General features: G+C 43.1%; 5 protein-coding genes and 1 long non-coding RNA gene across 7 annotated transcripts; 3 read left to right on the top strand and 3 right to left on the bottom strand.

Moving 5' to 3' along the window:
* The first annotated feature begins 26,470 nt into the window (after positions 1–26,470).
* LOC110537836 (scavenger receptor cysteine-rich domain-containing group B protein) lies at positions 26,471–41,849 on the top strand. Its single transcript, XM_036937862.1, has 11 exons — positions 26,471–29,851; positions 30,487–30,519; positions 32,850–32,897; positions 34,010–34,312; positions 36,131–36,199; positions 37,287–37,601; positions 37,745–37,828; positions 38,187–38,255; positions 38,467–38,781; positions 39,920–39,994; positions 40,212–41,849. Exons 1-11 carry the CDS (start codon positions 29,653–29,655, stop codon positions 40,526–40,528), a joined length of 1,827 nt encoding a protein of 608 aa, XP_036793757.1. The 5' UTR covers positions 26,471–29,652; the 3' UTR covers positions 40,529–41,849.
* A 10,500-nt stretch (positions 41,850–52,349) lies between these two features.
* Positions 52,350–65,079, top strand: LOC100136198 (14-3-3G1 protein). The gene is given in 2 exon segments (NM_001124474.1): positions 52,350–52,526; positions 63,911–65,079. Coding segments are annotated over 2 exon segments (744 nt in total). The 5' UTR covers positions 52,350–52,439; the 3' UTR covers positions 64,568–65,079.
* A 9,108-nt stretch (positions 65,080–74,187) lies between these two features.
* hspb1 (heat shock protein, alpha-crystallin-related, 1) lies at positions 74,188–80,520 on the bottom strand. The gene is given in 3 exon segments (NM_001124592.1): positions 74,188–75,298; positions 76,314–76,377; positions 79,953–80,520. Coding segments are annotated over 3 exon segments (756 nt in total). The 5' UTR covers positions 80,416–80,520; the 3' UTR covers positions 74,188–75,069.
* Positions 80,521–85,443: 4,923 nt separating this feature from the next.
* Positions 85,444–240,487, bottom strand: LOC110537834 (serine/arginine repetitive matrix protein 3-like). The gene is made up of 14 exons (XM_036937861.1): positions 240,302–240,487; positions 139,515–139,816; positions 119,741–119,842; positions 112,563–112,679; positions 109,435–109,515; positions 108,683–108,751; positions 103,876–103,911; positions 103,671–103,721; positions 102,359–102,469; positions 101,869–102,055; positions 92,071–92,387; positions 91,138–91,407; positions 90,762–90,884; positions 85,444–89,102 (listed from the first exon to the last, which is right to left on the bottom strand). Exons 2-14 carry the CDS (start codon positions 139,802–139,804, stop codon positions 88,895–88,897), a joined length of 1,962 nt encoding a protein of 653 aa, XP_036793756.1. The 5' UTR covers positions 139,805–139,816; positions 240,302–240,487; the 3' UTR covers positions 85,444–88,894.
* LOC118937684 lies at positions 156,472–172,683 on the top strand. Its single transcript, XR_005035033.1, has 3 exons — positions 156,472–156,733; positions 167,515–167,726; positions 172,404–172,683. It is a non-coding gene; the product is annotated as an uncharacterized LOC118937684 (long non-coding RNA).
* Positions 240,488–246,095: 5,608 nt separating the features above from the next.
* Positions 246,096–284,947, bottom strand: LOC110537833 (carbohydrate-responsive element-binding protein). 2 transcript variants are annotated; one of them, XM_021624252.2, is made up of 17 exons: positions 284,501–284,947; positions 276,900–277,006; positions 276,233–276,315; positions 275,970–276,059; positions 275,812–275,853; positions 264,705–264,879; positions 264,234–264,314; positions 254,908–255,059; positions 253,956–254,646; positions 253,684–253,757; positions 253,297–253,390; positions 253,084–253,196; positions 251,038–251,157; positions 247,844–247,971; positions 247,534–247,657; positions 247,052–247,181; positions 246,096–246,852 (listed from the first exon to the last, which is right to left on the bottom strand). In XM_021624252.2, the coding sequence occupies exons 1-17, from the start codon at positions 284,875–284,877 to the stop codon at positions 246,707–246,709; spliced, it is 2,727 nt and encodes a 908-aa protein (XP_021479927.2). In that variant the 5' UTR covers positions 284,878–284,947; the 3' UTR covers positions 246,096–246,706. The 2 variants fall into 2 exon arrangements, with proteins under 2 accessions (XP_021479927.2, XP_021479926.2); XM_021624251.2 differs by having other exon boundaries at positions 253,297–253,570; positions 284,501–284,946.
* Between the last annotated feature and the right edge of the window lie 3,411 nt (positions 284,948–288,358).

Below are 288,358 nucleotides of genomic sequence, written 5' to 3'. Positions count from 1 at the left end.
TTTCCCTTTGTGGTCTGTAATATTTTTCAAGCCCTTGCTATATCCGACTGGCGTCAGAGCCGGTGTAGTAGGATTCAATATTAGTCCTGTATTGATGCTTTGCCTGGTGATGGTTTGTCTGAGGGCATAGCGGGATTTTTAGTGTCCAGATTAGTGTCCCTCTTTCACGACTCCTACCGAAGGTGGCTCCCCTTCCTGTTCGGATGGCGCTCGGCGGTCGTCGTCACCGGCCTACTAGCTGCCCCTGATCCCTTTTCCCCCTTTTCTGTTTATTAGTTGCACCTGTGTTTAGTTTAGGCTAATTGGTTGGGTTTTATTTACCAGCCGTCCCGCCTGGCTGCTGGTTGTGCTGGATTATTTCAATGTATGTGTGTACATGGCTTTAGGTCACGGTTGTCCATGTGTTTGTATTTTGCTGGACTGTTTAAGTTCCCCGTGTTTGGGGCATTTGTTTGGGTTGGCGTCGTTTCACCGTTGTGTGCATTAAAAGTAGCGCTACCCTGAACTCTCTGCTTCCTGCGCCTGACTTCTTTCTCCACTACACCCCGGGCGTTACAGAATCACGCACCATTAAAAATGGAGTCGGCAGGAGCAGATGCCAACCCTCTCCCATCGATGGAGGAACGTGTCCTCCACCATACCACCGTCCTCCATCGGATAGGATCCTCGATGGACCAGATGATGGAGAAAATAGACCAATGGGAGAGGAGTGGTCTCCTCTCTCCACCTTCGGTTCCTCCAGCTCTGGATCCCCCTTCTCCTCCCTCCCCCTCCGGATCCAGCGCTCTCCGTCTTGCGCTCCCGAGGGACTATGATGGAGCGGCGGCGGGGTGTCAGGGGTTCTTGCTCCAACTGGAACTGTACCTGGCGACTGTGAGGCCCACTCCCTCGGGAGCGGAGAGGGTGAGTGTCCTCATCCCCTGCCTGACGGGTCATGCTCTGGAGTGGTTAAACACGGTCTGGAATGGCCCAGACTCGGCGAAGGAGCACTACCCGAAATTCACCCGCCGCTTTCGTGCCGTGTTTGATCACCCTCCAGATGGGCGGGTGAGCGACTGTTCCACCTTAGGCAGGAGAAGAGGAGCGCACAGGATTACGCGTTGGAGTTCCGGACCTTGGCCGCTGGGGCTGGGTGGAACGACAGGGCCCTGATAGACCACTACCGGTGTAGTGTCCGGGAGGACGTCCGCAGGGAGCTAGCGTGTCGGGACACCGCTCTGTCCCTTGATGAACTCATCAGCATGTCTATCCGGCTGGACAATCTGCTGGCTACCCGCGAGCGTTCAGAGGGTCCTGTTCGTTCCACCCCCCAGCTCCCCCGCTCCCATGCCTATGGAGTTAGGGGGAGCCGTGCCGAGGGGTACCGGAGGAGGAGGCTCCCCCTGCACCAGCTGTGGTCGGAGAGGATACACGGCCGATCGGTGCTGGGGGGGCCCGTCTGGGAGTCGAGAGGGCAGGCGGAACGCTTCTCGGTCACCCCAGGTGAGTCAGCACCAAACTCACACAGAACCCCCTGTTGGTCACATGTTTGTCTTGATTTTTTTGCTGATTTTTTCCCCCTCTTCCCAGCATAAGGCACTAGTCGATACAGGTGCAGCTGGGAACTTTATGGATCGCGGACTCGCCATCAAACTGGGTGTTCCGCTCGTGCCGATAGATTCTCCCTTCCCTGTGTACTCCCTAAATAGCCGGTCATTAGGGTCAGGGTTAGTCAGGGAGCCCACGGTTCCACTGGACATGGTGACGCAGGGGAATCATAGGGAGCGGATTAGTCTCTTCATTATCGATTTGCCTGCGTTTCCAGTGGTGCTGGGGATTCCTGGCTGGCTAGTCACAATCCTAAGATTTCGTGGAGACAGGGGGTTCTCCAGGGGTGGTCAGAGGAGTGTTCTGGAAGGTGTCTGGGAGTTTCCATCGGTGCCACGTCAGTGGAGAGTCCAGACCAGGGTTCCACGGTGTGCAACCCCCCTGAATATGCCGATTTGGCAATCGCTTTCAGTAAGAAGAGAGCGACTAAATTACCACCTCATCGACAGGGGGATTGTGGGATAAATCACCAGGTAAACGCTGTGCTTCCCAAGAGTCACGTGTACCCATTGTCCCAGGAGGAGACGTTGGCTATGGAGACATATGTCGCGGAATCTCTGGGTCAGAGGTACGGCCCTCCATCTCATCCGTCTCCTCGAGTTTATTTTTTGTGAAGAAAAAAAAGGAGGGAGGTCTGCGTCCGTGCATTGATTATAGAGGTCTAAATGCCATCACAGTGGGGTTTAGTTACCCACTAAATCAAATCAAATCAAATCAAATGTATTTGTCACATACACATGGTTAGCAGATGTTAATGCGAGTGTAGCGAAATGCTTGTGCTTCTAGTTCCGACAATGCAGTAATAACCAACAAGTAATCTAGCTAACAATTCCAAAACTACTACCTTATAGACACAAGTGTAAGGGGATAAAGAATATGTACATAAAGAAATATGAATGAGTGATGGTACAGAGCGGCATAGGCAAGATACAGTAGATGGCATTGAGTGCAGTATATACATATGAGATGAGTATGTAAACAAAGTGGCATAGTTAAAGTGGCTAGTGATACATGTATTACATAAAGATGCAGTAGATGATATAGAGTACAGTATATACGTATACATATGAGATGAATAATGTAGGGTATGTAAACATTATATTAGGTAGAATTGTTTAAAGTGGCTGGTGATATATTTTACATAATTTCCCATCAATTCCCATTATTAAAGTGGCTGGAGTTGAGTCAGTGTGTTGGCAGCAAGATAGAAGCTGTTTTTCAGTCTCTCGGCCCCAGCTTTGATGCACCTGTACTGACCTCGCCTTCTGGATGATAGCGGGGTGAACAGGTAGTGGCTCGGGTGGTTGTTGTCCTTGATGATCTTTATGGCCTTCCTGTGACATCGGGTGGTGTAGGTGTCCTGGAGGGCAGGTAGTTTGCCCCCGGTGATGCGTTGTGCAGACCTCACTACCCTCTGGAGAGCCTTATGGTTGTGGGTGGAGCAGTTGCCGTACCAGGCGGTGATACAGCCCGACAGGACGCTCTCGATTGTGCACCTGTAGAAGTTTGTGAGTGCTTTAGGTGACAAGCCGAATTTCTTCAGCCTCCTGAGGTTGAAGAGGCGCTGCTGCACCTTCTTCACGATGCTGTCTGTGTGCTGTCTGTGTGGGTGGACCAATTCAGTTTGTCTGTGATGTGTACGCCGAGGAACTTAAAACTTACTACCCTCTCCACTACTGTTCCATCGATGTGGATAGGGGGGTGTTCCCTCTGCTGTTTCCTGAAGTCCACAATCATCTCCTTAGTTTTGTTGACGTTGAGTGTGAGGTTATTTTCCTGACACCACACTCCGAGGGCCCTCACCTCCTCCCTGTAGGCCGTCTCGTCGTTGTTGGTAATCAAGCCTACCACTGTTGTGTCGTCCGCAAACTTGATGATTGAGTTGGAGGCGTGCGTGGCCACGCAGTCGTGGGTGAACAGGGAGTACAGGAGAGGGCTCAGAACGCACCCTTGTGGGGCCCCAGTGTTGAGGATCAGCGGGGTGGAGATGTTGTTGCCTACCCTCACCACCTGGGGGCGGCCCGTCAGGAAGTCCAGTACCCAGTTGCACAGGGCGGGGTCGAGACCCAGGGTAGGGTCGATGAACAGCATTCTCACATAGGTATTCCTCTTGTCCAGATGGGTTAGGGCAGTGCCGAGGGCCGTGCCGAGGGGTACCGGAGGAGGAGGCTCCCCCTGCACCAGCTGTGGTCGGAGAGGATACACGGCCGATCGGTGCTGGGGGGGCCCGTCTGGGAGTCGAGAGGGCAGGCGGAACGCTTCTCGGTCACCCCAGGTGAGTCAGCACCAAACTCACACAGAACCCCCTGTTGGTCACATGTTTGTCTTGATTTTTTTGCTGATTTTTTCCCCCTCTTCCCAGCATAAGGCACTAGTCGATACAGGTGCAGCTGGGAACTTTATGGATCGCGGACTCGCCATCAAACTGGGTGTTCCGCTCGTGCCGATAGATTCTCCCTTCCCTGTGTACTCCCTAAATAGCCGGTCATTAGGGTCAGGGTTAGTCAGGGAGCCCACGGTTCCACTGGACATGGTGACGCAGGGGAATCATAGGGAGCGGATTAGTCTCTTCATTATCGATTTGCCTGCGTTTCCAGTGGTGCTGGGGATTCCTGGCTGGCTAGTCACAATCCTAAGATTTCGTGGAGACAGGGGGTTCTCCAGGGGTGGTCAGAGGAGTGTTCTGGAAGGTGTCTGGGAGTTTCCATCGGTGCCACGTCAGTGGAGAGTCCAGACCAGGGTTCCACGGTGTGCAACCCCCCTGAATATGCCGATTTGGCAATCGCTTTCAGTAAGAAGAGAGCGACTAAATTACCACCTCATCGACAGGGGGATTGTGGGATAAATCACCAGGTAAACGCTGTGCTTCCCAAGAGTCACGTGTACCCATTGTCCCAGGAGGAGACGTTGGCTATGGAGACATATGTCGCGGAATCTCTGGGTCAGAGGTACGGCCCTCCATCTCATCCGTCTCCTCGAGTTTATTTTTTGTGAAGAAAAAAAAGGAGGGAGGTCTGCGTCCGTGCATTGATTATAGAGGTCTAAATGCCATCACAGTGGGGTTTAGTTACCCACTAAATCAAATCAAATCAAATCAAATGTATTTGTCACATACACATGGTTAGCAGATGTTAATGCGAGTGTAGCGAAATGCTTGTGCTTCTAGTTCCGACAATGCAGTAATAACCAACAAGTAATCTAGCTAACAATTCCAAAACTACTACCTTATAGACACAAGTGTAAGGGGATAAAGAATATGTACATAAAGAAATATGAATGAGTGATGGTACAGAGCGGCATAGGCAAGATACAGTAGATGGCATTGAGTGCAGTATATACATATGAGATGAGTATGTAAACAAAGTGGCATAGTTAAAGTGGCTAGTGATACATGTATTACATAAAGATGCAGTAGATGATATAGAGTACAGTATATACGTATACATATGAGATGAATAATGTAGGGTATGTAAACATTATATTAGGTAGAATTGTTTAAAGTGGCTGGTGATATATTTTACATAATTTCCCATCAATTCCCATTATTAAAGTGGCTGGAGTTGAGTCAGTGTGTTGGCAGCAAGATAGAAGCTGTTTTTCAGTCTCTCGGCCCCAGCTTTGATGCACCTGTACTGACCTCGCCTTCTGGATGATAGCGGGGTGAACAGGTAGTGGCTCGGGTGGTTGTTGTCCTTGATGATCTTTATGGCCTTCCTGTGACATCGGGTGGTGTAGGTGTCCTGGAGGGCAGGTAGTTTGCCCCCGGTGATGCGTTGTGCAGACCTCACTACCCTCTGGAGAGCCTTATGGTTGTGGGTGGAGCAGTTGCCGTACCAGGCGGTGATACAGCCCGACAGGACGCTCTCGATTGTGCACCTGTAGAAGTTTGTGAGTGCTTTAGGTGACAAGCCGAATTTCTTCAGCCTCCTGAGGTTGAAGAGGCGCTGCTGCACCTTCTTCACGATGCTGTCTGTGTGCTGTCTGTGTGGGTGGACCAATTCAGTTTGTCTGTGATGTGTACGCCGAGGAACTTAAAACTTACTACCCTCTCCACTACTGTTCCATCGATGTGGATAGGGGGGTGTTCCCTCTGCTGTTTCCTGAAGTCCACAATCATCTCCTTAGTTTTGTTGACGTTGAGTGTGAGGTTATTTTCCTGACACCACACTCCGAGGGCCCTCACCTCCTCCCTGTAGGCCGTCTCGTCGTTGTTGGTAATCAAGCCTACCACTGTTGTGTCGTCCGCAAACTTGATGATTGAGTTGGAGGCGTGCGTGGCCACGCAGTCGTGGGTGAACAGGGAGTACAGGAGAGGGCTCAGAACGCACCCTTGTGGGGCCCCAGTGTTGAGGATCAGCGGGGTGGAGATGTTGTTGCCTACCCTCACCACCTGGGGGCGGCCCGTCAGGAAGTCCAGTACCCAGTTGCACAGGGCGGGGTCGAGACCCAGGGTAGGGTCGATGAACAGCATTCTCACATAGGTATTCCTCTTGTCCAGATGGGTTAGGGCAGTGTGCAGTGTGGTTGAGATTGCATCGTCTGTGGACCTATTTGGGCGGTAAGCAAATTGGAGTGGGTCTAGTGTGCCAGGTAGGGTGGAGGTGATATGGTCCTTGACTAGTCTCTCAAAGCACTTCATGATGACGGAAGTGAGTGCTACGGGCCGGTAGTCGTTTAGCTCAGTTACCTTAGCTTTCTTGGGAACAGAAACAATGGTGGCCCTCTTGAAGCATGTGGGAACAACAGACTGGGATAGGGATTGATTGAATATGTCCGTAAACACACCAGCCAGCTGGTCTGCGCATGCTCTGAGGGCGCGGCTGGGGATGCCGTCTGGGCCTGCAGCCTTGCGAGGGTTGACACGTTTAAATGTTTTCCTCACGTCGGCTGCAGTGAAGGAGAGTGCGCATGTTTTAGTTGCGGGCCGTGTCAGTGGCACAGTATTGTCCTCAAAGCGGGCAAAAAAGTTATTTAGTCTGTCTGGGAGCAAGACATCCTGGTCCGTGACGGGGCTGGTTTTCTTTTTGTAATCCGCGATTACGCGAATGCTGCCATCAATCCACAGTTTCTGGTTTGGGAATGTTTTAATCGTTGCTATGGGAACGACATCTTCAACGCACGTTCTAATGAACTCGCTCACCGAATCAGCGTATTCGTCAATGTTGTTGTCTGACGCAATACGAAACATATCCCAGTCCACGTGATGGAAGCAGTCTTGGAGTGTGGAATCAGATTGGTCGGACCAGCGTTGAACAGACCTCAGCGCGGGAGCTTCTTGTATTAGTTTCTGTCTGTAGGCAGGGATCAACAAAATGGAGTCGTGGTCAGCTTTTCCGAAAGGAGAGCGGGGCAGGGCCTTATATGCGTCGTGGAAGTTAGAATAGCAATGATCCAAAGTTTTTCCAGCCCTGGTTGCGCAATCGATATGCTGAAACAATTTAGGGAGTCTTGTTTTCAGATTAGCCTTGTTAAAATCCCCAGCTACAATGAATGCAGCCTCCGGATATATGGATTCCAGTTTGCAAAGAGTCAAATAAAGTTTGTTCAGAGCCATCGATATGTCTGCTTGGGGGGGAATATATACGGCTGTGATTATAATCGAAGAGAATTCCCTTGGTAGATAATGCGGTCGACATTTGATTTTGAGGAATTCTAAATCAGGTGAACAGAAGGACTTGAGTTCCTGTATGTTGTTGTGGCCACACCACGTCACGTTAACCATGAAGCATACGCCCCCGCCCCCGCCCCTCTTCTTACCAGAAAGATGTTTGTTTCTGTCTGCGCGATGCGTGGAGAAACCAGCTGGCTGCACCGACTCCGATAGCGTCTCTCCAGTGAGCCATGTTTCCATGAAGCAAAGAACGTTACAGTCTCTGATGTCCCTCTGGAATGCTACCCTTGCTCGGATTTCATCAACCTTGTTGTCAAGAGACTGGACATTGGCAAGAAGAATGCTAGGGAGTGGTGCACGATGTGCCCGTCTCCGGAGTCTGACCAGAAGACCGCTTCGTTTCCCCCTTTTACAAAGTCGTTTTTTTGGGTTGCTGGCTGGGATCCATTCCGTTGTCCTGGGTGAAAGGCAGAACACAGGATCCGCTTCGCGAAAGTCATATTCTTGGTCGTACTGATGGTGAGTTGACGCTGCTCTTATGTTCAGTAGTTCTTCTCGACTGTATGTAATGAAACCTAAGATGACCTGGGGTACCAATGTAAGAAATAACACGTAAAAAAACTGCGAGGCGGCCATCTCTGTCGGCGATGACTACCTGTCATCGCTACGGCGGTGGAATCATTTCACCGTGCACAGTTTTTCACAAAACTGGACCTCACGAGCGCGTATAGTCTGGTGTGTATTCGGGATGGAGATGAGTGGAAAACCGAGTTTAGTACCACATTGGGCAACTTTGAGTACCTCGTCATGCCGTATGGGTTAAAGAATGATCCAGCCGTCTTTCAATCCTTTGTAGACGAGATTCTCAGGGACCTGCACGGGCAGGGCATGGTTGTCTATATCGATGATATTCTGATCTATTCCGCCACCCGCACCACGCATGTGTCTCTGGTACGCAAGGTGCTTGGTAGACTGCTGGAGCATGACCTATACGTCAAGGCTGAGAAGTGTGTGTTCTCCAAACGAGCCGTCTCCTTCCTGGGTTATAGCATTTTCACCTCGGGGGTGGTGATGGAGTGTGACCGCATTAAGGCCGTGCGTAATTGGCCGACTCCTACCACGGTGAAGGAGGTGCAGAGGTGTTTGGGGTTTGCCAATTACTACCGGAGGTTAATCTGGGGTTTTGGCCAGGTAGCGGCCCCCATTACCTCACTGCTGAAGGGGCGGCCGGTGCGTTTGCAGTGGTCGGCAGAGGCGGACAGAGCCTTCAATAGGTTGAAGGCGCTGTTCACTGATGCACCCGTGTTGGCGCACCCGGACCCTTCTCTAGCATTCATAGTGGAGGTGGATGCGTCCAAGGCTGGGGTGGGTGCGCAGCTATCACAGCGCTCGGGTACGCCACCAAAACTCCTCTTTCTCTTCGAGGAAGCTCAGTCCGGCGGAGCGTAACTATGATGTGGGGGACCGGGAGTTGTTAGCGGTGGTCAAGGCCCTGAGGGTGTGGAGACACTGGCTTGAGGGGGCTAAGCACCCTTTTCTCATCTGGACCGACCACCAGAATCTGGAGTATATTCGGGCAGCTAGGAGACTGTTCTTCACCCGATTCAGGTTCACTGTGTCTTATAGACCAGGCCCTCTGAACATATAGGCCGAAGCGCTGTCCCGTGTCTATGACACGGAGGATCGGTCCACTGTGCCTACTCCCATCCTTCCAGCCTCGATGCTGGTGGCACCAGTGGTATGGGAGGTGGACTCGGACATCGAGCGGGCGTTACGGGCGGAGCCTGCGCCTCCTCAGTGTCCGGCTGGGCGTAAGTACGTGCCGCTTGGTGTTCGGGACCAACTGATTCGGTGGGCTCACACCCTACCCTCCTCGGGTCATCCTGGGGTGGCGAGGACAGTGTGGGGCCCCCGGGGAAGTATTGGTGGCCCACCTTGGCTAGGGACGTGAGGGTTTATGTCTCTTCCTGTCCTGTGTGCGCTCAGAGTAAGGCTCCTAGGCACCTTCCTAGAGGGAAGTTACAACCCCTCCCTGTTCCACAACGGCCATGATCTCACTTATCAGTGGATTTCCTGACCGATCTTCCCCCGTCTCAGGGGAACACTACGGTTTTGGTGGTTGTGGATCGTTTTTCTAAGTCCTGCCGTCTCCTCCCGTTGCCCGGTCTCCCTACAGCCCTACAGACTGCGGAGGCGTTATTTACCCACGTCTTCCGGGCACTACGGGGTGCCGGAGGACATCGTCTCTGATCGGGGTCCCCAGGTCACGTCCTGGGTATGGAGGGCGGTCATGGAGCGTCTGAGGGTCTCGGTCAGCCTGACCTCCGGTTATCACCCCGAGAGTAATGGGCAGGTGGAGAGAGTGAACCAGGAGGTGGGTAGGTCTCTGTGGTCCTATTGCCAGGACCGGCCCAGGGAGTAGTCTAGGTACGTCCCATGGGCGGAGTTGGCCCAAAACTCACTCCGTCACTCCTCGACGAACCTATCACCGTTTCAGTGTGTGCTGGGCTACCAGCCGGTCCTGGCACCTTGGCATCCGAGTCAGACCGAGGCTTCTGCGGTGGAAGAGTGGGTGCAGCGCTCCAAGGAGACCTACAGAGCCGTCCAAGAATCCCTCAAACAAGCCAGTGGACGGCAGAAGAGGAATGCTGACCGCCACCGCAGTGAGGCCCCCGTGATTGTACCGGGGGACAGGGTCTGGCTCTCGACCCGAAACCCACCCCTCCGCTTGCCCTGCCGGAAGCTGGGGACGCAGTGTGTGGGGCCCTTCAAAGTCCTGAGGAGGATAAACGAGGTGTGTTATAGATTACAACTCCCTTCCTATTATCGCATTAACCCCTCGTTTCATGTGTCTCTCCTCAGGCTGGTGGTAGCTGGTCCCCTGCAGGGCGGTGAGGTTCCAAAGGTCCCTCCGCCCCCTCTGGACATCGAGGGGTCCCTGGCGTACACGATACGGGCCATTCTGGACTCGAGACGCCGGGTGAGGGGCCTGCAGTACCTTGTGGACTGGGAGGGGTACGGTCCGGAGGAGAGGTGCTGGGTACCAGTGGGGGACATCTTGGAGCCGTCACTGTTGAGGGATTTCCATCGCCCCCATCCGGATCGCCCAGCGCCTCGCCCGCCGGGTCGAGGGGGGGGGGTGGCTCCCCTTCCTGTTCGGGTGGCGCTCGGCGGTCGTCGTCAACGGCCTACTAGCTGCCACTGATCCCTTTTCCCTGTTTATTAGTTGCACATGTGTTTAGTTTAGGTAGGTCACGATTGTCCATGTGTTTGTATTTTGCTGGACTGTTTAAGTTCCCTGTGTTTGGGGCATTTGTTTGGGTTGGCATCGTTTCACCGTTGTGGTGCATTAAAAGTAGCGCTACCCTGAACTCTCTGCCTCCTGCGCCTGACTTCTTCCTGCACTACACCCCGGGCGTTACACCCGCTCCTTGAAAGCAGCAGCTCTAGCCTTTAGCTCGGTGCGGATGTTTCCTGTAATCCATGGAATCTGGTCACTGTGGGGACGACGTCGTTGATGCACTTATTGATGGAGCCGATGACTGAGGTGGTATACACCTAAATGCCATTGGATGAATCCCCGGAACATATTCCAGTGTAATATAGATGATATATATAGAATATATAGAATATAGATTCCGAATAATATAGATGAGAACTCTCTTGGTAGATAGTGTGGTATACAGCTTATCATGTGGTATTCTACCTCAAGCGAGGTAGACGTACCAGACGTAGCTGCTCTGTCCTGGCGATGTACGGAGCAGCCAGCCAGCTCTATATTATCCGTGTCATCGTTCAGCTACGTCTAGGTGAAACATAAGATATTACAGTTTTAAATGTCCCATTGGTAGGATAGATCGTCCAGTTTGTTTTCCAATGTTTGCACGTTGGTGATTAATTGCGGAGGGTAGCGGTGGTTCACCTTCTCGTCTGCAAATTTTTACAATACACCCCGCCCTCCTACTCCTTTTCTTCAGTCTTTTCTTTGTGCTGATGACAGGGATTTGGGCTGTGTCTTGACAAAGCAGTAAATCCTTTGCGTTTGACGTATTAAAGAAACAATCTTAGTCCAGTTCGAGGTAAGTAATCACTGTTCTGATGTCCAGAAGCTCTTTTCGGTCATAAGAGATAACAGCAACATTATGTACAAAATGAGATATAAACAACGCAAAAGAAAATATAGCACAGTTGGTTAGGAGCCCATAAAACTTATCCCAATCCCTCCGGCGCATATACTATTCTTCAGATATACTACATATCCTATCCATATACTGTCCATATGTTTATTCAACGTGTGGGTCTAATCCTGAATGCTGATTGGTTAAAACCGCATTCCAGCCGGCGTCTATTCCACAAGTTGCCACCGGATAAATCTATGATGTCAAAATGCCTATTTACTCAGTTCCATCTGACTTCGCAATCCTCTGTGTCAGGCATTTTATAAACTTGATCTCAACTATAAAAAGCATCTTGACATTATCTCACATTTCTTTTAGACTAACATTTAGTTTTCGAAAGCGGAGATTTGTATATACCTTGTCTGTCTCTACATTTTCAACATTGTAATGAACGTAATGAACGAGTTGGGACGAGACAGACAGGCAGGCAGCGTTTCTGCCAGTATGGCAATGGAACATTTACAACAAACAACTGGGTCGCGTCCATAGTGTAATAGTGTAACGCTCGTCGGAAGAAGTGGACCAAGGTGCAGCGTGGTACGTGTTCATGATTCTTTATTAAACCCGAACACCAAACAAAACAACAAAAGAACAACGACCGTCATGTTCTGTAGGCTATGCAGAGCTAACAAAAAACAACATTCCACAACCTAAGGTGGCAAAACAGGCTGCCTAAGTATGATTCCCAATCAGAGACAACGATACACAGCTGTCCCTGATTGAGAACCATACCCGGCCAAAACATAGAAACACAAAACCTAGAAATAAAGAACATAGAATGCCCACCCAAATCACACCCTGACCAAACCAAATAGAGACATAAAAAGTCTCTCTAAGGTCAGGGCGTGACACATAGATACAGAACAAAAAGACTGAACGAATGGTTCACGTCTCTAGCAACCCTAGATTTGCATCGTGACAATATCTTGTGGAAGGATGAAATAGCACTTCTCCACTTCTCCACTTCTCCCGTTGATGTGGAAGGGTGTGTTCTCTCTGCTGTCTCCTGATGTCCACGATCAGCTCCTTCGTTTTGTTGATGTTGAGGGAGAGGTTATTTTCCTGACAAAACTCTGCCAGGGCCCTCACCTCTTCCCTGTAGGCTGTCTCGTCGTTGTTGGTAATCAGGACTAAAACTGTTGTGTCGTCTGTAAACTTGATGACTGAGTTGGAGACGTGCGTGGCCACGCAGTCATTGGTGAACAGGGAGTTCAGGAGGGGGCTGAGTATGCACCCTTGTTGGGCCCCTTTGTTGAGGATCAGTATGGTGGAGGTACTGGGGGTGGCCTGTCAGGACGTTTAGGACCCAGTTGCACAGGGCGGGATTCAGACCCAGGGCCCAAAGCTTAGTGATGGGCTTGAAGGGTACAATCGTGTTGAAAGCTAAGCTGTAGTCAATTAACATCATTCTTACATAGGTATTCCTCTTGTCCAGATGGGATAGGGCAGTGTGCAGTGTGCTCGCGTCATCTGTGGATCTATTGGGCAGTATGCAAATTGCAGTGGGTCTAGGTTGTCGGGAACGGTGGAGGTGATAGGATCCTTAACTAGCCTCTCAAAGCACTTCATGATGATGACAGAAGTGAATGTTCCGTGGGCGATAGACATTTAGTTCAGTTACCTTCGCTTTCTTGGGTACAGGAACAGTGATGGACATCTTGAAGCAAGTGGGGACAGTAGACTGGGCTAGGGAGAGATTGAATATGTCTGTAAACACTCAAGCCAACTGGTCTGCTCATGCTCTGAGGACACGGCTAGAGATCCCGTCTGGGATGGCAGCCTTGCTAGGGTTAACACGCTTAAATGTTTTAGTCACGTCGGCCACGTTGAACGAGAGCTCACAGTCCACGGGGAGTGATGGTGGACTGTGTCAACATCACTGTTTCTCGAAGTGGGCAAAGAAGGTGTAGCTTGTCCGGGTGCAATACGTCGGTGTCCGCGACGTGGCTGGTGTCCCTGTAAAATACGTGGTTGCCTGTAGACCATGCCACATACATCTCGTGTCTGAGCAGTTGAATTAAGAGTCCACTTTGTCTCTGTATTGATTGTCTCATGGAGGGCATAACTGGACTGTTTGTACTCAACCATATTCCCAGTCTCCTTGCTGTGGTTAAATGTGGTTCCACTTTCAGTTTTCCGTGAATGCTGCCATCATCCACGGTTTTTGGTTTGGGTAGGTTTTAATCATCACAGTGGGAAAAACATCCCCTATACACTTCCTGATGAACTCAGTCGCGGTGTCAGTGTATTCTTCAATGTTATTCTCAGAGGCATCCCGGAACATATCTCAGTCCGCGTGATCTGTATTACCTACTGTATTGAACTACCTGCAAAGCAAAAACCACTTAACAGATTTTAGCAGTGATATTTTAACCACCACAACTCAAAAGATTCATGTGGCAGTGGCTTTGAACGTGGATGCCAATGCCACCGTGCACAAAGTGAGGTCCATACAGAAATGGTTTGTCGAGATCGGTGTGGAAGAACTTGACTGGCCAGCACAGAGCCCTGACCTCAACCCCATCGAACACTTTTGGGATGAATTGGAACGCCTACCGTGAGCTAGGCCTAATCCGGCAACATCCGTGCCCAACCTCACTAATGCTCTTGTGGTTGAATGGAAGCAAGTCCACGCAGCAATGTTCCAACATCTAGTGGAAAGCCTTCCCAGAAGAGTTAATGCTGTTATAGCAGCAAAGGGGGGACCAACTCCATATTAATGCTCTTGATTTTGGAAAGAGGTGTTCGACGAGCAAGTGTCCACATACTTTTGTTAATGTAGTGTGTATACATTTGTATGTTACCACATTTTTTTTTTTTACAGACCTACTGCACATGTAAGATCAGCTGGTTGGGAACTTTGTAATGATGTGATGGCCCACTAGGACGGTTCTGCATTAAGCTTTTTTAACAAACTCTCCCTTCCTCAGACAATTGGTTTCATTTTTGGTGTAATTCTAATTTCTGGAACAGAAATTGCGGTTAAAATCTAGGTCATGTGACATGATAGCCCAAAACACAGGGCCCTAGTCATAATGTCTCTAGAGCAATATGATATAAAGAGATCAGTCCTCTAGGGATTGCCCCCTATTTCCGATGGGTCATAATGTAAAACGTTACCACACTTGGTGTGAGTCACCTTGATGAAGCAGATAAGACAGTAAGATTCAATACTACAATACATCTTTATTGACCCATCCATTATACAGAGACAGACATCGGACGTTGTTCTTTCTGAAGGTTCAGATGAGGTTAGCTACAGTAACACAGTAACACACATAGCTTTTTGCTTTCAAGTTGACACAAGTTCGACAAGAACTTGTGTCAAAATGTCAAATGTTAGATGAAGAGATAACACTGTAGGATTCTGGTCATTCAATCCCATAGATTGCAATTGAAATGAGGCTAAGTTAATACCTTCTTAATCATTAGTGACCATCTCAGCCATCATTGTTGTGGGACTCCTGCACCAGCGCCAGCCGGGAATCTGAGAGATACCTCCATGAATGGCATCCACCGTCTGGCGACATGCGAACCCTGAGACACATGCTGGGCTGTCACAGCTAGTAGTTTGAAGAGAGGGAAAGAGGGATGAGGGAGATAGCGATGAATTGTCTTTACAACAGTCATTCTTACTGCTGGCTGCTGCCAAGGTGTGATTCTATATCTAACAAGGAGACTAACTGGGTTAACAATGTCTTTGAATGTAATGCAATAAGGCTTAAAAGCACACCAGACACAATAGGCCTGAGAGGGAAATATTTCAGATAAGAAAATGGGTGTTGACTTCAGCTAAAACATATTTTAGAGAGAGAAAAGTATGTTTATTTATTTCATTTTGTATTTTATTTCACCTTTATTTAACCAGGTAGGCTACTTGAGAACAAGTTCTCATTTACAACTGTGACCTGGCATAGATAGAGCAAAGCACTGCGAAACAAACAACACAGAGTTACACATGGGATAAACAAACGTACAGTCAATAATACAATAGAAAAGTCAATATACAGTGGGGCAAAAAAGTATTTAGTCAGCCAAAAATTCTCCCACTTAAAAAGATGAGAGAGACCTGTAAATTTTCATCATAGGTACACTATGACAGACAAAACGAGAAAAAAAAATCCAGAAAATCACATTGTAGGATTTTTAATTAATTAATTTGCACTGGCTAGGCCACTCCAAGACCTTGAAATGCTTCTTACGAAGCCACTCCTTCGTTGCCCGGGCGGTGTGTTTGGGATCATTGTCATGCTGAAAGACCCAGCCACGTTTCATATTCAATGCCCTTGCTGATGGAAGGAGGTTTTCACTAAAAATCTCACGATACATGGCCCCATTAATTCTTTCCTTTACACGGATCAGTCGTCCTGGTCCCTTTGCAGAAAAACAGCCCCAAAGCATGATGTTTCCACCCCCATGCTTCACAGTAGGTATGGTGTTCTTTGGATGCAACTCAGCATTCTTTGTCCTCCAAACACGACAAGTTGAGTTTTTAGCAAAAGTTATATTTTGGTTTCATCTGACCATATGACATTCTCCCAATCTTCTTCTGGATCATCCAAATGCTCTCTAGCAAACTTCAGACGGGCCTGGAGCAGGGGGACACGTCTGGCACTGCAGGATTTGAGTCCCTGGCAGTGTAGTGTGTTACTGATGGTAGGCTTCGTTACTTTGGTCCCAGCTCTCTGCAGGTCATTCACTAGGTCCCCCCGTGTGGTTCTGGGATTTTTTCTCACCGTTCTTGTGATCATTTTGACCCCACGGGGTGAGATCTTGCGTGGAGCCCCAGATCGAGGGAGATTATCAGTGGTCTTGTATTTCTTCCATTTCCTAATAATTGCTCCCACAGTTGATTTCTTCAAACCAAGCTGCTTACCTATTGCAGATTCAGTCTTCCCAGCCTGGTGCAGGTCTACAATGTTGTTTCTGGTGTCCTTTGACAACTCTTTGGTCTTGGCCATAGTGGAGTTTGGAGTGTGACTGTTTGAGGTTGTGGACAGGTGTCTTTTATACTGATAACAAGTTCAAACAGGTGCCATTAATACAGGTAATGAGTGGAGGACAGAGGAGCCTCTTAAAGAAGAAGTTACAGGTCTGTGAGAGCCAGAAATCTTGCTTGTTTGTAGGTGACCAAATACTTATTTTCCACTATAATTTGCAAATAAATTCATAAAAAATCCTACAATGGGATTTTTTGGATTTTTCTTCTCATTTTGTCTGTCATAGTTGAAGTGTACCTTTGATGAAAATTACAGGCCTCTCTCATATTTTTAAGTGGGAGAACTTGCACAATTGGTGGCTGACTAAATACTTTTTTGCCCCACTTTTCAGTGTGTGCAAATGTAGTTAGATTAGGGAGGTAAAGGCAATAAAAAGGCCATAGTGGTGAAATAATTACAATTTAGCAATTAAACACTGGAGCGATAGATGTGCAGATGATGAATGTGCAAGTAGAGATACTGGGGTGCAAAGGAGCAACAACAAAAAATGGATATAAAGTAAGCAACCTTTTGATCAGACACAATAGGACTGAGTTTTGATTGCAGTCAAATTCCATGCAATTTACTTTTTTCAAATAACACACTATGTCTTCCAGAAAACTGTTGAAATGTAAAAATATTTTGGTATCCACATATGTATGTCTTTGGTTTGCAGTTGAACAAAACAAAAAAAATCTGAATAATTTATAAAATCTTAGCTTATTCCACAAAGAAATCCTAAATGGCACGGCCAATATTATTGGCACCTTTTAGAAGTATTAGAAATAATTAGAACTCAAGCCGATGCTTCTCCTTTACTTTGGAATTGAACTCACCTGTGGTGAGTTGCAGGTGCCTGCAATATAGAAATCACTCATTCAACCAGTTTGAATAGAGAAAAGGACTCATTCTCCTGTTTTGTGTCGCTGTGTATACTGCAAAGATCATAGAGAAAATAAAGAAAACCAGAGAATTATCCAAGGAGGTCAGACACAAGATTGTAGCCAAGCATGGACAATCTCAAGGCTACAAGTCCATCTCCATAGTCCTTGATGTTCCTGTTTCCACCGTACGTAATGTTATCAGGAAGTTTAAGGCTCAAGTCACTGTAGCCAACCTCCCTGGACGTGGCCGCAAGAGAAAACCTGATGGAAGATTGCAACAAAGGATTTTTTTCAAATGGTGGAAAAAGCAAGTGCCACACAGATTCAAGCTGACCTTCAGTCACAAGGTACGACAATTTCAACTCGCGCCATCCGTCGTCAACTCAATGAAAGGGAGTTATATGGTAGGAGACCCAGGAGGACCCCACTGCTGAGAGAGACACATAAGAAAGCCCGACTGCAATTTGCCAAAACACACCTGAACAAAATCCTTCTGGAAGAATGTCCTGTGGACAGATGAGACCAAATTATAACTTTTTGGTGAAGCACACCATCACCATCATTTACAGAAAACAAAATTATGCCTTCAAAGAAAAGAACACCTTCCCTACAGTCAAACGTGGAGGATGTTCAGTGATGTTTTGTGGTTGCTTTCCTGCCTCTGGCACTGGGTGCCTTTAACGTGTGCATGGCATCATGAAATCAGGAGAATACCAATGCATTTTGGAGCGCAATATCAGATCAAGTGTCAGAAAGCTGGATCTCCGTCGAAAGGTAATTGATCTTCCAGGAGAGTAATGACTCCAAACACACTTCAAAAAGCACCCAGATCTAAATCCAATTAAAAACGTATGGAGAGATCTAAAAACAGCAGTTGGGAGAAGGCACCCTTAAAATCTGGGAGAACTGGAGCAATTTGCATAAGAGGAGTGGGCCAAACTGCCAGTACAGAGGTGCAGGAAGCTCATCGATGGCAATAATGTTGTCGATGCCATTTCTTGTTTATTTTCTGATTTAAATTGATATATTAAGTTCTGAATCAAAAACAAAGCCTCTGTAACTTTAACAGTGAAATAAAGAATTGTGGAGAACAAATACTTTGGTAAATTTCAACTTATTTTTAGGGAAAATTGTGAGTTACTAAAAAGTGCAAAGGTGCCAATATTTTTGGTCACGACTGTAAATACATCTTTCGATGAAACACAAAAGGCTTGAAATGGGGTAAGGTTTGGCATGAATGGTGATGGTTGTGAGGTTTCAGAAATAAGATGATTGATTTTGATCTCAGCCAAATTCCACAGCATTCATACCAACTGAAGCTTGTTTTAGGAATAATCTGTTCTGGTGTGATGTAAGCATCCCTTTTGATCTGACACAAGAGGCTTTGAGGAAGGAGATTGAGGAAGGACTGGCATGATTGGTTGAATGGTTTATTGCTGTACTGTATATGATACGTGTGATAGCTACATTTGATAGTACATAGATGTACATTGATGTGCATTTGTTAGCTGTGAGAGGGTTAGATCAGTGTCTTTTTTTAATAGAAAACAACACATAGCACCTTTTGGTAACAAAGAACAAACAATGTTTTCATTCCATCTAGAACATTGAGATATCTAGAAAGTATACATTATGCTTCTCCACCACTTTTCATATAACAATTCTATCAATCAAGAGATTTGTTGGATTGAACATCTGAATGGAGGTTGATTCTACATTATCTGTGCACATACAATAATATTCAAGATCAGGCTTTCCAGATTTTGTCCTGTGGCAGTATGACTAGTGAATGGGGAACAGTGCTAGTTTGATTGGAGATTATTTCCCCCACAACTGAAATATTTTTTTCTCCATTAGTTAAATGTTGAGTGGTTCTCTTTAATTAAACTGTATATTTTCCTATCAGACCATCACAGGCTTTCTCACTGTGTGTGCCTTCCTATTCTGGACGTTGTATCATCTTGCACATTTCTGCGGCGGCACACAATCAAGAGCGTTTCTGATTCGTTGTGGCTTTTGTTTGTTCAATCTTTTTTTCTCTCATTTTTTACATAACCTTCCTGGCAGGCAGTCCTGGGCTGTTGAGAGAGAGCAAGAGCGAGAGAGAGAGAGCAAGAGAGAGAGAGAGGACCTGGCCACTTGGGCTGTGTTCTTACATTATGTTGTCAACACTACAGAATGCCCTTGCACTACTTACTACAGGGGAATTTGGGGTAAGCTAGTGACATCCCTGTGTTTTCGTGTTTTTTACATTGGATAAAAGTAGAGACTCAAAGCTAGAAATTGGTATATTACAGACTACAAGTAACGGAACAATGGGAAAGAAATTCTGCTTTGAAAATTGATAAACTTGTAACCTCACTTTTGAGAAAATGGATGAATGGCCTGAATGTTTTGGTACACCTACTGGAGAGCTCTTCTTTGTCTACACCCATTCAGCATCGTTCACACCCTCTTAAGCTTTAGCCCCACCTCTCTCTTTAAGGATTCGCATGTGAGGCCGAGGAATAGGGTTGATCCGAGCGTTCTCTCCTAACAACAGCAGTCAAGCACCCAAGCTAACTGGCTAACATTGGCTAACTTGCCAGCTACTTCCAGACACAAATGAGTGAACAGCTCACTCTAACCATTTCACTCGCCCTAGCAGAGCTGGCTAGGCTGTTTTTATATTATCCAGAGTGACTGCAACTGTGCTGCTGGCAACAATTTGATTGCGCTTTTTTGCCAACGTTTTCTGACACCGGCCATATTCAACAGGTGTTGAGCGTTTGTAAATTTGTCAGTTATTCTGCGCTCTGTCACACTCAGACGAGAGTGCTCTGAAATCGGAGTAGATAGCCAGAGAAAGTTTACCAGCTACGTCTATCAACAGTTGTCTCAGTGACATCATGCACATTCTATTGAAATGGTTACTTGCATAGTGGAGTCTCTTGTTAAGACATCTAGTTTAGCTAGCTAGCTAAACAATGAACCATAATTCCAATTTATGACGTTATACTTCCCTGCATGAATCTGCAGGTATCTAACCAACCAGGTCCAGGTTCGACAGATCCTACACGAGCCAGCCAGCTAACGTTAGCTAGCTAGCTAATAGTACACTTAAACTTGAAATAAAAACGACTTTCTGACAAAATTAGAAACGTGTAATATCTGAAAATGCAGCTACCTAGACTATCTTACATGTTACATTACATCTTACATACATGGATGGATGCTTCTCCTGCTCTGTCATGGATCCCATGGTTGCCCTTAGTTTGAAGATGTAATCCGGAGACAGGTGTTTTCTCCATCCCCTTAGCTATCATACTTTAATTCCACTAATTTCAACACTCTGTCCTCCAGAAAGTGGAGAGCAACACTTTTGCAGTTCTACTACATGATATCTTTCAAAAAAAGCTGTGTTAGAAAGGATTACCTACACATACTGACCTGCTCAAATAGACAAAAAAAGCGTGCTACATGGCAGACCAATCCAAACTCATCTCTCGGCATGTCCAGCCCATTCATTATTTCAGCCAATCACAGCTAGCTGGAATGTTGCTGTCTTTTTTTGTGGCTAAACCAACTAGGCTCGTAATTTAACAATTTTATTCATATTTACAGATGGCATACAAGTTTGTTATTAAGGCACATGAAACTTCACATCTTCCAGAAGACTTTCTGCTGCAAAAATGCATTTAGATTTTTTTTTCAATGTACGTTCAAAGTAGTGAGGCACAACATACGCCTAGTTTCCTGAAATGAGTCACATATGAGGTAAATAGTTTTCCTTCCAAACAGTGGTAATTAAGTATGTTAAAAATCAGTTTTTCTATGTTGGAATGGTGTGGGTGTACTTCAACAACAGAATGGTGTTTACATATACTGTACCAGTCATAAAAAAATATGTTGCTTATTAACCAGCTCATCCTCCTCTAGACCACACTGATTGGCCAGCTCATCCTCATCTAGACCACACTGATTGGCCAGCTGATCCACCTCAGGGAGATGGCATCATGTTCTATGAGTAAATTGCAAGCATAAAACGGTCTGTTTGAGATACTTGTGAAGTTGAGGTGAAGTTTTTGAAGTGTTTTCTTCTCCAATTTATGCTTTGGCCACAAATCGATCAAATAGAATCAAATAACATTTTATTTGTGTGTTGGGGTGTCAGTTTAAGTATGTGTGAGTGAGTGGGAAGAGTCCAATGTGCAAGAGAGCTAGTGCATCTTAGGGTCACAATGTCAAATCAAATCAAATCAAATACAATTTTATTTGTCACATACACATGGTTAGCAGATGTTAATGCGAGTGTAGCAAAATGCTTGTGCTTCTAGTTCCGACAATGCAGTAATAACCAACAAGTAATCTAGCTAACAATTCCAAAACTACTACCTTATAGACACAAGTGTAAGGGGATAAAGAATATGTACATAAAGAAATATGAATGAGTGATGGTACAGAGCGGCATAGGCAAGATACAGTAGATGGTATTGGGTGCAGTATATACATATGAGATGAGTATGTAAACAAAGTGGCATAGTTAAAGTGCCTAGTGATACATGTATTACATAAAGATGCAGTAGATGATATAGAGTACAGTATATACATATACATATGAGATGAATAATGTAGGGTATGTAAACATTATATTAGGTAGCATTGTTTAAAGTGGCTAGTGATATATTTTACATAATTTCCCATCAATTCCCATTATTAAAGTGGCTGGAGTTGAGTCAGTGTGTTGGCAGCAGCCACTTAATGTTAGTGGTGGCTGTTTAACAGTCTGATGGCCTTGAGATAGAAGCTGTTTTTCAGTCTCTCGGTCCCAGCTTTGATGCACCTGTACTGACCTCGCCTTCTGGATGATAGCGGGGTGAACAGGCAGTGGCTCGGGTGGTTGTTGTCCTTGATGATCTTTATGGCCTTCCTGTGACATCGGGTGGTGTAGGTGTCCTGGAGGGCAGGTAGTTTGCCCCCGGTGATGCGTTGTGCAGACCTCACTACCCTCAGGAGAGCCTTACTGTTGTGGGCGGAGCAGTTGCCGTACCAGGCGGTGATACAGCCCGACAGGATGCTCTCGATTGTGCATCTGTAGAAGTTTGTGAGTGCTTTTGGTGACAAGCCAAATTTCTTCAGCCTCCTGAGGTTGAAGAGGCGCTGCTGCGCCTTCTTCACGATGCTGTCTGTGTGCTGTCTGTGTGGGTGGACCAATTCAGTTTGTCTGTGATGTGTACGCCGAGGAACTTAAAACTTACTACCCTCTCCACTACTGTTCCATCGATGTGGATAGGGGGGTGTTCCCTCTGCTGTTTCCTGAAGTCCACAATCATCTCCTTAGTTTTGTTGACGTTGAGTGTGAGGTTATTTTCCTGACACCACACTCCGAGGGCCCTCACCTCCTCCCTGTAGGCCGTCTCGTCGTTGTTGGTAATCAAGCCAACCACTGTTGTGTCGTCCGCAAACTTGATGATTGAGTTGGAGGCGTGCGTGGCCACGCAGTCGTGGGTGAACAGGGAGTACAGGAGAGGGCTCAGAACGCACCCTTGTGGGGCCCCAGTGTTGAGGATCAGCGGGATGGAGATGTTGTTGCCTACCCTCACCACCTGGGGGCGGCCCGTCAGGAAGTCCAGTACCCAGTTGCACAGGGCGGGGTCGAGACCCAGGGTCTCGAGCTTGATGACGAGCTTGGAGGGCACTATGGTGTTAAATGCAGAGCTGTAGTCGATGAACAGCATTCTCACATAGTTATTCCTCTTGTCCAGATGGGTTAGGGCAGTGTGCAGTGTGGTTGAGATTGCATCGTCTGTGGACCTATTTGGGCGGTAAGCAAATTGGAGTGGGTCTAGGGTGTCAGGTAGGGTGGAGGTGATATGGTCCTTGACTAGTCTCTCAAAGCACTTCATGATGACGGAAGTGAGTGCTACGGGGCGGGGCGGTAGTCGTATAGTTCAATTACCTTAGCTTTCTTGGGAACAGGAACAATGGTCGCCCTCTTGAAGCATGTGGGAACAACAGACTGGGATAGGGATTGATTGAATATGTCCGTAAACACACCAGCCAGCTGGTCTGCGCATGCTCTGAGGGCGCGGCTGGGGATGCCGTCTGGGCCTGCAGCCTTGCGAGGGTTGACACGTTTAAATGTTTTCCTCACGTCGGCTGCAGTGAAGGAGAGTCCGCATGTTTTAGTTGCGGGCCGTGTCAGTGGCACTGTATTGTCCTCAAAGCGGGCAAAAAAGTTATTTAGTCTGTCTGGGAGCAAGACATCCTGGTCCGTGACGGGGCTGGTTTTCTTTTTGTAATCCGCGATTGACTGTAGACCCTGCCACATACCTCTTGTGTCTGAGCCGTTGTATTGAGATTCGACTTTGTCTCTATACTGACGCTTAGCTTGTTTGAATGCCACTGCTTTCAGTTTCACGCGAATGCTGCCATCAATCCACAGTTTCTGGTTTGGGAATGTTTTAATCGTTGCTATGGGAACGACATCTTCAACGCACGTTCTAATGAACTCGCTCACCGAATCAGCGTATTCGTCAATGTTGTTGTCTGACGCAATACAAAACATATCCCAGTCCACGTGATGGAAGCAGTCTTGGAGTGTGGAATCAGATTGGTCGGACCAGCGTTGAACAGACCTCAGCGCGGGAGCTTCTTGTTTTAGTTTCTGTCTGTAGGCAGGGATCAACAAAATGGAGTCGTGGTCAGCTTTCCGAAAGGAGGGCGGTGCAGGGCCTTATATGCACCGCGGAAGTTAGAATAGCAGTGATCCAAAGTTTTTCCAGCCCTGGTTGCGCAATCGATATGCTGATAAAATTTAGGGAGTCTTGTTTTCAGATTAGCCTTGTTAAAATCCCCAGCTACAATGAATGCAGCCTCCGGATAAATGGATTCCAGTTTGCAAAGAGTAAAATAAAGTTTGTTCAGAGCCATCGATGTGTCTGCTTGGAGGGGAATATATACGGCTGTGATTATAATCGAAGAGAATTCCCTTGGTAGATAATGCGGTCGACATTTGATTGTGAGGAATTCTAAATCAGGTGAACAGAAGGACTTGAGTTCCTGTATGTTGTTATGATCACACCACGTCACGTTAACCATGAAGCATACGCCCCCGGCCCTCTTCTTACCAGAAAGATGTTTGTTTCTGTCTGCGCGATGCGTGGAGAAACCAGTTGGCTGCACCGACTCCGATAGCGTCTCTCCAGTGAGCCATGTTTCCGTGAAGCAAAGAACGTTACAGTCTCTGATGTCCCTCTGGAATGCTACCCTTGCTCGGATTTCATCAACCTTGTTGTCAAGAGACTGGATATTGGCGAGAAGAATGCTAGGGAGTGGTGCACGATGTGCCCGTCTCCGGAGTCTGACCAGAAGACCGCTCAGTTTCCCCCTTTTACAAAGTCGTTTTTTTGGGTCGCCGGCTGGGATCCATTCCGTTGTCCTGGGTGAAAGGCAGAACACAGGATCCGCTTCGCGAAAGTCATATTCTTGGTCGTACTGATAGTGAGTTGACGCTGCTCTTATGTTCAGTAGTTCTTCTCGACTGTATGTAATGAAACCTAAGATGACCTGGGGTACCAATGTAAGAAATAACACGTAAAAAAACTAAAAACTGCATCGTTTCCTAGGAACTCGAAGCGAGGCGGCCATCTCTGTCGGCGCCGGAAGTCTCCAAATCTACAATTAGATACCACCTCCATGCCAATAGGCTCTTTGGAAGGGTTGCCAGAAAAAAAGGCTTTATTGAGAGCAATCAACAAGTGTAAACTCCTGGAGTTAAACGGCATTGGCACTTGGTTTTGTCCTGGGTGCTATTTACCAGATGAGTCAAAAATAGAGGCCTTTGGCCATGCAAACCAGTGAAGGGTTCGTGTCGAAAGAAGGATGCATATGCAGAAAATGACCTCATACCTACTGCAAAATATAGTGGTGTATCTTTGATGTTATGGGGCTATTTTGCTTCCACTGATCCTGGGGCCCTTGAGAAGGTCAACAACATCATGAACTCTACCAAGTACCAAGACATTTGAGACAAAAACCTGGTTGCCTCTGCCAGGAGGCTGAAACTTAGCTGCGAGTGGATCTTCCAGAAAGACAATGACCCTGTGCACACATCAGAATCCACAAAGAAATAGTTATTTGGCCACAAAATAATTTTTTCACAATGGCAGTGTCAGTCTCCGGACTGACCACAAATCAGTGGTTTGAATTGAAGAGGGCAGTCCGTAAGCGCAGACCAAAAGATATCAATGATCTGGAAAGATTATGCATGGAAGAATGGTCTAAGATCCCTTCCAATAGGTTCTCCGATCTCAAAAACATTATATATATATAAAAAAAAACTTGGTGCTGTCACCCTAGCAAGGGGAGGGTAGCAATCATTTGGACACCTCATTCTGAGAAAATAAATATGAATCCTTTTCTGAGCAATTGTATTAGTATAAAACAGTTTTTTGATTATACGATATAGCTCAGTATTTTTTATAATTTATTTTCTTTATCAAGGGCTCCAATAATGGGGTGAATGTATGTTATATGAATAGATTATCAGTGGTAGTTGTCGTATGTAGCATTTGTTAATATTGTAGTCAGTGGTGGCATTAAGAGAAGTAGTGATCAAGGAGGGTAGTGGTGTTTATAATGGCACCATGTTGCTTTAGCTTTTGCTAGCTTTTCCTTTTCTCTCACAAGCAGGTTACGAAATGATCCGACTAACAGCTAATATCTCAGTTAGAGAATTTGTGATCCAGGCTTGGGCTCCAATCCTGTAGGTTCAGACTATAGAGGATTAGCCTTGTGAAACAAAATTCCTGTATTTTGGCTCATCCAATGACTCCAATGATGCTTGTGCTCTTATACAAAAACATATACCTCTCTCAGTGTCCTGTAGATGTGTCTCATGTTTGAATGCTGTTGCAATCATATTTGAGTCCATTTTTGTTTCTTTGTTTTCACATTAAAAAAAAACACTAAAGGTGCAATTCTATTTCAAATCTCTGAACCTGAAACATTGAATCAGTTTCACACTGTGTTACTTTACTATTGTGACTGTGGGTGGGAGACACACGCACGCACACGCACGCACACACACACATGCACACGCACACGGCCACAGCCACTGCCCTCTCCTCCATATTTTCCCCTTGTGACTGTACAGTCCCTTAGATGAGGAAGACCGCACCTTGAATGAGCGCTAGCTGAAACTGGAGATGTACATGTGAAGGGTTGGCTTTCAACATTTCCTTTTTTTCTCTTCTGCTTCTTCTAACCATAGGCAGTCGCGGGGCATTAGGATATTAACATACAATGCTGTTGTCTTTATTGTTTTAAGTAAAACTTGTCACTGAAGCCAGGTACTTATAATCACGGAAAGGTGAAGGAGATGAAAGACAGCTTGGTACATGTAGAGCCGGACGACAGTTTTTTTCTCCCTCTATTTCCACACAAAGTTCCTATGTTTTTCTGCTGCGAGAGTTGGGGAACTGTTCTGTGAGCTACCTGCCATCAGAAAATCGAAGGACAATTTGTTTGTAGATATTTTTGGAAATTTATTTTATTTTATTTATCCTGTGGGAAAAGAGAGCAACTTTTATTCCAGGTATCTTTGAAAATTCTTATAATTTCTTTATGTTTGGTACAATTTTCAAATTGCACATTATCCTAACTCTTAGTTTAAATATATAGTATATTTCAAGCCAGTGATTGGAAAGTAGCATGAAATGTGCCTTTTGAATGTCTCACCACAGTGATTTTGTATAACTATATTCAATCTGTAGTTAATCAAATAATATTTCAGTGGATGAAACAAGAACATAAATAATTGAGGAATTTCTAAAGGGCATTGTAATTGGAAAATTACTAAATAATACCACAATTATAGCCAATTATAACTCTACAACATTATGTTAGCATGAAAATGATTTTATTTTTGTCAATAACTGATTGAAGATATGACTCTTCTGTCTTATTTGTCACGTCTTAATGGGCAAAGAACAAGAAATATGCCATGCGGGGATGATGTTACCCATGGAAATGGACAAGGGGCAGATAGACCTGTCGACCGATGCAAAGAATCTGAATTTAAAGCGTTCAAAATTCCTCCCTTTTAGTGTGAGTGACCGTGAGAGAGAGTCAGAGTGTTATATTCCTGGTTATCTCGGACGTTCAGGGGTATTTTCATGGGGCAGAGGATCTTTCAGCTATTTCTCAGGGGCGCAGGGCAAAGAGGAGGGAGGGGAAGCACAGCCGACACAAAAGGCAACATTATTCCCCGGCGGATCTGCGCTACATCCCGTTATGAATGGAGTATTGAAAAATACAACATTGGGGACTAGATTATTTTTCATCCCTCATAACTGAACCATTTGTCCCAGGGTTTTGAGCGGTTTGTTAGCACGCTGTGCCCAATGGAACAGCCATGGTGCTGGGCTGCTCCGCATTAAAATCCCTGCTTCCTAATTGGACAGCACAATGACCTCTGGTTGCCTCTGCTCTCCACAACCTCCTCCCTCCTGCCTTTCACCTTTCAACTTAATGTCATGGCCTTCCATACATGCAATATGGCCGTCAATACAATTAAATTAAATAACACAGGGCCAGGGTTGGTGTAGTTGAACAGGGTCAAGGTTAGCGGATTTGTTAAGCTGTTGATTGGTGCTGAAGGGTGTTAGAGGAGGATACTTGGCCTCGCTGACCTGTCAGTGTATTTACAGTGCATTACAGTATCTGCTATGGTAATATACAGTGTAGCTACACTATACTACAACATATGGGCAGAATCCAACTGAACTGGACACATATCTACAGGTAGATGAGCAGGTGAATTTGGTCTTGCCACCCTCCCCTTCTCGCTGCTGCTTACCCCCCTCTCCTCCTATTCTCCCAGGAGCCGAGAGGCGCCCCTGTGGTGTCATCGGCTGCCTAAGCGTTTCGGAGAGTTCCAGTGACAGATTGCAGGAAGCAGCGTTTAGGCCTGACGATCGGGACCACAGACAGCAGAAATGTCTTTTTGTTGGCCCCTGGGCTCGGAATGTCCACTATCTCCAGGGGCCAATATCATATTCTCCTTCTCCCCTCATCATCCGTCCCCAGTCCCCAAACTAACTAGTACACATTCCTTTGTAAGGTTTTGGTACAATACAAAGACACACAACCAACCCAAAAGTCTGATCAGACATAGGCAAAACAAACATTTTCCTCAAAAAAAGACGTTTGAAAATATTTCACATTTAGATTGCTTACCGCTTTTTCAAACAATTATACAAACCAAACATTTCTTCAGAATTCAGTGGATAAATATGAGCATGAGGATGTGATGTCAGGACAATAGTTCTATGCAATTAAAGAGTTTATTACTGGAGTCAGACCTATTTTGAAAAACAAACATCCCTCCAGGCAAGAGCTTTGTTTCAAGAGAAATCAAGCAGCAGCAGCAGTTTGCAATGTTTCTTGCTGCTCCCTATGAAACCAGATTCTTTGGTCACGTTTTTTTGTGCTTCCTAGTATAACAGGTGGTTCAGGGCAGGGTACCGGAGAAAGAAACTGTTTATCAGTCTCTTAGTCCCAGCTTTGATGCACCCGTACTGTCTACGCCTTCTAGACATACTGTATAACTACTGGCATCCCTTACTTACTGCCCTCCGTAGTACAGAATAGACAAATTTGAAAATAAAATATAATGTTTGCCACTCTGTTGGGGTAGCGGTGGCACATGTCCACTCACTGCCACCTGGGTGATGCATGGCACTGGTATCCATTTTGTGCCATTTTGTGCATTGCATGCTCACCACAGGTCACAACAGTTTCTCGGTGCCCAGTGTTTTAGCAGCCAGCCAGTGTGCAGTGGGGTGGGGTTGGGTGGCAGTGTAGTAGGCAGCTAGGCAGCCATTTTGGCCTGGGGAAATGGGCCAGTCGGCTTCATGCTCCAGCAGGTCCTGGGGCACACTGGGAGTTGTTTTAGTGCCAATCAATCTGGAGTGGACACAGAGACACAGCATGGCGTGCCCACTCACACCTCTCCTCTCCATCACTGGAACACACACACACACACACACACACACACACACACACCGGTTTCAGTTCAGTGCATGGTTTTTGGAAACTATTTATGTTCCAACTTCCAACCAATAAGCTTCACTTGCCTGATACTATCACCGATACTAACTCCCCACTACTGTATAGTCATTTGGCTGCAGGGGGTTGCACTAGAAACAGCTATCCAATACTATGTTGGGAATACAATGGTTATTGATTATGATTAGTAGCAGTAGACTAGTGGTGGGCAGTGAGTACCAGTATTAGGGGTCCAGACTGTTTCAGCAGTGAAGAGAAACAGAAAAAGGCAGGAAGGTAGGTAATGTGTGTGAGAGCGATAGAGAGACAGAGACAGAGACATAGACAGAGACAGAGACGGAGATAGAGAGTCCAGTGCACTGATGGGTTGTGTGTGTAAGTGTGTGTTCCACCAGGCACCCAGACTGATTGGAGTGTCAGTCAGACAGCGAGCCATGCGAGGGCAGCGCGTAGCAGATTGTGTGCGTAGACCATGTGGAGAATGGACAGTGGTTGTCTGGCTGCTGTTGTCCCTGCTAGGTTCCCTGCTACTGGTGGGCATCAGTGGGATTCTGCAGATTGGTGAGTGTACGTGCTATTTCACCACTGCTCATTTTGAATTGGGAGACTATCGTTTTTAAACCCCATAGTTGTCTGGGCTGTGTGTGTGGAGGGGGTTGGGGGGTGAGGGTGGAAAGGGTGGTTGGGGGAGGAGTGGGGGGGGGGGGCAAAAGAGGGGGTGGGTGAATTAACCAACATAACACCAGCTCAAGGAATGCTCCCTCCTTGCAGATAAATTGGTGGGGGAAATTAGTTTTGATATGTACTGCAAAGAGACAGATCTGTCATGATTTTCCTAGTCATGAGCTGAATAAGTCAGAACATTTACATGTGTATGTAACAGAGCTAAAGAATCTGGTGTACCTGGGTGTACTTGGGACAGAGGAACAAGTCCCCGTAGGACTGCCTGCCTTTAGTAGCTGTTACCCAGTTAGGCTTTGAAGTACAAACATTCTGCTAGTTGTTCGGAACATGGATACGGTCGGGAATGACTGAGTCGGTTATTGATTATACTACTTTGGACTTTATGGATCGAACGGATCCCTTGCTAAAAATAGAACATGTTTACAAACTTCAAATATGCATTGGATTGCTGTGGTATCTAAGACATCTCTTTGTGCCCTGACATACTGCTCTTTATTTTCTGATTTCAAAAGATATGACCAAAATCAGCAGACGAGCCATATCCAGTGAGTATATTTCCAAGTCAATCTCTTCTCGTTTTACTGACCCATCTTTTCTGAAATGCACGTAACGTTACTGTTTCCACCCCAGATTTCAGTCTTACGTCACTTATGAATACATATGACAAAAACCAAGAAACAACATATTCTAATACCAGGACGCTTTCAATAACTAACCCACATAGCGAACATAACATAACTGTTAACGTGTTTAGGGCCTTTAGTTTCAATGAGCCAGGTAGTCTTCAAGGGGTGAATTTACCTATTTTTGGCATAATGTTTAGAAAGGTTCCTCTATTCTCTTTGTGAGGCAGGTAACCAGAAACCACAGTTTCAGTGGCTTTATACTTCCCCTATAAGACACAGTTTATGGTCCCAGACATACAGGCCAACAAGTCCCACACAGTTTATGGTCCCAGACATACAGGCCAACAAGTCCCAGTAAAGGAACCTGAGGAATAACACAGAGTATTTCCAGATTTCTCACAGTCATACCAATATAGCCAAGTGAATGAGGCTTAGAGGTTTGTCAACACAGTACTAAACACAGCCCAACCCTATAGAATCTGTGTGGTTGCTAAATGTTGGGAGAAAAGGTGTTCAATCATTATATCTGTATTGACTTTTATCAGATGTTTGGTTAATGCGTAGTCAAAGACATATAGTGCATTTAGAAAGTATTTAGACCCCTTGACTTTTTCCAGTTTTTGTTACATTACAGCCTTATTCTATAATGGATAAAATGTATGTTTTTCCTCATCTATCTACACACAATAACCCATATTGACAAAGCGAGAAGAAAAAAAGGTTTATAGAGATTTTAGCAAATGTATAAAAAATAAAACACAGAAATACCTTATTTAAATAAGTATTCGGAACCTTTGCTATGAGACTCGAAGTTGAGCTCAGGTGCATCCTGTTTCCATTGGTCATCCTTGAGATGTTTCTACAACTTGATTGGAGTCCACCTGTGATAAATTCAACTGATTGGACAGGATTTGGAAAGGCACACATATATAAGCTCCCACAGTTGACAGTGCATGTCAGAGAAAGAACCAAGGCATGAGGTCGAAGGAATTGTCCGTAGAGCTCAGAGACAGGATTGTGTTGAGGGACAGATCTGGGGGAAGGGTACCAAATAATTTGGTAGCATTGAAGGTCATCAAGAACACAGTGGCCTCCATCATTCTTAAATTAAAGAAGTTGAGCAATCGGGGGAGAAGGGCCTTGGTCAGGGTGGTGACCAAGAACCCGATCGTCACTCTGACAGAGCTCTAGAGTTCCTCTGTGGAGATGGGAGAACCTTCCAGAAGGACAACCATCTCTGCAGCACTCCACCAATCAGGCCTTTATGGTAGAGTGGCCAGAAGGAAGCCACTCCCCTGTAAAAGGCACATGACACCCGCTTGGAGTTTGACAAAAGACACCTAAAGTAATATGACCATGAGAAACATGATTCTCTGGTCTGATGAAACCAAGATTTAACTCTTTGGCCTGAATGTCAAGCATCACATCTGGAGGAAACATCCCAACCCCACCATGGTGACACATGATGGTGGCAGCCTCATGCTGTGGAGATGTTTTTCAGCGGCAGGGAATGGGAGACTAGTCAGGATCGAGGGAAAGATGAACAGAGGAAAGTACAGAGAGATCCTCAATGAAAACTTGCTCCAGAGAGCTCAGGACCTCAGACTGGGGCGAAGGTTCACCTTCCAAAAGGACAACGACCCTAAGCACACAGCCAAGATAGGAGTGGTGTCGGGACAAGTTTTGAATGTCCCTGAGTGTCCCAGCCAGAGTCCAGACCTGAACATTTCTGGGGAGACATGAAAATAGCTGTGCAGGGATGCTGCCCATCCAACCTGACCGAGCTTGAGAGGATCTGCAGAGAAGAATGAGAGAAACTCCCCAAATACAGGTGTGCCAAGCTTCTAGCGTCAAACCCAAGAAGACTTGAGGCTGACTGGAGTGCCCAGTTTCACATCAAACTCTACAGTGATTGTAACAAAATAAAACCTTATTAAAAATAAAAGAGACAGTGGGTTTCAGTTTGGTAACTTTTATGTTTCCATTCTCAAAACGAAAACCCCCAAAGTTCACAAACTGGAACGTGTCAACCTTCAATACATATTTCTATGTTAGACTTCTTAGCTGGTTTAGCTACATGGTTTAAATAGGCTTCCTGCTGCGTTTTCAAGCTGCGTCTCGAATTACAGGAAAATAGATATAGTAGATACAGAATACAGTAACTATGAAGGGCCAAGAACCTCCTTTCAACAAATCATTTGACCAAAGTCTCTCCCTCTTTCTCTCTCTCCTTCCTCCCTCTTTTCCAGCCAATAGCACGACAACGATGACTGCCATGAAGACAACGCATTCTCAAGGTTGGCAATGCGCTGCTGGGCTCCCGCCAACTCTCACCACATCCACCACACCTTCTGTCTGTCTGAAGTACCCATGTTCAACAAATACATGTCCACATCCAACTCATGAATAAAAGAGTATCAAACTTAACTTGTGAAGCGAGAGAGAGGGAAAAGGAAGGAAAAGGAGAAAGCGAGAGATAGATCAGTGCCCCAGGGACACTACAACAAGGTCACTTCCCTTTGCTCTCAATTTACCTAATCCCCCGGAATGACTTATTCTGCTACAGTGTGTGCTTCATCTCCCTCTCCCTCTCTCTCTCTCTCTCTCTCTCTCTCCCTCTCTCTCTCTCTCTCTCTCTCTCTCTCTCTCTCTCTCTCTCTCTCTGTCTCTCTCTCTCTGTCTCTGTCTCTGTCTCTCTCTCTATGTCTCTCTCTCTCACTCTCTCTCTCTCTCTCTCTCTCTATCTCTCTCTCCCTCTCTCTCTCTCTCTCTCTCTCCCTTTCTCTCTCACTCTCCTTCTCTCTCTCTCTCACTCTCTCTCTCTCTCCCTCTCTCTCTCCCTCTCTCTCTCTCTCTCTCTCGCCATCTCCTTCGATCCCTCACTCTATCTCTCTCTCCATCTCTCCCTCTCTCTCTCGTGGCTTGTTTAGTCTTATTTTGTTCCTTAAATTGGAAGGTGGAAGGGATTACACAAGCTATTCTAAACGGATTCTTGTCACTATTAACTATCATTATATGATAGTGATATTTCCAGACAGTAACACACAGTATACTGTCCCACAGACAGTAGGCTTTTTATGTGCTTGCACAGACTTTTGTTCTATGTTGTGTGGCACATGTAGAATACAAAAAGAGTGGCTAGCGTGTAGTCAAAGTGAGTAAAAGGACAAGGTTTGAATGAACTTAAATGAGATCTAGAAACCAGCCTCCTGACAGGATAATATGACAACATCACACACTTACAGTAACATTCATGACATCAGCATCGGAGTGGGAGAGAGCAGGGAGGTCAGCTGTCCTGATTGCTGATTCCTCAGTGAATCCTCCCCCCTCTTCAGTGCGTCTGGTAATATTATTTTGTATCTCGCTGACAGTGTATCTTTGGATCTCTCTTCCCTCTCCTCTCCAGTGCGTCTGGTGAACGGGCGTAACAGGTGTGAGGGGCGTGTGGAGGTTTGGCACAACGGGACATGGGGTACAGTGTGTGATGACGACTGGGACATGGTAGATGCCAACGTGGTGTGTCGGCAGTTGGACTGTGGTCTGGCCATGGCGGTGGGCAGCATCTCAGAGTATGGCCAGGGCTCAGGGCCCGTCCTGCTGGACAATGTAGACTGCAAAGGAGGGGAGACAGACCTGGGACAGTGTGGAAGTCTGGGCTGGGGCATCCACAACTGTTACCACTATGAGGACGTGTCTGTCACATGCAAAGGTAGGGCCCATAGAGATATACAGTGCCTTGCGAAAGAATTCGGCCCCCTTGAACTTTGCGACCTTTTGCCACATTTCAGGCTTCAAACATAAAGATATAAAACTGTACTTTTTTGTGAAGAATCAACAACAAGTGGGACACAATCATGAAGTGGAACGACATTTATTGGATATTTCCAACTTTTTTAACAAATCAAAAACTGATAAATTGGGCGTGCAAAATTATTCAGCCCCTTTACTTTCAGTGCAGCAAACTCTCTCCAGAAGTTCAGTGAGGATCTCTGAATGATCCAATGTTGACATAAATGACTAATGATAATAAATACAATCCACCTGTGTGTAATCAAGTCTCCGTATAAATGCACCTGCACTGTGATAGTCTCAGAGGTCCGTTAAAAGTGCAGAGAGCATCATGAAGAACAAGGAACACACCAGGCAGGTCCGAGATATTGTTGTGAAGAAGTTTAAAGCCGGATTTGGATACAAAAAGATTTCCCAAGCTTTAAACATCCCAAGGAGCACTGTGCAAGCGATAATATTGAAATGGAAGGAGTATCAGACCACTGCAAATCTACCAAGACCTGGCCGTCCCTCTAAACTTTCAGCTCATACAAGGAGAAGACTGATCAGAGATGCAGCCAAGAGGCCCATGATCACTCTGGATGAACTGCAGAGATCTACAGCTGAGGTGGGAGACTCTGTCCATAGGACAACAATCAGTCGTATATTGCACAAATCTGGCCTTTATGGAAGAGTGGCAAGAAGAAAGCCATTTCTTAAAGATATCCATAAAAGGTGTCATTTAAAGTTTGCCACAAGCCACCTGGGAGACACACCAAACATGTGGAAGAAGGTGCTCTGGTCAGATGAAACCAAAATTGAACTTTTTGGCAACAATGCAAAACGTTATGTTTGGCGTAAAAGCAACACAGCTGAACACACCATCCCCACTGTCAAACATGGTGGTGGCAGCATCATGGTTTGGGCCTGCTTTTCTTCAGCAGGGACAGGGAAGATGGTTAAAATTGATGGGAAGATGGATGGAGCCAAATACAGGACCATTCTGGAAGAAAACCTGATGGAGTCTGCAAAAGACCTGAGACTGGGACGGAGATTTGTCTTCCAACAAGACAATGATCCGAAACATAAAGCAAAATCTACAATGGAATGGTTCAAAAATAAACATATCCAGGTGTTAGAATGGCCAAGTCAAAGTCCAGACCTGAATCTAATCGAGAATCTGTGGAAAGAACTGAAAACTGCTGTTCACAAATGCTCTCCATCCAACCTCACTGAGCTCAAGCTGTTTTGCAAGGAGGAATGGGAAAAAATGTCAGTCTCTCGATGTGCAAAACTGATAGAGACATACCCCAAGCGACTTACAGCTGTAATCGCAGCAAAAGGTGGCGCTACAAAGTATTAACTTAAGGGGGCTGAATAATTTTGCACGCCCAATTTTTCTGTTTTTGATTTGTTAAAAAAGTTTGAAATATCCAATAAATGTCGTTCCACTTCATGATTGTGTCCCACTTGTTGTTGATTCTTCACAAAAAAATACAGTTTTATATCTTTATGTTTGAAGCCTGAAATGTGGCAAAAGGTTGCAAAGTTCAAGGGGGCCGAATACTTTCGCAAGGCACTGCATATAAAAATCTAGTCTATAACTGTTCTAATTCCTTTTCTATAGGTAGGGTCTTTACAATATATAAGGATCTCTAATATCTCTAAGAGGGACATATCCCTGGGGACTTATACAATAATCTATTTTCACTAATAAAAACATAATTTCTCACTCCTTTTTTTCCTCGTCTCTCCTCAGATACATCAGTGCTGGAGTCACGGGGCATGGGCGAGCCCACCACTCCGTCTAGGAGAAACTCAGGGTTAAGTAAGTGATCATTCAATTTATTTCTCTATAATTTCAGTCAAACACACACACAAAAGAAGTAAACAAAATTGATTCAAGAAGGGTTTATTTAATTCACTTAATAGGTTTAATAAAGGGCCAATCTGCAGTTGCTACATCCATTTTTAAATCAACGATATATACTCATTAATTCTTGAAGAATATAACTTCAAAATGGAAACAAACACCGTATAGCCTCAAAACATGTTCAAAGGTCCAATGCAGCTGTTTTTATCTCAATATCAAATCCTTTCTGGGTCACATTTAAGTACCTTACTCTTAATGTTTTCAATTAAAATTTGCTTCTTAGCGAAGAGCAATTTCTCAATCAAGAATTTAGCTAGGACTGTCTGAGAGTGGTCTGAGCGGGGAGGGTAAAACTGAAAACTAGCTGTTATTGGCACAGAGGTTTGAAACTCTATTGTCTTTCTCATTGGTCTATTAACTAATTTACCGCCTGGTGATGTTACCAGTCAGGCCAAAACTCCATCGCAGCAAAACAGGCGTGAAATTTCAGGCAGTCTTTTCAAACAGCGCTTGCGTATGAAGGGCATTATCATCATTTTCACAATTTCAGTGTTATTCCAACCTCGTAGTGTTTAAATATATAAAACATAGGAAAATCCTGTTTTTGCCTGCACAGGGCCTTAACACTATCATTTTGCTATCTATGGATTTGAGAGTGGTTATACTTCTCCAGCCCTATCCCTTAGCCTTTTACCAAAACAGTGGCAGGGAGGACACTTTGGTATTGTTTCAACTTTTCAATTTTCGTGATGTTGTCAGCCAACCCGTCTACAAACACTGTCACAGAGGGACAGAAAATGAACTGAAAAAGAATGAACACATGCTCAACACAGAGTGTTTATTCAATGTGTTGTATAAAGACAACATCTGCACACAAGATCTCAATAAATCTAGCCTGGAATCCAAGCTAAATAGTGAAACAGAGAGATATTCAGCTTGAAGGATCTTATGCCATTGTGTACTGTATGTCAGAATGAAGCCCAGCTTAGACTGAGAAGATGTATGGAATGGTGATGAATCCCTCCCCTCCCCTATATTTTAGGAGATGGTACAATCCGGTTAGTTGGTGGACTGGACTACTGCCAGGGACGGGTGGAGGTCTACTACCGTGGCAGCTGGGGGACGGTGTGTGATGACGACTGGGGTATGAGAGACGCAGGGGTGGTGTGCCAGCAGATATACTGTGGCCATGCTGTTTCCTCCACCACCAACGCCTATTTTGGCTACGGGACAGGCCTGATTCTACTGGACAACGTCAACTGTAATGGCTACGAGAACCAGCTGAGTAAGTGCTACAGCCTGGGCTGGGGGATACACAACTGTGGACATCATGAGGACGCTGGGGTTATCTGTTCAGGTGAGAAGCTTTTTCTTATTCTCTCTGTCTCTTTTTCTCTCTCTCTCACTGTCACTCTCGCTCTCTCTTTCTTAAATTCATGTTGCTAATTGCTTTAACACTATTTTTAATATCTGCTATTCATGTCTGTTTTATCTGTGCAGGCTCAGGATCCACTACCGTTCCTCCTATGAACACTGAAACCATGGGCATCGGAAGGGGATTCTTTCAGACTGCCAGCACTGCAGGTAATTGTTGAGGTCATTTCCGTTTTCATGTACTGCAGTACTACAATAGCAATAACAGCTGCAGTGTAGGCCCTCATCAGACCCATATCATCAGGCCACACTGCTGCACCTCTATCCTATGAGCAACAGACGGTGCTGTTTCCTCTTTAGGTTTCTCTGTCTAAAATCTGTGACTCAGCAGCGCCACTCAATCAATGGTGGTAGTGGAGCATGTAAATCATGTCGCCCCACCCACTCTCCTCCCAGTCTCTCATCTCAGTCGATGGAAAACCCTCTGCTGTGTACTGTAGGCATCAGCTTGCATATGTGTAAACTGACTCATCATTCAGATTCTAATGCATTTCTCCTATTGTTCTAGTAACCGACCAAACAGAATTAGTCACCGAAGCAACTACGGCTGTGACAACGGTTGCTATGACAACAAGAGGTAATGATGTTGCACCCCCATGTGATAATTATAAACTCCCGCTAATGCACTCTAAACTCATATATCAGTTATTATAATATTTGCTGATTATTCACAAATATTAAATTGTGCAACATGGAGGCACAGTGCCACCATTTTCGATAAACCTCTCCATGAAGAATGTTCTCCTCATCTCCTCATACCCCTCTGTCTCTCCTTTCTCCTCCTCCAGAGCGGCCCACCATCCGCGTGGTGAATGGTAACAGCAGCTGCCAGGGCCGTGTGGAGGTGTTCCACAACAACCAGTGGGGCACGGTGTGTGACGATGACTGGGATCTGCCCAATGCCCAGGTGGTGTGTAGGCATCTGGGCTGTGGCCCTGCCATCTCTGCCAAGGTCCTGGCCTACTTCGGCTACGGCTCGGGCCCCATCCTGCTGGACAATGTGGACTGTAGGGGCAGTGAAGGGGAGCTGTCGGCTTGTTTCCACCTGGGCTGGGGACAGCACAACTGTGGACATCATGAAGACGCTGGAGTCATCTGTACACGTAAGACCGACTGGAACTGTGGCACTATAACTGTTGCCCGATGCGAATCAGAAATGTATATGTTGATCTGCTGCAGGCAGTACTGCTGCAGTAGTGACTTGTTAAGACTGAGACAGCTAGGCACATAGTCATGTAAATACACACACACACACAAATACACACATGCACTCAAATGAACACACACAAAACTCCTCTGTAGCTTTCACTCACAGTTACTCACACAGTCACCCCATAGACACCATCCCCACAGTCATCCATCTCTCCTCTTCCCTGCTGAGCTGGTGCATTTAACTGTGTGAGTGTTGGTCTCTGAGGAGCAGGCGCCCGCCCAGATGGTCCAAAGGGCATCAAATCAAATCAAATGTATTGATCACACACATATTTAGCAGATGTTATTGCGGGTGAGGCGAAATGCTCGCGTTCCTAGCTCCAACAGTGCAGTAGTATCTAACAATTCACAACAATACACAAATCTAAAAGTAAAAGAATGGAATTAAGAAATATGTAAATATTTGGACGAGCAACGTCGGAGTGGCATTGGCTAAATACAGTAAAATAGAAAACAGTATATACACATGAGATGAGTAAAGCATTATGCAAACAGAATTCAAGTGACTAGTGTTCCATTATTAAAGTGGCCAGGGATTGCATGTCTATGTATACTGTATAGGGCAGCAGCCTCTAACGTGCAGGGTGGAGTAGCTGGGTGGCATGAAATATAGAGTGGAGAAGTCAGGGGTCATTAGCTTCACTGGCAGCCTGCAGGCTAAACCTCCATTCTTTAAGGACAAATAAGACAAACAGTAGAGAAAGAAAGAATGAAAGAGACAAAGACTTCATTCCTGTTACTCAGGTCTACATCAAATCATGATTAGTAGAGCAGACTAGGTGAACAAGTGAACCTTTGATTTCTGAGTGAGATGATAAGGGAATCACTAAGTTCACTTCTGGAGCAGTTTTCTTCTGATATATCTGATTAACTGATCACTTGATTAACTAATTACAATGTTTTGAGTGCTCCATACTGTTCTGATAGGACTGTATCAACAGTTGTTCTCAAGTAGATGACCACTCCCTTGGGAAACATACACAGCAGATTAAAGTCTCATACTGTCTTCCCCTCCTTCTCCTTCTCCAGCCTTTCAGCTTGTGGGACCTGGAAATGACTTCGGGATGACAGAGAGAACGCCCACCACTAGACCACCAAGTGAAGGTGAGTCTTGTACCTGTTGAGGTTTAGCTACATGTTCTGGGTTTCACGGTATCCAAAGATCAACACACCTTCCCAGCATCACTTGTCAGAGGCAGTCTTATGTAATGCATCATTCTTCAATCATGTCTTAGGATCAGGTATGTGATATGTATCTCTAGTGTTTAATGTTTATTTTCTCCAGTATATGTGACTGTTTCTACCCTGTCTCTCCCTCTAGGCCTGGCGAGGTTGGTGGGCGGGCAGCACCGCTGCGAGGGCCGGGTGGAGATGTTCTCAGGGGCGGAATGGGGTACGGTGTGCGACGATGCCTGGGACATGCCTGATGCCCAGGTGGTGTGTCGCCAGCTTGGCTGTGGGGAGGCTGCTACGGCCCGTGTGGAGGCCTTCTTTGGGCCCGGCAGCGGCACCATCCTCCTGGACAATCTGAAGTGCAGCGGCTCTGAGGCCTCGCTCCAGCAGTGCTCCCACATATCCTGGGAAGTGCACAACTGTGACCACTCTGAAGACGCCGGCGTCACCTGCTCACTGTCGTGATTCCAGCAGTGATTCGCCGCCATGGAGCCGCCAAACTCCTCCCAACTCCACTGCCAACTAATAGGACGGGCGCCATGGGTAGCACAACCCGGGACTTGTAAACATTATGTAAATAACAGCTCATCCCAATGCCAAACATAAGGAAGACTACAACAACAACAAACAAACAAGCAAAGAAACTAACATATGATGATATATGATTAAATATTATAATAATCTATTCCTATTAAGCACTTTATAAATATATATAAATATATATGATATAAAATACGCTGTACACATTTTTTTTATATTTGATAAACAGTGGAAACCAACGTTTTAAACCGACTCTCTGTCTCTCTGGCTCTTTTCTTTTTTTGTTGTCAAGATGCTAAAATAGAGGTCCTCTCACTAACCCTCTTCTCACTAGCCGCACACACAGCCATAGTGTACTGTACCAGGGCATGGTGCTCAACAACAACAACAACAACAGCAGCAATCCAGGCCCACAATACCAAAGCCAAACTTATAGACTCTATAGAGACTATAGACTATCTATAGAAAGGGCTATGTATTTCTATGGCCAAATATATTTGTTTGAACATAGGCAGAAAGATGGACAGTACATGTACATGACACTGTAGTGCTCTTGGCACATGCTTCCTAATTTGATAAACTTTTTAATGTATTATTCCTGAGCAGAGGTGGATGTATATCTGAAATCTGATCATGATGACTTCCAAAGCCCCAGTATTTTGGTTATTTTGCTGAAATATCTGTTATATTTGACACCTTTATTGTGTAAATAATCACCCTAGCTAGTTTGTGTTCTATTTTTTCCTCTCTTATGAAACTCTCTTATGACCCATTGTCTGACTTGTGTATTTTAATGTCTGGTTTTGGAAAAGGCTAGCTTGTCTTCACTGTCTCTCTCTCTGTCTCTCTCTCTGTCTCTCTCTCTCTCTGTCTCTCTCTCTCTCTCTCTCTCTCTCTCTCTCTGTCAGACAGTGCTATTTCAGGTGGAGTATGGCATATGATCTAAGCCTTAGCTACATCCTTAATTATCTGCTCGTGCCTTTTCATTCGTATTTTGTATCAGACATTTCGCACTACAAGGTGTACATTTCATTTCAGTGTGTAAGGATGTGCATCTGTGTCTGTGAGTTAATATTTGCGTGTCTGGCAGGTGAGTCAGATCTACTGTACTGTTTGTGAATGTGTGCGTACAGTATATACAGTCAGTGACATGTACACTGATTGTGGAATTATTACAATATGGTAGTAGTCAGATTGCTCAAATCTGTCACTGCAATGATTAAATCTGAATCTGAAAAAGTCAAAATGGGGAATGAATGATTGGGAAATGTTACTTTAATAACACCATAAATGGGGTTGAGAGGGAGGGCACAAGAATAGGTTAGCCTTCATCAGAAACAATAGTTAGCTTCTTGCCATGAGTAGCACAACGATTCTCAGGTTTAACGAAATGCCTCAACTATATGGGGTCAGGAAATGAATCTGAATGAATTGAGGTGTTAGGCTCACCAAGTTATTCCAGAGTCTGTATGGCATGGTGCGAAATTGGTGCGAAATGTTATGTACAGTCGCTAGTGAAAGTCTACATACACGTTGTACAGTCTTCCCATTTGCTGCCTTAAAGTTTCATCTCAAAAGGGAATTCATTGGATTTTTTCCTAGACAACCTATTTCACATTTTCAAAGTTAAAGAAAAAATACAGAACATTTAAAAAAATAGTTTTTTAAAGATTAAACGAGGTTGTCTTGATTACATACAGTATGTATACACACCCCAGAGTTAACACTTGGTGGAACCACCTTTAGCAGCCATTACAGCTGTGAACAATTTTGGATAAGATTCTACCAACTTTGCAAAACTCTTAGGGCAACATTAACCCATTGAAAAAGTCAAAATTGCTCAAGCTCAGTAAATTTGCTTTGGAGTCATTGATGGACAGCTACAGTAATAGTCAAACCTTGTCTTTGAATTTAAAGCACATTTAAGTCAGGACTGAGGCTGGACCACTCAGGAACACTCAACACCTGTTAGAAAGCCATTCTGGTTTGCCTTTGACTTTAAATATTCCAGGGTTAGGAATTCAGAAGACTGAGACAGGTTTTCCTCCAACTTTTTACCTGGGCTTTGGTCCTTTCAGATTTCTCATTTTGTTTGATCCTAACAAACTCCTCAGTCCCTGCCAGTGACTAGCATACCCATAACATGATGCTGCCACCACATTACTTGAAAATACAGAGGGGTTCATTCTGTGTTGTGTTCTATTGGATTTGACCCAAGCATGTCGTTTTTATTTACTGGTAGGCAAAAAAGTTAATTTCTTTACCATGTTGAGTGTTCCTGAATGGTCCAGTGTCAGTACTGCTTGAAAATTAGAGACAAGGTTAGAATATTGCTGTCCATCAATGACTCAAAACCAAACGATTTTGACAAAAAACAATGGATATTGTCAGACACCTTGACCTTTTCCACATGTTGTTACGTTACAGCCTTATTCTAAAATGGATTTCAAAAAAATATAATCCTCAGCAATCTACACACCCCATAAGCGAAAACAGTTTTTTGAAATCTTAGCAAATGTATTAAATAACTAAGACAGAAATACCTTATTTACGTAAGTATATAGACCCTTTGCTATGAGACTCTATAGACAGGCACATATCTGTATATATAAGGTCTCACAGTTGACAGTGCATGTCAGAGAAAAAAACAAGACATGAGGTCGAAGGAATAGTCCGTAGAGCTCCGAGACAGGATAGTGTAGAGCCACAGATCTGGGGAAGGGTACCAAAACATTTCTGCAGCGTTGAATGTCCCCAAAGAACACAGTGGCCTCCATCATTCTTAAATGTAAGAAGTTTGGAACCACCAAGACTTTTCCTAGAGCTGGCCAACCGGCCAAACTGAGCAATCGGGGGACAAGGGTCTTGGTCAAGGAGGTAACCAAGAACCCGATGGTCACTCTGACAGAGCTCTAGAGTTCCTCTGTGGAGATGGGAGAAACTTCTGGAAGGACAACCATCTCTGCAGCACTCCACCAAACAGGCCTTTATGGTCGATTGGCCACTCCTCAGAAAAAGGCACATGACAGCCCACTTGGAGTTTGCCAAAAGACACCTTAAAACTCCCAGACCATGAAAAACAAGATTTTCTGGTCTGATGAAACCAAGATCGAACTCTTTGGTCTGAATGCCAAGCGTCACATCTGGATGAAGGGAGTAAAGTACAGAGAGATCCTTGATGAAAACTTTCTCCAGAGTATTCAGGACCTCAGACTGGGGCAATGGTTCACTTTCCAACATAATAACGACCATAAACACACAGACAAAACAACGGAGGAGTGGCTTCGGGAAAAGTCTCTGAATATCCTTGAGTGACCCAGCAAGAGCCCGGACTTGAACCTGATCAAACTTCTCTGGAGAGACCTGAAAATTGCTGTGCAGCAACACTCCCCATCCAACCTGACAGAGAGGACCTGCAGAGAAGAATGGGAAAAACTCCCCAAATACGGGTGTGCCAAGAAGATTTGATGCTGTAATCGCTGCCGAAGCTGCTCCAACAAAGTACTGAATAAAGGGTCTGCAAACTTTGTTGACGTTTTTTATTTGTAATAAATTTGCAAAAAAATCTAAAAACTTGTTTTTGCTTCGTCATTATGGGGTATTGTGTTTAGATTGATGAGAAAAAACAAACTATTTAGTCAATTTTAGAATAAGGCTATAATTTAACAAAATGTGGAAAAAGTCAAGGGGTCGGAACACTTTCCGAAGGCAGTGGATGTTGCCGAAGAGTTGAAGACATGCGCATATTTTTTTTGTATTTTTATTTTTATACAGATTGTTTTTTAACAGTTTCATTCATTTTGGAAACGTGGAGTTGGTTGTGACAGAAAAAATATATAATTTAATACATTTTTTGATTCAATTTTAAGACAGCAAATTGTGAAGACTGTGCAAGGGGTATCTAGACTTTCATTAAAACAATTTTAAAAAATAGATCAGTAAAGATAAGAGGATCCTGTAGATCTTCCTCCCCCCCTCATTTGTGAACCTGTGAGCAGAATAGTGGTGTTTATACAGCTAACCATTGACTACTATGTTAAAGTGAAGAGATGTTACTGTGAGGTGGTGTTTATGATATATTTAACTGAGAATAAAGCATGCTATGTGTCACTCTGATGCTACTTCAGCAATGTCAGTGCACAAAAATGTGTACAAATAAAATGTTATAATAATCATCCTCATTATAACGACATTTTGCCATATCTCCTAAAATGGCGCCGAACTGTATGCCTGCTGTCTTGCGAGTGCGACCCAACTTTGCTATTTTGTGATTCCTTTGACGTTTTTTGTTGTTTCGCAAAATGTATTCGCTATCACTCTATCAGATTGGCAGTTTCCTCAATTCTGGCTTCAACTTCGAATTTGAATCATCTGCCCTGGCCTCTTTGTGTAATTCCGAAGCAATGTTTGGGCTATCCAAGAGGAAACACCAGCGAAAAAGAGGCAGGAGAGGGGAGCCCTGGCGATATTAAGGCGAAAGGAAAAACGGCCACCTTTTCCCTCCATTCTATTGGATAATGTACTGTCTCTTGATAATAATAAGAATGACCTCCGATCGTGGATTTGCGATCAACAGGACACTCTTAACTGCAGTATTCTCAGCTTTTCTGAAACATTACTTTTGGGCAACTCGATGGATTCTTCATTCACCGAGTAGACAGGACATTGGATTTATGGGAAATAGAGAGGGGGAAGGGTTTGCCTCTTAATCAACAGAAAATTGTATGCTGACTCAAGCGCAGTGGAAGTCTCGACCCATTGTTCACCCGTGTTGGAGTACCTGAGGGTCAAATGTCGACCCTTCTATCTCCCAAGAGAGTTTTCAGCTGTTATCTTGATTGCTGCATATTTTCCACCTATTTTTCAGAAAAATAATAAGCTGGCACTTAACGAACAGTTTGAGGCTATAAACAAGAAGGAAGACATGCACCAAGAGGCAGGTTTCCTTGTTGCCGGTGAGTTTAATTTTGTGTCATTTAGACATGTAATGCCCAACTTCTATCAACACGTCTCCTCCGTCACTAGGGCCGATAAAGTCCTGATACTCTACCCACAAGCAAGCATACAAGGATGCATTAAAATTTGTACAAATAAAATGTTCTGATTTGCAGAAGGTTGAGGATGTGGGAGGGGCATCCTCAACCTTCTGCAAATCAGAACATTTTATTTTTACAAATTTTAATGCACTGACAATGCTGAAGCACCTTCAGAGTGACACATAGCATTCTTTATTCCCACACTGCCCTTACCAACCTAGATAAGAGGAATACCTATGTGAGAATGCTGTTAATTGACTACAGCTCAGCGTTCAACACCATTGTCCCCTCTAAACTTGTCACCAAGCTTGGGACCCTGGGACTGAACACCTCCCTCTGAAACTGGATCCTGGACTTCCTGACGGGTCAACCCCAGGTGGTGAGGGTAGGCAACGTCACCTCTGCCATGCTGACCCTTAACAAGGGGGCCCCACAGAAGTGTGTGCTTAGTCCCCTCCTGTACTCCCTGTTCACCCACCACTGCGTGGCCACATACAACTCCAACACCATCATCAAGTTTGCTGACAACATGACGGCGGTATACAGGGAGGAGGACAGTGATGTGGCAGTGTGGTGCCAGGACAATAATCTCTCCCTCAACGTCAGTAAGACCAAAGAGCTGATCATGAATTCCACATCGAAAGTGGGGCTGCAGTGAAGCAGCTCGCAAACTTCATGTTCCAAATAACTAAGGACTTAAAATGGTCCTCACAAATGCAAACAGTCGTGAAGAAGGCGTGATAGCGACTCTTTACCCTCAGGATGTTGAAAAGATTTGGCATGGGCCCTCAAATCCTCAAAAGTTATACATCTGCACCATTGACAGCATCTTGACTGGCTGGATCATTGCTTGGCATGGCAACTGCACCGCCCTCGATTGTATGGCGCTACAGAGGGTGATGCGGACAGCCCAGTACATCACTAGGTCCAAGTGCTCCCTGCTATCCAGAACCTCTATATCTGGAGGTGTGAAAGTAAGGCCTGGAAATTGTTAAAGACTCCAGTCATCTGTGTCCGCACGGCAAGCAGTACCGGAGCAAGTCTGACACCAACAGGCTCCTTAACAGCTTCTATCCCCAAGCCAAAATATTGGCTACATGGATTGTCTTCATTGACCCTTCTATTTTATAAAAATATGCACACACACACTCACTCTATGCACACTCTACACACACACACACACACACACACACACAGACACACACACAGTTAATTTGCTCACACACACATAACATGCACACACATTCATACTGACTCTACACAAATGCACATACACTCACATACAATCATCATATACGCTGCTGCTTCTCTGTTTATCGTATATCAACTTACGCATACAGTACATACAGTATCTAATCGTACCACTCCAGTCGAATCCCTGCACATTGTTAATATGGTATTGGCATTGACCCTGCAACTGACCCTCTATATAGCTGACTTACTTTCTCATGTTCTTATTTCTATTTCTCGATTTTGTTCTACATACGTTTTTTATTTGTTTTGTATAGTACTACTGAGATTGATTACTGCATTGCTGGGAAAGAGCAAGCAAGAAAGGCATTTCACTGTACTTGTGTACGTGACAATACAAACTTGAATTCAAATCAAAATCAAATCAAATTTATTTTATATAGCCCTTCGTACATCAGCTGATATCTCAAAGTGCTGTACAGAAACCCAGCCTAAAACCCCAAACAGCAAGCAATGCAGGTGAAGAAGCACGGTGGCTAGGAAAAACTCCCTAGAAAGGCCAAAACCTAGGAAGAAACCTAGAGAGGAACCAGGCTATGTGGGGTGGCCAGTCCTCTTCTGGCTGTGCCGGGTGGAGATTATAACAAAACATGGTCAAGATGTTCAAATGTTCATAAATGACCAGCATGGTCAAATAATAATAAGGCAGAATAGTTGAAACTGGAGCAGCAGCACAGTCAGGTGGACTGGGGACAGCAAGGAGTCATCATGTCAGGTATTCCTGGGGCATGGTCCTAGGGCTCAGGTCCTCCGAGAGAGAGAAAGAAAGAGAGAATTAGAGAGAGCATATGTTGGATGGCCAGTCCTCTTCTGGCTGTGCCGGGTGGAGATTATAACAGAACATGGCCAAGATGTTCAAATGTTCATAAATGATCAGCACGGTCGAATAATAATAAGGCAGAACAGTTGAAACTGGAGCAGCAGCACAGCCAGGTGGACTGGGGACAGCAAGGAGTCATCATGTCAGGTAGTCCTGGGGCATGGTCCTAGGGCTCAGGTCCTCCGAGAGAGAGAAAGAGAGAAGGAGAGAATTAGAGAACGCACACTTAGATTCACACAGGACACCGAATAGGACAGGAGAAGTACTCCAGATATAACAAACTGACCCTAGCCCCCCGACACATAAACTACTGCAGCATAAATACTGGAGGCTGAGACAGGAGGGGTCAGGAGACACTGTGGCCCACTCCGAGGACACCCCCGGACAGGGCCAAACAGGAAGGATATAACCCCACCCACTTTGCCAAAGCACAGCCCCCACACCACTAGAGGGATATCTTCAACCACCAACTTACCATCCTGAGACAAGGCTGAGTATAGCCCACAAAGACCTCCGCCACGGCACAACTTAAGGGGGGGGGGGGGGGGGGGGGGGGGGGGGCGCCAACCCAGACAGGATGACCACATCAGTGACTCAACCCACTCAGGTGACGCACCTCCTCCAGGGACGGCATGAGAGAGCCCCAGTAAAGCCAGTGACTCAGCCCCTGTAATAGGGTTAGAGGCAGAGAATCCCAGTGGAAAGAGGGGAACCGGCCAGGCAGAGACAGCAAGGGTGGTTCGTTGCTCCAGAGCCTTTCCGTTCACCCTCCCACTCCTGGGCCAGACTACACTCAATCATATGACCCACTGAAGAGATGAGTCTTCAGTAGAGACTTAAAGGTTGAGACCGAGTTTGCGTCTCTGACATGGGTAGGCAGACCGTTCCATAAAAATGGAGCTCTATAGGAGAAAGCCCTGCCTCCAGCTGTTTGCTTAAAAATTCTAGGGACAATTAGGAGGCCTGCGTCTTGTGACCGTAGCGTACGTGTAGGTATGTACGGCAGGACCAAATCAGAGAGATAGATAGGAGCAAGCCCATGTAATGCTTTGTAGGTTAGCAGTAAAACCTTGAAATCAGCCCTTGCTTTGACAGGAAGCCAGTGTAGAGAGGCTAGCACTGGAGTAATATGATCAAATTTTTTGGTTCTAGTCAGGATTCTAGCAGCCGTATTTAGCACTAACTGAAGTTTATTTAGTGCTTTATCCGGGTAGCCGGAAAGTAGAGCATTGCAGTAGTCTAACCTGGAAGTGACAAAAGCATGGATTAATTTTTCTGCATCATTTTTGGACAGAAAGTTCCTGATTTTTGCAATGTTACGTAGATGGAAAAAAGCTGTCCTTGAAATGGTCTTGATATGTTCTTCAAAAGAGAGATCAGGGTCCAGAGTAACGCCGAGGTCCTTCACAGTTTTATTTGAGACGACTGTACAACCATTAAGATTAATTGTCAGATTCAACAGAAGATCTCTTTGTTTCTTGGGACCTAGAACAAGCATCTCTGTTTTGTCCGAGTTTAAAAGTAGAAAGTTTGCAGCCATCCACTTCCTTATGTCTGAAACACATTCTTCTAGCAAGGGCAATTTTGGGGCTTCACCATGTTTAATTGAAATGTACAGCTGTGTGTCATCTGCATAGCAGTGAAAGTTAACATTATGTTTTCGAATAACATCCCCAAGAGGTAAAATATATAGTGAAAACAATAGTGGTCCTAAAACGGAACCTTGAGGAACACCGAAATTTACAGTTGATTTGTCAGAGGACAGACCATTCACAGAGACAAACTGATATCTTTCCGACAGATAAGATCTAAACCAGGCCAGAACTTGTCCGTGTAGACCAATTTGGGTTTCCAATCTCTCCAAAAGAATGTGGTGATCGATGGTATCAAAAGCAGCACTAAGGTCTAGGAGCACGAGGACAGATGCAGAGCCTCGGTCCGATGCCATTAAAATGTCATTTACCACCTTCACAAGTGCCGTCTCAGTGCTATGATGGGGTCTAAAACCAGACTGAAGCATTTCGTATACATTGTTTGTCTTCAGGAAGGCAGTGAGTTGTTGCGCAACAGCCTTTTCTAAAATTTTTGAGAGGAATGGAAGATTCGATATAGGCCGATAGTTTTTTATATTTTCTGGGTCAAGGTTTGGCTTTTTCAAGAGAGGCTTTATTACTGCCACTTTTAGTGAGTTTGGTACACATCCGGTGGATAGAGAGCCGTTTATTATGTTCAACATAGTAGGGCCAAGCACAGGAAGCAGCTCTTTCAGTAGTTTAGTTGGAATAGGGTCCAGTATGCAGCTTGAAGGTTTAGAGGCCATGATTATTTTCATCATTGTGTCAAGAGATATAGTACTAAAACACTTGAGTGTCTCTCTTGATCCTAGGTCCTGGCAGAGTTGTGCAGACTCAGGACAACTGAGCTTTGAAGGAATACGCAGATTTAAGGAAGAGTCCGTAATTTGCTTTCTAATAATCATAATCTTTTCCTCAAAGAAGTTCATGAATTTATCACTGCTAAAGTGAAAGTCATCCTCTCTTGGGGAATGCTGCTTTTTAGTTAGCTTTGCGACAGTATCAAAAAGGAATTTCGGATTGTTCTTATTTTCCTCAATTAAGTTAGAAAAATAGGATGATCGAGCAGCAGTAAGGGCTCTTCGGTACTGCACAGTACTGTCTTTCCAAGCTAGTCGGAAGACTTCCAGTTTGGTGTGGCGCCATTTCCGTTCCAATTTTCTGGAAGCTTGCTTCAGAGCTCGGGTATTTTCTGTGTACCAGGGAGCTAGTTTCTTATGAGAAATGTTTTTAGTTTTTAGGGGTGCAACTGCATCTAGGGTATTGCGCAAGGTTAAGTTGAGTTCCTCAGTTAGGTGGTTAACTGATTTTTGTCCTCTGGCGTCCTTGGGTAGGCAGAAGGAGTCTGGAAGGACATCAAGGAATCTTTGTGTTGTCTGTGAATTTATAGCACGACTTTTGATGATCCTTGGTTGGGGTCTGAGCAGATTATTTGTTGCAATTGCAAACGTAATAAAATGGTGGTCCGATAGTCCAGGATTATGAGGAAAAACATTAAGATCCACAACATTTATTCCATGGGACAAAACTAGGTCCAGCGTATGACTGTGACAGTGAGTGGGTCCAGAGACATGTTGGACAAAACCCACTGAGTCGATGATGGCTCCGAAAGCCTTTTGGAGTGGGTCTATGGACTTTTCCATGTGAATATTAAAGTCACCAAAGATTAGAATATTATCCGCTATGACTACAAGGTCCGATAGGAATTCAGGGAACTCAGTGAGGAACGCTGTATATGGCCCAGGAGGCCTGTAAACAGTAGCTATAAAAAGTGATTGAGTAGGCTGCATAGATTTCATGACTAGAAGCTCAAAAGACGAAAACGTCATTTTTTTTTTTGTAAATTGAAATTTGCTATCGTAAATGTTAGCAACACCTCCGCCTTTGCGGGATGCACGGGGGATATGGTCACTAGTGTAGCCAGGAGGTGAGGCCTCATTTAACACAGTAAATTCATCAGGCTTAAGCCATGTTTCAGTCAGGCCAATCACATCAAGATTATGATCAGTGATTAGTTCATTGACTATAATTGCCTTTGAAGTAAGGGATCTAACATTAAGTAGCCCTATTTTGAGATGTGAGGTATCATGATCTCTTTCAATAATGACAGGAATGGAGGTGGTCTTTATCCTAGTGAGATTGCTAAGGCGAACACCGCCATGTTTAGTTTTGCCCAACCTAGGTCGAGGCACAGACACGGTCTCATTGACACAGAGTCCTAGCTATAGTGTTGAGGTTCAAGCTTTTAGGCAATAGGTGCCGAGGCAAGTGTCTGTCTGTATGTAGGACCGGACTCACTCTTTGCCACCACCCACCAGTCACTCTCTGAGAGCTAAGCTGCTATAGGGAGGAACGGGCCTTGCTTGGATTACCAGGCGACCCACCCAGCAGCCATTTGGTGCTATTACCAGAGCCAAGAGCATCACTCATCCAAACAGCTGCTCACTGTGGCCAGGTTGTGGCCAGGCTGGTTGACTGACATGGTCAAGCTGCATGGACAGCTCTCTGAACACAGGCTATTGGTGGATGTGTTCAGTAGCCTACAGGCATGCACTCTGCTGCTTAACATAGAGGCTAATAAATGACTGCAATATTATATTCTATTTGATAGCATTTACTTTGCAAAGTGACTCAAATATGGAAGGTAGCCTAGGCTCTACACGTTCCACCATAAATGCCCTATTGGAGGCTATACTAGACCTTCTGTGGTAGAATTTCTATAAGAATAACCCTCTCTATTTACAGACAGAAACACATTCATTGATCATATGCATACCATTGTTCAATTATAGTGTGTTTGATGGTTTAGAATGAAAGATGCTAGCCTAAACCACTACATTTCCCACAGCACCCTGCGCAGAGTAAATAGCGTCTGATTCTAACGGTAAAATCCTATTTGTTACCGGTATCAGGCACGGACCGTTCTCCCAATAAGGATTGTTACATCACTTCGCATAGACACGCCTTTTCAGGTGGTGACGCAATCCACGGAAAGTGGTAAGGAGGGGGAGGGGGTGTCCCGTCTGCACGCGCAGACAGCAGACAGCAGCTGCAGCAAGAGGACCTCTGGTAACGTTCACTGCATTGCTGAGAGTGACATATTACCATTTAAACTTTACCAATTCTAGAATAACATTGTATTAACGACAGCTAAAATGGTTGATCGCGAGCAACTGGTGCAGAAAGCCAGGCTGGCCGAACAGGCTGAAAGATATGATGATATGGCAGCAGCCATGAAATCGGTAAGTTCTGCTTTGGAATCATATTTCTGAGTATCATAAGGAATCATAAATAACCTCCACTTTCTAATACTTACACTTTCATTTTTTTCTGTTTTGTTTGATGTAGCTAGGCTTACATAAATAATAACTGTGGTGTATCCTATGGCAATTATCGTTCCCTGATTATTGTAGTGTTCCATATTTGGTGTATTAAACATGCCATGAAAGATCATTATTATGTCAAAACCTTCAACTGGAATAAGACAGGGGAAAGCCAATATATCATGCCAGTGACGTTTTCTGGAACTTTACTGGCAAGGCCCATGTAGGCTTTCACCATACCTTTCGACATCTGTTTTATTTTTAAATCCAGCGATTATTTGCTCACCGTTCATTATCTTTATGAAAGGTAATGTTTATTGAAACATTGAGCTATGTATGGTCAGTTATTACCTCATAGCCTAGTAGAAATGGGTTGTCAATGTGGAATACTGCTGTCAGATGATGAAAACAGCGAACGAATGCGGACTGTGTGATCTTAGGGCGGTGCCTTTTGCTAGGTTGCTTTTTAATCAGCTAGACAGCATGGCAGTAATGATAGGAGGCAATAACCGACAAAGCACCTTGCTCTGTAGATGAAACCTGTTTGTTTAATTGCTGATCTAACTGAATTAAATTGAAAGGACAGATACAATTGGCAGGGAGGGGCAGTGGAATCTTCGCATAAAATGATGAACATTTGGCTAGACACCAGAGGGAAAGCAATTGACTGGTAGCCGACTCTAGGTTTACTGTAGGCTACTGCAATGAGAGTGACAGCAGGGTTGGAGATAGGCATGTCCCATTCCCTGATTGTGATGATGTTCCCTAAACATGACAATCTCCCGCGAAGATGCATTATTAGTCACATCTATCACTGTGAGGAAATCAATTTACACACACACACAATGTCATAAAATCTACCCACCTGTGTAGAATAGGCCTAACGCAAACGTTAGTGTCGTAGCCGATATCGATTTGGGCAATAAACAATATCCCCATAAAATATGATCCTGGGAACCTGAAACGTGGGTGGCAGCAGAAATCCTTCCAGAACGTTCTGTGGTTGTCATATTGCAGTGGATTCAATGTGCAGATTAGAACGTGTTAGAATGGTCAGGGTTCTGAATTCAATCTCAAAGACACATTATAGCATCCAATGCTTTATACTTGCGTCCTCCTCGACCCCCTTGAAAGGAAGGCATAGCAGTTTCTTGCACTAGGCGTGTCGCAGTGTGCCAAGGTGCAGTACCCGTATTGCACCATTTCAGAATCAGACTCAGCCCATTTATCTGTAGCCCACAATTCAGAAATGCAGGAATTCTGTAATTGATGATCTCGCCTACTCACTGTATATACAATAGCTGAGGAAGTATATGAAATGGAGGCTTATTCCAATGATATGATCTGGCCAGGCCAGTATTGTGTTCCTGGGATCTATATCACTGAGGTTGTCTGTCTAGCCTATCTCTCATCCTCATTCTGACCCCCAAAAACATGAATGCCAATTACTGTAGCCTACCATCTACCCAATAGCATATTCAGTCTCTACAAACTCAGAATAGGCATCAGGGCAAACTGTATTACATCAATAGAATAGAAGAAGAGAGTATAGTAGGCAATCCACTTTAAGTAGAAAATCCTAAATAAATTGTCTATATCCACCTCTGAGATAATGCTCTGTCACAGACTACTAGTCCATATAGAAGGCATGGTATAATTACCTTGAACAGTGCACTATAATGTTGAGGGGTTACTTTAGTACACTGTAATAACACAGACACAGATTTAATTACAGAAGCTGGCAGTAGTATTAGTCATGAATGATACTTTTCAGGAAAGTAGGCTGCTTCAGGGCCAGGTGGTGATAATGTCAGAGGGGAGAAAGGCTTTGGCTCCTCCCTCTAAATGATGCTGAGTCAGAGATGGAGGAAGTCCACCCCCATCCTTATCCCCGGTCCCATCCCCAGCCCGGCCTGACTCCCCTGCAGATGCAGCCCCATCCCTATCTCCAGCCCCATGCAGCCCGAGCCAGCCCCCAACACCAGCTCCAGCCCTGGCTGTGCTGCAGCAGTGGGTATCAGGGTGTGTCTGACTGATTTTTGATTTAGCTGCCACTCCACTGGGCATCAGTGGCAAGGGAATCCCCGGCCATCAGTTACATTTTCTGGGGAAATGACGAGTTGTTGGCAGTAGTGGTATGCTGGCATTCTACTTCGTTGTCACTACCCACATGCAGAGGATCCCTCCTCTAAAGTCAGTCAGTTAGTCGGCCGTTAACGTGTCAAAAGAGCATGTGATGCATGTATACTTGGATGGCATTCAATAATTACATTTTCCTTCACCATGGTGACATTTTTACAATACTGGTATTGATATTTTAGAGCAATTATTCTGGTTGTGGTACTAGAGCGAGGACCCCAGGAAGAGTAGCAAATGGGGATCCTAATAAACTAGACTAGAGCAGTAGATATGTAGAGGTACCTGCCCTGCGTGAATTTGCCAAATTCAAGCACTGAGTGTTATATGCAACGTTATAAACAGGATTTTTAACAGCTACTCAATTCAAAGCAGCAAAGCATATGTGGTTGGGCTGATGATGTAACATGTTTTTCATTCATCAGTCGGGTGAATGAACCCTCGCACTGTAACTCAGAATCTGAGTCAGAAATGGTTCACATGCTGGGCTTCTATCTGAGGTGAAGCAGTTCATTCATCCTTTGGGGGAGAGAGAATGGGGAGAAGTGCGGGGAGGAGGGTTGCATCCAGTGTCACCCTGTGATGTCAGGTTTCCTTTAGCGTCTGTCTGTCACGATCGTCGTTGTAAGCATACTCGGACCAAGGCGCAGCGTGATATGGGTTCCACATCTTTTAATCCGTGAAACGCACAAAAAACAATAAAGAGCAAATGACACGTGAAGCTATGGCGTGCTCACAGGTAACTACACATCAACAAGATCCCACAAAACACAGTGGGGAAATGGCTGCCTAAATATGATCCCCAATCAGAGACAACGATAAACAGCTGCCTCTGATTGGGAACCATATACCAGGCCAACATAGAAATACACACACTAGATTATTACCCACCCTAGTCACACACCGACCTAACCAAAATAAAGAATAAAAAACTCTCTCATGTTAGGGCGTGACACTGTCCTACTTTACCGTCTTAGAAAATAAAGACATCAGGCTGCTGAATAGGCAGCTTTTATTTTAATTTTTTTTATTTAACATTTACTTATCTAGGCAATTCAGTTAAGAACAAATTCTTATTTACAATGATGGCCTACCCTGGGCAAACCTGTCACACTGGTATAAATTATTCGGGAGACAGGCGCAGGAATGCGTAACAAGGTTTTTTATTTTACCCAAATTACGGCGTGCCGTGTAAAGGCACGGGGACGAAGACCAAACCAACACGTAACAAAAACAGGGTTGAAACCCAAACAAAATAGCGAGGAGTACCTCGAATAAATAACACTAGCGCGCGATGATTATCACACGGGACGAGACCCGTAATGATCTGCGCAATCCACAAGGGCACAAAAGCCCAAAACACACAGCACAGGTTCTCACACACACCAACGGACATGGGAACAATATTCGACAACACCATGGTGAACAAAGTGATACAGCCTGGAATCAAACTAGGGTCTGTAGTGACGCCTCTAGCACTGAGATGCAGTGTCTTAGACCACTGGGCCACTCAGGAGCTACCTGATCCCCCAATCCCCTTCCTGTCCCCCGAACCTTTGTCAGAGCTTTTGTGATCATCTCATTTCACTGGCACCTTATGTATTATTTCATATCGATCTAAAATGAAAGGTAACATTCTCCAGATTATAAATGACAGTAGGCTATTACTCAAATGTGTCGAATCGTAAATCCCGCCTTGATGCTGTATATCTTGAATGCTGTACCCTCCTCACTCTCTGTATTGTAGCAGGGCAGGTTATCACCCTCACTACCAACATGGACCTGGCTTTAAAAAACATACTAACTTACTCATGTTTTTTCCTTGCCTTTTACGCATTGTATTTTTATAAGCCTGCTGCAGCAGCAATGACAGAGACAGAGAAAAACTTCTATGAAAAACTGCAGTCATGTATGGTTATATAACAACAAAGAGCTACTTGAAGCAACCCCCTTCCCTGAAACACACACACACACACACACACACCCACACACCCACACACACACACACACACACACACACACACACTCCCTCACATCCCCCTTTCCCAGCAGCACACCCTCTCTTTTCCACTCTTCCTCTCTCCCTTCCTCTCTCCCTCTCTCTGCCTTAACCAGCCATCCACGCTCGCACCACTCTCACAGCTAGTGACGTCAGGTAGCGCTAGCACACGTCGTCTCTGTGCTCTGCAGCCTGATAGAGGGAGAGGGTAGGCAGGAGAGATGTCACTTTAAGTTAGAGAGAGAGGGAAAGCAAGGGAGGAAGTGCAAGGGAATGAGGAGAAAGTGATGACAGGAAGGATGAAAGAGAGATGGGGAGAGAAACAGAGGTGGGGGGTGTAAGCGATGAAGAGATCGGGAGCTAGGGACATGTAGATTGAGCCCACTCTTGTGTTAGTCGGGTCATTCCTACAATCTGGTGCCTTTTCTGTCCCCAGGAAATATCACCTCGTATCACCTTCTATTTCGTGTCAAATGTGGCATCCAAAGGGCTTTAAAGATAAAGTTATGTGTCCTTTACCATAAAAACACAAAGAAATGGATCTCAAAGGGAATTTTATGCACTTTGTTTTTAGTGGATGTAGGCATTTTCGCATTGTACCCGGGTGCTATTAACCAACTTCTATGAGAGATTATTTTATAATCCTACTTAAAATGTTCATGAATATTGTGTTTGTTATTATTGTATTTTAAGGTCCCTGATTTCCCTTTCCACCCTGTTAGTATGTTGTAATTCCCCTTTAAGAAAACAGCCAATTCCCACAATGACAATGTTCAGGAAGTGTCATAATTCTTTGAGTGTGAAATCGGTGCAAAGCTAAATAAATATACACACTCTGCTTTAAATATTTTTTCCATATTTCATGAGTTATTCTGTTTGTGTCACTCATAAATGTCCACCCTGTTAGGCTAAATTAATATTAATAAAAAATATACACTACTGTTCAAAAGTTTGGGGTCACTTATAAATTTCCTTGTTTTTGAAAGAAAAGCAATTTTTTTTGTCCATTAAAATAACATCAAATTGATCAGAAATACAGTGTAGACATCGTTAATGTTGTAAATGATTAATGTAACTGGAAACAGCATATTTTTTAATGGAATATCTATATAGGCGTACAGAGGCCCATTATCAGCAAACATCACTCCTGTGTTCCAATGGAACGCTGTGTTAGCTAATCCAAGTTTAGTATTTTAAAAGGCTGATTGATCATTAGAAAACCCTTTAGCACTTATGTTAGTACAGCTGAAAACGGTTGTCCTCATTAAAGAAGCAATACAACTGTCCTTCTTTAGACTAGTTGAGTATCTGGAGCATCAGCATTTGTGGGTTCGATTACGCCTATGTAGATATTCCATAAAAAATCAGCCATTTCCAGCTACAATAGTCATTTACAACATTAACAATGTCTACACTGTATTTCTGTTTTAATGGACAAAAAAATTAGCTTTTCTTTCAAAAATAAGGACATTTCTAAGTGACCACAAACTATTGAATGGAAGTGTATATTTTTTAAAATATGTTTGATAGAGAACTCAATCTCAATCACCCACAGAGCTATGGACAATTTAGGCTATGGACAATTATTAGGATTCCACCTAACATGGTGGAAATGTTGTTAGAAAATATATTAAATAAATTACTAATATATTTATATTTTATGTGTATATACAGTTGAAGTCGGAGGTTTACATACACTTTGGTTGGAGTCATTAAAACTAATTTTTCAACCACTCCACAAATTTAATGTTAACATACTATAGTTTTGGCAAGTCGGTTAGGACATCTACTTTGTGCATGACACAAGTCATTTTTCCAACAATTGTTTATAGACAGATTATTTCACTTATGATTCACTGAATCACAACTCCAGTGGGTCAGAAGTTTATATACACTAAATTGACTGTGCCTTTAAACAGCTTGGAAAATTCCAGAAAATTATGTCATGGCTTTAGAAGCTTCTGATAAGCTATTTGACATAATTTGAGTCAATTGGAGGTGTACCTGTGTATGTATTTCAAGGACTACCTTCAAACTCAGTGCCTCTTTGCATGACATCATGGGAAAATCAAAAGAAATCAGCCAAGACCTCAGAAAAAATTGTAGACCTCCAAACAATTTGGTTCATCCTTGGGAGCAATTTCCAAATGCCTGAAGGTACCACGTTTATCTGTACAAACAATAGTAAAGTATTGTAAAGCAAGTATAAACACCATTGAACCACGCAGCCGCATACCTCTCAGGAAGGAGACGCGTTCTGTCTCCTAGAAATGAACGTACTTTGGTGCGAAAAGTGCAAATCAATCCCAGAACAACAGCATAGGTGATGTGAAGATGCTGGAGGAAACAGGTACAAATGTATCTATATCCACAGTAAAACGAGTCCTATATTGACATAACCTGAAAGACCGCTCAGCAAGGAAGAAGCCACTGCTCCAAAACCTCCATAAAAAAGCCAGACTACAGTTTGCAACTGCACAAGACAGTATTTTTTTGAGAAATGTCCTCTGGTCCGATGAAACAAAAATAGAACTGTTTGGCCATAATGACCATTGTTATGTTTGGAGGAAAAAGGGGGAGGCTAGCAAGCCGAAGAACACCATTCCAACCATGAAGCACGAGGGTGGCAGCATCATGTTGTGGAGGTGCTTTGCTGCAGGACGGACTGGTGCACTTCACAAAATAGGTGGCATCATGAGGAAAGAAAATTATGTGGATATATTGAAGCAACATCTCAAGACATCAGTCAGGAAGTTAAAACTTGGTCGCAAATGGGCAATGACCCCAAGCATACTTCCACATTTGTGGCAAAATGGCTTAAGGACAACAAAGTCAAGGTATTGGAGTGACCATCACAAAGCCCTGACCTCAACCCTATAGAACATTTGTTGGCAGAATTGAAGAAGCTTGTGCGCGCAAGGAGGCCTACAAACCTGACTCAGTTACACCAGCTCTGTCAGGAGGAATGGGCCAAAATTCACCCAACTTATTGTGGGAAGCTTGTGGAAGGCTACCCGAAACGTTAAACCCAAGTTACACAATTTAAAGGCAATGCTACCAAATACTAATTGAGTGTATGTAAACTTCTGACCCACTGGGAATGTGATGAAAGAAATAAAAGCTGAAATATATCATTCTCTCTACAATTATTCTGACATTTCACATTCTTAAAATAAAGTGGTGATCCTAACTGACCTAAGACAGGTACTTTTTAAATGTCAGTAATTGTGAAAAACTGAGTTTAAATGTATTTGGCTAAGGTGTATGTAAACTTCCGACTTCAACTGTAGATACGAATTTGTTGTATGTCCCTAACAGGGTGGAAATATCTCATTGTGTAAACAATCCACCTATAATTTTTGACAAATATGTTTTTTTGAAAGTCAAACATATTGGTCCAAAAGGCACCAGATTTGAGGAATGACCCAGCCCTGCATCCCTGTGTGGCCTTCAAGTAGGTGGGATGGGTTGCAGAGGTGGAACAAAATGAGTGTGGTGCCACTCCGCAACCTTTCCAACTTTAACCAACCTCACTTCCCCCGCTACATGCCTTCCCTTCTATAGACATTAGACATTAGTGGGCCTGAGCCATGATTCACAGTAGACAGCCATCAGGGAGAAATAATTGATCTTTTGGTTTCCTGTTGCTTTTGTTATCGTTTAACACACACAGATGTTTGGGAGTTGACAGCAGCCAGTGTGGGGATGAGTCACGAGAGAGCCAGGGCGATTGATGAGCTTTGCTGGCAGACAGAGGGCTCTATTGTGATCCCTGCACCACAGCTTCCGTCAGTCCTTTCTGTTTCACCCCCAGGCTGCTGAAATAAAGGCAGCCATGTTTTTACAAAGCCCATGGCCTGTTTAGTGTGTGTGTGTGTGTGTGTGTGTGTGTGTCTGTGTGTGTGTGTGTGTGTGTGTGTGTGTGTGTGTGTGTGTGTGTGTGTGTGTGTGTGTGTGTGTTTGAAAAGTAGTGTCAAGTGCTTGTTCTGTTGGTCATGCGCATTTCTCTGTTTCCCCACCTTTTCAGTAATAGCACAACAACACCAGTCCAGAGGTCATCTATATGGCCATTGTTCAATTTATGATGCTTTATGATGCAACACATTGCATTATATGAAGGTAACTCAAGGTCAGTAGTATAATGTGTCCATTATTGTCTTGGAAGCATTGAAATTGTAGCGTGTGTCAGAGAGATGCTAGCTGTTCTACTGCTATATCAATGGAAATAACATTTTAAGAAGAAGATTTGTTGTTTTAGCAGTGGATACAGATAGGGCGAAAAGGTAATTCCTTGTGAGATACTATGAATTAGCCCATAGAGGGGATTGTCTTTGACATAGCTATTTGTGGACTGTGTGTGTGTGTATTAGCAGATCCTTCCGCTGACCCACTACCACACTATACCCCAATCCACTACCTCCACTGGCCATTCTCCTTATCCTGTCCTTGGGCTGTAGAGATAGAATATCTGGTTGTCCCAAACAAAGCAGATCTCTCAGTCAGTTCCCATGGAAACTGAAGATAGCATGATAGATAGATATTTTTTGCCTTTCAGAGTTCGGCCCCTCCCTGTTACAGTAGGTAGACACTAGCCAGTCATCTGGCCAGAGCAGAAGGCTCTGGCTGGTTGTAATTAGCCACTTACCCTAGCCCTAGCCCTAACCATAACCTTAATAATCAGAGCAGCTTACCGATCATTGCACCTGTACACAGCCCATCTGTAAATAGCCCACCCAACTACCTCATCCCCATATTGTTATTTACTTTTGCTCTTTCGCACCCCAGTATCTCTACTTGCACATCATCATCTACACATTTATCACTTCAGTGTTAATTCTAAATTGTAATTATTTTGCAGTTATGGCCTATTTGTTGCCTTTACCTCCCTAATCTTACTACATTCGCACATACTGTATATAGATTTTTTTCTATTGTGTTATTGACTGTAAGTTTGTTTATTCCATGTGTAACTCTGTGTTGTTTTTGTCGCACTGCTTTGCTTGGCCAGGTCGCAGTTGTAAATGAGAACTTGTTCTCAACTGGCCTACCTGGTTAAATAAAGGTGAAATAATTTTTTTTTAAAAAAATTAAAAAAAATCGTGTGTTGTTTTGACTTTGAAGAATCACTGAAGGAAGTTGATCTATGAAGGATTGTAGTGTCATGGAAGAGTTAGGGGTGAAATCAGTGTTCTCCTATATGATAACATTTCTGTGTGTTGGAGGATACACCTGTGCGTGTCAGCGGTATCAGCAGTTGAACTTGGTGTTTTATATATTAAATTTTTGCAGGAATAAAAAGTTCCTTGTATAGCCAGTCCAAGGCTCCAAGCATGTGGCAACGAAAATAACAACTCCCACTTGGACAATTTAGTAAGCTTTATGTGTAGCAGAATAAAACACTGACAGCAAAGTAATCTCTTTTTTTCTTCAATTCGAGGGCTGAAATCATCATAAGCGGCTTGGTATATTTGATTGAGCTATGACTCATAGATGACTTGCTCTGATTCTGGAAGTGTACTGTAAGCTGTAATGTACAGAATTTGTCGGAGGAGAGAGTGGAACAGGCAGAAAAAGGGACTGGGAAAGGGATATGTTCCAGACTATAGATAGATAAATAGATGAGGAGAGAGAGTGAGAGAAATTGAAAGAGAGAGAGAGAGAGAACTGAGAAAGATTAGAGAATAAATTATAGTGAACAATCTCCTCCTACTCAATCAAATGACAGCTGACATGGAAAGATAAAAGGAGTGATTTCGGCCTAGATGTCACTGGAAAGGCAGGGCCGGGAGTGTAGTTACTATCTGCCCCTTGGATGTGCTATGCTCTCAAAGCTGGAGAAAGACTTAGAGAACCTTAGAGAACAAAAGTTTTAAAAAGTACCCTGTTCTCGTTATACTTTTGAGGATTCCGATTAGAAATATAGTAGGGCAAAGTGTCACACTTTATTTGAATTGTCCGGATTATCCATCTGTAGATGCTCTACATATGGTCATACTATTAACAAACTATCTGTTGATAAGCAGCTGATGGTTAAGGTTAGGGTTAAGTTTAACCGTTGTTCTGACAGCACTGGAAAATGACACTATATACCTTCAAAGCAATGCTTTTAGCTTTGGCAGTAAACTATCGTTGAGCTCCCAAGCTGACATCATCAAACAGCTAGCCGTAGATTGTTTTTCTGGACCCCTCGGCCAACGGGCCAAGAGAGCAAAGCGGCTTAAAGCAAGCAAGCAATCAAGTGGGTTTAGCTCTGTGCTTTTCTGATTTTTGTGTATTTAAATATCACCAAAATCTCTCTAGTTCGGGAGGTTAAGAATAGAAAGATTTTTTTTTTCATAGACAACACATTCAGTAGGGCTATCATCAGACAAAGGGGGCTTGCTGCGAACTATACTGCCACAGCCACAGCCAGGGCCGCATGCTCTGCTTTGAATGGGATTGGAGAGGAATTTAGGCCCTGAAACAGAGGCTGCGTCCATATGCACTACTTTTGACCAGAGCCCTTTGGGCACTGGTGAAAAGTAGTGCACTATAAAATGGAATATGGTGCCATTTGGGACATGCAACCAGAGAGTAGCTGGCTTTATTTTCAGAGCAGAGGGTTAGGTATGTAAAGATGGCTGTGATGCGTGCGGCACCGCATGGTCTCCTCTCGTGGGGGTATAAAGGATTAAATCCTCTAGCCAGACAGACACAGGCCTGTGGAAACAAAACAAAACAAGCTTTCAGAGCAGGAGAAAGCCAATGAGAAGCCAGGGACAGGGGGATGATGTCAGCCAGCTACAGGCAGGCGTGGTCCAACCCCAGCCTGCAGCCTCTGGATGCCATGATCACTGGTGTAGAAAATCATGGGAGTTAGCCCATCTCTGACCTCGATCGTTGTGAATCATGAATGACGATATGTGAATAGCTATTTAGGTTATATCAATATAATAGGATATTTCAGCTAGCAAGTGAACACATGGCATGGCATTACTATATCCTTTCCTATCCATAACGTTGGCAGAAGTCAGAGAACATGGCATCAATGACTGATTGCATATTGGCCTAACGAAAAAAAGTTTTCAAATCTGACAATAAAAGTAATTAACAAGATTAAAATGCTTTTTTAAGGTAAACTGCAACTCTGAAACATTGCTGTCCCTCTTTCTCCCTCCTTGTCTCATAGGTGACAGAGTTGAATGAGGCCTTGTCCAATGAGGAGAGGAACCTGCTCTCTGTGGCCTATAAGAATGTGGTAGGGGCGCGGCGCTCGTCCTGGCGCGTCATCTCCAGCATCGAGCAGAAGACCTCGGCGGACGGCAACGAGAAGAAGATGGAGATGGTGCGTGCGTACCGCGAGAAGATCGAGAAGGAGCTGGAGACCGTGTGTCGGGACGTGCTCAACCTCCTGGACAACTTCCTGATCAAGAACTGCAACGAGACGCAGCACGAGAGCAAGGTGTTTTACCTGAAGATGAAGGGCGACTACTACCGCTACCTGGCCGAGGTGGCCACGGGCGAGAAGAGGGTCGGTGTGGTGGAGTCCTCTGAGAAGTCCTACAGCGAGGCCCATGAGATCAGCAAGGAGCACATGCAGCCCACCCACCCTATCCGCCTGGGTCTGGCCCTCAACTACTCCGTGTTCTACTACGAGATCCAAAATGCACCTGAGCAGGCCTGCCACTTGGCCAAGACCGCCTTCGATGACGCCATCGCTGAGCTGGACACCCTGAACGAAGACTCCTACAAAGACTCTACCCTCATCATGCAGCTGCTACGAGACAACTTGACACTCTGGACCAGCGACCAGCAGGATGACGAGGGTGGTGAGACCAACAACTAGAGAGTCCCTAAAGAGACCCCCGTGTCCTGTTTCAGCCAATACACACAACACCCCGCTCCCTCACAAATCACAACAAAATATGAAACCAGTTCTTAGAAATAAATGATTTGGCTGGTGGAACTTTGGCAGCCACTTTTGCCGTTGATGATACTACCGCAGCTGCAGTTCTTCATTTGTACACAAATTTAAAAAGTTAAGAAAAAATTGAAAGAGGAGTAGGAAGGGAGATGATTTTAGTTTTTAGTATAGTTAAAGAATAAATAGTTGAACCCCTTCCTTCTTGATTACCTCTGCGACATTTGCCAAACCACTTAAGAGGAAGAAGTTCTGTATCTCAAACAGTCAGTCAGGAAGTAGAGTCTGGCTATTTGGTTAGCAATGACACCCTCATACTGGCATAAAGACTGTTCTTATGGCACTAAATGAAATGGAGCTTCTTATTTAACTGATGTGGTGAGGGAGGAGGAGCATTCAAAATCGTAAGGGGAGATAGAAGCTTGTGCAAAAAAAAACAAAAAAAAACTTGAATGTCATCGCCTCGCAAATAGAAAGAGTTGCAAATAGGTTCCAGAGAGGGAGAAATAGGTATCGTACCTCGAGCTAACCACTTCAGACTTACCAACATGGAATCTAAAAGGTGTGCATCACCCTGTAATGGTAATCGTTGTGTGAAAGCAGGTATCCTCTGTGATTATTGAACATACATAACCAATGTTTTGTTCCCATGATGTCAGGAATGTGTTTGTACTCAGTCACAGACTATATTACTGTAACTAAAAGTAGTAAATACACAGCCAGTGCAGCCCTCTAATGCGCTGATATGCTATACATACATAAACATTTTCAAGCACCTGGTTATTATTATTATTATTATTATTACTCTCCCCTTACCTAGGTTGCCAAGGGTGCCATATTAATAGAATATGAAACTATGCTAATACAAAGAAAATCACTAAAACAACAAAAAACAATTATCTTGCAGAGGAGATCATTTGATATTGTAAGACAACAGAATATTTTGTCCTAAATTACGGTATATTCATGTTTACAACAATCTTGGATCCATGACACTGAGTTGACTGGAACCGCATACTCAGTGGACAAAATACACATTACCTGGGCTACATGGACACGCCTGGTGCCCAAAACTGATAACGTATGTCACACAGCTGTGAGTGGAGACGAATGGATTCGGTACTGACAGTCAGTTCAGTCAGCCGTCCTGATGAGCCCTTCCCAGCTAGCTAGTTTATGCTGGCTAGCTGGCAACAACTGCAGCATGGCACTAGTTATAACTTGTAAAAGAAAGTGCTTTATTATTTCCACGGACGAAATAACTTGTAGATTGGTCACCATCTGGATGTCACCGTGACATGCCAACTAGCTAACGTAACGACAAGCTGGTGTGAATGACCAGTGTACAACAGTGTTGTATCGAGGTACTTCCCAGTTCCCACTGTTGCTTCCCACTGGGCAGCAGTTGCTTCTCCAGGCAGCTGTAACACATTTTCGCTGGCGGTAGCTATTTGTTCCATCCCACTTCATTATATTTAGAGTAGGATAGCAGCCTACACGAGAAATAACTTGTAATATTGGTAGTATAGTAACCATCTGGATGTCACCGTGATACAGTCTTCTGCTCAATGGGGCACAGTGTGTCCTTCACCCCTCTTGCTGAGCCCTGCTGTCCTGCTGTAAGGAGAGGAAAGTAGCTAGATAGTTTAGCCAATATCAGGCCGGGTGACAACTAAAGCACAGTTATTGTAATAATTTGAACCGAAACAATTATTTCCATTAAAAAGAGAATGATTCTGAACACTCCCAAGTCCCAGCTTCGGCAGACAAGTTAAAGATTCTGTCTGAAGTTTCTAGCCACAAGCATAAACTAGCTAGCTGGGAAAAGCTCATTAAGACGCCTGACTGAAATGACTGGACGAATCCGTTTGTTCCCACTCAACTCTCGCTGCGTGACAGTTTTGGGCAAAAGGAATGTGCATATAGTCTCTCCCAATCTAAAAGCATATTTGAGGTTTGTGGATTTTTCTTTTTGTGTTAACTTTTTTAATTGTCAAGAAATGCACTTGCCTATTAAACTGTTTCTTCAGTGTAAGACGATAACTGCTCCAATATTCTCGATAATATAATATTGTGCATGCTGGTGATGTATTTATATACAGTAGCTTGACTTTATTATTATTAACCTATACTGTGGATGTTACGTATTCATATGAACATGAAATGACTAGACTTCAGTCTGATTTATTTTCTATTTATACTTTATATTTGATTGTTGACATTTTTTTTGAATCTGTGTTTCCTTTACTCCATTTGCTGAAAGTACGCTATGCCAAAACAATGATTGTTAACAATAAATTGATCTGTAATGGACATTGCTATAGTGACATGCAATTCTTGTATTTGTGCTTTTGCATAACAAAAGGCGGAGGATCCCAAACAATTATAATAAAAGCAGAGGGGAAAAAAACACCAGTGTTAGCTCAACCTTTGACCTTACCGTCTGGAGGTTTTGTCATAGTGACATATAGTGTAGATGTAGAATGATCACACTGTAAAATAGTTCACTTATTTGAGGTACCTTTCTGTGCTTTGAATGCCACATGATGCTGTGAGATAGTCAAGATTGAACCGTGTTTGATTTTCTACGTAGGAATACTCATGAAACATTATTGTCGTTTTTTTTTTTATACCATTTTTACTTTCATCTGTCTTCTGCTAACTTAAATGTGAATAATGTAGCGGTTGCACAAGAGAAAATAATAACAACAATAATAACAATGATAATAACAACTTCATTCAAATATTACAAAGCTCTTCTAACCACATTTCAGTGCTGCTGTTGTTGAATTCCTATCGTCATATACAGCAGTAGGTGTTTGGCCTTTTCAGATGACTTTCTGGTGCTGTTTTGCTTTGTGTTCTTACAATGTTACTTCTTCTTGATGAATCCAAAGGGGCTCCTTAGATTCCCATTTTTGTCATGGCAATATAATGGATAGTGTTTTAGTACAACGAGGCAGATGTAGTACTGTTATAGCTGTTGTTCACTACAGGTAGGTAGGAAGGAAGGAAGATATACAGATGGATAGATATTGGATTGATTGTACACTAAACATGTGCATTTTATATAGTATATAATGAGATATTTATCATATATTGTGAACACCTCTGTTGCATCTGTTGTCAATGCAGTTGTACAGTTGTTCATGGATGGCTAGATACTGTAGGTAGGTAGGTAGGTAGGTAGGTACACGAAGGGTTCTTTGGCTGTACCCATAGGATAAACCTTTTTGGTTCCCGGTAGAACCCCTTTGGGTTCCATGTAGAACCCTCTGTGGAAAGGGTTGAACATATAACTCAAAAAGGGTTCTACCTGGAAGGTAAAGGGTTCTTCAAAGAGTTATCCTATGGGGACAGCCAAATAACCCTTTTAGGTTCTAGATAGCACCTTTTTTCTAAGTGTAGGTAGGTAGGTAGGTTTTAGATAGATAGATAGATAGATAGATAGATAGATAGATAGATAGATAGATAGATAGATAGATAGATAGATAGATAGATAGATAGATAGATAGATAGATATTGTAATTAGGTACATAGCTAGGTCGCTAGATATATATTTTTATAGTTTGGTGTTAACAAATTATAACATATACATTTTGGATAAGAAACAGCAAGCCACTGAGTTGCTCTACTGGAGAAAATCTGCAGTAACTTTTACTAAGATTGTGTTGTAGTGTACTGTCATGTTGAAAAGCAGCATTTGGTCCAGGCTTCCTCCAGTGCCACCCAATGCTATCTCTCAGATTGTTCAGGGCCTCTTAACTAAATGCTGCATCTAATCTAGCATCTGGCACCAACAGTTCTCAACTGAAGTTTGAAAGAAGGTTACTCGCTTATCCAACCACACAATGCCGGTTTAATGTAACATATGCCTATGTCACATCCTGAAAGCCAAACAGCTGGTTGTCCTCAGTGTGACATCATCAAACTGTGACCTGTTCAGCTGACCTGGAAACACAGTGATGGTTATGGTTGTCTGCCCTGCTAAGACAGTGAAGTGTAAATGTATTTATTTGTTTGTTTGCCTAGTTCTATTTTTTTTGCCTATTCTCCATATACACCTATTTTGTCACGGTGACATTACGGATGAACATAGATGAACAAATAAATCTTGATAGAAAGAACTATGACAGATGCTGCAGGTTTCCCATCACAATTGATGAATACGTTTATAATGCAATCGGCAAACAGTATTAGATGTGAATGTGACATGAATTTAAACATGAATTCACATTCATTTAGATATGTACCATAATATTATGATCGCCCCTGACCTGGCTGAAGGTTAAGATGCCTCATATGACTGAAACCCAATGTTTTCTCGTCCAACAAATGCAACACTGGTATGTATCAATAAAACTGTTGGTTCATAGAAAATACATCTGAATACAAATTCTTTCAATGCAAGGTTGATGGGCATATGCGCGCACGCACGCACACACACACACACACACACACACACACACACACACACACACACACACACACACACACACACACACACACACACGAGCCAGGCTTCGCCTCAGTATAGGTTCAGTACAGGCCTAACCCCCATCCAACCCCACTTCTACCCCCTTTCCAAAGTCAAAAGCACAATCTAACTGGCTGAGTAAAAAGGAGTCAATAGGCCATCTGTAAGCAGATTGTGTTCATTCCCCATAGTAGTTATTGATTTTGGTAACAGGCTCTGTTCCTCCACAGTCAATCGAAGACGGGGAAGGCGAAAAGCCCTTGATGAAACACTAGACGATTCTGGTAGAGCAGGGCTATTCCAGAACAGCTGATGGACAGAGAACAAGGGGCCCATCACGTAGTCTACCAGTAAATTACAATGGCACCAAGCTTTCATATTTGCCAGATAAAACTTGTATCTATCAGTGCACATACCCAGTTGGTTTTGAAATTGCTTTACTTTACTGACTGAAAATGTATCAGATGCATATGACTGTAAATATCCATCATATCTTCTCATATGATGACAATCAAATTCATTGACTACCATTGGGGGGGAAAAATACTACTGATGTGAGAAAGGGTGAAGCATGAAATGACACAAATGCATCCTCATTTGGCTCTGCACTGTACTAAGCCATGTTTTGTCAAATAAGTTCTTTCAGAAGATGAATTATCATGCCCTGTTCTCCTGTAAAAGCTTTAGCCAATGGTAGCCGGGCTAGAGCATCAGCACTCACCAATCCAGTTGCTGTTGCTAAGGCTAGAATACGCATCCCCCACTCTCAGCAGCAGTCCTCCTCATTATAGGGCTACTGTACCAGACACATGCACTTCTCTCATCCCCATTTTGCTGGAGATATGTCCCTCCTTCTGTGCTTGGAAATGCACAGAATGATATATATATTTTTTAAGTATAATATTAAAAATATATATTTTACAAATCTGAAAGTACAAAGTCTGCAGATGATAATTACATAACAAAATGCTCATCCTCATGTCCCTCCTCCACAGCCACTTTCTCAATAGGATTTGATGTTCATTCATGACATAACTTCTGCTCGACACAAAGGCCTCCATCCATGTGCTACTCAGAGACAGCATAGCTGAGCTGGGATGTCTTTCTGTCTGTTAAAGTCATATCCTACACACAACACATAGCGCAATTGTCTGATGGATTTACCGTTGATTTAAATTACAACCCTCCAGAAGCCTGACTAAAGGGGTCTCTTAGACAAATTACATGATTGGTTGATGCCCACAACGAGCTGATGTGATGGGTTTATGCCCACAACCTGTTGAAATGATTGGTTTGATGCCCAAAATAAACTTCAGAGATTGGTTGATGCAGCTGTCAATCAGTCTGAGTCCAGGCTGTTCCTTCCTTTGCTTCCATTCTCATTTGCTCCTTTTCCCATCATCCTACTCTTCACACTCTTCTGTGAAGAAGTGCCCTCATCACAGAGAGGAGGATTGCTTACTCATGTTTCTCTCCCCGCAGCGGATCAAACAGAGGAGGGGGCATAAACGTATATAGTAAGGGATGGAGTGAGTGGTAGAGATGAGGACACGCATGCTGATATGCATTATATTATACACAGCAAGAGGGAGAATGACTAATACAGATACAGTAGTTCATTATATTATATGTGTGTGTATGTGTGTGTGTGTGTGTGTGTGTGTGTGTGTGTCTTTCTCTCTCTCTCTCTCTCTCACAACAAAAAACAGTTACACACACACACACACACATACACACACACTCTCCTCATTCCTACTATGCGCTTGCTAGGAACTGAAAATGATTAGATCTGCAAGCAGTGACTGCAGTCCTGCTGTTGCATCATCATTCTGTGCTTGCTGCCTCTCTCTCTCTCTCTCTCACTCTCTCTTTCTCCCTCTCTCTCTCTCTCTCTCTCTCTCTCTCTCTCTCTCTCTCTCTCTCTCTCTCTCTCTCTCTCTCTCTCTCTCTCTCTCTCTCTCTCACACACACATGGCCTATATCTTACAAAGCCATCAGACCATTTTAAATGCATTGGCCTAACCATACTTTTACACGCTCAAAACATTTTAACAATGGGGCACATGGCACAATCAGTGTCATTGTGGGTTACCTTTGCCTGTTACTGTCTGAGACACAGGATTGATGGGATTGCATTTCCAACAGTGATTCAGCCCTCTAAGCAGAAAAAGACCTCATACATCATCACGTCACAAACTGATATGGTAAGAGGATTCTTGGTTTGTTCCCAGATAAGGAAGGTGTCTCCTGTCCTCATGTCTTGCAGGCTGCTGTGCGGCCTGACTGGCTTCTGTGACCCTGTGTTCTCAGACATCTCTGCTGGAGTGTATCCATCTGATCTTGGGAGCGAGTGTTCACTTTTGGTCACAGAGTACTGCTGATGGTGCAGTCTCTCACAAACATTCTGAAATCAATTTTCTCAGGGTGATGTCCTATGTGGTGAGTGAGTTCAAGGAGGAACTTATTTGTTTATTGGGTGTGAAAGGGGCATCATCTGTGGACGCTGGCTGTCTTCACCTTTCCTCTACCTGACAGTTATATGTTACAGACAGTGAACAGGTGCTGTGGTTTTATGTTGCCTGTTAAATGTAGTTATAGGGGATTGGTGGTGGTGCAGTGCAGTGCAGTGCAGTCCAAAAAGGCTCAATTGCCAAGAGTCCATCTTTAACTGGTACTGTGACTTAGATACTGAAGTGATGCCTCTGAGAGCGGTGGGGAAACCATCTGAACAAATTCCATTCTTTCCCACCTTGCATTTATAAACATTGTCTCCAGATCATGTTAAGGGGGCTGCTGCCTTTAGCGAGCTGGCCTACTTAGACCTGTCAGCCTGGGTGGAGAGGATAGAGGGAGGATGGAGGGAGGATGGGGGAGGATGGAGAGGGATCCGGGGGATGAAGCAGCCAATAAGAGGGCTGATTGCTAATAGCCCCCCCCCTCTCACACACACACACACAATGCTGAGAGATGGAGATCGAGCCCTGGATATCTCTGGCTTAGGGTAGGCTGGGTGGCTGCAGCTGGATAGGATAGATGAGATAGAGATTGCTAATTTAACAAGACATTAAAATTAAATGGGAATGGTAAGTCATATACGAGAAAAAAGCAGAAGCCTGAAGTTCAGTGTCTTGCCCTATCAGTGACTTTGAAATAGAACTTCCACAAAGCTCCCTCTGCAGTAGATACTGTAATGAGTCGTTCAACCAATTCAGTGCCTTTTCAGAAGTATAACTTGGTCCCCAAAAAACATTTGATTTCACCTAATTTTAACATGATCATAAAGAGCACATCTTCAACTTCCTAAAAAACATGTTTTCCCATCTCAAGAGGTTAAAATTACTATAAAATGACTATAGTAAGTGCCTATTAAGTGCCTAATAAATTAACATGGTTGACCATAACATGGTTGACCCTCACCTCGGGGCTGCGGTGTTGCATGCTACGCCACTGCTTATAAGTTAATTATAACCTCTAGCACAGTCAGTGTAGTCAGCTCAGCTATCTCCATTGAGACCGTGTCTGTGCCTCGATCTAGGTTGAGCAAACAAAACATTCCTGTCATTATTGAAAGAGATTGTGATATCTCACATCTCAAAATGGGGCTACTTAATGTTAGATCCCTCACTTCCAAGGCAGTCACATAGTCAATGAACTAATCACTGATCATAATCTTGATGTGATTGGCCTGACTGCATTTTCATCTTTTGAACTTCTAGTCATGAAATCTATGCAGCCTACTCAATCACTTTTTATTGCTACTGTTTACAGGCCTCCTAGGCCATATACAGCGTTCCTCACTGAGTTCCCTGAATTCCTATCGGACCTTGTGGTCATGGCAGACAATATTCACATGACTTGACTTTAATATTCACATGGAAAAGTCCATAGACCCACTCCAAAAGGCTTTCGGAGCCATCATCTGCTCAATGGGTTTTGTCCAACGTGTCTCCGGACCTACTCATTGCAAAATCCCTGATGTCTAAATTGTTTCGTTTTTTTTTCGAAATAGAGCCATTTGTGTGCACTTCCGTTAATACTGTATACCCTGGTATGGTACAGAAATGGTAGGATGGTAAGAACATCTGGATACCGCCTAACCTTGGTGTGTGGTCAAGATGCCAATGCCTGGCCAACAACAACTTTTCACTCGATAGGGAAAGAATAAAAATTCCTGGTGCTCATCAGATTTCTTCCTAGTGTGGTCAGAGAAGTTGCCGGAAGCCCAGAGAATAAAAAGCAGTCCTCTTCCTCTATAAATAGCAATCGAGGAGAGCGAGTGAGCGTGTGCATTAGTACACTGCCTGGGTTTCAACTGGAAGAGAATGAAAGTTGGAAATAAACAACAACTAGCCTCTTTCTACTACACCCCCAACTCAGACAGACCTTTCCAACTGGAATGAAGGTTGAAGAAAACCAAACAACTGTAGTAGTAAGTTAATTCAGCCTCTTAGGGAAAATGTCAGAATGGCAAATCTACAGCATAGACTTACCTTTTGAGTTATAAATGTAGCCTTCTACCACAGGAACTTCAGTAGATGGCATTAAGTAATAGCATGCTGCTGGAGGGGACAGTGGCTGTGTGTCTGTGTGTGTGTGTACTAAGGCATGGTATAACCATGCCAGTGACGGTAGGGATTTTAACACTTCCTCTCACAATTTCCTTTTCTAATGCCAGTCCTGGGTTTCTCCACAGTGGTCTGATCAACACTTCGTGTGAGTCCTCTACTGTACCTGCAACCATGGAAACAGGTGTGTGACAAAGTGTGACACAGTGATCATCACACCCCATCATGTGTATTGGGATGTGATTTACAGCAGTGTTGCTCAATCTCCGGTCTGGCCATCTATCTACCTGATATCTATCGCTCCTTTCTCCCGTTCTCTCTACAGTGTTTATCTTCAGACTAACACATGGTAGATTGTCAGATGCTACTGATGCAACCGCCACAACAAAAATAGGACATAATTGATATCATATTATTCGAAACAACATGTTAATAATTGTGCTACATCACTCAGATCGCATCGCACCTAAATAGAAGAGATAACAGATAAAGGAGGCCCAAGCTATTAGGATTTGTCTTTATTCACCGTTATACGTGGGTACAGCTTTCCAAATGCAACTACAGTACAGACCAGTGTTTTAGACCATATCTTAACAACAGTGAGTGGCCAGTAACAGTCAGAGGATGGTGAAATCATAGAAAAAGAATGAATTGAATTTCTATGGGTGTAATAGTCAGAGGCCCATGTGCTGGCCCATTGGTTCTTTGGTGTTCTGTGTGTATCACCAGCCTGGTCCAGATCAGTTTGTGCAGTCTTTCCAACTCCTATGGTCATTGTCAACAAAATGATCGGGGACTAGGCTACAGTATCACTGGTATCCTGGCTCTTCTTGGCTGTGTTAACGTCTGTAAGCAGAGAGGGAGAGAGAGAGAGAGAGCGAGCGAGAGAGAGAGAGAGAGAGAGAGAGCAAGAGAGAGAGAGAGAGAGAGAGAGAGAGAGAGAGAGAGAGAGAGAGAGGGAGAAAGAGAGAGTGAGAGAGAGAGAGAGAGAGAGAGGCAGCAAGCACAGAATGATGATGCAACAGCAGGACTGCAGTCACTGCTTGCAGATCTAATCATTTTCAGTTCCTAGCAAGCGCATAGTAGGAATGAGGAGAGTGTGTGTGTATGTGTGTGTGTGTGTGTGTAACTGTTTTTTGTTATGGCTTGACTCAAATGCAGATAGTAATTACTGCAGTGTGGGATAGAGCAGGCAAGTGGTGTTAGTGTGAGCACACGTGAAACGTATAACGTTATAGATGCATTTCCAGAGCCTACTGTAACTATACAATAGGTGTGGAATTATCACAGTTTGGCCTACCTTCTCTCTTTCTGTCTAACCATTTCATCTGTGTCTACTATGTGTGTGTGCGTGTGAGTGTGTGTTTATGTTTATGTTTGGAGTTTCACTCTTCTTCTTCCTCCTCTTCATGATGCTCATCATGATGGTGCCCATTGCCACTTCCCTTCCTCGTTGTCATGTCGTAGGGCTTGGTCTTGCTGCTGCCCATGGCGACAGGGATGGAGATCTCTGCAGCCTTGATGGCCTGCCTGTTCAGAGGAGTCTCCACGGTCAGCACTCCCTCGGGAGATAAGGTGGACGTCACCTTCTCAGCGTCAGCCATAGGGGGCAGTCTGGACCACGGAGGAAAGGAAACATCACAGTCAGGCTACTGTACAGTACAAAAATACTTCACTGAGGCAGACAGTGCTTTTATCTCGCAATATGCAGTATCTTTAATGTCATTTGACATCAACTTTATTCTGAATCACTGGTGAATGAGTTCAGCTTCAGCACTAGGGGGCAGTCTGGAGCAGGGAGGAGAGATAACAGCACAGTCAGGTTGCTGTACAAGACCAGATACGCTGGAAAGCTGTTATCGGTGGCTTATGCTCCAGGGGGAGTATGAGCCTAAGCAAGTAAGGAAGGCTTCTATTTGGATGCTGCCTATTAAATACTTTACTGAGACATCTTAATTTTCTTGAAACGTAATTCGATAGAACCTTCATTTATTATAGGCTTTCTGAGTGTACATCAGTGGGGCAGTGTTGATTGTCAGAGTCATGGTATATGTAGTTGCCCATGGATGGCGATACAGAGACCCATGGAGCTCAGCCCAGAGGGAGGACGGCTGGCTGTACTATACAAACACAGTCCGTCGCCGCCGGTGTTGCTTTGCTCAGCCTTCCGCTACACTCAACCCTCCGCAGGCTTGACCAATCAACCAAAAGAGGCTCACAGGACCAGACCCATGATAACAGTATCACTGGAGTCTGGGCTAATCCTGGAGCATGCAGCATATGACGGAAAGCTGACAAAAGCTGCCATGAAGTAGCATAACCAACCAATTTCAGTAGCAGAAGATTTAGGAATAGCTTTGAAATAGCTTTAATCAACCCTCCTGTGAAAATAGACTTTTGTTGTTGATGTGATCAACATTGAAACAAATGGGAGAGACATTATTTTGGCCAGTCATTGACAGAGACACCACACACATTTTTATGATGCCTTTTTCAGCACGGTGACAAAATGGCTACGACGGGTTGCGCAACAATGGGTTATTCATCTGTTGCACAGGTTCGTTGATAGGAGTGTCGCTGTGAGTTGTATCATCGTTATTAATATTGGCAATGACGTTGTGTTACTTACGTGTATTTCCTAGTGAAGCATCTGGACACAAATCCATGCTCGTCCTTCCTCTCCTCATGCTTGCCTGTGGACACAGAACACACACGGGTCAGTCTTAGCCCTGTCTCACACTGGAGACTGCAGTCACTTCATGTGCCATGACCACTGTGTATAAATGTTATTTTGTGCAAAAACACAAGCTTCCTTGAGCGTTTTGTTTAGGAAAACCTTATTTTCTGTTGGACAAGGGGCTGAGAATAGATGTCATGTTCCTGTCCTCCTGCCTGGTGTCTGTACTGTACATGCATGTCCCCTTCGACACGTTCCCTAGCATGTTACCTGTGTGATGTACACTCAGTAGCCAATTTATTAGGTACCACCATCTAGTACCAGGTCAGACACCCCTTTGCATCCAGAGCACCCTGAATTCTTCAATGCGTGGATTCTACAAGAAGCGTTCCTCAGGGATGTTGGTCAATGCTGACACGATGGAATCACACAGTTGCTACAGATTGGACGGCGGTACATTCATGCTGCAAAATGCCCATTCCATCTCATTCCAATTATGCTCTATTGGGTTTGGTCAGCAATAATGTTCAGATACGCTGTTTTTCATTTGTTGCTCAGTTGGTATCAAGGGACGTATCGTGTGCCAGGAAAACATTCCCCACACCAGTACACAACCACAACAAGCCTGTACCGTTAACACCAGGCAGGATGGGTCCATGGACTTATGCTGCATAAGCCAAATCCTGACTCTGCCGTCCTGACTCTGCCGTCCTGCCGTCCTGACTCTGCCGTCCTGACTGCCGTCCGGACTCTGCCATCCTGACTCTGCATGACGCAACAGGATCCGGGATCCTTTGGACCAGGCAATGTTTTTCCACTCCTCAATTGTCCAGTATTGGTGATCGCGTGCCCACTGGAGCAGCTTCTTCTTGTTTTTAGCTGATAGGAGTGGAACCCGGTGTGGTCGTCTGCTGCAATTGCCCATCCGTGACAAGGATTGAGTTGTGCGTTCCTTGATGCCATTCTGCATACCACTGTTGTATTGAGCTTCTTAACTTGCACAATTCTTGCCATTCTCCTTTGAACTCTCTCATCAATGAGCTGTTTTTGCCCACAGGGCTGCCGCTGACAGTATGTTTTTTATTTTTTATTCTCGGGTAAACCCTAGACAGTGACGTACGTGAAAAGCCCAGGAGGGCAACCGTTTTCCAGCGTGCCTGGCACAGATGATCATACCAAATTGAAAATCGCTTAGGTCACTCATTTTGCCCATTCTAACGTTCCGTGAACAGTAGCTGAATGCCTCAATGCCTGTCTGCCTGCTTTATATAACAAGCCACAGCCACGTGACTCATTGTCAGTAGGAGCGATCTAATTTCTTGAACGGGTGGTGTACCTAATAAACTGTCCACCGAGTGTGTGCGCCAACTGGTTTATATCTCTATGTCTCTCACCAGGTCCCTATAAATACACATGCCAGGCTTGAAATACTGATAGCATATCTTTTTGTTATGATTATGTTATGACAACAGCTGATCTGATAATAGGAGTTTGCCACAGGGACCAGTCCCCTTTCCTGCAGGACTACAACGCTGTGAAAGGGCCTTTAACCAGGCATTTATCAAACACGGATAAACAGCCACACCTTATACAGCCACACCAGTTACTCAGCTTTGATAGGAACATGGGAAGCGTGCAAGTGTTATAAGCAACTATACAAGGATGCAGTGTTCATTCCCACTGTCAGAGCTTTGTTGATCATAACCGTCTGCTGCTAGAGGAGGAGAGAACAAGAATACGCTCTGGAACTGGACCAGCAGCCCATTTAAAGTAGCAGATCAGAGACACAGCGAGAGTGAGTCATGGATAAATGTCCTCCTCTCTCTCTCTCTCTCTCTTTCTCTCTTTCTCTCTCTCTCTCTCTCTCTGAGTGGATATGGTACCAGAGAGGGTCTGGGTTCTCTCATGGATTTGATGATATCATTAACTATTCTCCTTGAAAGTACTTTCTGTTCCAGACTAACCAACAAGTAACTAAGGGAAGATATTCAATGTCAATATGTAAAAGTGTTATTTTAAGTCCAATCTACAGTTTGTACACCCTAACCCTAACAAGTATGTTATACTTCAACATAAAATACAGGGTCCTTATTACATTTGAGTCATTTAGCAGACACTCCAGAGCGACTTATGGGAGCAATTAGGGTTAAGTACCTTGCTCAAGGGCACAGATTCTTTACCTAGTCGGCTCAGAGATTCAAACCAGCAACCTTTCAATTACTGGCCCAACGCTCTTAACCACTAGGCAACTTATTGTAAGTCTAATTTACAATTTGGACATACTGCCCAAGTCCCCACTCTAAAACAATGTTATTGTTGTAATAGTCTTCTCAAAACTAGCATATGTAACACAATAAAATGGGTTTGGACCGAACGTTAAACCCACTTGTTGTTGTAATGGTCTACTTCCACTAGTGTACAATACAATGCATATCTCTGTTGTTGTAATGTGAATAATGTCTCAGGAATCTATGGGCTCTGTTCCAGCAGCCCCCAACCCCTCTCTCCCTCTGTCCATCTCCACCTCCTTCCTGCCCTCTGGTCTACAGAGACCATGGCTGTGTAATATATTGTGATGTTATGTGATGTGACTTTGGGCTAAGCCCTTCACATAAAACAATCAACACAGGTTACTACAACAAGTGTTACTCTCACTGTCCTCCATGTCACAGCAACAACTCACTTACTAAGACAAGTGAAACACTGTAGTGTGCTTAGTAGTATTTAGTAAGTGAGACATCTCATGTGCCTCATTCATCGTTAAATGAATGTGTAACACATACCCACTAAAACTCATTAGGTCCAGGTCTCACTTGAAAAATAGATATTTATTGAGACTAACCTGGTTAAATAAAGCAAACATTAAAACATAAAACATTATGATGCTAAGAGATGCAAAACAGAAACCAGCTCCGCTAGACAAAGATGCTGTATTCATTCTAATAAAATAACATGTTTTGATGCACATAAACAAATTATGCATATTATGAAGTCAATTTAATGTACTGCGGTAGCCACAAAGTTATACTGATTTTATCTACTGAGACAGACACATAGACACAGGGAGGAGAAAGAGGCAGACAGAGCCGGTGAGACAGACACATAGACACAGGGAGGAGAAAGAGGCAGACAGAGCCGGTGAGACAGACACATAGACACAGGGAGGAGAAAGAGGCAGACAGAGCCGGTGAGACAGACACATAGACACAGGGAGGAGAAAGAGGCAGACAGAGCCGGTGAGACAGACACATAGACACAGGGAGGAGAAAGAGGCAGACAGAGCCGGTGAGACAGACACATAGACACAGGGAGGAGAAAGAGACGGACACACAGAAAGAAAGAGACAGACAGAGCCGGTGAGACAGAAGCAGCCTAATTCTGATCGTTTGACCAAATCACATCAGATATTTTCTCATCAGTTCTTCTTCAGCGATGATCGTATTGGTCAGACCAATTAGTGAGAAAGAAATGTGAATTGTGCTGCCTGTGTAAACACAGCTGTAGAGAGAGGAAGATACAGACAGAGACAGAGCCAAAGCTAGATAGAGCTAGATAGAGCTAGATAGAGCTAGATAGAGATGAGTTTATTACCAGTGATCTCTACCACGCCATCCTTGGTCTTGACCACCAACTCTTCAGGGGAGAAGTGGTTGACGTCCAGAGTGACCTTCCAGGCCTCCTGGGTCTGCTTGATCTCAGACATGCCAGTGCTGAGCTGGCGGGAAAGGGCGCGGGAGTACGATGCTGCCCCAGCCTGGGCCATCATAGGGGCCTGGACCATCATTGGGGCTTGGGGCATCATTGGGACTAAGGGCATCATTGCACTCTGCTGGTGGGGCATCATAGAGGGCATGAAGCCGGCAGAGGACAGGTCGTGGCCGAGGGCGGGGCGCATGTATCCGGGCCAGTGGGTGCTGGAGAAGGAGGGCAACCCCTCTGCGTGGGCAGGCATACCGAAGGACTGGTCGAAGAGTCGATTGCCCTGGTACCAGTCCCTGTAGGGGTCCCAGCTAGGGGTGCGGAGCAGGCTGAAGGGGATGCGTCTCTCTGTCATGTTTGCTGGAAGAAGAGGAGTAGTACTGTTGCAGTAGTAGAGCTGTGAAGCTGGCTGGCTGTAGATGCCTTTGGTTGGTGTCTCTCTCAAACTTCCACCAAAATTAACGTCTGCTTCTCGGCAGAGGGCTTTTATACACACAGCCACCGCCCACTTCTAGTCAACACTGTCACTGACCCTCCCTTCTCACCCCATCTGCCTCCCCCCTCCCCGGACAGATATTTATAGAATGAACTAGGTCTATTCGTGTCAGACATAGCACTAGAATGGAATCCAAGTCCAAGACAGTGACGTAGAGCAGTTTCGCTGGGATTTTACAGCTAATCTCATGCTATTTTACATACTTGCCATGAGGCTTAGAGAGAAAATGTTACTGTTTTAGAGGTCACTTCCTGCTATTCTACACATTTTGCCATGAGGCTGAGAGAATATTTAGCAGTTTTAAAGCTAATTTCCTCTTATTCCCCCTAAAATTGTCATGGCATATGACGTGTTCATATGCTATCTGCGACTCCCAAAGCCTGGAGACAATGACGGGGTGTGCCATGCCAGTGCAAATGCCCTCCCCTTTACCCCACTACCCCTCTAACAACTGCCAAGCACTCCGTTTTGCCCTCTCCTCCGCCCTTCCTCCCAATTGTAATCCCCCTCTGAGCCCATCCTAGCCATGACACAGGGCTAGAGGAATCTGAGAGTTTGTTGTAAAGCAGACAGCCCTGCTCAGCAGAACTAGAGCCCCCCCTGCATGGAGGGGAGACATACGTATGCTGTTTCTAACACACAGGCTGGTAGAGGACAGGACATTATGTGACAAGCCAACCAGCCACATACAGTGCCTTGCGAAAGTATTCGGCCCCCTTGAACTTTGCGACCTTTTGCCACATTTCAGGCTTCAAACATAAAGATATAAAACTGTATTTTTTTGTGAAGAATCAACAACAAGTGGGACACAATCATGAAGTGGAACGACATTTATTGGATATTTCAAACTTTTTGAACAAATCAAAAACAGAAAAATTGGGCGTGCAAAATTATTCAGCCCCCTTAAGTTAATACTTTGTAGCGCCACCTTTTGCTGCGATTACAGCTGTAAGTCGCTTGGGGTATGTCTCTATCAGTTTTGCACATCGAGAGACTGACATTTTTTCCCATTCCTCCTTGCAAAACAGCTCGAGCTCAGTGAGGTTGGATGGAGAGCATTTGTGAACAGCAGTTTTCAGTTCTTTCCACAGATTCTCGATTGGATTCAGGTCTGGACTTTGACTTGGCCATTCTAACACCTGGATATGTTTATTTTTGAACCATTCCATTGTAGATTTTGCTTTATGTTTTGGATCATTGTCTTGTTGGAAGACAAATCTCCGTCCCAGTCTCAGGTCTTTTGCAGACTCCATCAGGTTTTCTTCCAGAATGGTCCTGTATTTGGCTCCATCCATCTTCCCATCAATTTTAACCATCTTCCCTGTCCCTGCTGAAGAAAGGCAGGCCCAAACCATGATGCTGCCACCACCATGTTTGACAGTGGGGATGGTGTGTTCAGCTGTGTTGCTTTTACGCCAAACATAACGTTTTTCATTGTTGCCAAAAAGTTCAATTTTGGTTTCATCTGACCAGAGCACCTTCTTCCACATGTTTGGTGTGTCTCCCAGGTGGCTTGTGGCAAACTTTAAACGACACTTTTTATGGATATCCAGATTTGTGCAATATACGACTGATTGTTGTCCTATGGACAGAGTCTCCCACCTCAGCTGTAGATCTCTGCAGTTCATCCAGAGTGATCATGGGCCTCTTGGCTGCATCTCTGATCAGTCTTCTCCTTGTATGAGCTGAAAGTTTAGAGGGACGGCCAGGTCTTGGTAGATTTGCAGTGGTCTGATACTCCTTCCATTTCAATATTATCGCTTGCACAGTGCTCCTTGGGATGTTTAAAGCTTGGGAAATATTTTTGTATCCAAATCCGGCTTTAAACTTCTTCACAACAGTATCTCAGACCTGCCTGGTGTGTTCCTTGTTCTTCATGATGCTCTCTGCGCTTTTAATGGACCTCTGAGACTATCACAGTGCAGGTGCATTTATACGGAGACTTGATTACACACAGGTGGATTGTATTTATCATCATTAGTCATTTATGTCAACATTGGATCATTCAGAGATCCTCACTGAACTTCTGGAGAGAGTTTGCTGCACTGAAAGTAAAGGGGCTGAATAATTTTGCACGCCCAATTTTTCAGTTTTTGATTTGTTAAAAAAGTTTGAAATATCCAATAAATGTCGTTGCACTTCATGATTGTGTCCTACTTGTTGTTGATTCTTCACAAAAAAATACAGTTTTATATCTTTATGTTTGAAGCCTGAAATGTGGCAAAAGGTCGCAAAGTTCAAGGGGCCCGAATACTTTCGCAAGGCACTGTACGTGCTATTAGAATGCACACTGTAATCCTAGAAGCTCGGACAAGCGAAACACAACACAGACACCACTGACAACACACACCCACACTCAAGCATGCTTGCATAAAGTACACACCCACAAACCCACAAAAACACACAGAGAATGCACACAAACATGGAGGTATTTGGTGTGATATGAGTTACTCCTGATATGCATGGAACCAGAACTTAGTTAGATAGGGGTTGATACTGATGTAGACAGTATATCTCCTTCCTATTTCTGATAGTAAAGTCACCAACAGAATGGCATCCCACTAATATCATGGACACCCTGTTTCATTTCAGATCTGTTCCACTGCTGGCTCTATGCCCTGTGGTATTTTGTCTCCGATGCATTTTATTTTATTTTTTTACCAATCTTGAACAAGGACTTGGTTTTGGCATGCACGTCAGCCTACATTATATTGATTTCAGAAAATGTGGATAAATGTTAGGACTAATGTCCATTTAGTCCATGGTATCAATACTGTTCCTGTATAGGTTACATCAGAGATGCAGCGCCACATTTCGTGTCCCAGTGTGTAATAGAGTTCACAGTAAAAATGACAGAGTAAATCTAAGTCTGACTGAGGAAAATAGAATTATGCCACAGATAACATTTTAGTCCCCGTCTAAAAAGAGTCAAATGTACTCTGGCAATGGAGTCATTTTTTTCTGAGTTGTATTCTCTCAATTTAGTCTTGATATTTAACTCTGCATCATGGCGTTTCACTCTGTACAGTATTAATTGAAAATAACTTTTTATTTTTAAACTCCCTGTAGTGTTGATCAGTGTTCTAGAGTTAGTTGTTTACTCTCACTGTAAAATCGCAAGAGCTAATTCAACTCCTATGGAGTCAAATGCAGTTAATATGGTCCCATTTGAGGTATAATGGTGTTTAAGTTTCATTTGCATATTTCTTAATGTGTCACATTATGGTGGCTTGCAATGTGACATCCAATGTCTATTGGAATCCAATTAGAGGGAGGTTGTCCATTTTACATCAACCACAACTTACATTCAGACTGCATGTCAGAGCAGAGAGGACAATACTGTTACTTGAGACTACCTACACTCTTTGAAAAAAAAGTGCTATCTAGACCCTAAAACGGTTCTTCGGCTGTCCCCATGGGAGAAACCTTTAAAGCGGTGGATCTTTAGACTATTTTTGTTTCCAGGTAGAACCCTTTGGGGTTCCATGTAAAACCCTTTCCACTGAGGGTTCTACATGGAACCCCAAAGAGTTCTACCTGGAACGAAAAAGGTTCTACAGCTGAAGAACCCTTTTGGAACCCTTTTTCTAAGAGTGTATGTCATGTAAACTGGAACAACCATCACAGTAACTGTTGCAATAAATCCAACCACTTAAAGACTGGTTTAGTTTAGACACATTTGTTACAAACAATTCTAAAAATCCACCTACGACAGAGCAATGATGGGAATTCTTTGACAATGAGGCCCGTCTCAAATATGTGGATACGCCATAGATTTAACTCCCTGTCTCTGGTTACTCTTATTGGAGTTAAAAGGACTCAATCCCAGTCCCAATCAACTCCAGTTATCAACACTAACTCCGGGGAGCGTAACCACTCTGTTGAGTTAAAATAACTCCTGTATAGTCAATTTAACGCTTCAATGTTGAACTCTTAATTGTCGCCTTGATTTACTTGTGTAAAGTTGGAGCTGCTGCTTGGGTGGACCTCAGACTTGTGTGAGCCTGGCAGTCTTCACATCACTATGGGTCTACACGTTACCGAACTATTTCCATGAACTGGATGGGTCGTTGGCACACTGTACCGCACAGCCAGGTGTTCGTCTTTGCTGAATCAGCACTACACCACTAACTTGACAGTTCACCCATCTTATTTGAGGGTTTTATTGGAGGGGTAATATTGCCTTGTGTCTCTTCCAAAGAGCAGCACTGGATGGGAGTCAATATTCCGTCACATTAACTCTAGTCTAGACTGAGTTGAATGCACAGTCCAAATATCTGAGATTCTCAATGTGTATTTGGTTTGGCACAATGAAACCAATGGAATAGTTCCAAAAGTGCAAACTTAATTTGCCAGGCAAGATAAATCAAGAGCACAGGTTGAACTCGGACTCAAGAGTGCAGTGCATGGTTGAACATCCATGAGCTGGATTTTTTGTTGTTGTTATATAGGTCAAAAGTACAGCCTAGGGTTAGGGTTGTGGTTCAGATTCAGGTTAATGCATTTTCATTCATTCATTCATCAGACTGTGCCTCAGACTCAGACAGATATAACAATAACGTTGTAATTTCCCGGGAGCGACGCTGCCTGTATTCATCATATATTCACAGGTTACATGACATAGGTTGAATTTATGGACTTGGGTGGAAAGACAAACAGGGAGCTGGAAAAGTACACCAGGTTACAGAATATTCCAGTCCTTTTCTCTCAGGCCAGAGTTTCCAGTATCACTATGAAATAAAGTAAATATTTACAGTAGCAACCTCTGTTGGTGGTACCTACAAAGAGCACATGCACGTATTACAGTATGAACATCGTGTAGACCTCAGTGCCAACATTTTTTTTCCCATGTCAAAAAGAGTAACTTTTGAAAGACAACACAAGTAGCTCATTTTTCATTGGTTTATATTTATTGTCCTGTATAATAACTTTTACACTACAACTAAATGACTTGTATACAATCCAAAGGTTTAGCGCTGTACTCTTAATATCGGAACAGGTTTTGTTTAATATCATACTAGGTTACAGTAACTCTGGTTACATTTTGAATGTAACACTGCATGAGTGACAGGAGGCATGACGAATGGGAAGGAAGACTGAAGGGGTTCCCTGATTGCATCATCACCAGCAGCTGTCCTATCAGCACAGAGTAATAAACTGAGGCAGGGAACATGATGGGCTTCTTGTGGGACTACCTGTGTCTGGGTTCAAGCGTTTTGAAAGCAGGGGCATTTGCTGTGTACGTAGTTTAGCTGACCACCGGCTTGCAAAATGAGTTGACCCTCTGTCTGAGACCTCATGCCAGGTCAGAGCAAGTTACTAGGACACCTCTGGTAGAAGCAGGGTGCAGAGGATAGGGCCAGCCTGTTACAGCAGGGGCAATGTGATTGGTTAGACCAACAACAAACTAGCCCAATCAACCCATCTATGTCTGGAGGGAGATAATCCAGGCCTGATCAACGTTTTGGACAGAAGGAGTTGGTAGAAGTGGACCTTTGGAGCCCTGCAGAGTAACAGCCCCTCTACGTAACTTTAACTATGTATCCCCTGCACCAGGAAACAGACAGGCAGAAGAACAAAAGATTGCATCAACACAAACGTTTAATACATGGTCTCGGTGGACTGTTCCAGTACTGTAATGAACCCTGTGTAAGAGCGTTATAAAATACATCAGGTAAGGGAACACCGCCGTAGAAACAAGCTACCGCCAACTCAGCTCACTCCCCTATTCTTAAAGGAAGCAGAAGCCTTCATCACAAATAAAAAGTATTTAGGTTAAAACATCAATGGACATACTGTATATTCAGAGATGAGAATACATACATTTGCAGCAATTCGATTCTTCAAATTGCTTTAAAAACATTTGATGAGACAAAACAAATAAATTCTCAAATAAATAAACAATAAATAACTTAATAGATAATTGGAATAAATAATTTAATAAATAGCTGTGGGTAAAATATAGAACCACAAGAATACATGGATGCTTTTGCAGAAGGTTTCTGAAGTATCTTAACAGAGCGACTTCACCTCATTGGTCATTGCAGAAGAGGTACAGTAGTATTTACATTAAAGGTGCAGTATGCAGAAATTCTAATAGTTTGCCTAATTTCAGTTTACGTGACAAAACACGCAATGCATAGTGTAGAGAATCATTGTACCAGCTAAACCGCTGTGAAATATATTGTCAATAACCCAAAACATTGTATTTTCAGCCGTTTGAAGCTGGTGTACAAAACCGAAAGTAAAAGATGCAAAAACGAAACCTAAGAACAGGAATAATAGAAATAGCGCACATAGAACAGATCTACTGCTTCTTAGACAAGCTTTCAATGCGAATGACAGATCTATAACTCACATTTCTATGTGTATTTGGTCAGGCCGCCCCAAAATGTACATATTGCAGCTTTAATAGGTTGAACACAATAAATAGTGGAATAGTGAAGAGAGGAAAAGTACATAATAATACATTGGTTTTTATATCCCTTCTTGCCTCTGTGTGTAATTACAGGTCTGGTACGCCACGTACAATACAGATCAGAATGGGCGGAGAGAGGACAGATGCACCCTGGGAGCTGTAGTACTTTAGTGACAGATGCACCCTGGGACCTGTAGTGCTGTAGTGTCCGTGACAGATGCACCCTGGGACCTATAGTGGCAGCCAGCAGGGCTCTCTGGTACAAGTAGCACCCTTCCTCCTTCCTGGTGCATCATCATACTAAGTCACCATCAAATAACAAGCCTCTTCAAAATCACATGGAATATACAGTGCATAGTTTACAAGCCAGAACTTACAGTTTAGAATCATTTATATATCCTGACATATATGCTACAACCTTTAAAAAAAAAAACATACACCAGTTAGTTCCCTTCTGTGTGCTAAGTTGTCAGCCGATTTTTGTTTTGTTCTTTATCGCTTCTCTTGATCTCTCAAGTTCCTAAAATAGAGCATTAGTGTCTTTGGGGAAATTATGTAATGACATTGGAGAAAAAAATGGCCCAGTACTGTTTGATTTAATTTGACTTATTTTCCATGTGTGTCTCTTATTTTCCTCTTCTTCCACAAACTCATGAAGTGTCCCAATGTCAGAATATATCAAATAAAATAACAACTTATTTTCTGGTTACTTTTGCTCCGTGGAAGATTATGGAGAAAGTGCTTACAGACTTGTTCTTTAGGCTTTATCATTTATTTTCTAAAACCATGATCCGGGGAATGTTATTTTAAATAATTACCAGTGTGTTGCATCCATTTTAATATTATAGCACATTCATTTGATATATCGATTTTTTTCCTTGTGGAAAAAAAAAGGATATTTCAAATGAATGTGCTATAATATTAAAAACCTCCCTCTTCCTTCCATTGATCCAGGCTCAGGTTAAGAGAAAGGGGTAGCAATAAAGCGACCGGAGTATGGGAGAGGGGTGTGTCGAAAGGAAAGTAGTGGGCGTGTGGAAAGGAGTGGGTGTGTCGGAATCGCTCTGCTGTAGGTTAGAAGGTTTTGACTGAGCAGTTTTTGTTGTTGTTTCCGTTTCGTACCACGCTACTGCCGTACACTGACCTACCATACCGCGAGAGTTTGGACTTCTGCTTGAGTCGGAGTTGTATTTCAGTGTTAGTTTTACACAAATAATTGTACACTTTCAGTTAGAAAACTGACGACTGTTTATTTTAGATTAAAGGTATTGATGATGGGTGTATTGTTGCTTCATGCGTTGTACACGTGTGCTTACTGTGACTGTCACCCTGATAGTGCCTACTAGGTAGTGGAGTCGCGGTGTTCTTGACGTTCATGCCCTTCCCATTGAGTAGTAGACTGCATCAAGGTGACATCTAGATGGTTATCAATATGAGCTATTTCTTGTCAAGGCTGCACCGGTGTGAAAAAATGTCCACGTAAGATACCGTCAGCGACACGACCGTGATACCCAGTAGGAAGCACTTTAAGTCAGCAGGCATGTTGATACAACACCGGTGCACTGGTTGACTCATCGTGCAGCCCAATCAGCCACGCAAAATGGTCTTGAGTGGCAACAAATCTGCCCAATTAGATTATTCGCTTTCTAAACACCCAATGCCCATACTCCGGTCACCATAATGGGCAGCAGCTACCCATACTTGCGGGTTAACGCGGGTTAACATGAAGCATACAGAGATGGAGACTGAGGGTAAAAATGGACCAGAGGTCTGGCCCTGTGTTTGAACCATTCAGGGACATACGAATACATTACATGATTTAATCTTGTCTTTCTCTCTCTGTCTCTCTGTTTCCCTCTCTATCTACCCCCTCGCTCGCTCTCTTTCTCCCTCGCCCTTTCTTTCTCTGTCTCTCTCTCCTCAGAAGCCGGGGCTCTCGTAACTGCTGCGACTGTAGTAGCTGTGGTTGCGGCTGCGGGAGCGGCTGTGGCTCCTGGTGCGGCTGTGACTGCGGCTATAGCTGCTGTAGCTGTCATGGCTGCGACTCCTCTCCGAGTGGGAGGGGCTAGACATGGAGCTGGAGGAGGAGGGGCTTGGACGGTAGTACGGGATAGGCCGCTTCCGAGCGCTGAGGAGAGGAGACGATAGAAGGGATAGAAGGTTATACAGTGTATAAAAGGCTTGTGACCAGTTAGTGTGAGGAGGACCACCACTCTGACAGCTGATCTGAGAGCTGCTCTTTTGGCATGCCTCTGCATTGTACAGTACACTACAATGGGAATACTGTAGGTTTCCAATATTATCATATGCTTTTCTGATTCCCAAAATATTTTGTACTTCAACTATACTTTGTCAAATGTTATAATCGTATAAAAAGATCAGGAGAGGGTCATGTTTGGAACATAATAGAGGTCAACCAAAAGGGTCTGGGTCAGCTGTCTTCAAGGGGCAGGCCAGAAATGTGGCATAGTAGTTATTAGGTGCTGCAGTCAAATTGAGAAGTGCTGAAAGAGAGCGGCTCCATGTGTTAGTTAGTAGGAGTCCGCAAGCGCACACACGCACACACACACGCACACACACACACACACACACACACACACACACACACACACACACACACACACACACACGCACACACACACACACACACACACACACACACACACACACACACACACACACACACACACACACACACTTCAAAAGGGTTAGGAGCATTGAGATTGCCTTGTTAGTGAGCACCCTCAAGGTGCAACTTAAGTGCCCACAGAGGTTGCTGCCGGTAAATTGAAAGCTGTTAGCCGCAAAAAGACAGAAAATCATCTGAAGGTTAGCCATCACCCAGGAATCAGGAGAGTTCATCTAGAGGCAGGACGTCAGCGTTATCAAGGTGCTCTCACTACCTACGGGGATGTTTTGCAAAAAAAATGTGGTAGTTGTGGATCACAAATACAGAATCCCAAAGAATTGATATAGAACCACAATTTCTGGTTTACAGACAGACATCGTTTGACGAACCTTGATAGCGCCTTTATCAAAAACGTGTGTTACAGCATTAGTACACATCAGTGACTGTTCGTCTAGTGCAGATGAATGTGGATTTACAGAAAGAAAGATGGATAGAAAGAGGGAGATCGAGAGGAAAGGGGAGGGTGCAGCATTACTCTAGGGAAGTCTGTTTGGTTGGTTAACTGCTTCACAAGGCTTCGGCAAGGAGGACTAGGGGAGTCCTGCTGCACGGCAACTGTTACCATGGTAACCTAGCCTGCAGCTCAGCAGTATTCCGTTGTCTTGGCTTCGGGGGGGGAGTAGAGAGACGGGGGAACCTTCCTTCGTACAGGAGAAGTGAGAGAGGAGTGTCACAGAACATTTCACCTGCATTTTATGGGAAACCACTACACACACATTCTGGGAAATACAATGGAATCATATTATTGCTACAGTGTGGCATCACTCAGCGGTGGCAAATTCAATCGGTGACAAAGGTTGAACACTTCTGTTATATAAATACATTTCACCTGAAATAATATAACGTGTTCAGTTCCACTTGGATGGTACTATACAACAGGCACTCACATTTACACATACACTAAATACTATGGCATGTCAGATTAGAGAACATATAAGCACCCCACATTTACAGTAATCATGCTGAGGATTCACAATAAAACTGTTGAGAAAGAAAACCCGAGAGGGAGAAACCTCGACAAACTCTCCCATAGATGTCAGTGTTACACTTGGATTCTGCTCTCACTGAGGGAGCATGGTTAGATAGAGTCTCTGTTACCTGGTGATCCTGCGAGCCTCCATGAAGCTGGGAGAGTCTCGTCTCCTCTTCCTGATGGGAGAATAGCTTCTGGAGCGACGGCGAGCACGGTCAGCATCAGAGTGGTGAGGGCTGTCTCTCTCCCTAGTGGAGCAAGGAAAATAAACGCATCAAATTGTCATGTATTGGAAAGAAAAAAATGAACATATGAGAAAAGTAATGTTTGTGTCTAAATAAATCACTGGATAGCAAGAACAGTTGCAAAAGTTTCTAGTTAATCCAAAACGAGTGTTATCTGGCCTTCCGGGTCAGGTAAGCAGGAAAGCCAGTAGCCCCTCTTGGTGGTAGGTTAACCATCATTCATAGACCAATAAGTAACCCTTCCGTAAGCGGTCACCTGGAGTTGTTCTGTCTGGCATGGGGGTGGGGGGACTTGGCCTTGCTGGGGCCTCTCTCTCTGGAGCCGGAGCGTGATGAAGAGCGTCCGGAGCTCCAAGAGCTGCTACGCTGTCGGACCCCCATGCCACCGCGCCCCCGAGACTCACTCTTCTTCCTGCCTGACCCAGATGTGTGGCGGTGCCGCCCCGGGGAGCCAGACTGGCTCTGGTGATGGGCCTGTCCCCGAACCCCATGGTGGTGCCGCTTGGACGAGTGGCCCCCTTTAGTCCTTGAGGTAGATGGGTAAATGAGTATCAATTGATTATTGGTAACAGAGGAATGATAGGGGTCAGGATTGTTGGATACCTTTAGTAGATAATGTATGATGTGAAATGGGAGAGAGTGTGGCAAATAAATGCGTCACTCATTTTTTGTGACGTGCCACATCAGAAGATCACCAAACAGGTTGATCAGTTCTCAAAGCGATCAGCCTGTTTTCATTCTAATTAGCATATCTTAGGATAGCACAAGTCAGGAGAATGAGAGTAGAGAGGGAAGTGCATAGGACTGTGCCCTGGACAGCAGACCAAGCACCAAATACAGTGGACATAAAAGAAGGGGCGAAGACCTTGTCCCGGAACTTGTCCCAGACCAATCTGGCCTTAATGTACTCTTATAATCTTCACCTGGATTAGAGGACTGGCCACCCCTCAGATTCTGGTTCCTCTCTAGGTTTCTTCATAGGTTTCTGCCTTTCTAGGGAGTTTTTCCTAGCCACCGTGCTTCTACATATGCATTGCTTGCTTTCTGGGGTTTTAGGCTGGGTTTCTGTATAAGCACTGTGACAACTGCTGATGTAAAAAGGGCTTTATAAATATATTTTATTTAATTGATTGAAGGACAGAACAGGTAAAGGTTATGTCAATATGGAAGGTCGAATCTCTCTGCTTACTTCTTCCGGTGAGAGCTTTTTCCTCTGTGAGGATGCAGGTTACGTTGAGAGTGTGCGGAGTCACTGCTGTGAGCTGGCGAATGGGAGCTCTTCCCATGAGCTCTGTGACCTCTGTGACCTCCCCGTCTGCCCGACGACCCTATCGACTGCCTTTCCTCTCCGTGTAGGGCCTCTCCAGCCTGTCCAGCCTGGATTGCAGAACCTCCTCCTGGGGTCCTGTAAAGGGCATTGTGGGTCTTGTGCTCTCCTCCTCTCAGCTGAGGCAGCATCATGGTCGACTGGTCTCCCGGAGTAGCAGCAGTCAGCATTCTCAGCTTCTGTAGAGAAATGATAACCAACAAAAGAAAAAAAAAAAAAAAGGGAAAAAAAATAGAAAAAGGGCCTTAGAGTTTGTCACAGTGGAGTGTTTGAGCGCTACGGTGTACTTGGCAAAAGAGGGTCAACATCTAAAAGAAAAGATCTAGGTTTTTTCTCGATATGGCTTATAGACAGTCCTCTATGGTGCAGCGCATGCAATACTTGGCATGCAAAACCATAATGAGTCGAAGAAATCATAATCCCGAAAAGAAACGGAAAAAAACTAGAAGAGAAAGGGATTTTTTTATTTGTATTATGACCCAAATTAAGTTAAAGAGCAGAGAGAAAAGAGAGTATAGAGCTACAGACTTTGTAGAGTAGAAAAGGAGGACTTCTTCAAGTTTTAGTAATGGTAAAAAACAAATATGAAAAAAAAAAGAGTAGACAACTTGACAGAACATCACAGAAATGGAAGGAACAAAATAAAATAGTCAAGGAACAATTATAGAGTCAAATCGAATCAGAAAAACTAATCGTCTGCTACTCAATAATTTTCTCTTTGTGGATTTTTTTTCCCTGTAGTAGACAATTGCTGAGATGTGAACAGCGACCCATTTTTTGTAATTTTTTTATCGTTACTCTTGTTTAACTCCCTTTTGGTTAACATCCACTTACCAATAAAGTGGCATTCCCTCCTTTAGTAGGTAAGGTATGAAGAAAAGGGAAAAGTGGGGCAACATAAGTGCATCATTAGATTTCACAAAATGCAAGAGAAAAAGACACAAAACCCTTCCCTGGCAGAGTGAGGCATCAGACAATGCATGGAAATCAACTGAAATTAAATCAAAAAGAAAAAGAGGAAGGAACACACCACAATGTTCAGGGAACCTCTCACACCGAGAGTAGCTACGCCTTCCAGATCATTCTCCTGCCCAGCCCACTCCACCAGAGGGCAGGGCAGACAGTCTGTGTGAATGACCATTGAGTTAAAAGTAGTCTCAGCGATATGACATAGATGCAGAAAGTAAACAGCATAGTGGACCAATTTCTGCAACAACTAAGAGCGTTGGAGCGAGAGGCTCAACTTCTGCGGTTTTGGTGCCCTGGTGACCACTCTGTAAACAGTGTGAAGCGAACCCGTGCCCATGCGCAGATACTGTGTGTGACTGTGTGAGAGCAAAGTCTTTCATCTCGCTCATCTCAATATCTGCGGTGGTGCTCGTGACAATGTCATCTTGCTGAGTCTACCTTTAAGTTTAGGGCTTCCAGAGAGTTACGTTTAGGAGTTCAACCCCCAGGTACTGTATTTTAGGTTACAGTTTGTTCAAACCAAGGCATTTCTTGTCAGTGTTGGGTTGCGCTTCCCCTGTAAGCCTCAGGCATATGACATTTTAATTGGCTCTGTTGAGATCTCGGTTTTAGTTCTCTGTTTTAATAATATCCATTAATATGAAAAAGTCTGTACTATTGAATTTAACTCTAGCAAAAGAAACAGTCCTCTGCGAGAACAGAACCTCTGCAAATATGGTGTACTTCTAGACATTTATTGATGGGATTCTTAAAACTACAGTTTCATTTTAAACACAAATGTGTGTGGTAGATCAACTTCAGTAGGAGGCTTTTAAGCAAGTGGACGATGTTGAGAGATAAGGTATGCTGAGGACATTGAACTAGGACGCAGGCATATTCTGTAATAGCAGTGTACACAGGGCAAGGGGTTTCACAAAGTATTGTGAGAGTATTGTGAGTGCAGATGTTTGTGTGGAGCAATTGCATGGCTGTGTGTGTCTCCCCGGGATATAAAGGCAGATCAAATGTCAAAGCAGGTAAATATCAAAACACAGCGAGCTCTCCTGCATGCATTAACCTTCTCCCCTGTAAACGCTGACCGCTGAACTATGACTAAAACAGGGACTCTTCATTAAAAACAACAAGGATATTAAAACCTTCTCCACAAAACAAACAAAAGACTGAGCTGTAGATATAAGAAAACACACAACCACTGACGCAGATGATGACAGTTGTTAGAAACAGCCACCGAGGAAATAAACATGATCAAATCATAAGACGAATGTAACTATTTCACCAAGTGAACAGAGAGATGCTGGACAAACAGGAATAAATGCATTCTACCAAAACAGAAAGAAGTACACAAAGAAATGGGCCTTCTTGATAGATATATATCGGGTGGGATACTGGACTGAATTCAGTATGAACATTTAAGAAGGATAGAGAAAAAAGGATAAACTATAATCCAAATCTTTTAAAAGCAAAATATAACAGAAAAAAAGGAACGATAAAATAAACTTCCTAAAGCTAAAGTTCCCGGGTGGTTAAATCATAGAAAGAGAGACAAAGAAACATTGACATCAAGATAGAGGGTGCTTCTGACATTCTCATTTCTGCATAAAGAAAGACCACGTGCCAAGGCAGAGCGTTACCTACCTTCCATTTCAATCAGTGACACGTATGCAATATCAACAAAAAAAAGGAAAGGAAGAAAAAAGAAAACAAGGAGAAAGGAATGTTCTCCGCAGCGAAATGGGAAAAAGACAATGAACCTCTTTTAGTATCAACGCTACGAACTTCTTCCAAAGACTAAGGAGGAGAAGGTAAACAAACCAACAAACCGACAAAAAAGCTCAAGAAAATGGACAAACAAAACCAACACTTAAAATCAAAATCAAACTAAAAGGTAAAAAAATGAATCTAAAAACTAAAATGATTTGCTGTCTTTTTCGCTTGTTCGAATGCAGCCATGGTTGCATCAAAAGGGAGAGGTGGGATAAGGCTGGGTAAGTGAACAGAGTGATTCATGAAACAAAATGAAATCCATTGTTAAGATAGAATTGCTAGAGGAAAGGAAGGAAGGAAGGAAGGAGGGATGGAGGGATGGGTGGAGAGAAGGAAGAGCAGGCAGAGCTGGCATATGACAGATGAGAAGAAGGGAGAAGAGCATGTCCGGACAGCGGAGGGCGAGAAAGATGTGTCACACACAACACGGATGGACAGAACACGGATGGACACACAGAGTGGATGAGTTTTGGAAGGAGGGAAGCTGAGGGCGGGGCAGTAACTGCTAGAATGGACAACTAGTAGAGTCGGGCACATTTAAAAGGGACCCCAGTTACATTTTGGAAAATATATTATTCAACAAGAGAACAAAACCCATTGTGGTTTACGAAAGCTATCGAATCCGTCTCAGAAAGCACACTTCTTATATATTCCTTTTGGGCTCAGCAATGCACCAGGGTCATTACAGTGCCCCATGTTAGTACAAGGCGATTGTTATTAAGGCAGAATAAAAGGGTGATTCTTGGTCAATTTAAAGCCTTGTAAATCGAATAGTACAGTGAGCCTTGGGGAGGGTGGTACTGAACATATCAATATCTATACAAAGGGGAAATTAAATACGGCACTCGCATTCAAAAATGGCTTGGGTCCCTTTAAAATACCAATGTTACTAAATGTTGTGTGTGTGGTCCTATTTAGTTTGAACATTTGTATCACTGTTTTTTTGTGTGTTAGCAGATATAAATTTACCCTGGACAAGAAAACTACAGACAGAATCAGAAGGACAAACCGAGATGTAAAAATAGAAGAGACAGACAAGACCCAAGTTGCTGCTGCACATGTGCTAACCATAGAGATACTACAGTATTATCTAGCTTCTGTTGGATCTATGATTTCCCAGAAAGGCTGGTATCCAAAATGAACAATATTGAGCGAGCAACCTCCCAAATACACAAGGTGTCTGAGCGCTGATGAACTGTCAGCAAGGGAGAGACACAATAATTCCCCTGTTTGTGGCGATTGACAGGAGAGGTCTCATGAACCAAAAACCTGTTTAAGGCTGATAGCATAGGATTAACTGTCAAAAGGTTGACAGATTTGAGCTTCAGTGATAAACACCTAGCAATTCTAGATTCACCTCAACACAACCGATTGGCTCAAATATTCAAACACTGAGCCTCATTATGCAACAATGGCACATGAGACTCCCCTTGCCAATCCCCATTGACTTGGAACACATAGCGATATAGAATATACTGCATATCAACATCAAGGAAAGTCTGACAGAAGTGATACTGTCACCTAGAGGCAACATGTAGGTCACATGATACAGTAAACAGGAAGTAGTAAACAGGAAGTGAATAGAGAAAATAGAGAGACTAGAGCGAGAGAGAAAGGGTTGTTTGTACACCTGATGTCTGGGAGCTCTCTCAGACTTCTGAAGGAAGGGGCTAACTATCACTGAGCAAAACATTGTGCTTTATAAAGACTGTATTGACAAGAAAAACTAGTAGTACACATACCCAGTTAACCTACTTGGTCCAGTTCCAAAGCATATGAGTGCTTTTTACATAAACGAGACAGAAAAGGAGCATTGGGCATTTATTTCATGGGGTAAATACTACTCAAATCGATAAAAAGCAGGAAATAAAACAGTCATAAATGAATACAAGCAGTAAGAGAGAGAGAGAGACAGACAGACAGACACATACAGACAGACAGACAGACAGACAGACAGACAGACAGACAAATAGGGGCAGGTGAGACCTCTCATAAACACATGCAAGCTTCAGAAGGAAAGGAAATTGAAGGAGATAGCATCATCTGTCATTCATTATTCTAGACAGAATGTTTTCGGAGGCTGCTCTACACCCCATTTAGTTGCTTAGTCAGCAGTGAATGTGAAACAGTAATGGCTATTGCCTTTGGTCTAAATGATGTCTGTTGTTTTGTTAGCAGAGCACACTGTTACAGTGGCTTGCGAAAGTATTCACCCCCTTGGCATTTTTCCTATTTTGTTGCCTTACAACCTGGAATTAAATAGATTTTTGGGGGGTTTGTATAATTTGATTTACACAACATGTCTACGACTTTGAAGATACAAAATCTTTTTTACGTGAAACATATAAGAAATAAGACAAAAAAAAACAGAAAACTTGAGCGTGCATAGCTATTCATCCCCCCCAAAGTCAATACTTTGAGGAGCCACCTTTTGCAGAAATTACAGCTGCAAGTCTCTTGGGGTATGTCTCTATAAGCTTGGCGCATCTAGCCACTGGGATGTTTGCCCATTCTTCAAGGCAAAACTGCTCCAGCTCCTTCAAGTTGGATGGGTTCTGCTGACAATCTTTAAGTCATACCACCGATTCTCAATTGGATTAAGGTCTGGGCTTTGACTAGGCCATTCCAAGACATTTAAATGTTTCACCTTAAACCACTCGAGTGTTGCTTTAGCAGTATGCTTAGGGTCATTGTCCTGCTGGAAGGTGAACCTCTGTCCCAGTCTCAAATCTCTGGAAGACTGAAACAGGTTTCCCTCAAGAATGTCCCTGTCCTCCATCATTCCTTCAATTCTGACCAGTTTCCCAGTCCCTGCCGATGAAAAACATGGTATGGTATTCTCGGGGTGATGAGAGGTGTTGGGTTTGAGCCAGACATAGTGTTTTCCTTGATGGCCAAAAATCTCAATTTTAGTCTCATCTGACCAGAGTACCTTCTTCCATAAGTTTGGGGTGTCTCCCACATGCCTTAAGCAAACATGTTTGCTTAATATTTTTTGCAACTCTTCCGTAAAGCCCAGCTCTGTGGAGTGTACACCTTAATGTGGTTCTATGGACAAATACTCCAATCTCCGCTGTGAAGCTTTGCAGATCCTTCAGGGTTATCTTTGGTCTCTTTGTTGCCTCTCTGATTAATGCCCTCCTTGTCTGGTCTGTGAGTTTTGGTGGGAAGCCCTCTCTTGGCAGGTTTGATGTGGTGCCATATTCTTTAAATTTTTTAATAATGGATTTAATGGTGCTCTGTGGGATGTTCAAAGTTTCTGATATTTTTTATAACCTAAACCTGATCTGTACTTCTCCACAACTTTGTCCCTGACCTGTTTGGAGAGCTCCTTGGTCTTCATAGTGCTGCTTGCTTGGTGGTGTTGCAGACTCTGGGGCCTTTCAGAACAGGTATATATATACTGAGATCATGTTACAGATCATGTGACACTTAAATAAAGTCCACCTGTATGCAATCTAACTTATTATGTGACTTCTGAAGGGAATTGGTTGCACCAGATATTATTTAGGGGATTCATAGCAAAGGGGGTGAATACACATGCACGCACCACTTTTCCATTTTAAATTTGTATAATTTTTTTAAACAAATTATTTTTTCATTTCACTTCACCAATTTGGACTATTTTGTGTATGTCCATTACATGAAATCCAAATAAAAATCCATATAAATTACAGGTTGTAATGCAACAAAATAGAAAAAACACCAAGGGGGGTGAATACTTTTGCAAGGCGCTGTAGCTAGGTTCAGTTAGATTCAAACGCAAAATGCTACCTCAGTTCTAATGAGCCATCTATTGTAGGGAGATTATGGTGACGACTGAAAGATAGTGATTTAAAACATAACAGTCCAGTCAGTTTGTCGTTCTTTGTGGTTGTTTCACAGATAGATCAAAATAAAGCAGATTAGGAGGGGTTACCGTTTTCAAAGGAGCCAAAGCATGGAAACAGTTCCAAACGAGACAGTTAGGGAGGAATAAGAATGACAGAAGACAAAATCAATTCTGAGTAAACTAGACAAGATGTCTGGTTAGTTTCAGTGATAAATACCTAGCAATTATACATTCACTTTTTATACACCTATCATTCTTGCTACTGTAGCAATGACTTCTCTGTCGCTCATTCGTTCTGAGCAATTGCATCCATGTTATAACCTACTTTAGTGACTGTACTGAGGCATTTGGTGGTACTAGAGCTGAACGCGTAACCAAACTGAAACCAATCACGTGTATAAACTAGAAGCATTGGACATTTCATAAATTAGGTTCAGTTCAAATCACCACATAATCTCACAGGCCAAACCAGATAATATCATTCTCATATGACAACATAAGATAGAACTGGTTGAGTTCAGATGTAAAAATAGCATAGTTGAGACCTACATTTTTACATCCATCTTTGTTTGTTAGATCAGTCAGCTACAGATGGTTTCATTGACGGCTGTTATCAAGCATTACCATCAGCATGATCAAATGACAACTTTTGACTAACATTTACAAAATGTCCTAAACTCTACAGCATATCAAAGAAATAAAACAGTGCCTTCATGAGAACTACTAATAAGTATTTTTTACATAAGCAACCTCCTGTTTCATATTTTATTACAGTTGAGCAAGCTGTAGCAAAAGCAAACATTAAAAGTATTATTTGTTTCCTTTCCCTGGCTAAATAGTGAGCTCTCACTATTTCATCACTGCAGGAGCTTGCTGCCTAACAAAAACCAAAGAGTTTCCAGCTCATTAGCAAACCCTGAGGCTCCGCTCCAAATGGCACTCTATTCCCTATATACGGGCCCCGGTCAAAAGTAGTGCACTATCCTGTATATAGGGTGCATTCGGGAAAGTATTCAGACCCCTTGACATTTTCCACATTTTGTTATGTTACAGCCTTATTATAAAATGGATTAAATCATTTTTTCCCCTCATCAATTTACACACAATACCCCATAATGACAAAGCAAAAACAGGTTTTTAGACCGTTTTGCTCATTTATTTAAAGAAAGAATAATATCACATTTACGTAAGTATTCAGTATTCCTTTACTTAGTACTTTGTTTGAAACACCTTTGGCAGACATTACATCCTCGAGTCTTCTTGGATATGACGCTACAAGCTTGGAACACCAGTATTTGGGGAGTTTCTCCCATTCTTCTCTGCAGATCCTCTCAAGCTCTGTCAGGTTGGATGGGGAGCATAGCTGCACAGCTATTTTCAGGTCTCTCCAGAGATGTTCGATCGGGTTCAAGTCAGGCTGTGGCTGGGCCGAAGCCAATCCTGCGTTGTCTTGGCTGTGTACTTAGGGTCGTTGTCTTGTTGGAAGGTGAACCTTCACCCCTGTCTGAGGTCCTGAGCACTCTGGAGCAGGTTTTCATCAAAGATCTCTGTACTTTGCTCCATTCATCTTTCCCTCAATCCTGACTTGTCTCTCAGTCCCTGCCACTGAAACAATCCCCACAGCATGAGGCTGCCACCACCATGCTTCACCGTAGGGATACTGCCAGGTTTCCTCCAGACGTGACGCTTAGCAATCAGGCCAAAGAGTTTGGTATTGGTTTCATTAGACCAGAGAATCTTGTTTCTCATGGTCTGAGAGTCTTTAGGTGCCTTTTGGCAAACTCCAAGCAGGCTGTCATGTGCCATTTACTGAGGAGTGGCTTCCGTCTGGCCACTCTACCATAAAGGTCTGATTGGTGGAGTGCTGCAGAGATGGTTGTCCTTCTGTAAGGTTCTCCCATCTCCACAGAGGACCTCTGGAGCTTTGTCAGAGTGACTATCGGGTCCTTGGTCACCTCCCTGACCAAGGCCCTTCTCCCCGATTGCTCAGTTTGGCCGGGCGGCCAGCTCTAGGTGGTTTCAAGCTTCTTCCATTAAAGAATGATGGAGTCACTCTGTTCTTGGGGACCTTCAATGCTGCAGAAATGTTTTGATACCCTTCCCCAGATCTGTGCCTCAACACAATCCTGTCTTGGAGCTCTACGGACAATTCCTTCGACCTCATGGTTTGATTTTTGCTCTGACATGCACTGTCAACTGAGGTACCTTATATAGACAGGTGTGCGCCTTTCCAAATCATGTCCAATCAATTTAATTTACCAAGTGGACTCTGTTTTTTAAGATATTTCTGTTTTTTATTTTTAATACATTTTTAAACATTTCTAAAAACCTGTTTTCACTTTGTCATTATGGAGTATTGAGTGTAGATGGATGAGGAAAAGATACATTTTAGAATCAGGCTGTAACGTAACAAAATGTGAAAAAAGTCAAGGGGTCTGAACACTTTCCAAATGCACTGTATGGAATCTGGTGTAATTTAGGACACATCCTAATACTAAACCTCCATATTACCGTTGTACATGTGCCATGCAAACGCTCACTTGGGCCAGAGATTAATTGATCAGAGTCAGTCTTCCTTTTTTAAATCTTATCTCCAGCAAACTTAGCCTGGTCCCAGATCTGTTTTTGCTGTCTTGGCGTGGACATGTTTGTGCTGTCTTGGCGTGGAAATGACCATAGGAGGCAAGGCAGCACAAACAGATCTGGGATGAGGCCACAGCAAACTCATTGTTACGTATGTATGACTCAAACATCCATCCCTCCCTCTAACCTGTTACGTCAAAGGAATGTTGAGATGGTATAAGTATCAAAGTGATGATTGCACTTTGCAATCAAGATTGCACAGGAGGACAAAAGTGGTTGGAAGATATACAGAGTAAAACTAGCCTGCAAAAACAGGAATAACTAAAAGAAGAGTCATTCTATAACAGTACCAAATAAAGAGAGAGGAGATAATGTCACAAACCGAAACAAAGAAAATAAATCATGTTCATAGGAGAGGGAGGTGTGGAGGTTACCATTTGAGTGTAGATTAGAATGTGTGTGTGGGGGGGGGGTTAGGGAGGTGGCGGGGCGAGATAGAGAAGACTACATACATCTTGCCCTTTGTTGCCCTCGGCCACGTGGTTATGGTTGAGTCTGCCGGCTTTGCCGTTGCGGGCGTGGTCTTGGTGGTGGTGCCCGTTGTGCCACGCGACAGGACCGTCAGGACCGCCAGGACCGGGAGACGGGGACGGGCTCACACAGGCCTTGTGTCCGTCTGTCTTATGCTTGGAGTTGGGCCTGGAGGGACAGACGGACAAACAGGAGTACTGAACCAAGCTGCTGACATGACACAGACTCAAGAGTATATTATACTATACCAGTTACATATAGGCTGTTTGAGACTAAACAGTATAGTCTAGGCTATCATTACCTTTTCAACTACAGTCAACTACATTCTGATCAAATAATAATCATGAATCTCTAGCAAAGCTGTTGCAAACCTTAAGTCAGTGTTACATCAATAGACCAAGAAGAGTATGATTGTGTGAAACAGTGAAGGCATGCATCTAAGGGGAGGGGGGGAGGTAATGGGAGTCCTACCTGCTGGGGGACTTGGAGGGGCTGTGGCCTGTGGAGGAGTGTGATGCACTGCGGGAGCTACAGCAGCTGCCTCTACGTTGAGACCTCCTACTGGGGGACTCTACTGGGGACCTGTGGGACACACGTACATTCAGAGAAACACACGCATACAGACGAGTACACGCCCGCAAGCACACAAACAAAAACATTCGGACAGACGCATGCATGCACACACGAGCACACACACGTGCACGTAAATTTACACATACACAACAGAGTTGCCAGCACACACACGCACAATGACAGACACACAAACACATTCAGCAACTCAGTCATGAAATCTATTGAAGCGTTTTCAATGAAACAAGACTGACACCATGTCACATTCAAGCTTGTGGCATGCATACATTTATTTAGATACTATATGTTTCTTTCAAATATTATACTTACAGTTGAAGTCGGAAGTTTACATACACCTTAGCCAAATACATTTAAACTCAGTTTTTCACAATTCCTGACATTTAATCCTAGTAACAAGTCCCTGCCTTAGGTCAGTTAGGATCACCACTTTATTTTAAGAATGATTTATTTCAGCTTTTATTTCTTTCATCACATTCCCACTAGTCAGAAGTTTACATACACTCAATTAGTATTTGGTCACATTGCCTTTAAATTGTTTAACTTGGGTCACACGTTTCGGGTAGCCTTCCACAAGCTTCCCACAATAAGTTGGGTGAATTTTGGCCCATTCCTCCTGACAGAGCTGGTGTAACTGAGTCAGGTTTGTAGGCCTCCTTGCTTGCACACACTTTTTCAGTTCTGCCCACAAATCGTCTATAGGATTGAGGTCAAGGCTTTGTGATGGCCACTCCAATACCTTGACTTTGTTGTCCTTAAGCTATTTTGCCACAACTTTGGAAGTATGCTTGGGGTCATTGTCCATTTGGAAGCCCCATTTGCAACCAAGCTTTAACTTCCTGACTTATGTCTTGATGTAGCTTCAATATATCCACATACTTTTCTTTCCTCATGATGCCATCTATTTTTTGAAGTACACCAGTCCCTCCTGCAGCAAAGCACCCCCACAACATGATGCTGCCACCCCCATGCTTCACGGTTGGGATGGTGTTCTTCGGCTTGCAAGCCTCCCCCTTTTTCCTCCAAACATAACGATCGTCATTCTATTTTTGTAAAACCTCAGTGTGTGTAAACTTCCAACTTCCACTGTATACGCAACTAAAGTCTACGAAACATATAACATCTTCTCAGTTCAGTCAGATCCTCTCAGTTCAGGGTCCATTATTGTTAGATTATGAAAAAGAGGGATCATTACCTCTTTCTGGTTTTGTTCTTGTCTTTCTGTTTGTTCTTTGGGCTACCGGATCTGAAAAGGGAAACGCGTTGATGAATCTTCTTTAAACAGGTAACAAGGTATGTGCACTGTAACAATCAGTCATTGACCTAGTGTCCCTGAATGTAAAACCTATGTGATGTGGACTGTACAGTACACAGAGTACTTTATTGATCTGCATCCCCACCTGTATCTCCTCTTTCTCCTGGAACCAGACGTCGACCTACAGAGAAAGAGAAACCTGAGTCATCTGTAGCTCAGTTGGTAGTGCAATTTCCAGGACCACCCGCACATAAAATGCACGCACGCGTGACTGTAAGTTGCTGTGGATAAAAGCTTCTGCTAAATGGCATATGTTATTTTTATTCAAATTATTAAACCTCTGTTACACACACTGAACTCCAGTTAGCCTGACCATCTCTCTAGACTTTAATAAGGGGATATATAATGAGGGGATATATGCTTGACTGACTACATACAGTACTTCAAAGTCCTTAGTATGTTCACACTACTGTTGCCATGGTGATAAGTCAGACTGGACAACAAAAGCTCTTATTTTCCCTCTTTTTACACAACACTGTATTCACCTTATGTGGACATAGACACATACACATAATACACCTGGCACATGTACCACAAGGAGAGAGGAACACAAAAACTATGTCAGGTCTGCGCTAGTGAAGAGAAAGAGACTAATAAAGCTGTCAGAGTAATATAGGGCCAGTGAAGAATTGTTGTGGCGTCTAGGCTATGAGACCATGTGGGTGTCCCAAAATGGCACCCTCTTCCCTATTTAAGTAGTGCACTAAATAGGGAATAGGGTGCCATTTGGGATGTAAACCATGTTGTTGTTCCACCAGAGAGAACAGACTGGGGGCTCTAAGGAGGCTTCGCCTTTAATTTATTTTACTCCCATCAATTGTCAAACACAATGTCCCCTGATAGTGCTCTTCTTATTATAGGGCTATAACCAAATAGTAGCCTATGTTAACCATACAGTCTACCATATAGACTACGAGGGGCCTTTGGGAGTCTGTTAGCCCACCACCATTATAGCTTAAGTTATTTTATTTAAATGTTTTATTTATACTTATTTGTACCTTTATTTAACTGGGCAAGTCAAATTCTTATGTACAATGACGGCCTACCGGGGAACAGTGGGCTAACTGCCTTGTTCAGGGGCAGAACGACAGATTTTTACCTTGTCAGCTCAGGGATTCGATCCCAGCAACCTTTCGGCTAACCACTAGACTACCTGCCGCCCCTGAACTGGAGAGGTTTAGCTGGGGGGACATCAGTGTTAGAAACACCCACCCTCGTAAGACAAGGAATGTGGGTTTAATGTATACATTGGGTTGGCCTATTGTAATTTATGCTTCTGTTTAGGCAGAGATCCCACAGGATGTAAGGAGGGAGAGCCTCCTCTATATAGTGTGTTCACAGACAAAAGCCTCTGCTTGTAATGCTCTTTTCCATGACCAGTCGTTATTAAATAACCTGAACTTGGTTTCAAATCTGTGTCTTTTTTGTCCTTGACTATCTCCATAGCATCAAGTCTTAGAACTCTACATTATTAACACCCTCCTCTATCGCTCTCCTCCCTCCTTTTCTCCTAATTGAAGGAATATACAGCGCTATGCTACACTTGAAATGGGAGCCCAAACCAAAGAAAACGTCATCTTCTGTTGTTACAAAGTGACTTTTCTATGTTGGCGGTGTAGTAAAGTGAGTATTGGTTGGTGGACACCATAGCAGCTCATAGTTCAGATTGTTATAACTGCATCGGAAAAAGCTCCCCTCCCCCTCCACCGCCTTCTCCAATGCCCCAACAGACACACACAGTAGAGCATATCACAGGAGTCTACCTAACTCGAGGGACGCACCTACCTCCTCCTTCTCCCCCTATCTAACCATTCATTATTCATGTGTAGACAATACCTGCAATGCAGTGGATGTTTGGAGAAATATGAGGAGGGGAGAGAGAGAGGCTAAAGGTGGGAGAGAGGGGGAGGAGGAGAGTTTTATAAGTGTGAGGAGGGTAGGGGTGTTGGGGGGTTAATTTGGGGGAGGCTCATTTTTCTTCTTTTGCGGCTCTCATACAGGCTTGGTTATTAGGAGAATGAGTTTAGCCCCCACCAGAGAGAAATAATTAAAGAGAGAAAGGGAGATAGGTAGAGATAAATAGAGAAGGAGAGAAAAAGAGCTAGACAAAAAAAGGAGGAGGGATGTGCTATTTAGAATTGCTTATTGTCCTTATGATATCCCTGGGCGAAGCAGTATTATTCGCTGCTGAGCTCTCTTTCTCATTTTCTCTCTCTCCATTCTCTTTTTCATTTTGTGCTGACACTATAATTATTGCTTTATTGTCGGAGGAGGAGGAGGATTGCTTCGTAACAAAAGTATAAGCAACATTTTTTCAAGGTTTTATTAAACATCATCAATAATGAATGAATGCGCTGGAAGAATATCCTCTCCAATATCCTACATCTCACTTTGAGTTTCAATATCCTTATCAATAATATGTGATCGTTTCAGGAAACATAGGCTCATGTCACGCTTCACTACTTTACAGGAGAGGCATTTGAATGTAAACTTTAAATAAAAAATAAAAAAAGTTTTTTGGAAGAAATGCCTTCTGGAACATGTGAAATTTCATGTGCCTTAATAACAAACTTGTACGCCATCTGTAAATACTAATAAAAAATGTAAATTACGAGCCTAGTTGGTTTAGCCATAGAAAAAGTCAGGTACCTTCCCGTTTGCCATGATTGACTGAGATAATGAATGGGCTGGACATGACGAGAGATAAGTTTGGATTGGTCTGCCATGTAGCACGTTTCTGTCTATAACATGAGCTGGTCAGTATGTGTAGGTAATCCTTTCTAACGCAGATTTTTTGAAAGATATCACATAGTAGAACTACAAAAGTGTTGCTCTCGACTTTCTGGAGGAATGAGTTTTGAAATCAGTGGAATGCACGGTGGAATTAGATTATGATGGAGAAAATTATGGTGGTTGATTGCAAGTATGCAGAGGGAGTCAAAAAGAGAACACCCAGAAGGCTGTTGTATAAAACACCTGTCTCCAGATTACATCTTCAAACTAAGTGACAGAGAGGGAGAATCGTCCATGCATGTAAGAGTCTAGCTAGCTAAATTTTCAGATATTATACGTTTCTAATTTTGTAGTTTTCAATTCAAGTTAAAGCGTACTGTTAGCTTGCTAGCTAAAGTTAGCTGGCTTGCTCGTTAGCTAACGTTACGTGTATGATCTGTGTAGTAATATTATTCCTATCTCAGAGCCATTTGCATTGCTAGTTGTAGCCGGTTGTTAGCTAGCTAGCTAAAATTGAACCTGGTTGGTTAGCGACCTGCAGATTCATGCAGGGTAGTAAAGTTATGAGTTGGAATTATGGTTAATTGTTTAGCTAGCTACATGTCTAAACAAAAGACTCCACTATACAAGTAACCATTTCACTACACCTTCTGTGTCCTGTGCATGTGACAAATAAACGTTGATTTTAATTGATATAGTATGTGTTTACCAGAGACGGTAATGTGAAGAAGTAATATTATTCCTATCTCAGAGCCATTTGCATTGCTAGTTGTAGCCGGTTGTTAGCTAGCTAGCTAACATTGAACCTGGTTGGTTAGCGACCTGCAGATTCATGCAGGGTAGTAAAGTTATGAGTTGGAATTATGGTTAATTGTTTAGCTAGCTACATGTCTAAACAAAAGACTCCACTATACAAGTAACCATTTCACTACACCTTCTGTGTCCTGTGCATGTGACAAATAAACGTTGATTTTAATTGATATAGTATGTGTTTACCAGAGACGGTAATGTGAAGAACATGACCTGCACCAAAGTCAAATTAGGACATAACGTTAGGCCAACGAGACAGTGTCCAAGTTCAAAAATTCTCTAGTAGAATGACCTGGTTTCATTTCATCACACTCACAAAGCTATTTTCTTCAATTGGCTTGCTATTAACTTGTAAATGATAATCTTGTTGTGAATTTATTTTCCTGTAATAATGAAGACAAATGAGCTAAAGTGAAGACGTTGTCAGCTATATGATATGGTCATTATTTGAAATGGCTAGCCAGCTAACTTAACATTAGCTCGCTAGCTAGCTATCAAGCTAGAAACAAACCAAAACATTGTTTAGAAAGTTGATTTTAGTTGCCTTTGCTAGATTAACATGTACTGAATACATTTTTAAACGGGTGGGTTCATTGGTGTTAAAATATATTAGTGATGCTATTTTGGACCACCAGACTGATGTCATGCAGTCTGTAGTTTTCGTGTTTTATACTTTTTCATAACGACAACGACAAGTTTGATGTCGGACGACAATATAATGTTCATGATATCACTGCAACAACTGTCGATGTATGTAGTATAAACCAGATTTTAGTCTTCAAATCTTTGGATGTTTAGTACATGGCCTTACATGTGAATCCGTAGGCGGGTGGTGCTGAGGCTTATTAAGAGGGTGTGAACGATGCTGAATGGGTGTAGACAAAGAAGAGCTCTCCAGTTGGTTTACAAAAACATTCAAGGGCCATTTTCTCAAAAGTGAGGTTACAAGTTGATCAACTTTCAAAGCAGAATTACTTTCCCATTGTTCCTCAGATGCAGTGTATGATATTCCATTTTGCAGCTCTGTGTCTCCGCTTTTATCCATTGTAATAAACACATTTTCAAATGTTGCTACATAAAACCGATATCAAGCAGGCCGGTCATATATAGTCTGTTGTTTTCTAGAAAACAGCTTATTTGTGGTTCCTATACTATTTGGGCCTATAGGAAAGTGAGTAGTGAAAGTACAGTACTGAGTAATGGCAGAGCTCGAGTTTTTTATCCCTAAGTCCCTCAGCTGAGCACCTTTCCCCTGTTAAGCAAACCGGCTGAAAAGCATCAGGGTTCACATTCTATGAGTAACCTAGAGGATGAATGTTCATGAAAAGTGCATGCACACACATACACACCTGTCTCGCTTGTGTTTCTTTCCACTTTTCTTCTTCTTCTCTCTGCGGGAGGGAGAGGAGCTGTCGAACCTGGAGGAGACATGGGGAGAGAGAGAGAGCTCAGAGAGAGAGAGAAAGAAAGAGAGAGAGAGAGAGATGAAGAGAGCGAAAGAAGAGCAGTCCTACACAATAAAGCCTATCCAGAAGGAATTGAAAGATTGTTAAGAAAACGTAGCAAAGCACACCTCTGACCTTGCCACTATTAATGATATAACAGGGCCACTCATACATTATTTCTTCAGAGAATGGTCTGTACTGTCAAAGTGAACAATGAACCCAGTCCTCCATTCCATTCCTTACATTTCATCGTTACATTTCCTCTAGTAGCTTTGCCAGTTCTCCTCACCAAGAGTCCTTGAGAGCGGCCAGAGATTTCTGTGTCATACATGTCTCTATTCACCTGTGTCCTTCTCTCCCTACAGTCGGTCTCTCGCTTTCATCTGTAGCACTGCCTCTCTCCCTCTGTCTGTCATCCAGACCAATCTCTCTCACCCCCTTTGACGACCTTGAGGAAAACCAGGGAGCTGTCTTACTCTTTTTCAATTCCAATCTGTATCTACCATCACGTCGGTGTCCATGGCCCTGCCAATCTTTGTGTTTAAAGGGAATACACACACAATACATATGCAATGATTCAAACGCAATGTAACAACAGCATAATGCATATCTCATCACTGAGGAAGAATAGTTCTACATCTTGTGAGGCCACTGACCGACTCCTTCTGCGACCAGATTTCTTTTTCTTCCTCTTCTTTGGTCGAGGAGATGGAGAGCTGCTAGATTTTCTCTTCATTCTATGGTAGCCAGGCAGAGAGAGAGAGGGAGAGAGAAAGAGAGAGGGAGAAAGAAAGAGAAAAAAAGAGAAATGAGAGAGTTGGAGGGGAGAGTATTCAGTGAGCGAAACATACAAGCGTTTGTCATTACAGTAATCTTCAGTCACAAATAAATTGATCAGCTACGGGCAAGATTTTCCCCAGGCGAGCAAGCTTAATGTCCTCTGAGTGATGCGACAATCCATACTGTGCATGCAAGTGCATGGGAGCGTACCACTTCATACTGCCTCTGGCAATCTGGCATACAATTATTAATTTCTGGGAAAATGTAATTCCGATAATACATTCTAATGAATCCATGGTGTATTGGCCATACTTCAAAAGACAAACAACAATGTAGTACACTACATTGTTGTTTGTCTTTTGAATGTGTATGTCAGAATTCCCTGTACGAAGTGTGTGTGTGTGTGTGTGTGTGTGTGTGTATTTGTGTGGGGGTGCATTCTGAAGGCTATGGCACTTGGTCTGAAGAGCTCTCTTCAACTGATATCTATCTAATCTGCGTATACACTACATGACCAAAAGTATGTGGACACCTGCTCGTCAAACATCTCATTCCAAAATCATGGGCATTAATGTGGAGTTCGTCCCTCCTTTGCTGCTATAACAGCCTCCACTTCTGGGAAGGCTTTACACTAGATGTTGGAACATTGCAGGGACTAGCTTCCATTCAGCCACAAGAGCATTAGTGAGGTTGGCCAATGTTGTTGGCCAATGTTTGTCTATGGAGATTGCATGGCGGTGTGCTCAATTTTATTCAGCTATCAACAACGGGCGTAGCTGAAATACTCACATCTACTAATTTGAAGGGATGTCCACATACTTTTGTATATTTAGTGTATATGAAACGGCAAAGGCCACATGGAGAGGATTGGTAAAGGCTGATTGGATTTCCATCTCAAGAGGTGGGTAGTGTGTGTGCGTGCGTGCTTTGTCTGTACTTGTGTCTGTCTATGCGCATTCATGTGTGTGTGTGTGTGTACCGCAGACCTTAATCGCTGACAGCATGGACTACATCCTCTCCGGAGGGCTTGGAGGTAAGCTCCTGTACTGGCAGGCCTCCCACCTCCGCTCCCCTATCTGTGGCGCACACATGTGCTGTGTAGGAGTGGTGTACGGGGCAGGCTTCCTGACATTTCTTAAAAGTGACACAGTAAATAATATCATATGTATTATTGTAATCAGTAGACTTTAGGGAAAACGCATATAGCTTTTTTAGAGTGTAAAAGGAAACTTTGTATTTAATACAACCCTTTGAAAGTGAAAATTTCAAAATTTTACTGCAAATATTGGCGTTTTTTTCCTCATTTTTGCAATCATAAACAAAAGGCCATATGGTTTTGGTAGTTGATTAAATGTGTTCCCAAAACAAATACAAACATTTTAAACTGTTTTGGGGCCATGTTGGCACAACATAGGGGAAGAAATGACCCAAAACGTAAATGGAGGTACATTTCACCGGCCCGGCTAAAATGGTACCATATCAAATCAAACTTTATTTGTCACAAGCACCGAATACAATGCTTAATTACAAGCCCTTAACCAACATTGGAGTTGAAGAAAGTGTTAAGAAAATATTTACCAAATAAACTAAAGTAAAACCTAATAAAAAGTAACACAATAAAATAACAATAATGAGGCTATATACAGTGGGTACCGGTACTGAGTCAACGTATGGGGGTACCGGTTAGTCGAGGTAATTTGTACATGTAGGGGTAAAGTGACTATGCATAGATAATAAACAGCGAGTAGCAGCAGTGTAAAAACAAATGGGGAGGTCAATGTAAATATTCCGGGTGGGCATTTGATTAATTGTTCTGCAGTCTTATGGCTTGGGGGTAAAAGCTGTTGAGGAGCCTTTTGATTCTAGACTTGGTGCTCCGGTACCGCTTGCTGTGCGGTAGCAGAGAGAACAGTCTATAACTTGGGTGACTGGAGTCTTTGACATTTTTTGGGGCTTTCCTCTGACACCGCCAAGTATATAGGTCCTGGATGGCAGGAAGCTTGGCCCCAGTGATGTACTGGGTCGTACGCACAACCCTCTGTAGTGCCTTACGGTCAGATCCCGAGCAGTTGCCATACCAGGCGGTGACGCAACTGGTCAGGATGCTCTCGATGGTGCAGCTGTAGAACCTTTTGAAGATCTGGGGACCTATGCCAAATCTTTTCAGTCTCCTGAAGGTGTTGTCGTGCCCTCTTCACGACTGTCTTGATGTGTTTGGACCATGATAGTTTGATGGTTATGTGGACACCAAGGAACTTGAAACTCTCGACCGGCTCCACTACAGCCCCGTCGATGTTAATGGGGGCCCGTTTGGCCCGTCTTTTCCTGTTGTCCACGTTCAGCTCCTTTGTCTTACTCACATTGAGTGAGAGGTTGTTTTCCTGGCAACACACTGCCAGGTCTCTGACCTCCTCCCTATAGTAGGCTGTCTCATCGTTGTTGCTAATCAGGCCTACCACTGTTGTGACTAAACATACACTATCTATTTTTCTCTCCAGTGATTGCACGTTGGCCAATAGAACGGATGGTAGTGGAGGTTTAGTCACTCGCCTATGAAATTCTCACAAGGCAGCCCGACCTCCATCCCCCTTTTCTCCGTCTTTTCTTTACGCAAATGACAGGGATTTGGGCCAGTTCTCAAGAAAGCAGTATATCCTTTGCATCGGACTCGTTAAAGAAAAATTATTTGTCCAGTTCGAGGTGAGTAATCGCTGTTCTGATGTCCAGAAGTTATTTTCGGTCATAAGAGACGGTAGCAGCAACATTATGTACAAAATAAGTTTAAAAAAATTTACAAACGTGAAAAAACTAATAAGATAGCACAGTTGTTAAGGAGCACATAAAACGGCAGCCATCCCCTCCAAGACCATTCTCAGTTATTGGTCAGCGAGTGTGTGTGTGATTGTGTTTTTGTGTGTGTACATGCATGCGTACATGCAAATATAAATGTGTGTGTACTATATATGTGTGTGTATGAGTGAGAATAAGTGTGGTTGTTCCATACCTATAACCGTCTTTATCGTAGTAGTCTCCATGCCAGTCTGTGTCCTCCTGGTAACCTTCAGCCAGGGTTGGGTCGGTCTGCTCCTCCCCATGCTCTCCATGAACCATGTGTTTGACCCTACAGAGAAAACACAGGTCATAGGTCACTGGAAGCAGCCAATGGGAGACCAGGGACCAGGAATTGGGTGTATGTGTGGTAAGAATGACAAGAACTGAGGAACACAGCAGCTGCATGCGGCTCAGAACGACTCTGAAAATTAACCCTATTTTCTAAACATTCCGTGATACAAAATCCTTTGTTCTAACACAAATCTTTTACTTATCCGAGTCCAAATGTTCTTGTCGGAGCACAAATAAAATAACTAAAATCTGACCTTAAAATGTGACTGTTAACATCTCTCCATCCTAGAGTTAACATCTCTCCATCTCACACCCTCTCTCCCTCTCACGCATGCAGATGGCTGTGTTGCACTCCTACCCCCCCCCCCCCCCAAACCCCCATCCCTTTCACTTCCTGGCCTGCACCATGTGCCCTCTGCTGATCCATTTCATCTGGCCATGAACAGTACACCCACACAGAGAGAGGAGGATGGAACACGCCCACGAGCGCACGCACACATATGAGGGGTGATGAATGCCATAAATGAGCCATTGAACGTGTGAACATTTTAAAAGATTACCATTCAACCAAGTTTATTTATAACAACAATGTGTTAACGTCTGATTCATTCAATTCCAAACAGCTGCCTTAAGGGAATTAACTCCACAGTATAAAATCCACTTTCCTAACTGGACCCCTGCATTGTTTATCATCTGTCAAGGTGGGGGTTATAATGCCTGTATATAAACACAACACATTAACCACATTATAACATTGTTAATTGGGTCTACATTAATTAGGTACATGTAAAAAAAAATCTTTGCCCTGTCAATTCTTTCATGTTAGGCTATTACATAAGCTATAAAGAGGGAACACATAGCAACATTCCATAACATTTAAGAGTTGAAACATGTTAGAATCTTTCTTATTAATAATCTTGCCACAATTGTTTGTGTGCGAGGGGTTGAGGCGAGCATTGGGACAGTAACTGAAAGGTTGCTGGTTTGAATACCTGAGCCGACAAGGTGAAACATCTGTCAATGTGCCCTCGAGCAAGGCACTTAACCCTACTACTATGGCTGACCCTGTAAAACAACACTATTTCCTGCACCTATCGTGTGTATGTGACAATAAAACATGTATCATCTTTAGCAATGAAGGGGGGAGGAGGTCCCTTTCGTAGCTCTGTTCATTTGGGAGAGGAGGACAGCAAACCTGTTAATTGTCTGAGCACCACTGATCACAATAGTGTAACGCATAACAGACAAATATTAAATAACCACATGCACACCTTAGAGATAGATGCATGCCCTGGTCTAATTTAGTTAGAGAGGTATGATCATTTTCAGCCTGAAATCATCTGAAGAGATTTCAAATCAGTGAAAACAAGAACTCCCATGAAAGCTGAACGTGATGGAAATAGACAAGACAGCTAGCTGTAAGTACTAAGTAGTGTTGGTGTGAGAGCGAGATCAACATCAGAGTTAAGAAGAATGGGGATGGATGCTCTGGGTTTTCAACGTACAATTAAAAATAAAGGTGCAGGTTGGAACCAAATAAGGTTCTTGAGAACAATGCCATAGGGCTGGTGTGTCAAACTCATTCCACAGAGGGCTGAGTGTCCGCGGGTTTTCACTCCGCCCTTGTATTTTATTGATGAATTAAGGTCACTAATTATACTGAACAAAAATATAAATGCAACATATAAAGTGTTGGACCCAGGTTTTTAGGTGTTGGTCCCCATTTCCAAGATGGCATAGGAATGGGATGTCTGTTCTGATTGTCTTGTGTATATATTGTTTTTCTTCGTATATAGTTTGCATATATTTGTAACATTTTTAATCTCAATTTCCATCTACGGACTGATCATACTCTCCTGCAACCCACCTCACCCAATTTGGTATGGATCTGCTATTTTTAGAACCGGAACCCCCTTCAGAAGATTGCCAGCTAACTAGCTACTAGCTAGTAGTCAGTTAGCCACTGCTAGCGGTCATCACCGTTAACTCGGACACCAGTCTGCACAGTGCGATTTCAACCCAGAGCATTTCGGACTGCTTTTCTCTACCACATCTCTGGATTCCTACCACAAGCTCCTACCGCAAGCTACCTTTACTCCGGATCATTGCAGCTATCTAGCTGCTGTCCGAGTGGCTACTCCTGGCTAACGTCTCTGTCCCGAAGCAAGCACCAGCTAGCCTGGAGCTAGCCTCGAGCAAGGCCCATCTCCCGGCTAGGCGGAGAGAACCATCAGACAATTCCTGGGCTTCAATACCTCTTTTGCCAATTGGCCTGGACCCTTTGCTGCCGACACGGAGCCCCGCCGATCCATCACGACTCGTCTGCCGACGTAACCTTCTGAGGGGGTTTCAACAGGCTCTCCCGTTGCGACGTCCCCCTGAGGTCCATCTGCTAGCCTGCTAGCAGTCTGAATCGCCGTGCCTCCAGCTCGCCTAGCTACTCACTGGACCCTTTGATCACTCGGCTTCACATGCCGTTGCCTAATGTCAATATGCCTTGTCTATTGCTGTTTTGGTTAGTATTTTTTGTCTTATTTCACTGTAGAGCCTCCAGTCCTGCTCAATATGTCTTAGCTAGCCCTTTTGTTCCACCCCCACACAGGTGACCCGGCTTAAATGGTGCCTCTAGAGACAAAACCTCTCTCATCATCACTCAATGCCTAGGCTTACCACCACTGTACTCACATCCTACTATACCCTTGTCTGTACATTATGCCTTGAACCTATTCTTACGCGCCCAGAAATCTGCTCCTTTTACTCTCTGTTCCAAACGCATTAGACGACCAGTTCTTTTAGCCTTTAGCCGTACTCGTATCCTACTCCTCCTCTGTTCCTCTGGTGATATGCTAACAAACCTCAAAACGAGCTTCAACGCCATACAACACTCCTTCCGTGTCCTCCAACTGCTTTTGATGCTAGTAAAACTAAGTGCATGCTTTTTAACCGATTGCTGCCCGCACCCTCCCACCCGACTAGCATCACTACGCTGAACGGTTCTGACCTAGAATATGTGGACAACTACAAATACCTAGGTGTCTGGTTAGACTGTAAACTCTCCATCCAGAGTCACATTAAGCATCTCCAATCCAAAATTACATCTAGAATTGGCTTCCTATTTCACAACAAAGCCCCCTTCACTCATGCTGCCAAACATACAACCATAAAACTGACTATCCTACCGATAGCAACATCCACCCGTAGCATGCGCTCCAGCAGGTATATTGCACTGGTCCTCCCCAAAGCCAACACTTCCTTTGGCCGCCTTTCCTTCCAGTTTTGACTGAAATTACTGGAACAAATTGCAAAAATCTCTGAAGCTGGAGTCTTATATCTCCCTCTCTAACTTTAAGCATCAGCTGTCAGAGCAGCTTACCGATCACTATACCTGTCATCACTGTACCTGCCAATCTGTAAATAGCACACCGAACTACCTCATCCCCATATTATTACCTACCCTCTTCCTCTTTTGCACCCCAGTATCTCTACTTGCACATCATCATCTGCACATCTGTCACTCCAGTATTAATGCTAAATTGTGATTATTTCACCTCTATGGCCTATTTATTGCCTACCTTCATACTCTTCTACATTTGCACACACTGTACTTAGATTTTTCTATTTTTCTTCTCTATTGTGTTATTGACTGTACGTTTGTTTATGTGTAACTCTGTGTTGTTTTTTGTCACACTGATTTGCTTTATCTTGGCCAGCCAGTGTAACGCTAGTCGTCGTAAGGAATAGTCGACCAAAACGCAGCGTGGTAAGTGTTCATGATTTTATTTAATATCAAAAACACTCGACCAAATTAACGACCGCGAACAGTTCTGTCAGGTAAAACAGATACTAAACAGAAAATAACTACCCACAAAACCCAAATGAAAAAGGACAACTTATATATGATCCCCAATCAGAGACAACGATAGACAGCTGCCTCTGATTGGGAACCACACCAACATAGAAATAAAGAAACTAGAATGCCCTGGCCTAACCAAAAATAGAGAATAAAAACCTCTCTATGGCCAGGGCGTGACAGCCAGGTCGCAGTTATAAATGAGAACTTGTTCTCAACTGGCCTACCTTAAATAAAGGTTAAATAAAAAAATGAGCTGAAATAAAATAAATGTTCCATTCACACAAAAAGCTTTACATCTCTGTTTGTGAGCATTTCTTTTTTTGCCAAAATAGTCCCTCCACCTGACAGGTGTGGCATATCAAGAAGCTGATTAAACAGCCTGATCATTACACAGGTGCACCTTGTGCTGGGGACAATAAAATGTGCAGTTTTGTCACGCAACACAATGCCACAGATGTCTCAAGTTGAGGGAGTCTGCAATTGGCATGCTGACTGCAAGAATGTCCACCAGAGTTGTTGCCAGATCATTTGCAAATAAATTCATTAAAAATCCTACAATGTGATTTTCTGGATTTTTTTTCTCATTTTGTCTGTCATAGTTGAAGTGTACCTATGATGAAAATTACAGGCCTCTCTCATCTTTTTAAGTGGGAGAACTTGCACCATTGGTGGCTGACTAAATACTTTTTTTGCCCCACTGAATAAGAGTATATTAGAATTCAGTCTACATAGATTTTGCAGATTACATACAAAACAGACAGACACACACAAGCAGAGAGAGAGAGAAAGAGAGAAATGTTCATATCCTACCATCCCCTGAGCTCAGGCTGAAATCAATGGAGGAGCATGGTGGAACTGAAATACGAGGAACACTTGGCAGTAGGGATAAAGACTGTCAAGTGGTGGTGGTTATTGCTTGTTCTGCAGAATCTGTGCGTGTTCTTCCTGGTCAGAATCACTAATGAGGAAGGCTTTTTGCTGAGGTCTGATCATGATTGGTCAATGCAGAGCAGACATTATTGCCTATGGTAGCAGTAGCATTCTGATGGTTCTGCATGAAACAACAGACAAGCAAACTGCTACTACTGCAACCTACTGCTCCTTATCCCCATGGAAACCACAGGAGGAAGTTGTAAAGTACCTCCGGATTTAATTTATATTATGGCTGGAAAATGATAACTGACCAAAAACCCTATCTCCAAGACACTAATTCAAAATGTGTGTGTGTGTTTTGCTCCCGTGTGGCTCAGTTGGTAGAGCATGGCACTTGCAACGCCAGGGTTGTGGGTTTGATTCCCACAGGGGATCAGTACAAACAAATATAAAAATGTACGCATTCACTACTGTAAATCGCTCTGGATTAGAGCTTCTGCTAAATGATGAAAATGTGTGTTTGTGTGTGTGAGAAACAGCGAGAGTCAGTAAACTTGGCTCAAAGGAGAAAACTCTTTCGCTAATTGCTACCCTCCTGTCTCAATTTTCCACACCAAGGCTTTCCTGAGCTATGAATGCCGCAGAAGGGAGAATTATGTCTATGCCTCAGGAACAGGGCCAAATTCATCTCTCTCTCTCTCTCTCTCTCTCTCTCTCTCTCCCTCTCTCTCTCTCTCTCTCTCTCTCTCTCTCTCTCTCTCTCTCTCTCTCTCTCTCTCTCTCTCTCTCTCTCTCTGTCTCTCTCTCAGAATTGATGCATAGGCAAACGTCAGGTCACAGCCAAGGTGACAATGCATGCCAGGGAGAGACAATCATTAGTCAGCCCTCTGTGATGATACGGGGCATCAGAAACATTACACATCATTAGCTCTGAGATGGGACGACAGGACTGGAGAACCTGATCTGACAGGCCTATAAAATAGGAAGGGTGCTCAGTGATAATCTTCTGGCTATGCTCATATTCTATTTCAATTGAGGGCTTTGTGATGGCCACTTCAATACCTTGACTTTGTTGTCCTTAAGCCATTTTGCCACAACTTTGGAAGTATGCTTGGGGTCATTGTCCATTTGGAAGACCCATTTGCGACCAAGCTTTAACTTCCTGACTGATGTCTTTAGATGTTGCTTCAATATATCCACATAATTTTCTTTCCTCAGGATGCCACCTATTTTGTGAAGAGTACCAGTCCCTCCTGCAGCAAAGCACCCCCACAACATGATGCTGCCACCCCCGTGCTTCACGGTTGGAATGGTGTTCTTCGGCTTGCAAGCCTCCCCCTTTTTTCTCCAAACATAACGATGGTCATTATGGCCAAACAGTTCTATTTTTGTTTCATCAGACCAGAGTACATTTCTCCAAAAAGTACAATCTTTGTCCTCATGTGCTGTTGCAAACCGTAGTCTGGCTTTTTTTATGGCGGTTTTGGAGCAGTGGCTTCTTCCTTGCTGAGCGGCCTTTCAGGTTATGTCGATATGGGACTCGTTTTACTGTGGATATTGACCCTTTTGTACCTGTTCCTCCAGCAGCTTCACAAGATCCTTTGCTGTTGTTCTGGGATTGATTTGCACTTTTTTGCACCAAAGTACGTTCATCTCTAGGAGACAGAACGCGTCTCCTTCCTGAGCGGTATGATGGCTGCCTGGTCCCATGGTGTTTATACTTGCGTACTATTGTTTATACAGATGAACGTGGTACCTTCGGGCGTTTGGAAATTGCTTCCAAGGATGAAGCAGACTTGTGGAGGTCTACCATTTTTGAGGTCTCGGTTGATTTCTTTTGATTTTGATGTCAAGAAAAGAGGCACTGAGTTTGAAGGTAGGCCTTGAAATACATCCACAGGTACACCTCCAATTGACTCAAATTATGTCAATTAGCCAGAAGCTTCTAAAGCCATGACATAATTTTCTGGAATTTTCCAAGCTGTTTAAAGGCACAGTCAACTTAGTGTATGCAAACTTCTGACCCACTGGAATTGTGAAACATTGAATTATAATTGAAATATGTATGTGTGTGTGTATGTAAACTTCCGACTTCAACTGTGTATATATTTTAACCTTTATTTTAGGCAAGTCAGTTAAAAACAAATTCTTATTTAAAATGACGGCCTACACCGGTCAAACCTGGACAACGCTGGGCCAATTGTGCGCCGCCCTATGGGACTCCCAATAATGGCCGGTTGTGATACAGCCTGAAAAGAGGGAGAGAGACAGAGAGAGACAGATATAGAGAGAATGGAGAGCAACAGAGCGATACGGAGGAGAGTGTGACTTACGGTGGGCGTATATGTGCTCCCTCTCTGGTGATTACCCCCTCTTTCTCCATCAGCATCTGTCTGAAGGTGCCGACCTTCTGCCTGATCTCCTCCTCAGAGTACCTACAGGAGAGAACACACACTCAGTGGGAGTAGACCAACACACACACACAGAGACACACACAGAGACACACACACACAGTCGCAGGCACACACGCAAGCACGCGCACAGCATATGTTTATCTATCCTTGAGGGGACCTAAAATTGATTTCAACTCAAAATCCTATTTTCCCTAACCCTAACCTGTAAGCTTAAAATACATTTTGTCCTCGTGGGGATGTGGGAAATGGCCCCACGAACGAGAATTTACCTTGTTTTACTATCCTTGTGAGGACTTCTGGTACCCATGAGGATATTAATACACACACACACACACACGCACGCACACACGGTTGATTTACCCGGTGGAGCAGAGCAGACAGGACAGGACTCAAAGATATATTTGCAAAGCAGTGAGGAGGAGTGATGGCTAACTGTCATGGCGAAGGCAAAATATGGGAACCACTAAGTCTTAGTGACTAAGACATGGTGCAGACAAGAGATGGAGAATTTAGCCAGGCACAGACAGCAACAGCATCACACACACACGGCTAGTCATTTTCAATATCACATGTTTCCCGTCCTATCAGAGAGAGCAGCAAGGCTTATCGCCATCTGTCACAACGGGCGCTGGTGCGTGTGTAACGCCACGTCATCTCCAAACGGGGGGCATAAATGTAGAGCTTGACCAGAAGGGGATAAGATGGCTGGCCAGGAACCATATGTAGTGGAATGCGTTTCCCTTAGTATGGCTTAATTGATACACGACACAACTGGGGAAAAGGAAATGCAGGTGATTTGCTGTGCCAGCTCAACTTAAAATCTCTCTAGTCCTTCCTTCCGGCCCCTGTGTTTGTGTGTGTACACACGTGAGAGAGAGATGATTCGCTGTGTGTGGGCATGCGTGCGTGTGGCGTGAGCATGTGTCAGATGATTCACTTTGCTAGATCACCAATTCCCCAGAGTCCTTCCTTGATGCCCCTTTCTACATGCCATGTTTTATTCTGACAGCAGAAATAGGGGTGGAGCTCACTAGAAACCCCAGTTGTACACAACACATCAATACACTCAATCCTGTTAGCCAATTTCTCAACGTTATCAGCATTGGCTAGAATCCTGTGGCTCACCATCATGTGGGGGTGAAACTCATAGTAATTTAATAGGATCTCTGTGGTGAAACTCAGATTGACATATTAGTAATTTAATAGGATCTCTGTGGTATATACGTATACTGTAGTTAGAAGAACCTGAGTGGGATAATTGCCTATTGAATGTATGTTTTGTGGCCAAGTTAACTAATGTAGTACTAGATATGGGGTGGTTAGAGCGTTGGACTAGTAACCGGAAGGTTGCAAGTTCAAATCCCGAGCTGACAAGGTACAAATCTGTCGTTCTACGCCTGAACAGGCAGTTAACCCACTGTTCCTAGGCCGTCATTGAAAATAAGAATTTGTTATTAACTGTCTTGCCTAGTTAAATATATATATATATATATATATATATATATATGTACTCTATTTGTATGCGGGTGGAAAACAAGCTTTCTCAGCGTAGCTTTGTAACAAACCCGTTCAGACATTACCACTGACAACCGCTCCAATGTCCACACACAGATTGTACAGTTCTGGATGAGAGTCATGACTCCCTGCCAGTTAGTTCTATTGGAGGAGTGCCAGAAGAACACAGAGTGAATACAGTCTCTGAGAAGGAAAACTGTTCAGTGAGCATCAAAGAGGAGCTATTTAGAACACAACTCAAGGTCAAATGCAGAGAGAGCTGTGGAAGGAATGAAGGACCGTCTGTATGATTCCTTTTGTTCAATATCTTGTATTTGTCAATCTGCATTTTACAACATGCTCTCTCTATCAGTTGTTTCAATGGCACTATCTTTCTCTGTGGGTGTAGCAAAAGCTGCTGAACTGAACACACTGCGGGAGCTGTCCACTGGTGGTCGGTGCTGAAACACATTCAAAAGCTGCTGAACTGAACACACTGCGGGAGCTGTCCACTGTTGGTCGGTGCTGAAACACATTCCCACTCAGTAAAAGAGACTCTCTGTTCATTGCCAGTCAGTCACGGCACCAATCCCAGTAAATAGTGAAAATAATAGCAGTAGCCTGAACCAGACCAGAAAGCTGTGTAGGTGCTGTGTCCATTTATCCCAGAATTGCCCAGCGCTATCAGTACCGCGGCTAGGGACAGGAGATTAAGGTAGTGGTCTAGGAGGTCTGACAGTACAGAACAGAGACAGCCCAGTGTGACACCACCACTAGTCACTCCCTGCTTCACTGTAATCGCTCTCTCTCTCTCTGTGTATATATGTGTGTGTGTGTGTGTGTGTGTGTGAGTGTGTGTGTGTGTGTGTGTGTGTGTGTGTGTGTGTGAGTGAGTGAGTGAGTGAATGTGTGTGTGTGTGTGTGCTCTATTGCAATCTCTAGTCATTTCTCAGCCTAGCAGGGCTTGTCAGCCACATCACAATCACAACAGAGTGGCAAAGAACTCAACTCACTCTATATTTATATCTTTCCATGCATGAGGCAGGCCCCATCACCATACGTAATGTTACTTTACTGTGTTTGTGTGCATCACTGTAGTCACTAGACATATATACTATGTCTGGGTGTGGGTTCTACAGTGTGTTCTACTCTACCGTGCCTTGACAGTGCTATAAAAAGAGGGAGAGGGTGAAAAGCCTTAGAATATAATAGGCTCGTATTGTGCACTAATGCTCTCACACACCAAAACAAAATGCTTGGCTTAAGGCGCTCTCCTTCCTTCACACTTCACTGTCCTGATGATAGCAGGCTGAGATATATTAACGCTTGACACTCGCTCTGTTTACTGACAGCTAGTGTAAAGACATAAATAAGGTGTCAGACTCACAACCCCAAGCTCTAAGAGCTCTGTGGAACGGATAGTTATAGTGTACTGTAATGTCCTCCTCTCTTCTCCTATTCCTCCCCTTGTCTTCCTCACCCCCTGGCCTCCTCCTCCAGCACCGTCTCGTAATGGAAAATGTCATGTTTGTGCTTTTCTAATAACCAAATTCTGTGTTCATGCAAGTGACTGATTGAACGAATCCTCACCATCAGTATCTGCAATTTGGCAGTACGCACAGAACCTTGTTTTGAGAATGAAAGGATATCTCAGTTTCAAGGTCTCAGCTTGGATAGAAGAAGACTCGTGAGGTATTGGTCAGTCACATGCATGAACCAAACTTTAATGATGAATTAATGATGAATAAGCTAAATCATGCAAATATAACTTGTCTGTGTAAGCAGTATATAAGAGAACTAACGGGACTGCCCCGGCGGAGCTCACTTCAGACTGGTACTTGATGCATCTAAGTTTGACTGTGACTTCTCAAGCTTGCTGTTAATATACAATGATTAATTTAAGATTGACTTCAAGTGTCCCTGTGTAGAATATACACGACAGTCTCCTCCCTCTCTGGACTCCTCTCACATGGTTTTGTGGCGCAGCCAAGGCTAAAGTCAGACACCTCCGTTCTCCCCGATTGGTTTACCCTGCGGGATGGTCTGAGGCGATTGGCTAACCATGGGCAGTGGGCGTACGCTTAACGGTGCGTGTAACGGCTGTGGTTTTACAACAACACTGGGGTTGAGGTTGATGTGCTGTGGGGCTAGAATACCCCTGCATCACCTGTGGATCTACTGACCAGAATATGTTTGTTTGAGATTCCAGGCCTCTGCAGAGGTTATGCATTTTGATTCTCTTTTTCTCTCTCTTCATTTCAGACAGAAATGTAACAGTATTCCTTCTGTCCCTCTCCTCGCCCCAACCTGGGATCGAAACAGGAACCCTCTACACAGATCAACAACAGTCGACTTTGAATCATCGTTACCTATCGCTCCACAAAAGCCGCAACTCTTGCATAGCAAGAGAAACAACTACTTCAAGGTTTCAGAGTGAGTGACATCACTGATTGAAATGCCACTAGCGCGCACCACAAACTATCCAGCCATTTCACACCAGTTACACAAAGATCAATCAAAATGTTATTTGTCACATGCACTGAATACAACAACCTTACTGTGAAATGCTTTCGAGCCCCTTCCCAACAATGTAGAGTCAAAAAGAAAGAAAGAAACAGGAAAATATGATTTTTTAGGGAAAATATTTTTTTTGGGGGAAAAATAACAATAACGAGGCTATATACAAGGAGTACCGGTGCCAAGTCAATGTGCAGGGGTACACCTCTTTTCTAAAAAAGAGTGATCTAAATGTATTCATGGTAAACTAGAGCCCATTCACAGACAAATAGCTACGGGAATGATTCATTATTCAGTTCCGTAACACAACAAAAACTGTCCTTTCTGGGTCTCTCAGATGCAAGATTGCTTTTTGAGTTGCATTAGAGTGGTAAAATCTATTCTAAACTCAAAATCAATGTGCATAAATGGTGATGTATTGAGCTTTTCTTCAGAGGCTATTAGTGGACTAGCATCCAAACTTCACATCTCTGATTCTGTCTGTTAATTAGTGCTGTTGTGGGGGTTAAACGTCACTGATTTACACACAGACACACACTCACGCGCACACGCGCACACACACACACGCACACACACACCTGTTTAAATGAATGTTAAACTGAGTGTGGATTGTGTGTGTGTGCGAGTGTGTGTGTGTCCATACAGTAGAGAACAGAGAGTCAGCAGCGATAGATACGCTAGATGAGTTGAGGGCCATTTTGCCAGCCCCATTGCCCTCAACATACACAGTCACCCTGACAAAATCACCTCGATTAAACAGCCCGATTAAAGTAATTAGACAGAAGCTAGAGAGAGAGAGAGAGAAAGAGAAACAGAGAGAGAAAGAAAGTCTCCATTAGCTAGGGGCTCAGGGAAATCAAATTCAAAATTCTTTAATGGCATGAATGACAAGGTCAGTGTTGTCAAAGCGAAGTGATACACATATTTTTTTAAATCTAGAGCTGTGTTCGAATACTCATACTAACCGCAGTAACCATACTATTTGTGATGTCAATTGAGTATTACAGTATGCTTATTGGTCATAGTATGGATATAGTATGCAAAAAGTTCCCCGATGTCGTAATAAATTCGACAAAATATGAAGTATACATGTAGAGGACACTATTTCCGTACTTTAGGGTCCATAATGCAATTCTTCAGGAAATGGGCGTGGCTTCACATTGTTTCCAGATTTGAAGAAAATGGCGGAAAATATGCAGTCGAAGTACAACGAGAGCGGATACAAATTCATTACTTTACCTAATTATGAGAAATGTTAAGCATGTTGAGCAATGTAATAAAGTAATGACTTTAAAAATAAGTTACCTTACACGTTATAGTGCCTGACAATTTGTTAGCTACGCTATCCTTACGAAACACATAGCGTATCATTACAGCAGTCTGTCGTTAGCTAGCTACCTAACATTAGTTGGCTACTTAAACGTCAAACTTGCCAGTATAATAACTATAGGCTAACTAACTAACTACTCACCCAACATTTATTGACTTGACTATTCCCGTCATTCTTAGCTTGGCTGAATGGTATAGACATTGTGCGTTCTCAATGGACATTCGGGTGCTTTTGTAAATTCGCTCTGGCTATCTACTCCGATTTCAGATTTCAGAGGACTCTCGTCTAAGTGTACCAGAGAGCAGAATAATGAATTTATGAACGCTCAACACCCATTGAATATGGCCGGTGTCAGTAAACGTCGGCAAAAAAAGCATAATTAAATTGTTGCCAGCAGCACAGTTACAGTCACCAACGCTCTGGATAACATGAGAACAGCCTAACCAGCTTTGCGAGGGCGAGCAAAATGGTCAGAGTGGTCCCATTTGCGTCTGGAAGTAGCTAGCAAGCTAGCCAACATTAGCTCAGGTGCTTGACTGTCGTTGTAAGGTCAGAACACTCAAATCAACCCTACTCCTCGGCCCGAGCTTCCAGTGTACGCTCCAAGAGCAAAACGCTCTGAATTTACAAACGGGCAATCTGACAACACTCTGAATTTAAAAGCGCAATCTCGCACTCCAGACTGAATTTAAAGAACACACCCGAAGTCGTAAAAGGTCTAACTATTAAATTGTTATGCTAACTAACTAGCTACCAAGAGGTTGCATAGCAACAGAATCAACTTCCGGTGAAGAGCTAGTACACTCAACTGAAAGCATACTGTTTGTTTGTAGTATACTAAAATTAACTAATAGTATATAGTATGCAGTATATACTCATTAAGTATGTAGAATACAGTATGTTAGTATGGGTATTCGAACACAGCGTATGTCTCTGGGCTAGAGAGAGAGACTGTTCTTACACCGTCTCAATTCACATCCCCAGGTGCAGCCGTAGCACATGTCGGACAAAGGCAGTGGCCATCAATACTTGTGCAATAAGTTTATGCCAATATGATGCAGTTAGTAAGATTGAGTGGCTTTGGGTTTGGTGAAGAGGGGTCGAGAAATTGATTTCAATTTCAGAGACCAAATTAAAAGACCAGCAACAACTTCATAATGAAATGGTTCAACTCTCATGTGGAGGAGAAAATTTCAATCAGGAATTTAATTGAATAACAAATTATAAAGTTGCACATGTTCAAGGGAGATGTGCTTATACTGTAGAGTCGAGAAAGGCAGAGAGAGCGGGCGGAAGATGGAAAGAGAGAGAGCAGAGAGAGAGAGAGGTGTGTGGAGAGAGGAGACTACTGAATTTCTTCACAAAGCTACCCTCTTACATCTCCCACACGGCAGCAGCTCTAGGAGGATAAGCAGATCCGCGGATGACATGACAGTGCACCAATTCTCTGCCTCTCTTTCTAGATTACTCATCCTCACTAAGACCTTGACCAATAGGGACAACATTTGGCGGAATAAACACGGTGGCTAGTTGGTCCAAAGCAGATTCAAGTCAGATTCACGTAGGGCAGGCAACTATAGCCTGAGTCCCAGTTGTGTTTGTGCTGTCTTGACAACTCATTTGATGTCATTGTCATGTGGCGTTGGCAAGACATAGAAAACAGGTCTGGGACTCAGGCTAGTGCTGAACTTGGTGACATTGAATAAGAGGGGCATTTGCTCTTAGCCTGGTAAATCCCTCCTGCTCCTGCCTGGTGGGGATTAATCCCTTCAGACTTCATAAAGAGCTTGTCCCTACTTGGCTGTGGAAAACAATCTCCTCAGAAGACTAATGAGAAAGATCTTTGGCTGCGTGGTCCCAATACAACTTTGTGATAGTAGCTAGACCACCGTCTCATCTTTTTTAATAAGACTTCCTTGCTACATTCCTCCCTTGATTTTTCTATTTCATCCTGTCTGTCTCTAACACCTCGATCAGACCGACAGCATCGTTGCATTTTGGTACACCAGAAGTACAGTTGAAGTCGGAAGTTTACACACACTCAGGTTGGAGTCATTAAAACTCGTTTTTCAACCACTCCACAAATTTATTGTTAACAAACTATAGTTTTGGCAAGTCGGTTAGGACATTTACTTTGTGCATGACATAAGTAATTTTTCCAACAATTGTTTACAGACAGATTATTTAACTTATAATTCACTGCATCACAATTACAGTGGGTCAGAAGTTTACATACACTAAGTTGACTGTGCCTATAAACAGCTTGGAAAAGTCAAGAAAATGATGTCATGGCTTTAGAAACTTCTGTTAGGCTAATTGACATCATTTGAGTCAATTGGAGGTGTACCTGTGGATGTATTTCAAGGCCTACCTTCAAACTCAGTACCTCTTTGCTTGACATCATGGGAAAATCAAAAAAAATCAGCCAAGACATCAGAAAAAACAGTGTAGATCTCCACAAGTCTGGTTCATTCTTGGGAACAATTTCCAAATGACTGAAGGTACCACGTTAATCTGTACAAAGAATAGTACGCAAGTATAAACACCATGGGACCATGCAGCCATCATACCTCAGGAAGAAGACGCGTTCTGTCTCCTAGAGATGAAACGTACTTTGGTGCGAAAAGTGAAAATCAATCCCAGAACAACAGCAAAGGACCTTGTGAAGATGCTGAAGGAAACAGGTACAAAAGTATCTATATCCACAGTAAAACGAGTCCTATATCAACATAACCTGAAAGGCCGCTCAGCAAGGAAGATGCCACTGCTCCAAAACCGCCATACAAAAGCCAGACTATGGTTTGCAACTGCACATAGGGACAAATATTGTACTTTTTGGAGAAATGTCCTCTGGTCTGATGAAACAAAAATAGAACTGTTTGGCCATAATGATCATCATTATGTTTGGAGGAAAAAGGGGGAGGCTAGCAAGCCGAAGAACACCATCCCAACCGTGAAGCACGAGGGTGGCAGCATCATGTTGTGGGGGTGCTTTGCTGCAGGAGGGACTGGTGCACTTTACAAAATAGATGGCACCATGAGGAAAGAAAATTATGTGGATATATTGAAGCAACATCTCAAGTTATCAGTTCCTCCCTTGATTTGTGAAAGCTTGGACGCAAATGGGTCTTCCAAATGGACAATGACCCCAAGCATACTTCCAAAGTTGTGGCAAAATGGCTTAAGGACAACAAAGTCAAGGTATTGGAATGGCCATCACAAAGCCCTGACCTCAATTCCATAGAAAATATGTGGGCAGAACTGAAAAAGCATGTGCGAGCAAGGAAGAATGGGACAAAATTCACCCAATGTATTGTGGGAAGCTTGTGGAAGGCTACCCAAAACAGTTGACCCAAGTTAAACAATTTAAAGGCAATGTTACCAAATACTAATTGAGTGTATGTAAACTTCTGACCCACTGGGTGTCACGTTCTGACCTTTATTCCTTTGTTTTGTCTTTATTTAGTATGGTCAGGGCGTGAGTTGGGGTGGTTATTTTCAGTCTTTGTGTGTCTGCACCAGATAGAACTGTTTCGGTTGTCACTTTGTTGTTTTTGTATTTTTCATAGTGTTCAGTTTCTTGGTAACGGGCAGCAGCTGCAGCAGCAGGAGCAGCGCTGTAAGGAGGAATGGACATGGGAGGACATTCTGGACGGCAAGGAATGCTACACATGGGAGGAGAACCTGGCTGGAAGGGATCGCCTCCCATGGGAACAGGTGGAGGCAGCCAGGAGAGCGGAGGCAGCAGCTAAAGGGAGCCAGCGCTTTGAGGGAACACGGCTGGCAAGGAAGCCCGAGAGGCAGCCCCAAAAATGTGTTGGGGGGGGGCACACGGAGAGTGTGGCGTGTTCAGGTAGGAGACCTGCACCAACTTCCCGTGCTTACCAGAGAGCGAGAGGGACCGGGCAGGCACCGTGTTATGCGGTGGAGAGCACGGTGTCCCCGGTGTGTGTGCATAGCCCGGTGCGGTACCTTCGAGCTCCTCGTATCGACCGGGCTAGAGTGGGCATCGAGCCAGGTGCCATGAAGCCGGCTCTACGAATCTGGTCTCCAGTGCGTCTCCTCGGGCCGGCGTACATGGCACCAGCCTTACGAATGGTGTCCCCGGTTCACCAGCACAGCCCAGTGCGGGCTATTCCACCTCGCTGCAATGGCCTTGCTACGGGGAGCATTCAACCAGGTAAGGTTGGGCAGGCTCGGTGCTCAAGAGCTCCAGTGTGCCTGCACGGTCCGGTCTATCCGGTGCCACCTCCACGCACCAGCCCTCCGGTGGCAGCCCCCCGCACCAGGCTGTCTCTCAGTCTTCTGCCTACAGGTGCTCCCGCCTGTACAGCGCTGCCAGAGCCTTCCTCCTCTCCAGCGTTGTCAGAGTCTCCCGTCTGTCCTGAGCCGCCAGAGTCTCCCGTCTGCCCAGCGCTGTCAGAGTCTCCCGCCTGCCCAGCGCTGTCAGAGTCTCCCGTCTGTCCTGAGCCGCCAGAGTCTCCCGTCTGTCCTGAGCCGCCAGAGTCTCCCGTCTGTCCTGAGCCGCCAGAGTCTCCCGTCTGTCCTGAGCCGCCAGTCTGTCCTGAGCCGCCAGAGCCGCCAGTCTGTCCTGAGCCGCCAGAACTGCCGGTCAGCCAGGAGCCGCCAGTGCCGTCGGGCAGCCAGGAGCCTCCAGAGCCGTCGGCCAGCCAGGAGCCGACGGCTCAACTGTACATTCATTTCCAATGGAAATGTAAACCTTAAAGTAAACCTTATAAGGTATTCAGGATGTTAAGTGACTTAAGAGTCCTGGGTTCAAATACTATTTAGGGTATTTAAATTACTTTCAAAAGACATTTGGAAGTAAGTATTATTATTATAATATTTTTTGTGTAGTTGAATATATATATAATATAATTGAATATAATTATAATACTTCAACAAGTAGTTGAATATTGGAATATATTTAGAAATACACTTGGACAGTACTGGCTATATACTCATATTTTCAAATACAAATATTTCAATACTGCATGTTTTTCAACCCAGGTCGTTTTGATATTTGAAATAATGTATTTGGAAATACGTTTTTGAAAATAGTTTCAAATAGTACGATATTTATAGGAAATTATAAAACAATCCGGGCCACATTATTTGAAATTACTCAAATACACAGAAAATAAGTATCTCAAATACAAATAACCAAATACACATGTATTTGAACCTAGGTCAGGAGATAAAACTCTGCTGGAGGAGGTGTTGGTGAGAAAGTCAAATTCAATCCCAGGTACCCCAAAAAGTGAATACAATATCATGAGTTTCTGAATATGAAGCACACAATCTATAGCCTACACTCCTGTAATGAAATTGGCTTTGCAATATGATGGCTTTATACGGATTAAAGGCGTTTGCAAATATCCCATGTGTATCCTTGTGTGTCCTTTTCCAAAATGATTATTTGGCTGTCCCCATAGGAGAACCCTTTTTGGTTCCAGGTATAACTATTTTGTGTTCCATGTAGAACCCCCTGTGGAAAGGGTTTTACATGGAACCCAAAGGGGTTCTACCTGGAACCAAAAGGGTTCTTCAAAGGGTTTTCCTATGGGGACAGCCAAAGAACTGTTTTAGGTTCTAGACAGCACCTTTTTTTCAAAGAGTGTATGCGTGTTTGTCCCTGTCTGTGTATAATCCTACTTTACACAACAAATACCATTTCCCTGAAGCTCCGGGTGCAAATACTCTCATCTTCCTGAGGAGGCCAGGGAGGTGAAAGGACCACTTTCTTCAGTGTTCTTCAGCTTTTCTAAAAATCGCCCATCAGTGTGTTGTGGATGGAGGAGCTAGACAGGCCTCAGTTCAGCCAGCAAACAGCAGTGTGTAGCTTTAACTAAGTGAGCATGGCGTTGTGAAAGGCGAGTGTTAACTAAGTAAGTGGGTGATGCTGTAGGTCTTTGTGGATGAAGGACCTAGCCAAGCCAGAGTTTAGTCAGCAGTATGTAGCGTAGTTTTAACTAGGTGAGGTAGTGTGTCCTTGTTCGTTTACGTCCCCCATTAATAGGACAGAGGAAAGGCTGGGGCACTCCACAGGGACTAATCATGCAACGTTCATTACAGCTCAATTACTTCCTGGAATAACACTCCACAACACACTGCTACTTTGCACTGCTAGTGGCATTTTGGTGGAGTCATTGTACTATGATATTAGCATACAGTGCCTTCAGAAAGTATTAACAGCCCTTGACTTTTCCATATTTTGCTGCGTTACATCCTGCATTTAAAAATGTCTATGGCCTATATAGAATAGCCCATATTGTCAAAGTTTTTACAAATGTATAAAAAATTGAGTAAAAAAGTATGCCCTTTGTTATGGCAAACCTAAATAAGATCATGAGTACAAATGTGCTTAAGAACACATATATTTTTTTTAATTTAACAATTGATTTAGGCAAGTCAGTTAAGAACAAATCCTTATTTACTTTGACGGCCTACCAGGGAACAGTGGGTTAACTACCTTGTTCAGGGGCAGAAAAACAGATTTGCACCTTGTCAGCTTGGGGATTCGATCTAATGCTCTAACTAGGCTACCTGCCGCTCCTGATAATAATATAATAAGTTGCATGGACTCTTTGTGCAATAATATTGTTTAACAGGATTGTTTAATGACTACCTCATCTCTGTACCCTAAACGTATATTTCACTGGTCACCCCCAAATCCAATTCCTCCTTCGGCCACCTTTCCTTCCAGTTCTCTGCTGCCAATGACTGGAACGAATTGCAAAAATCACTGAAGCTGGAGACTCATATCTCCCTCACTAGCTTTAAGCACCAGCTGTCAGAGTAGCTCACAGATCACTGCACCTGTACATAGCCCATCTGTAAATAGCCCATCCAACTACCTCATCACCATATTGTTATTTATTTTGCTCCTTTGCACCCCAGTACCGCTTCTGCACATCTATCACCCCAGTGTTTAATTTGCCATACTGTAATAATTTCGCCACTATGGCCTACCCCCCTTATCCTACCTTATTTGCACACACTGTATATAGACTTTCTCTGTTGTATTATTGACTGTATGTTTGTTTATTCCATGTGTAACTCTGTGTTGTTTGTTGTGTCGCACTGCTTTGCTTTATCTTGGCCAGGTCGCAGTTGTAAATGAGAACTTGTTATCAATTAGCCTACCTGGTTAAATAAAGGTGAAAAAGAACCCACATACAATTATCTGTAAGGTTCTTCTGGCGAGCATTGCATTTCAAACACAGATTCAACAACAAAACCCAGGGAGGATTTCCAATGCCTTGTAAAGAAGGGCACCTATTGGTAATAAAAATTTAAAAAAGTAGACATTGAATATCCCTTTGAGCATGGTGAAGTTATTAACTACACTTTGGATGGTGTATCAATACACCCAGTCACTACAAAGATACAGGCGTCCTTCCTAACTCAGTTGCCAGAGAGGAAGGTGGCTGCATCATGTTATGAAATGCTTGTCATCGGCAAGGACTAGGGAGTTTTTTTAGGCTAAAAAGAAATGGAATAGAGCTAAGCACAGGCAAAATCCTAGAGGAAAACCTGGTGCTGTCTGCTTTCCAACAGACACTGGGAGACAAATTCACCTTTCAGCAGGACAATAACCTAAAATACAATGCCAAATATATACTGCAGTTGCTTACCAAGATGAAATTGAATGTTTCTGAGTGGCATAGTTACAGTTTTCACTTAATATTGGCTTGACATCTATGGCAAGACTTGAAAATGGCTCTCTAGGAATGATCAACAACCAAATTCACAAAGCTTGAAGAATTTTAAAAATAATGATGTGCAAATATTGTACAATCCAGGTGTGCAAAGCCCTTAGAGACTTACCTAGGAAGGTGAATACTTATGTATATTACATACTTCTGTGATTAATATTTCTGTGTTTTCACTTTGTCATTGAGGGTGAGAGGGGAAAAAAAGCCATCCATTTTGAATTCAGGCTGTAACACAACATAGTGTGGAATAAGTGGGTTAGGCACTGTATATATACCCCAACACACACTGCTATAGGGAGTAGCACTTTGGTTGAGTATAAGTCAGTGTTGTAGCATAGTTGTTAGAGAGGGATAAAGAAACAGATTTTTGTTCGGGCGCCAGGCAGGTATTTACACTGCCGATGTGAAAAGAGTAGGATAGAGAGAGTACTGCTACCAGACCCACACACATCAGCAGAAGATACTGCCTAGAGTGTAGCCTGTTTACCAGATAGCCAGTGGAGAGAATGGATAAGACACACGATATAAACACAAGTCACAATACGGGGTAAACCAACCAATGATATCTTATACAATATTAATGATTAGAGCAACTCTGAGGCAATTTAATAGAGGTAACAGACAACAAAGAACCCAGTTATCAATATAAGATGATTTGCAATCATCTGTATTCATTCACAGAGTGAAGAGTGAGTTGGTGTATGAATGTGTGTGTGTAAGTGTGTGTGTGTGTGTGTGTGTGGTGGGGGGGGGGGGGGGGGGGGGTGTATTTGTAAGCGAAAACAAAACCTTTAAATGTTCCAAAGTCAGAGAACAGGAGATGGAGAAGAGAAGGAGAAGAAGAGAAGGGGGCGAGGGTCTTAGTTGTTGTAGGCCAACTCCAGCTTCACAACAATGTTGCTAGTAATCCAAGAGATCAAGGTTTGAACGGCCACAACCGGTTCCAAACACTTCAGGAGTAGAGCGATAACAACAGGCGATCAAACACAAAACTTTTATAATCTAAGCACTCTGAAAATGACCACGGCTTCTGCAATTGGTTGCGCACACATTGAAAACTGTCATGCTGACCAAGAACTCTCACACCCATTAAGGAGAACCATATTTACTTACTCCATCCTGACAGACGGTGCACTCTTAAAGTGGCAGCGCACGGTGTAGGCTCCGTCCAGGATTTTACCACACTCCTCCCCCCATGAAAAAACAATGCCTGTAGAAACGGAGAGGATGCAGGCTTTGATAGGCTAGGTTCATACTAAGCAAAACCAGGGAAGTACTCATCCGAGTCCGCCAAGAAGAGTTCCTGCCGGTGTTGCTTTTGCCTGCGATCCAGCTCTTCTGCCATAGGGTAGCAGGGCTTTAGATCAACAGTATGTACCATCCGAACATCTTCCCCAGTGTTCTTCAGAGAATTTCCATCTCAAAGCTAGCTTTGCAGTGAACTGTTTGGCCACCTTTGACAGAAGACGAGAACGGACCCAGACACAAGACTGGGGTGGGTAATACACACAGTTTCTGCACCATCACTGCTTGGCTTTGATTCTGTTGGCCTCCACTCTGGCTAGAAAGGTATGGTGGTGGTGGCCTGCATCAAAGGTAGAGCAGTCAGGTGAAACGTTGTAACTTTGCAAGTATCTGTCCATCGGCCTTTCAGTGGTCTTTCCAGGTTTAGTTTGGAGTGAGTGACCCCGGAAGTCTCCTGGACAGCAGAGTTCAGCACAAAGCACAATGATTCTGACTTGTGTGCTGATCCCCCACGAATGAAGCATTCATCCCCTTCAGGGTGCGGTTATACGTAAGGTTGGTCTGAGGATGGTTGGCCGTGGTCAGTTTGTCAACTACATCCCAGTAGGTACATAGCTCTTTGTAGATTCCTGAAATGAACTGCTGACCTCATTCTGCGAAGGGAGATTTCTACCCGATTTGGAATTCCAGATCATCTTCTCTCTGACGAGGTTCATCTCATAAATCTACAAAGAGCTGTGTACCTACTGAGGTATTGTTGCCGAACTGACCATGGCCTACTATCCTCAGACCAACCAGATTGAGAGGGTAAACTGAGGTCAGAGAGAATATGTGTCCCATTTCAGGAAACTATGCGTATGTCGCAAGTCACGACTTCACAGAAGAGCCATTTGAACGTTTTACATGTTTTTTTTAATCAAAATTAGTTTTTTGGCAGAAATGTCTTCGGGAACATGGTAACTTTCATGCGCCTTAAGACATGAAGGTCAGTCAATCTGCAAAATTTCAAGAACTTTGAACGTTTTTTTAAGTGAAGTTGCAAAAACCATCAACCGCGATGATGAACCTGGCTCTCATGAGGACCGCCACAGGAAAGGAAGACCCAGAGTTACCTCTGTTGCAGAGGAAAAGTTTATTAGAGTTAACTGCAGCTCAGATTGCAGCCCAAATAAATATTTCACAGAGTTCAAGTAACATACCAATTTCAACATCAACTGTTCAAGGCAAAGGGTGGCTACTTTGAAGAATCTCAAATATAAAATATATATAGATTTGTTTAACAATTTTTTGGTTACTACATGATTCCATTTGTGTTATTTCATAGTTTTGATGTCTTCAGTACTATTCTACAATGTAGAAAATAGTGAAAATAAACTAATAGGGTAAGTATTTTATATTTTTGCCAATTCTTTGTATCTTAGACTGATCCAATGAAGCATTGCATATCTGTTAAAAATGTATCAAGACTGTCCAAATGTACCTAATTTGTTAATTAGTAACTTTTCATGTTCAAAACTGTGCACTCTCCTCAAACAATAGCATGGTATTTTTTCACTGTAATAGCTACTGTAAATTGGACAGTGCAGTTTGATTAACAAGAATTTAAGCTTTCTGCCAATATCAGATATGTCTATGTTCTGGGAAATGTTCTTGTTACGTACAACCCCATGCTAATCGCACAGCTCAACCAAAGTTTAACTGCACTGTTGGTTAAGGGCTTGTAAAGTAAGAATTTCACTGTATTCGGCGTATGCGACTAATAAAACTTGATTTGATTTGAGTCCAAACTTTTGACTGGTACTGTATATTATGATGACATTTTGGAATGTTTTTATTTGTTTTGGCCTTCTGCAAGGTTTTTTTGTGTGTGTTCTTGCACACAAAAAAATGTCTTGAGGCAAGTCTACGCCCCTTGGTCGGTGATTGGTCAACAGTAGGGATTCTTCAATTAAGTGTTTTAATGCAAAAGTTTTACCTTGAGAAATACTGCTCGAAACATCCTAGTTAGATGTAGAATTGCGCAAATAAGATCTCCTTGGCAAAAACGTCCAAATAAATGACAGATTTCTTGAGTTATTTTAGATTAATTCGGACTATTTTGAGGAAGTGTATACTGACCGCTTTTTTCTTGTTTTTCAGGTGAAGGTCTTTTCAAGCTAACATCGAAGGTACGCGAGCACACTCGTTCGGCTAGGCATCAGCCGGACCGAAACATGCGGAAGCCTTTAGTACCTGTAAATGGGGAAGGCTGGCAGGCTTCAGATAGCTTAATGAGCAGGCTCCTTTAATTGACTGGCTGTTCTAATTGGCTCCCAGGGTGATGCTGTGAGGCTATAACACACGACAGACTATTAATCCACTGATTTAATACATCCTGGATGGGGAGGGAGGGAGGGCGAGAGGGGGATGGTAGGGAAGTTGCACTGATGATGGGGGCGGTGTTAGAGGGGGGTTGGTATACAACCTGTCACTTTATTCTAATCCCTGACCATGGCCTTGGAGGGTGCCAGTGTGTGTGTGTGTGTGTGTGTGTGTGTGTGTGTGTGTGTGTGTGTGTGTGTGTGTGTGTGTGTGTGTGTGTGTGTGTGTGTGTGTGCGTGCGCGCGTGTCTGTGTGTGTTTAGGAGGTTAGAGGGTGACCCGCTGGCTTTAATCCACTAGCAGATGAAAACAGACTCCTGACACCATTTTAATTGCTTCTAATGCCTGAGCCCTGCGCTCCTCTCCCTCTCTATCTCCCTCTACTTCATCCCTCTCTACATCCATTTATCCCCTCCTCCCCAATCCCTCCCACTCTTTTTTCATTTAAAGTGGCCTTGTTTGAATGTGGAGGAATATGGAGGGCTGGGATAAAAACATGTGGCTCTATCGTACTTAACAAACACACTGGTAGTCAGGGGATTCTACTTTATAATAGCTGTCACTGGGGCTCACCATTGGACATATGGCCCATTTACCAAACCAGAGGCAATTAGTCCAGAGCCTGGAGAGGACCGCCTGGAGCCCAGAGAGAGTGGGCCCTTCCCTATCTGACAGATGGCAGTGGTGCCGCTCTCCTATCCTCTGCTGCTGACATCCAGGCAGCCAGCTCCCTATCAGCCACATCAATCTGGCCCAGCCAGGCATGGCCTTCCAGCCGCCATTAACTATCAGCCCTAATGAGGCTGAGGCCAGGTTCCAGCATGGCTCCTCACTTGAGAGGGAGGGCTGGGAGGGAGGAAGATTGGCTGCTTACTGTTGGGTATGGATGGGGGGCTAAAAGGAGAGCAAATAGGGTTCCAGGCAGAGGCACATATGATAATATTGCTAAGACGCAACCGACCCTACTTATCCTAGACGCCCAGGCAGGAGCCATGGATTAGTTCATTGCTCTGGAGGAGGGGGGTTGCACTTCAAAACCCTTCAAAACCCCGTGACAGTTAGGCATCTCATGTTACCCAATCTAGTCACTGTGACTCCCCTAAAGGACAATTTGAATGACCCTTCTACACACTGGAAAACAGCTGCCAGAGAATATACAATGAGTGTACAAAACATTAAGAACACCTGCTCTTTCCATGAAAGAGACTGACCAGGTGAATCCAGGTGAATGCTATGATCCCTTATTGATGTCCCTTGTTAAATCCACTTCAATCAGTGTAAATTAAAGGGAGGAGGCAGGTTAAAGAAGGATTTCTAAGCCTTGAGACAATTGAGACATGGATTGTGTAAGTGTGCCATCCAGAGGGTGAACGGGAAAGACAAAAGATTGAAGTGCCTTTGAACAGGGTATGGTAGTAGGTGCCAGTCGCACTGATTTGTGTCAAGAACTGCAAAGCTGCTGGGTTTTTCATGCTCAACAGTTTCCCATGTGTATCAAGAATGGTCCACCACCCAAAGGACATCCAGCCAACTTAAAGCAACTGTGGGAAGCACTGGAGTCAAAATGGGCCATCATCCCTGTGGAATGTTTTTGACACCTTGTAGAGTCCATGCCCCGATGAATTGAGGCTGTTCTGAGGGCAAAAGGGGGGGTGCAACTAAGTACTTGGAAGGTGTTCCTAATGTTTTGTACACTCAGCGTACAGTTACACTGTTTCCTGTAGGCCTGATGATCCAATTTCTGTTAGAAATGCTGTTTGGCAGTACTAGCGAACATGCTTATCCTATCCTGCTATTCAAACATACACCACTGATGCTAACTGGGAGTAGTCTACACTTTGTACTGAGGCAACTTTATTCCAAGGTCTGCATTTTTGCATACTGCTATCCATCCAGTAACATTGCTGTGTCAACGGTGTGCTTTGCTGTGCCATCCAGCTGCTGTGTCATCCAAAATCTCTATTCATAAATAATAGCCATATCTCTGGGTTTAAGTGTTTACCATCATAAACATTATGACGCTATAACTTACGTCACGGCAAACCTCTATCAGAAATGACGAGGCTCAATCGTTTTCTAGTTCACACGACAATGTGAAGTCTCTGTGAGTTCCACCAGGGCTGTGTACAGTGCAGTCGTCTCAGAGGATAACTCTGTTCACGCCTCACAGCCAGACACAAGGTCACACTACACCTTATTAAGGACGGTCACAGCTAGACTGGAGAAGTATGCCTGTCCCTGGAACACCTGTTTAGTGTACCCTCCATGAGGCTGGTCTGCTAGCCTGAAGTATCTGCCTTGAAGGCCTGTTTACACACACACACACACACACACACACACACGCACACGCACACGCACACGCACACGCACGCACACCCAGCCTGCCAGCCAGCCAGCCAGAGCCTTAGGACGATTAGAGCAGATGCCAGTCACCACACAAATCCACCATGGTAGTAGTGTAGATAGTGTAGTGCCAGCCTCCTAGCTGCTAGTGTATCGCTAAGGCTCTCTCTCATTTAGCTCTGGAGGAGTGATAACATGCTAATGAGAGTGGCTGTGTCTTCCAATGACTCTCAGAGCTCTCTGGCTCAGGCTGACTGGCAGCCATTACTGACTGGAGGCAAGAAGTGCTGTGTTGTCATTTTCTTTAAGTGCAGAGATGTTCGATTAGAATGGTAATGTGCATCAAATGCTGCGCGATAGATCATTATTAAAGGGTAGAACCTGAAGGCCCTGTCTGTTTGGTATATTTGGTTTCTCTCTCTCCATGCTAGAGCATCTTGATGTCTCACTGTTATTAGGAGTCTAATTCATCGTGTAACCTGAAGTGAGCATGTAAAAATTGCTTTTTAAGATTCCAATGTGTATTCCTGCCCATGTAAAAAATCTTCAATAACCAAGGCATAACCTATGCTGTGTATCCACCAAACTATTCTAGCGTGTGTCTACATGAGAGACCATCCAAACAAGGGTGTATCCCTCCAAATGTAAACCCAGTGTGTATTGTAACTTAACTAAACTTAACTCACCCTTGTTCCTCCATCATCTCCTGCAGCTCCATGCACTTCAGCTCCACCCTCCTCTTCCTTTCGTGGTCTAGGATCTCCCTATGGGCCTTCTTCACCAGGACAGGCTCGGGTCTGGGCTCCTCCTCTTCCACCTCAGGCCCCTCCTCTTCTTCTGGCTTGGGTTGCACGGCCGGGGTGGGCACTGACGCTGACCCGCCTGACCCCGCATCTGTTCCTGCCAGGTTCACGGCAGCAGGGGGCACACCGTTGACACTGTCCTGGGGGGAAGGCACCCTCGCCCCATCGTACATGGCCACAGCGCTCTGTAGAAACAGACAGAGGAGGAGAGACAGAGGAGAGAGATATAGAGAGATAGCGATAGTGAGAGAGATGGAGAAAGATAGATAGATAGATAGATAGATAGATAGATAGATAGATAGACAGATAGATAGATAGATAGATAGATAGATAGATAGATAGATAGATAGATAGATAGATAGAGAGGGAGAGCAAGAGAGAGAGAGACGGGGGGTTTAGTGGGACCAGTTCAATTGTTTACCTGGCATATACTTTAAGTTTATGTTTCACACAAATGCATTTATTTGCATTTCCAACTGTATAAGGATGCATTTCCAACTCTGTTACAATGGCTAATGTAGAGTATGTTAAGATAAGGGGTGGGGGATGATTAGGGGGAGGTCGGAGGCCTGTTATAAGCGTAACAGATTCTGGGATGGCAGGCTCCTGAGGTGCGAGAGGTTCACATTTTTCTAAACTACTCTGTCTCCTCAGATGGCAAACAATAGGCTGATCCTGGACGTTCCTAACAAGCCCCTCATTACCTGTTTCAGACTTTTGGCTTCTTGAGCCCCCATAACACATTCTGTTAAGCCAACCATGCAAATAGTACTGTACTGTATTCCTCATCACAGAAAAGTGAGCTGCTGCTGTGGTAGATTTGATTGTTATGTCTCTGGACAGGATGAAGTATTTTTCCCTTAACTGAGCAACACCACACACACTCTCTCACACACAGACACACACACAGTCAGGGTTATTTTGGATCGTAGGCACATGTCGACATGCATCACTACCAACCGAACCGGCCGCCGACAGCAGCCGCAGCAGCAGCCTCTGGTCCATGCATGCGTCAACACTAGAGTAGCTGACAGATCTATACTGTAGGACAAACAAGTCTCGTGACACCGATTGTACACACACTGTAGATCAAGGTCACATAAACAAAGTATAGCCTAATAGATGAGTTGGAGAGGAGAGGAGAGGAGAGGAGAGGAGAGGAGAGGAGAGGAGAGGAGAGGAGAGGAGAGGAGAGGAGAAAGCTGTGGAAATATGACTCCCTTCAGGACATACTGTGTAGAGACCTGGGCCCGTATCCACAAAAAGTCTCTAGGATCAAGTTTGACTTCTAGATCCTAATGAATAAGATTGCATGGACATATCCTAGATCAGCACTCCTGCTCTGAGACGCTTTGTGGATACAGGCTCTGGTTTAGCCTGCAGTGAGTGAGAGGATATTGAAAATCACTCACACACACTATAACACCCGGACAATGTGTACGTTTGGACATGTGTTGAACACACAACAAAGACTGAATATAAACAAAAATGGATCGCTATTGTCGTGTCTTTGGCTATGCCGGATTAAGTGATATTACATGCTATTCTATAAAATAATTTATCCGTAATTAATATTACCTGATTGAGCTAATCATGTAAATGTAATTAACTAGAGAGTCGGGGCACCACAAAATAATATTTATAGAGCTGTTATCTTCCGAATAAACTCTTAAAGACCTAGTAATATTTTACATCAAGAGGAGTCAATATTAATCGTCATCTTAATTCAGCCTCATCTGAAAGTTGTAAATTCTGCACGAACCCTGGCTAACAAGTTGAATCAGCAATACAAAATTGGGTTTAATTATTTATGTACTAAATGCCTAACTAATCACACAGAATTACACATACACATAATTAAATCATAACTTGATTACAAATTACGTCATAAAGGAAAATGTCCCTAGCGGGCAGAACAGATATGACAGCTTGTTACACAAAAGAAAAGGGCTGGGTTTGAGTGAAAGAGCGGGAAGACTGAGGAACAAAGGGCGAAGCTGTGCTATCGTAAATACAGTATCTTAAGCATTCTAAATTACCGCCCATTTGGAAAAGGAAAATGCAATAAATATTTACTCTGAGCTGCGCTTCGGTAGGTTGGTGGTAGATGGAAGGCCGTGTTGCCCAACCGAGTCCTTTGTCCTTTGAAGAATGTCTCTGGTGGTAAATTGAATACGTTGTAGTAACGTCGTTGTGTGGTAGACGGGATACTCTGCCTGTTCCTTCCTAACCTGCGTTTGCAGCTGCCGTTGCTAACTCAACGGCTAGGAGGTATCACTTCTGTAGTGAATAAGAGTTCAAAGTTCATACCATTCGCAACCAAAGCTCACACTGATTTTGGCTTCGTTCTGTAGTTATTATCTGAACCATTCTGACATCAGACCGTCGTCCTCACATCCTCGGAACAGGAGGTTATATTGTCGTCAAGGCTTTATATAGGAAGGAAGAGGAGGGCGTGTTTGAAAAGTTTTATAGCCCATGTCCCTTCACAGAGGCGGGCCACTGATTGTGCAGAGCCCTACCTTATGAAAACCCAAATCTCACATTTTAGAAGCTAAAATCACATTTCATCCTATCACGAATAATTTCAAAATTGAAGTTATTTGGCTAGAACTCGAATTGCTAGGGGGCTGGCCCACGTAAGTGGAAATGTATAGAAAATGGTGCAGCACAGCTTCCAAAAAAACAGTCGCTTTCAAACTAGGGATTTTGTGGTAAATTGAGGTAAAACTAATTCTGCTCATATATTATGCATGTATGAACTACACATCGACAAATCCAGCCCAAAGCGGGAGAATTAAAAATATATATTGTAGTCGCCAAAGTTCCAGAACATGTCTTTAAGTATCAATGTGACTTGCCAAAGTTCCATTCACAATACAAGTGGATGTATACATTTCTACATCTGAATGCTGTCCTGTTCTGGCTAGGCTCAGACTGGGCTTGTGATTGAGACGGATAGGTTAGTGATGCAGGCGTGTGATGCATAAGAGCACACACATACCAACACACGCACGACACAGACACATCTTCCCTCCCTACCCCAGCACCGGTTGGTCCTGCAAAACTAATGGCTTCATTTTTCACTGAGGAGTCAGAAAAGCCCAGCCAGGGCACTTCATCACTGTCGCAGATAGGAGAGTTAGGGGAGGATGGGTAACAAGATCTCATAGTTTCAAATCCTGTGCATTATGGATTAATGTCTATTTTTGACGCATTAATTAAGCGTGGTCACAAGGTTAAGTCCGCGAGGTTACAGGGCCAAAACAGAAACAACTCAAAGGGTTAAGTTTAGATATGAGTTACGATTGGTCAAGGTTAGGGCTACGGTTTGGGAAAGGCTTGCTAGAGCATTGTGAACTGCTGTGACGCAGTGGACAGAACAGCACATTTCAGTCTGAGCAGTGCACTTTGCCTCTGAGCATCATGAGTTCATGCCAGTGCTGAGCAATAGTTGCTCTTTTTTTGGTGAGCACAGCAGAAGGCATATATAGACGTTCTCAGGACCTTTTCAAGCGTACAAAATAGAATTGTATTTCTAGTGATCAGCCTGGGATGGGAGAGTTAGGGGATGAGAATGATGTAATACTCACTCTGAGTCAGTGTAGACCATCATCTCTGAGTGCCCAATCCCTGTCCAAAGCTCTGTAGTTTTAGCCTTCAATGACAATCAGCATAGCAACAGTAAGTAATCTTGGCACCCAGACCCAAATCTCGCGTGCTTGCTGGTCAGCTACAGTACCATAGAATGGAACAAAGTCTGTCACGAGAGACTGCAGCAAGTGAAGAGTTCATTTTCAAAACGCTAAATCCACCAATTTTTCACATTTGTGTTTTTTCACCAGAAATAATTTCTTACGGGTACCTTCACGAGTGAGTAAAATATTAGTGTTCTCAGATGTTGTATTCAAAGATTTGAGATGTTTATTAAAATGTGGGTTTTTTTGTTGAAAAATGCTATATATCCATTGTTTAGCTGCTAATGGAATACTTTATATTTGAATGTATGTGGTTGTCTCACCTAGCTATCTTAAGATGAATACTGTAAGTTGCTTTGGATAAGAGCATCTGCTAAATGTCTTAAATGTCAAATTTAAATGTTTTACATACAGATCACATATTACTGTATTGATACATTTTTTAATTTTTTTTTTTTTACATTTGATTAAATATTGATGTCACATATCTATAATTTGTAGTTATTTGTTTCATTTGACAGTGTCAAATCTAGGAGTACTCCTTATTTGGGGTGGCAGGTAGCCTAGTGGTTAGAGCGTTGGACTAGTAACCGAAAGGTTGCAAGATCAAATCTCCAAGCTGACAAGGTAACAAATCTGTCATTCTGCCCCTGAACAGGCAGTTAACCCACTGTTCCTAGGCCTTCATTGAAAATAAGAATTTGTTCTTAACTGACTTGCTGATTTAAAAAAATATCAAATAAAAAAAATATCTGAGAGTGAGAGATTAAAAAAATATATTAAAAAAATAAGGTCATCGAACAGCCCCTTGCTGTGAAAATAAAAATGTTAGTGTTTTGGAAAGAAGCTTTTCAAGTGTAAAGATAGTTGTATGTACAACCTCCAATGGAGTTTTTTGGTGTGTCACTGACTGGGTAAAACAGCATTACTGTATACAGTAATGCTGTTTTACCCAGTCAGTGATGTGTTTCGTTCGTTGTTGAGAGGCAACAGTGAGTCTTAATTCGGTCTCTGATTATGCTGGGTAAAGTAGCATTATTGTGATGATGTTTGATTTTGGGGAGCTGTGCGTTGGTAAACAAGCTGTGTTGTGAATTCACAGTGACGTGACTCTGTTAACTGTGTGTGTGTGTGTGTGTGTGTGTGTGTGTGTGTGTGTGTGTGTGCACTGAAGAAGATTCCAAGGAGGACATGAACTCTTGTCTGTTTGTTTGGTAAAACTGTCCTGTAATTGCCATATGGTGAGCGGGATTGGAACAGGACAAGCAGGCTGGCGTTGAAGACAGATATGAGAATACAGACGTGGGATCTTCATTTGATCACCCTGTTGTTGTAGGAAATGTCCTGTACAGCAGGAAATGCAAACTTGTAGTGTATTCGAGATTTAAAAAGGCTTCTAAAGTTTGCAATTTCCACTTTAAATTTCAGACATGATTTGCCCTAACTAAAATGTATCAACCTCAACAAAAATGTCCATTAATTATAATTCGCACATTAATTCACATCTCCTGTTGCTGCATGAATCCAGCTGTGAGAAACTGGTCAAATTAAGATCCACCGGTAAATAAATTGTGACTGTGTTGAGTGACCATAACTGTTTTTACATTAGGTAGACAACACAACAACAAGACAATATTCCTATGTTGTACTGTCTTTACTAAATAACAGCATCCTTCCGCGTTTTACAATCCGTCTACTGCCTCTGCTGTTGCCAGTAGCCTGGGGCAGACCAGGCCTGGGTCTGTCTCTGACATCAGCCTGCAATGTAGAGGAGACAGGGCTGGATGCTGGATGCCATTACCTATGCTATTCACGTGCACCATGGCCCAAATGTCTGAGCCGCTGGCTCGCCGCAGGTGACACACACACACACACACACGCACGCTCACACAGACACGAACAGATCACCTCATCTCATTGAAGCACCATTAGGGGGCCACACACAACGCTGACACTATAATGTATCCTCTCTGCAAATCATATCAAATCGAATACAACAGGTGTAGAACTTACCGTGAAATGCTTACTTTCAAGCCCTTAGCCAACAACACAGTTCAAGAAATAAATAAAGTTTCGAAAATATTTACTAAATAAACTAAAGTAAACATGTATTTTCTTATTTTGTAACAAAAGTAACAAAAGAAAATTACATAACAATAATGAGGCTCTATACAGGGGGTACCGGTACCAAGTCAATGTGGAGGTAATTTGTAAAGGTGGAGGTAATTAGTGGAGGTAATTTGTAAAGTGACTATGCATAGATAATAAACAACAAGTAGCAGCAGTGTAAAAACAAAGGCGGGTCAATGTAAATAGTCCAGGTGGCCATTTGATTAACTGTTCAGCAGTTTTATGGCTTGGGGGTAGAAGCTTTTAAGGAGTCTTTTGGTCCTAGACTCGGCGCTCCGGTTCCGCTTGCCGTGCGGTAGCAGAGAGAACAGTTTAGGACTTTAGTGACTGCAACTCTGTACCGGAGTCTGTACGGACAACAACAGACTGGAACTACATTAAAATGAACATGTCAAAGAAAAAAGTGTGAAAACAACAGATTATCCAATCCCGCAGAAATGCCCCGACAGATCCCAGGTGTTGGGTCTAAAATAATGATGGTGATGGGAACATAACATTTCACCACATGAACACATCATGTAAATCCAGTTAGTTATGTCTGGTGGTTCTTGGTCATTTCCTGTTGTTCCCACGAGAGACCATGGAAAAATCTGTTTCCTTTCTCTCAAGTTAACAACTAAATTGTTTAATTTGTTTAATGAAACAGCCACAGCAGAAAGAGGCTTGTCAGGGGGCTGATAAGGTGGCAGAACACAACAGTTACCTGTTCCTCTGGGAGTTTATCTGAGAACTATTACTGATGGGGAGGCATTTTTCTCCATTGTTTCAAGGGTGAAGAAGGTTGCTTGCAAGACTGAAGTATATCGGTCACACGTACTAGGCCTACATGTAATATACTGTAATAATAAAAGCCATTTAGCAGGCGCTTTTATCAAAAGCGACATACAGTCACGCGTGCATGAATTTTTGTTACCAGGGGTCCCAGGAATCGAACCCACTATCCTGGTATTACAAGCACCAACGCCATACTCTACCAACTGAGGTACAGAGGACCAGATGATTATATCCACATGCTCTACTATCAGTGTGATATAAATTAGCGTCTAGGAGCAACAATGACTCAGCCGCGAAGTGGTAGGCCACACAAGCTCACAGAACAGGACTGCTGAGTGCTGAAGTGTGTAGCGTGTAAATATCGTCTGTCTTCGGTTGCAACACTGGGGCTGGGGCTGTTTTTCATGGTTCGGGCTAGGCCCCTTTGTTCCACTGAAGGGAAATGTTAATGCTACATGTCACGTTGGTATGAAGGATCGGGAGACAGGCGCAGGAATGCTTAACAGGGTTTTTTAGTATACCCAAATTACAGGCACGGGAGACGAAGACCAAACAAACACGCATACAAAACACAGGGTTGAAACCCAAAGAAAAGAGCAAGGAGTACCTTGAATAAATAACAGAAGTGCACAATGATACCACATGGGATGATAACCGTAATCATCTGTGCAGTGCAAGTGGCACGAAAGCCAAAACAACACAGCACAGGTATTCACACGACCAACGGACATTGTAACAATAATCAACAAGAACACGGTGATCAAAGGGCACACTTATACAATTACGAATCAAGGAAATGGGGACCAGGTGTGCGTAATGACAGTTCCGGAGGGATCCGTGACACTATTGCATACAATGACATTCTAGACGATTCTGTGCTTCCAACAGTTTGGGGAAGGCCCTTTCCTGTTTCAGTATGACAATGCTCCCGTGCACAAAGAGAGGTCCATACAGAAATGGTTTGTCAAGATTGGTGTGGAAGAACTTGACTGGCCTGCACAGAGCCCTGACCTCACCTTTGGGATGAATTGGAACGCCGGCAGTGAGCGAGGACAAATCGCCTAACATCAGTGCTAAACCTCACTAATGCTCTTGTGGCTTAATGGAAGCAAGTCCCCGCTGCAATTTTCCAACATCTAGTGGACAGCCTTCCCAGAAGGCTGGAGGCTGTTATATTTTGGAATGAGATGTTCGACGAGCAGGTGTCCACATACTTTCGGTCATGTAGAGTAGGTGTTTCTCTTGTCCAGATGTGTTATGGCCGTGTGAATAGCGATGGAAATGGCATCTTTCGTGGATCTCTTGGAGCGGTAGGAAAATTGGAGTGGGTCCAGTGTGCCTGGCATGCTGGCCTTGATGTGGGCCAAGACCAGCCTCTCAAAGCACTTCATGATGACCTGGTGAATGCGACGGGAATGTCATTTGGGCATGTCACCTTGTTTTTCTTGGGCACTGGGACGATGATGGTCTCATTGAAGCAAGTGTGGACTACAGCCTGGGACAGGGACAGGTTGAAGATATCCGAGAAGACGCCCGCCAGCTGGTCAGCACACACTCTGGGCCGGCGCCATTAGGAGTTTCCACTCTTTTGAGAGTTTTCCTCAAGTCAGCCTCAGAGAGCGAAAGCACCTGGTCGTCCAGAGCAGCGAGAGTCTTCCTGGAAGGTTCGGTATAGTCTGCCTCGAAGAAAGCATAGAATGTGTTAAGCTTATCTGGGAGGGAGGCTTCGGAGGGCACCACACAGCTGGATTTGCCTTTGTAGTCTATGATAGTCTGTGGTCCTTGTCACATGCGTCCTAAGTCTGAGTTGTCCAACATCAATTCAAGTTTGAGTCTGTATTGTCTTTTTGCAACCCTAATGCATTTGCAGAGCTCGTACCTGCTTGCCTTGTATGCGTCGCACGCCACCGAGTCATCGGGGTTCGTTATGCTGGCATTGAATGCTGCAGTACGGGCACTCAGCATGGTACGGATATCTCTGTTCATCCAGGGTTTTTGGTTGAGGTATGTCCGGATTGTCATTGTGGGTACAACATCATCAACACATTTCCTAATGATGCCTGTGACTGACGATGTACATTCCTCAATGTTGGTGAATGATTCCTGGGTGGATACATTTCTTAACATATTCCAATCAGTATTCTCAAAACAGTCCTGAAGCATTGATTCTCTGTGTTGGTGACTCCCTCTTGAGTTGCTGTTTGTTGTCGGGGAGTAGGAACAGAGAGACGTGATCTGATTGGCCGAAGTGTAGGCGGGGGATGGCTTTGTACGCATCACAGATGTTTGTATTTACATGGTCCAGCATGTTTTTTCCTCTCATGGATCTGAATTCATCTTGGTGATATTGTGGAACAATTTGTTTTAAGCATGCTCGGGTGTGTGTGTGTGTCAGTGGAGGCTGGTAGGAGAAGCTATAGGAGGATGGGCTCATTGTAATGGTTGGAATAGAATAACTGGAACGGTATCAAACACATCAAACATATGGAAACCACATGTTTGCTCCATTCCAGCCATTACAATGAGCCCATCCTCCTATAGCTATATGCATACATGTGTGTGTGCAGCATAAAGACACACACAATGACTGGATCTGCACCTCGATCTGAGATTATTACAGGCTGAAGTAACAGGGGGCATGACCTTGGCACAGACAGACACTCCACATACCAGGAGATAGAGCAAGAAAATCTGAAAACCTGCTTCCTGGGTGGGTGGTTATCTATTGGATGAGTTTTTCTGGAAGGGTGGATCTTTTTGGTTGTGTGTGTGTGTGTGTGTGTGTGTGTGTGTGTGTGTGTGTGTGCGTGCATGCGTGCGACTGATAGGACAGAACAGGTGGCAGGACAGCAGGAGAAATCATCACTGAATCTATTTGTGACTGACCGCCTTGATGCCTTGATTTGAAATAATTTTGGATAAAAGAAGACACAGAGTTACAAAATTGTATATCATACGCTGCATTTGAGGAACAATGGGAAAGTAATCCTGCTTTGAAAGTTGATAAACCTGTAACCTCACTTTTGAGAAAATGGCCTTGGAACATTTTGGTACCTACTGGAGAGCTCTTCATTGCCTACACCCATTCAACATTGTTCACACCCTCTTATTCTTTAGTCCCACCCATCACTTTAAGGGTTGATCCGAGCGTTCTGTCCTTTCAACAGCAGTCAAACACTCAAGCTAACTGGCTAATGTTGGCCGGCTACTTCCAGACACAAATAAGAGAACAGCTCACTGACCATTATACTCGCCCCAGCAGAGCTGGTTAGGCTGTTTTTATGTTATCCAGAGCGTTGGTGACTGCAACTGTGCTGCTGGAAACAATTTTGCCAACATTTACCGACACCAGCCATTTTCAACGGGTGTTGATCATTTGTAAATTCGTCAGTTATTCTGCACTCTGGTACACTCAGATGAAAGTGCTCGGAAATCGGAGAAGCTAGCCAGAGCGAATTTACCAGCTACGTCTATCCCAACTCATGACATTACTACCCTGCATGAATTACCTACACATACTGGCCAGCTCAAATAAACAGAAGCATGCTATATGGCAGACCAATCCAAACTCATGTCCAGCCCACTCTTTATCTCAGCCAATCATGGCTAGCGGCAAGGTTGCTCACTTTTTCTGTGGCTAATAAAACTAGGCTTGTAATTTAGCAATTTTATTCACATTTACATATGGTATACAAGTTTGATATTAAGGCACATGAAAGTTCACATGTTCCAGAAGGTATTTCTGCCAAAAAACACATTTAGATAAAAAAAAAAAAAAAAGTTTATGTTTAAAAGACTCTCCTGTAAGACCAGCGACATATGCCTAGTTTCCTGAAATGAGTAACATTTTACACTAAATCACCACTTGATATTCTGTGACACTCCTCTCTCTCATCCACACACACGCACAGACAGGCAGAGAAACTGAAAATTCGATTTTCACTTTGGTTTTCCACGTGTGAAAGTGCAAATTCGATTTTGCAATTTCACATGTGAGAGTTAGATTTTCACGTAAATATTTTACACACGTGAAAGTGAAATTCTATTTTGGAATGCTTCATGACTGGTAGGCTTTCACATGTGAAAATGAAAATTTGATTTTCACATGTGAAACTACAATTCACAATGAGGTGAAAAACATGTTATTCTCCTCACATGTGAAAAGGTGGTAACGTGAACTCTAAATGTAATACATGTGAACAACTGACGTCACATGTCTCTTTTGTTTTCACAAGTTAAAACAGCTATCTTACATGTGTTTTTTTGTAAGGGAAGTAATAAAATGTTATGAAAAGTGTGTAAGTGGTACGCTGTTCAACTAAAATAGTATAACAATCTTTAATCAATTACAATAATATTGTCCAGTAGCACTCACTTCTGTCATCATCAAGTGCTTTAAAAGGCTAGGACCATATCACCTCCATCTTATCCAAAACACTAGACACACTACAATTTGCATATCGCTCCAACAGATCCACAGACGATGCACACTACCTGGATAAGAGAAATACCTATGTAAGAACGCTGTTCATTGCTTAGCCTTCAACATCATAGTGCCTCCAATCTCACTACTAAGCTCATGGCCCTGGTTCTGAACACTTCCCTGTTCAACTCGGTCCTGGACTTCCTGACTGGCCGACCCCAAGTGGTGAAGGTAGAAAACAACACCTCCTCCACACTGATCCTCAACAAGGGGGCCCCACATCGATGCGTGCTTAGTCCCCTCCTGTACTCCCTGTTCACCCATGACTGCATGGCCACGCACGTCTTCAACTCAATCATCAAGCTTGCTGACAACACAACAGTGGTAGGCCTGATTACCAATAACAATAAGACAGCAGGGCTCTCCAACCCTTTTCCTGGAGAGCTATCATCCTGTAGGTTTTCGCTCAAAACCTAATCTTGCACCGCTGAATCTAACAATTAGCTGGTTGATAAGCTGAATCAGGTTAGTTACAACTAGTGTTGGAGTGAACACCTACAGGAGGGTGGCTCTCCAGGAACAGGGTTAGAGAGTCCTGTACTACATGGAGGAGGTGAGAGCCCTGGTGGAGTGGAGCCAGGAAAATAACCTCTCCCTCAACATCAACAAAAGAGCTGATCGGGGACTACAGGAGACAGCAGAGAAGGTACACCCCCATCCACATCAACAAGGCGGAGAGGGTCAAAGGTTCCTCAGCGTGCACATCACTGACCATCTGAAATGGTCCCTTCACAAATCAAATCAAATCAAATCAAATCAAATTTTATTTGTCACATACACATGGTTAGCAGATGTTAATGCGAGTGTAGCGAAATGCTTGTGCTTCTAGTTCCGACAATGCAGTAATAACAAGTAATCTAACTAACAATTCCAAAACTACTGTCTTGTACACAGTGTAAGGGGATAAAGAATATGTACATAAGGATATATGAATGAGTGATGGTACAGAGCAGCATAGGCAAGATACAGTAGATGGTATCGGGTACAGTATGTACAAATGAGATGAGTATGTAAACAAAGTGGCATAGTATAGTATAAAGTGGCTAGTGATACATGTATTACATAAGGATACCGTCGATGATATAGAGTACAGTATATACGTATGCATATGAGATGAATAATGTAGGGTAAGTAACATTTATATAAGGTAGCATTGTTTAAAGTGGCTAGTGATATATTTACATCATTTCCCATCAATTCCCATTATTAAAGTGGCTGGAGTTGAGTCAGTGTCAGTGTGTTGGCAGCAGCCACTCAGTGTTAGTGGTGGCTGTTTAACAGTCTGATGGCCTTGAGATAGAAGCTGTTTTTCAGTCTCTCGGTCCCAGCTTTGATGCACCTGTACTGACCTCGCCTTCTGGATGATAGCGGGGTGAACAGGCAGTGGCTCGGGTGGTTGATGTCCTTGATGATCTTTATGGCCTTCCTGTGACATCGGGTGGTGTAGGTGTCCTGGAGGGCAGGTAGTTTGCCCCCGGTGATGCGTTGTGCAGACCTCACTACCCTCTGGAGAGCCTTACGGTTGAGGGCGGTGCAGTTGCCATACCAGGCGGTGATACAGCCCGCCAGGATGCTCTCGATTGTGCATCTGTAGAAGTTTGTGAGTGCTTTTGGTGACAAGCCGAATTTCTTCAGCCTCCTGAGGTTGAAGAGGCGCTGCTGCGCCTTCTTCACGATGCTGTCTGTGTGAGTGGACCAATTCAGTTTGTCTGTGATGTGTATGCCGAGGAACTTAAAACTTGCTACCCTCTCCACTACTGTTCCATCGATGTGGATAGGGGGGTGTTCCCTCTGCTATTTCCTGAAGTCCACAATCATCTCCTTAGTTTTGTTGACGTTGAGTGTGAGGTTGTTTTCCTGACACCACACTCCGAGGGCCCTCACCTCCTCCCTGTAGGCCGTCTCATCGTTGTTGGTAATCAAGCCTACCACTGTTGTGTCGTCCGCAAACTTGATGATTGAGTTGGAGGCGTGCGTGGCCACGCAGTCGTGGGTGAACAGGGAGTACAGGAGAGGGCTCAGAACGCAACCTTGTGGGGCCCCAGTGTTGAGGATCAGCGGGGAGGAGATGTTGTTGCCTACCCTCACCACCTGGGGGCGGCCCGTCAGGAAGTCCAGTACCCAGTTGCACAGGGCGGGGTCGAGACCCAGGGTCTCGAGCTTGATGACGAGCTTGGAGGGTACTATGGTGTTGAATGCCGAGCTGTAGTCGATGAACAGCATTCTCACATAGGTATTCCTCTTGTCCAGATGGGTTAGGGCAGTGTGCAGTGTGGTTGAGATTGCATCGTCTGTGGACCTATTTGGGCGGTAAGCAAATTGGAGTGGGTCTAGGGTGTCAGGTAGGGTGGAGGTGACATGGTCCTTGACTAGTCTCTCAAAGCACTTCATGATGACGGATGTGAGTGCTACGGGGCGGTAGTCATTTAGCTCAGTTACCTTAGCTTTCTTGGGAACAGGAACAATGGTGGCCCTCTTGAAGCATGTGGGAACAGCAGACTGGTATAGGGATTGATTGAATATGTCCGTAAACACACCGGCCAGCTGGTCTGCGCATGCTCTGAGGGCGCGGCTGGGGATGCCATCTGGGCCTGCAGCCTTGCGAGGGTTAACACGTTTAAATGTCTTACTCACCTCGGCTGCAGTGAAGGAGAGACCGCATGTTTTCGTTGCAGGCCGTGTCAGTGGCACTGTATTGTCCTCAAAGCGGGCAAAAAAGTTATTTAGTCTGCCTGGAAGCAAGACATCCTGGTCCGTGACTGGGCTGGGTTTCTTCCTGTAGTCCGTGATTGACTGTAGACCCTGCCACATGCCTCTTGTGTCTGAGCCGTTGAATTGAGATTCTACTTTGTCTCTGTACTGGCGCTTAGCTTGTTTGATAGCCTTGCGGAGGGAATAGCTGCACTGTTTGTATTCGGTCATGTTACCAGACACCTTGCCCTGATTAAAAGCAGTGGTTCGCGCTTTCAGTTTCACACGAATGCTGCCATCAATCCACGGTTTCTGGTTAGGGAATGTTTTAATCGTTGCTATGGGAACGACATCTTCAACGCACGTTCTAATGAACTCGCACACCGAATCAGCGTATTCGTCAATGTTGTTATCTGACGCAATACGAAACATCTCCCAGTCCACGTGATGGAAGCAGTCTTGGAGTGTGGTCAGCTTGGTCGGACCAGCGTTGGACAGACCTCAGCGTGGGAGCCTCTCGTTTTAGTTTCTGTCTGTAGGCAGGGATCAACAAAATGGAGTCGTGGTCAGCTTTTCCGAAAGGGGGGCGGGGCAGGGCCTTATATGCGTCGCGGAAGTTAGAGTAACAATGGTCCAAGGTCTTTCCTCCCCTGGTTGCGCAATCGATATGCTGATAAAATTTGGGGAGTCTTGTTTTCAGATTAGCCTTGTTAAAATCCCCAGCTACAATGAATGCAGCCTCCGGATAAATTGTTTCCAGTTTGCAGAGAGTTAAATAAAGTTCGTTCAGAGCCATCGATGTGTCTGCTTGGGGGGGGATATATACGGCTGTGATTATAATCGAAGAGAATTCTCTTGGTAGATAATGCGGTCTACATTTGATTGTGAGGAATTCTAAATCAGGTGAACAGAAGGATTTGAGTTCCTGTATGTTTCTTTCATCGCACCATGTCACGTTAGTCATAAGGCATACGCCCCCGCCCCTCTTTTTACCAGAAAGATGTTTTTTCCTGTCTGCGCGATGCGTGGAGAAACCTGTTGGCTGCACCGCTTCGGATAGCGTCTCTCCAGTAAGCCACGTTTCCGTGAAGCAAAGAACGTTACAGTCTCTGATGTCCCTCTGGAATGCTACCCTTGCTCGGATTTCATCAACCTTGTTGTCAAGAGACTGGACATTGGCAAGAAGAATGCTAGGGAGTGGTGCGCGCTGTGCCCGTCTCCGGAGTCTGACCAGAAGACCGCCTCGTTTCCCTCTCTTTCGGAGTCGTTTTTTTGGGTCGCTGCATAGGATCCACTCCGTTGTCCTGTTTGTAAGGCAGAACACAGGATCCGCGTCGCGAAAAACATATTCTTGGTCGTACTGATGGTGAGTTGATGCTGATCTTATATTCAGTAGTTCTTCTCGACTGTATGTAATGAAACCTAAGATGACCTGGGGTACTAATGTAAGAAATAACACGTAAAAAAACAAAAAACTGCATAGTTTCCTAGGAACGCGAAGCGAGGCGGCCATCTCTGTCGGCGCCGGAAGTAGTAGTCACACAGACAGCGTGGTGAAGAAGTTGCAACAGTGACTCTTCAACATTAGTAGGCTGCAGAAATTTGACTTGGACCCTAAGATCCTTACAAACTTCTACAGATGCACCATTGAGAGCATCCTGTTAGGCTGTATCAGCACCTGGTATGGCAATTGCACCGTCTGAAATCGCAGGGCTCTCCAGCGGGTGGTGGGGTCAGCCCAACGCATCAACAGGGGCACACTGCCTGCTCTCCAGGAGCACACTGCCGGCTCTCTCTACAGCACCTGGTGTCACAGAAAGGCCAATAAAAACATCAAGGATCTCAACCACAGCCTGTTTACCCTGTTACCATCTGGAATGCAAAGTACAGGTACATCAAAGTTGGGACAAAGAGACTGAGAAACAGCTTCTTTCACCATGCCATCAGTCACCAATAACCACTAGTACCCTGCCCTGAACCTTAGTTACTGTTCTAGCCTGATAGCACCTGGTACTCTACCCTGCACATTAGAGACTGCTGCCCTATGTGCATAATCATTGAACACTGGTCACTTTACTCATGTTTACATACTGCTTCACCCACTTTATGTATATACTGTAGTCTAGTTGTGGCTCATCCTATATATCTAATTTTGTTATATTTCTGTATTATGTGTGCATCTTTTTTTATTGCTAGGTATTACTGCACAATTGGAGCTAGAAACACAAGCATTTTTTCTGCACCTGTGTACACAACCAACAAACTTTGATTATATTTTAAATGATCACTTGTACTGAATTTGCACTATGACTCTCACTGGGATTTGAATTCACAACCTCTGTACTTGGAGTATGCTGATATTTTGGCTGCGCCACAAAGTCTGTAGCATTCTCAGAAGTTCCCTGAGCATTTATTATCTATAATCAGTGACGACCCGTCATTCAGGGCAGGTGTTTTGAACCCCACACTTTTAGGTTAAAAAATAAATAAAATAATAATAATAATATATATTTTTTGTGGGGGGAGCTTGCCTGTTTTGCTTGTTATTTGGCATTAATACGTGTCACATATCAGTTTGCAAACAATGTACTAAAAAAACATGTAATTGAGTTAATAAAACCACATATAAACATGGTCTCTTTTTTGCTTTCTTGAGTAAGGCAGCTCCAAAATGCAGGTGTTTCAGCCTAGCTCAGTGCTTTCTGTGGTGGTAGAGCTAGCCAGCAGAAAGTACAGAGTGTTGCACCTGATTGGCTCAGTCTTCTGTCGTGATTGGCTCAGTTTTCTGTCACTCATGGGACAGTACGTCATCCCCAATTCTAAGGTTAAAGCTCAAAAAATGCCATAGAGTTATAGTAGAAGTGCCCATCCAAGAAGGCTCAAGGTCATTGGCCACAGATATAATGACATCAAATCACGTGATAGCTTTGATTGGACTGATCATGTCAACATCATACTTTCAAAATCTTAGCTAGCAAGCTAGCAGTCATCACCATGAATCAAGTCAACAATCAAATCATTTTCAATCCTTGTCATATGAAGAGAAATTAGAGATAAAATGTCTCAGTGCTCATCGGCCATTGGACATAAACATTACACAACAAGTTGGAAATCGCACATTCAACAATGAGTGGTTTGGGAAGGAATCAGTGGCTAACTGTGAGTTCAAGACAACTGGGAACTCGGGAAGAATTAGCTACAACTGGAAAAATACGTTTTGAATGGTCATTCAACTCGGAATTGTAAATCCGGAATCTTTCTCTTTGATGACAAAATTTGCCCACGAAGGACCGCCGCGCCACTTTCCTGTTCAAGCACATCACAACGTGAGTCCAAAAATGTCTTATGCTGCTTCATAAATGATATAGTATACCAGAGAGATATGTATACTGTAGCTAAAGTAATACTATGTGTATGTTGTGTAGTAGGCTGTTAGTAGCTCATGTGAGCTATTTTCACCAACACGGTATTGTAAACACATCGTTCATGGCCGATGTGTGCTTGTTTGCCTATAATCTGTTTTAGAGAAATGTAATCACCGAATATTGTTAGAGCTTTCATTGTCTGTTTATATGTAAGAACGGCCCATGTTCTGAATTCTGTCGCTGTACATTTCAAAAGTGCTGAACAAAGAGTTATATTGACTACGTTCGTCGTCTCGCGCTCATTAATGTCCTAATCGAAATTACGGATTGCCTCTTATCCGCTTGTCGTCCCCTTATGCCATAGTTTGTACATCTCAATTGTCAGAAGAAACCACATTTGTTTAAGCAAGTCAGCCATATCAGCTATGTTTTTTTAAAAGGCAGTAAATGAGGCGGAATGAACTGTAGCATTGGTAAGGTGTTGATACTGCTGTTGGGACAGCTTTATGTAGGCCCTAACAGTTTGTGGGCACCATTTGTCACCGTTATAGTGCAATAAATGTATTGTTTAGTGTTGTGTTGTTGCTTTGCTGGCCTGCAACCCAATTATTTTTTTTGCCCCACCAAGATTTACATGCTAAAATCGCCACGGTCTATAACACATTTCTGCACTTAGCAAAAGAGTGCCATCTGTAGTGATTTAATTTGATTTACTTATTTCATCAATTTGAGGCTTTTCTGTATAGTTGTCTAATGTTGGTGGGGCATATCATTCTGGTTTAATGTTACTCCTGAATCACTATGATTAACATAATAGTTTTTCCTGTGTGCATTTTGAACAAAGCTGAGAGTTAATCTGAAGTCCAAAATGTAGGAATACATGTGAATTCAGTCATTGACACAGACATGGTGGTGTAGCAGGAAGATCGGAATGACGTGAACTAAAAGGGTGTGAGTTCAAATCCCCAGTGGGAACATGTTGGTAAACATACACAATGTCATCATGTACATATGTCAGTGTGTCAAATATGTAAGTTGAAAACACTGTGGCTATTTCGTGACATCCTAATACCCTGACTACAATGCTCACGTCACAAAATAAATGTAGGAATATATGTTATTCAATTATTGCGTGCGCCAACGAGCGTCTGCGTTGCCAAGGGCTAAAATAGAAGTCATTCCTATTTCTGACGCAGATCGCGCTGCAAGTCCTGCCTCTCCCATCATCTCATTGGTTTATAGAAGCAGGTACCCACGTGCCATCTCCTCATTGGTTATTCCCACGTGGGTGATTGAAAGACAAACTTTTTTGCCGGTTGTCGTGGTAATACTATGAAAGTGTAGATGCCAACCACTATATAAGTTCCAAGATGAAAAATCCTGGAAGGAGGAGAGATGACCAGACACGATTCGTGTTGACCGTTTTATGTGTGGATTAATTGTCGGAGTAGAGGACCTTGTGCATTTCAGGTAAAATAACAACTAAATGTTTATATCCCAAGGCAAATTAACTAGCAACAGCAAGCTAGCTAAACAGGACAAATTAGCTAGCAAGTGCAAGCTAACTAGCTAAATTGCCATACATGTTTAATGCTTTTCGACCTGTCCCCAAATTAATGTCATTGGTTCAGAATTTGTTTCGATATTTTAACCTGCTTGTCATGATCGCGTTTGGTGTAGGGGGACAAAATACATTTATGCACGATAGTGCACACGAGCAGCCGGTTTGGGTACCGTGTAACGAGTCATTTTTGTTTGCAGGGCATCACCTGGGAAATCTCATGTGAAAAATATTTACATGTGAACATTTTAATCCACATGTGAAAGGCTATGTGATCACGTGAAAATTCACATGTGAAATATCATCACATTTGAAGTGTTCACATTTCCCGTGAAATCATGTTATTCTCCACATGTGAAATCATGTGTTTTTTCCATAAGGGTTTGTCTCTCTCTCTCTCTCACCCCCCTCTCTCTCTGTTTCTCCTCTCATCACCCTCCGCCTCTCTCTCCTTCACAATATCCTCCATACTAATCTGACCCTTGGCTGGAGGCTGCTGTTTTTGTTTATTACAGTGTGGCACCCAAAGGATGTATTTGTCATCCTCAAAGTTGGAACTCTTCATTCCAGGCACGTGTCACTTTCTGTGTGGTGCCAGACCTGTGCCAACCTTTTGTTTTAATCAGACTCCGAGGGTGTATAGTGCATACCAATAGCAGAGCTCTTGAGAATAGTCATGTGAATACCAAAGAAGGTAGGAATAGACCTACACAGTACAAAGCATAATTTGAAGTGTCTGATTAAGGGTTCAAAAATGGAGGAAATCATCTTCACACAGTAATTGCACATTTCCTCATGTTCAGCATAACTCCCTGACTATGGGGGATAGAATGACTGACTGACTGATGACCTGAATTGAATTAGACACACTAATTATGGTTACATAAATTATATTATAAACTGGGTGGTTTGAGCCCTGAATGCTGATTGGCTGACAGCCATGGTATATTAGACCCCGACGGGGTAAGAAGAAATGAGAGGCAGAGGGGACAGTTCACATGGTCTTTAATTTATCAAGCAAGATATTGAGCCCTGCACATGTCTCCTTGCTTAATAAAGGGTTATATTTTGTGCCTACAACTCAGTGCAACGATTTCGAAGTTAAGGGTAGACATGTTGAAGTGTTTTTTAGAAACATCCATTTAAGGGAATACTGTAGCTCCCCTAATCCTGATATTTCAACTGATCATGTAGGTATTTTCTTCAACATCCGCTGAATTGCAGAGCACCAAATTAAAATTAAATTACTAAAAATATTAAATTTTCATGAAATCACAAGTGCAATATACCAAAACACAGCTTAGCTTGCTGTTAATCCACCTGGTGTGTCAGATTTAAAAAAAGCTTTACAGCGAAAGGAAACCAAGCGTTTATGTGAGGACAGCTCTCAGTAGACAAAACATTACAAACAGCTAGCAGCAAAGTAGATTGGTCACGAAAGTCAGAAAAGCAATAAAATGAATTGCTTACCTTTGATGATCTTCAGATGTCTGCACTCACGAGACTCCCAGTTACACAATAAATGTTTGTTTTGTTCGATAAAGATTATTTTCATATCCAAAAACCTCCATTTGGTTGGCGCGTTTTGTTGAGTAATCCATAGGCTCGTGCAGGTCACGACGGGCAGACGAAAATTCCAAATAGTATCCATAAAGTTCATAGAAACATGTCAATCCTCAGGTTGTTTTTACAATAAATAATCAATACTATTTCAACCGGATGGTAGCCTTTTCAATACAAGAGAGAAAGAAAAGGTATCGTTCCTGTGTCGCGCGCATGAACAAATCTGGGGACACCTAGCTATCCACTGACGCGATGTGATCATTCCTGCTCATTTTTTTTAATAGAAGCCTGAAACTAAGTCTAAAGACTGTTCACACCCTGTGGAAGCCATAGGGAAAGGAATCTGGTTGATATCCCTTTAAAATGGGGGATAGGCTTGCAATGGAACAGAGTAGTTTCAGAAAAACAGCACTTGGATTTTCCTCAGGTTTTCGCCTGCAACATCAGTTATGTTATACTCACAGACAATATTTTGACAGTTTTGGAAAATTTAGAGTTTTCTATCCTAATCTGACAATTATATGCATATTCTAACTTCTGGGCCTGAGAAATAGTCAGTTTACTTTGGGAATGTTTTTTATCCAAACATCAAAATACTGCCCCCTTGCTTCAAGAGGTTATTAAGAACAAACAGGAGTACATATAAACTCAGCAAAAAAAAGAAACACCCCTTTTTCAGGACCCTGTCTTTCAAAGATCATTCGTAAAAATTCAAATAACTTCACAGATCTTCATTGTGAGGACTGCAGATGTGGCCAGGGAAATAAATAGCAATGTCCTTACTGTGAGATGCATAAGACAGCTCTACAGGGAGACAGGACGGACAGCTGATCGTCCTCGCAGTGGCAGACCACGTGTAACAACACCTGCACAGGATCGATACATCCGAACATCACACCTGTGGGACAGGTACAGGATGGCAACAACAACTGCCCGAGTTACACCAGGAACGCACAATCCCTCCATCAGTGCTCAGACTGTCAGCAATAGGTTGAGAGAGCCTGGACTGAGGACTTGTAGGCCTGTTGTGAGGCAGGTCCTCACCAGACATCACCGACAACAACGTCCCCTATTTGCACAAACCCACTGCCGCTGGACCAGACAGGACTGGCAAAAAGTGCTCTTCACCGACGTTGCGGTTTTGTCTCACCATGGGTGATGGTCAGATTCGCATTTATTGTCGAAGGAATGAGCGTTACACCGAGGCCTGTACTCTGGAGCGGGATCGATTTGGAGGTGGAGGGTCCGTCATGGTCTGGGGCGGTGTGTCACAGCATCATCGGACTGAGCTTGTTGTCATTGCAGGCAATCTCAACGCTGTGTGTTACTGGGAAGACATCCTCCTCCCTCATGTGGTACCCTTCCTGCAGGCTCATCCTGACATGATCCTCCAGAAATATCCGGGAACTTGCAGGTGCCTTGGTGGAAGAGTGGTGTAACATCTCACAGCAAGAACTGGCAAATCTGGTGCAGTCCATGAGAAGGAGATGCACTGCAGTATTTAATGCAGCTGGTGGCCACAACATTACTGACTGTTACTTTTGATTTTGACCCTTCTTTGTTCAGGGATACATTATTCCACTTCTGTTAGTCACATGTCTGTGGAACTTGTTCAGTTTATGTCTCAGTTGTTGAATCTTGTTATGTTCATACAAATATTTACACATTAGGTTTGCTGAAAATAAAAGCAGTTGACAGTGAGAGGACGTTTCTTTTTTGATTAGTTTATTTTCATAATTTACCTAAGGATGAAAAACAAGCTTTGCTTGATTTACAATCCGATACGTCAGTCCTTACCTGCCCTGTTGTTAAGGGTGGCTCGGTTGTACTCATGGATAGGGCAGTCTATGTAAATTAGTGCTTGACAACACCTTTTACAAGAAACTCTGAAGTGACCCCACTTCCCAATTTCAGAACACTATATTTACTGTCCTAGATGGGTATTTTAAGTTCTGGTCAAATCACCCCAAAAAAACATGACTTTTCGGCTATTCAACACCCTTTTTAACTTAACTGCTGAACTTTAACTTAACTTTAACTGCTGAAATTACACAAGAACGTTACAAAACCTCCAGGGAGCCCTATTGTTGCAGGCATTGACGCAGTGACGGCCCCTTTATCGCCTTTTGATTACTTTTTTATTAGACCACTCGCAGAACAGCTCCCCTCCTTTGTAAAGGACACCAGCTGTAACCAGTGCGCTGACCGTCGGGAAGCAAGTACAGGGAGTGAGTGTTTTAATAAATAAACACAACATAATACAAAATAAGAAACACGAACAACGCACAGACATGACACAAGAACAGAAACAATAATGCCTGGGGAAGGAACCAAAGGGAGTGACAAATATATAGGGAAGGTAATCAGGGAAGTGATGGAGTCCAGGTGAGTCTGATAATGCGGCGTTACCTGTAACAATGGTGACAGGTGTGTGCCATAACGAGCAGGCTGGTGACCTAGAGGCTGGAGAGGGAGTACACGTGACACCAGCAGTATGATCTATATTATTGAATCTCTTGATCCTCTCCCTGATATTACTTTGTTAGTTACTTTTGATGTTGAGTCGTTATACACAAATGTCCCACACGAGGGTCGGCATTGAAGCCATGGAACATTTTCTTCTGTAACGTGACCCTTATGAAGTACCTTCCAGTGCATGCATTATAACATTGGCTGAAATAGTACTCACACACAACTACTTCATGTTTCTAAATGATTTCTTTATTCAAACGAAGGGTACTGCTATGGGATCCCCTATGGCTCCTAACCATGCTAATTTGTATGTGGGTTACATGGAGAAACAGTCAATATTCAACCCTCTCAAAAATGTTTTCTTTCCTAACAGTATTATTTGGAAACGGTACATTGATGATATTTCTGTTCTATGGAGGGGAGATGCAAAACAGCTCCAGGTATTCCATGCCTTTACTAACTCTTATTCTGAGCACCTGAGATTTACTATGCAATCTGACACACGTCAAATCAGTTTCCTTGGTCTTCTGATTTTGTGTGAAGATATCGTTCTATACACTGATCTTTACAGGAAATTTACTGATCGTAACAGTTTGTTGAGGGCTGATAGTTGTCACCCGCTTCCCATGAAAAACAGTTTGCCCTAGAGCAAATTCTGTCGAATCAAAAGAATTTGCAAAAAACAATACGATTTTGACAGAAATATGGCTGAGACGCAAAGAAAATTAAAAAATGGTCAGATTAATACAGCCATTGAAAAAGTTCGAAATAAATCGAGACATGATCTCTTTCAAGGACAATCTAGCAAAAAGAAGCATTCTTGCGTTCTAACTACCCACTATTCAAAGTGCTCTGAACAAATTAAGGGAATCGTTCACATTCTAAGATCTGATGACAGTATCGCTAATGTGTTTTCGGACCCTCCCTTGGTCGTATTCTGGCAGGCAGAAATCTCAGAGAACGAATGGTAAACTCTGATTTACCACCCCAAAATATCCCTACACAACGTCTATTTGCGCCTCTACTGGATGGAAACTACAAGTATAATGGCTACGCTCAATGCAATGGCACTTACAAATGTAGATCCCAAATAGGGAAAGAGATCCCAATCAAAGGTGTTATTACGTGCTCCCCGAAGGCAGTTATTTATCTTACAACTTTTTTATAATATTTTTTTACCCCTTTTTCTCCCCAATTTCGTGGTATCCAATTGTTAGTAGCTACTATCTTGTCTCATCGCTACAACTCCCGTACGGGAGAGACGAAGGTTGAAAGTCATGCGTCCTCCGATACACAACCCAACCAAGCCGCACTGCTTCTTAACACAGCGCGCATCCAACCCGGAAGCCAGCCGCACCAATGTGTCGGAGGAAACACCGTGCACCTGGCAACCTTGGTTAGCGTGCACTGCGCCCGGCCCGCTCTACTTACCCTGTTGAGGCTCACTTTTTGTAAGTGAACCACTCAATTTCGTCCCTACGTTATATCGTCATTGAACATGTCACCCTCGACAATTTATTGTTACAAACGAGAGGCTGCGTAGATCCTCATAAGGAGCCGCCCCTTTTTTTCAATTTCCGCCTAAAATGACATACCCAAATCTAACTGCCTGTGTCTCAGGCCCTGAAGCAAGCATATGCATATTCTTGGTACCATTTGAAAGGAAACACTTTGAAGTTTGTGGAAATGTGAAAGGAATGTATGAGAATACAACACAATCGATCTGGTAAAAGATAATACAAAGAAAAAATCAACCGTTCTTTTGTATTTTTTTGTACCATCTTTGAAATGCAAGAGAAAGGCCATAATGTATTATTCCAGCCCAGGTCCAATTTTGGCCACTAGATGGCAGCAGTGTATGTGCAAATTATAGACTGATCCAATGAACCATTGCTTTTATTTTGAAAATGTTGTATCAAGACTGCCCAAATGTGCCTAATTTGTTTATTAATACCTTTTCAAGTTCAAAATGGTGCACTCTCTGCCTCCCGGGTGGCGCAGTGGTCTAAGGCACTGCATCACAGTGCTAGCCCAGGCTCTGTCGCAGCCGGGCGCGACTGGGAGTTCCATGGGGCGACGCACAATTGGCCTAGCGTCGTCCGGGTTAGGGAGGGTTGGGCCGGTCGAGATACCCTTGTCTCATTGTGCACTAGCGACTCCTGTGGTGGGCCGGGCGCAGTGCACGCTAACCAGGTCGCCAGGTGCACGGTGTTTCCTCTGACATATTGGTGCGGCTGGCTTCCGGGTTGGATGCGTGCTGTGTTAAGAAGCAGTGCAGCTTGGTTAGGTTGTGTTTCGGAGGATGCATGGCTTTCGACCTTCGTCTCTCCCGAGCCCGTACGGGAGTTGTAGTGATGAGACAAGATAGTAACTACTAACAATTGGATACCACGAAAAGGGGGTAAAATGTATTTATTATTATTTATTTTTTTATAAAAAATTGTGCACTCTCCTCAAACAATAGCATGGTATTCTTTCACTGTAATAGCTACAGTAAATTATTATATTTCTGCCAATATCAGATACGTCTATGTCCTGGTAAATGTTCTTGTTACTTACAACCTCATGCTAATCACATTAGCCATGTTAGCTCAACCGTCCGGTGGAAGGGACATCGAACCCGAAGAAGTTAAATTAAAGACCCTTGCTCCCAGCGGTCTCAACGTAGATTTTGATCTGAAGCCATTCTTGTGATTATTGTGATTTTGCTATTCATTGTAAATGTTTGTAGGCCTAGGTAGCCAAATTGTATCTATGATTGTATGCTATTTTCATGTTTTTGTACCTTATTTTTATATCTAAGAATTAACCAATGATATCAGGCCACACCCGGCCATGATGACAGACACCTGTGTGTGTCCTTTGACACTATATAAACTAGTGATGCGCATTGTTTGTCATTATACCCTGATGAAGACAGCTTGTCTGTGGAAATATTGGATATTAGGTTATTCAATTATTGCATCTGAGCTCCTAGAGTGTGCGGCTCTCCTTTTGTTCTTCAAATATTAGACCGCATACCATGGGGTGTGACAAAACATGTATTTTTACTAAGCTAATTCAAATCAAATCAAGTGTAATTTGTCACACGGGCCGAATACAACAGGTGTAGACCTTAAAATGAAATGTTTACTTAGAAGCCCTTGACCAACAATGCAGTTTTAAGAAAACTGCCAGTTAAGAAAATATTGACAAAAAATCCTGAAAGTTTAAAAAAGTAACCCAATAACAATAACAGGGCTATATATACAGGGGGTACCGGTACCGAGTTAATGTGCGAAGGTACAGGTTAGTCGAGGTAATTGAGGTAAACAACAAGTAGCAGCAGCGTAAAAAAGGGAGGTCAATGCAAATAGTCCGGGTAGCCATTTGATTAGCTGTTCAGCAGTCTTATGGCTTGGTGGTAGAAGCTGTTAAAGAGCCTTTTGGACCTAGACATGGCGCTCAGGTACCGTTTGCCATACGGTTGCAGCGAGTCTTTGGCAATTTTATGGGCCTTCCTCTGACACTGCCTTGTATAGAGGTCCTGGATGGCAGGAAGCTTGGCCCCATTGATGTACTGGGCCGTAAGCACTACCCTCTGGATGCCAAACAGTTGCCATACCAGGTGATGATGCAATCAGTCAGGATGCTCTTGATGGTGCAGCTGTAGAATTCTTTGAGGATCTGAGGACCCATGCCAAATCTTTTCAGTCTCCTCAGGGGGAATAGGTGTTGTCGTGCCCTCGTCACAACTGTTTTGGTGTGTTTGGACTATGATAGTTAGTTGGTGATGTGGACACCAAGGAACTTGAAGGTCTCAACCTGCTTCACTACAGCCCTGTCGATGAGAATGAGGTGTTTTCGGCCCTCCTTTCCCTATAGTCCATGATCATCTCCTTTATCTTGATCAAGTTGAGGGGGAGGTTGTTGTCCTGACACCACACTGCCAGGTTTCTGTCCTCTTCCCTATAGGCTGTCTTATATTTTTTAGTGATCAGGTCTACCACCGTTGTGTCATCGGAAAACAGCTTCCCTTTGTATTCCGTAAGAGTTTGTAAGCCCTGCCACATCCAACGAGCATCAGAGCCATTGTAGTAGGATTCAATCTTAGCCCTGTATTGATGCTTTGCCTGTTTGATGGTTCGTTGGAAGGCATAGTGGGATTTCATATAAGTGTCCGGGTTAGAGTCCCGCTCCTTGTAAGCAGCAGCTCTACCCTAGCTCATTGCGGATGTTGCCTGTAATCAATGGCTTCTGGTTGGTGTGGGGACGACGTCGTCGATGCACTTATTGATGAATGTGGTGAATGTGGCATACTCTTCAATGCCATCGGATGAATCCCAGAATATATTCCAGTCTGTGCTAGTAAAACAGTCCAGTAACTTAGCATCTGCGTCATCTAATAGCAATAAGGCACCTCCGCGTTGCATTTTGTATAAGAACAGCCCTTAGCCGTAGTATATTGGCCAAATACCACACCCCCTCTGGCTTTATTGCTTAAATAGAACAATATCAAACATGAGGGAACTGGATAAAATAAGACAGAAACAGAATGGAGTTCAATGGGGATTTTGAGTGATCTGCCTCAATAGAGGTTTTCAATGATGGTCTCAGGTTTCTATGGGTCCTATTACAACCTACACAATACCAATTTGGACTATTTTTCAGCCCACTCTCCTAGAAAGGAGAGTGAGAGAGAGTGAGTGTTGTAAAGTGGTCCACTTATTTCTGTTGGCCCTTTGAGGGCTGGAGCACAGAGCGCTATGCGAGGCTGTAATAGGCATGGCTATGTATCGCTCTGTGGGCAGTAGCTAGAGAGGCCTTTTGAGACAGAGGGGAGAGAGTGAAGGAACGGGAGAGGGAGAGAAGAGAGTGGGAGAGGGTGAAGGAGAGAGAGAGTGCGAGAGAGCTAGAGAGATTGTGCTGCTTGCATGGCTGGTAACAACCATTATTTAATTGCTCCTATTAGACCAAGGAGCATTCATCACTAATCTATACAAGTCCTCTCAGAGGAATGAAAATATCAAGTGTTCTTGATAAAGGTGGTTCTGGTGAAGCTGGGGTTCTGTCTGTCATGTTATTGCTTCTGTTTTGTTCTGTGAGGCAACCTGGTCTCAGGTCAATTCTTATGATTTGGGATGTTTTTTTCTTTCTCTCCAATTAGTATGATGAATCCAGGCTGTGTGAAAAGGTAGTGTCTGGTGAGCTCCCCGAAACCCACAGAGCTGTAGAGGAGAAACAATGTTTTCAACATGGATCAGAGAGGAGGCTGGGGAAAGGACAGCACTCGCCTCCGGTGCAAAAACACCCACAGCGGCTACAGTACAAACACACGGAGAGAAGTACAGAAAGACACAAACACGACAGAGGGAGAAGGTAAGAAATAAACTACTGCTTCTGTCCTGTTTCATTTCAGCGACCGAAACTAACTTTTGGCTTCAGATTTTGAAAGCGATAAAATCTGAAAGGCAATTACCTAGCCTACTCTTTCTTGCCTAGTCTAGTATGAAGCAACATTTTCAGACTTTTAAGTGGGGGTGAGGGTTGACAACCCCAGCTGAAAACAGCTCTCGGGATGAGACTGCTTGGCTGTGAGCAATCCTCAGAGACCAGCTGACTGCATCTCTGCTCTGGCTTTTATGTCTGCTATCCTCCTCTCTCCACTACTTTATTTCTACAGCTGGGTTATTTCTGGATAAGCTAACAGGCGGGCTGGCAAACTCTTGATCTGCATTCACACCCAAAAGGCGCTTGAACCAACAACAGCCCTCAGCAGGCAGCACACGCACGCACGCACGCACGCACACACACACACAGACACACACATGTGTGCGCGCACACATTACTACAAAACACACTTCAGTGTGTGTACTCTCATACTAGTCTGTCTGTGTGAGAGCAGAGACAGGTCCTGGAGTGGACCGGTTAGCATGGAGAAGCTGGAAGATTTATCAGGGCCACTGACAAGGGATACAGGGATAGAGAGAGAGAGAGAGTATATACAGTGCCTTGCGAAAGTATTCGCCCCCCTTGAACTTTGCGACCTTTTGCCACATTTCAGGCTTCAAACATAAAGATATAAAACTGTATTTTTTTGTGAAGAATCAACAACAAGTGGGACACAATCATGAAGTGGAACGACATTTATTGGATATTTAAAACTGTTTTAACAAATCAAAAACTGAAAAATTGGGCGTGCAAAATTATTCAGCCCCTTTACTTTCAGTGCAGCAAACTCTCTCCAGAAGTTCAGTGAGGATCTCTGAATGATCCAATGTTGACCTAAATGACTAATGATGATAAATACAATCCACCTGTGTGTAATCAAGTCTCCGTATAAATGCACCTGCACTGTGATAGTCTCAGAGGTCCGTTAAAAGCGCAGAGCATCATGAAGAACAAGGAACACACCAGGCAGGTCCGAGATACTGTTGTGAAGAAGTTTAAAGTCGGATTTGGATACAAAAAGATTTCCCAAGCTTTAAACATCCCAAGGAGCACTGTGCAAGCGATAATATTGAAATGGAAGGAGTATCAGACCACTGCAAATCTACCAAGACCTGGCCGTCCCTCTAAACTTTCAGCTCATACAAGGAGAAGACTGATCAGAGATGCAGCCAAGAGGCCCATGATCACTCTGGATGAACTGCAGAGATCTACAGCTGAGGTGGGAGACTCTGTCCATTGGACAACAATCAGTCGTGTATTGCTCAAATCTGGCCTTTATGGAAGAGTGGCAAGAAGAAAGCCATTTCTTAAAGATATCCATAAAAAGTGTCGTTTAAAGTTTGCCACAAGCCACCTGGGAGACACACCAAACATGTGGAAGAAGGTGCTCTGGTCAGATGAAACCAAAATTGAACTTTTTGGCAACAATGCAAAAAGTTATGTTTGGCGTAAAAGCAACACAGCTGAACACACCATCCCCACTGTCAAACATGGTGGTGGCAGCATCATGGTTTGGGCCTGCTTTTCTTCAGCAGGGACAGGGAAGATGGTTAAAATTGATGGGAAGATGGATGGAGCCAAATACAGGACCATTCTGGAAGAAAACCTGATGGAGTCTGCAAAAGACCTGAGACTGGGACGGAGATTTGTCTTCCAACAAGACAATGATCCCAAACATAAAGCAAAATCTACAATGGAATGGTTCAAAAATAAACATATCCAGGTGTTAGAATGGCCAAGTCAAAGTCCAGACCTGAATCCAATCGAGAATCTGTGGAAAGAACTGAAAACTGCTGTTCACAAATGCTCTCCATCCAACCTCACTGAGCTCGAGCTGTTTTGCAAGGAGGAATGGGAAAAAATGTCAGTCTCTCGATGTGCAAAACTGATAGAGACATACCCCAAGCGACTTACAGCTGTAATCGCAGCAAAAGGTGGCGCTACGAAGTATTAACTTAAGGGGGCTGAATAATTTTGCACGCCAATTTTTCAGTTTTTGATTTGTTAAAAGTTTGAAATATCCAATAAATGTCGTTCCACTTCATGATTGTGTCCCACTTGTTGTTGATTCTTCACAAAAAAATACAGTTTTATATCTTTATGTTTGAAGCCTGAAATGTGGCAAAAGGTCGCAAAGTTCAAGGGGGCCGAATACTTTCGCAAGGCACTGTACAGTTGATGTGGGAAGTTTACATACACTTAGGTTGGAGTTTTTAAACCACTCCACACATTTCTTGTTAAGAAACTATAGTTTTGGCAAGTCGGTTAGGACATCTACTTTGTGCATGACACAAGTAATTTTTCCAACAATTGTTTACAGACAGATTATTTCACATATAATTCACTGTGTCACAATTCCAGTGGGTCAGACGTTTACATACACTAAGTTGACTGTGCTTTTAAACAGCTTGGAAAATTCCAGAAAATTATGTAATGGCTTTAGAAGCTTCTGATAGGCTAATTGACATCATTTGAGTCAATCGGAGGTGTACCTGTGGACGTATTTCAAGGCCTAACTTCAAACGCAATGCCTGTTTGCCTGACATCATTGGAAAATCAAAAGAAATCAGCCAAGACCAAATTGTAGACCTCCACAAGTCTGGTTCATCCTTGGGAGCAATTTCCAAACGCCTGAAGGATATCACGTTCATCTGTACAAACAATAGTACGCAAGTATAAACACCATGGGACCACGCAGCCGTCATAACGCTCTGGAAGGAGACATACTCTGTCTCCTAGAGATGAACGTACTTTGGTGCGAAAAGTGCAAATGAATCCCAGAACAACAGCAAAGGACCTTGTGAAGATGCTGGAGGAAACAGGTACAAAAGTATCTATATCCACAGTAAAACGAATCCAATATCGACATAACCTGAAATGCTGCTCAGCAAGGAAGATGCCACTGCTCCAAAACCGCCATAAAAAAGCCAGACTACGGTTTGCAACTGCACATGGGGACAAAGATTTGTACTTTTTGGAGAAATGTCCTCTGGTCTGATGAAACAAAAATAGAACTGTTTGGCCATAATCACCATCGTTATGTTTGGAGGAAAAATGGGGAGGCTTGCAAGCCGAAGAACACCATCCCAACCGTGAAGCACGGGGGTGGCAGTATCATGTTATGGGGATGTTTGCTGCAGGAGGGACTGGTGCACTTCACAAAATAGATGGCTTCATGAGGAAAGAGAATTATGTGGATATATTGAAGCAACGTCTCAAGGCATCAGTTAAAGCTTGGTCGCAAATGGGTCTTCCAGATGGACAATGACCCCAAGCATACTTCCAAAAGTTGTGGCAAAATGGCTTAAGGACAACAAAGTCAAGGTATTGGAGTGCCCATCACAAAACCCTGACCTCAATCCCATAGAAAATTTGTGGGCAGAACTGAAAAAGTGTGTGCGAGCAAGGAGGCCTACAAACCTGACTCAGTTACACCAGCTCTGTCAGAAGGAATGGGCCAAAATTCACCCAACTTATTGTGGGAAGCTTGTGGAAGGCTACCCGAAACGTTTGACCCAAGTTAAACAATTTAAAAGCAAGGCTACCAAATACTAATTGAGTGTATGTAAACTTCTGATCCACTGGGAATGTGATGAAAGAAATAAAAGCTGAAATAAATAATTCTCTATTATTCTGACATTTCACATTCTTACAATAAAATGGTGATCCTAACTGACCTAAGACAGGGAAGCCTCCCACCAGATGAAAATGAAAATGTGCCAGTTTGTCACTTTCACGAAGTTGGAGTAATAACATGTTCAACTACTTAAGACATTGGCTCAAATCTAGGTTCTGCCTTTAGATTTGGAGAAAATGTACACCTAATAAATATTTTTTTAATCTCATTGACTTCTCAAACCCCAAACCCCGGCCTGGTCTGTTTGGTCTGTAGTTACTCCACAATACTAACCTAAATGACAGAGTGAAAAGAAGGAAGTCAGCAGGAAAATAACCTAAAACACAACGGCAAATATACACTGGAGATGCTTACCATGACAACATTGAATGTTCCTGAGTGGCCTAGTTACAGGTTTGACTTAAATCGTCTTGAAAATCTACAGCAAGACTTGAAAATGGCTGTCTAGAATTTTAAAAAGAATAATGTACAAATATTGTACAATCCAGGTGTGCAAAGCTTTTAGAGACTTACCCAGAAAGACTCAGTTGTAATCACTGCAAAAGGTGATTCTAACATTTATTGACACTGAATACTTAAGTGAATGAGATATTTGGCAAAAATGTATAAAACATGTTTTCCTTTGTCATTATTGCGTGCAGATGGGTGAGAAAAAAAACACAATTTAATATATTTCAAATTCAGACTGCAACACCAGAAAATGTGGAATAAGTCAAGGGGTATGACAACTTTCTGAATGCACTGTACATCTAGGGTGAATAAGAGATGAAGACAAAAAGTGCCAAAGAGTAATTTCCTTGTCAGATTTTCAATTTAGGCCTATGTTCTCTTCTCTCTTTTGTAACAGTGTTAATAAATATTCCTATATTTCATGTGCAATTGTTTATTTTTTAAAGTTGATATGATGAATATACTGTGAGTAATCATATTCATTAAAAAAAACATTCTGTTGTCTTTTTCATTTTCAGGAGAGCAGATTGGTGCGGACTACCAGCTCAGACAGATTGTTGAAGGACTCGGAGGAGACTGATTTTGAGGACTATACAATGCACCCCACAGTTCATACTCTTCTGGATGAGTTCACCACCATTGCTGACTTATCTGCTGCCACCCCCACCAAGGCTGTTCCTATTACAGTCCAACTGTCATGTTCTGACCTTTATTTTCTTTGTTTTGTATTTATTTAGTATGGTCACGGCGTGAGCTGGGGTGGGCAGTCTATGTTTTGTTTTTCTATGTTTGGGTTTCTGTTTCGGCCTAGTATGGTTCTCAATCAGAGGCAGGTGTCGTTAGTTCAGTGCTTTTCTTATTAAAATCGTCATGAACACTTACCACGCCGCATCTTGGTCCGATCCTTACTCCTCTTCTAACGAAGAGGAGGAAATCTCCCGTTACACCAACTTGCTCCCTCCAGTACCAAGTCTGCTGCTACCAGTACCTGGCCTGTTTCACCCACAGCCCAGTCTGCTGCCAGCCAACTCCACACATGCAAAAAAAAAATTGGTTTGATAATTGGCGTCCATATAGACCCTGCCGTACTCCAGCCCTTTTTATCTTCTTTCTAAAATTAGGGGATTGATGCAATCAGATCGAGCATACCCGTTCTAAGGTTTGTTCAATGCTGGGTTGACCAATCAGTATCCAGGTTTCAAGATTGTTTTGATCACGTGGACTGGGATATGTTTTGGGTTATCTCTGAGAATAACATTAACTTATAAACTGACACGGTGACTGAGTTCGTCAGGAAGTTGTTTCCGTATGATACAGTGCCTTGCGAAAGTATTCGGCCCCCTTGAACTTTGCAACCTTTTGCCATATTTCAGGCTTCAAACATAAAGATATAAAACTGTATTTTTTTGTGAAGAATCAACAACAAGTGGGACACAATCATGAAGTGGAACGACATTTATTGGATATTTCAAACTTTTACTTTCAGTGCAGCAAACTCTCTCCAGAAGTTCAGTGAGGATCTCTGAATGATCCAATGTTGACCTAAATTACTAATGATGATAAATACAATCCACCTGTGTGTAATCAAGTCTCCGTATAAATGCACCTGCACTGTGATAGTCTCAGAGGTCCGTTAAAAGCGCAGAGAGCATCATGAAGAACAAGGAACACACCAGGCAGGTCCGAGATACTGTTGTGAAGAAGTTTAAAGCCGGATTTGGATACAAAAAGATTTCCCAAGCTTTAAACATCCCAAGGAGCACTGTGCAAGCGATAATATTGAAATGGAAGGAGTATCAGACCACTGCAAATCTACCAAGACCTGGCCGTCCCTCTAAACTTTCAGCTCATGCAAGGAGAAGACTGATCAGAGATGCAGCCAAGAGGCCCATGATCACTCTGGATGAACTGCAGAGATCTACAGCTGAGGTGGGAGACTCTGTCCATAGGACAACAATCAGTCGTATATTGCACAAATCTGGCCTTTATGGAAGAGTGGCAAGAAGAAAGCCATTTCTTAAAGATATCCATAAAAAGTGTCGTTTAAAGTTTGCCACAAGCCACCTGGGAGACACACCAAACATGTGGAAGAAGGTGCTCTGGTCAGATGAAACCAAAATTGAACTTTTTGGCAACAATGCAAAACGTTATGTTTGGCGTAAAAGCAACACAGCTGAACACAACATCCCCACTGTCAAACATGGTGGTGGCAGCATCATGGTTTGGGCCTGCTTTTCTTCAGCAGGGACAGGGAAGATGGTTAAAATTGATGGGAAGATGGATGGAGCCAAATACAGGACCATTCTGGAAGAAAACCTGATGGAGTCTGCAAAAGACCTGAGACTGGGACGGAGATTTGTCTTCCAACAAGACAATGATCCAAAACATAAAGCAAAATCTACAATGGAATGGTTCAAAAATAAACATATCCAGGTGTTAGAATGGCCAAGTCAAAGAAAACTGAAAACTGCTGTTCACAAACGCTCTCCATCCAACCTCACTGAGCTCGAGCTGTTTTGCAAGGAGGAATGGGAAAAAATGTCAGTCTCTCGATGTGCAAAACTGATAGAGACATACCCCAAGCGACTTACAGCTGTAATCGCAGCAAAAGGTGGCGCTACAAAGTATTAACTTAAGGGGGCTGAATAATTTTGCACGCCCAATTTTTCAGTTTTCGATTTGTTAAAAAAGTTTGAAATATCCAATAAATGTCGTTCCACCTCATGATTGTGTCCCACTTGTTGTTGATTCTTCACAAAAAAATACAGTTTTATATCTTTATGTTTGAAGCCTGAAATGTGGCAAAAGGTCGCAAAGTTCAAGGGGGCCGAATACTTTCGCAAGGCACTGTATGTTGGATAAAGGACTAAAGACAGACACCAATGTCAAGTTCAATAGTCTTGTTCATGCATTGTACAAATCCCTACACGTGGAGTCCGGGGAACAGTCGGGCTAGTCGATTACTTATCAACTAGACTTTTCAATAGATAGTGCAAACATAACATTTTTTAAAAGCATTACATTTTCTTTTTACTTCACTTGTCATCTTCCTCTTTTTTTATAAACAGAGGACAAGTTAACGCAGTCTCTTGCTTACAGAGTAAGCCTGTCCGGTGGCTTGCACAGCCGACCCACCCGTGAGTAAGTATTGGCTCTGACAGGGGTAGGATTAGGGCCACGAGCTGGAGAGCTTGGTGGGGTAGAAGCCTCACCTTCTGTTGGCTCATGTCTCAATTCTGCGGCCCTTACCCTTGGGCCTGGACTGTGATCCAGCTCATCTAGGTGAGTGTATGGCGTGTTCTGGTTTGTTGCCTGCTCTGCTACGCGCAGATCCACCCGACTGCGACGATAGAGGGAGCCACCAACATCCACCAGCTAAGAACGTGGTGCAACTCCCGGTAGGCACGTGCCCAGCCTCCAAAGTCCTGTGTGGTCTCCCGACAGCGGTTTCATCCTTCGTTTCACCCACCTCCAGCTCGGGTAGGTCTCGAGCAGTCCGGTCGTAGAAGCACTTAGCGAGCTGCTTTCTGTGACGCAGTTTGTCCGTGACACCAACCATGACGCAGGGCTCAAGTAGCTTGTTACCTACGGAGATGGTAGTCTTCAGACGTCTGGAGGCGTTGTGCTGGGCTGCTGTCCATGTTTTCGGTGGGTGTGTTCCTGCACTGTAAGATCGCATTCCATGGGTCGTTGCTGTCACACAAGGTCCTGCTTAACAGGTTTTTTGCAATCTTGACAGCTGACTCTGCCTTGCCATTTGCTTTTGGGTGTCTTGGAGAGGAGGTTACATGGTCAAACTCCCATTCTGAGGCGAAAAGCTTGAACTGTGCAGTGAATTGTGGGTCATTGTCCGTGATTACCTTGCCAGGCTGACCTTGCCTTGCAAACTGCGCCTTGCAGCGCTTAATGACCGTCTCTGCAGACAAGTCAGGGAGCAGTTCAATTTTTTTGTCCTTTTGTCCGTGGCTGAATAAGTCCATGCTGACGATTTGCCAGGCCTTTGTGGGCAGTTCGTGTGACATCATGGTTTCCTTTTGCTGTTCATGAGCGTACTCATTGCACGTGGTACAGCTGCTGACAAAGTCTTTAATTTCTGCTTGCATGTTTGGCCAGTATAATGTTTCACGAGTCTGGCGGTAGCATGCGTCACCTCCAAAGTGACTGGAGTGTATGACTGGATTGTAAGCATCTCTGGAAGTAGTGATTTGGGAATAATTACCTTTTGACCTAAGAACAAGACGCCGTTTTGCATGCTGATCTCATCTCGAAAGGTCTAGTATTCTCTCACTGTGAAAGGTGTCTCCTCTTTCAGGTATGGCCAACCTGCGAGAACCATGGACTTCAGCGACTGTAGGTGTTCGTCCTTGTCAGTGTGTTGCCTGATCTGGACTAGGCGGTGATCTGTGCCGTTTAAGTAGTCTGCCTGATTGATCTGTTGAACATCTTGTTGTTCCTGCTGTAGCGAACAGATGGCATGCCGCTGATAGGCAGTACCTCTGTTTACTGAATATGGCAATGAGTGGTTTGTGGTCAGTTTCAGCGGTGACCAGCTCTCGACCATATAAGTAGTGATGGAAGCGCTGGCAGGAGAAGACGATGCTGAGCCACTCTTTCTCAATTTGTGCATAGTTTGGTTCGGTGGGAGTAGGCACTCTCGAGGCAAACGCAATGGGTTGGCTTTCCTGCATAAGGCAGCAGCCAAGTCCCCTTTGGCTGGAGTCGGTCTGGATTGTGACAGGCTTTGTGACGTCATAGTAGCGCAACACTGGCATGGACGACGCCAGAGATTTCATCTCCTGCACTGCAGCCTCGTGCTTGGGTAGCCAGTGCCATGGCGTGTCTTTGTCCAGCAACCGGCGCAGAGGCTCACAGACTGCTGATAGGTGTGGCATGAACTTCGCAAGATAGTTTGCAAAGCCGATAGAACGCTGTACTCCTTTCGCATCAGACGGGTTTGGCATGTCGAGGATTGCTCTGACCTTGTCTGGGTCCGGCTTCAGGCGTTTTGCCGAGAGAATGTGGCCATGGAAGTGGACGTCTTTCACCTTGAACTGCTGCTTCTTCAGGCCAAGACGAAGCTTAACTGATTGGCAGAGCTCCATCAGTGCCAGGAGCTTCACATCGTGGTCGCGTTCTGCTTTTTCGTCTGTCACCACAGCCTACGATCAGGACATCATCGGCGATGGGTTCAATGCCCTTGAGCCCAGCCAGTAACTCGTGCTGCTTGCGTTGGTATACCTCAGGCGCCACTGAGACACCAAATGGGAGCGTGAGCCAGCGTTTCAGACCCCAGGGGGTCCAGAAGGTAGTCATGAAGCTGCTTTCTTCGTCCAGCTTGCACTGAAATAATTCATCTCGGGCATCCACCAAGATGAAAATCCTGGCCCTAGGAAGCTTGTAGAGGAAGTCCTCTAGTGTCGGCATGATGTAGTGGGATCGTTTCAGTGCTTGGTTCAGATGCTTTGGGTCAATGCAGACCCTCAGCTTCTGTTTTTTTCACTATGACCATATTGCTGATCCAGTCAGTTGGTTCAGTCACAGATGTCATAGTTCTATCGGCCTCATACTTGTTCAGCTGGGCCTTCACAGCCACTTTCATTGCAATGGGCACATTGCGAGGAGCACACTGGACTGGAGTGATGCTCTCATCCACTTCAAAGTGTACCTCCACAGGCACTGATTCAACGGGCCTGTTGAATACATGGTCATATCTGCTGAGTAGTTGTTCTTTGGACAGGGGTCCATGCTGGACATGCTCCACAATGTGCAGGTCATTTGGTACAGTGAACTGCATCAGTCCCAGGCGTTCGCATGTAGAGCCTGAGAGGAGAGGATGTTGACTGGTTTTCACAATCTCAAACTCCAGCTTGTGTTTGCGTCCCCGAATAACACATTCAGTCTTAAAGGTGCCCATAGAGCTCATTAGCTCTCCTGAGTACAGCTTTAGTCTAGTATCGCTGGGCAAATATGTGTCAGGTGCCAGATTGATTTTGTCTTTGTAGCTCATCACGTTGCATGTAGCACAGGAATCCAGTTGACATTGTTGTTGCTTGTTGTGTAATCATAGTGTCACAAACCATTTCTTCCCTCTTGAGTGTACAGCCCCAATGGATTCATGCATGTAAATGTCCCTTTCCCTGTTCAGCTCTAAACATTAAGTGACATCATCAACACAGTGACTCTTGCCCTCACTCACCCTTCTTTTGCTTTTGAGACACACTTTTTCGTAGTGATTGTTAGTTCCACAAGCTCTGCATAGTTTTCCGTAGGCAGGGAAGTGCTCTTTGCCACATGTTCACCGTTCGTGGTGAATTACTCTGCCTCGATTGGTTTTGTCTGAATGTTTGCCTAGCAACAGCGTGAACAGTATCAACGTCGGAGCGTGGGGTTTTGATTTCCATTGCTCTCATTCTCATGTCAGGGCGGCACACTTCAATGGCAGTTACTATTGTTAAGCCTCTCTCGCTCAGTAAACGCCGGTGCGTATCCTCATTTGCAATTCGCAGTACTATTTTGTCAAGAATCAATTCATTTTTCAATCCCCCGTATTCACAAGTGGCGGATTTGTCTCTCAAATGGGTTACAAAGTTGTGTACTGACTCACCCTCTTCCTGTTTGCAGCTTCTGAAAACGAACCACTCGTAAATGACGTTTCTGGCGGGTTTGAAGTAGTTCTCCAATGCATCCAATATAGCCTGTGCATCAGACTGTTGTCGTGCTGTGAGGGTGAGATTGTGCCGGTAGATATGCCTGCATTCGCTGCCCATTAAACTCCTCAGAGTTGCCGCTTGTACCTCGTTGGGTTTCTCATGTAGACTGGTTGCCAGCGCATCGTCCTCGAATTCATCCCTGAAGTTGTCCCAATTAGTATTCCAGTACACTGTGAGAACCATGGGATTTGGTGGTGAAATTTTCGCTGCCATAGCGATGGAATAGGAGATTTCTTTGCCTTCAGTCATCGAGGTAGGTAGTGATGCTAGCTAGCCAGCTAACAACGAGTTGATCAGTGTTGTGACTAGTAGTAGGAAACGGCATGTGTTCGCATATGGAACATAACTGTGCCTATAACTGCGCCTATACGTGTGGTTTTCATGCCACTTCTGATACCATGTTTCAGTATGATATGTTGGATAAAGGAATAAAGACAGACACCAATGTCAAGTTCAATAGCCTTGTTCATGCATTGTACAAATCTCTACACGCGGAGTCCGGGGAACAGTCCGGCTAGTCGATTACTTATCAACCAGACTCCGTAACAGAAGTGTATAGGGGATGATGTTCCCACTGTGATGATTAAAACCTATCCAAACCAAAAACCGTGGATAGATATGGTTGAATACAAACTGTCCAGTTATGCCCTCCGTAAACAAGCAAAACGTCAGTATAGAGAGAAAGTGGAGTTCAACGGCACAGATCAGTACGTATGTGGCAGGGACTCCAGACAATCACGGATTTTAAAGGGAAAACCAGCCATGTCGCGGACACTGACGTTTTGCTCACGGACAAGATAAACACCTTCTTCACCCGTTTTGAGGATAACACCGTGCGGAGTGGTGAGGGCCCTGGCGGAGTGGTGCAAGGAAAATAACCTCTCTCACAACATCAACAAAAGAAAGGACCTGATCTTAGAGGAAGCACGCCCCCAAGTTCCTCGGCATACATATCACTGACAATCTGAAATGGTCCCTTCACACAGACAGCATGGTGAAGAAGGCGCAGTGACTCTTCAACCTCAGGAGGCTGAAGAAATTTGGCTTGGCCCCTAAGACTCTCTCAAACTTCTACAGATGCACCATTGAGAAGATCCTATCGGGCTGTATCACTGCCTGGTACAGCAACTGTACAATCCACAACTGCAGGGCTCTCCTGAGAGTGGTGCACTCTGCCCAACGTATCACCGGGGGCACACTGCCTGCCCTCCAGGACATCTACAGCACCCGGTCACAGGAAGGCCAAGAAGATCTTCAAGGACCTCAGCCACTCGAGCAACTGCCTTTTCATCCTGCTACCATCTAGAAGGCGGAAACAGTACAGTTGCATCAAAGCAGGGACCGAGACACTGAAAAACAGCCCGGCCTCCCCCCAGTACCCTGCCCTGAACTTAGTCACTATCACTAGTCGGCTACCACCTGGTTACTCAATCCTGCACCTTAGAGGCTGTTGCCCTATGTAACACTGGTACTTTATTAATGTTTACATACTGTTTTACCCATTTCATATGTATATACTGTATTCTAGTCAACTATTGCTGTACATATAGTATTCTATCCTACGTACTATTCAGATATACTACATATTCTATCCACATAAAGAAGAAGTTACAGGTCTGTGAGAGCCAGAAATCTTGCTTGTTTGTAGGTGACCAAATTCTTATTTTCCACCATAATTTGCAAATAAATTCATTAAAAATCCTATAATGTGATTTTCTGGAATTTCTTTTCTCATTTTGTCTGTCATAGTTGAAGTGTACCTATGATGAGGCCTCTCTCATCTTTTTAAGTGGGAGAACTTGCACAATTGGTGGCTGACTAAATACTTTTTTGCCCCAATGTATATACAGTACCAGTCAACAGTTTGGAAACAACTACTCAGTGTTTTTCTTTATTTTTTACTGTTTTCTACATTGTAGAATAATAGTAAAGACATGAAAACTATGAAATAACACATATGGAATCACGTAGTAAGCAAAAGTGTTAAACAAATCAAAATATGTTTTAAATTTGAGTTTCTTCCACGTAGCCGCCTTTTGCCTTGATGACAGCTTTGCACAAACTTATATCATGAAGAAAAACCCTCAATGATTCCCTTTTCCTTTTTCTTTCTACATTTTTTCCAAATTGTTCTTCTCCCCCTTCTTCATCTTCTTCCTTCACACTTCTCCCCCCTCCACCTCCCTTAACAACCCCAGCTATGGTGCTTGCAACAACAGGATAGTGGGTTCAATTCCCGGGACCACTCATACGAAAACGTATGCATTCATGACTGTACGTTGTTTTGTATTAAACAAAAACTCTGCTAAATGGCATAATTATACAGGATCAATCCAGTTTTGCTACAGTATCACCAAACTGATTAAGTCTTGGGCCCGAAGCATAATTACAGCGGTGTGATAGGTTCAATGTTCTTTTTGGCAAAGTATCAGTACCCCTGTATTGCTACAGCATGTTTGTGGATGACAGCTCGCCTGACAAAGATAATCTGTTCACAATAAGGCAGATCTAAGGCTGCAGTCGAAACTCTATCCTTGTTGCAGGCAATGTTCAATCTGCAATCGTATTAAGCCTTATATTGCATTTCGGAAGAGAAGAAGTTACAAAGTAGGCAGGCGGTGACCCTCTTCACTAAAATAAAGGAATAATCCCATAGGAAACAAAAGCATTTCCGCAAGTTTTCTGTTTCATGTTCTAATAACTAAAGAAGTTCTTCCCAGTAACCTTCTCAGCGTGACTCGTCTTCTTACCCTGAGAGCAACAGAAATTAGAAAATGGAAAATAAATAATTTCTTATATCCGAGGACAGTTAGAGCAGTGGGCTCCGTCTTTGACCTCCCTCCCTCCCTCTCCTCTTCCGTTCTTCTGTCCTCCCTCCTCTCTGACAGTGAGTATCAATGGATTAGACCAGCAGGGTAAACCTGGTGCCCTCTACCTCTCTCTCTTCCTCTCATCCATCCCTCTCTCTCTTCCCCTCATCCAAACCAACAGTCCATTACAAAACTCATCACAAGCCTGCCAGACACACTGGCTTTAAAAGAGATATTCACAAACATTGAAGACTGTGTGCAATTTCACATCTTTATTTCAACACTGTTACAACTGTGAACCAACTTCAGCAGTGCACACACTGTGCCTACCCCAGACTGGTTACGTCAGCCAGTGCTGAGGAGTGAAAACAGTGAGGAGGAGGGGAAGCAGAGATAGACAGTGTTAGTGGATGGAGGGACGGTGGGAGGAAGAGAGCCTGTGTGCGTGTGTGTGTGTGTTTGTTTTGTCTCCTATGCGTTGCTTCAAAATGCTCTTCTAATGCCTGTGGTGTATCATTCTTTCCCTTGCCTTCCTTGCAGACATGTTGAAGTTGATGCACTAGTTTGAGTGTTTAACAGCTCGCTCTATACATATCCCAGACACTGGCACCTATCCTCTTTAAAGACATTTCAGGATGACATGGAGAAAGAATGGAAATCTCATTCCAACACACGCTTCTCTTCTGTCAGAGCGAGGTAGGGAGGGAGAGCCAAATCAGTGTGTGCCTGCCTACAGCAATCTAAACCCGAGAGAGAGAGAGAGAGAGTGAGAGCGTTGTCGGAGAGGAGAGAGATCCCCACACAAATAAAACCTGAAACCTGTCAATTACCAGTTACCACCAAGCCTTCATTTTCTAACTCCCAATCAGAACTAGAATTTAGGGAACGGAATCTCCTGAACATTCTGTCTGAACTTTTTCTTTCTTTCTGTGTGTGTGTGTGTGTGTGTGTACACTACATGACCAAAAGTACATGGACTACTGCTTGTGGAGTTGGTCACCCCTTTGCTGCCATAACAGCCTCCACTCTTCTGGGAAGGCTTTCAACTAAATGTTGGAACTATGCTGCAGGGACTTGCTTCCATTCAGCCACGACAGCATTTGTGAGGTCGGCACTGATGTTGGGCGATTAAGCCTGGCTCGCAGGCTGTTTCCATTCATCCCAAAGGTGTTCGATGGGGTTGAGGTCAGGGCTCTGTGCAGGCCAGTCAAGTACTTCCACACCAATCTTGACAAGCCATTTCTGTATGGACCTCACTTTGTGCACAGGGGCATTGTCATGCTGAAACAGAAAAGGGCCTTCCCCAAACTGTTACCACAAAGTTGGAAGCACAGAATCATCCAGGATGTTATTGTATACTATGGAGATTTCCCTTCACTGGAACTAAGGAGCCTAGCCCGAAACATGAAAAAGAGCCCAGACCATTATTCCTCCTCCACCAAACCTTACAGTTGGCACGACACATTCGGACAGGTAGCGTTCTACTGGCATCCGCCAAACCCAGATTTGTCCGTCGGATTGCCAGATGGTGAAGCATGATTCATCACTCCAGAGAACGCATTTACACTGCTCCACAGTCCAATGCCGACGCTTGGTATTGCGCGTGGTGATCTTCGGCTTGTGTGGCTGCTCTGCCCTCAACCCATTTCATGAAGCTCCCGACGAAACAGTTCTTGTACTGACGTTGCAGTTCTTGTGCTAACGTTGCTTCCAGAGGCAGTTTGAACGCGGTAGTGAGTGTTACAATCGAGGACAGACAATTTTTATGCTCTACGTGCTTCAGCACTCGGCATTCCCGTTCTGTGAGCTTGTGTGGCCTACCACTTCACGGCTGAACCGTTGTTGCGCCTAGACATTTCCAATACACAATAACAGCACTTACAGTTGATCAGGGCAGCTCTAGCAGGGAAGAAATTTGACTAACTGACTTGTTGGAAAGGTGGCACCTATGACTGTGCCACCTTGAAAGCCAATGAGTTATTCAGTAAGGCCATTCTACTGCCACTATTTGTTTATGGAGATTACATGGTTGTGTGCTCGATTGTATACACATTTTAACAACAGGTGTGACCGAAATAGCCGAATCCACTATTTTGAAGGGGTGTCCACATACAGTACTTTTGTGTGTGTGTGTCTGGCTGCCTTAGAATTCTTTATAATGCCTGTGGTCCATTCACACTGTGGCTTGTAGGCCTCTCCAGGTCTGGCAGCCACTGTGAAATTTGGTGGAGGATTGGTGATGATCTGGGGGGGCTTCAGCAAGGCTGGAATAAGGGCAGATTTGTCTTTGTGAATGACAGTGTTTGTATTTATTTGAACAATAGTGTGTGTACAGTATATGCATGTGTACAAACACCTGCATGGCATCAGCCTCAGGCAAACCGGCATTAGCTGTAAAAACACTGACCCTCTGTCATTCAAACATACTTTTTTTTATGTTTTACTTTGACTTTATTTTTTACTTTTATCTTTGACCATCATTCTATCTCCTGCACAGCAACTCCACTCCCACTTGTCTCCAATTCCACATCCCAACCCTCAGCTTCCCTCAGCCCATTCCACCTATGTCTACTGGCCACCTTCTTCGGGTTTCTACGCAACATATATCTTTCAACTATGCTGTGATGTTTAACGTACAATTTCAATCTATATAATCGAACAGAATCCACAGATTGTGAATTGTAGATAAATACTTTTACTAAGAGTATTAGTATATTAGTAATTGACTGACCCGGTCTCTCCAGATCTCCTAACAGTACTATTTATAGGGTCAATTTTAGATCAATGCTATGCATTTTCAGCCATTCCTAAACCTGAGTCCAGAAACAGGCTACCCGAGGGCAATACCAAAATAAATGGTCTATTGATTCTGTATCCTCGCAAAAAAATCTGCAGAGCGTTGATGATTTTATGCCCCAAATATTCAACATTTTGTTGGTGGCAAGAATTCTATATAATTATTTTATCTGAAAAGCACAAAGTCTAGAATCTTGCGTTGTTTTATATATCAACTCATACAACCTGTACCATGGAATCAGTTCATCAAAAATCTCTTCCCAACTATTTTTCAATCTGTATGGCACAGCTGTCAACATCCTGGTCCTCAAATGAAACTAGTATACTTTCCTATTTATGCTATTTTTATTCCTCCGCCAGTTTTGATCCTTTATATTGGGCAGACAGACCAGTTCCCTACCTCCTCCCACTGCCACCTGCCTCCTCCATTTTTGGAGTAATGCTGTAATCAATTGGTTGTACTCTTGGATTGAGCAGACCTTCCCGTAACAATTCTGATAACTCCATGAAGGACATAACTCTACCATTCCAATTTACAATATCATTTAAGAACGAAATACCATTTTCAAACATCTTTCCCATAAATACAGGCATTTTATCATCAAGCACATTTGAGGTCAGCCATAATATTTGTTGTAATATTTATTCTATCTTTTCAGGGGGATGATATTGAAATTGTAGCCAGCTCTGTAATGCTTGTTTAATCGAAAATGAGACATGGCAATCTGCAAAAAGGCCATTTTTAAACAATGGATGAGCTTTTCATAGTAATCTACTTGAGAACCATTTAGGGTTCAAGTAAAACTTTTAAATATGTGAAGCTTTTAGAGAGGTTTAGTGCTTTTATTTTTAATAACCTCAACCCACCCAATTCATACTCATTATATAGATAGGCATGCTTTATATTGTCTAGTTTAGCGTCGCAGATAAAGCAAAATATTTTTTGCTCTTATGATTTGAAAAACAAACCATCAGGAGTAGGCAGCGCCATAAGTAAGTAAGTGAGTAAACTGAGATATGACTAAGGAGTTAATCAGGGCAATTTTTCCATGAATAGACAAGTATTAACGTCTCCATGTTTGCAGGATCTTGTCTATTTTTACAAGTTTTCTATTGAAATTCATTGTGGAGAGCTTATTTATATATTTTGTCATATGAATACCAAGTATGTCTACTTCACCATCAGCCCATTTTATAGGTAAACTGCAGGGTAATGTAAAAGTTTTATTTTTTAAAGATCCAATATGTAATACTGCACACTTATCATAATTAGGTTTTTGTCCAGAAAGTACAGAAAAGCTATCTACAGTTGTTGCCAAAAGTTTTGAGAATGACACAAATATTAATTTTCACAAAGTCTGCTGCCTCAGTTTGTATGATGGCAGTTTGCATATAATCCAGAATGTTATGAAGAGTGATCAGATGAATTGCAATTAATTGCAAAGTCCCTCTTTGCCATGCAAATGAACTGAAACCCCAAAAAAACATTTCCACTGCATTTCAGTCCTGCCACAAAAGGACCAGCTGACATGTCAGTGATTCTCTCGTTAACACAGGTGTGAGTATTGACGAGGACAAGGCTGGAGATCACTCTGTCATGCTGATTGAGTTTGAATAACAGACTGGAAGCTTCAAAAGGAGGGTGGTGCTTGGGATCATTGTTCTTCCTCTGTTACCTGCAAGGAAACACGTGCCATCATCATTGCTTTGCACAAAAAGGGCTTCACACGCAATAATATTTCTGCCAGTAAGATTGCACCTAAATCAACCATTTATCGGATCATCAAGAACTTCAAGGAGAGCGGTTCAAATGTTGTGAAGAAGGCTTCAGGGTGCCCAAGAAAGTCCAGCAAGCTCTAGGACCATCTCCTAAAGTTGATTCAGCTGCGGGATCGGGTCACCACCAGTACAGAGCTTGCTCAGGAATGGCAGCAGGCAGGTGTGAGTACATCTGCACACACAGTGAGGCGAAGACTTTTGGAGGATGGCCTGGTGTCAAGAAGGGCAGCAAAGAAGCCACTTCTCTCCAGGAAAAACATCAGGGACAGACTGATATTCTGCAAAAGGTACAGGGATTGGACTGCTGAAGACTGGGGTAAAGTCATTTTCTCTGATGAATCCCCTTTCCGATTGTTTGGGGCATCTGGAAAAAACCTTGTCCGGAGAAGACAAGGTGAACGCTACCATCAGTCCTGTGTCATGCCAACAGTAAAGCATCCTGAGACCATTCATGTGTGGGGTTGCTTCTCAGCCAAGGGAGTCATGAATAAAGAATGGTACCAATACATCCTCCGAGAGCAACTTCCCCCAACCATCCAGGAACAGTTTGGTGACGAACAATGCCTTTTCCATTATGATGGAGCACCTTGCTGTAAGATAAAAGTGATTACTAAGTGGCTCGGGGAACAAAACATCGATATTTTGGGTCCATGGCCAGGAAACTCCCCAGACCTTAATCCCATTGAGAACTTGTGATCAATCCTCAAGAGACAGGTGGACAAACAAAACCCACAAATTCTGACAAACTCCAAGCATTGATTATGCAAGAATGGGCTGCACTCAGTGTGGCCCAGAAGTGTGGCCCAGAAGATAATTGACAGCATGCCAGGGCGGATTGCAGAGGTCTTGAAAAAGAAGGGTCAACACTGCAAATATTGACTCTTTGCACCAACTTCATGTAATTGTCAATAAAAACATTTGACACTTATGAAATGCTTGTAATTATACTTCAGTATTCCATAGTAACATCTGACAAAAAATATCTAAAGACACTGAAGCAGCACATTTTGTGAAAATTTATATTTGTGTCATTCTCAAAACTTTTGGCCACGACTGTAGATCTTCAATGAGACATTGCAGGGATCTAGCTTGCGGACTTAATATAAAACTTGAGTCATCGGCATACATGGACACCTTTGTTTTAAGCCTTTTATTTATAATCCTCTAATGTTGTTATATGGATTCAATTTTAACCTACACTCAGTAGGGGGCAGTATTTTGATGTTTGGATGAAAAACGTACCCAAATGAAACTGCCTATTTCTCAGGCCCAGAATCTAGAATATGCATATAATGGTCGGATTAGGATAGAAAACACTCTAAAGTTTCCAAAAATGTCAAAATATTGTCTGTGAGTATAACAGAACTGATATTGCAGATAGATAGATATTGCGAAAACCTGAGGAAAATCCAACCAGGAAGTGCTGTTTTTCCTGAAACCTCTCTGTTCTATTGCATGCCTTCCCTCCATTTAAAGGGATATCAACCAGATTCCTTTCTATATGCCTTCCACATGGTGTGATCAGTCTTTAGACATAGTTTCAGGCTTTTATTCTGAAAAATGAGCGAGAACGATCACATCGCGTCAGTGGATTGCTGGGTGCCAGCAGAGTTTTGCATGCTCAACATTTTCTCTCTCTATCCTATTGAAAAAGCTACGGTCCGGTTGAAATATTATCGATTATTTATTGTAAAAACAACCTGAGGATTGATTATAAAAAAACGTTTGACATGTTTCTACGAACTTTACGGATACTATTTGGAATTTTTGTCTGCCCTGTCGTGACCGCTCGAGCCTGTGGATTTCTGAACAAAACGTGCCAACCAAATGGAGGTATTTTGGATATAAAATAATCTTTATCGAACAAAAGGAACATTTATTGTGTAACTGGGAGTCTCGTGAGTGCAAACATCCGAAGATCATCAAAGGTAAGCGATTCATTTAATTGCTTTTCTGACTTTCGTGACCAATCTACTTTGCTGCAAGCTGTTCGTAATGTTTTGTCTGCTGAGTGAGATGTCCTAACAAACGCTTGGATAGCTTTTGCTGTAAAGCTTTTTTTAAATCTGACACGCCAGGTGGATTAACAACAAGCTAAAATGTGTTTTGCTATATTGCACTTGTGATTTCATGAAAATTAAATATTTTTAGTAGAATTTGAATTTGGTACTCTGCAATTCAGAGGATGTTGACGAAAATGATCCCGTTAACGGGATGGGTGCGCCAAGAAGTTTTAATAGCTAGCATTTCAATGGCCATAACAAATTGATATGGTGACAGCGGACACTCTTGTTAAACTCCTCTTGACAATTCAAAACTCTCTGAGAAGTAGCCATTATTTACTATTTTACACCTGGGGTTTATAAATGTAATCCATTCTTACTTTATCAAATGCCTTTTCAAAATATGCTATAAATACCAGGCCTGGCTTCTTAGATGTTTCATGATGTTCTATTTTTCCGAGTAGTTGTAATGAATTATCTCCAATGTATCGTCCATGCAAAAAACCTGTCTGATCAGGATGAACAATACCTGGTAAAACCCTTTTAATGCTATGCAGTGCTATGCATTTCGCTAGTATTTTTGCATCACAACATTGAAGTGTAAGGGGCCTCCAATTTTTTAGATTGACTGGGTCTTTAAAAAGGTCTTCCTCTGTAATTTGGCCGTTCGCACTGATCTTTCTGTACATTAGTTAATTTTCCATTTTTTATATTATTGGAAATCATTCCTTACCGTAATCTTCAGTGGGAGAGGATGAGACGGAAAAGAGAACATCTGCCTAAAATATTTAGCTTCCACTTTTAAAATATTATTCAGAGAATCATAGATGACTCTGTCTTCAGTAACGAGTTTCTGCAAATTATTTTTGTTAGCGTTCCTGTATTGGAGATTTAGGAATAATTGTGTGCATTTTTCTCCATATTCCATCCAGTTTGCTTTATTTTTGTAATAGATTACATTAGATCGTTCTTGAATAAGTTCCTCAACTTCTTTTTGTTTTTCCTCTAACTTAATTTGCATCTCTGTAGTATCATTTGTATTGCTATCTACCTGTACTAGTTAATGGATTTCCCTTGTTGTCTTGTCTCTTTAGCCAGAAACTGCTTTTTTTATTATTGATGAATATTGAAATGAATGACCTCTAAAGGTACCTTTAAAGGTATCCCAAACAATAAGGGGATTTGCTGAACCTATATTATACTGGAAAAATTCAGTTATAAATTATTTTGTCTTAGTTAAAAATAAATGTCCAATATCCCCGTCCACGTGGAAAATCTATAAGAGTTGTGTGAAGGCCAATTCGATGATGATCCGATGGCATTCTGTCTCCTATTAAAACTTTTTTAACCTTTGATGCAAGAGAGACAAGAAAGTAGTCAAGACGACTAGCTTGATTAAGTCTCCTCCATGTATATCTCACTAGGTCGGGGTTTTTTAGTCTCCAAATATCCACTATTTCTAATGTGTCCATAATATTTGTGATTTCCTTAAGGGCACGGTGATGATAGTTTGTAGAGTGATTACCTTTATGGTCCATTGAGGTCTCCTACCATAATGATATGATCATTTGTTGCCTGTAAGTTCAATAAATTGGTATAAATGTTTTCGAAGAAGTATAGATTATCCTGATTTGGACCATATAAATTAATAAGCCAAATCTCTTTTTCGTCCACTTTCATATTCAAAAAGATCCACCTTCCTTGTGAATCATTCCTGACTATTTGCACATTCAGATCAACATTTTTATTAATTAATATCATCACACCTTTTGAGTTCCTTTGTCCATTACAGAAAATGATTTCACCATTCCCTTTTCCACACAACTTCATCTAAGGATGTAGAGTGAGTTTCCTAGTAAACATTATATGTTATATTCCTTTTCTTTTAGCCACGTAAAGACAACTTTTTAAATAATCTGGTAAACCATTACAATTATAACTGGCTATACTTATGTTTTTGTTTTATTCCCTTGCCTGTTTGCCTGTGAGCCAATGCCACAGATGTTAGAAAATTGAGACAAGATATTGTGTGTAGTAAATCTGAGTAGGTTGATGTCGGATGTGATTTAGTGAGAGTGTGTACTATGTCTGTATAAGAGTAAGACTATAATGTGTGATGTCCAAATAAATAATAACTGTGCCAATTTGCATGGTTGAGTGTGTGTGTGTATCATGTAGTGCCTTAATATTAATGATGATAATTGTAATTCATATCTTATCACCATCACAGTTGCATCATAATTACCTTTAACATAATTGAAAAACACCTCCCTGCATTTCCATAGCAATTGATGTTTCACATGATCATGAAAGATACCTTGCAATACTCTAGAGACGGCTTCACTACAGTACAAATGTATTCCGTACAATATGTTATTATTCCCTATTGCCCGTATTCTGATATCTTCCCCTTGCTTGTTGCAAACATATATAAACTTGTAGACAAATACATAAAAAGATAGAAATACAAGAAACATGAAATTATAAAACAACAATAGAGAGAGAAGAAAGCGAGATCAGGTGTATGTATAAGTCCGTATTTTTAAGCGAGCACGTAATTGAGTATGTGTGTGTTCATATCCACTTCATAGTGTTCAGATATTTTTACAGTTCCCATACTTTCTTTTTTTCATAACCTGAAGTCCCTGTAGAATTTAGTACAGCCATGGATGTTGCGTTTGCATTATTCGAGGTCTGACAACACTGATGACGTATTTTCTTTGCATTATTCGAGGTCTGACAACACTGATGACGTATTTTCTTTGCATTATTCGAGGTCTGACAACACTGATGACGTATTTTCTTTGCATTATTCGAGGTCTGACAACACTGCATATTTTTTGCTCTTTTGACCATTTGACATTTTATGCAAATAAATGCTCTAAATGACAATATTTGTATTTGTAATTTGGGAGAAATGTTGTCAGTAGTTTATAGAATAAAACAGAAATGTTAATTTTACCCAAACACATACCTATCTCTGGTTTTACTATTTAAACAGATCATTTTGCAGTGGTCTCTCCATTTTTTCCAGAGCTGTATCTCAAGGATATCAAGGAAAGAAATCTTATTCTTTCTTCTTATTCCACAAAACGGTTGTGAAACAACTGTTACAAGGACTTGAGGAAGAGTTGTAATATGGATGTTTTTCTAATGTTGTCAACCTTGTCAACCAGACAGTTTTTCTCTAGTGGATTTTTACTCCTGCATATTGAAGGGCCGGACAGACAGACAGAGACAGACGGACAGACTCACTGAGGCGGTTCATATTATTTCTCCAGAGCTTCACTGAGTCCACTCTAAGATGTATCTGTGTCAGTAATGATCAAGACTCTGGGGCCTTGGCCTTCTTCACTTCACTGACTTAATGTTCCCTCTACTACAGTCTCTCATTACAAGACAAGGCTGAATCTCTAAAAAGGCTTTTGCACGTCAGACTACCACACACTCTACCAGCCAAACAGTTCAGTTCAAAGAGTCTCTCAGATTTAGGTCACAGAATTAGCCTAACTTTGTTTTTGGTGGGGAAGAGGCAGAGAAGAAAGAGGGCAGGGAGACATTTTAAGAAAGTAGAAAACTGTACACAAAGATGGTGGAGAGGGGGAGGAGAAGGTATTAGAGCAATCCTTGGAGCTGGAAGAAGGAGCGGAGCAGAAGATGATTCCTCACTCAACCACAGAGCGAGACACACACACACACACACACACCACAGGATGTGTCCTCAGATAGCATGGTAATGTACCCCCCTCTGTGCTCTCTGTGGTATAGTGGTTAAAGACATGACCAGAAGGCACAACAATCCCTGTAGATTAGAAGAATCTGGTCCTCTGTAGCTCTGTTGGTAGAGCATGGTGTTTGCAACGCCAGGATAATGGGTAGGATTCCCAGGACCACCGTACGTAAAATGTATAAACTGTAAGTCAGTTTGGATAAACACACCTGCTAAATGCCTATGCCAAGTAAACATCTTCTGCTTATGGAGACTACAAGGAAGACGAGTATGGTATAGGCCAGCCTTGGCAATGCAAGCTTTTTAGTGTCATGAGCATGTGTATGAGCATAATGCCTTCTGAATATACAGTATGTCTAGCCAGGCAAAGTGAACAAACACCCAGAAGATGAAGTTAATCAGACCGTAATTATGGAAATGCCATCCAGTTTACCACATCCTCCTCTGGCTATTGTGCCCATGCATCTTCTAAAGTCAGTCTGCTGCAGCACTGAACATGAGTCAGAGGCTGAGTCAGATGGCACCCTATTCCCTACATATAGGACAACATTTGGGAGGTAGCCAGAGTCAGAGCTCATATGAAGCAGGCTGAGCTATGGGGGCTACTCTGACTCAGCCATCCCTATTGGCATCCACAGCCCCGCTGTCACACACAGTCTCCTGCCACCTGGCTTCCTGAACCAACAGACAGCTCAACCAGAAAGAGAGACCAACCAGCAACCATTCTCCCATTCCTCAGTTTGAGTGCTGGTACAGAGAGAGAGAGAGTGGGACACACTGGGAGAATGACAGAGAGAGTGACGGAGAGCGAGAGAGGGAGTGGGAAAGACAGTCAGTCAGTTAGACAGACAGACAGACAGACAGACAGACAGACAGACAGACAGACAGACAGACAGACAGACAGACAGACAGACAGACAGACAGAGTTTAACCAGCCAATTCCTCAACACAGTGCTGCTACGCAGAGAAAGAGACCCAAAAATGTGGAAAAGAGCGAGAGAGAGAGAGAGCGAGTGGGACAGACTGAGAGAGAGAAAGATTACAGAGAGAGGGGGGAGGGAAAGACAGTCAGACAGACAGACAGACAGACAGACAGACAGACAGACAGAGAGCGAAAGGGAGAGTTTAACCAGCCTTTTCCTCAACACTGAGTGCTGCTACGCAGAGAAAGAGACCCAGCAAATGTGGAAGAGAGAGAGAGAGAGACAGAGAGATGAGAAAATATCAAATGAAAGCAAAGACAAACAAGATCAGGCCATTGTGGGCTGGTATCAGGGGCTCCCTGCACAGCAGAGTGGGAAAAAATTGGACCGATTAGACTCTGTCTCTCTCTCAGGATTACAACCAGTCAGTGAGGCAGAGAGATAAAGAAAAGACTGAGCCCATCTTTTAGAAAATTGGGAGCGAGAGAAGAGGGTGTTTAGTGAGATGGCAGAGAGAGCGAGAGAGAGAGAGAGAGAGAGAGAGAGAGAGAGAGAGAGAGAGATGGCAGAGAGAGCGAGAGAGAGAGAGAGAGAGAGAGAGAGAGAGAGAGAGAGAGAGAGAGAGAGCAAGAAAGAAAGAGAGCAAGAGAGAGGGATGAGAAAAAGGGAGACAGACAGCAGAGGAGGGCGAAGAGGGGGGAGGGTATTGGAGAGCCGCGAGGCAGTCAATTTTCCATTTAAAAAACACTTTGAAAACAAGATGTATAATTTTTAACTATTTGATTGGTTAGACTACACCAAGCAGGCCATTTAAAATCTGATTTAAAATCAACACTGTCTGCCACAGAATGTGAACAAAACACTCCTGCTGCAGGAGGGAGACAGCTTGTTAACGGGATAACTAGGTGTGACAGAGAGAGGAGAATCAGGTAAGTAGGTAGTCTTAGATACTGGGATATGCAGCATATGATATCCCTACAGCACTGCTGTGATTGCCTGGAGGGAGAGAGCGAGAGACAGCGAGAGAGAGAGCGAGCGCGGGAGAGAGAGAGAGCGCAGGAGAGCGTGGGAGAGCAAGGCATGGAGAGAGAGAGAGAGAGAGAAAGAAAGAGAGAGAGAGGTAGCCTACTCTGACATCTGGAAGTTAGGAGAAGAAAAACTATTTGAGCATCACCCATCTGCTGTCTAAACAAGCTGAATTTACATGTTCTGTTAATGAGGAGAATGTGTTCAGTTTTGAGAAAAGATGGGAATAGAGAAGTAGAAGAGAAAGAAGCCTAAAGTCTCAGACGGAATGATGATGATGTACTGAAATAGAACACAACAACGAAGTGCAGCTCGTTAGCGCGGTTCTTTAAGTGTGAGCTGACGATTCATTGAGCAAACTTCCTTCATTAGCCTCATCAGCACACCTGACAGGACGTTTAAATTACTTTTGCTACCTTTTTGGGTGAGAATTATGAGGAATAATTAATACTTCTGAATATTTCTGGCAGTTACACTGTAATTCACTGTTAAAATTAAGGGTGCTTTGCGATTCTATCAAATCAATCAAATGAAATCAAACTTTATTTGTCACATGCGCCGAAGACTTTACCGTGAAATGCTTACTTACAAGCCCTTAACCAACAGTGCAGTTCAAGAAGAAGAAAAGATTTACCAAGTAGACTAAAATAAAAAGTAATAATAAAAAGTAACACAATAAGAATAAGAATAACGAGGCTATATACAGGGGGTACCGGTACCGAGTCAGTGTGCGTGGGTACAGGCTAGTTGAGGTAATCTGTACATGTAGGTGAGGGCGAAGTGATTATGCATAGGTAACAAACAGCGAGTAGCAGCAGTGTACAAAGGAGGGGGGTCAATGTAAATTGTCTGGTGGTGATTTTATGAACTGTTCAGCAGTCTTATGGCTTGGAGGCAGAAGCTGTTGAGGAGCCTTTTGGTCCTAGACTTGGCGCTCCGGTATTGCTTGCTGTGCGGTAGCAGAGATAACTTGGGTGACTGGAGTCTCTGACAATTTTATGGGCCTTCCTCTGACACTGCCTATTATATAGGTCCTGGATGGCAGGAAGCTTGGCCCCAGTGATGTACTGGGACGTTCGCACTACCCTCTGTAGCATCTTACGGTCAGATGCCGAGCAGTTGCCATATCAGGCGGTGATGCAACTGGTCAGGATGCTCTCGATGGTGCAGCTGTAGAACCTTTTGAGGATCTAGGGACCCATGACAAATCGTTTCAGTCTCCTGGGAGGGAAAATGTTTTGTTGTGCCCTCTTCACGACTGTCTTGGTATGTTTGATAGATCGTTGGTGATGTGGACACCAAGGAACTTGAAACTCTCTACCCGCTCTACTACAGCCCCGTCGATGTTAATGTTCGGCCCGCCTTTTCCTGTAGTCCACGATCAGCTCCTTTGTCTTGCTCAAATTGAGGGAGAGGTTGATGTCCTGTTTAGTCCCAGAGTTCTTAGCTTAGCGATGAGCTTTGTGGGCACTACGGTGTTGAACACTGAGCTGTAGTCAATGAACAGCATTCTCACATAGTTGTTCTTTTTTTCCAGGTGAGAAAGGGAGTGTGGAGTGCATTTGAGATTGTGTCATCTATGGATCTGTTGGGGCAGTATGTGAATTGGAGTGGGTCTAGGGTGTCCAGGAGAATGCTGTTGATGTGAGTCATGACCAGCCTTTCAAAGCACTTCATGACTACCAAAGTGAATGCCACGGAGCGGTAATCATTAAGGCAGGTTACCTTCGCTTCCTTGGGCACAGGGACTATGGTGGTCTGCTTGAAACATGTAGGTATTACAGACTCGGTCAGGGAGAGGTTGAAAATGTCAGTGAAGAAACTTGACAGTTGGTCCACACACATGCTTTGAGTACACGTCCTGGTAATCCATCTGGCCCTGCAGCTTTGTGAATGTTGACCTATTTAAAAGTTTTGTTCACATCGGCCACCGAGAGCGTTATCACACAGCCATCCACAGCCAGCTTGTGCTGTGGTGTTGCTTGCCTCAAAGCAACCATAAAAGACAGCCACGTCTCGGTGAAACATGATGTTACAGTTGTTTACAGATGGTAGGATAATCTTAATCGTAGGTCATCAATTTTATTTTCCAATGATTGCACGTTAGCGAGAAGAATGGAAGGCAATGGGAGTTTACTAGCTCGCCTCCAGATTCTTAGAATTTTTTTGTGGTTTGAATTTTACCCCTTTTTGTCCCCAATTTCGTGGTATCCAATTGTTTTAGTGGCTACTATCTTGTCTCATTGCTTTGAAAGACCTCCGATACACAACCCAACCAAGCTGCACTGCTTCTTAACACAGCGCCATCCAACCCGGAAGCCAGCCGCACCAATGTGTCGGAGGAAACACCGTGCACCTGGCAACGTTGGTTAGCGCGCACTGCGCCCGGCCTGCCACAGGAGTCGCTGGTGCGCGATGAGACAAGGATTTCCCTACCGGCCAAACCCTCCCTAACCCGGACGACACTAGGCCAATTGTGCGTCGCCCTATGGACCTCCCGGTCGCGGCCGGTTACGACAGAGCTTGGGTGCGAACCCAGAGTCTCTGGCGCTGCAGTACAGCGCCCTTAACCACTGCGCCACCCGGGAGGCATCCTCCAGATTCTCAGAAGGATGCCCGATCTGCGGTCCCTTTTCCGGCGTCTTTTCTTCACACAAAAGGCGTGGATTTGGGTCTGTTCCAGTGAAAGCAGAATATCTTTCTTGTCGGACTCGTTAAAGGAAAAAGTTTGTTCCAGTCCGTGGTGAGTAATCTCTTTTCTGATGTCCCAAAGTTATTTTCGGTAGCAGCAACATTATGTACACAATAAGTAAAAAAGAATAAGTTACACAAAACTGATTTTTCTTTTATTTAAATTGCACACTTGGTTGGGAGAATGTAAAACGTCAGCCATGTTCTTTCGGCGCCATCTTGTTAGTCATCCATCTCATTCTCGAACGTTTCTATTTGCAGAGCTAAACAACAGTAGTGATGGATTAAATGTATGCTTTACTTACCTACTGCAGTGTGCCGGTGGCTAAATTGCTAGAGTAAATTATTAGGAGTCAATTTATAGACAATAAAAGTCAAGTAAACAAGTGTAAGTGTATTTTTATATGTAATTCATTCAAGTTCGCCAACGTTGGCTAGTTATGTTGTGATGATTCCTTTAATTGTGTCGTGTAAGAGTTCAGGGCCTTCACCAAGCAAATAACTATAACGATTACTATAACGATAAACTATAGTAATGAACCATCCGTCTTTCGGATGGGACGTCCGTCTTTCGGATGGGACGTTAAACGGGTGTCCTGACTCTCTGAGGTCATTAAAGATCCCATGGCACTTATCGTAAGAGTAGGGGTGTTAACCCCGGTGTCCTGGCTAAATTCCCAGTCTGGCCGTCAAACCATCACGGTCACCTAATAATCCCCAGTTTACAATTGGCTCATTCATCCCCCTCCTCTCCCCTGTAACTATTCCCCAGGTCGTTGCTGCAAATGAGAACGTGTTCTCAGTCTATTTACCTGGTAAAATAACGGATAAATAAAATAAATAAATATAGGCTACATAACTACTAAAAGTTGGTGAGTATCCACACTAAAGGAAAGTTTATCGTTTATCGTCCTACAGTCCTGCACCTGTTAATCAACTGATCGACGCATCCTACTGCACACTGCCTATTAATCAGGTGGTAATTCAAGACCATTGATGAGGTCTCTAACACACAGATGGTCTACATCTTCAGACCATTCAGTGCTTTCAGGGTGTGTTCATTGTGACAACTGTAAATAATACTTCAATGTACTGTACATGTAGGCCTAACATTTTTTTTATTGCAACTTAAATGAGACATTTCAACAACAAACGCAGAGCCAGTGCATCTTTTACAGCATTTCATTGCCTCGTTGCTCAAGTGGCTTGCAAGCGATTTCCATTTTTCAAATGGTTGTCAATTCCTTTGGGTCTTTATTTTTCACTGTGCTCATTCATCTAGGCTACACCCTGTGCAACTATTTGCAATGCTTCAGCCTAGGCCTGATTATGCAACCCTTTGGATCAGTTTGGGTCTAATTCTCAACAGTTTATAAGATCCAGAAGGAACATTAGCAGGCCACTCATATTATATATTTTGTCAGTATGCAGCCTTAATTATAGGCCCACTATAGGAAAATATGGGCTTCTGCTTTCCAATTCCTGGCCCGTTCTTAATGCTGTAGCCTGTTTTAAATTCAGCAAGCAAGAGCAAGCGTGCATCTGTCCACCAATAGGCTGTTAGTAGGCTAAAGAAAAAAAGGTTGAAGTAAGTGTCCAAAAAGCTTTTGTAGTCTGTTTTTTCCGGAGACTCGACAAGATTTATGAGGAATAGCTGTGTCAGTGGAGAGGCCAGGTGCGCAACAGAACAAAGAGGGATAGGCTCGAGGTGCAGCCTATAGCATCTGTTGAAGTGTATGCATATTAGACCATAATTCATAAGCTCAATGTTAGGATTAATAATGCAGTGAATATATCCAGTCAATGTACACAGTGAAAGAAGAAAAGTATATCAGATCCCGAGGCTGCGTTGAGTGCGCGCCCTCCCTCCCAGTCCCCAGGTGTGCAGTTGGAAAAGCAACCATATGTTTCAGTTTCTTACAAACGAGAAATGCATCCTACCCAAGGCTACAACAACACAATGTAATGAAGAATGTTATTATTGTTTTCATGTGAGTACACAACTTTAGTTTAGCCTGCAAACCGCAGTGAATAGCCTATCTCATTTGAATAACCTCTCAAAAGCCCGGCCTTATGAAAGCATCCCGGTATACTTTTCGAAAGAACTGCATCTAGCCTGCCTGATTGGGCAACCATTTGGATCAGTTATGTGTTTTTTTCTCGGCAATTTAGTCAACAAGGTCCAGGCACATAAGACGAGCAATTTGTCAGGATGTTTCGGCTAACAGAAACATGCTAATGCAGGGATTTCTAGTTCGCGTATATTAATTATGATAACGTACGAGCGCGTTGGAAATTGTATCCATAGTTTTCGTGCTTCCGTGTTTTAAGCGTTAAAAAATGCGGCCATCTGTGAAGTTAGCCATTGAAACCTTTTAGGTTCCATACAAACATTTATTTTAGCAGTATGCTATATGTGTTGTTGTAAAGGAATACTGTATATGAAATGTGTGCTGGCCTTGAGAAGGCAAATATGAATGAATCCTATTTGTAATGTAATATGACTTTCTCAGCTCCATTCTTCTATATCATATTCAATGAGAGACTTTCCCAACCCCTCACTCACTCACCCAACCCTCACAAATTAATTGCCTGATTCTGGAGCCTTAACATCCTTTCCATGCCCGTTCTCTCCCTGACAGACAGCCAATACAAGTACATCACACAGGGAGGAAAGGATTCACTTCACCATGTCTCCAAGGCAACCCTGACATTCCATTTCAAATTAAGCCGATAGGTAGGTCGACAGCAGACACTGGCTACATTCCATTTAACATAGAGAAAGAAGTGCAAAATGTCACTCTGTCTAAGCAAAGAAATGTACAAAAGATGTATCTGCCTTCTGTCCTTCCTTTGAATTAAGGAGAAGCTTTTATCAAAGGAGGAAGAATGACTGGGTATTGAGTCATCAATTTAATTGTAGTGATCTTTAAAATGGCGTTTTACTTTTTAATTTGGGTAATCCACGTTGAATATCTTACACAGGTACAGTAAAATAGATGATATCAAGTAGTTGTTTAAAAACTCAACATAAGGTTGTCCATCTTAGCTCTCCTTGGGTCACCTCAAGTCAGTTTCATTGTGCCCTTGTATCATTAAAGGTTGTCCATCTTGGCTCTCTTTGGGTCACCTCAAGTCAGTTTCATTGTGCCCTTGTATCATTAAAGGTTGTCCATCTTGGCTCTCTTTGGGTCACCTCAAGTCAGTTTCACTGTGCCCTTGTATCATTAAAGATTGTCCATCTTAGCTCTCCTTGGGTCACCTCAAGTCAGTTTCACTGTGCCCTTGTATCATTAAAGATTGTCCATCTTAGCTCTCCTTGGGTCACCTCAAGTCAGTTTCATTGTGCCCTTGTATCATTAAAGGCACCCATTTCACAGATTCACAGATGACTGGTTTTGGATGGGGAGCATTTAGTATGAGGATAAACGGAGAGATGACCAAATCAAACTGGAATTAGAGGGCGAGTCAGGCGGTGATGTCTGTAGTCAAGACACACCCCTTTCTGTCTTTCCCCGACACCCACCCTTCTCTCACTGACAACAGCGATAACAGATAAGACGCAGAGGAATACATACTTCACAGGAGCAGTGGAGCGGTGACACTAGGGCTGCCACAATTACCGTATAACCGTGCAACCGACGGTTATGGATGAAGACTGCTGTGAAAATAAAATAACTGTCATAACCGCTTAATTTTAATTCTGGGGAAGAACATCTGACAACAGCTGACTAAAGACAGGGTGGTCGGGCAATCGTGCGGTTAAGTCCAATTTCTGCGATAACATGAAATATGCGATAACATGAAATATGAAATAACTATGAAGTAACTATGAAATAACACATATGGAATCATGTAATAACCAAAAACGTGTTAAACAGATCAAAATATATTTTTGATTTTAGATTCTTGGTGGTTCCAAACCTCTTACATTTAAGAACGATGGAGGCTACTGTGTTCTTGGGGACCTTCAATGCTGCAGACTTTTTTCGGTACCCTTCCCCAGATCTGTGCCTTGACACAATCCTGTCTCGGAGCTCTACAGACAATTCCTTCAACCCCATGGCTTGGTTTTTCACATGCACTGTCAACTGTGGCACCTTATATAGACAGGTGTGTGCCTTTTGAAATCATGTGGACTCCAATCAAGTTGACGAAACATCTCAAGGATGATCAATGGGAACAGGATGCAACGGAGCTCAATTTCGGGTCTCATAGCAAAAGGGCATTTTTTTCCCTTTTGTTTTTAGAAATTTGCAAACATTTATAAAAACCTGTTTTTGATTTGTCATTATGGTGTATTGTGTGTAGATTAATGAGAAAAACATATTTAATCCATTTTAGAATAAGGCTGTAACGTAACAAAATGTGGAAAAAGTCTTACTTTCCGAATGCACTGTACAGTCGTGGCCAACAGTTTTGAGAATGACACAAATATTAATTTCCACAAAGTTTGCTGCTTCAGTGTCTTTAGATAATTTTGTCAGGTGTTACTATGGAATACTGAAGTATAATTACAAGCATTTCATAAGTGTCAAAGGCTTTTATTGACAATTACATGAAGTTGATGCAGAGAGTCAATATTTGCAGTGTTGACCCTTCTTTTTCAAGACCTCTGCAACCCGCCCTGGCATGCTGTCAATTAACATCTGGGCCACTGATGGCAGCCTGATGGCAGCCCATTCTTGCATAATCAATGATTGGAGTCTGTCATTTGTGGGTTTTGTTTGTCCACCTGCCTCTTTAGGATTGACCACAAGTTCTCAATGGGATTAAGGTCTGGGGAGTTTCCTGGCCATGGATCCAAAATATTGATGTTTTGTTCCCCAAGCCACTTAGTTATCACTTTTGCCTTATGGGTACCAGGGTACCAGTACTGAGTCAATGTGTAAGGATAACTTGGCTATTTATAAGGGTACCAGTACTGAGTCAATGAGTAAGGATAACTTGGCTATATACAAGGGTACCAGTACTGAGTCAATGAGTAAGGATAACTTGGCTATATACAAGGGGTACCAGCACTGAGTCAATGTGTAAGGATAACTTGGCTATTTATAAGGGTACCAGTACTGAGTCAATGAGTAAGGATAACTTAGCTATATATAAGGGGTACCAGCACTGAGTCAATGAGTAAGGATAACTTGGCTATATACAAGGGGTACCAGTACTGAGTCTATGTGCAGGGGTACGAGGTAACTGAGGAACTAGGAATAAAGTAACAGATAGTCAACAGTAGCAGCAGCGTATGTGATGAGTGCAAAAAAAGCCTGGTATCTCTTCACGACTGTGTTGGTGTGTTTGGACCATGATAGATTCTTCGTGATGTGGACACCGAGGAACTTTAAGCTCTCATCCTGCTCCACTACAGGCCACTAGGAGTGCCGCCTCTGGATGAGAATTTTCTTGTTTGCTTATGGCCCTACACAGCTCATTGAGTGCAGTCTTTGTGCCAGTATAGTATGGTATACAACTTATCATGAGGTAGTCTAACTCAGGCGAGCAGAATCTCGAGACTTCCTTAATAGTAGAGATTGTGCATCAGCTGTTGTTAACAAAGAGACACACACCTCCCACTTGAGTTTACCCAACGCTGCCGTTCTGTCCTGCTGATGCATAGAAAAACCAACTAGATGCATATTATCCATGTCCTTGTTCAGCCACAACTCCGAGAAGCATGGGATATTACAGTCTCGAACAGCGCTCGTCCAGTTTATTCTCCAGCGATTGTATATTCTCCAATAGAACACGTCAGCCTCTATATCGCCGTCTTTCTCTTCCTAGTTTCGGGGATTAGGGCCTGGTCCGGGGTCAGCAGTATGTCCAGCTCCGCTGACTCTGTTCTAATGACCAGAAGCTCTTTTCGGTCATAGGAAATGATGGCGGAAACATTATGCACAAAAAAGGTGAAGTTCAGTGCAAAAAAAAACACAAAATAGCAGTTTGTCAGTAGCCCGTAAAACAGCCGCTATACATTCCAGCGCCATACATGTGTATGTGATTCTAGAATGATCCTGTTGTGGAAATTCACTTTCCTTTACACTCCTAATGGATCAGATGGGTCAATCAAGTCCTTGTCGTTTTTAGTCCGGTGACGTGCCTGAGGATGATCTAACTACTGGAGTCAATGACAGAGAGGATAGCATAGGAGAGGAGGGGAAGGGAGAGGGAGTGGAGTGGATTTGTGTTAAACTGCTGGAATATTTGGTGTCCTTGGAGGTGACCTTGAGCTGAAAGTGCTATGGCAGCTCAATGGAATCAGTGGCTAAGTAACACTACACTACTGCACACTACACTACTACACACTACACTACTATACCAGTCAGTGCCGACACTCTGGAGTCCTGAATTCACTAGAATATAGATAGATATCCACTCTGTCTGTCTGCCAGTGTATCGCCCTCTAATGTCACATTCATGTGTGTGGATTTGGATTTCAATGCAGAGCCAGACAGACAGGCAATGGTGGTCAGGCAGAACTCAGGGGAGCTGGGGACAGCAACAGCAGTTTCAGCCTGGCTACCAGAGGTAGGAGAGGACTATCTGGGCAGGATGGGGGGGGGGGGGGCTATAGTGGAGCCAGTAGAGAGAGAGAGAAGGAGTGAGAGAGAGAGAGAGACTATGTACTACTGAGAGAGGCCCGCCGTAGGCAGATCTGGCTCTCAAGAGAGAAAAGGCTATGTGCACACTGCCCACAAAATTAGGTGGAAACTGAGATACATTTGGCAGGGGGTTAGAAAGTGTATGACATTATTTGAGACACATGTTTCCCTCAGATAACACAGACCCACAAAAAAATTAAAAACAATCACATTTTGATCACCTCCCATAAACATATTTATGTTTATTTATTTTCCTTTTTGTACTATTTGCACATCGTTACAACACTGTATATAGCCATAATATGACATTTGAAATGTCTCTATTCCTTTGGAACTTTTGTGGGTCTCTTCATTAGAGAGAGAGAAAGAGAGAGAGAGAGAAAGAGAGAGAGAGAGAGAGAAAGAGAGAGAGAGAGAGAGAGAGAGAGAGAGAGACAGACAAACAGACAGAGATGTGAGGATGGGGAGAAGGGACAGAAAGAGGGCTCCTAAAGGTCAGTTGAGCAGCTTGCTCTTTTTAGAAGAGCTATCAGTTTGGCACCTCAAAGGTTATCCCCAGCCCCTTGCGGCACCATTAGTGCTATCCGGAATCCTTGGGACGATCCTTCCCTAACCTTAACCCCTACCCTTACCCTAGCCCTAATGCTAACTCTTACCTTAACCGTGTAAGTCTTAAAGTGGAACTGACAGCGTTTTAACTACTTTGCAGATATGAAACACAGACAATCATAATATCAGTCAACAATGACTCAACATTCCATGACGTACACTAAGGAATTAATGGCAGAATAGATGGATGATTCATATAATTCACCAATGCATTTCTTGGTAGTCCCAAAAATATTGCTAACAGGTTGTAAATCACAGCTGGCCTGGTACATTGTTTGCTGCCTCCATTCGGGATGCACTGTTTCAGTTTCAATTACACAATATTGTAGACAAAAACGGACGCATGTAACTAAGGCTGGGAGTGTCAATTACAATCAAACTAGCAAGGGCAATGATCACAAGTCAGTCGTAACGTAGGCTAGTGTATCTATTTATGTACCTATTTATTTAGCACGATACAACACGGAGCCTAACGCTAGCTAGCTAGGAGGATGTCATGTCATTGGAGGAGTGGTTGAGTGACCTACTTTTTTCCCTCATATACATTTTTGGGGGCTACAGCTAGAGATGCAGGTGTCATTTGGTTCGCTAGCAAACAATGTGAATCGCTCTAGCTAGCTAGCTATGCTGAACTTGAATGACTGTTATCCAATTAGCATATCTCTTGCGTTCGTAAATTCCCTCTTGCTATCTACGATTTCAGAGCACTCTCGTCTGAGTGTGCCAGAGGGCAGAATAACTGAAGAATTTACAAACACGCAACACCCACTGAATATGATCAGTGTCAGTAAACGTCGACAAAAAAAGTTATTAAATTGTTGCAAGCAGTACAGTTAGTTAAAAATGCTCTAGATAACATCTAAACAGCCTAACCAGAGTAAAATGGCCAGAGTGAGGTGTTCTCTCATTTGCGTCTGGAATTACAAGTAGCTAGCAAGCTAGCCAATTTTAGCCAGTTAGTTTGGGTGCTTGACTGCCGTTGTGAGGAATGCTTGTATCAACCCTAAACCTCGGCAAGTGCATCCAGTGTTAATAGTGCAGTGTGCACTCTGAACGCTTGGAGAGCGAAATGCTCTGAATTTACAAACAGACAATCTGACAACACTCTGAATTCACGAACTATCCAGAGCGCACTCTGACATACTGGAGGCAAATAATGAACGCACCCTTAGTTGTCAATCAAATGTATTTGGCATTGATCAAATGGGCGGGCAGGCAAGTTCCCATTCAGTTGTCAATACGTGGGTTGGGACAAGCATGCATTGGCAGGCAAGCTGCAGAAGGATGAGGAGGCTACTATTCCCCATTATTTTTCAGTGCAATTTTGACGAACAACTAGCTGAAAAAGTTTGAGAAAGTTTATCTAATTATCCCGCGTTAGATTTGAGTTAATCTCATCTCGCTCTGGCTAGCATTAGTTGTCGATCTTGTTGTTGTTAATGTGCATAGTTGAGGCCGAGATAGACTACCTTTTCATGGTTGTTTGATCAATAGGACTGTAAAGTTGCCAAATGTAAGAGGACTCCCGTGGTATTTACATATTTGCAGAATTCCATTCAGGTGTATTTTGTGGCTTTTGGCGAATGCGTTCTAATGATCTAAAGGTGCGCTTTTGCTACAGCCTGTGAACACACACTCCAGTTCAAAGTGAATGATGGCAGGCCCGTGTGGCAAATGGCTTATTTGCATAAAGGCCTACTGTAGCTCTGATTGGCTAAGGCGCAACGGACTACGTAGACTTGATCATAGACGAGACATATTTTTATTAGGTTTTATTTGCTGCAGTGTCTTTTAGTTGTCCAAACGCATGGTCGTTTTCCCACTCTATATTCCTATAGAATTTTCACAAATGCCATACTCTACTTCAGGGGTGTCAAACTCAAATACCCAGTGGGCCAAAATGTAAAACCTGAACAAAGTCACGGGCCAACATTGAACAAATTAACCTTTTAATATGGACCCAAACAAGTTTTGCTTTAACATTGAATATGGAACAAGCATCGCTTATTACCATACAATATATAATTTAATAGTGGAGACATGCAAAATCGAATTTCAAATGAAAAAACACATCAATGGCATTCATTTATTAAATAAATAAAATGTAAATAAAAATTGTATGCCTCTTTTCTATTTGCAGCCTTCTGATTTAAATACCAAAATAAACTTTTTCCACTGGCTAATAATTTTACAAATAAAATGATAATAAATCAATCAACCATTCAAGCCCATGCCTTGTAGCAAGAAAAAGTGCATAAAGAAAACGTAAATTATTGCACACTGGTCTAATCTGATGTGCCCAAGCCAGATACCTGGCATCTCTTCTTGGATGCTAGTTCATCAATGTCTGGGCTCAAGCTCTGAGCTGAAGAAATCCTCAGTATCGAGCGAAGATGTTCATCAGTCAGACGTCTCCTGTGAGTTGTTTTGGTCATCTTCATCGAGGAGAAAAGTTGCTCGCATAGATAAGTGCTGCCGAACATGGAGAGCATCTGAGCAGCTTGGGTGCGGAGCTGAGGCATTGTGTCAGGGATGAACCGTGGAAAACTGTGCGGCGCCCACAGCATCATACTTTGACTTCAGCGTGTCGTTGCACTGGAGTTCAATCAGCTCCATTTGGATGTTGGTTGGTGCATTTTCCACATCAACTGCGAAGTGATTACTAAGCAGTTCAAACTTGCATTTCTGGGCATCGAAGTCGGCAAATCGCCGGCTAAACTCAGCGGCGAGAACACTGAGTTTTTCAGCAAACTGTGCGCATGGGAACACGGCGGTAGAGATCTGCGCTTTTATCGATTGGCAGCAGGGAAAATGGCAAGGGTTTCCTTGCAGCATCTGATTCTCCCACAGGCACAGTTTAGTTTTGAAGGCCCTCACTGCAGCGTACATGTCTGTGATGATGCGCCCCCGCCCCTGAAGCTGCAGGTTCAGCGCATCGAGATGGCTCGAGATGTCACAGAGAAAGGCCAGCTCACACAGGAACTTTTGCTCCCGGAGCTCTGCTGTATCCTTCCCTTTGGTTTCCAGGAATTGACATATTTCCTCACGCAGCTCGAAACATCTGTTCAGTACTTTTCCTCTGCTTAGCCATCTCACCTCTTCGTGATACGGCACGTCTGCGTATTCCGAACCACACTCCTCCAGAAAAGATTTAAACTGGCGGTGATTTAGACCTTTGGCTCTTATAAAGTTAACTACCTGTGTTACTGTGGTCATAACATGTTCCATCTTTAGGGCTTTGGCACACAGTGCTTCCTGATGTATGATGCAGTGGTAAACAGTTAGCTCACCTGCACAGTTCTCTTCCCGCATCTTCTCCCGAACCATGCCCACCAGTCCACTCTTTTTACCGCACATCGCTGGCGCACCATCTGTCGTTAATCCAACGAGTTTATCCCACGGCAGCTTTATTTCAGTTACACATTTGGAAACCTCCTCAAAGATTTCCTTTCCTGTGGTTGTGCCATGCATTGATTTGAATCCTAATAGCTCCTCCGTAACACACAGATTTGAGTCCACTCCACGGATGAAGACTGACAGCTGAGCAGTATCAGATGCGTCGCAGCTCTCATCCACAGCGAGGGAGAACGCAACAAAATCTTTTCCCTTTTCCATCAGCTGGTCATACAGATTGGTGGCAAGATCACATGTGCGATCAGCTACTGTGTTCCTGCTCAGGCTCACGTTTGAAAATGCTTGTTTTTTCTCTGGGCATACGAGGTCACAAACCTTCATCATGCACTTTTTTCATGAACTCTCCCTCATTAAAGGGCCGGGCTGATTTTGCGATCTCTGCTGCCACTATATAACTAGCCTTTACAGCAGCCTCGCTTTGTGATGTGGCTTTTTTAAACATATTCTGTTGTGAAACCAAACTTCTTTTCATCTCCTCTACTTTCTGGCTCCTTTGAGTCATGTCCAGGTCCTTGTATTTGTCATGGTGTTTCGTTTCATAGTGTCGTCTAATGTTGTACTCCTTACTTACAGCCACGTTGACTCCACAAACAAGACAAACAGGTTTGTCTTTTACATATGTAAACAGATATTCTGCCTCCCACTTGTCCAGAAAGCTCCTGTTTTCTGCCTTTCTTTTCGCCATTTTTGGGAAGGGTTAGCTCGCTGACAGTTGTAGCGTCTATGTTGCTATGACTACTGTCACAGAGGAGAGAGCGTTTCTGGGTCCTGTCCTGATTGGCGCGCGAAAACAGCAGAGCATTATGGGATTCGTAGTATTAGTGTTGAATGCGCTGTATAATACCGGCGGGCCAGCTCTAGTAGTAATTTGGTATTGTCTCGCGGGCCAAAGTTGGCCCACGGGCCAGAGTTTGACACCCATGCTCTACTTCATTCCCAAACATTCTATGAATTTATGAAAATGTGAAAATTACGATATCTAGGTGCTCACTTAAAAAAAAAAGTGTTTATTCTTCCTGGGAGTGTATATGAACAGAGTTTAATAAGATTTCATGTTGCTAAAACGCTTTAAGTTCCACTTTAATGTCACCCCATTGAAATTTCAACTTTGGGACATCCCAAAGATCCCGTTTGGACTTTTCCCTTGCAGCACCAGAGATGAGGCCATAATACCAGAATTGTCACTGGATGCAATAAAACAGCAGAGAAAGTCAATACTTAGGCTGATGCTGCCGTTACACACCTAACACTATCTGCTACAACAGCCCTTAGTTAAAGAAATCCATTTGGCAAAAGGTGGGGGGACAAAATCACCCGACGCCTCTACAGAGACCAGGTGAGAGGAAAAGGGAGGGAAAGAGGGAGGGGGAGAGTGTAAGAGAGAAGAGGGAAGAGGGGGAGAGAGAGGGTGGAGAATATTCCACCCAGCCAAGTGAGAGGAATTGACGTGGCGAGGGAGGGAGGGAGCAGGTGAGGGGGAGAGAGGGAGTTGGAGAGAAGGAGGAGAGAATATTCCAGTCATTTAATATGCATGCCGAGCTGAATGAGGACACCTGCTTCAGCTAAAAATAGTGCTGGCTGCACCTGGAAAGTGGTTTCACTGGGGGAAGAGGACACACCTCTCCACCACCACTGTGTGTCTCTCTCTCTCTCTCTCTCTCTCTCTCTCTCTCTCTCTCTCTCTCTCTCTCTTTAGCCCAGCATATGGGATAGAGTAGAAGTTCCTGGAGCCTCGCAGTCCTGACCCCTTTATACTGCAGCGGTCAGGGGTCACTGGGGGAGACTGTATCATGTGACAGAATGGCTGAGAGGAGAGCAGCAGCAGCAGCCATCTTCCAGTCTAGGGTAGCCTCGCTGGACTATTGCAGATAGTTTGGCAGCCTCTGCAGCTTTTTCTGCACTGTGCGGGTGAAGCACACCTCTGTTTCATGCAGCGCACCAGAGCAGTTTTTCCACTGACGGGAGAAATAGTCATGCATATTAATATATGTTAATTGCATGTAAATACATGTTGTTTTGCTACCACACCCACAATGGAAGCACAATCATGGATTTGCAGGTGGATGCGTTAGAACAGCCACAGCAAACCAGCAACTGACGGTAAAAACATGTGTCATCGACGTGTGTATAGGTGGCAGGGAAGTCAGGCACAGGAGAATCGAACTTGGTATAATGGAGTAGTTTAATAACTTAAAAACACAGCTCCAAAACCATAATACATAATCAAAGCAAAGTGTGTACGAGGACCCGACGCGCACCAATACAAACTACATGATCATGAACAAACAAACAATCTCTGACAAGCACATGAGGGGAAACAGAGGGTTAAATACACAACAGGATAATGAATGGGATTGGAACCAGGTGTGTAGGAAGACAAGACAATACCAATGGAAAATGAAAAATGGATCAATGATGGCTAGAAGACCGGTGACGTCGACCGCCGAGCACCACCCGAACAAGGAGAGGCATCGACTTCGGCAGTAGTCGTGACATGACTTCTCAACATACGAATTGTTTTGCAGTCTCGGAAGAAAATAGAACGTCTATATTGCACAGGTACATCGCCATTACTAACATATATCAGGGTTTATTTTAGGGAGGAGACTCGTGATTCCTTAGAAGGGAGTTATGAAATCTGAAGACACGTTACATTAACCGAGATATATTAAACCGATCATGTTTCAAACATTAACTTCAGCCCTGCACAGGTGTGTGAATCGTCTTTGCTTTTTTAGTGCAATAAACTTTGTGGTTTCTATAACATAAAAGAGGTCCCTATTATGCCTGAATGCGACCTCAAATCAATGAGAAAGTCTGCAGTGCTGAGAACGGTTGTATGAAACCAATCGGAGCATCAAGAAAAGCTCTCAACCGTGCCAGCCCACTCTTAATATCTATTCAGTTCGACTTGCCATAAGTTTGGCATCTAAACTGTACTTTAGTTAGTTAGAGTTAATGCTGGAACAATTGCTATATAACCGTGTAACTGACAGTTATGAATGAAGACCGTCATGAAAATAAAATAATCTTCTTCTTTGGCACGAACAGCTGACAACACAGAAAGGCCGGGCATTCGTGCGGTTGATTCCGTTTCTGCTGTAACATATTCCATTTTACAGCAGACACGGATTCAACCGCACGAATGCCCGGCTGTGATTACAACGTGACAAAACGTTGTCGCTCCTCGCTGAAATAACAATCTGTCCAGGCGGGGTGTGTATGTGCGTCTGTTTCCTGCCTCCACTCAGGCCAAAGTCAGTTGTGAATGGTGCTCCCTGCTTTTCCGGCTCATTTATAAAATTGCAGTGCTCAGCATTTCTGACCTCTAGAGCATCATACTGAAACACCACACTGAGTGGCTCTGAGGGGCACACACCCACACACCTCACTGAGGGAGAGGCTGTGAAACGCTCTACAACAAAGCTTTCTTAGTGTCCAACAAGCTTTCTCTGCCCTTAACCTTGTTCTGAACACTTCCAAAAACAAAGGCCATGTGGTTTGGTAAGAAGAATCCCCCTCTCCCCACAAATGATTTAGAGTTTGAAGTAGTTACATCCAACAAGTACTTGGGAGTATGGCTAGACGGTACACTGTCCTTCTCTCAGCACATATCAAAGCTGCAGGCTAAAGTTGAATCTAGACTTGGTTTCCTCTATGGTAATCGCTCCTATTTCACCCCAGCTGCCAAACGAACCCTGATTCAGATGACCATCCTACCCATGCTAGATTACGGTGATGTAATTTATAGATTGGCAGGTAAGGGTGCCCTCGAGTGGCTTGATGTTCCTCTACCATTCAGCCATCAGGTTTGCCACCAATGCTCCTTATAGGACACATCACTGTACTCTATACTCCTCTGTAAACTGGTCATCTCTATATACCCGTCACATGACCCACTGGTTGATGCTTATTTATAAAAACCCTCTTAGGCCTCACTCCCCCCTATCTGAGATATCTACTGTAGCCCTCATCCTCCACATACAACACCCGTTCTGCCAGTCACAATATGTTAAAGTTCCCCAAAGCACACACGTCCCTGGGTCGCTCCTCTTTTCAGTTCGCTGCAGCTAGCGACTGGAACAAGCTGACACAAATACTCAAACTGGACAGTTTTATCTCCATCTCTTCATTCAAAGACTCAATCATGGACACTCTTACTGACACTTGTGGCTGATTCACGTGATGTATTGTTGTCTCTACCTTCTTGCCCATTGTGCTGTTGTCTGTGCCCCATAATGTTTGTACCATGTTTTGTGCTGCTACCATGTTGTGTTGCTACTATGTTGTTGTCATGTTTTGCTACCATGCTGTGTTGTCATGTGTTGCTGCCATGCTATGTTGTTGTCTTAGATTTCTCTTTATGTGGTGTTGTGGTGTCGCTGTTGTCGTGATGTCTGTTTTGTCCTATATTTGTATTTTTAATCCCCGCAGGAGGCCTTTTGCCTTTCGGTAGGCTGACTTGCCTAGTTAAAAAAAGGTTAAATAAATAAAATAGAAAGTTGCCCCACCTGACCCACACTTTAACATGGACACCCACAATGCAGGTTGTAGTTTGGCGAGTGAGTGTAATGCTAAAGACAAGGGTTTTATACTTGTTAGGCTAGTGACTGACTACTTACTACAGTAAACGGCTGCAATAGACACACAGGTTCTTTGATTATTAATTAATTAATAATAGTATTGAGAAAGCTTGAGGTGATCGATTTTATAATGAATTTTACTCTGACTTCTGCTACCTCCAATTCCTGAGACAGAGCATGCACTATTGCGGAGAATGTCAGGTACTTACTCACTACATATCTGGAGAAATATCTGGAGAATGTACTGGGATATTGTAGCAGCATGCAATCCTCTCATGGATCCTTTGATTTACTGGCCTAGGTAGTGTGCAGTAAGCCTCCTACTGTAAGGGTTTCTCAGGGTTTTGTGGTAACTGTTTCTTTGAAGAGTTTTGGAAAGGTCAGCTCAAACTGGCACCATCCCATCAGTCAATAAAATACTGTACGGATACAGAATCCAAAAACACTCTGCCTCCTCCCTGACCTTTCCTCCTCCCTGACCTTTCCTTCTCCCTGACCTTTCCTTCTCCCTGACCTTTCCTCCTCCCTGACCTTTCCTTCTCCCTGACCTTTCCTTCTCCCTGACCTTTCCTCCTCCCTGACCTTTCCTCCTTTCCTCATCCTCCTTCTCCAGAGGCCTGCAGCTAACTACACCAAACAGCTCTCCCTCCATCTCTCTCTCCCATTCGATTCTTACCATCTCTCTCCCTCAATCTCCCCAAGCTCTCTCTACCCCTCTCTCTTTCTCTCCATCTCTCTCTTTCATTATTGCCTCCTCTCCTCCTCCTCTCCTCTATAGGGTTCACGCTTCACAAATTTTCACAGCGCTGGGCCCTAGAGGAGGGAGGTGGACTCCACTGTTCCTGCCTCCCTAATGGAAAAGAGCAGTCGGCATGAAATTTCCCCTGACACCCATCTCTCCTAAACCCACCAGAGGATCTGATGCTATACTATACACTGTGGGGTTAATCGATGGGCTGGGGGTGACAGAGGCAGAATACTGATCAGACAGAGGAGAGTTGAGAGAAGAGACGGTGAGATAAACACCTCTAAAATTGCTTCTCTCTTTCTCATCCCTCTTTGTCTCTTTCTGTTTTTGAAATCCTGTGGAGATTAAACCTGCTCTAAGTCTCTCTCACTCTCTTTCTCTCACCCCCCTCTCTCTCTCGGTCTTCCCCTTCTCTCTCTCTCTCTCTCCCTCTGCCTACCATCCATCCTGTCCTTGTTAGAGCTCAGAGCTCCTGACGTACAGCTACCATTGTGTAGCGGATCAGACACAAAAGGCTCGGCGAGCTGAGCGGCCAATCGAAGCCACTGTGTTAATAACCAGGCCTGGAGGCTGGGCTCAGATCATCCGTGTCCCAAGGGCAACCATCTCCACTGGGCTGGAAAAGGTCATGCGGCCCCCTCCGCCCCACTCAGTCACTCTGAACGGAGGTCACCTGGAGAACATGGCTGCCAGGTCGCCCTTCCCTTCACGCTCATTTCCCCTGACAGTGCGCTTCAGCAGACAGTGGGTCAGACTAGGGATGTGACAAATGGAAACATTAATGTTTAAACTGAAAAAAAATTATCTGTTAAAACGATAAGAACAATTCATAAAATTCCATGTGTATTCACAATGCACCTGCCAGCAACTGTTTGGGTCTGTCACGTAACCTCCCTCTCTAGTGCTCGAGGTCACCGAGCTGCTAATTATTACGCACACCTGTCACCATCGTTACGTGCACCAGCGCCTCATCAGACTCACCAGGACTCCATCACCTGTCTGATTACCTTCCCTATATATGTCACTCCCTTTGGGTCCTCCCCTAGGTGTTATTGTTTCTGTTCATGTCTGTAAGCTACACGTGTTTCTTGTTCTGTTCTATGTTCATTTGATTATTAAATACACTCCCTGAACTTGCTTCCCGACTCACAGCGTACACGTTACAGGGTCTCTATACCTCGCAAAGTTTGCATTTCCTTCTCATTTAACTTCTCAAATCATTGACATACGGGACTTTGCTGCTGTCACTTGCCTTTCTCTGCAATTTGTCCAACTGTTAACGACGATGTGGCGGTGGAGAGTTGACTCAAAAATGATTGATTCCTCGATCCTTGCAGGTCGACTAACGGTGTCAACTGCCATTTTTGAGTATCCTAAAATTCAGTATGTTTGGAACTGAAGAGACTGATTAGTTGTTGTACTTTTGAGACCACTTGCATCTTTCATAGCGAGCTTGCAAGGGACGGAGAGAGAGGGGAGGGGCACAGTGTAGGCAGGTCAGCCACCAGGCAGACAGTGCAATAGTCCTATCTATTGGCTATCAAAAGATGTGTCTCGCAATGGAATGATGTATCTTGCAATTTCTTGGCTTGCAATGTTACGCAACCTCAATAAAGCAGGCCCTCTCATCAATGAATAGGTTAGGATAATGAGATGAGTGAGATGCAACACTTACCCTTTCACACAGTATCTGCACGTGTTTGCTTCAGCTGTTTACAGCGTGGTAGCCAGGGCACCAAGACAGCAGAGAAGTTGAGCCTCACTCTTACGGAAATTGACCCACTATGCCAGGGCTATTCAACAATATTCTTACCGGGTCCAGATTTGAAAAAGGCCAGACATGTTCTACATAAGACCGGTATAAAAAAACAATGCACAAACACAATTACAATCTTATAAATAAAATGAAATATTGCTAATAGTTCATTTTAAGTGCTTTAAGAGTAATGCAGTGCATCAATTACTAATTCAGTGCATCAAGAGTAGCCTAGTTCAGTGTGTCAACTTTTTAAATAATGGAATACATTTCTACTTATAACACAGTTGACCTGCATCACATTAATAAAAGTTCTGGTTTCCTGTCTGTTTTACATACATACAGTGCCTTGCGAAAGTATTTGGCCCCCTTGAACTTTGCGACCTTTTGCCACATTTCAGGCTTCAAACATAAAGATATAAAACTGTATTTTTTTGTGAAGAATCAACAACAAGTGGGACACAATCATGAAGTGGAACGACATTTATTGGATATTTCAAACTTTTTTAACAAATCAAAAACTGAAAAATTGGGCGTGCAAAATTATTCAGCCCCCTTAAGTTAATACTTTGTAGCGCCACCTTTTGCTGCGATTACAGCTGTAAGTCGCTTGGGGTATGTCTCTATCAGTTTTGCACATCGAGAGACTGACATTTTTTCCCATTCCTCCTTGCAAAACAGCTCGAGCTCAGTGAGGTTGGATGGAGAGCATTTGTGAACAGCAGTTTTCAGTTCTTTCCACAGATTCTCGATTGGATTCAGGTCTGGACTTTGACTTGGCCATTCTAACACCTGGATATGTTTATTTTTTAACCATTCAATTGTAGATTTTGCTTTATGCTTTGCATCATTGTCTTGTTGGAAGACAAATCTCCGTCCCAGTCTCAGGTCTTTTGCAGACTCCATCAGGTTTTCTTCCAGAATGGTCCTGTATTTGGCTCCATCCATCTTCCCATCAATTTTAACCATCTTCCCTGTCCCTGCTGAAGAAAAGCAGGCCCAAACCATGATGCTGCCACCACCATGTTTGACAGTGGGGATGGTGTGTTCAAGGTGATGAGCTGTGTTGCTTTTACGCCAAACATAACGTTTTGCATTGTTACCTGCCTGGTGTGTTCCTTGTTCTTCATGATGCTCTCTGCGCTTTTGACGGACCTCTGAGACTATCACAGTGCAGGTGCATTTATACGGAGACTTGATTACACACAGGTGGATTGTATTTATCATCAGTAGTCATTTAGGTCAACATTGGATCATTCAGAGATCCTCACTGAACTTCTGGAGAGAGTTTTCTGCACTGAAAGTAAAGGGGCTGAATAATTTTGCACGCCCAATTTTTCAGTTTTTGATATGTTAAAAAAGTTTGAAATATCCAATAAATGTCGTTCCACTTCATGATTGTGCACCACTTGTTGTTGATTCTTCACAAAAAAATACAGTTTTATATCTTTATGTTTGAAGCCTGAAATGTAGCAAAAGGTCGCAAAGTTCAAGGGGGCCGAATACTTTCGCAAGGCACTGTAGCTTCATATTCTGTTGTTATTTACACACAGAACACCTTTTATGGCAAATCTCAGTTTACCAGCATCACATTCTGTTCTATGTTTATTTCATTTCATTCTTTCCGGTCTTACACCTTTTCTTTTTAACATAACAATCTTCTTTTTTTTTTTGCGAAAGAACAGAATAATTTGGCAGATAGGAAGTCAGGGCAGCATTCATGTGAGATAAGCCGGAATCACGTGTTTGATCCAAACATAAAGGAAAAACGCCAATGCCGTCATGTAGGGCCGGTCTTAGCCTAGAGAACATTTTCAAAACTTCAGCAATTTTATTAGGCCATAATCTATGGATTCCACATGACCGGACGACTGTGTGATCACACTCTCCGTAGCTCTCCGTAGCTGATGTGAGTAAGACCTTTAAACAGGTCAACATTCAGACGGATTACCAGGACGTGTACTCCGAGCATGCGCTGACCAACTGGCAAGTGTCTTCACTGATATTTTCAACCTGTCCCTGACCGAGAATGTAATACCAACATGTTTCAAGCAGACCACCATAGTCCCTGTGCCCAAGAACACTAAGGTAACCGGCCTAAATCACTACTCTGTAGCCATGAAGTGCTTTGAAAGGCTGGTCATGGCTCACATCAACACCATTATCCCAGAAACCCTAGACCCACTCCAATTTGCATACCGCAAACAGATCCACAGATGATGCAATCTCTATTGCACTCAACACTGCCCTTTCCCACCTGGACAAAAGGAACACCTATGTGAGAATGTTATTCATTGACTACAGATCAGCGTTCAATACCATAGTGCCCTCAAAGCTCATCACTACGCTAAGGACCCTGGGATTAAACACCTCCATCTGCAACTGGATCCTGGACTTCCTGACAGGCCGCCCCCAGGTGGTGAGGGTAGGTAACAATACATCTGCCACGCTGATCCTCAACACGGGGGCACCTCAGGGGTGCGTGCGTAGTTCCCTCCTCTACTCCCTGTTCACTCATGACTGCACGGCCAGGCACGACTCCAACACCATCAATAAGTTTGCCGATGACACAACAAGTGGTAGGCCTGATCACCGACAACAATGAGACAGCCTATAGGTAGGAGGTCAGAGACCTGGCTGTGTGGTGCCAGGACAATAACCTCTCCCTCAACGTGATCAAGACAAAGGAGATGATTGTGGACTACAGGAAAAGGAGGATCCAGCAAGCCCCCATTCTCATCGACAGGGATGTAGTGGAGCAGGTTGAGATCTTGGTGATCTTGGTGATGTCCACAAACTATCATACTCCAAACACATTAAGACAGTCATGAAGGGGGCACAACAAAGCCTATTCCCCCTCAGGAGACTGAAAAGATTCGGCATGGGTCCTCAGATCCTCAAAATATTCTACAGCTGCACCATTGAGAGCATGTTGCATCACTGCCTGGTATGGCAACTGCTCAGCCTCTGACCACAAGGCACTACAGACGGTAGTGCGTAGGGCCCAGTACATCACTGGGGCCAAACTTCCTGCCATTCTGTACCTCTATACCAGGCAGTGTTCCCCACATTGTACTGGCTACAGTATGTAGCCTCGCTATTGTTATTTTACAGCTGCCGTTTCATTATTTGTTACTTTAATTTTCTATTTTTTACTTAACACTTATTTTTCTTAAAACTTCTTAAATCATTGTTGGTTAAGGGCTTGTTAGTAAGCATTTCACTACACCTGTTGTATTCGGCGCATGTGACAAAAAAAAGGTAGGGACGTGGATCAGAAAACCAGTCAGTATCTGGTGTGACCACCATTTGCCTCATGCAGCGTGACACATCTCCTTCGCATAGAGTTGATCAAGCTGTTGATTGTGGCCTGTGAAGAGGAGTGGAACCACATTCCAATGGCTGTGCGAAATTGCTGGATATTGGTGTGAACTGGAATACACTGTCGTAAATGTCGATCCAGAGCATCCCAAACATGCTCAGTCGGTGACATGTCTGGTGAGCATGCAAGAACTGGAACATTTTCAGCTTCCAGTAATTCGGTGCAGATCCTTGTGACATGGGGCCGTGCATTATCATGCTGAAACATTGAGGTAACCCACCGCCACCCTTTATTGTACCCAGCACAAGGTGCACCTGTGTCATGATCATGCTGTTTATTTGGCTTCTTGATATGCCACACCTCTCAGGTGGATGGATTATCTTGGCAAAGGAGAAGTGCTCAACTAGCTAACTGTTATTGAAGCTGGCTTTCTGTTTGTATTTAGCTTGCACTTTAATGGCATCACTCAAAGAGATTTTATGTATCTTTCCAACCAGGTGAAGTACCATGAAGGCACCATTGATCCTGACAAGAGGCACAACATTCGTAGGGAGGGCAGAGAAATTCACTATTCAGGTTAAGTAGCTAGCTAAATAGTTAACTTCTATTAGATGGCTGGAAGGATTTATTTAACCATTTATTCAGTACTTAGCCATCTACAGTGCCTTCAGAAAGTATTCAGACTCCTTGAATTATTCCACATTTTGTTGTGTTACAGCCTTAATTTAAATTGTATTAAATACATCATTTTTATCTCAACATCTAAACACAATACCCTATAATGACAGAGAAAACATGTTTTTAGCAATGTATGCAAATGTATAAAAAATGAAATACAGAATTATCTCATTTACATAAGTACTCACACCCCTGAGTCAACATATTGCTGAAGCCCTTTTGGCAGCGATTACAGCTGTGAGTCTTTCTGGGTATGTCTCGAAGAGCTTTCCACACCTGGATTGTGCAACATTTGTCCATTATTCTTTTCAAAATTCTTCAAGCTCTGTCAATTGTTTGTTGCCATAGATTTTCAAGTAGATTTAAGTCAAAACTGTAACATTCATTGTCTTCTTGGAAAGTAACTCCAGTGTAGATTTGGCGTTGTGTTTTAGGTTATCGTCCTGCTGAAAAGTGAATTCATCTCCCAGTGTCTGGTGGAAAGCAGACTAACCCAAACATAATACTTTGTATTCAGGACAGTGAATTGCTTTGCAGTATTACTTTAGTGCCTTGTTCCAATCCGGATGCATCTTTTGGAATATTTTTTATTCTGTACAGGCTTCCCTCTTTTCACTCTGTCAATTAGGTTAGTATTGTGGAGTAACTACAATGTTGTTGATCCATCCTCAGTTTTGCTATCATCCCGGTACAGTTGAAACCAGGATTCATCCATGAAGAGCACACCTCTCCTGTGTGCCAGTGGCCATTGAAGGTGAGTATTTGTCCAATGAATTCAGCAACGACACCGAACTGCAGTCAGGTCAAAACCCTGGTGAGGACAACGAGTATGCAGATGAGCTTCCCTCAGACGGTTTCTGACAGTTTGTGCAGACATTCTTCGGTTGTGCAAACCCACAGTTTCATCAGCTGTCCGGGTGGCTGGTCTCAGACGATCCCGCAGGTGAAGAAGATGGATGTGGAGGAACTGGGCTGGTGTGGTTACACGTGGTCTGCGTTTGTGAGGACGGTTGGATGTACTACCAAATTCTTTAAAACGATGTTGGAGGCGGCTTATGGTCGAGAAATTAACATTCAATTCTCTGGCAAGAGCTCTGGTGGACATTCCTGCAGTCAGCATGCCAATTGCACACTCCCTCAAAAATGTAGACATCTGTGGCATTGTGTGACAAAACTGCATGTTTTGAAGTGGCCTTTTATTGTCTCAAGCACAAGGTGCACCTGTGTAATGATCATGCTGTTTAATCAGCTTCTTGATATTCCAGACCTGTCAGGTGGATGGAGAAATGCTCACTAACAGGGATGTAAAGAAATGTTTGCGTTTCACAAAATTTGAGAGAAATAAGCTTTTTTGTGCACATGGAAAATGTCAGGGATCTTTTATTTCAGCTCAATAAACACTAGACCAACACTTTACATGTTGTGTTGATATTATTTGTTCAGTGTATTTCTTGAAATTGAAATGTTCAATTGACTGTTCAGTTGCCCAGTTCCTTACCGGTCCTTAACCCCTTCTCCCTAGCCATGAATCTTTAGTGTCCATTTCCAAATCAAACTTTAGGCCAGGGATGCTTGGAAATGGACATTGGTCTCTAGTTAGTGTTTGCATATCTGGAGGTTCTATGTTTGAGTAATATGGCAGAAGTGTCCCGGAGCCCATTACTCAGTAGTGTGGAGTCAGCCCCATATGGTCAAACACTGACCACGTTTACATGCGCACAGTATTCCTGATAGTAGCTCATATCCTGCTTAAGGTCTTAAGCTGTTTTCAAGCACCTTTGATGTAACCATGAATAAACAGAAAATCCTCATTTAAGTTCATATGGGTTAAATGGAACAGTAACTGAAATAAGGACACTGACTGTAGGCCTGTAACCTTCTACATGTAGAGTAAAACAATATCAACTCCAGGGGATTTATGCTTTTCTTGCAGTAAAATTATACCTGTAACCTGTGTGTTTGCTTGTTTCTGTCTCTGTCTCATCCCCTGTTCTATTTATCTCTGCTCCTGTCCTCCAGGACCTATGGGGTTCTGCCCTACACCCAGACGTGGATCCACCTGATGTCCTCCATTACCAACCACCCTAAGAAAGTTAGCTTGCTGTATTATACTGGGAACATAATATGTGAGATACACAGATACACTAGCACTGCAAACACTCGGAACAAAGTGGCAGTTAGTTCAATAGTATTCATTGTTGTATCCTAGGACCTACAATATATACATATATATGCAGGGGTGTATTAATGAGCTATGTGAGATATCATTTTAAAAAATCATAATAGAGGACTTCTGAAATGATATTATTTCAGTGTAGATAAGGGAAGGGCAGGTTAAAATAAAACATGACAGCCAGACAAGCCAGTGTATGAATCAAATGGATTTGCCTATGAATGGAGTGGAAATTAGATGACTTCGTGATCTGTAAGGTAAGTAACTTTAATGTGTCAAGCAGATTACATGTTTTCTTTGCCATTTCCGAAACGTAGCAACGTTTAAGACATGTATTTCGTGTTGTTGAAATGTTAACAAGGTACCCAAAAGTAGTTCAAAGTCATGTTTTCATCTTATTAGCTAAAGAAAACTAGTTTAAGAAGCGAAATTGTCGTGGAAATCAGCTTTGTTTACATAGCAGGGGTGAAAGCAACGTCATTTTGGCTGTAATTATCTATCAATTATATTTCAAAATTGCACCCGGTGTATTCTACTATTCTAACTTTCAACAGTAATGCTTTCTCACTCATCATTATTTACGATTCATTCAGTATTATTCATAATCATGGTAGCATCTACATTAATATAGAAGTGTTTAGAAACATATTATATTCTTCTTTACAATAAAAGTGACTCCAAAATGACACAGTACATTATTTCCCATTAATTTCTATTGAGCACAAAATAATCTGAAACACAACCAAAACAAACAGAAAACGCCTTTGTTGAGTCACAAGCTTGATGTTGTCATTGTGTGCTATGAATATGGGACCAAATAATTAACCTTTTACTATTTCAATACACATATAAGTGAATTTTTCCCAATACTTTTTGTCCCCTAAAATGGGGGGACTATATACAAAAAGTGCTGTAATTTCTAAACGTTTCACCCGAACCTCATAGTAATTGTATCATAGTCATTGTATCATAGTCATTGTATCATAGTCATTGTATCATAGTCATTGTATCATAGTCATTGTATCATTTCAAATCCAAAGTGCTGGAGTAGAGCCAAAACAACAACAAAATTGTCACTGTCTCATAGAGCCAAAACAACAACAAAATTGTCACTCTCGTAGAGCCAAAACAACAACAAAATTGTCACTGTCTCGTAGAGCCAAAACAACAACAAAAGTGTTACTCTCGTAGAGCCAAAACAACAACAAAATTGTCACTGTCTCGTAGAGCCAAAACAACAACAAAATTGTCACTGTCTCGTAGAGCCAAAACAACAACAAAATTGTCACTGTCCCAATACTTTTGGAGCTCACTATAGGTCAAAAAAGCATTGTTTTTCGGATAAGGATTTTTCTTAACATTAATCCCAATTTTGTTTAAACGTTTTAACGTTCACACACTTACAGCAGACAGGGAGGCAGTTAACACCTGGTGTTCAGCTACAGTAGCATATCTTGCTTTCTCTAGCTCTCAATCGTTCTCTCTTCCCTGTCTCCCCCTTTACCTCAATCTTCTCCTTCTTTCTCCCTCTATTCTTTCTCCCTACTCTTTCCCTCTCTTCTCTCTCTTTCTCTCTCACCATTCTTGGAGTAATGATTCAGCCAGCTGCGTGCAGAGATGAAGCATCACTGATTGCAGTAACTTACGTTACTTAATGATGCAGTCGGGAGCTCATGGTCTCTGTGGGAACCAAAGAAGCATATAAAATGGCTTCTTCATGCCTCTAATCAATTACAAAACCAATAGAATGACTGTGGAACATCATAAAAGACTTTAAACCAAAACACTGCTGATGCTAGGAGAAGGTATAAAACCCCATGAAAAATAAAATTGGCCTATCCTCCTATCCCGTCTTGCTGAGAAAGCCAGTCTTCAAATCTCATCCCTTAAAAGTGAAAAGAGCCATCAGTGGTTTAACAACATTGGGAGCCTCACAAAGCGAAGGCACCGTTCTCAGTCTCTGCACGCTGACTCTTTTTATCAGACTGGTAATATAACCAAGGTCGGTTGGTAAACAGCAGTTCTATATTGCCTGCCGACAAATGCTCTGACTTCAATACAATTGAAATACTTCAAACGTCCAGCTTTATCTCCATCTTCCCTCACTGCGCCTTCATGCAGGCCCTCCCTGTGTGTGTGTGTGTCATTAGGCCCCGTGACGAAGAGCGCAGAAAAATAAACAGGGCTCTCGCCTCATACTGCCACCAACGCTACTCCCTGCCCGACCCCTCCAACCACCTACATTTGTCCAATTCTCTATGTATGTGTGTGTTCCAATTTCCAATTCTCTGAGCAAGGAGGGAGCCATAGGGAGCAATGAAGAGAAACATTCCCTGGTAAAGAGATTGGATAGAGGGGGGCAGCCAGGGGCCACAAGCAGCATTCACATGGATCATGCGTTCTCTTTCTCTCGGTGGGTTGTTTGTGCTGCTGCATGCTGCTGATTCTCTGCCCCACATAGTCCCTCTCTTGCTGAAAGCAGAGGATGTCCACACAGCTCAATCACACAGCTCAATCACACAGCAATTACTGTTGCCGTAGTTGGTGTTTCAAATTAATGTTAGTTAGCATTAGAGCTTTTAAAGACGTTTATTACTACGGTATAATTAAGCAATAAGGCCCTTAGCCGTGGTAAATTTACGCAATAAGGCAGGAGGGGGTTTGGTATATGGCCAATATACCACGGCTAATGGCTGTTCTTAGGCCCGGCGCATCGCGGAGTGACTGTACACAGCCCTTAGCCGTGGTATATTGGCCATATACCACAAACCTACAAGGTGCCTTATTGCTATTATAAACTGGTTACCAACGTAATTAGAGCAGTAAAAATATGTTTTGTCATATCCTTTGTATACGGTATACCCCGGCTAAGGGCTATGTCCAGGCACTCCGCTTTGCGTCGTGCATAACACCCCTTAGCCGTGGTATATTGGCCATACACCACACCTCCTCGGGCCGTATTGCTTCATTATACAGTGGTCCTCTATAGCGCAGTTGGTAGAGGATGTCGCTTGCAAAGCCAGGATAGTTGGTTTGATTTCCAGGACCACAAATAAGTTTCCAAAATAAAAGCATGCATGACTGTAAGCTCCTTTTCTAGCGCATCTCATTGGAGGAGGTACCGTAGTTGAGTAATTGTTGTATTAATGGAGTGTCAAAGAAAGGAGAAAATCGGATCGTCTTGCAATATGGATATTGCACACGTCAATATCACAATTTCGAATTCGATTAATACAGCCCTAGAACATCGGCACTGTCAAACTGAACAGCAGTTGGGAATGGCATGTTTTACGACGATGGCCATTTCCCTCTCAGAAGGCGGATCAGGAGGGCAGGCCACCACGATTGATAAACACTTCACTCTGTAAATTGGCGCCACTTAACTTAAGAAATTGTGTTGGGGAAGGAACTGCTGAAACCTGCCCTGTCACAACGGGACAGACGTTGGGTGACACAGACCCTAAAATGTCTTTAGACACAAGCTACCGATTGTGTCGCAGCCTGCCTGTCAGACTAATGGAAGCCTGTCTTTGCATGTCTGTTAACTTACACTAATCCTCCCAATGACACGCAGCACACACGCAGCACACACGCAGCACACACGCAGCACACACACACACACACACACACACACACACACACACACACACACACACACACACACACACACACACACACACACAGCCAGCCAGCAGGACAACCAATCAGACTTACATACAGTTCACCTCGCTCACTCAAAATGCAGTTATGTCTGTAACTATGTAGCTATTTCTTTGGAACATAGATTGATGTAGTACTCTGGGTTTTGCACCTCACGGTGTGCATCTAAGGCATGTACAGTTGAAGTCGGAAGTTTACATACACTAAGTTGACTGGGCCTTTAAACAGCTTGCAGAAAATTCCAGAAAATGAAGTCATGGCTTTAGAAGCTTCTGATGGGCTAAATGACATAATTTGAGTCAATTGGAGGTGTACCTGTGGATCTATTTCAAGGCCTACCTTTAAACGCAGTGCCTCTTTGCTTGACATCATGGGAAAATCAAAAGAAATCTGCCAAGACCCCAGAAAAAAAATTGTAGACCTCCACAAGTCTGATTCATCCTTGGGAGCAATTCCAAACGCCTGAAGGTACAACGTTCATCTGTACAAACAATAGTACGCAAGTATAAACACCATGGGACCAAGTTGCCGTCATACCGCTCAGGATGGAAATGTGTTCTGTCTCCTAGAGATGAACGTGCTTTGGTGCGAAAAGTGCAAATTAATCCCAGAACAAAGACGCTGGAGGAAACCGGTACAAATGTATCTATATCCACAGTAAAACGAGTACTATATCGACATAACCTGAAAGGCCGTTCAGAAAGGAAGAAGCCATTGCTCCAAAACCGCCATAAAAAAGCCAGACTACGGTTTGCAACTGCACATGGGGACGAAGATCGTATTTTTTGGAGAAATGTCCTCTGGTCTGATGAAACAAAAATAGAACTGTTTGGCCATAATGACCATCGTTATGTTTGGAGGAAAAGGGGGGATGCTTGCAAGCCGAAGAACACCATCCCAACCGTAAAGCACGGGGGTGGCAGCATCATGTTGTGGGGGTGCTTTGCTGCAGGAGGGACTGGTGCACTTCACAAAATAGATGGCATCATGAGGTAAGAAAATTATGTGGATATATTGAAGCAACATCTAAAGACATCAGTTAATGCTTGGTCGCAAATGGGTCTTCCAAATGGACAATGATCCCGAGCAGACTTCCAAAGTTGTGGCAAAATGGCTTAAGGACAACAAAGTCAAGGTATTGGAGTAGCCGTCACAAAGCCCTGACCTCAATCCCATAGAAAATGTGTGGGCAGAACTGAAAAAAGCGTGTGAAAGCAAGGAGGCCTACAAACCTGACTCAGTTACACCAGCTCTGTCAGGAGGAATGGGCCAAAATTCACCCAACTTATTGTGGGAAACTTGTGGAAGGCTACCCGAAACGTTTAACCCAAGTTAAACAATTTAAAGGCTATGCTACTAAACACTAATTGAGTGTATGTAAACTTCTGACCCACTGGGAATGTGATGAAAGAAATAAAAGCTGAAATAAATAATTCTCTCTACTTTTTTTCTGACATTTCACATTCTTAAAATAAAGTGGTGATCCTAACTGACCTAAAACAGGGATTTTTTACTTGGATTAAATGTCAGAAATTATGAAAAACTGAGTTTAAATGTAGTAGGCTAAGGTGTATGTAAACTTCTGACTTCAACTGTAACACTATCTAGAGTAAGCAGGAGATAGAGCATTTCGACTAAGGGGGTGCAATCATAACCCTCACTTTTTCCATAACAGTTCAGGTTGTATCCACAGTGAGGATAAAACAACCAGCTCACTCTGTGACAATGTCTGATACTGACTGAGCCTCTAAATTATTCACTATTCACTATCAATGTCCTTTACCTGCGGATCCCTCTCAAGAGGTGAAGTACTAGAACTAGGTTCAGCTACAGAGTCTGTCTGGGGGAAATTGTCTTAGACACACAGTACTGCTGTATACAATAGACACTAGTCATTACACACTCAACATAATAAATACATTGCATGTTACCCATTGTGTTGGCATTATATGGGCTAATCGTGTCAATGAGCAATTTAGACATTTATGACACCCAATTTCAATCTATTTACACGGAGTCAGAGAGATTGTCAATGGGTGGAATGAATATTGCCATTTGATCAAATGGCTGCTTTTCCTGGACTTTCATAGTTCTAACAATGTGTTTGTGTGTAAAGGTGTGTACATGTTTAGCATGTCTGACCGTTCCTCATCTTTCTCTTTTTGTGTGGTAAGTGAGCTGTACATTATTTACAGAGTTCTCTCAGCATGGCCGGATGGTAGAGGAAAACGGTCAGGTGTTTGAACCATACAGTCCAAGACCTGGGTAGACTGTAGTAGGCACTTGAACACTCATAACTGAAGCACTACACCCACCCAGACAAATAGACACATAGGCCTTTAGACACACAGACCTAGACACACAGACGAATAGACACACAGACCTATAGACAGACCTAGACACACAGACCAATATACATACAGACCAATAGGCACACAGACCTTCAGACACACGTACCTATAGACACACAGACCTACAGAGAGACAGACCTATAGACAGACAGACCTAGACACACAGACCTAGACACAGAGACCTATAGACAGACAGACCTATAGACAGACAGACCTATAGACAGGCAGACCTAGAGACACACAGACCTATAGACAGACAGACCTATAGACAGACAGACCTATACACACAGACCTATAGACACACAGAGCTATAAACACACAGACCTATAGACAGACAAACCAAGACACACAGACCTATAGACAGACTTGAGTGAACATACAGCTACCACACCCTTCCCGCCAAAACACACACGTGTGCACACACACACAGAAAGACACAGCTTTATAACGGCAACATCCCTCCCCCAAAACACACACATACCGCTCTATGATAGAATGATGATGAGAATGCTGGTGTATTGTGTTTTTAGAAGAAATTTACAAGACAATCATCTGCACTGTGAGGCTATCAGTCTCTGGGCAGAAAATGAGATCGTTTGAAATCCAGCCCAAGAATGTCAGTCTGAATCCTGGCTGTGTCTGAAAGGACAGCGGATCAGCAGGAGAGGTCTGATATGAATTCCCAGACTGTTCCGGAAAGAAAAGAGTGAAAAGGTCAGAGGAGACATTATTTTCCAGGGGCCGGTAATATCATCCATAGTCTAGTTTGCTAATCTAGCACTGATCAGAATATGCTGCTAGCATGTTATGTAGCCTAGTATAACAAGTGGATGATTTTGCAAGTGGATTATAGAAGCCTGTATCCCGACTAAAAGCCCTTGACTTGTCTGATAATCAATCATAATTTTGTTTCACTGAATCTCCGTCTGTAGGCTACATTTGGTTATTTCATCACAATTTAACACCCCTACACCTGCTCACTACTTCGCGTAGAATATACGCCCAGTATCTCATAGAAGGGCTTATGCCCAGACATCATTTTTTTTAATGTTGGATGAGTTACCACCCACTTACTGCCACCTGGTTAGTCACTAATCTGACTTGAGTTAAACGGCTAGCTAATCACACACAAACGACTGTTAGTTGGTTCTAAGCAACTTGAGGTGTATGGTCTACTTTGACGACACTGAACAAAGATATAAATCCAACATGTAAAGCAGGGATCATCAACTAGATTCAGCAGTCGGCCGATTTGTTCTGGAGCGGATGGTCGGGGGGCCAGAACATAATTACAAGACTGCAAATTTTAGACTGCAAATTGATTGACCGCAAGAAGCCCTAACAGATCCAATGTTTGACTAAAGATAATCATTTCAAACCTTGCTTACATTTATATACGATCACGTGTCTCTCTATTATGTGTACTTGGGAACAGATGTCTTAAATAAACATCACTTGGAGCTGATTTCCTGTTATTTTTACAGTCTTTTATGTCAATAAAAAAATATTGAATAAATATATATATTTTTTAAACGTGTTGTTTGTCTCAGAAAGCTTGTGGGGCCAAATAAAACCACCCGCGGGCCAAATTCGGTCCGCGGGTCACCAGTTGGGGAACCCTGATGTAAAGTGTTGGTCCCATGTTTCATGAGCTGAAATAATAGATCCCAAAAATGTTCCATATGTACAACAAGCTTATTTCTGTCAGTACGTCCAACCGGTCTCACAACCACAGACCACGTGTAACCATGCCAGCCCTCCACATCTGGCTTCACTACTACAGACCACGTGTAACCACGCCGGCCCTCCACATCTGGCTTCACTACTACAGACCACGTGTAACCACGCCGCCCTCCACATCTGGCTTCACTACCGCAGACCACGTGTAACCACGGCGGCCCTCCACATCTGGCTTCACTACCGCAGACCACGTGTAACCACGCCGGCCCTCCACATCTGGCTTCACTACTACAGACCACGTGTAACCACGCCGGCCCTCCACATCTGGCTTCACAACCACAGACCACGTGTAACCACGGCGGCCCTCCACATCTGGCTTCACTACCGCAGACCACGTGTAACCACGCCGGCCCTCCACATCTGGCTTCACTACTACAGACCACGTGTAACCACGCCGGCCCTCCACATCTGGCTTCACTACTACAGACCACGTGTAACCACGCCGGCCCTCCACATCTGGCTTCACTACTACAGACCACGTGTAACCACGCCGGCCCTCCACATCTGGCTTCACAACCGCAGACCACGTGTAACCACGCCGGCCCTCCACATCTGGCTTCACTACCGCAGACCACGTGTAACCACGCCAGCCCTCCACATCTGGCTTCACTACTACAGACCACGTGTAACCACGCCGCCCTCCACATCTGGCTTTTTCACATGCGGGATCTTCTGAGACCAGCCATCCCGATAGCTGATGAAACTGTGGGTTTGCACAACCTAATCATTTCTGCGGTCAGAAACCTTCTCAGGAAGCTCGGCTGCGTGCTCGTCGTCCTCACCAAGTTCTTCACCTGACCGTATTTCGGCATCGGAACCGACTTCAGTGGGCAAATGCTCACTTTCAATGGCAACTGGCCCGCTGGAGAAGTGTGCTCTTCACGTATCAATCCTGGTTTCAACTGCACCGGGCAGATGGCACACAATGAACACAATTGCATGTTACTGATGGCAATTTGAATGCACAGAGATGCCACGAGGAGCTCCTGAGGCCCATTGTCGTGCCATTCATCCGCCGCCATCACCTCATGTTTCAGCATGATAATGCACGGCCCGATGTGGCAAGGATGTGTACACAATTCCTGGAAGCTGAAAATATCCCAGTCCTTCCACGGCCTGCATACTCACCAGATATGTTACCCATTGATCATGTTTGGAATGCTCTGGATCGACATGTACGACAGAGTGTTTCAGTTTCCGCCAATATCCAGTAACTTCGCAAGGACATTGAAAAGGAGGGGGCCAACATTGCACAGGCCACAATCAACAGCCTGATCAACTCTATGCAAAGGAGAGGTGTCATGCTGAATGAGGCAATGGTGGTCACACAAGTTAGTGACTGCTTTTCTGATCCACACCCCTACTTTTTTTTATTTTTTAAAGCTATCTGTAACCAACAGATGTATCTGTATTCCCAGTCAAGAGTAATCCATAGATTAGGGTCTCATTTATATACAGTGCCTTGCGAAAGTATTCGGCCCCCTTGAACTTTGCGACCTTTTGCCACATTTCAGGCTTCAAACATAAAGATATAAAACTGTATTTTTTTGTGAAGAATCAACAACAAGTGGGACACAATCATGAAGTGGAACGACATTTATTGGATATTTCAAACTTTTTTAACAAATCAAAAACTGAAAAATTGGGCGTGCAAAATTATTCAGCCCCCTTAAGTTAATACTTTGTAGCGCCACCTTTTGCTGCGATTACAGCTGTAAGTCGCTTGGGGTATGTCTCTATCAGTTTTGCACATCGAGAGACTGACATTTTTTCCCATTCCTCCTTGCAAAACAGCTCGAGCTCAGTGAGGTTGGATGGAGAGCATTTGTGAACAGCAGTTTTCAGTTCTTTCCACAGATTCTCGATTGGATTCAGGTCTGGACTTTGACTTGGCCATTCTAACACCTGGATATGTTTATTTTTGAACCATTTCATTGTAGATTTTGCTTTATGTTTTGGATCATTGTCTTGTTGGAAGACAAATCTCAGTCTCAGGTCTTTTGCAGACTACATCAGATTTTCTTCCAGAATGGTCCTGTATTTGGCTCCATCCATCTTCCCATCTATTTTAACCATCTTCCCTGTCCCTGCTGAAGAAAAGGAGGCCCAAACCACGATGCTGCCACCACCATGTTTGACAGTGGGGATGGTGTGTTCAGCTGTGTTGCTTTTACGCCAAACATAACGTTTTGCATTGTTGCCAAAAAGTTCAATTTTGGTTTCATCTGACCAGAGCACCTTCTTCCACATGTTTGGTGAGTCTCCCAGGTGGCTTGTGGCAAACTTTAAACGACACTTTTTATGGATATCTTTAAGAAATGGCTTTCTTCTTGCCACTCTTCCATAAAGGCCAGATTTGTGCAATATACGACTGATTGTTGTCCTATGGACAGATTCTCCCACCTCAGCTGTAGATCTCTGCATTTCATCCAGAGTGATCATGGGCCTCTTGGCTGCATCTCTGATCAGTCTTCTCCTTGTATGAGCTGAAAGTTTAGAGGGACGGCAGATTGGTAGATTTGCAGTGGTCTGATACTCCTTCCATTTCAATATTATCGCTTGCACAGTGCTCCTTGGGATGTTTAAAGCTTGGGAAATCTTTTTGTATCCAAATCCGGCTTTAAACTTCTTCACAACAGTATCTCGGACCTGCCTGGTGTGTTCCTTGTTCTTCATGATGCTCTCTGCGCTTTTAACGGACCTCTGAGACTATCACAGTGCAGGTGCATTTAAACGGAGACTTGATTACACACAGGTGGATTGTATTTATCATCATTAGTCATTTAGGTCAACATTGGATCATTCAGAGATCCTCACTGAACTTCTGGAGAGAGTTTGCTGCACTGAAAGTAAAGGGGCTGAATAATTTTGCACGCCCAATTTTTCAGTTTTTGATTTGTTAAAAAAGTTTGAAATATCCAATAAATGTCATTCCACTTGTTGTTGATTCTTCACAAAAAAATACAGTTTTATATCTTTATGTCTGAAGCCTGAAATGTGGCAAAAGGTCGCAAAGTTCAAGGGGGCCGAATACTTTCGCAAGGCACTGTATTTCAATTGAACGATTTCCTTATATGAACTGTTACTCAGTAACATCTTTGAAATTGTTGCATGTTGTGTTTATATTTGTAATTTCCCAAAAGAGGCCATTGGAAACAGGCCATTAACCCTTTGCACTCATGGGAATTGGCCTATATGGTTGGAGCTAAAGTGAAATGTTTCTTACAGAAGAAATATGAAAAGTATACACCTAACTATGGTCGCAATTTGAAAGGGAACAGTTTTGAGACAATGGGTGAGGACACAACCGTTCCCCTGACACAAGACTGAATCCAAACATTACACTGTTGATTTGATGTGTATTTGACCTTTACTGTACTTTTTGGTCCATTTGGCTGTTGATAGCCAAATCTTAAAATACTCTGGATACATTCGGTAACAATGATAAACATATCCCTGTCAAATAAGACAACAACAAAAGAAATGGACAAAGGTTTGAGTGAGGAGACTTTTACTGGAGTCTCCAAGTGACCACACACCTCTCCAAAGTGTGCACATTTCCTAAGTAATATCAACAGACTTTTTTGAATGACTCAAAGAAGAGTCTTCGACTATAAGGTACTTCTTTTGAGCTCTCCTAGCTGTGTCGGCGAGGAGCTCGAACAAGCACCCTTGTAGTTGTTATGTTTGAAACACAAGCCTGCATCCCCGCCCTCACACAATTACTGTTGTTGTTTACGCAATCCAAAAAAAAAGGTCCATTATAGACCCCAATCTGGGTCAGTTGGGTAACATTTGAAAGCCTGACCTATTGACAACATAACTAGCCAAGTTCTAAAATATGACACTGCAGCGTTAGGCTTTCACAACACAATTTTGGTGTGCATGGAAAGGAGTCATGCACGAGTGCATTCAGGTGTGTGTGCGCCGGGTCAAATGTTCTTCACAGTAGGCAAACATGGGTTCATTCAGTTCAGAACAAACCCAGGGTATGATGTCAAAGTCATCTTGTAACTGTTCATCAAACATTGTGTTCATAAATGTTGACACAGTATATTACATGGGTTTTGTGATATGGAAAGGAAGTGCACATGTGAAGTGCACATTTGGACTCACAAGTGTTTGGATTGCTTTTATGGCGTCAACGCGGTATTTATTATAATCCTCAACGTTTCATCTTTCAAAATACCTCGAGTCATCGTATTTTACTGCCTTTCCCTCACTCAGACAACAAAACGCTTGCAAAAGTTGCCCAATTAGCAGGGGTGACAGGGGAACTTCTTGTCGCACAAGGTGCTCAAGTTCAGAGTGTCTGTCAGTCAAAAACCCCCACACAGCTGTGAAACGCAGAGCCTGACGTCAGGTATAGCATGTTACTGTACAGCCACTGCGTTCCAATTCAGGCGTTCAACCTGGTTACAGGTATGAGTGTAAAGAGTCAGTAGAGAAGCTGATAATAGGCACTACAACCCCACATGACGGCTGTTATGTCTGCGTAGGATAAGACACCGATACCTTCAACGCCACACTATAGAAAATGATAGCATTATCACTGCGGTGACTGAGCTGCTTTCTCCGTGTGAGTTTTGTCATAAACAATAAATAAAAGCTTGACTTCTCCTCGCACTCTTTTTCACCCTCTCTTTCTCGCTCAGGTAGATGGCTCCTTCAAGGAGATGATGAGAGTGTGACGTCTCAGGGGTACTCCAGGTGCCCAGTGTGTGAATAGGTCAGGGTGTGTGTGTGTGTGTGTGTGTGTGTGTGTGTGTGTGTGTGTGTGTGTGTGTGTGTGTGTGTGTGTGTGTGTGTGTGTGTGTGTGTGTGTGTGTGTGTGTGTGTGTGTGTGTGTGGTTCAATATAACACAACAGATGATCAGTTGATCAACAGTTTAGTTGAGCGGCAGCTGTTCATATCATGTACCTCCCCTCCCTGTAACCCAAGCCAGGAGAGGAAAGTCATCCTCTGATCCTGCTTTGTGAGCTCTGGAAGCAGACACTCCTCTCCTCTATTATTCAGGGGCTCACTGAGGGGGAGGTGCACTGTGCTCCACCACGCTCAAAAGTCAAACACTCTCTTTCCCCTCAGTCCTCTCTCCTCTCTACTCGTCTCCTCTCCTGTCCTCCCCACTCATCTCCTCTCTCCTCTCATCTCTCCTCTCTTGTCCTCTCTACTCATCTCCTCTCCTGTCCTCCCTACTCATCTCGTCTCTCCACTCATCTCCTCTCTCCTCTCTACTCGTCTCCTCTCCTGTCCTCCCTACTCATCTCGTCTCTCCTCTCTTGTCCTCTCCACTCATCTCCTCTCTCCTCTCTACTCGTCTCCTCTCCACTCATCTCCTCTCTCCTCTCTACTCTTCTCCTCTCCTGTCCTCCCTACTCATCTCATCTCTCCTCTCTTGTCCTCTCCACTCATCTCCTCTCTCCTCTCTCCTCGTCTCTTCTCCTATCCTCCCTACTCATCTCTTCTCCCCTCTCTACTCGTCTCCTCTCTACCTGTCTCCTCTCCTATCCTCCCTACTCATCTCTTCTCCCCTTTCTACTCGTCTCCTCTCTTGTCCTCTCTCTTCTCTACTTGTCTCCTCTCTACTCATCTCTCCTCTCGACTTGTCTCCTCTCCTCTCTACTAATCTCTTCTCTCCTCTCTACTCGTCTCCTCTCTTGTCCTCTCTACTCATCTCTCCTCTCTACTCGTCTCCTCTCCTCTCTTGTCCTCTCTACTCATCTCTTCTCTCCTCATCTCTTTTCTCCTCTCTACTCGACACCTCTCCTCTCCACTCATCTCTCCTCTCCTCTCTACTCGTCTCCTCTCCTCTCTTGTCCTCTCTACTCATCTCTTCTCTCCTCTCTGCTCGTCTCCTCTCTTGTCCTCTCTACTCATCTCTTCTCTCCTCATCAATTTTCTCCTCTCTACTCGACACCTCTCCTCTCTACTCATCTCTCCTCTCCTCTCTACTTGTCTCCTCTCCTCTCTTGTCCTCTCTACTCATCTCTTCTCTCCTCTCTGCTCGTCTCCTCTCTTGTCCTCTCTACTCATCTCTTCTCTCCTCTCTACTCGACACCTCTCCTCTCTACTCATCTCTCCTCTCCTCTCTACTCGTCTCCTCTCCTCTCTTGTCCTCTCTACTCATCTCTCCTCTCCTCTCATCTCTCCTCTCCTCTCTACTCATCTCTTCTCTCCTCTACTCTCCTCTCTTGTCCTCTCTACTCATCTCTTCTCTCCTCTCTACTTGTCTCCTCTCTTATCCTCTCTACTCATTTCTTCTCTCCTCTCTGCTCGTCTCCTCGCCTGTCCTCTCTACTCATCTCTCCTCTCCTCTCTACTCTCTTGTCCTCTCTACTCCTCTCTTCTCTTCTCTCCTCGTCTCCTCTCCTCTCTTATCCTCTCTACTCATCTCTTCTCTCCTCTCTGCTCGTCTCCTCTCTACTCATCTCTCCTCTCTTGTTCTCTCTACTCATCTCTCCTCTCCTCATCTCTCCTCTATTGTCCTCTCTACTCATCTCTCCTCTCCTCTCTACTCATCTCTCCTCTATTGTCCTCTCTACTCATCTCTTCTCTCCTCTCTACTCATCTTTCCTCTCTTGTCCTCTCTACTCATCTCTTCTCTCCTCTCTACTCGTCTCCTCTCTTCTCTTGTCCTCTCTACTCATCTCTCCTCTTTTGTTCTCTCTACTCATCTCTCCTCTCCTCTCATCTCTCCTCTCTTGTCCTCTCTACTCATCTCTTCTCTCCTCTCTTCTCTTGTCCTCTCTACTCATCTCTCCTCTCTTGTCCTCTCTACTCATCTGTTCTCTCCTCTCCTCTCTACTCGTCTCCTCTCCTCTCTACACATCTCACCTCTCCTCTCTACTTGTCTACTCTCCTCTCTTGTCCTCTCTACTCATCTCTTCTCTCCTCTCTACTCGTCTCCTCTTTTGTCCTCTCTACTCATCTCCTCTCTACTCGTCTCCTCTCCTGTCCTCTCTACTCATCTCTCCTCTCCTCTCCTCTCTACTCATCTCTCCTCTCTTGTCCTCTCTACTCATCTCTTCTCCTCTAAACTCATCTCTCCTCTCTTGTCCTCTATAGTCATCTCTTCTCTCCTAATCTCTCCTCTCTTGTCCTCTCTACTCATCTCTTCTCTACTCATCTCTCCTCTCTTGTCCTCTATACTCATCTCTTCTCTCCTCTCTACTCATCTCTCCTCTCTTGTCCTCTATACTCATCTCTTCTCTCCTCTCTACTCATCTCTTTTCTCTTGTCCTCTATAGTCATCTCTTCTCTCCTCATCTCTTCTCTCCTCTCTACTCATCTCTCCTCTCTTGTCCTCTATACTCATCTCTTCTCTCCTCATCTCTACATCTCTTCTCTTCTCTACTTATCTCTCCTCTCTTGTCCTCTATAGTCATCTCTTCTCTCCTCTCTACTCATCTCTCCTCTCTTGTCCTCTATAGTCATCTCTTCTCTCCTCTCTACTCATCTCACCTCTCTTGTCCTCTATACTCATCTCTTCTCTCCTCTCTACTCATCTCTTTTCTTCTATAGTCATCTCTTCTCTCCTCATCTCTTCTCTCCTCTCTACTCATCTCTCCTCTCTTGTCCTCTATACTCATCTCTTCTCTCCTCATCTCTACTCATCTCTTCCTCTCATCTCTTCTCTTCTCTACTCATCTCTCCTCTCTTGTCCTCTATACTCATCTCTTCTCTCCTCTCTACTCATCTCTTTTCTCTTGTCCTCTATAGTCATCTCTTCTCTCCTCATCTCTTCTCTCCTCTCTACTCATCTCTCCTCTCTTGTCCTCTATACTCATCTCTTCTCTCCTCATCTCTACATCTCTTCTCTTCTCTACTTATCTCTCCTCTCTTGTCCTCTATAGTCATCTCTTCTCTCCTCTCTACTCATCTCTCCTCTCTTGTCCTCTATAGTCATCTCTTCTCTCCTCTCTACTCATCTCACCTCTCTTGTCCTCTATACTCATCTCTTCTCTCCTCTCTACTCATCTCTTTTCTTCTATAGTCATCTCTTCTCTCCTCATCTCTTCTCTCCTCTCTACTCATCTCTCCTCTCTTGTCCTCTATACTCATCTCTTCTCTCCTCATCTCTACTCATCTCTTCCTCTCATCTCTTCTCTTCTCTACTCATCTCTCCTCTCTTGTCCTCTATAGTCATCTCTTCTCTCCTCTCTACTCATCTCTCCTCTCTTGTCCTCTATAGTCATCTCTTCTCTCTACTCATCTCTCCTCTCTTGTCCTCTATACTCATCTCTTCTCTCCTCATCTCTCCTCTCTTGTCTTCTATAGTAATCTCTTCTCTCCTCATCTCTCCTCTCTTGTCCTCTATACTCATCTCTTCTCTCCTCTCTACTCATCTCCTCTTTACCCATCTCTTCTCTCCTTTCTACTCATCTCCTCTTTACCCATCTCTTCTCTCCTTTCTACTCATCTCCTCTTTACCCATCTCTTCTCTCCTTTCTACTCATCTCCTCTTTACCCATCTCTTCTCTCCTCTCTACTCGTCTCCCCTCCTCTCTCTCTCTTGTCCTCTTCTCCCACTACTCCGCAGAAGGGACTAAGGGAAGAGAAATAAAGCAGCTCCTCTCTTTCTGTACCTCCCTTTCTTTCTCTCTACTCCTTTACTGTCCTCTTTTCCTATCCCTATCTCCCTCCCTTCATCTTTCTCTCTTCCTTTCACCCCGTTACTGTAGAGGAAACTTCAAAGCAGCTCTGAAGTCAGTGGGAAAGAAGAGAGAGAGAGAAGGGATCCCAAGAGGACACACACACACACACACACACACAGCACCCAGAGCTGTCCAAAGGCACAGTGTGCCCTTTCCTCTCGCTGCAGAGTAGTAACTCAGTGACAGCTTCAAACAGAGCCAACCCTCTAAGAGTGCCTGTGTGCGTGTGTGTTTGTGCATGCGTGCCTGTGTTCCTGTTTGTGTGTGTGTGTGTGTTTGTGCATGCGTGCGTGTGAAAAACTCTGCATTTTCACCCTCCAGTTTTTGTCATGACTGTGTGTTCGCTTCAATAATGCAGTTTCATCTGATCCTCTCATCAAAAACACAGGCCTTCCCTGCTCTAATATCTAGGTAGCGTCCCAAACGGCACCCTATTATAGACTAGTGCGTTGCACTACTTTGGACCAGGGCCCATGGGGAATAGGGCGCATTATGCAGGGAAGAGGGTGCCATTTGGGAAGCAGCTCTACTATACTGCAGAGAAGCCTGTTAGCCCTGTAGGGGAGTAATGTTTTTATAATTCATCCAAATGATGAATAACAACGCCAATATTTTACTGAGTAATAAGAAATCTCAGGGGGGAAAAAAAGAGAATATATCAGTCTTGATTTAACAACTACCAGCCTGCAGAGGACACAATATATTAGCAGAAGACTCAGTTTTAAAAAGAAAAAATGTATCGGGCTGGTTTAATTATTCAATTATTCCATTTGGGTCCTTGATCTAAATTGTATGTAATGTGTTTTTGCTGCTTGATGAGAGAATCTAAGCCTTGACTGTCTCTGATCAAAGGGCATGGAGTAAAGTCTTCTTCTGGGTGTAAAGGAATATCTAGATCCCACGCTTTTATGCTGACCTCATACTCATATACCTCAGGTAGCCGACATGCACGAACGCACACGGACACACACACACAAGCTATCTAAGTAAAAACAGTAGACAGCACACCAGAATGGTAGCTTATCTTAAAGGGGCAATCAGCAATTTAAACAATGACAAAGCGTTGCTGTAAAAAGCTGAGGGACGGGGCTGGAGAAATGTAACCACTCGTCAAATTCATAGACAGACCTATGGATGCAAGAACTGACCTTCCCATGATATCAACGTTATGGTTTTAACCATGTTTTGAGGCTATACAGTGTTCGTTAACACTTACTTTGTTTACAAACATTGGTGTAAAAAAAGCTTAAATTTGGGGTTCTGGTGGGGTACAGCAGTTGAACTAAGCTCATGAGGGCATTTAAAAAGTTAAAGAATCAATGGGTACATATCATCTATGTCATACATCTATGACCAAGTTCAGGTTTACTGAACCGTCAGGGACTTTACATACAACCAGCTAAATGTATGTGACCTATTGCCATTAGTGCTGTTCTCCACACACAAACACATGCACACACACATGCATATGCCCGGACACACACACATGCCCACTCGCACAAACACGCACACACACACACACACACACACACACCAGCCCAATGCTGCCTGGTGGTTCAAGGGGGTTGAAGGAGAACAGTTTCTGGCTGCGTTCCCCATGCTGCTCAGAGATAAGAGCATCATTTGGAAGGAATCACTGTCTTTAAACAAGGAAGAGTTATCCGCCACCCGCTGTGCACTAACATCTACAATTCGGATTTTAAAAACAAGGCGGTGGATGTGGGGCGACATGTGCAGACCTCGTTTGTAGTTTGAGGATACACCCCCAACCCCCCCCCCCCCCCCCCCCCTCCCTGGATCCCTCTCCAACTCCATTCTCGTCCTCCCCGCACCCCATAACCGACACATCTCCCTCCCCCTGCTACAACCTTCATCTCCCCCTCCCTTCCTCCCACTTCCAGCTGTGCTGGGTGTCCTTCATAAAAAGGGGGATGAGGGAAGTAGGACGGGAGGAGGAGGAGGAGGAGGAGTAGCGTGTGTCTGCTGGGGGACGAAGCACCCGGGGAGGGAGGGAGGCACTGACTGACAGAGCCTGGATGTGAAGAAAGAGAATAGCAGGAGTAGCTACACTCACAGAGAGAGAGGGGTGGCAGACAGGGGGAAATGTCACTGCTCGTCACATAACCAAGTTCATTGAACAGCAGACAGAATGTAAATGTAGATGAAAAAGAGACAAAAGAGAGCAGGAGAAAGAGAGTGATATAGAGTACAGGAGAGATTTCTGCTGAGAGTAGTTGTTCCGTGACCGGCTTCAACGGCTCGTCCAGCTCAGCGACTAGGGATCTCTATTGGCCAGACTTCAACTTTCCTCTTTGTCACCTTGCGTGTGAACAACAAGCAGCCAGCAGCTAGCTTCATCTTAATACAATCTGATCTAATCCTAGACTGGACTAGCCGGCTGACTAGCTGACCGCCTCAGGGTTGCTGGGGTGAGGGCTAAACAAACACACACAAATGAGGATGAGACCTATCGGCATGACGACAACTGCAGAACCTTCACCATGTGACAAACAACCGCTACACCGTGTTTGACAACCAATACACAGTATGACAAAAACTAAAAACAACACCGTATGACAGTGGCATCTTCTGTACAACCGGTTCATCAGATGTGAAACAAGGAAAAGTTGTTTGATATTGGTTAGGACGACACCGACTCTCTCCTCGTCTTTCAATGCTGTCATGACGTGTACATTTAGTTATTGTAAAGGTGTCTACCTCCACGCGGAACTAAGCCAGACAGACCCACTGCTAAACAAGTGCAAACTGCATCAGGAATCATGGTGAAATGGGAGCAATTTCAAATCAAATCCCATTGTTATTGGTCACACACACATATTTAGCGGGTGTAGCAAAACGCTTGCAGACATTTACCCATTGAGTTGAGTTTAGCCCTACTGAACTGAGATGGATTCCTGTATTCATGGATGACGGTCAATTTCAGTATGTACTGTATACTGTACCATTATTGGGGAACAATCAAGGACATTCATCCCAATCAGGACTCTGACTATGATAGTGAGAAATGCAACATTGAAGATTATGTATAACTAAGGGTTTGGGGGGAGGGAGTCAAGCATAGGATGAAACATACTCCATTGAATGCACTGTCAAGTAAGATGAATAACAGTAAGTAATTATAAACACATCTCCCCGAGCATACCCAATGAACTTTGTCATCACCCACTCATATCAATGTGGCTCATGTTCGAGACAAAAATGATTATGAACAACCACAGACAATTCCCTGAACGGTAAACAGTAAACATCTCAACTCACGAACCTGCAAATTAAAGACGTAGCAAGCAACATTTTAGCTCAGGAAATAAATGTAAAAAAAAAAAACAGGGACATCTGCAGAGCACGGATCAGTGTGATTAACAACAACAACGGTCTTTCTTTGTACATGGACAGTTCTTGAACGCAGAAGTTAGCCGGTACCATAGCAAAATAGATTGTCGTGTTTATCTGATGCAAATACAGAAGTAATTGTCAAATAAAAACGGCGAAGTTAATCTGTTTATTTAATCCAGCCTGCGTATGCTAACGGGGCTCGAGCTACCGTTCATTCTTCACTGATGCGCGAACAGCCTGCTGTCGCGAGCTTGCCAACTTCATCCTCTTCTATGAATAAGCACGGTTTTACGTGATGTTTCTTACCTTGTTCTTCTCTCTCTCGTGAATAACGGAGTTGTTGGACGGCTGACGGCGGTGATGGTTTATGTATTTCGGACACCGTGTGACGCTTAGCGGTGCCGTCCTTTTGTGAAGGTTTTGTTCGTGGTCCTGGATTCCAAAGTTCGAGCTGACTATTATCCTGCCTGGTGCTGAAGTGGACAGCGCTAAGAAGCGGCAAAGCAGTATTGTAAAAACACAGCGCTCCACGCCCAAAATACTGCACAGTAACCTCTACCGGATGGGAGGGAACATTGCATCTATGAACAACGCAGGATGACGTCTGAGAAAAATAGCCTACAAAATCCTGGACAATGAAGAGTAATATTTAGTGGACGTGTACGCTCGGATAGCGCCATCTAGCGCGACTTTTTTTGACCACAAGCACATGCTGGTTGATTGTAGCGAGTACAAAATAATACCATAAGGACTACGTTTACATGCACAAAATAACCCCATTATTGTGAATCTATGATTTTTTTGGGGAAAATCCAATTGATTCCGAACTCACTTCCTTGTAGATTAATAACAAGCAATATTTGGTCAGGGGCAGCCCCACCTTGTGGGCAAAATGTTTTAAAAATAATTTCATCCAATTCTACACATGCCTTACGCCATGATATGCCTATTTGCAGTGGTAAAAAGTACTTAAGTAAAAATACTTTAAAATACCACTTAAGTATTGGGGGGGGGGGGGGGGGGGGGGGTATCTGTACTTTACTTCACTATTTATATATTTTTTACAACTTTTACTTCACTACATTCCTGAAGAAAATAATGTACTTTTTACTCCACACATTTTCCCTGACACCCAAAAGTTTAATGCTTAGCAGGACAGGAAAATGGTCCAATTCACAAACTTATCAAGAGAACATCCCTGGTCATCCCTACTGCTTCTGATCTGACAGACTCGCGAAACACACATGCCTTTGTTTGTAAATGATGTCCAATTGATGGAGATAGCCCCTGGCTATACCTAAATAAAATAAATACAATTATGCTTTCTGATTTGCGTAACATAAGGAATTTGAAATGATATATACTTTTACTTTGATACTTAAGTATATTTTAGCAATTACATTTACTATTGATAGCCTACTTACAGTGCATTTGGAAAGTATTCAGACCCCTTGACTTTTTCCACATTTTGTTACATCACAGCCTTATTCTGAAATTGATTAAATCATTTTTTGTGTGCTAATTTATATATTTTTTAAAAACAAGTGAAATATCACATTAACATAACCCTTTGATCAGTACTTTGTTGAAGCACCTTTGGCAGCGATTACAGCGCTACAAGCTTGGCTAAAATGTATTTGGGGAGTTTCTCCCATTCTTCTCTGCAGATCCTCTCAAGCTCTGTCAGGTTGGATGGGGAGCGTTGCTGCACATCTATTTTCAGGTCTCTCCCGAGATGTGCGATGGGGTTCAAGTCCGGGCTTTGGCTGGGCCACTCAAGGACCTTCAGAGACTTGTCCCGAAGCCACTCCTGCATTGTCTTGGCTGTGTGCTTAGGGTCGTTGTCCTGTTGGATGGTGAACCTTCTTCCAAGCTGAAGTCCTGAGAGCTGTGGAGCAGATTTTCATCAGGGATCTCTGTACTTTGCTCCATTCATCTTTCCCTCAATCCTGACTAGTTTCCAAGTCCCTGCTGCTGAAAATCATGGTGCCAGATTTCCTCCAGACGGGACACTTGGCATTCAGACCAAAGAGTTCAATCTTGGTTTCATCAGACCAGAGAATCTTGTTTCCCATGGTCTGAGAGTCTTTAGGTGCCTTTTGGCAAACTCCAAACGGCCTGTCATGTGCCTTTTACAGAGGAGTGGCTTACGTCTGGCCACTCTATATAAAGGCCTGATTGGTGGAGTGCTGCAGAGAAGGTTGTCCTTCAGGAAGTTTCTCCTATCTCCACAGAGAAACTCTTGAGCTCTGTGACCATCGGGTTCTTTGTCACATCCCTGAGCAAGGCCCTTCTCCCCCGATTGCTCAATTTGGCTGGGCGGCCAGCTCTAGGAAGAGCTTGGTGGTTCCAATTTTCTTACATTTAAGAATTATGGAGGCCACTGTGTTCTTGGGGACCTTCAATGCTGCAGAAGTTTTTTGGTACCCTTCCCCAGATCTGTGCCTCAACACAATCCTGTCTTGGAGCTCTACGGACAATTCCTTCGACCTAATGGCTTGGTTTTTGCTCTGACCTGCACTGTCAACTGTGGGAGATTATATAGACAGGTGTGTGCCTTTCAAATGATGTCCAATCAATTGAATTTAACACAGGTGGACTCCAATCAAGTTGTAGAAACAACTCATGGATGATCAATGGAAACAGGATGCACCTGAGCTCAATTTCGAGTCTCATAGCAAAGGGTCTAAATACTAACATTACCAGTCAAAAGTTTGGACCACCTACTCATTCAAGGGTTTTTCTTTATTTTTAATATTGTCTACATTGTAGAATAATAGTGAAGGCATCAAAACTATGAAATAACACATATGGAATGATGTAGTAACCTAAAAAGTGAAAAACAAATCAAAACATGTTTTATATTTGAGATTCTTCAAAGTAGCCACCCTTTGCCTTGATGACAACTTTGCACATTCTTGGCATTCTCTCAACCAGCTTCACCAGGAATGCTTTTGCAACTGTCTTGAATGAGTATAATGAGCACTTGTTCGCTGCTTTTCCTTCACTCTGCGGTCCAACTCATCCCAAACCATCTCAATTGGGTTGAGGTTGCGTGATTGTAGAGGCCAGGTCATCTGATGCAGCACTCCATCACTCTCCTTCTTGGTCAAATAGCCCTTAAACAGCCTGGAGGTGTGTTGGGTCATTGTCCTCTTGGGAAAAAAATGATAGTCCCACTAAGCGCAAACCAGATGGGATGGCGTATCGCTGCAGAATGATGTGGTAGCCATGCTGGTTAAGTGTGCCTTGAGTAATAAATAAATCACTGACAGTTTCACCAGCAAAGCACCCTAACACCATCACATCTCCTCCTCCATGCTTCATGTTGGGAACTACACATGCAGAGATCATCCGTTCACATACTCCGACACGCAGTTGGAACCAAAAAGCTCGCATTTGGACTCATCAGACCAAGGAACAGATTTCCACTGGTCTAATGTCCATTGCTCATGTTTCTTGGCCCAAGGAAGTCTCTTATTATTGTTGGTGTCCTATAGTAGTAGTTTCTTTGCAGCAATTCGACCATGAAGGCCTGATTCATGCATTTATTTGGGCTGGTAACTCTAATAAACGTATCCTCTGCTGCAGAGGATACGTTTATTAGAGTTAATTCTGGGTCTTCCTTTCCTGTGGCGGTCCTCATGAGAGCCAGTTTCATCATAGCACTTGATAGTTTTTGCGATTACCCTTGAAGAAGTTCTTGAAATTTTCTGCATTGACTGACCTTCATGTCTTAAAGTAATGATGGACTGTTGTTTCTCTTTGCTTATTTGAGCTGTTCTTGCCATAATATGGGCTTGATCTTGTACCAAGTAGAGCTATCTTCTCTATACCACCCCTACCTTGTCTCAACACAACTGATTGGCTCAAATGCATTAAGGACAGAAATTCCACAAATTAACTTTTAACAAGGCACACCTGTAAAATTGAAATGCATTCCATTTGTGTTATTTCATGGTTTTGATGTCTTCACTATTATTCTACAATGTAGAAAATAGTCCAAATAAATAAAACCCTTGAATGAGTAGGCGTGTCCGAACATTTGACTGGTACTGTATGCAAATAAGCTATTTCTGTTTTGTATTTTTAATACAAATGTTTGGACACACCTATTGTGTGTAGACTTCTGAGGAATTGTTTTTATTTAATCCATTTTAGAATAAGGCTGTAACGTAACAAAATGTGGAAAAAGTCAAGGGGTCTGAATACTTTCAGATGGCACTGTAAGTAGGCTATATTTAAAACCTTTAAACATTTTACTCAAGTAGTATTTTACTGACTTTCACTTTCTATCAATGTATCTTTACTTTTACAACCACTGTAAAAGTAAAAGTATAAATAATTTCTAATTTCTTATGTTAAGCAAACCAGAAAGCACAATTTTATTTTATTTAGGGATAGCCAGGGGCTAATGGTTGCAGTTTATATGTTACAATGATAAAAATGTAATACATCTTTAATACTGTTAATCCGAATGTGTTGTTATGTGTCAAGTTATATGGCTACAATTTGATTGTTTTAAGTGTAATTTTATGATTAGTTTCAAAAAAGCAATTGTTTAAAGACTCGAAATAGCTATTGTTTACTTTACATTTTTCTAAATAAATATTGTCTATTTGTTCGGCCTGAGGTCTACCACTCAGATTATATTTTGGCCCACCAATACCAAAATTTTGAGCACCCCTGATTTAGACAAACCCTCAATGTTGTAAATGCTAGGCTACAAGCATGGGGAAATAATGTCTTGCCGCTTTTTTTTCCAGGGGAGATGAAGTTTATGAATGGCCTGGCTGGGCTTTGGCACAATTTAAATGGAGCTGTGAACCAGAATTACCCGGGGATCTGCTATCAATCAATCAGCATCCAAGATCCAAATAACCAGTTTAGATGACTGGCTAGATTACCTTAACCTGCAATCTAAAAATGTTTAGCTGACATGGGCTAATTGAGTGACTGTCAGTGACTGACATAACAAGTGGAAAACTGCTGATGCACAATACAATTTTGAAATTGCACCTTGTGTGTTATACTTGCGCGTAGTCTGCGCGTAGTCTACATATCGGAAGAGGCAGCTTTCCTTCAGCCAAACATTTTAAATATACAGGTATCACATAGGACATGCACAGAACACACCACAGGTACTCTGATTGAAGGGGCAGTCTGCAGTTGCTACATCAATTTTTGGACTTGTAAATTCATAATATATACCATTTGATTCTTGGAGAAAATAACTTATATATGCCTCATTAACTTAATTCAACTGTCATAGCCCATGATAACCCAAAATGTTAGCTTGTATTATTCCAATGTTTGTAAACAATGTTCATTTAAACAAATCATTTGTAGCCTCAAAACATGGTTAAAACTTGAATTTTAAAAGGGATGCTCAGTCCATGGATGGTCAGTCCTTGCTTCCATAGCTCTGTCTATGCATTTGAGAGTGGTGACCTTTCTCCAGGCCCATCCCTCATCCCTCCCTTTTCTGTTGTGTGTCTGCACCATACAGAACTGTTTAGTTTTCGTTTCTGTCTTTCACGTTTTTTATTTTGTATTTTCAGTGTTCAGTTGAATCATTAAATATTAACATGGACACATACCACGCTGCGCATTGGTCCGACATTTCTTACTCCTCGTCAGAGGAGGACGAAGAATATCATTACATCTGTGTGGTTTACATATTTGAAAGAGCTGAAAATCCGGGTGTTTTAATCAGTTTATGCATAGATTATGACCTTACTCCAAAAAACATAATCAGAGTAAGGCGTTAAAATGACTAATGCCAAACTCGGAGTATTGCCATAATCAGATTAATATCGAAATATTAGCATGCCTGTAGGAAACATATGGCTCATCTATTTGCCTTCAAGACAGTTTTATTAAGCAGGGGATAGTGTGTTGTTGGGTATGACCATACTTCCAATATACAATACAATCATAACCTGAGAGACAATTAGCACAGAATAGTTAAATACCTTTGGCAGCTGTGTTACCAGATGTCATTTCAAAATGATATAACTACAGGATATAATTATAGTTACATAATTCATTCACAGATATAGTAGCCTATGTGGATTGAAAAGCACCCCCGTTCAATATCTCTTCCCTCATTTGAATTTTATTGGGACAACAGAACACAAAAACGGTCACTTCAAAATTATTTCAGCACTATAAAATCACCCATAAAAGTGCATTATACGAGGTAACCTTACAGAAAGGTTAGAGCTAAGAATATAACTGAGATTATAGCTTTGGAATGTTTTGTGCTTATTCGAGTACATTGGTTCATCGGGAAAGGGTGAGGTGGTGGGTGTTGGTCTGGGATTAAGTCCCTCCATGCTGAACCTCCAGTCCTCCTTATATACATGATCCCTTTTGTAAAGGATAGAAAGGTTCTGGTCCCTCCGAGAATCATATAGTTATTTTGGGCACTAAACCGTACCATACCTACTGTATGTGTGCTTGAAAGTGGGTTCAGCTCTGTGATCCAGTGGCACCGTTTGGTTTTCAATCTACGGTATTCAAAATGTTTAGTAGGGTCACTGGGCTTTTGTGTTACAGGGTACTATAATGTTCCATAGGGTCACATAGGCTGTGTGTTTTCCCTGTTAATGGGCCACGTGGAGGGGGAGTGGTCCTGGGGATGGGTAGGGTGGGGGAGGCCCTGGGTGACAACCTGGGTGGCTTGCTTGGGGAGCAGGCTACGGTCTCTCAGTGGTCCTGCGGTTGGCCAGGGAGGTGAGGCTGGGGGAGGCCCTTAGCCTGGGTGACCGCCTGGGTGGCCTGCTCTGGCACCAGGCTGGGGTCTGTCAGGATGGACGTGGAGGTGCTCAGGAGACGGAGTGAACTAAGGACCACTGAGGAGAGGATCAGGTAAGAGGGAGATGAGGAGCGAGAGAAAGAGAAAAATGAGACAGACACACATAGTAACACTTGATGACTAACTGACAGAAGACAGATAAACACAGAGACAGATAGGCAAAAACTAGATGACTAACAGACAGACAGACTAGATGACGAACTGATAGTCATTGAAGCTGGTGATGTTGAACTCACTGGGTCTGAGGGCAGGCAGAGAGCAGTGCTGGTCCAGCCAGGACAGAGTGGTGCGACAAAGATCCTCAACACTGGCTGTGGACACCATCCCGTTATAGGACTCAAACAAGGGCTCTATGATAATGCTGAACTGAGCCCGTGTTTAGGAAAGCACCTGATTCATGTATTATTATGACACACATGACACTATTTACAATATATGATACAAAATATGCATATCTGTTCATTGGCTGTTCATATGTGAGCTACTAGTCAAAAACAGACAATTTGATTAGCTTTTTCCAAATACTGTAGGCGCGGTTGACTGATCTTGTCTGGTGCAATGTAAACAATGGAGTCATCTATTTAAAAAAAAAAGACCATCTGGCACACCAGAAAAAGTACATTATTTGAAAGAAAACAAATACTATTTGAACCCAGGTCTGGATCTAACATTGAATCTATGCTTCTCCTAAATGTGCTATCACTGAGTTTAAAGATACGATCCAAAACTTCCAGTTCTGTAGTGTCTGCGCCCGGACGTACTCTCTGAACTTCTCCCTCATGTGGTCGAAGCGTTGACGGGTAATGGGCACACCGGTGGCAGGCAGCTGCTGCTGGCATACACTGCATCGGGAGAGAAGTGGTATGATCACATACACACGCACACGCGCACACACACACACACACACACACACACACACACACACACACACACACACACACACACACACACACACACACACACACACACACACACACACACACACACACACAGATGATGTTTAATGTGTTTCAAGATGGTGGTCTTACTTGATGGCAGAGTTGAGGAGCAGAATTTCGTCCCTGAGTCTCTGAGCCTCCTCATGTAGCTGAGATCTCTCCTGCTGCATCTTACTTATGTACTCGACTGTCTTATGTAGCGTTGTAGCCTTGCTGACCTGGGACATGGGACAGAGCACAGAGACAATAATGTAGATACATAATGCTCCATGTATTTACTTGTTCTATTTCTATGGAACAAAGGGGTTACTGCTGGGCAACAACACCACACGGAATCTCATGCTGTGTGTTTGGAATAGTGGCAAGATATGATTACTAAAACCATTCTGTGTTACTGTAATTGAGGTGATTGGTGTTGATAAATCCTGTTAAGGATATGGCAGACATACGCCCCCTTTGGAGAGATTGGGTACCCCTAGTAAACTGAAAAAAAAATCTGTCAAAAATTGCTAATATATGCAAATAAAAATTATTATTGGATAGAAAACACTCTAAAGATTCTAAAACCGTTGGAATTATGTCTGTAAGTATAGCAGAACTCACAGGGCAGGCATTCTTCCAAACTAGTTTTTGTGGCCATGAAAGTTGGAGCAACTTTGACGTCATGGCCCCCACCCTTCCCAACCAGTTATGATTCTGGGGACACTTTCTATCTCTTCCGCTAGATGTCCTCTTTCAGTAGAGCTTTGAATCGTTCAAATCCCGCGAGAATTGACCCTATGGGAGTGAAATTAGTGCGTGCCACGAGAGAATAGGCTGTGCGTATGGGCGCGAATTGGTCCCAGCCATTCCTTTGTTCCAGCACTCAAGAGAAGGGCAGACGATGGCCGATTGAATTGAAGTTTGTTTTGCGTGTCTAAAACATCATAAAGCTTGCTTCTGCACTTAGTTTGACCTGTTTAGTCGACATATAATATGTAATTTTGAAGTTTTGATGCGCAACTTTTCCGGACCAGAGGACGTTTTGGGTGCATTTCAGCTGATGTTATTAGCAGTAGCTAATACAAAGACGCAAGACTTGAAACCAAACGATGTATTGGGTAAGTATGAAGCCTTCCAGAACATTCTGAACGAAGACCATCGAAGGTAAGGGAATATTTATGCTTAAATCTGTGTTTCTGTTGACTCCAACATTACGTAGAAATGTAGCTTGGAACTGAGCGCCGTCTCAGCATATAGAATAGTGTGCGATTTCTGTAACGTTAAAAATAAATCTAACAAAGCGGTTGCATAAAGAAGCAGTGTATCTTTCTAACTATATGTAGAACATGTATATTTAGTCAAAGTTTATGATGTCTATTTACGTTATCTTGCCGCGCTACATAGATTTCCTGCGGGCATTTTTGAGTAATTTCTGAACGTGAACTCACTGTAAATGGACATTTATGGATATAAATGGCATATTATTGAAAAAAAAAAATATGTACTGTGTAACATGTCATATTACTGTCATCTGATGAAGATTTTCAAAAGGTTAGTGAGCGATTTATTTTTTAATCCTGCGTTTGTTGATTGCATGTTTTGGCTATTCAAATGAGCTGTGTCTGGTGGTGGTTTTACATATATATGTGCTATGTTTTCGCCGTAAAACATTTTAGAAATCTGACTTGCTGGCTAGATGAACAAGGTGTTTATCTTTCATTTGAGCTATTGGACTTGTTAATGTGTGGAGGTTAAATATTTTTAAGAATATTTTTGCGTTCCATGCGCCACCGTTTCAGCTGAACGTGGGAGGGTTGATTCCCAATTGGGAACCAGTATCGTAGACAGGATAACAGTTCCTAAATACGGCTCATTGCAGCTTCCCATCCTCTGCTCCACTATGCCTTGTTTTGTGCAGTAGGCATTTCCAATGTAAAACCTGCATGAGCACTAACATATGGAGTTCATAGTAGCACATAAAAGTTGGTGTTAACTGAATGATAAGAGCCTATATATTTGAGAAATTAAGGCACATAAAAAATCAAAAAAATTCTCACCAAATTTTAAAAAGCAAAGGCATTGATTTATGGTCAAACAGTTGGAAAAGGGGTATTGGAAAACACCTGGTAGCAAAAGTCTTATAAGGTATTAGAAATACATCAAAACACAAAAACGCTGAAGTAAAGAGCCCTGCCAACTAAAATCAACATTTATAGTTAGTTGTGCAGAAATGATTTGTCTTCTGTGACCAAAAACCCACATATCTTTAAGATATTTTCTAATTTCTCAACCCTCATGAGGAGAAAGGATAATGAAAATTCACAGAAGTAACAAGTAAAGGTAGACCGACCAATTAGCTATAGTGTTTCTACTGATAGCAATTTGGTTTGTGATTTATTAAGTGATTAAAATGCATCATTCTGCTACCAGATCAGTAACAGAATAACCCAAAATCAGTAACAGAATGACTGCAACTGAATTGCCTATGGGAATTCATAGTAGTTACAAACCACAGTTGGGTCACCTGCTACTGTCCTACCTTCCACTCTTTTCTTTCTCTTTCTGTAACATGGTAGTTAAAGCAAGAGAGTGAAAACAGTCTGAAGAACCCCTCCCTCTCTCTCCCAGTCTCTCTTCTCTCTCTCTCTCCAGTTAATGTCACTTCTCCCGGCTCTTACTGACAACTACCCATGAGCCCACTCTCTTTCCATTTACTGTAACCAGCCCTCTCAACCACTGTGCATCGACCAACACCGGACGTTGAAAAGTAGTTGAAATTTGATCAGTCCAAATCTGAACCCATCATAGACGTCTGTTTCACAGGTTTGGACAGCACAGCACAGCACTGTACAGTACAGTAAAGGAAAGTAAAGTACAGGTCAGTACAATATAGTACAGTACTGTACTGTACAGTTTAGTACAGTACAGCACAATAGAGTAGAGTACAGTATAATCTACTGTATTGTACTGTACTTTACTGTACTGAACCAGAACATATTTTTTCACACTCAAGTTGTCATGTCATAGCTGACACCCCATTCTTTCTGAATTAAGATCTTTGAATCTTAATTCGGAGTAGATATTTAACTGAGTTTTTGGAAAACGTGGTCACATAAAAAAAACTGAGGGTCATTCTGTTGCTCTTTACATGTATTTTTGTCAAATTTCCTGTGGAAATGGTTAAAAGTAGTCCTGGTGGATAGAGGAGTGTGGTTTGTTTAACTTTGCAATCAAAGATTTTTGTTTGGCACACTTTTTAACGTGAAAAATCGGAGTCTTGGATATCGTACTGCAGTACCTACCTTTATACTTGGCTGAGAGCTTAGTGTGGTGACGAGACTGTGTAGAGTATCAAAGCCTAGCTTGATGTTGAAACGTCTCTTCTGCTCAGCAGAGATGTGAGTTATCCTCCTGGTCTCTGTCTGCAACAAACACACCCCTCATAAATCAGGAACTGTGTGCTTATAAATTGAGATTGTCAAAATCTATCTATCGACGGTCTCTTCAACACAGACACTGTTCATTTCTCTGACACGGGTGGAGTGCAATGAAGAATGGCGCCGGAGGGGATGGCTGCCGTTTTACGGGCTCCTAACCAACTGTGATATTTATTTATTTTTTCACATTGTTTGTAACTTATTTTGTAGCTGCTACCGTCTATTATGACAGAAAATAGCTTCTGGATATCAGAACAGGGATTACTTACCTTGAACTGGACTCTTTAATGAGTCTGACGCGAAGGATATTCTGCATCTCCAAGACCAGGCCCAAATCCACATCATTTGCATGAAGAAAATATGAAAATACAGGGGGGCGGAGGTAGGGGTGCCTTGTGAGAATTTGTCGGCGAGTGGGTAACCCGCCTCTACCATCCTTTCTACCGACCAACGTGCAATCACTTGAAAATAAACTCCGCTCAAGACTATCCAACCAACAGGACATTTACCTTGAGAAAAGGAACACCTATGTGAGAATGCTGTTCATTGACTACAGCTCAGCGTTCAACACCATAGTGCCCACAAAGCTCATCACTAAACTAAGGACCCTGGGACTAAACACCTCCCTCAGCAATTGGATCATGGACTTCCTGGCGGTTGCCTAACCTTACCACCTGCCCCCAGGTGGTAAGGGTAGGCAACAACACATCTGCCACGCTGATCCTCAACACGGGGGCCCCTCAGGGGTGCGTGCTTAGATCCCGCTTGTACTCCCTGTTCACCCTTGAGTCCGTGGCCAAGCACGACTTCATCACCATCATTAAGTTTGCTGACGACACAACAGCGGCAGGCCTGATCCCCGACAACGATGAACCAGCCTATAAGGAGGAGGTCAGAGACCTGTCAGTGTGGTGCCACAACAACAACCTCTCCCTCAACGTGAGCAAAACAAAGGAGCTGATCGTGGACTACAGGAAAAGGAGGGCCGAACACGCCCCCATTCACATCGACGGGGCTATTGTGAAGCGGGTCGAGAGTTTCAAGTTCCTTGGTGTCCACATCACCAACAAACTATCATGGTCCAAACACACCAAGACAGTAGTGAAGAGGTCACGACAACACATTTTCAGCCTAAGGAGACTGAAAAGATTTGGCATGGGTCCCCAGATCCTCAAAAAACTCTATAGCTGCACCATTAAGAGCATCTGGACCAGTTGCATCACCGCCTGGTATGGCAACTGCTCGGCATCAGACCGTAAGGCGCTACAGAGGGTAGTGAGTATGGCCCAGTACATCACCGGGGCCAAGCTTCCTGCCATCCAGGACCTATATACTAGGCTGTCAGAGGAAGGCCCAAAAAATCCCAAAATCCCCAAGCCTTAAGACCACTGAACAATTAATCAAATGGCCACCCGGACTATTCACATTGACATCAATGTTTATTATCTATGCATAGTCACTTTATCCCTACCTACATGTACAAATTACCTTAACTAACCTGTACCCCAGCACATTGACTCAGTATCGGTACCCCCTGTATATAGCCTCGTTATTGTTATTTTATTGTATTACTTTTTATTTTATTTTATTACTTTAGTTGATTTAGTAAATATTTTCTTAACTCTATGTCTTGAACTGCGCTGTGGGTTAAGGGTTTGCAAGTAAGCATTTCACGGTAAGGTCTACCTGTTTAATTTGTTGAATGTTACAAATAAAATTTGATTTGATTTGATTGGGGGAAAAACACATAAGTCGTCTGACCTCGAGTTCAATTTAGGAACGACACAATAGCAACTTACCTTTCCCTTTCAGTATTTTGTTTATTCATCATTGTCTTTCTATCAGACAGTACTTTTAGGTATTCCATAGGATGTGTGTTGAGTAATGAATGGTGAAGTTGTTTTTGCTCACCTTGTTTGACTCCATTTTGGAATGTCCAGGTAAGGAGTGCGGAGACTCAGTGTTGGATGCCCTCTCTAGAAGGTTGGTTGGGGACATCTGCCCTGAGTGTCCCGAGAAGCTCACTAAAAACAAACAAACAAACAGAGGAATGGATTTCTTTGCTTTTCAACCACACATGACATGTTAACATTTTTACATGAAATTATGTTCGTCCTTAATTACCTGTTAAACTAGTTCTCTCAGAACCGTAGATCTGTACGGGGGAGAGTTTTTCTGTCTTGGGGATGAGGAGAGGTATGTTGGGGTGTGTTGAGCCCTGGGTGAGGAGAGCAGAGACGGCAGATCCGTGGGAGGTACTAGTGTATAGACCAGCGTGGCTGTGGGTAGACATCTGGCAGTGAATTGGTGTAAGAAGTGGGATCCCTGAGGGCCAGGGAGACCCAGGCTGCAGCTGAGATCCAGACACTCCTCCGATACGCATGCTGCTGCTCGAATGCTGAACCAAACACATTATCTGCTTAAAAGTACAACTGTAATCTGCAGTAAAGGTTTGAATTATGTCTTTTAAACTCACACCTGTGTTAACTAAATAAACTATATTGGCCTTACTGGAGAGTTGGGAGAGGTTGACCTGTGCCCTTTGGTTGCTACTAAAGTTGCATCGAATCCCAGCGTTGGTTTGCCTAAAAACAAGATGGTCAAAAGTGAACTGTGCGGAGGTAAAACAAGCGTACAATGGTTTTGGTTAATGTTTCTGTAAGACAGTGATAGTGGATAATGGTGAATACAAGACCAAGAGTGTTGGAACGGCATGTGCATCAGTGTATCACTGCAGTATGAAAGTATGATGAAGGAAAAACTAAGTGAATGGATATGCTCACGTTCTTGGGTGCTGGAGGACAGTAGTTTTGCCAGGAAGCTGGTCTGGGGGGGAGCCGTCTGAGGGGTGGACAGACGGGACCCCATCTGCACCCCCACTGCTGTCTTCTGCTTGTGCTTCCCCCTTCTACCACCTGCCACACCCGGCTGCTGTGGGGCTGAGAAGCAGTGAGGAGGTACACTGAGAGAGGGCAGGGCCGGGGCCGAGACCACGGACGAGTACCCCTGAGAGAGGCAGGATGTTGGGGAGTACATGTCTCCCGTGGTGGAGTACCCGTGATGACCCTGGGGATCCGATCCCAGAATACTGCCACCCATAGTGGATCCCGTGTGGGTGATGACGGTAGAGGTCACTGAGCTGGCAGTGGTGGCGTGGTAACCGTACTTGTGACAGGGAGGCGGATACAAAAAGGTTCCGTCTCCTGGGGAGACGGGCTGCTGTTGTATGTTGGTGGTTGCGATGGAGACGGCGGCGCCGGAGTAAGCCTGGTGTCCATAGGAGGGCATGGCCCCTGATACCATGCTGGGAGTATGGTACTCGCTGTGGAAATCCTGTTGTTGGTGACCTTTGAACTTGGGGTTGTTAGTGGGGTTGAAGGTAATTTCAGAGGTCAGGGGTTGTCTGTGGTAGCCAGGGCCTGACAGAGAGTTGGATGAAGAGGGCTGAGACAGGCTGTCAGATGAGAGGTTGGACTGGAAGAGAGATTCATTGTCAGTTTCATTCATGACTAAAACATTTTGGGTACAATTTATATGATAAACTATCACTTTAACAGTAAACAGTAAAACAAACTATGCAATGAAAACGCAGGAACCCAAAACAAAGAATACATAGTCCAGGCAATATGTGCCAAATTTCATGTGAATCGTTTACTTTTTCATCACTTTTCCATCCCCTAACAGTGGAAGAACAACAGTTTCCAAAGTGTCAAGCAAAGCGCTTAGCTACTGTACCTGAGCTAGTTGAGTGTCGACGTGTAGCTGTGGAACGGTGACCACAGGGCTGGACACAGAGGGGAAAGCCCCGCTGGAGGAGCTCTCAAAGTAGCCACAGTCAGCATAAGCAGCCTGCTCCAATGACTGGCCCCGGTAGCTCATAAAGATATCTAACACAGGACAGGAAAAAAGACAATCATCAACCATATACTCTTAGAAAAAAGGTTATTTGGCTGTCCCCATAGGAGAGCCCATTTTGGTTCCAGGTAGAACTTGCATGGACAGATGGAAGGAGATTAGCAAGGCATATGCCCCACCCACCTGAGGATCTGTCTTTTTCAGCCATCTATTTCCTGTGGTTGTGGGGTGCAAAATCCACTTGTCACTTAAATCTCGCTGGATTGGTTGCTTTCATTTTACTCCTGCAACTCTTTCATACTCTTGCTTATGCGTGACGTTTTTTTCCCGTTAACGTTATGACCGCGGAAATGTTTGTAATGACCTGTCAAACACACCCTGGCAATGGTTGAAATGGGCTTAATGGAATACATTATTCTACTGTTGAATCTATAAGAACGCTAAAGCTTTGTCAGCGATTAAACACACAGTCTCGACACTTACATCACCAGAAAGAGAAGACAGATCACTTTATTTTGATGGGGTGTTCATTTTTTTGTGGAATTGAAAAAAGTAATAATTTAATAGAGTTGAAATGTTTACAAATTAGATCCGCTGAAATGAAAGCAACTTCCGAAAACACCCAGTTTATAGTGATATTATGTCTGAAATTGCAAACAATGTAGAGTATGCTTAAAAATGTGTAATCTAGAGCCAAGCGTGTTATCCTGCTATTAACACACTTGTTGAATTATGCAACAGAACGTGACAACAGTAATTAATGAGGCAGTCTAAACAGTGAAGGTAGGGTAGACAGAGCAAGTGTTTGGTGGTTGCAGCCCTGTCCCACACCTTTATGTTATTATGTTCATATATGCAAACACAGCCACCATATTTATGCAAATGAGGCGCATGTAATTCAATTTATTTTAACACAAAATACACAAAAAATACCTGATACAGTAAGACAATTTATATATTCTAATAAAAAAGGTGACATTTGACAATAAAATGAATACCTGAATTCCATCCACAATCCCTGAACTCTATTCGTTATTTGTCCGTGCCAGTACATTTTTTATGTGCTATAATCATGTCAATATCTGATGGATTATAAAACATTCAAAAAGTATCTTCATCCATTGTCCAAATGTTGCATTTATTAGTTGTTTTTAAAACCTTTTAACAATTTTGATGACTGTTGCTACTGCCATTAGTTGCACTAATGGCAGTAATGTCACCGACTTTGAAGGAAAGATCACACCTGAACCATGTTGATCAATCAACATACTGTCAATAAAACACATCTGCAGTCCTGGCAAGTATAACATCTGTACTGAATAATGTACATGTAGGGTCCTAATTTTTGTGTAAATGGATAAAAAATTGGATTTAAAAAAGTACAAAAAAAGTATAAAGATGTATGCACTCACTCACTCGCCGTAAGTCATTCTGAATAAGAGCATCTGCTAAATGATTAAAATGTTAAATGTAAATAAATAAAGATATTTTCTATTTCAGTCAATTCTATTATAGTCTATTCTGTGTACTTCAATAAGTATTATGTTTGCCTGTCTGTTGCTAACTCAGGAAAGGCATCTGATCCATTACATAATTCTATGATCTTATCTGCTTGTGGCGTGATGATAACATCATAGAATCTGACTGGGTGGGCTTCCAGAGTATGTCTGCCCTTGCCAGCGGTCATGAAGCATCATAAAACAACTCGCCCACTGCCAACTTGGCAAGGCACAGTGATACTGTACCAACTGGACAGACATTGTTTCCACCTCGTTCTAAATGCTTTTCAAGCAGAATACGGAATAACTAGGGCTGTTGCAGTGACCGTATTACCACCACACCAGCGGTCACGAGTCATGAAGGCAGTCAAATTCCACGTGACTGTTTAGTCATGGCAATTAGGATTCTCCAAGCTCTGATGCTGCTGATGGCCATTAGTAGCATACTAAACTTGCTAACTGCCTGGTACTCAGCACTCTATTGTCCCTCTAATCACTCTGACATCAATGCAAATGTATCTGAAAATCTAATCAAACACTTCATGATGGCGCATGAGCTCATGTTGCGCAACATTTCAATAGGCTATGCAATTGCGTGAGAAAACAGAGTGATGGCCTCTACTAAAAAAGAGGAGGCTCAGCTTTCTATTGGCTTGACCTACTATATTTATTTCTCAACTTTCCTAATATTAAGCGCATTAATTATAATTACTACAGGAGTATAGCCTACCTGACTGGCATGAAAATAAACCATGGGGAAAAGCGTCCTCCTTTATTTAAATGTATAGATCAAATGTATTTTTTCCGCTGCTCCTGTTTCGATACAGGTGACAATATTAGCCTATCACTTGTGAATTATATATTATCACCTGTGAATGATGCCCAGCACAACCTTTTGTTTTTACTTTCTCGAATCATAGTCACACACCTTATGTAGCCTAGCCCATAGGCCTATATGTTTTAATAAGGTTTGTATTACAACTAAAGTGGCCAAATAACTTATTCAAATGAAGTACATTAATCTGCTTTAAAAGGGGTGTAGAGCCTAACTGATATACAGTGGGGCAAAAAAGTACTTAGTCAGCCACCAATTGTGCAAGTTCTCCCACTTAAAAAGATGAGAGGTCTGTAATTTTCATCATAGGTACACTTCAACTATGACAGACAAAATGAGAAAGAAAATCCAGAAAATCACATTGTAGGATTTTTTATGAATTTATTAGCAAATTATGGTGGAAAATAAGTATTTGGTCACCTACAAACAAGCAAGATTTCTGGCTCTCACAGACCTGTAACAACTTCTTTAAGAGGCTCATCTGTCCTCCACTCGTTACCTGTATTAATGGCACCTGTTTGAACTTGTTATCAGTATAAAAGACACCTGTCCACAACCTCAAACAGTCACACTCCAAACTCCACTATGGCCAAGACCAAAGAGCTGTCAAAGGACACCAGAAACAAAATTGTAGACCTGCACCAGGCTGGGAAGACTGAATCTGCAATAGGTAAGCAGCTTGGTTTGAAGAAATCAACTGTGGGAGCAATTATTAGGAAATGGAAGACATACAAGACCACTGATTATCTCCCTCTATCTGGGGCTCCACGCAAGATCTCACCCCGTTGGGGTCAAAATGATCACAAGAACGGTGAGCAAAAATCCCAGAACCACACGGGGGGACCTAGTGAATGACCTGCAGAGAGCTGGGACCAAAGTAACAAAGCCTGCCATCAGTAACACACTACGCCGCCAGGGACTCAAATCCTGCAGTGCCAGATGTGTCCCCCTGCTTAAGACAGTACATGTCCAGGCCCGTCTAAAGTTTCCTAGAGAGCATTTGGATGATTCAGAAGAAGATTGGGAGAATGTTATATGGTCAGATGAAACCAAAATAGAACTTTTTGGTAAAACTCAACTCGTCGTGTTTGGAGGACAAAGAATGCTGAGTTGCATCCAAAGAACACCATACCTACTGTGAAGCATGGGGGTGGAAACATCATGCTTTGGGGCTGTTTTTCTGCAAAGGGACCAGGACGACTGATCCGTGTAAAGGAAAGAATGAATGGGGCCATGTATCGTGAGATTTTGAGTGAAAACCTCCTTCCATCAGCAAGGGCATTGAAGATTAAACGTGGCTGGGTCTTTCAGCATGACAATGATCCCAAACACACCGCCCGGGCAACAAAGGAGTGGCTTCGTAAGAAGCATTTCAAGGTCCTGGAGTGGCCTAGACAGTCTCCAGATCTCAACCCCATAGAAAATCTTTGGAGGGAGTTGAAAGTCCGTGTTGCCCAGCAACAGCCCCAAAACATCACTGCTCTAGAGGAGATCTGCATGGAGGAATGGGCCAAAATACCAGCAACAGTGTGTGAAAACCTTGTGAAGACTTACAGAAAACGTTTGACCTCTGTCATTGCCAACAAAGGGTATATAACAAAGTATTGAGATAAAGTTTTGTTATTGACCAAATACTTATTTTCCACCATAATTTGCAAATAAATTCATTAAAAATCCTACAATGTGATTTTCTGGATTTTTTTTTGTTCTAATTTTGTCTGTCATAGTTGAAGTGTACCTATGATGAAAATTACAGGCCTCTCTCATCTTTTTAAGTGGGAGAACTTGCACAATTGGTGGCTGACTAAAAACTTTTTTGCCCCACTGTACATAAGCAGTGCGTGAGTTTCAAGCTTCAGGAAGATCATTTTCACCATAAAAATGCATTTTTATAATAAAAGCATTAAATGCATAATCACATTTGCGGTCACTTTTGATAATAGTGTTTTCTGCTAAGGAAACATTCAAGCTTATAGCCTACTACCATGTTTTCATTGCTACACTTATAATGTTAAGAAATGGCCTAATAGCTTATCAACATTTTAAGCTCAACGTTCTGATCTGTTGTGTCAGCCACATTGCATAAAAATGTTTTTTTTTTTATGCTAGTGGTTTTATTCATTTGGGATCTATCGCATCCCACAACTGTTGCAGACTATGTTTGGAATATTTATTTACGCACAGAATTGAATAGGTTTATCTTTGTACTATGGGGGTTAGTAGATTGGCATAGCCTAGTGCTTTTGCTGTTCGTTAGGCCTACTCATCTTGTTGGCTGACGAAAATTAAATGTAGACAGTTCAATATCAATATGTACCTAGGAATTGGATAAGGTTGCACGCAGTTGTGTCCCCAATGTGTCTGTCTTCACTTGTAGCCTGTGAGAAAGACCTGACCACGTGATGGAGCGAGCAGCACTCAGGGAGAAGGGCACACTGCCCGCAAATGGCATAGATTTTAGGGTGTATTACGGCCATACAATGGGGATTCCACCGTTAAATTCTAGGCATTATCAAGTGCTTGTCAAATTCTGAATGAGAGACTGATAAAGTGTGTACAGCCTACTCAAAAAAACAAAGCAGAGCTCATGCCTTTCAAGCAACTTTTTTCAAATCAATCATTAGAGTTGCATCATGCAGCCTTACGATGTATTAGAAATCTAAACATATAGCCCAATGTTTGTAGAACAACTAAAGTTACATTAATAACTCCAAATTAAGCATATAGGAATACCTATTTATTTTTTAACCGCTCATCACAGAATAGCCACATTCCCTCAAATCGTTTGGAGAAAATAATGCCATGGAATTCTAAGCAAATCTTAGAAGTCTGCTAAATGAACTAGTGTAGCCAACAGCCATTTGGCATAGGACAACTCAGAGTATGTTATTCTGTTCTGTTTTTCTGAAATAGACTACATTTCATGCTTCTAAAATAAATAATGGATTTATTGTGAAGTTGTAGGCTATATTACATGGATGTATTAGACTTTTTAAAATATAGATGTTCCAAAGGTCTGTATCAGTGGCTTGTAGGCTGTGTGCGGAAGCCAGGAGATGCTAAATTTGTTTATGTTAATTAACGTTCAATTACCATGAGACCGACAATTATTTGCTTGACAATCACTGGCTGACGAAATTTCGTGACCGCCACAACCCTAAGTATACCCTTTCAGGACAAATACTGTAAAGTACAGCAGTCAAAGCAATTAAACACACGTGAGTACATCCCTGCACCATGATACTGGCCGAAGCCCATTGTTGTCAATCACTTATTTAGTTTTAACCCTATTCAATTCCCGCCTCTATGATAACAACATTCTGTGAATCTTTTGCACAGCAGGAACCAGAAATTTATTTCTGTGAAATCAGGAAATTGTTTTTTAAAGTTTAAAACAAGTTGAACGAAAGAATGTCCTTCCCTAATGAATGCAATATTTTAAGGGAATACCTGTTAAGATATGAAAAAATCCCATAAAATCTAGCAGTAATGCATTTTCAGAGATAATTTACAAGAATACTTACCAATATGAACCTTAGTTCCTTAGCAATGTGAACCTTCATGAAGGTTCAAGAAGACACTGTATCAATGGGCAACCCTACTCTAACAACTGAGGATCATACCCACTCAAACCAACCTGGTATGATATACAACCTGCGAGGCTTTGTTTCCTTCTGTCTCAGTCACATCATGGCATGGTGTATGTTGTGACACAGTCACATGGAGGGATGGGAAGGGAGTCTCTATTTGTGTGTCCATCAGTTAAACACATGGGCCCTGACAAGCATCCTGCCACCCTGCTGACCCTGGTGACGGAGGCAGAAAGCTGATCCCAAAGGACCCTACTGCCAAAGGACCCTGGTACTGGCAAGGCCATAAGAACAGACCGGGAGGAACATGCTCGTGCCAATACCCCTGACAACCCACTCTCACACACAGTACAGGGGACTACAGTACCGATATGTAGAGGGACGAAATGCAGCACTGACAAATACATAATTATCAAATCAATATGGCAGTCCAGGGCATATTACTATCCTAGGAAGTGATCAAACTGAGAGTGGCAACAATGCAATAAAGAGTTCCTGTCATAAACAATGTAATCCTCTACTCAAACCACCGGAGAAGAAAATAAATCATACTACCTTCCAATATCTCCATCCCTCTATTGTCTATCCCTCCATCCTTTTTTCCCTCCATCTCTATCCCTTGATCCCGCTGGGCCCCTTTGCCACGTGTTGCGGTTAACCACATGCGCTTCCACTTCCCTACTCTGCTGTGTCTCAACCCAGCCTCTGACCTCCAGCTCACTCCGGACATGGCATAAACATGACACAGAACAGAGAGCCCAACCCAGGGGTGCCACTCACAGAGGAATCTTTAACTCAACAATATAATAATACATGCCAATACATTAACTTTCATATGGGTTTCCCCAGCTGCATATTTAGAAGAGAAGCCCTAAATATAAATCAATTAAAGATGCATATCTGGCTACCTGCTTAACAGAGTCATTTTGGCTACATGCAGTGATTCTGTATGTGAAAAAATATTATTGTAGCTCTAACTCTCTTCAACAGAGTACATAAGTCTAATCTATATATAGGTAAAGTAGCATTTATAACTTTTTATCAGGAGCTTCAATCGTTTCTGGTCACCACATCTGTCCATCAGATTTCCCTACACATATACTGTAATAACCCATTGGGCACAAACTGGTTAAATCGACATTGCTTCAACGTAATCTGCCAACGTATTGTGGCGTGGAATCTACATGGAAAATACATTGGTTTTAAAAAAGTAGTCAATGTAAACTGCTGTTTTGAAGGTGAAATGTCAATCACAGGATTGTCATCATGGTAACCAATTTTCAACATAGACAAACCATCCATAAAATATGTTGAATTTGTGCCTTTGAAACAACGTGAGATCTAGTATCAGAAATTGTTTTTAGGATTGGCATCACCTCTTACTGGAGAGTTGATCTATCTACAGCTATACATTTGGTTTCCCATCCAGGGCTCCTGAGTGGCACAGCGGTCTAAGGCACTGCATCTCAGTGCAAGAGGTGTCACTACAGTCCCTGGTTTGATTCCAGGCTGTATCACATCCAGCCGTGATTGGAAGTCCCATAGGGAGGCGCACAATTGGCCCAGCATCGCCGGGGTCGGCCGTCATTGTAAATAAGAATTTGTTCTTAACTGACTTGCCTAGTTAAATAAAGGTTAAATATTAAAAACCAATATTTGATATTTGTCACTGACTACTACCAATGTGCGGTCATGAAAATGATTATTGAGGGATCTCTTACTAACTAAAATAGATTCACTGTTGCTGTCGAAGTCATTCCAAAGGGTAGGTTTAACAGAGCAAATTAAATGTAAGTCATATCAAGAGCTTGGGACTTTAATTTTATATCTGCAAAAAGATGATTCTGAGATAATTGACTTTAACGTTCCGAACCCTCATTTGTTTAAATGGTGTAGGCTATTTTTATATTGTACTCTTTTGAACTTAACAACATGAATTTGAGGTACTTAGAGTACTATGTAGTTAGAGAACATTGAATAGAACAAGGCTATGTCAATTACTCAGTTTTGACAAAAATGCAGATACAACCATATAGTCCCAAGCTTTCGATATATCACTATATATACAAAAGCATGTGGACACTCAGTGGATTCGGTTGTTTCAGCCACACCCATTGCTGACGGGTGTATGAAATCAAGCGCACAGCCATGCAATCTCCACAAACATTGTCAGTAGGGTGGCCTTACTGAAGAGCTGTGACTTTCAATGTGGCGTTGTCATAGGATGCCACCTTTCCAGCAAGTCAGTTCATAAAAATGTCTGCCCTGATGGAGCTACCCCGATCAACTGTAAGTCCTGTTATTGTGAAGTGGAAACTTCTAGGAGCAACAACAGCTCAGATGAAGTGGTAGACACACAAGCTCACAGCGCGGGACCGCCGAGTGCTGAAGCGCACAGAGCGTCTTTCCTCTGCTGCAACACTCACTATCGAGTTACAAACTGCCTCTGGAAGCAACGTCAGCACAAGAACTGTTCGTCGGGAGCTTCATGAGATGGGTTTCCATGGCCGAGCAGCCGCACATAAGCCTAAGATCACCATGTGCAGTGCCAAGCGTCGGCTGGAGAGGTATAAAGCTCGCCACCATTGGACTGTGGAGGAGTGGAAACACGTCCTCTTGCGTGATGAATCACGCTTCACCATCTGGCAGTCCGGCGGACGAATCTGGGTTTGGCGGATGCCAAGTGAATGCTTCCTGGCCCAATGTATAGTGCCAACTGTAACATTTGGTGGGGGAGGAATAATGGTCTGGGGCTGTTTTTCATGTTTTGGGCTAGGCCCTTTAGTTCCCATTAAGGGAAATCTTAACACAACAGCATACAGTGACATTCTAGACAATTCTGTGTTTCCAACTTTGTGGCAACAGTTTGGGGAAGGCCCTTTCCTGTTTCAGCATGACAATGCTCCTGTGCACAAAGCAAGGTCCATACATAAATGGTTTGTAGAGATAGATGTGAAAGAACGTGACTGGCCTACATAGAGCCCTGACTTCAACCCCATCAAACTCCTTTGGAATGAATTGGAACGCAGACTGCGAGCCAGGCCTATAATCGCCCAACATCAGTGCCCGACCTCACTAATGCTCCGCAGCAATGTTCCAACATCTAGTGGAAAGCCTTCCCAGAAGAGTGGAGGCTGTTATAGATTACTTTAAGAGATCGGAGAAGTCATGAAAAAAACCTCTGAACCAGCCAGGAACAGATCAGTTAGACCTGATAGTTTGTAAACTGCTAGAGAAATCCAGTACACACACACACACACACACACACACACACACAATTACCTGGGATATCCATGAAGTCATCTAGATTGGGCTGCAGTGGGGTGAGACCTGGCTGTATCATGTCAGCATTGCTGGTGTACGCTGAGGAGGAATGAGGTAGAACACTACTATCACATACAGAAAAACATACCAGAGACAGGGAGACAGTGGCTGTGTGCCTCTGTTTGCATCTTTAGCCTAATTTATTCATTTGAAGTTCCTCATTTGTTGGGCGGTTTCTTTCCTGCATTATTGTCTCACATGACCATAGGTTGGATAAATGGTAAGTGGTGTATTCTGTTATTTTTGTCAATAAAATAAAAAGAAGAAGAAACATTTTCAATTTCATTGGGATTTGCATCATAGTGTTACAAGTATCGTAGACAGGGCTTCTGTAGGGCTTCAGTAGACAGTAAAACGGTTCCTCTAAGTATAATATTAATACTGTAGGTAGATAAGTAAGTAGAATGGACGTTGTGGCGTGGTACTCACTGTTGTGCCGGTCGTTGGCCCACGGGCAGGGCTTTTGGGTCATGGTGAACAGGGTGTCAGAGATGTCGGACAGAAAGCAGTCCAGGTCAAACATGTGGACCTCCTCTGGCATGACCTCAGGCTCCTGGTACATCTGACTGGACCATTTCTCCAGCTCCGCCCTGCAGATCTGACCCTGGACACAGTGGGGTGGGGATAACATGAAGGCTCAGTTCCAACACTAAAATAAATCCTTCCTGCCTCCCTTGAAGAAATCACTGATCTAAAATGGCTCTATCGCAATTAAGCGTTATGCACTTCCTCCCATACTATTTCCTCACGTCATTGGGCCCTTGGGCCTTCTCCTCCAATTGGGTTGAGAAGGAGGCGTAGAGAGGTGCAAGGAAACACGGAAAGATTAACTGAGATAGAGCCGAAGAATGGACACCCAAATTAAGATTTCAGGACACAAATCACATCTCAAAACCTGGTCCTCACACTAGAGGGCACTAACAACAACACTAAAGCATGTGATAATGAGTACAGTACAATATTTGACGGGGGTAGATGAAAAAGACTGGCAAACATCACATTAGAATATTGAGTAAGTCCAATAGAAAGTAATTCACAGCGTGTCATGTGAATTTAACTGCTCTCAAACTATGATAAAATATTTAAATTGGCCAATTCTCTTAATTCTAAACAAATGCAAGACTATGAATATCAACTCAAATCAAAACAGCGAAGGAATGTTTCACAGTCCTCATCTGTCCATTAAATGTACTAAACTCAGACAAAAACAACTGAACATTAATGGAACTTCACTTGCCTCCCTCATTGTGTCCAATAATGTCCAATTCAGCTATTCAAGCCCAAAGGTTAAATATAGTTTAAATATTCTTCATCAAGTCCCCCAAGCCCATCCAATAATCATATAAATATTCACGATCATTCACAGCTAATCTAGTCTCTGTCTGCTCTCTGTGTTTAAAATGCTGTGGTACACCCTCATGTCCTAACCTTTTAATATTCCGTCCCAAACCAGGGGAGACATTTATAGAAAAGCCCTGAATGAGGCGGAAATTACTTTTGATTACGACAAACCCCCTGTTTACACCTTTTAGTTTTTTTCATTCACAGAAAGGGAATTATAGCATAGATGTGCTGTGTGTACGTGCAGGGAACCTGGTTCCATTATTGGTTATTTTTAGTAATTTCTTTATTTTAATGTCTCTCCATATAATGAGAGCAGCAGTCTATTGTCCCTGACCTAATTCTGTCAGTCACACATTCACGTGCAGACGGACAGACATGAAGAGACCCCCACCCCTCTGCAGACACACGGACGCAATGAACCTCAGAGAAAATACAGAAGAAATACTAACTATCCTATTCTGTCACTTCTACCTGTTTTATTCAGTTATTCTTTCAATCACATGCTATTTCCCTCCACTTTCCCTCACTTTATCACAATAATAATAGCAATTTTTAGTCTATGTCAATTGTGATAATGCCCTAATATTAAGCCAATAATTAACCCCTTACATTCGTGGAAATTGTCCTATAGGGATAGGGCCACATTTAAATGTTTCTAACAGAACAACTATGTGCTTTTTAAATTTACTGTACTTTTCACAGAATTTGTCAATAACAAAATCTGAAAATACTCTGATACATTCAGTTACATAATAAGAATATTCATAGACATTTTTGATTAGGTGCACGATAAGAAAAAAATATTAGATAGGGTTTGAGTGAGAGGTCTAATTGATGTCACAAGGTGGCCACACACCTTTCCAAACGTTGACATCCGCAAACCGCTCACCCACACGACGTCATTGCCAGCAGCATACCACCCTGCATACCACTGCTGGCTTGCTTCTGAAGCTAAGCAGGGTTGGTCCTGGTCAGTCCTTGGATGGGAGACCAGATGCTGCTGGAAGTGGTGTTGGAGGACCAGTAGGAGGCACTCTTTCCTCTGGTCTAAAAAATATCCCAATACCCCAGGGCAGGGATTGGGGACACTGCCCTGTGTAGGGTGCTGTCTCTTGGATGGGACGTTAAAACGGGTGTCCTGACTCTCTGAGGTCATTAAAGATCCCATGGCACTTATCGTAAGAGTAGGGGTGTTAACCCTGGTGTCTTGGCTAAATTCCCAATCTGGCCATCACGGTCACCTAATAATCCCCAGTTTACAATTGGCTCATTCATCCCCCTCCTCTCCCCTTTAACTATTCCCCAGGTCGTTGCTGCAAATGAGAATGTGTTCTCAGTCAACTTACCTGGTAAAATAACAGATAAATAAATCTGTACAGTTGAAACTGGGATTCATCCATGAAGAACACACTTCTCCAGCGTGCCAGTGGCCATCGAAGGTGAGCATTTGCCCACTGAAGTCAGTTACGACTCAGAACAGCAGTCTGGTCAAAACCCTGGTGAGGATGCACGCAGACAAGCTTCCCTGAGACGGTTTCGGACAGTTTGTGCAGAAATTCTTCGGTTGTGCAAACCCAAAGTTTCATAAACTGTCCGGGTGGCTGGTCTCAGACAATCTAGCAGGTGAAGAAGCCTGATGTGGAGGTTCTAGGCTAGCGTGGTTACACGTGATCTGTGCTTTTGAGGCCGGTTGGACATACTGCCAAATTCTCAAAAACGAAGCTGGAGGTGGCTTATGGTAGAGAAATTAACATTCAGTTCTCTGGCAAAATCTTTGGTGTACATTCCTGTCGTCAGTATGTCAATTGCATGCTCCCTCAAAACTTGAGACATCTGTGGCATTGTGTTGTGTGAGAAAACGGCACATTTTAGAGTGGCCTTTTATTGTCTCCTGCACAAGGCGCACCTGTGTAGTAATCATGCTGTTTAATCAGCTTCTTGATATGCCACACCTGTCAGGTGGATGGATTATCTTGGCAAAGGAGAAATGCTCAACAGGTTATACGTTCCGTTTATATTTTTGTTCAGTGTAAATTTCAATGCACTTTACTGACTCAAGGAAATAGCTTTCAACTATCATACAATTACTGTTGTTGTTTACGCAATCCAAAAACTTATAAATCACAATCTGGGTCAGGTGGTCAATATTTGAAAGTTTATTCTATTGCCAACATGGCTAGCATGGCTAAGTTATAAAATATGATCTTACATATTAGGATTTTAGGATTTCAAAAAGCATTTCAGACAAACAGATTGTAATTTTGGTGCAAATAGAATGGAGTCAACCCGCTAAGCATTTACCGTCAGGCCACGTCTTTTGTACGTCTTTTTTAGATGGGTTCTGGACAGGCCTTGATTTCAATGTCCACGGACGTAAGTTTATGGTCCGATTCTGACAAATCAGAAAGAATCATAAGAAGGCCTTGATTTCAATTTCCACAGACGTCTGGTCCAGACCGGCCTATATTTGGGCCAAACAGACGTATATAATTGGTTCAGATTTGGTCCGATCCGTACAGGCCTTGATTTGGGCCAAACATGGACGCCTATTTTTTGGTTCAGATTTGACCCGGGCCGGCCTTACCTTAAACGTCCACAGACGTATGGCCCAAACATAGACGTTCAGAATATGACCAGACCAAATCTGAACCAATCATGGACATCTACGTTTCACCAAACTTCACCAAATCTATGCAAATTGGTATTGATTTGAGTTAGTTATTTCCCTCTATAAATCTGAGGATCCAAGATCTTTTACAAATGTTCTCCCAATATCTGTATTACCATGTTTTTCTAAAATCCTAGAAAAATGAATGTATAAAAGAATGTTGAAACATTTAAATCAACACTGTATTCTTTATGAGCACCAATATGGTTTTCGTAAACTCTACTCCACAGATTTGACTATTTTGCAATTTGTGGATTAAATCTTTACAGCCCTTAAACAACAATGAATACGCTCTTCGCATCTTTTTTGATTTATCCAAAGCGTTTGACACGGTGAATCATTAAATATTATTTTCTAAATTGCATTATTACAGTTTTCATGATTATACATACAGGTATAACTGGTTATATAGTTATGTTTATGATAGAGAACAATGTGTTTATGCAATCGGCTGGCTGTGCATCTACCAGGGCCAAGATATCCTGTGATGTGCCACAGGGTTGGATAATTGTGACCTTTGTTATTCCTAATCTATATCAATGACCTTGCTGCTGTATCTTCTACTGTACTTCCCATTCTCTTTGCTGATGATACCAATTTGATTATTATCACACGATCATTTTGATTCACTAATTCATGAAGCCAACTCAGGTATGACAACATTTTCTGAATGGTTCCAGATAAACACATGATCTTTAAATGTAAAACAAATCTAACTTTATTGTATTCACTAGTAAGGATAGGAAATATTGTAAAAAAATAGAGCCAGAATCTCAATCATCACCAATAAACTAGAATGGTCCAAACACAGCAAGACCGTTGTGAAGAGGGCACAACAAAGCCTATTCCCCCTCAGGAGACTGGAAAGATTTGGCATGGGTCCTCAGATCCTCAAAAGGTTCTACAGCTGCAACATCGAGAGCATCACTGCCTGGTACGGCAACTGCTCGGCCTCTGACCGCAAGGCACTACAGAGGGTAGTGCGTACGGCCCAGTACATCACTGGGGCTAAACTGCCTGCCATCCATGACCTCTATACCAGGCGGTGTCAGAGGAAGGCCCTAAAAATGGTCAAAGACCCTAGCCACCCCAGTCATAGACTGTTCTCTCTATTACCGCATGGCAAGTGGTACCGGACAGCGCCAAGTCTCGGACCAAAAGGCTTCGTAACAACTTTTATCCCCAAGCCACAAGACTCCTGAACAAAATGTCTATCCAGACTATTTGCAATGTACCACCCCAACCCCTCTTTTATGCTGCTGCTACTCTCTGTTTATCATATATGCATAGTCACTTTAACTATACATTCATGTACATGCTACCTCAATTATTGTACATGCTACTGTTATAGCCTCGCTACTATATAAAGCATCGCTACTGTTATAGCCTCGCTACTGTATATAGCATCGCTACTGTATAAAGCCTCGCTACTGTTATTTCTTTACTTATCTATTGTTCACCTAATATCTATTTTTTACTAAATTGCACTGTTGGTTAGGGCCTGTAAGTAAGCATTTCACTCTAAGGTCTACTACACCTGTTGTTTTCGGTGCACATGACAAATAAACTTTGATTTGATTTGGAATTGGTGGGAATGAAATGGAACAAGTCACATCCACTCGATTCCTTTGAATTGATGAAACGTTATCCTGGAAAGATCATGTTCAATTTGTCTTTAATAAGTAATGAAATCTGTTGGTATCATCAAAAAGATTAGTGGTTTGGTTCATCAGGCTTGCTTCCTAACTCTATACTACAGCTTAATTTACCCATATCTCATTTACTGTAATATTGTTTGGGCCAGTACACAAATACTCATATCTCCCAGACTGTTTACCTAAACCCTTCAATAGATTATTCCAGGTTAATTCTGAAATTCATCTATAGAACACAAGACACCGCAATAACCTTCACCCTCCCCACTGCCGCACCTCACATAGCCAATTCTCTATCAGATAGTGAGGTACCATACTCTGGAATCATTTTCGTAATCTTGCCAAAACTTCATCATCCCTCAATAACTTCCAAGTGAAGACTGGGGGTCAGTCTGATGAACCAAACTACCAATAATCCCCTCCATGTAGCCTAACTCTCACACTCTAACACACACACACATAATCAAACATGTTTTTTCTTCTATACTGAGTATATAATGTGCAATTATAACTAATATGCTTTGTTAAACTGATTGAACAAACTTTTTTGTTGTTGTACTTATTTATGGTGTGGTTTTCATATCAGCGCTTTGTGCTTCCAACCTCACCTGCACACCATTTTTACCTGTTTTTTGTCCGTACTGTTTTGTCTTTCACTTATTTTCTTTGGTGCGAATAAATAAACCCCCAAAAACAGACCTACAAAAATTTGACAGTAGAGTACAGTACATTACACTAGAGCTCACTAGAGTACCGTAAAGTATAAAGTAGTGTACTGTATTCTACCATACTTTAATGTACCCTACTCTACTAAACTAAACTGTATCGTACTCTACTGTACTGAATTAAACTACTGTATTGTACTGTACTCTACTAAATTAAACTATATGTAATGTACTCTACTGTACTTAACTCTAATGAATTAAACTCTACTGTAAGTACTCTACTGTAACTCTACTGTAATATACCATACTGTAATGTACTGAAAAAACTACTGTCCTGTACCGTACTGGATTGTACTGTGCTGTACTTTACTCTTCTGTGTTCTATTGTGCTCTACTGTACTAAACTGTGCCGTAATGTACTGTGATGTTCAAACTTGTGAAACATAGCCTAGATGTCTATGATTCGTTCAGATTTGGATCTGGTACTCAATGACCAAATGTATAATTGTTTCGGGGCGGAGCTCATTAGAATAATAACTAGTATGCCTTGCAAAAGTGTTGTTTTTTACAATTACATTTTAATCATTCAGCAGACGCTCTTATCCAGAGTGACTTACAGTTAGTGCATTTACCTAAGGTAGATAAACAACAACATATCACAGTCATAGCAAGAAAATTAATATGTAATCGTTACTCAGAATCTTATTGTAGTTGAAGTGTTTTTTTCTCTCTTTTTTCTATGTATTAGACTACTTTGAACATCATCATTCAGATTTAAAGCTTTTAAAAAAGCTTACTTAATTGCATGTGATTTATGGGAGCAATAATAAATCTTTTGTTTACGATCTACATTTGGCTCCTCTTTCCTTTTAAGAGGTGTGGAAAATTATTATTGTGGTATAATGCTTACCTAATTGATAATGTATATCAGTTGAAATTTGTCCATAGAATCAATGACTGAAAAATACTCATTTTCATCATAAGGAAAATAGGTATTTTCAATGTCCGGAAAATATATATTTTCAATGTCTAGGAAATACGTATTTTGTATTTGTGAAGTCCGTATAAGATGTGTTTTTATCGTCCGTATAAGATGTACTTTCGACGTCCAAAAAATAAATTTGTTAACCTTTCACTTGATGTCAACTTCTGGAAAATCTAAAGACGTCTTTTCAATGTAATTTCACTAACTGAATGATAACACATTTCATCCTTGTAACTGTGGATCAAACATAGGGATCATAAACATTGATACTGTAAATTACGTGAGGTTTAAAATATGAAGTACACATTTGGACTCATGGGTGTGTAGTTTGCTTGAATGACATCAAAGCAGTATTCATTATAATCCTCCACATCTCATCTTTCAAAATACACAGAGTCATCTTAAGGTACAGCAGTTCCCTTACTCAGACAACAACAAATGTGCAAAAGTAGCCCAAATAGCAGGAGGGATGGGGGCATCTTCTTGTCGTGCGCGGTGCTCAAGTTTATAACGGCTGTCAGTCAAAACCTATACAGTGCTGTTAAATGGAGAACCTGTGCTCTGACATAATATAGCATGTATACTGTACAGCCACTGGTTTCCAATTTAAGTAATCAATGACAAAATCTGAAATGTTCAAGCCGTATATGGGATGATGGTCTGCGAGTGGAAAGGGCTACTGAACTAAACAAAAAGGACCCTACATCAGCCATATACGCAACTGACCACAATTCTAGCTTAAGTCAAGACCAGATAAACTACAAAAGTTGTGTGAATGTTGTGAGCTGATAGCAGGTGCTTTCGCTCGTGTCAAATGAACTTTGGCCTCAGTGAGGTTTGTCGGCTTGTGTTCCTTTTAACCACAGTCAGTCCTGTAATACTCTGCCCTGTATACACAGTTTTCCCTCTCTATCCTTCTAGTACAGCACAGTCCCAGACAACACAGAGTTCTACACACAGTCAAACATTATCTCTGGTGCTCACAAACCTGATCAGGTGTTACAAGGACCTGCAGAACCTTCGACACAGTAAACAATGCCTTAACTGACTTCAGACGTCCCATGCAATGTATAGACTTCCCATGCAATGTATACACTTCCCAATGCAATACATTTGCACTTCAGATGGGTGCATACAGTTGAAGTCGGAAGTTTACATAAACCTTATCCTAATACATTTAAACTCAGTTTTTCACAATTACTAACATTTAATAATTATCTGTTTTAGGTCAGTTAGGACCACCACTTTATTTTAAGAATGTGAAATGTCAGAATAATAGTAGAGAGAATGATTTATTTCAGTTTTTATTTCTTTCATCACATTCCCACTTGATCAGAAGTTTACAAACACTCAATTAGTATTTGGTAGCATTGCCTTTAAATTGTTTAACTGGGTCAAACATTTCGGGTAGCCTTCCACAAGCTTCCCACAATGGTGTAACTGAGTCAGGTTTGTAGGCCTCCTTGCTCGCACACGCTTTTTCAGTTCAGCCCACAAATTTTCTATGGGATTGAGGTCAGGGCTTTGTGATGGCCACACCAATACCTTGACTTTGTTGTCCTTAAGCCAATTTGCCACAGTATGCTTGGGGTCTTTGTCCATTAGGAAGACCCATTTGCAACCAAACTTTCACTTCCTGACTGATGTCTTGAGATGTTGCTTCAATATATCCACATCATTTTCCTGCCTCATGATGATGCCATCTATTTTGTGAAGTGCACCAGTCCCACCTGCAACAAAGCACCCCCACAACATGATTCTGGCATCCCCGTGCTTCACGGTTGGGATGGTGTTCTTCGGCTTGCAAGCCTCCCCCTTTTTCCTCCAAACATAGCGATGGTCATTATGGCCAAACAGTTCTATTTTTGTTACATCAGACCAGAGGACATTTCTCCAAAAAGTACGATCTTTGTCCCCATGTGAAGTTGCAAACTGTAGTCTGGCTTTTTTATGGCGGTTTTGGAGCAGTGGCTTCTTCCTTGCTGAGCGGCCTTTCAGGTTATGTCGATATAGGATTCGTTTTACTGTGGATATAGATACTTTTGTACCTGTTTCCTCCAGCATCTTCACAAGGTTCTTTGCAGTTGTTCTGGGATTGATTTGCACTTTTCGCACCAAAGTACGTTCATCTCTAGGAGACAGAACGCGTCTCCTTCCTGAGCGGTATGACAGCTGCGTGGTCCCGTGGTGTTTATACTTGCGTACTATTGTTTGTATAGATGAATGTGGTACGTTCAGGCGTTTGGAAATTGCTCCCAAGGATGAACCAGATCTACTGAGTTTGAAGGTAGGCCTTGAAATGCATCCACAGGTACACCTCCAATTGACTCAAATTATGTCAATTAGCCTATCAGAAGCTTCTAAAGCCATGACATAATTTTCTGGAATTTTCCAAGCTGTTTAAAGGCACAGTACACTTAGTGTATGTAAACTTCTGACCCACTGGAATTGTGATACAGTGAATTATAAGTGAAATAATCTGTCTGTAAACAATTGTTGGAAAAATTGCTTGTGTCATGCACAAAGTAGATGTCCTAACCGACTTGCCAAAACTATAGTTTGTTAAAAAGACATTTGTGGAGTGGTTGAAAAACTAGTTCTAATGACTCCAACCCAAGTGTATGTAAACTTCCAACTTCAACTGTACATTCTCAGAAAAGAAAGTGCTACCTAGAACCATAAAAGGTTCTTCAATTGTCCCCATAGTAAACCCTCTGAAAATAACTATTTTAGGCTCTAAGAGGAATCCTTAAACTAATGTGAGGTTCTACATAGAACCCTTTCACCACTAAATGGTTCTAGGTAGAAATGTTTTCACCACCAAAGGGTTCTAACTGGAACCAAAAAGTGTTCTCCTATGGGGATAAATGAAGAACACTTTTTTAAAAGAGTGTAGTTAGATGATTAAGATGGAGTAAAATAGAGGTGAAAAGGAGGAGGTGCAGGAAGGGATGGGGAAGATGAATAAGGAGATAGAGTGACAGAATGGTTGGGAGACAACACAGGAGCATAGGGGAAACCTGACCATGTACTGCATAATGCAGAGTGGGTGTGGGACTTCACCTGACCATGTATTTTGCACACAGAGTGGGTTTAGGGTTTTGTGGGTTGAGAGGACACACGTGTGCTCATGTGAGTCATTAATAAGGTATATATCCAGCATCTCTCCCCTCTCCATCCCTCAACCTCTTTCTTTCCTCCCAATGCTTCTCTTCTTAAACAAGCGTTCTAAGGCACTGCATCTCAGTGTTAGAGTCGTCACTACAGACCCTGGTTTGATTCCAAGCTGTATCACAACTGGCTGTAATTGGGAGTCCCATAGGGCGGCGCACAATTGGCCCAGCATCGTCCGGGTTAGGGTTTGGCCTGGGTCGGCCGTCATTGTAAATAAGAATTTGTTCTGAACTGACTTGCCTAGTTAAATGAAGGTTAAATACAAAAAAATAACAACAAAAAAACCCACATCCTCTTCCCAATATGGCTAATTTGTTTTTGCGCCAGAGTGACACCGACGTCACAAACTCACGTTCACACATCCAGTAGAACAACAAAGACCTTACATTTCCCCCTGCTTCACAATGCAACCCATCAGCAAGTGGGTCAGATTTGATTAAATTACATATTAAAGTCTGAAGCCACATCCTTGGTGAAAGACAGGCAGAGCAGAGAAAGAGAGATTGGGTGGGGGTACAGAGAGAGAGATTAGAGGTATTGTCACAGAAGACAATACAAACTTGATCACCAATGTCGGCCTGTGACGCAAGTACTTTTGCATGTTTTCTATTTTTCCTTTTTGTGCCTCCCCTCTGTTTTCTTCTCTGACTGACCAAGGCCGGAAGAATCTGAATGGAATCTATTAATAGACAGTGATAGGACTTTGACAAACATATGGTGAGCTCCAAACCTACTAAGGTAAACACAATACACCTGGGTCATTAATCTGCTCTGTCAATATCACAGCCACGCACACACGCGCGCGCATGCATGCACGTTTGGCTAAACTTAATGGCATAAACGGTCAGACGATGGTCCGTTCCCATACTTGACCAAACATATATAATTATTGAGATATGGAAACTCTCCTCACACATGTTTTCAATGTTTGACTAAGGAGTGCACATACTGGCAGGGCCTGTTACAAAAATGTTGGGAAATTAAAACCTGTTCCAAAAAGAGGGAAATTATAAGTAGAGTTGAATTATTCAAGTCTTTATCTTACCTTCTGTAGCATTGACAAAAGGCCATCTTTGTTTTTCTGAAGCTTCAATGGATGAAGAAGAAACGGAATTTAGTACAACTGGAATGACATGAAAAGAATGCATAACAAAATGTCATAATGCAAAAGGATCCTTATCTATGTCCAAAATGAGCACTCACCCTCTTCTTGTAGTAGATCCTCCACTTGTGGTATTCTTTGATCACTACCTCGATCCTACGCTTCCAGTAGCTGCCTTCTAGAACTATAGCCTTACAAGAGAAAACAAAAAACATAGGAGTTAATAGGAGTTGATTTTAAATAGGTATGTCCTATTCCCTACATAGTGCACTACATTTGACAAGAGCCTTGTAGGCCCTCCTCAAAAGCAGTGCACTATATTGGCTACTTCCTCACTCGGCCTTGGGGGTCAAAGGTCACCTACTTCAGGTTTGCGATGGGCGTCGGCCTCGGAGCCCTCCAGTGGGGTGACGAACCCACACACAGGGTTCTTCCTCTTCTCCACGTCTGTACCACAGGACGGACGAGAAACAACTGATCATTCAATCATGACTTGGATTAATGGTTCAATGGACTCTCAAATCTGTCAACTCTGCCAATTCTCTCAATAAATCAGTCAATTCTGTTTTTTCTGTGTTTTCTTTCCAAATGTGGCTTCAACATCATGTGAATAAAGTAATGGAGCTCTCATTAGTATGTTTTTTGCATTGTGTTAAAATGAATTCAGTCCACATTGTACAGTAGTTGTAGGAGATATCCCACTCGAGCTATTCTCTTTGTTGTGTGACTGTACTGTAGTAACAAGTTCATGTATCAGTTCGGTTGAACAAAGCTCTCCCTGTCTGTTATCAGATTAAACAACCCTGGGACGACAGGAGACATGCAAGCTGCTCAGAGTGAAAAAACAGAGTGAGGATGAATGGAATTACATTTTAGTCATTTAGCAGACAGTCTTATCGAGAGCAATTTACAGAAACGAGTGCATACATTTTGGTACTTTTTCATACTGGTCCCCTGTGGGAATCGAACCTACAACTCTGGTGTTTCAACCATCATGTTCTACGAACTTAGCTACACAGGAGAGAACTTACACTGGATGAACCAGGCTCTCCAGATTCCATTATTCAGACGGATTTTGTCTCTCCAGAGCAGCCGCAGGCCTTTGAAAGACTTCCACTTCGGAGAGACTATTTTACCACTGAAAAGACATAACATAATCCTTAGTCACACAAAATAAAGGAATTAAGACATTATAAAGGTTCATATACATGCTTATAACAAGTAACAAAGCATTATACCTGTGATATTTAAGTAAAAAATATGCTTCAATGTAATTTGTGTCCCACTTCAAGATATTCTATTTATTAGGGAGGAATGGTTATGTTATGACAACCTTGGGCAAACTTTCCTTCCCTCCCATTTACAAAGAGAGACAGAGAGACAAGCAATTGACAGAGTTAATGATTGTCAAAACACAACGATGAGATTACAAGCAGAGGATAAATATTAGAGATGCAGAAACTGGATGCTCTATTCTATTATTCTCTATTCTATTCTCCACATATCATCCAGCATTGAGAAAAAGCTACAATATATGAAAGGACCAGTCCTCTGCCTCATTGTTAAAAACAAGAGCACTGAAACTGTATATTAATGCTGCCTCTTTCTTGACGTCATCATTTTCACACAGCCCTGATGGCACCCAATCAGAGGAGCCTTTCCACCAGAACACTGGAAGGGTATGTGTACAAAATGGCACCCTCTTTCCTAAATAATGTTCTACTTTTGGTTAACTAAACAGGGAAAAGGATGCCACTGAGCAAAAAAGCAGGCTGTTTTCGACCCTGTGCCTTTCCAGTGTCAGACTAAGACAGTCAGCACACGAGTTGGTGAGAAGGGGCCACTTAATGGCTGGTGCTTATTGGGTTGCTAGGAAGCCAGGTGAATCATTTCCTAGGGGCTGGATGCTGGATGATGTCAAATAACTAAAGTGAAAACCCTGCCAGCATCCACGTTCAGGAAAACAGCAGAGGAGGCACATTAACCGGGTACAAATTGACTTGATGAAGCTAATGGGTTAAATAAACCATAACATTCACCCATCTGGAGGGTGATTAATAAATGTTCTATGTAAAATGTTGTTTTAACAAAGTACCTGACATAAAATATGCTGTTAACACTTTACAAAAAAAGCGAACACTAAGACGTCTCAGAAAAACTGTTTGAAAAGGCAATGTTCATTAGATCCATCAGCGGAAATTAAAAATAAATAACAATTCCTGTGCTAATAGTGTGTATCCTATCAGATTCAGTGCTGCATTTCATTGGCAATAGCTAGCTTTTGTTTAAACTGATACAGGATACATTCATGGATTGCTTATGCTTAAAGATTGAATGATTGGTTATGCTAGTACACTGTGTTGTTGTATCCTTAGCATGATAAAATATTCCTAGCTTCCTTCCTCAATCAAAGAAAGGTCTATTGCTGAATATAGTCTAGTAAACACCTGAAACATGGATTTAGTAGCAGTCTTTCTTTAGGGCTGCAGTATTTTTCTTGGCTCTGGTCGTGTGTGTTTTATTCATGGAGCAACTATCAGATTGTAAAAGCTTGATTGGAGTAGTAGAAGGAAGAGACTTCCTCTCTGTGCCAAGCATTGTTGATGGCGTGGCACACACACACACACACACACACACACAGAGAAGACATTGTTCGGGCAGTTCTAAAGGCCATGACACATTGGCAATTTTTTATGCAATATTGATGAGTAATGATGGTGGAAACGGAGAGGAGTATGAGACACTGGAGCAATGAGTAGCATGGACATGATAATAGATTTCATATGAAGCATAAATCCATTTAAAACTTAATTTCCCCATTTATTTACTCATTTATAGCTAAGTTAACTGTTAACTGCCACAGCTGTACTGAAATTCATCAAGCTAGTAACATGTCAATGGTTTTAAGCTAGCTAGCAAATTAGCTAAACATACAAAAAATATCTAAAACGGAAAACTAAATGTAAATGGCTATAGCTAGCTAACAAGCTACGTGGCTAGCTAGTTAGCTAATTTAGCCAGTTTGTCCCATTGACTTTGCATGAGCTCCGGTAAGCATGCTAACTGATTAGCATGCACCAACCATGCATATTTTCATCAGTTAAACATGACAAACTGTACACAGTATGTATGTATTTACATATCATGATCGTATATTGTAGGGAGAAAACATTTCAGATGTGAATGGCCAACATTTCATTCCAAAACAGGAGTTGATTTTCAGCTCAAAAACAGTTGCCATGTTTTCCTAAATATTTTAGAATGGCAGACTGATCACATGACCAATAGTTTATTTGTTTTTATTTAACCTCTTGGGGCTAGGGGGCAGAATTTTCACTTTTGGATAAATAGCGTGCCCAATTTCAACTTCCTGCTACTCATGCCAAGAATATAAGATATGCATATTATTCATAGATTTGGATAGAAAACACTCTGAAGTTTCTAAAACTGTTGAATCATGTCTGTGAGTATAACAGAACTTGTGTAGCAGGCAAAACCCAGAGGACTAACTGTTCAGATTTTTTTTTTTCCTCTCTCTGTTTCCTGACTTGTTATTGCAAAATCTGGACCCCTACAAATCAGCCGGGCTAGACAATCTGGACCCTTTCTTTCTAAAATTATCTGCCGAAATTGTTGCCACCCCTATTACTAGCTTGTTCAACCTCTCTTTCGTGTCGTCTGAGATTCCCAAAGATTGGAAAGCAGCTGCGGTCATCCCCTCTTCAAAGGGGGGGACACTCTTGACCCAAACTGCTACAGACCTATTCCTATCCTACCATGCCTTTCTAAGGTCTTCGAAAGCCAAGTCAACAAACAGATTACCGACCATTTCGAATCTCACCATACCTTCTCTGCTATGCAATCTGGTTTCAGAGCTGGTCATGGGTGCACCTCAGCCACGCTCAAGGTCCTAAACGATATCTTAACCGCCATCGATAAGAAACATTACTGTGCAGCCGTATTCATTGATCTGGCCAAGGCTTTCGACTGTCAATCACCACATCCTCATCGGCAGACTCAACAGCCTTGGGTTCTCAAATGATTGCCTCGCCTGGTTCACCAACTACTTCTCTGATAGAGTTCAGTGTGTCAAATCGGAGGGTCTGTTGTCCGGACCTCTGGCAGTCTCTATGGGGGTGCCACAGGGTTCAATTCTTGGACCGACTCTCTTCTCTATATACATCAATGAGGTCGCTCTTGCTGCTGGTGAGTCTCTGATCCACCTCTACGCAGACGACACCATTCTGTATACTTCCGGCCCTTCTTTGGACACTGTGTTAACAACCCTCCAGGCAAGCTTCAATGCCATACAACTCTCCTTCCGTGGCCTCCAATTGCTCTTAAATACAAGTAAAACTAAATGCATGCTCTTCAACCGATCGCTACCTGCACCTACCCGCCTGTCCAACATCACTACTCTGGACGGCTCTGACTTAGAATACGTGGACAACTACAAATACTTAGGTGTCTGGTTAGACTGTAAACTCTCCTTCCAGACCCATATCAAACATCTCCAATCCAAAGTTAAATCTAGAATTGGCTTCCTATTTCGCAACAAAGCATCCTTCAGTCATGCTGCCAAACATACCCTTGTAAAACTGACCATCCTACCAATCCTCGACTTTGGCGATGTCATTTACAAAATAGCCTCCAATACCCTACTCAACAAATTGGATGCAGTCTATCACAGTGCAATCCATTTTGTCACCAAAGCCCCATATACTACCCACCATTGCAACCTGTACGCTCTCGTTGCCTGGCCCTCGCTTCATACTCGTCGCCAAACCCACTGGCTCCATGTCCTCTAAAAGACCCTGCTAGGTAAAGTCCCCCCTTATCTCAGCTCGCTGGTCACCATAGCATCTCCCACCTGTAGCACATATATCTCTCTAGTCACCCCCAAAACCAATTCTTTCTTTGGCCGCCTCTCTTTCCAGTTCTCTGCTGCCAATGACTGGAACGAACTACAAAAATCTCTGAAACATTTATCTCCCTCACTAGCTTTAAGCACCAACTGTCAGAGCAGCTCACAGATTACTGCACATAGCCCACCTATAATTTAGCCCAAACAACTACCTCTTTCCCAACTGTATTTAATTAATTTATTTATTTTGCTCCTTTGCACCCCATTATTTTTATTTCTACTTTGCACATTCTTCCATTGCAAAACTACCATTCCAGTGTTTTATTTGCTATATTGTATTTACCTTGCCACCATGGCCTTTTTTGCCTTTACCTCCCTTCTCACCTCATTTGCTCACATTGTATATAGACTTGTTTATACTGTATTATTGACTGTATGTTTGTTTTACTCCATGTGTAACTCTGTGTCGTTGTATCTGTCGAACTGCTTTGCTTTATCTTGGCCAGGTCGCAATTGTAAATGACAACTTGTTCTCAACTTGCCTACCTGGTTAAATAAAGGTAAAATAAAAAAATAAAATAAAAAATAATTGCCAAGGGATATTTCTTAGGGACCTTTTTTCAGTTCCTACTTCCACTGGATGTCACCAGTCTTTGGAATTTGGTTGAGGTTATTCCTTTGTGCAATGAAGAAGTAGGCCAACTAGGAACTGGGGACACTTTTGTGAGTTGCGCAAGACGTGAAAAGTGGCGCCGGTTTGTTTTCTTTCCTGTATTGAACACAGATTGCCCCGTCTACAATTTGATCGTTTATTAACGTTTAAAAATACCTAAAGTTGTATTACAAAAGTAGTTTGAAATATTTTGGCAAAGTTTATAGGCAACTTTTGAAATATTTTGTAGTGACGTTGCGTTTTTTGTAAGCTGTTTTTTCTGGATCAAACGCGCTTTATAAATGGACATTTTGGATATATATGGACGGAATTAATCGAACAAAATGACCAATTGTGATGTTTATGGGACATATTGGAGTGCCAACAAAAGAAGCTCGTCAAAGGTAATGCATGTTTTATATTTTATTTCAGTGTTTTGTGTAGCGCCTGCAGGGTTGAAATATGTTAACTCCTTTGTTTACTGCTGGTGCAGATGGTGCAGGCTATCAGATAATAGCTTCTTATGCTTTCGCCGAAAAGCATTTTTATAATCTGACATGTTGGCTGGATTCACAACGAGTGTAGCTTTAATTGAGTATCTTACATGTGTGATTTAATGAAAGTTTTTTATTTTATAGTATTTTATTTGAATCTGGCGCTCTGCATTTTCCCTGGCAATTGGCCAGTTGAGACATTTGCGTCCCGCCTATCCCTAACTAGTTTTAACTAGGCAAGTCAGTTAAGAACAAATTCTTATTTACAATGATGGCCTAAACCGGCCAAACCCAGACGACGCTGGGCCTATGTGACTCCCAATCACGGCTGGATGTGACACAGCCTGGATTCAAACCAGGGACTGTAGTGGCGCCTCTTACACTGAGATGCAATGCCTTCGACCGCCGAGCCACTCGGGAGTCCATATCTGTGCTCTAATTGGAGGATTTGTAAAATAATACAACTGTCCACACGGTGGCGCTGCATATCAAAATTCCCCAGATAAAAGGACATGATACACTGCCAATATGCGGCCAAATGAATTGCGGTCATGGCTAGAAAGGATCCAGCTTTTGTCAAAATGAACGTCAAAAGTTTATATTTTTTGCGTTTTTGGTAACTCTAACCCTTTTCTTAACCTTAACCTAATTATCCTAAACTACTACGTTAATTATCCTAACCTGATGCATAAGTTTTCCTACCCTGTTACGAAAGTCAAATCTGATGTTAATTTTTAAAAAGCTGGATCCCTTCTAACCAAGACCCAATACAATATTGCTGAGCAATGTTGCCAGCAATGGTTGCTGCAACTAATTTACATTGAAAATTAGCAATTTTTTATTATCTTGCGACTCTTGATCGGCAGCTCCACCTAGTGGGAAATGTGTAGGAATCCTCCAATCAGAGCACAGATATTGGTCATGTGAACAGTCTGTTCTTCCAAAATACTGAGAAAAACATGGCGGCTGTTTTTGAGCTGAAGTGAGAGAGAATCAACTCACATGTTGGAATGAATTGTTGGCCATTCACATCCAATATGTTACTCCACTACAATATTATATAATGATACTGTACATTATTACATACATACATACTATGTTCAGTTTGTCAGGTTTAACTGCCGAAAACATCCACGGTGGTGCGCATGTTAATCGATTAGCATGCTAACCGCAAACCCATGCTAAGTCAATGGGACAAACAGGCTAATTCGCTATCTAGCTAGTCATGTAGATTTTACATTTAATGTTATATATTTTTTATTTATTTAACTAGCTGGCTAGCTTGATGAATACTGTTTGCACTTCCTAGCTTAGAATTGTGAGGTAAAACGTTTTCTAAATCTAATTATCCTTATGTCTGCATTGTCATTGACTTGACTGGCAGTAGGTTGAGTGGGTGCCCAGGGCAGGGCCAACACCCCTTTGTTGCTTGTTTGTTAGCTGATAAATTCCAGTACAGATGTGGCAGTCAACAAAAAGCAAAGTGAAAGGGCTATAGGAGATTCGTAAATAAATGGGGAAATTGAGTTTTAATAAGTTGATATATGCTTCATATAACATCTATTATTCATGTCCATGTTGCCCATTGCTCATCATTGCGACAGTGTCTCATTCAACACTCCGTTGCCAGCAATATTGCATGGAAAAATTGCCCCTGAAAATTGCCAATGTATCATAAAACTATTTTGTCAACTATTCTTGTCTCCTTCCTTCCTTCCTTTATCATTCCTGATGATGGTGAAAATATTGTATTTTCAAGGTTTTTGGGATATTTGTGTGTCGCTATCTGTCCATTACTCAGCCAAGAACAGTTGCTTTACTCAATGGAAGGTGGGCAACAATGTTGGACACTGTACATACTGTATACTGTCTATCAACCAGTGGTTGTTAAAAAAAAATGTGATAACAAATACTTGTGATGTAATTGATTCACAGAAAGGGAAGTGCTAATAATAATGTATAGACTAATCAGCAGTGAAATATCCTGCAGCATGCCAAAGTCCCTGTTGGCATCAGTTTGTTTTCTTCATTACAAAAGGAAAAACACTGAATATAGGGTAAGGGGATAGAGAGGAGCTAGCAGGCACAGGGTCTTTGTGGTAACTCTCTCTTATCCTTTCCCTTAGTTACACTGTAATCTTCCATAACATACCGGCTGCCAACTCAAACCAAAGTCCACTTCTCTGTCAAGATTTTCAAAACAGTTTCGCAAGTAGGCTCCAGCCTGTTCTGAATCCCTTCACCCAACCACACACATGTACGCACACACACAGTACACACACAGCCTACACACACACAGACACACCTTTTGAGTTTGTAATTTCTATTTAAGCCTAATCATTCTCTATACATACAGTATCAATCAATTGTTTTGTGAAAGTGTAATAATATTAGGCATATACGGAGACTTGTAATTCTAGCTTTTACAGTAAGGGCAGACAATATTTTGGCGAAGTGATGCAACAAAAACGTTTTTAATTGGTGGTACTGTGGTTAATTTTCATGCAGTGTGGAAATGTAGACAGACACCTTTGACAACTTCCCTCGTGGAAATGTTGAAACCATTGACAACTTTACACACAAGTAAACAATACAATAATCAATAATGAGGTATTTATTTACCTGTAAGCCAGTGACATACACTCAAATAACCGGGTCAGCGTTGGGTCGATGCTAAGGCTCCCAGAACTTAGCGGACCGAATCTGTATGTTTGACACCAAGTCCTGTTCACCGTATCGAAATCATATCGCACCGTAGCACCGCTTTTCCGTCTCCGCGGGGTGCAGTCGCTGTGCGGGGAGGACACCATAAAGTGTCCGCTATGGATGACCTGCGCGCGGAGAAAAGAGCCAGCAACAGCCGGTCCAGTCCCGGTGGTCGCCGCATGATCTTCCTCTTGGTCCGAATCTGATTCTAAGTCGTTGAGCTGGTTCTGCTTTCCTTGTCCTTGTCCTTGTCCCTGAGACAATTCCGGGGACATTATTTCTGCCATTGCCATTCCAGTATAAAATTAAACGTGTTCCGCGCTGCAATGAACTTTTCCCCCGGTTTTGGACTGAGGTAAATTCGTTTTATATTGGATATTCGGTGGCTATTGGGGTTTCTCTTGTCAATAGCTATTGAACCAAGCATGCCATTACTATGAAGATGGTATATTCTGAATCAGGGGTGGATGGAGAAATATCCACACTTTATTATTATTATAAGATTTCGGCTTTCAATCTTCTATAGCTCTTACACAAAGCGTGCCATGACTATGAACATTATATATAAAAATCCAATGCTTTTTTATTTTTTATCTAGAGAGACTTTTTTAAATATTATAATAATATTTTGGCTTTCAACCTTCAATAGCTCTTTAAAAAAGCATGCCATTACTATGAAAATGATACTATATTCTGAATCAGGGGAGGACGGACAAAAATCCACGGCTTTTATTTATTATAAATGTAGTTCTAAAAATGTTTTTGCTTTCAATCTATAATAGCTCTTACACAAAGCGTGCTATGACTATGAAAATTCAAAGGAGGATGGACCAAAATCCCTGGCTTTTTATTTGACCTTTATTTAACTAGGCAAGTCAGTTTAAGAACAAATTCTTATTTTCAATGACGGCCTAGGAACAGTGGGTTAACTGCCTGTTCAGGGGCAGAACGACAGATTTGCTTTTTCGGGGGGAAATGTATTTATTTAATACAATTTTTAGTTTTTAATATTCAATAAAAGTGTGCCATTACTACAAAAATGATATATTCTTAGTCAGGGGATGATGGACATCAGCAGAGGATGGACTAAAATCCACAGCTTTTATTTTTGTGAATTATTTTGAATTGTTTTAGCATTCAATATTTAATAGCTCTTAGACAAAGTATGCGAAGACTATGAATATTATATATTCTGAATCAGGGGAGGATGGACCCAAATCCCTGGCTTATATTTTTTGCTTTCAATCTTCAATACCCCTTACCCAAAGCTTGCCATGACTATGAAAATGGTATATTCTGAATCTCCCCCAATTCAGAATATATAGTTTTCATAGTCAGATGGACATCAATTTAACTTTTAATCTTCAATAGTTTACACAAAGCGTGCCATTACTTTATTTTTTTGCATTTCCACCATAATATAATGTGGACCAGAGCAATTATTCCCCCATCCCCCCCGATTCAGAATATATAATTTTCATAGTCATGGCACGCTTTGTGTAGATTGAAAGCTGGAATATTTTTTTTCTTCTCAAAATTTCCACCCACAAAAGCAGTTTTTTGTCCATCCAACCCCCATTTTAGAATATATAATTTTCATAGTTATGGCATGTTTTGTTTAAACACCAGGACAAATCCCACCTCAAACTACCCCTCCTTGCCAATTCCCCCTCTCACCTATCTTATAAAAATAAATATATAATCAATTTGAAAAATTCTCCATACACTACTGATTCAGAACATACCATCTTCATAGTCCTGGCATGCTTGGTTCAATATATATATTGGTGAGAGAAAACAGAATAGCACTGAATATCCAGTATAAAACTAACTTTATCTTGGTCAACTTTGGTCCAATTCTAACTTGGCCAATCACTGTGGCATTTGAGTAAGTGCAGAACATGCCGAAGTTGACAGATGTAACCTGGAAAGCATGGGATACATCCAATCCAAAACTGGCTCCACTAGCCTCTAGTGTGGCACAAAATCAGATGTGTTGTCCCATGCCATGTAAATGTCCTGTTATGAGGCTGGGAACCAGCTGAAAGGAGGCCACTCTTTCTTACAACAACTTATCTGGAACAGTGGATGATAAGTTCAGTAGGCTATGCCCCATTCTAGTCCAATCTGCTCAATTTTGTTAATGTCAACAATTAATATTTGGACATTCTTTAAAAAATGAATATAGTTTCATAGTTTCAATATACTATTCAAAGAGTTGCCAATATGTTGGCAAATAGGCTACTAGAGCCCATAAAACCTAGCGATGAAACACAAAAATGTTTTTTCAATTGTTTTTTCACCATTCCATTTACTCTCAGACTGTAAAATGCTAAATTGGCATCTCCTGCATCTCTAGCTGACACCTTTGCTGGCAGCTAGCTAGCTACTAGCTACTTTTGATCCAAAATGGAATACAGAACCGGGGAAAAGTTTGGACACAACCACTCATTCAAGGGTTTTTCTTTATTTTTATTATTTTCTACATTGTAAAATAATAGTGAAGACATCAAAACTATGAAATAACACATATGGAATCATGTAGTAACACAAAGTTATAGGAGATTCTTCAAAGAAGCCACCCTTTGCCTTGATGACAGCTTTTCACACTCTTGGCATTCTCTCAACCAGCTCCATGAGGTAGTCACCTGGAATGCATTTCAATTAACAGGTGTGCCTTGTTAAAAGTTCATTTGTGGAATTGCTTTCCTTCTTAATGCATTGGAGCCAATCAGTTGTGTTGTGACAAGGTAGGTATACAGAAGATAGCCCTATTTGGTAAAAGACCAAGTCCATATTATGGTAATAACAGCTCATATAAGCAAAGAGAAATGACAGTCCATCATTATTTAAGACATGAATGTCAGTCAATGCGGAACATTTCAAGAACTTTTAAAGTTTCTTCAAGTGCAATCGCAAAAACCATCAAGCGCTATGATGGCTCTCATGAGGTCCGCCACATGAAAGGAAGAGCCAGAGTTACATCTGCTGCAGAGGATAAGTTCCTTACAGTTACCAGCCTCAGAAATTGCAGCCCAAATAAATGCTTCACGGAATTCAAATAACAGACACATCTCAACATCAAGTTCAAAGGAGACTGCGTGAATCATGCCTTCATGGTCGAATTGTTGCAAAGAAACCACTGCTAAAGGACAACAATAAGAGGAAGAGACTTGCTTGGACCAAGAAACACGAGCACGAGATAGACCGGTGGAAATCTGTCCTTTGGTCTGATGATTTTTGGTTCCAACAGCAGTATCTTTGTGAGATGCAGAGTAGGTGAACGGATGATCTCCGTATGTGTGGTTCCCACTGTGAAGCATGGAGAAGGAGGTGTGATGGTGTGGGGTGCATTGCTGGTGACACTGTCAGTGATTTATTCAGAATTCAAGGCACACTTAACCAGCACAGCTACCACGCGAGAAGACCCAGATGCAGACAGTTTCAAAGTTTGTCACAAAAACAGGGGGCAGGCAAACGACAGGTGAAAGACAGGCAGAGGTCAGTGATCCAGAACACAGTCCGAAAGATACAGAACGGAAGGCAGGCTCAGGGTCAGAGCAGGCAGAATTGTCAAAATATGGAAACTAGAAAACAGGAACAAGAGCAAGACAGGTGCATGGGAAAACCGCTGGTAGGCTCGACGAAACAAAATTAACTGGCAACAGACAAACAGAGAACACAGGTATAAATACACTGGGGATAATGGGGAAGATGGGTGACACCTGGAGGGGGGTTAAACAGATCAGGGTGTGACAGACACAAAATCCCATC

Source organism: Oncorhynchus mykiss, chromosome 12 (genome assembly GCF_013265735.2).
Source record: "Oncorhynchus mykiss isolate Arlee chromosome 12, USDA_OmykA_1.1, whole genome shotgun sequence".
NCBI lineage: Eukaryota > Metazoa > Chordata > Actinopteri > Salmoniformes > Salmonidae > Oncorhynchus > Oncorhynchus mykiss.
The sequence above is the reverse complement of the archived record's forward strand: the minus strand, read 5'-3'. Positions and strand labels throughout refer to the sequence as shown.

What these genes read in the sequence shown, in the direction of transcription:
- LOC110537836 (XM_036937862.1), top strand. Translation starts at nt 29,653, where the DNA reads ATGGGTTGTGTGTGTAAGTGTGTGTTCCACCAGGCACCCAGACTGATT. An exon ending in GAAGACAACGCATTCTCAAG is followed by an intron (nt 32,898 to 34,009) that starts GTTGGCAATGCG and finishes TCTCCTCTCCAG; the next exon opens with TGCGTCTGGTGAACGGGCGT. An exon ending in CACTAGACCACCAAGTGAAG is followed by an intron (nt 39,995 to 40,211) that starts GTGAGTCTTGTA and finishes CTCTCCCTCTAG; the next exon opens with GCCTGGCGAGGTTGGTGGGC.
- LOC110537834 (XM_036937861.1), bottom strand. Translation starts at nt 139,804, where the DNA reads ATGTACGATGGGGCGAGGGTGCCTTCCCCCCAGGACAGTGTCAACGGT. An exon ending in AAGAACAAAACCAGAAAGAG is followed by an intron (nt 102,470 to 103,670) that starts GTAATGATCCCT and finishes TGTGTCCCACAG; the next exon opens with GTCCCCAGTAGAGTCCCCCA. An exon ending in GAGGCTCGCAGGATCACCAG is followed by an intron (nt 89,103 to 90,761) that starts GTAACAGAGACT and finishes TCCTCTCCTCAG; the next exon opens with CGCTCGGAAGCGGCCTATCC.
- LOC110537833 (XM_021624251.2), bottom strand. Translation starts at nt 284,877, where the DNA reads ATGGCAATGGCAGAAATAATGTCCCCGGAATTGTCTCAGGGACAAGGA. An exon ending in TGTATGTCACTGGCTTACAG is followed by an intron (nt 277,007 to 284,500) that starts GTAAATAAATAC and finishes ATGTCTTTTCAG; the next exon opens with TGGTAAAATAGTCTCTCCGA. An exon ending in CAACCTCTCCCAACTCTCCA is followed by an intron (nt 253,571 to 253,683) that starts GTAAGGCCAATA and finishes TGTTTGGTTCAG; the next exon opens with CATTCGAGCAGCAGCATGCG.